The 288,358-nt window shown below is 42.0% G+C and overlaps 2 protein-coding genes across 2 annotated transcripts; both read right to left on the reverse strand.

Annotated features, from left to right (window-relative positions):
* Positions 1-14,386: 14,386 nt before the first annotated feature.
* grin2ab (glutamate receptor, ionotropic, N-methyl D-aspartate 2A, b) lies at positions 14,387-206,048 on the reverse strand. The gene is made up of 12 exons (XM_060898552.1): positions 205,668-206,048; positions 57,247-57,842; positions 32,523-32,637; positions 20,807-21,009; positions 19,477-19,642; positions 19,216-19,369; positions 18,999-19,124; positions 18,016-18,245; positions 17,230-17,390; positions 16,879-17,066; positions 16,463-16,701; positions 14,387-16,239 (listed from the first exon to the last, which is right to left on the reverse strand). The coding sequence occupies exons 1-12, from the start codon at positions 206,046-206,048 to the stop codon at positions 14,434-14,436; spliced, it is 4,365 nt and encodes a 1,454-aa protein (XP_060754535.1). The 3' UTR covers positions 14,387-14,433.
* Positions 206,049-262,041: 55,993 nt separating this feature from the next.
* Positions 262,042-264,806, reverse strand: socs1b (suppressor of cytokine signaling 1b). The gene is made up of 2 exons (XM_060899443.1): positions 264,700-264,806; positions 262,042-263,039 (listed from the first exon to the last, which is right to left on the reverse strand). Exon 2 carries the CDS (start codon positions 262,987-262,989, stop codon positions 262,402-262,404), a length of 588 nt encoding a protein of 195 aa, XP_060755426.1. The 5' UTR covers positions 262,990-263,039; positions 264,700-264,806; the 3' UTR covers positions 262,042-262,401.
* Between the last annotated feature and the right edge of the window lie 23,552 nt (positions 264,807-288,358).

A 288,358-nucleotide genomic window follows, 5' to 3' on the forward strand; every position in this document is an offset into this window, starting at 1 on the left:
TGACATTAATCTTTAAAAATATTCCATAAATCATCTGTGCATAGAAATATATCGTAAAGGACAGTTTGGTGTCAGGGTGCAGACACTTATGGATGCAAGCACAGGGGAGGGCGGGTGCATCACAAACAGTCAACAAATCCAAATCAGTAAGCTGAAGATGTAGTCTGGGACAGGCACGGGTCGGTTGATCAACTGATGGGATGTCAAAGGGCAGGCGAGGAAACAGAGTTGGAAAATTAAGGTAAACCGAGTCAAAACACAAGTAGTCAGGCAGGAAGTCAGAAGGCTCGGTATGATCAGGTACGGAGACACAGAACGATACTTCACAACGGGTGTTTGTGACTGCTGAGCTTATATAGGGAAGTGATTGCTGGCAAACAGGAGACAGGTGCACTTGTTAGTATTCCGGAAATGAGGGGCGCTGTGGTGCTTGGGAGTTGTAGCCATGTGGCCATGTTTGGAGGCTGCTCTGAACTCAGGTTTTCAGCGCTGTTACTGACATTTGGTAAAAGAAATGACTAGAAAGTGGCCTTGCTGGAAGATTAGCATCAACAGAGCGCTATGTTATCAATTTATCACACTTTTTAATTATGATGTAACTTGTTAGTGTTTATGTTCAATAAAGGAGGAAAAAGTGTATTATGATGTTAACCCTCTGGGGTCGAGAGCTTTACGGGCGAAGTTCGACAGGTTTAGAATGAGTAGGTCGTGTATTTAGATAAATATCTTCATGAGTTTTTATCATACAAGCATGATAATCTTATTGACAGAAACTTTATACTTTACACTTTCCTATGTACCCACTGCTAAATTATAGTTTTTAAATTACCTAAATTAGATGAAACATAAAACTTGTCACCTTACTCAGTCACACTGGACTCGGAGCGCTGAGCGCCCACTTACACATTCATAAAAGACTGTTCACATGGTAACGGCATGATAATCACTTTCACTCTTTTGATTTTGACTGGTCTCTCTTTTGTGGTGGGAACGTCCACCGTAAACAGGATAAAATCTGTCAGACATAGTTTAGGTTATTTGGAGGTAAAACTTGTTGTGAGATGGCATGCGGATTTTATGCGCTTCGGATGATTCAGGACAGCAAATTGATTCATGATTCAATTCATGATTCAGGACAACGATTCAATTCAATCTTGAGAAATGCGACACTGATCATGAGCGGTGCCTTTTTTTTTTACTTCGACTCGATCCAGCCAAAGATCAATTCGAGTAAGTGTAAATATTTCTCCTATTTATTATGAGCAGATCGGTTGATATGTGTGTGCTGTAGTGCATACACAGGAAAAATGACTGAGCAATTTTTCCAGGGTTAAAAGTATTTTCCTCAAAAATAGTTCATTTTGCTCGATTTTGAGTTTAGAGGGTAAAATTTGGAGTTGGAGTGGGAGCAAAATTACAGAGTAATTGTGTAACAGAGTTGGTTGTGGCTCTGAACTGAGTAAAATAGTACAAGAGTTAATTTCAAGACACTGAAAAGAGTCAAATACCAAAATAAAGTCAAATATCAGATAAATGAGGGTGTTGTATAAAGCAGTTTTAGAACTGTGTGGCAATGTGTAAAAAAAAAAAAAAACATCGGCGGCAGCATCCGTCCGTCTTACTAGACGATGGGTCGTCTCGCCTGTTGTGGACTGGTAGGGTTGCAATGTCTGCTGTGGCTGAACAAACCAATGCATGAGTGGCAGTCCTTCCCGCACTTCTGACAGGTGAAGGTGGAGCATTCCTGGGCTGTTATAGCCAGTTTCCTCAATCTCCGCTTCTTTGCTGCTTTCTCAGCTCTCGCTGTCTCAGATTCCAGGACACCTTTCCTTATACTGCTTCTCCAGGCTACCCTGTCCTCTGCCAAATCTTCCCATTCATTTACTGAGATGTTACAGGCCTTCATGTCCCTCTTGCACACATCCTTGTATCTCAGATGTGGGCGGCCCCTGGGTCTTGTTCCTTCAGCTAGTTTGCCATACAGTATGTCTTTGGGAATTCTGCCATTGTCAAGTCTTCTAACATGGCCAAGACAATGGAGACGATGCAGGGACAGTGTTGCAAACAAGCTGGGGACCTTGGCTCTTTGGAGGACTTCTGTATTTGTCACCTTGTCCTTCCAGGTGATTCCCAGGATTCACCGCAAACACTGAAGGTGGAAACTGTTCAGCCGTGACTCCTGGTGAGCATAAGTTGTCAGCACTCACTGCTGTATAGAAGTGTGCTTAGGACGCATGCTTGATATACCTGCACCTTGGTGTTTATGGTGAGCATTCGGTTGTCCCACACTCTGATTTTAAGTCTGGACATTGTTGCAGCAGCCTTAGCTATTCTGTTGTTGATTTCCACATCCAGAGATAGATTGTCGGTCATTGTGGATCCAAGGTAGGTGAAGGCATTTACCACTTCGAGAGGTGTGTCGTCAATCATCAGTACTGGCGGTTCTGTTGGATCCTGTCCCATGACCTTGGTCTTTTTGGTACTTATGGTCAGACCAAATTCCTTACAGGCATGGGAAAATCTGTCCAGCATGTTCTGCAGTTCCTCTGCTGTGTGAGCCACCAGTGCTGCATCATCTGCGAAGAGCAGCTCGCGAATTAATAAATGTCTAACTTTAGTCTTAGCTCTGAGTCTTGCCAGGTTGTATAATTTCCCACTGGACCTGCTATGTAGATGGACACCATCCATTGACTCCTGGAAGGCATAGGATAGCATGGCCAAGAAGAATATCCCAAACAGGGTTGGAGCCAGAACACAGCCTTGTTTAATGCCACTGCTGGTCTTGAAGGGTTCAGATGAGATGCCATTGTTGATAATCAGACAGTGAGTGTTTTCGTGGAAGGATTTGATTATGCTGAGAAGGGTGGGTGGGCAGCCAAACTTTTCCAATATCTTGAACAGACCATCTCTGCTGACTAGATCGAACGCTTTTGTAAGGTCGATGAAAGCTATATACAGTGGTTTCCGCTGTTCCCGGCATTTCTCCTGGCGTTGCCTGAGGGAGAATACCATGTCTGTGGTTGACCTTTGGGCTCTGAAACCACACTGTGACTCTGGGTATATACGAGCAGCAATAATCTGTAATTTTCCCAAGGCTACACATGCGAACACTTTGCCAACTATTACCAGCAAAGATATACCTCAGTAGTTATTGCAGTCCATTCGGTCGCCTTTGCTTTTATACAGGTTTATTGTGTTCGAGTCCCGCATTTCTTGAGGCACAGCATGTTCAGACCAGCAAAGTTTTAATAGGTTGTGTAGATGTTGGATAAGAACTGGTCCTCCAGACTTGATCACTTCTCCAGGGATATCATCACTTCCTGCAGCTTTTCCACTGGTGAGGCTGTTTATGGCTTTTGTGAGTTCATCTACTGTTGGTTCAGCATCCAGCTCTTCAATGACGTCAAAACTGGGAAGCGAGCTGAGTGCTGCTTCCAATACAGTGTTCTCAGTCCCATATACTTCCAGGTAGTGTTCCACCCATCTATCCATCTGCTTGGATATGTCCATGATCAGCTCTCCAGTCCTGGATTTCAGGGGGGTTGTTTTGGTATGGACTGGTCCAAAAGCTTTCTTCATACCATCATACATCCCTTGGATGTTGCCAGTATCAGCAACAAAGCTGAACTTTGTCCAGTATAGGTTGACACATTCACGGGCAGTGCGTTGAGCTGTACCCTTAGCTGTCCTCAGTCTTTCCCAATTTTGCCTTGTTGGATGCTGCTTGAAGTTTAGCAGGGCAGTTCGTTTGGCTTCTGTGACTTTGGACATCTCGGGCCAGGAGGCTTCAAACCAGTCGGCATTCTTCTTATTTCTTTTTCCAAACACCTTGACTGCAGACTCATGAGTGATGGTCTTGATAGAATCCCATTTGTCTGATGCAAGGTCATGATGTAGGTCTTCTGCTGAGAAGGCATGCCTCAAGGTGTCTAAGAATTCCTCTGCTTTGGCTGGATCTCTGCAGCTGCATGTGTTGATACAAGGGATTGCATCTCTCTTAGAGTGATGCATCTTCTTCAGCTGTAATCTTATCTTGGTGCACACTAAGGAATGGTCTGTGTCACAGTCTGCACTGTGATAGGTTTGGGTTTTGAGAACACTGTTGAGTGTCTGGCGTCTGGTGATAATGAGATCTAATTGATGCCAGTGACCTGATCTGAGGTGTCTCCATGACACTTTATGACAATCCTTGCTCTGGAAGAAGGAGTTTGTTACACACAGGTTGTGGAAACAGCAGAGCTCCAGGAGCCGTTGACTGTTTTCATTCATTCTGCCAATACCATGGTGACCTAGACAAGTTGGCCAAGCAGCTTGATCACTTCCTACTCTTGCATTAAAATCACCAAGGAGGAGGAGGAACTCATTTGCTGGTACATTTTTGATAGCTGTGTCCAAGTCTCATCTCATCTCATTATCTCTAGCCGCTTTATCCTTCTACAGGGTCGCAGGCAAGCTGGAGCCTATCCCAGCTGACTACGGGCGAAAGGCGGGGTACACCCTGGACAAGTCGCCAGGTCATCACAGGGCTGACATAGACACAGACAACCATTCACACTCACATCTACGGTCAATTTAGAGTCACCAGTTAACCTAACCTGCATGTCTTTGGACTGTGGGGGAAACCGGAGCACCCGGAGGAAACCCACGCGGACACGGGGAGAACATGCAAACTCCACACAGAAAGGCCCTCGCCGGCCCCGGGGCTCGAACCCAGGACCTTCTTGCTGTGAGGCGACAGCGCTAACCACTACACCACCGTGCCGCCCTGTGTCCAAGTCATCATAGAATTTATCTTTGGTTTCTGGAGTGGCTGAGGGTGTTGGAGCATAGATGCTCATGATGGTGGCAGGGCCTTGTGTTGTGGTCAGGCAAATCTGGAGTAGACATTCAGTACCATTTGTTGGAGGTTCTGTCATCTTCAGGAGGGAGTTTCTCACTGCAAATCCCACTCCATGTTCTCTTGTTTCCTCCTCGGGTTTACCCTTCCAGTAAAAGGTGAAGTTTTCCTCTTTGACTGATCCGCTGTCTGCCAGCCTGGTTTCCTGAAGTGCAGCTATGTCCACTTGCAGCCTTAAAAGCTCCTTGTCAATGATGGCAGTTTTCCTAAGACCATCAACTTCACACAAATTGGTTGTTTGTCCAGGTTGCATAGTCCTAACGTTCCAGGTTGCAAACCGAAGAACAGATGTCTTCTTTCTTTTCTTTATGTCTGGTGACTGGGTTTAATGGCCAGCTTGTCAAAGAACAGGTTCTTCTGAGCTCCAATCACCCATTGAAGCAGACTGGCCGTGGCGAGACAGCGCCTAACTGACTGGGGGCTGCCCAGCTTGAGGCGGGCGGTAGCTGTCCAGTGGAATGTGATAACCCCTCCCACCATCAGAAATTACCCCTGGTGCTCTTGTCCTACGCCAATTAGACTAGAGCTTAGAACCGGTAACTGCTGCTTCTCGTGTTGTTTCTTTGTCCCAAGTGTGGTTTGAAGCTGGAGTGTCCTCTCCAGGTGACGAGCCTGGGCAGTGATGAGGAAGCTCTGGCCTGCCCAGTTTCCAGGACTTCCCTCTCAGCCTTCCTGATGATACCCAATGGAAAGGAGTAGACCAGTACAGATTGGCACCAAGTTGGCTGCAGGAGTTGTCTCTGTTGACATCAACTGTCTGCGGGGCTCCACTCTGGATTTTCTGTTGGGGTTTTCTCCCTTAGTCTGGTTCTCTCACTGAGTGACCCACTAGGCAATGGGGCTATTTAACCCATAGCTGGGGACCTGGTACATGTGCATCAGGACATGTCCACATGCCGGTGGGCCAGATCTCCACCGAGTCCTTTGCAGTTTAGCCTGGGGCCGCAGGGTGCCCAGTTACCATGTGTTGCCACGAGGAGGCACTGCATAAGGCTTACTAATGGAGAGGCTATATACTGGCACAGGAAGGCTTACACACTCTGCTCCCTGGTTCGCAGAACACTGCTAGCCATTTACGCATCACATCAGTCATGAAGACACACAATTATGACTTGACCTGATGGGATTAAGAGCTGGCAGTAGGAGGGGTTTTCACTCTTCTCATTGAAGGGAATGGAATTTTTTACCCTTCTCATTGAATACCCCTCCCACTGCCAACCCTTTATCCCATAAAAAATAGGACATACATTTTTGATGGCCAGTTAATTGTCCAAATCAGTGAAGCAGATTTAAGTTTTTGTACTTGATCCATTCCTAAGACTGAACAGAATCACCTCAAGTGACCAAAGCAGTTCGTCACAATGGGTAAGGTCATGTTTTTTCACACATTCCAACACAGTTCTAAAACTGCTTTTTACAACATCATTTATCTGTTATTTTTTAAAAAGTACAATCATGGCATACATACTACAGTACATAGATATTATTGTAGCTGACCTTGTGCTGAATACAAAAAAGTCATATGACTTTGAAAATACTGCTTAGATTTGTTGAAATTGACAACAAAATCAGAGCATGCCAAAATCATTATTGCCAGAAAATACCCTCAGACTCCAGAAGGTTAACAGCTGGAGATCTTAGTGATAAGGTTCGAGAGACACGAATGCAGTTTGTATAATGAATGAGTCGTTCGTCGGATTTCTACATCTGGATTTGTGTGAAGCTGTTTGCGTGAAAAGTCCGCTGTTAAAACCCTGAACAAATAGCAAGGGAGTTAAAACATTACTCTGGAGGATCAAAGCTATTTATGAGCTTTGACTCAGTTGTGAAATGGTCCGTGGTGTTGGAGTCCGGAGCTGATTACAGCACAGTTTACTTTTGGGCTGATTTTAATCAAACGATTATCAACATCTCATTTATTTATATACATCTCATTCATTCATTCATTCATTGTGTTCATTTATTCATTTCAGCATAAACTGAGAGAAACCTGAGACACTGTTAATACACCTGAAATGTCTACTTTCTTCTTCTTAATATAAATGAATCTGATTGTCCCAGATGTAAGAACAATGCATCCATCCAAACATTATCTGTAGCCGTTTATCCTGTTCTACAGGGTCGCAGGCAAGCTGGAGCCTATCCCAGCTGACTATGGGCGAGAGGCGGGGTACGCCTTGGACAAGTCGCCAGGTTATCACAGCAATGCATACAATTATTCTTTAAAAATTAATTATTATTTAAAATATCTCATCTCATTATCTCTAGCCGCTTTATCCTTCTACAGGGTCGCAGGCAAGCTGGAGCCTATCCCAGCTGACTACGGGCGAAAGGCGGGGTACACCCTGGACAAGTCGCCAGGTCATCACAGGGCTGACACATAGACACAGACAACCATTCACACTCACACCTACGGTCAATTTAGAGTCACCAGTTAACCTAACCTGCATCTCTTTGGACTGTGGGGGAAACCGGAGCACCCGGAGAACATGCAAATTCCACACAGAAAGGCCCTCGCCGGCCCCGGGGCTCGAACCCAGGACCTTCTTGCTGTGAGGCGACAGCGCTAACCACTACACCACCGTGCCACCCTATTTAAAATATTATTTTTTAAATTTAAATTTCAGATTTACTGACTCCCTCGTCTGGCAGGATGATAAATCATGATATTTCTGTCGTATCACCAAAGCTCAATCACGAGATCCATTTCCAAGAATGATTATTGACTTTACTCAATGAAAATTTTTGTTTTTTCTTGTGGAAAAATGTAAAAGTTTCATTATTTAAAGTATGAAAGGAAACGTTTTAACATGGCAGTATTATTAAGTGTTAAGAGATCATCACAGATAAAGCCATGTGTTCAGAGCGTCACTGTTTAAATTTAAATTAAGGTCTTAATATTAAAAACTGAGAGAATAAGAGAGATTCAAATATTTTAAAAATGTTCTGTTAATGACTTTAATATTGAATGTCCTGTCTGTAAAATGAGAATAATCAGAATATTCATTTTTCCCTTCTGAGGTCAGGATTTTTAGGATCTTATGTAAATGAGTTGTGGGGAAGCCCCGCCCTGTACAGGTTGAGGTTCCCCTCCTGAACATTAAAGGGTTAATAATTAGCTGATCAGTCAGATCATTTGGGTCGGCAGAAGAACTTATGATGTAAATCATCAAACGAGTATCAAAGAATCCGCTGACCTTAATAATCAAAGTAATGAGATGAACAAATTCATAATCAGTAGCTGAACAAATCAACAGGTGATTAATTATAATTAAGCTAAATTGCTGGTTAAAAAGTACCACGTTACTCCTGAGCTCTCGATTCTGATTGGTCAGAAGGTGTTGATTTTAATTTTCTAACCCGTGTCTATAGTAACAGTGTGTTGACAGGGATGTGTACGGCAGATGCTCCACTAATAATAATAATAACAACAACAACAATAATTTATTTATCCAGTGTCAGTAAGTTTTCTGAAACGGGAAAACATTCAGGAGTTTTACGTTTGTGTCCCTGTTTCACCGACATTCCACAACACTAACTGTAACTATAAATGGATAAATGTTATCGCTGGCAAACTGCTGTGGTGTAAGAGGAATAAAACACACCAGGAAGTGACGAATAATGCTTTTAATGTTAAATTCAGATTAAGATTAAGGATAATGATATTTATTATTTTCATTTTTCGATGTTCTGTGGAGTGAATTTTACAGATGAGTCACAGTTACAGCTTCACCGTTCACCAGATTACTGTTGCTCATCGTCTAAATGCTAATTATTAACCTCTTTTTAAAATATTCTTATTCACTTTCATGTCATAATAATGTGGAACAGACGCATGAGGTCTCAGATGTGTAAATTAGCAGAATAAAATGTTTTTAATTGTATAAATCATTTAAAAAGAGATTTTTCCCCCCATCCATCACCTGTGGAAAACTTTTTAAAAACTTTCATTTTGTAATATTGTGAACAAGTGCTTCTGGGGTCAAAGTTCAGAAGCCTGAGCGGCCATTTTAGCAGCATCAGGTGAGTTTCTCTGTATGCGCTATCACTTATTCCTGTAATTTACCCCTAAATGGTATATTTTATTAATAGATCAATTGGATGTGTCGCTGGAGTTCCAGCTTTCATCCTGACCTGTAAAAGAATTTTTATGACACATGCTGGTGTGATTAATGATGTGTACTTTGAGACAATAATAATCACTCATGGAGATATGTTACTGCTGTTCCTGGAACCTGTGTTTAAGACTCCAGTGATCATTAATAACTCTGGTGACATAAAGTAATGGCACCACATTTCAAAAGGATTTCAGTCCGATACGGTCCGGTTTTTGCCATTGCCGTAGCTCTCCACTCTGCGCTAAATCACCTGGAGCAGCAGCAGAGCTACGTCCGCATACTCTTTGTGGATTACAGTTCAGCTTTTAATACAATAATCCCGGACATCCTTATTAGAAAACTGGACACTCTCGGCCTCCCCCCTCTCACATGTGCCTGGTTAAAGGACTTTCTTACTAACCAGCCCCAGACTGTGAGACTTGGCCCCCACTTCTCCTCCACCCGCACGTTGAGCACCGGCTCTCCACAGGGCTGTGTGCTGAGCCCCCTCCTGTACTGCTTCTACACCCACGACTGTAGTCCGACCCACAACAACAACAACCTTATCGTCAAGTTTGCTGATCTCAAAGGGAGACGAGGCAGCCTACAGAGAGGAGGTCCTGAAGTTGGCAGCCTGGTATTCAGAAAATAACCTCGCTCTGAACACCAAGAAAACCAAAGAGCTCATTGTTGACTTCAGGAAGCACAGCACCGACCTAGCCCCCCTCACAACAACGAGTATGTGGAGAGGGTCCACACTTTCCGGTTTCTCGGTGTCCTCATCTCCGCCAACATCTCCTGGTCAGCAAACATTACAGCAGTCATTAAGAAGGCTCAGCAGCGGCTACACTTCCTGAGAGTCCTCAAGAAGTACAACTTAAGCTCCAACCTGCTGCTGACCTTCTACCGCTCATCCATCAAGAGCCTGCTGACGTACTGTATTACAGTATGGTACGGCAGCTGCACTGCTGTAGACAGGGAGAGGCTCCAGAGGGTAGTTAAGGCAGCACAGAAGATCATTGGCTGCCCTCTCCCCTCCCTGATGGACATTTACACCTCCTGCTGCCTTAGCAGAGCTAAGAATATTATCAAGGACAGCTCCCACCCTGGGTTTGATCTGTTCAACCTGTTGCCCTCAGGGAGGCGCTACAGGTGCATCAGGACAAAGACAAATCGATTAAAAAGCAGCTTCTTTCCAAAAGCCATAACCGCCCTGAACTCGGATATGCTCTGACTTTATAGTCTATTTATTTTACTAATTTATAATGTGCAGTACTTTATAAGGTGACTCTCTATGCAATACTTTTATAATGTGCAATACCACACTCCATAATATGAAACGCAACACATACACCTCAGGACTGTGCACCTTACACACAGCACATACACCTCAAGTCTGTGGACCTTACCTTACCTTGCAATACTTCATAATGTGTAATATTTTATCTTATAATGTGACTCTCTCGTGCAATAATTTATAATGTGACTGTCTCTGTGCAATACTTTATATGTGTAATACCTCACTCCATAATGTGTAACACAACACATGCACTTCAGACTGTGCACCTTACACCCCCCCTTGTTTTTTTTTCTCCCCCCCTTCCTCCCTCTCTCTCTACACGCTGTTTGCACTGTTATTGGAGATGCTTTAAACCTCATTCATACATGTCAACCTATACGGAATGTCTGTATTTTATACGGATTTGATTCAATAAACGTAGTATACGGGCGTATAAATAAAGTTATACGGATTCTTTAAAAAACTTCAATATTTATTTAGAGCTATAATCAATTCCCACGACAGCCAGTAAAGAGTCTTATGAAATCGCGCGTTATCTTGTGGTAGCGAGGCTTCGTTCCACTTTTGATCATGCGCACACCGCATTGCGAGAATCCCACCAACCGGGAAGTCATAGACATATAAATATAGACGCCGCCTTCTGCGTAGAATCATACGTCATCCTCGCCGCCATATTGGATGTGGCAAAGTGGCGATTCTGAGAATAAAGATGCCTCATTCATGTGCTGCGTTTAACTGTACCAACAGGTTTACAGTCCAAACGAGATCACATGGGATTACCTTTCACAGGTGAGACTGGAAAAATACTTTTCATTGTATTTGGTCATTATAACGTAATTTTACAAACAGATTTTTCTGACTTTGTGGCTAATATGAAGTCTCGCGCATAATAGCCGCTCGGTGAAACCTGTCTCCAAACAACGAAGTATTTCCTTCGTAACTACGCTGATAACACTTTGTGTTTTTGTCAAACATTGGAGCTTTGTATTCATTCTGAAGGTTTATTGTTATTAATATTGAATAAAAAGTAACTGGGATATATCATTGTTAATTATCATTCAAATTTTAGGTAAATTATTTTAATTTGCATCTTATACGGATTTTATAAGGGAAATACGGATTTTGGAGATTGGTTATACAGGTTTGATTGACCAAAGGTTGACATGTATGCTCATTGTACATGTGTATAGTGACAATAAAGGCATTCTATTCTATTCTATTCTAAAAGGATTTCAGTCCGATACGGTCTGGCTTTCCAGGTGGAAACATAATCAAACATTTTGCTGATGTTTTCAGAATCGACCCATAAACTTCTGAATAAACACACATATGATGACTTTGTGTATAAAAATGTACGGATCTCTATATCTCTAAATGAAGTAAGGTTTCATTATGTACTGACACGAATTTGTCTTAAGACTAAAGAAAGATCATTGTTCGCTGGAGAATGAGCACCAGCTGTTTGTTTTCATCATGACGTCATGTTCTTGATGATGAAACTAACTGTATCTCAGTGAACGTTCTCTCAAAGGCATTAATCCGTTACAGTTATACGAAAGTGTGGTATTATAAATCTAACGTAGTGATAAAAATTTCTCGTCAGTGCTACTGTTAAACCAGTGATGACGCTGTGAAAGCAGACACTTTTTAATAACTGTAAAACATCATCTTTAAATGAGCAAACTCATATCCTCCTAATCCCGCAGCAGCCATGACGCTGTCTCAGCACTTACTGATTGGGATGTTAGCTTTATGTCTGTGTGGAAATTTAAACTGGGACAGCAAAAGGGCCTTCAGAGATGTGAACTAACGTTTTAATTAAAAAAAAAAAATCTTTTTCTCATGCTGTTGAACTTTCTTTCTTTTTTTAACGTAATTTTTATTGTTGTTTTGAGCGTCAGGTGAAGCCCTGTGAATGTAAACCTCCGATTTCAGACGCAAAGCAGTTGAAGACACAGCCAAAACGGGGTCCAGGTTGACTTTTTTTTTCTGCCATGTATTCAAATGAGAATCAAAATCACATTTGAGATGAATCCATATTTTCCATATTCACTGTAAACATGTACTCTCATTCACATCAAAAAAATGAAAAGGAACAACTCGGAAAATCTGACCATAGAGAAGATTAACATGCTGTTGTTATTATTATTATTGTTATTATTATTATTATTATTAATAATAAAATATACTTTATATATACATACGCAATTAAATCACATTTATAAATTAATGCCACATGTATTACATTTCATAAATGAAGTGAACCAATAATAAAACATTAGCTAGGAAATTTCATACATAAAGTTTATATTGCAACCTGATATTGTGCATATCGCTGGATGACCATTATATTTGAAAACAACAAAATAAATAAATAAATAAATAAAAAGGATATGCGTAAATGGGTGTAATCCTACAGGAAGTGATGTATGTAAAGTTCTGTGTGGTCCTGCGGTGCAGAGTGTGACATCATTTAGTTGGTACAGGATTTCAGATTACACCGTCATCACCGTCTCTTCGTGTCTTTTAACAAGAAACTGGAGTTTTCCTGTATTTTTTTTTTGTTTGTTTCGTTTGTTTGTTTTTTTCCTGAACCATAACAATCATATTCTCCACACATCACTTGGTCAAATATTTGGCAGTGTATAAAACTGTAAAAATGACTCGTCATGTATGATTTTCCTAGACAGCTATAGAAATACTCAATGTAGTAATGTAGTCATGGGTGTGTGACCAACACTGATGGCTCAGAGAAGTCGTTGTCCTGCTCTTGTGTTTGGCATGCAGGTAAACATGTTCAGAACTTCTAAACTAAGGCCCTGGGCACACCAGGAGTTCCTTTTATTACACAGTTGAAAAAAAAATGGAGTTGAAAAAATAGAAGTCTCTTTCAGGAAGGAAGATTAGTTGGAATAGTTTCTGCTAACCCCTTTCTTTTTCACCATGTGGTAGGTTTGTTTTTCCCCCCTACGTTCACATTACTAGGTTGAAGTGACAAAAGTCCGATTTTCTGGGGACGGAGAAGCCTAACGTGTGCTTCTCCAAGAGACTCCGAGAGAAGAGTTGTGTGAGACACACAGGAAAAAAACCCGCTATCCTCCCTTTTCCGCATACATCCACAATTAGCTAGTCTTGCTGTGATTGACAGGAAAGACAGGATATGCCCCTCCCATCCAGACAGCATGGACAATTTCACTCTCGATATACTCCCGGCGACGGACAGGATTTGAAATTGCGATCTCCCGGCGCTAGGGCGAATGTTTTTCTGTTGCACCCCTCAGCCATCCTGAAACAGATCTGATTTTTTTAATGACTGTGTGAACACAAAAATCAGATCTGAGCCACTATCATATTTGGTCCTTGATACATATAGATACATATAAGAACGGGCTGATTGGAATCCATGTGGATTTTTCCCCAAACATTTCAATAAATTGTAAGGAACCTTCTGAATCTGAGTAACTTTTGAAACAATTGTCTGTTTCTGTGGACACAGGCGTTCATCTTCAAGACAAATATGGGTCACTGGTGGTTATAAATATGAATCATCAAGATAGATTTGATGTAAAAAATCGGAGTTGGGCACAAAAGCTTGTAATGTGAACGTAGCCTTTAATATTATACAATGCATTTAATTCAATTCGGATTCAAGTGTTTACTTTTGTGCATTTTGTATGGATTTGTACATTTTGTTTTCTTGTAGATGTTTCTGTGATGTTGTGAAAATCCATCACTTCATTTGTTTGTCACATTTGGACATTTTATGTGATGCCACTGCAATGTGGCAATTTTTTGGTTGCTCATTTCTCGGTCTGGAAACAAGGAAAACTCTTTGGAGCTGCCCCGCAATTTCCAGCAGCTTTTTGTTGCACTTCCTGTCTATGGCACGTTATGTCTGGTGCCGTCTTCTGTGTTTATGTGGAAGACCCAGAGCTGCCGCTCAACTACGGGGGAGGACCTGATGAAACGCTGAACTCAGATTTACTCAAGAACAGGAAAAAAATGAGATTTTTTTAAACTCCTGGTTGTAAAGAACAATCCAGTATGAATCCATATCCATGTGGAAATACTGATGCTTTGTACAGCGCTTGTTTTTTCAGAGTCACTATCTCATTGGTTCGTAGTCTTTTTCCAACCCTTCAGACATCGGATTCGATACTGGGCATTCTCTTGTAGACGCGTCGTGTACCACCAGCACTCATTGCTCTTGGGGCAGGGAATGTGCCAACTGGGGAAAGGGCTACATAAGGCATCACATGCTCGGGGTAAAAGAGGTCAGGTGTTGCCACCCCTATGCCGAGCCCCTTGCTGTCGACAACTGGACTTAATGTAAGTGGTACCAGCTGTTTGTAAATGTCCGTGGCGCTGCGACCGTGAGCCAGGCGCTGGTCATCGCGGAGCGTCTGCAGGAAAGGGTTCTCCGTCGGATGGCCTGGGTACATCGATTTGCTGCGCCGACCAATGCCAAGCCCGCTAACACCTACTGAAGCAAGCGTGTGATTGAGCTGTGCTGACTGGCTCTTTGGAAGCTTATCCGGGACCATGGTGGATGTGTGCAGGTTAGTGTGAGGAGTGCTGTCCTGAAGGCTCACACGTCGTGAAGAATTCTTTTGAGGCAGGTTCTCATAAGAGTGCTGTCGATGGATGTAAATACCCTCGTTCTGATAGTGGCTAATGAGCCCTTCACCTTCTTGGTCACTCTGGGGAAGGTAGGCCATGAAGGAAGCATTGGGATGTGGTAGAAATGCACAGAAGCTCCTGTCTACACTCCCGCCTCGAATGGCACCTACGTTAGGGTGCAGGAACTGATCCTCACTGATGTCATACAGGTTGGCAGAGTGCAGACAGGCATCACAGCGATATTGAGGAGGTCGCATGGTATAAAGCCCAGAATAGCTGGAGAACTTTGACAGACAACTACGGCAGTGGGTTTGTCTGTGGTCCTGGGCAGGAGTGGTCACTGCTGGACCCAGTCCTACCCCGCCAGGTTTTCCGTAAGTATTGTACTTCTTCTCCTTGGCAGCAGTTGTGGCATTCTGCATGACGTCTGGCTCATGAGCCTGAGGAAACAGGTTGCTGTTAAGCTGAAGTATTGGCTGTTGCTCTGAAGAAGATGAAGGGCGATGCTTGTTGTCTCTGTGCTCATTGAATATGTCTGGGTAGTGTAGTCCATGCTCCTGATCTACAGAGTCAATGGTGTAGATCTGGCTGCTCTGACTATTCTGGGAATAGATCTGAGCATTGTGATTGCTCTGTTCTCTGGCTTGACTGGGCAAAGCAGAGAGTTCCACGTCACTTAGGTCCCGTGGCAGGCGGTTACGCTTCCGGAGTGTGTCTTTGACCTTGTGCTGCTTCTGTAGGTCCATGCGGCCAGAGCAGTCAGACACATCTGAGCGTGCAGGCAGGTCTTCAGGCAAATACCTCTGGCTTTTCATAGTTGCATGTGACTCAAAGACTGATGCAGAGGAAGGTGGAGAATTTTTGGTAGGTCCTTGGTTCTGTCGCAGAGTTTCGACTGACTTCTTCCAGAGAGCACGGGACTTGGAAGCTGGTACTCCTGAATCACCACCACCACTACCACCACCTCCCGTGCCTCCACTACCTGGCACACCAGGCTGGGCATCAGCTAGGCTAAGGGCACACTGACCAGGCAAAAGGGTGTTGTTTAGAGGCTCTTTGTGGCGATTTGAAAGCATGGTGTTGGTATTGTTGTAGATTGCGTCTTTTGGAGCAAGGTTATTGCCTTTGCCACCAGTCATAAATTCTAGCAGTCCAGATGTTGGAGGGAGGATGCTGGAGATGGGCTGTTTCGGTGATGTTACCCCCAGAGTGGTAATCTCTTTGGCCGATTTCAGCAGGTGCAACATGTTGGCCTGAGGACTGAAATCCAACTCAGGAAGCTTCTTCATCTCAATGTGAACGCCATGAATACAACTCCAGATACCCTAGACAGACACAGAGGCATAGAAACAAATATTTATTGATGTTTTTCTAGGGATGAGTAACATACCGTATTAGTGTTCATCAATCAGGGGCCTCATGGAGTGTTTTATTCATCACGTGGTTTAGGATGATGACAAGTTTTACAAATACAGCCATGAGTACTATATCAGACTGATATCAGTAAATCCCTAGGTTTCTGCATGTTCGTTAGATTGTATTCCTTACTCTGCTTATGGTAAAGAGAAGTCCAGGTCGTCCCGAGCACAGTCCAGTGAAGCAGTAGCGCAGTCGCCAGTAGAACAGGTGCTCCCAGCAGAAGGTGAAGAGAGAGAGTGCCATGGCAGCTGCCAGCATGTAGAACACACCAGCCATGTTGTCCACATCCAGCTGACTGCTCATCACTTCATTTTTCTCATTATGGCAGATACCCGTGAGCCACTGAGCCTCCAGCTCTTCCATCTCACCTAGTACAGAATAAACAGACAAATCTTTGGATGAGCTCGCAAACAAAATCATTGATTAATACATTCGCACAAATACAGATGTAAACACACTGAATGACCAATGTGGGAAGTCTTGACATCTATGCCTTAAATATTTGTACACTGGTAGATATGAAAATAAATGGTGATAAATCCTACCATCTCCAATGATCCCTAGAATGGCAAGGTCCACAAACCGCTTCCAGTAGGATCCTTTCTGGAGGGCGATACCGTAACCAGTGGTGGCGAAGACATAGCCGCTGCCGATGGTCACCAGTTTACAGCCGTCATCTCGCCCTGCCATGTAGTTCAATACAGCTGCGTCGTAGATGAATGCATCCAGCTTGCTGTGCAAACCAATAATGAAGACAGCTTCATGAAGACAGCTGCAGGTTGTGACAGGTTACAACTGAGGAACTGAATGGAATTAGAGAAATTCTACTTAATGGCAAAACTCAGTGATCTCAATGATCCACAGGAAGCAAATACGCAAGGCTGGTGAGGTCGTACCCCGTTTTGAGGCTGATCAATGCATCCTGGACGCCAGACTGGTGGTATTTGACCATGTACTGGTGCATGTCTGGGTAGTTCTTCCTGATGTTCCTCTCAGTGCTGCCATTTGGGACTGTACCGAACCGAAATGGCGGTGAGAAGGAATATGGGCTCTGGAACTGGAAAAACCAAGCAAAACAATTTGGGAAAGTTTACAGAGACTTTAGGTAGCACAGCAAATGGTGGACACGATGCTAAAGTTCTTCATTAACAGACAGAAATAGACCTGCCAACTCTGAAGAGGAAGACTGCGTAATCTCAACAAAGCTGTAAAAATGCTGTACATTTTCAGTCAAAAAAAGTTTGGCGGCATCTTTAATAAACATAGTTAGTTATAGACTGGCCTAAGGTTGGCTACGGAAAACATACATTGATAGCTTTTATTTCACACTAATAAATGCAAAATACTCTCCATTTACTGTGACAGGAAAAAAGGACTTTTGATAAGAGTACTGGCCAAAACTTTACTAAAGTGAGATGGAGGGAAAGGGGGTGGGACTTCCAGGGTGTTGGTTAATAGTGAAGACAATCAAAACACCTATGCAACTGTCAATCATTCCAGGTTCACATGTTGAGAGGCTCAGCTGCTGTTTTATTTTGGATGGGAAATGATAAACTCTATTGGCGTATTTTTGAGCGATGATTCGTAGCAGTGTTCTGCGATGTTAAAATGCAGAGCTCCTATGCAAAATGCGTGCAGGTTGGCAGGCCTGTGATGAGCTGTATAAGAAAACACAGTCATACTTTTCTGTCACTGAGCCCAGTGACCTGGTCCACAAACTCCTCCTGGATCATGAAGGCAGCCAGGTTCGCAGTGTAACTGGCCAGGAAGATCACGGCAAAGAAGGCCCACACGGACACAATGAACTTACTGGTCGTGCCTCTAGGGTTCTGTACTGGTACAGAGTTATTGAATACGAGACCCCACAGGAGCCAGATGGCTTTGCCGATGGTGAAAGAAGGACCATGAGGGTCTGGAGAGAGAGGAAGAGGTTCGGACAAATACTTCAGTCATCAGACCTTAATAATAATCAGCTGGTTACACCAGTAGAATGTAATCTATCTCTGTCCATCGCAGCCTGGCTTCAAGCTTATGGACGAATAAAAAAAATGAACAGTTGCACCAAGTAGAAGCTGTAACATAGCGTTAGGGTGTAACTTAAAACACTGTAGGAGCAACATGTGAACGAAAGACAAAACTATCAAATACGCTGAAGTGGTGCAACCATCTGCTCGTGTAGTTCAGTTAGCATTTTATTGACTGTATTATACAGAGACAGAAAGAAAGACCATGCATATACACAATAAATACAAAAACTAATTAGCTTGCCAACTAGATGAGTAATTAAACAGACAAAGAAATAGCCAACAGGAAGAAATAAATTAAGTAAACAGAAAAAAGGAAGAGAAGGAAAAGAAAGCGATAAAGATGGAAAGAATGAGAGACAGCAAAACAAATAAAGAACGAGAAAGAGAGACAGAAATAAAAATATATGGGTAGAAAAATTATTAAAGAAATAGACAAAGAAATAAATTAATGATTAAAGAAATAATGAATAAAAGAGAGAAAGAAAGGTGCAGGCAGAAATAAAAAAAAAGAATAAGCAAGAGACAAATAATGACACAAAGGAGGACACACGGAGAATGAAAGAGGCATGAATAGATAATAAAAGAAAGAACTGAAGGAGGGATAGATCCTGGTGTATTTGGGTGATGTGGGTTTGAACCTTTGCCCTGCGCGAGGTTTCTGTTGAAGCCCAGGGGACTGATGAACTCAAACAGGAAGACGGCGATTGCGGTGACGATGAGTAACATGACGAACATCATCACCCACACCGACGCACTGAATGGCTCTACAGGAAGAGAAAGAAAGATGACAGGAAGTCAGTGAGAGGAGACAATATTTGACAGGTTTTTTTTTTTTTTGAGAACTCTCAGATTTACCCAGGAAGGCCGAGGGCGATACGGTTCCGTTACTGCGGGAAACCATGACACTGATCCCCGTCTCCACGAACGGTACGGAGAAGTCAATGACCTCTGACCTCTCCTCATTTATGGTCAGTGAACCAACAGCCATCACTGCCTTCTTATAAACCACCTACAGAACAAAGCCGAGCGCGGAGAGGAGGTGTATGAGCTGCACACATCTGCGGCCGTGTTTATGTGACGTTAACGTGTTAAACCCTTGTTGCTGTATTTACTGACCTCGCCCACCATGCCGTTCCACACGTTGTTGATTTTCTTGCCGTGTTTGCCATTAGTCACCAGGTAAAGGTCGTATGTGAACTTTACGTTCCTGGCGATCTTCTTTAGGATATCAATACAAAAGCCCTTACAGCACTGCTTTAGATACGATCCACCTGTAGTGTTACTGTATACACACACACACACACACACACACACACACACACACACACACACAGAAATGTATTACCTGTTCTATAATCTAAAAAAGGCAAAGCTTAAGCAGAAAGAAAGAAAGAAAGAAAGAAAGAAAGAAAGAAAGAAAGAAAGAAAGAAAGAAGTGGAAGAAAACGGTGATAGAAATAAATAAATAAAATGGGACAGAAAAAACAAATGAATAAAGAGAGATGAAAGTAAAGATGGAAATGAAGAATTAGATAAATGATAAAGAAACAAATAAATAAATAAAAGGCAGACATAAAATGAATGAATGAGAGACAGAATAAAGGCATAATTAATGAGGTAGAAAGAAAGAAAGACTGACAGTAAGAAAGGCAAAAATAAATAAATAGGCTGAAAGAAAAAAACGGGTAGAAACAAAACCAAAAAACAAACAAATGTAGAAATAAAAAAGAGACAAAAATGAAAGAATGAAAGTAAGAAAGGTTTAAACAAGCAAAGAAATAAACAAGGCATAAGTAAATAACTCAAACAAATAAATACATTTGATGGAAAGAAAGAAATTTTAAAAATTACAAAAAATTATCTGCAACAAAATTTTATCGGCTGCAACCCTGATGTTTCTGAGAGTCTGATGCTTTGAAATGGTGATGTTTAGGAGTCTTAGGTTTCGTCCACATTAATATGTTTTAGTTTTAAAGCAAAAATGATCTCCGTCCAGACAAGTTTTAGCTCTATATCAGAAATCACCTCCGTCCACACTCGCATGCCTGAAAACGCAGATCACGTGACCATTCACTTCCACTGGACATGCTGGTACACTGGTTTGTTTTCTTCCAGAAAAGGGTCGCGTGATAGGAGCGTGACAAATCAGGGAAGGACCTGTCGTGACTGATGAGACCCAATCAGGAAGTGAACATGGGTGCCTGTGTCATGGTTTACAAATGTCTCTGTTTTTCCCATCGACACTGAAACATTAAACCCCGGAGTTTTCACACTTAAACGAGACCAGCAGCGTTTCCTAAAGTCTCCATTTCTGGGGCTCGGAAACTCAGGAGTCGTGTGGACGCCAGGCGTAAATGTAGCAAGAGTGATGCGTTTTAAGACTAAAACTTTATTAATGTGGACGTAGCCTTAATCTTCAATATGGTGATGTTTAGGAGAGTCTTACTCTTTGATGTGTTTCCTGCAGGGGACAGAGTTACGATTGCATGTCCCCGTCAGAATGTCCACGTCGTCCACGATAACAAACGGCTTCTCCTCTAACGTCACGATGCTCAGGTGATTTTCATCTGCTTCTGCGTCTCCAAAGGAGTTGTACCGAGGCCACACGGGAAATTTCAATATCAGTGAATGGTTCTCCCAGCGGCCCATCTATAACAACACAACACACACACACACACACCGTATTGTTCTTTCAGTCACTTCCACCCTCAGACTGTTGTTAATGTGTGAGACAGTCTAATGTGTGTCCATTTAGCACTGATGTTTTGTAATTGTCTCAAGTGTGTTTGCATTGTAGTGTGTGTGTGAGTGTGAGAGAGAGCTCTGTCAGCACCATCGCCTCACACCCCTGTTCTAGCCCAGTGCAGTGAGAAATGATTAGTGTGGCACTCTTCACACACTCACTGCAGGGTTTCAGAGATTGTGTGTGCAAAAGAAAATGAGAGAAAAAAAGAAAAGAACGAAATAAAGACAGGAGACGACTGGTCTCTCTTCTGCAGGTTTCTTTTGTTTGCACTGCTCCAATGCCTAGAGCTCAAGTGTCCTTGAAACAAGGGCTGCTGAGTAAAATCTGCAGAACTGGAGAGCTACGCTGATATGGTTTGAGAGTGGTAAAGGATTTTCTCCAGGCCTTTGTCCTTCTGATGGGTTTTTGGCTGCTTTGGTGGTCTGTAAGTGCGGCTTCCACAAGAGAACTGTGGTACAAACTGTCTGTACTACCCCCGCTCACCTCAGGACAGACAGATATGGCTATAGCTCCCACTTGGGCATGCTCAGTGTTGAGCCTGCTTCATGTATCCTTCTGAGGACCAAATACTGGAGATGATCATCCCAGTTGTCACTATCGATGACCTGGTAGGCTGCACAGCAACCTTCACAACTAATGGACTGAAAGGTTGTTGGAAAGTGGCAGGAGCCCCATGCAAGCCAAACTGAATGACCATAAACTGGAAAAGCCCAACAGAGATTTGAAGGCAGTGTTCTCCCTGGTGTTCTCCTCTGATGCCCAATGTGGGAGTAAAAGTAGCATAAGAATCTTCTCGAAGAAGCCAGTGATGCAGGACATTAGTTAACCCTCTGGGGTCTGAGGGTATTTTCTGGCACCCTAATGATTTTGTCATGATCTGATTTTGTTGTCAATTTCAACAAATCTAAGCAGTATTTTCAAAGTCATATGACTTTTTTGTATTCAGCACAAGTTCAGCTACAATAATATCTCTTCAGTATGTATTCCATGATTGTACTTTTTAAAAAGGCCAAGAAAAAATAATTGTTTGTTTCCGGTTACCCGACTGACCGTTTAAAAAATGCCCCGACCCTAGACTTTTTTGTTAGATGTTTAAAAAAAATGTATTTTCGCCGACCAACAATAAATTTTGAAAAAAAAAAATATCTGCATTACGATTTGCATAATATTGTCGATCTGACAAATGACTAATTCTAAAACGCATATATCGGACAAGAAACACTCATTGATTTCTCACGGCCTCAATCTGACGTCATGACCTCTTTCCGGGAAACTCCGGCTTGTGTTGTACACAACGCTAGGCATCATGGCGGCCAACGAAGTGTTCTCGATTACCGTGATCGGTTGCGACCACACGGAAGATTGTAAGACAATAAGTTCATTTTATAAGTTTTCAACTGTAAAAGAACTCTATGAACATTATCATCCTCCGCTGGACGAGTCATGCAAACAGTATACACACAGCGCCCAGGCTAACGGCGGTATCGATATCACAATGTTCTTTGTATTCATATTAAACATACAAGTTCACAACATAGTGTTCCTAATAAAGTTAAGGTTCAACATTTGTAGTTGTTATGTTTATAGTTCCTTTAAGCGTCCGAGCACTCCATATTTTATCCATGGGCTCTGAATCCTGTATTCCACAAGCTTCACTGGTTTTCTTAGGCCTGGTTCTGGATGGTTGAGTCACAGAATGACACTTCCCCACTATGTGCCACTGTTTGTCCCACACCTAAAATTTATTTAAAAAAAAAAAAAACTACCTACCCGGTATTTTGTGTGATAAAAATAAAATAAAATAAAATAAAAAGACCTACCTACCTACCCTATTTTTTTTCAAGATGTAATAGGAAACAAACAATTATTTTTTCTTGGCCAAAATAACAGATAAATGAAGATGTTGTAAAAATCAGTTTTAGAACTGTGTTGGAATGTGTGAAAAAACATGACCTTACCCATTGTGATGAACCGTTTTGGTCACTTAAAGTGATTCTGTTCAGTCTTAGGACTGTATCAAGCACAAAAACTTAAATCTGCTCCACTGATTTGAACTGGCCATCAAAAATTTTATGTCCTATTGTTTTGGGATAAAGGGTTGGCAGTGGGAGGGGTATTCAATGAGAAGAGTAAAAATTTCCATTCCATTCAATGAGAAGAGTGAAAACCCTTCCCACTGCCATCTCTTAATCCCATCAGGTCAAGTCCCAATGGGTAAGGTCATGTTTTTTCACCCGTTCCAACACAGTTCTAAAACTGCTTTTTACAACAGCTTCATTTATCTGGTATTTGACTTTATTTTGGTATTTGACTCTATTCAGTGCATCTTGAAATTAACTCTTGTACTATTTTACTCAGTTCAGAGTCACAACCATCTCTGTTACTCTGTTACATAATTACTCTAATTTTGCTCCCACTCCAACGCCAAATTTTACTCTCTAAACTCAAAATCAAGCAAAATTCACTATTTTTGAGGAAAATACTTTTAACTCTAGTAAAACTACTCAGTCATTTTTCCCGTGTATGCACTACAGTACATGTGTATCAACCGATCTGCTCATAATAAATAGAAGAAATATTTACGCTTACTCAAGTTGATCTTTGGCTGGATCGAGTGGAAGTTAAAAAAAAAAGGGAAAAAAAAGGGCACCGTTCATCGTCAGTGTCGCAATTCTCAAGATTGAATTGAATTGCTATCCTGAATTATCCAAAGCACATAAAATCTGCGTGCCATCAAATTTTAGCTCCAAATAGCCGAAACTATGTCTGACAGATTTTATCCTGTTCATGGTGGGTGTTCCCACCACAAAAGAGAAACCAGTCAAAACCAAAAGAGTGAAAGTGATTATCATGAGCTTACCATGTGAACAGTCTTTTATGAATGTGTAAGTGGGCGCTCAGCGCTCCGACTCTGGTGTGACTGAGTAAGGTGACAAGTTTTATGTTTCATCTAATTTAGGTAATTTAAAAACTATAATATTATTTGCCAGTGGACACATAGGAAAGTATAAAGTTTGTCAATATGCTTATTATGCTTGTATGATAATAAACTCATGAAGATATTTATCTAAATACACGACCTACTCATTCTAAACCTGTCGAGTTTCACTGGGGAAGCTCTCAAGCCCAGAGTAAGCATCACACTGGAAGACTGCATTGAGCTTATGGAGGTTCATGCCCATCTGAATGGAGTTCCCTTTTACGGTAGGTATGATAATGGCACATTAACAATTATCTAATTTGGATACTAACAATTTTTAGACAACTGAGCAGTTGAGGGTTCAAGGCCTTGCGCAAGGGCCCAACAGTGGCAGTTTGGTGATGCTGGGATTTGAGCTCACAAGCTTCCAGTAAGTATCCCGAATTCCTTATGACTTCTGAAAAATAGTGCTGCTTTATTCACTGTAGGATCAATCATGCCTCTGTTCCCCATAGTGGAAATTTCTGTCTTGGGTTCCTCGATCAGTCTCTCTGGTACTCTGTATGGCCTCTGTGGAATGTGTGTCTGATCGTTCATATGAATGGTGTGCTGTAGAAGATGTGTTCTCCCTGCTTTCTGCAGGATCTGCTGCAGTAAAGATTGCTGGTTTTTGACCAAATGTTGAAAGTATATTTGCTCTTACTGCCTCCACCCTTCTATATCACAGGTCAACTCTTCATCCACCACCAAACACCATCAAGACCGTTCTTTGGGGTCAGCTAGAAGGTTCATGTTGTAGGTTTGCTTCTGAATGGTATACCTCCATACAGTGGATATAAAAAGTGTACACACCCCGTTAAAATGAGAGGTTTTTCTGATATAAAAAAATGAGACCAATATAAATAATTAAAAAACTTTTCCCATCTTTAATGTGATGCATTCACCATCAATGCTGAAAGGTATATCCAGGTTCTAGAGCAACATATGCTCCCATCCAGACGACGTCTCTTTCAGGGAAGACCTTGCATTTTCCAACATGACAATGCCAAACCACATACTGCATCAATTACAGCATCATGGCTGCGTAGAAGAAGGGTCCGGGTACTGAACTGGCCAGCCTGCAGTCCAGATCTTTCACCCATAGAAAACATTTGGCGCATCATAAAACGGAAGATACGACAAAAAAGACCTAAGACAGTTGAGCAACTAGAATCCTACATTAGACAAGAATGGGTTAATATTCCTATCCCTAAACTTGAGCAACTTGTCTCCTCAGTCCCCAGACGTTTACAGACTGTTGTAAAGAGAAAAGGGGATGTCTCACAGTGGGAAACATGGCCTTGTCCCAACTTTTTTGAGATGTGTTGTTGTCATGAAATTTAAAATCACCTAATTTTTCTCTTTAAATGATACATTTTCTCAGTTTAAACATTTGATATGTCATCTATGTTCTATTCTGAATAAAATATGGAATTTTGAAACTTCCACATCATTGCATTCTGTTTTTATTTACAATTTGTACTTTGTCCCAACTTTTTTGGAATCAGGCTTGTACTTTGTTGAAGCACCTTTTGATTTAATTACAGCATTCAGTCTTTTTGATTCAGAGTCTATCAGCCTGCCACATCTAGACTTGGCAATATTTGCCCACTCTTCCTTGCAAAAGCGCTCCAAATCTGTCAGATTGCGAGGGCGTCTCTTGTGCACAGCCCTCTTCAGGTCACCCCGCAGATTTTCAATTGATTTAGGTCTGGACTCTGGCTGGGCCGTTCCAAAACTTTTAATTTTCTTCTGGTGAAGCCATTCTTTTGTTGATTTTGATGTATGCTTGGGGTCACTGTTGTGCTGAAAGATGAAATTCCTCTTCATCTTCAGCTTTCTAGCAGACACCTGAAGGTTTTGGGCCAAAATTGACTGGTATTTAGAACTGTTCATAATTCCCGCCACCTTGACTAAAGCCCCTATTCCAGCTGAAGAAAAACAACCCCAAAACATGATGCTGCCACCACCATGCTTCACCGTAGGTATGGTGTTCTTTTGGTGATGCGCAGTGTTGTTTTTGTGCCAAACATACCTTTTGGAATTGTGGCAAAAAGGTTCAACCTTGGTTTCATTAGACCATAACACATTTTCCCACATGCTTTTGGGAGAGTTGATGTTTTTTTTTTTTTTTTTGCAAAATTTAGCCGGGCCTGGATATTTTTCTTTGTAAGGAAAGGCTTCCGTCTTGCGACCTACCTCGTAGTCCAGACATATGGAAAATACGGGAGATTGTTGTCACATGTAGTACACAACCAGTGCTTGCCAGAAATTCCTGCAGCTCCTTCAGTGTTGCTGTCGGCCTCTCGGCAGCCTCCCTGACCAGTTTTCGTCTCGTCTTTTCATCAATTTTGGAGGGACGTCCAGTTCTCGGTAATGTCACTGTTGTCCCATACTTTCTCCACTTCTTGACGACTGTCTTCACTGTGCTCCGTGGTATATCTAATGCCGTGGAAATGTTTTCATCCCCTTCTCCTGACTGATACCTTTCAACAATGAGATCCCTTTGACGCTTTGTAAGCTCTCTGTGACTACGTTTACATGCACATCCAAATCGAGCTGCTGTCGGTAATCGAGCTGAAGGTCCCAGCAGGGTGCCAGAGAAATCCAATCCTACATGCAAACAATGAAATCGGGCTATTGTGTGAGGTGCATTGTGCACCCGAGCCACAGGTGGCGCAACACGCCCCATCGTGTTGGTACACTTCCGGTTGTCGTCATGAAGAAGAGCTATTCAAGAGTGTAAACAAAGTTATCAGTTCTGTGTTCTCCATTGTGCGTTTTTCTCCCGTCCATGAATTTTAATATATTCAACTCCTTAAGCTGAATGAGCATGAACTCTGTCTCCTCATTGCTCCAGAAGTGCACGTTTCTGCTTGCCTGTGGCAGTGGGGGCGTGGTCAAGCGCCGGTCTGTGACAGGAGGGCGGAGCCAGGGAAGGTGAGTGGCAGAATCACTTCACCTGACGGTAATTAACCTGTGTTTGTGTGTCTTCCCAGTAACCGCGCCCTATTTAAGGAGGCAGAGGGAGAGCAGAGAGGACAGCTCATCCCGGGACTAGAACACAGCGCGCGCGCGCTTCTCTCAAGAATAAAAGTCGGCTGTTAAACTGAAAAGTCTGACAATAAAAAGCCTATTAGTACCAGAAGCTTTGTCCTGCCGTCCTCTGTGCTCCACCCACACTTCAGAGAGCTCTACATCGCCATTTTCACTTCTTCGTTTGTTCCTCCTGACCTCTTCTGCTGCTCGCTACTACTGTTGTCATGCCGACCGAGGCTGTTGTGTTTCCCGCTTGTGGTCTCGTCACTCGTCACTTCCGGAAGTAGCTCGACAACTAGCTCGATAGGGTATACATGCACAAAGTAGCTCGGCAGAAATCGCATAAACTAGGTCGTGTAGCTCGATTCCGAGAAATCAAGTTCGGTTCAATTTCAGCCGAATTAAGGTGTATACATGGCATTTTGAACTTCGATTTCAGTCGAGCAACGGCAGAAATTCGATTCTCTCTATGTGCATGTAAACGTAGTGTGTGAACCCTGGCTTTTGCTGGAGGATACAACTGAATAAATGTCTGAACTTTATTTGGGGTTAATCAGAGTCATTTTAATTGATGGTAGGTGTGTATCCAAAAAACCTGAATGCTGCAATTAAATCAAAAGGTGCTTCAACAAAGTATTAGTTTAAGGGTGTGCACACTTACGCAACCAGCTTATTGTACGTTTTTTATTTTTTATGTTTTTCCCTCTAACAGATTTGTTTGTTTTTCAGTTGAATTGTACAGGTTATAGGTCACATTAAAGGTGGGAAAAGTTTTGAAATTATTTGTCGTGGTTTCATTTTTTTTTTTTTTTTACATCAGAAAAACCGATCATTTTAACAGGGTGTGTACACTTTTTATATCCACTGTAGGTAACAGGACCCATCTTGCAGGCAATAGAATGTTGCTCCTGCCCCTCAGCAAACAGCTTCCTTGTGGAGGTGGGAAACAGGAGAAGGCTTTTCTGCCCAGGTTGGTACTCATGCAGACAGGCATGCTGATCATACCACCATGTTTGAGTTTGCTGAGCTGCTTGCACATTCCCTTAGGTCATTTCTTGATATCTCTCCAGGTGGTCTCTCATCTGCAACAGATACTGGACAATTTCCATTTTAGGCACCTGGCCCTTCTAGGTCTGGTGGTCCATGAATAGGCCAGCTGTACACCAGCTCCAAATATGAGAACCCAGAGGATGTGTGGTCCCTCTCTTTATAGAGAAAGCAGAAAAGGCTGCTGCTATTCATCAGAGTCCCTGTAAATGGGACAGACTTGCTGGATCTGGTTATGAGTCCATCTGTTTGGTTCAGAGAGCTGCGATACCCAACTGGCAGTGAAGCCGCTTCAGGAGACAGGAAATGAAGTTGGTTCCGTGATTGGTCAGGCTTTCCTCAGGAAAACTGACCCTTGATTTTTTTTTTTTTTGAGGGGCTGGTTATAGCACCCAGTGGAAATGAATGAAAGAAAGAAAAGGAAAAAGAAGGAGACCTCGCCTGCTTTAGAGCACTGCATAAACTGATTGCACCTCGGAGAAATAAGAAGTCATTAAAAGAACGCGTGAGAGGGGAAGTGATTGGGAAAACAAGAGCATGAGGAGGAGAGAAAGAGCGAGAGAACACCTAAAACTAATGACAGGAAGAGAGAACGAGGCTAAGAGGAGAGATTATTATGTAGAAAACCAACGCATTATTTAGTCAATTAGCTAAATTAAGCGAGACGTGAGAGAGCAAACTGAGGAGACTGAAACGATCCAAAAACACGAGTGAAGGCACAAACAGAACTCATTCAGGAAATAATGATTCAGTGTAGAACACAACACAACTCAACCATCTCTATCTCTCACACACACACACACACACACACACTTCGGTGAGTGTGTGTATTTATACATGCCATTATACTCTTCTTGTTGAGGGAAACGTTCAGTGCAAGCATTTTATTTGTATTTGAGATCATTTCAGCTGAACGCGGTGTTCATAAGAGCGCTGTGGTGTGTGTTATATCATCACACCGTGTTTGTGTGGAGGTCTGGGAAAACTTCACATTTCTCTTCACAGTTTATAACTACACACTCAACTGCACTGCAATCTCTCTCTCTCTCTCTCTCTCTCTCTCTCTTTCTTTACATGAATCTGGAACAGAAGAAATATTAGGTAAGGAACAAAGCGAGGGGTGGTGGGGTGCTGTTGGAGGAAAAATCATCAACAACCACAAGAAAGCGAGAAAGAATGAGAAATAAAGAGGAAGGGACGCAAAAAGAGACAGACAGATAGGAAAGAAGGATAGAAAATAGTACCACACTGATTTGACAATGTGAACAATTTCTGATTTACTCTAAGAACAAAACCTCACGCTTTTTTTTTATCCGTTTATAGTAGGCATATCAGATGAAAACTCAGTCCAAATTGATTGAAACTGCTCCCACTGAATTCAGAATTGAATGCACAACAACATACTTTCAACAGAATTAAAATATGTTTATCCGTTCCTGAGATATTACAAATCAAAGATTGAGAAAATGGCTTAATTTTTAGAAAACGGCCATAATATTATGTATTAGGATCTCATGGTCCAAAATGGGCCTCAGTGAATGAGAGCAAAAGTTTTTTCTGAATAACTTTTTTTTTTATTTTTCAAGATATTTACATGGATATTAGCAGGCACATAGATGGTTGTATATTGAATACAAAGTTTGAAAAATTAGTAAAAAACAATTATGCAAAATATCATTTAATTAGCATTAATTAGCATTAATTAAAATGCTAAATCGGTACACTCTCTTCTTCAAAGTTTCACCAAATGGCTTTAATTGTGCAATATAAATCTGATCTTAACTCTCATTTATACATCATTAAGAAGAAGAAATCAATGTTAATTATAAAATATGCATAAATAAGCACTGAATGTCATTCACATCTACCATTCTCTTTCAAAATAAAAAAGTAATAAAAGATTATTTCTAATCCCCTCTTTGTGCTCTGTAGGCCTTTGTATTTCTAAGTAGGGCCTACAAGTGTTTATATCCATCCATCCATCCATCCATCCATTATCTGTAACCGCTTGTCCTGTACAGGGTCGCGGGCAAGCTAGAGCCAGTTTCTGGTTTCCCCCACAGTCCAAAGACATGCAGGTTAGGTTAACTGGTGACTCTAATGCCGCTTTTCCACTACAAACGCGGCTGAGTCGGGCTGAGTGGGGCTGTTGGAGTTGCATTTTGACTACAACCGCGCTGAACCGTGCTGGCTGGAAGTGGGTGGACACATTGGGTGGAGTTAGGAAAGTGGGTGGACGTCACGTGATGTCGTTAAGCAGCGCAAACAGTGACATCAGTGATCTTTTAAGCGGTAGTCTCACAACCCGGATAGTAAACAATAAACATGGAGGACATGGAGTCGTTAGTGTTGCTGGTCTTGGTGCTGTGGCTTGTTGTCACCGACAACGCCAACAGATACTGGCAAGAGCGTATAGATGAGGCGAGGCGCATAAGGCTTCAGAAATTCTCGTAATTCGTAATTCTTCTTCTTCCGGGTTTGCGGTGTTTACAGATCCCAGCGCGCTCGCGGGGCGTGTGTGGGCATGTGAGGACACTCCTCCTCACCAATCAGTGCACAGGGGAGTGTCTGCTCACGCCCCCAGCCTCACTCGGCTCGCTTCAGCCCCACTCCAAAACGGTGCGAGTTTTAGGGGCTAAGCAGGGGTGAAGCGAGCTGAGTCGTGCTGGTTTTTGGTAGTCGAAACGCGAGCCGTGTCGGGCTGAAGTGAGCTGAAGTGAGCTGAAAAAGGGTAGTGGAAAAAGGCCATAAATTGACCGTAGGTGTGAATGTGAGTGTGAATGGTTGTCTCTGTGTCAGCCCTGCGATGACCTGGCGACTTGTCCAGGGTGTACCCCGCCTTTCGCCCGTAGTCAGCTGGGATAGGCTCCAGCTTGTAGAACAGGATACAAATGATGGATGGATGGAATACATAAACATGATACAATTAATTAATTAATAACATTGTCCCATTAAAGTTCACCAAGGACATCGGAGAAGACGCATCTTTATCAGAGACTTTGTCAAAGATTTAACTTTTTTTTTTTTTTCTTTAAAATATGAAGCTTTTTGTAAACATGGCAGATGAGTGCTCGGTCAGCTTATCCTTCAAACCTTGAACATGCTTTCTTTACAGAAAAGACAATTTGAATATGCAGCATATTAACACCAGCACACTCATTATTTCATTAATTTGACAAATCAAAATAGGAAATCAAAAGCATGATGAAATCACCTCCGTATGTTGTCTCACACACGTGTTATGATTTCATGGCCTTGACTTCGTAACTCATAGCCACAGTATGGACACCATTTCTTTTAAAATTAGCTAAATGTTTTTGTATCCTGTCCATACATTATCAGGGTCGCAGGCAAGCTGGAGCCTATCCCAGCTGACTACGGGCGAAAGGCGGGGTACACCCTGGACAAGTCACCAGGTCATCACAGGGCTGACAGACAGACAACCATTCACACTCACATTCACACCTACGGTCAATTTAGAGTCACCAGTTAACCTAACCTGCATGTCTTTGGACTGTGGGGGAAACCGGAGCACCCGGAGGAAACCCACGCGGACACGGGGAGAACATGCAAACTCCACACAGAAAGGCCCTCGCCGGCCACGGGGCTCGAACCCAGGACCTTCTTGTTGTGAGGCGGCAGTGCTAACCACTACACTACCGTACCACCACAATTCCATTGAATTGAATTAAAATTGACACTCGCGTTTCTGACTTCCAGTTTTTTTTAAATCTCATTCCGACCCCTAAGATCTCAAAATTTTTCATCAAAACAACTACAGTTATATTCTAAAATAGTCATTTACATCAGTGAGAGAACATCGCTATAAAAGTTATTGGATTGATTATTCACAAGTAATCCAGTCGGAAACTGATCAGAAGAGAGAGAGAGAGCCTGAGTGCTTTCCTGTGACCTCAAAAAGCACCGGCAGTTTACCGACGTCATGCGAGTTGTACCAACTTCAACCTGCCGTTACTCCCAAAGTACTGAACAGATCTTAATGAGAGAAATTTCTTTGAAAAGCAGAAATTATACGCTTTTTAATGATAGTATTCATGATAGAAAGTATTCAAGAGTTAAGCAATGACAGATTTGGAAACTTAGATGAGTGTCTGGATGGACAATTTTCACAGCGCGCCCAGCGAGCGTCTGATACGCCTATTATAGTCACATGTAGTTCATTCCTGCTCTTACTGATGCTATAGCAGCTCTAAACAGTCGTTCCTTCACCAGTCTCTCAAACTGCTGCTGACACCACACACCTGCAGACTGTTCAAGGTTCCATTTCCCAACCAAACCCCGCCCCCAGTATTCCCGGGACAGACTGCACTGCTCCAACCAGGAAAGTGAAGGGGGGGAAGAGAAACTCACCTTCTCCCATTCTCTCTCTGTGTTGAGGACAATAACCACCAGCTTCGGGTTCACCTGATAACCATCGTCCATGAATGACAGATCTCTGCCCTCCAGATTTACACCCATCATATACCTGCAACACACACACACACACACACACACACAGAGTAATGTTACTCTTTGAAGACAGAATGAAAAGAAGAACAGAAAGCGAGAGACCAAAAGAAAGAAAGTCACAGGTAGGTAGAAAAAAGCCGGAATTACAGCATGTGTAGCCGTACGCGGCGTATAGATTGTTCCAGCTCTCACAGAGTCATTTGTTTTCATCTGGTGCGCCTCTGTGACGGCTGCTCTCGCTCAGGTTAATGAGGTATTTCCTTGTTAGTCAGTTTCACAGCTCCTTATTTTATCTTCTGCTCCATGATGGAGACCTGCACAGCCACCCTGGGCTTCTTTATTCAATTGGTCCACTTACCATTTCCTAAAGTCTTTTGGCTCCAGTGCTTTTGGAGAATTTTCCAGCAAGCTATGCAGATGCATTTATTGCTAACACTGCGTTTGTGTGTGTGTGTGTGGAGTTTTTCAGGGCTCCTGTGGATTAAATAGTCGTCGTTAAAGGTGCTTTTTTTTCTTTTTTTTTTATTGTGTGCAGGTGCAGATTCAACCTAAACTCTAAACTCCCAGTGCTCACTATTCCAGGGAGTGAACACATACAGAGTGTTTCGTGTTTCTGAACTGAAAGCCCTGGTGTATTCACTTTGATTCTTTAAGCAGGTGAGAACACGACGATCGCAATCGGGTGCGTCTCGGCGAGATCATATCGGCCCAGTTCTGAAAGAAAGCGAACTGACTCTGAATCGACTCACCTCCAGGAAGTGAATTAAACACGACGTGTATTTTGAGTCACCGCATTTTTTGTTTTTTAACGCGAGCTGCTAAACTGAGCCGAAGCACAGAGAGAAAATAAACACTGAATGTGACGCAGACTCCTAGTTTATACACTACCGTTCAAAAGTTTGGGGTCACTCTGAAATGTCCTTATTTTTGACAGAAAAGCACTGTTCTTTTCAATGAAGATCACTTTAAACTAATCAGAAATCCACTCTATACATTGCTAATGTGGTAAATGACTATTCTAGCTGCAAATGTTTGGTTTTTGGTGCAATATCTCCATAGGTGTATAGAGGCCCATTTCCAGCAACTCTCACTCCAGTGTTCTAATGGTACAATGTGTTTGCTCATTGCCTCAGAAGGCTAATGGATGATTAGAAAACCCTTGTACAATCATGTTAGCACAGCTGAAAACAGTTTAGCTCTTTAGAGAAGCTATAAAACTGACCTTCCTTTGAGCAGACTGAGGTGGGGTTTACATTAGACCGTGTCAGCGGATCATCAGATTAACGTTTTTAAAACGATTCGCGTGCACACAGCAACGCCAATACACGGATACGCTCGGCTCCGCAGGCATCCTGCGCTCCAAATCACTCCGCCCTGAACAGCGAGTGCCCTCTGGAGGGTGCGCACTCCGGCCCTGCGCAGCTCACAGAGCGCGCGAGTGAAGCGCACGAGCAGTGATTCGGGACTGAGCCGCTGTGTGTGTGATCCCAGTGCGTATCGGGCATGCGCGTCACTTACCACTTGCAAGTGGAAGGATGGCAAGCCTAAAGACAATCATAACTACACAATGGGCAGTATTTGCATCAGTATTTGCAGTATTTTCATACTTTTATACTCTTTAATGAAAGGTGATACAAGGCGGAAGTCCGCGCCGTTTTTCAGCAGTCGCATCACATGACCAACGCCAGCGAATCAGGAAGGTGGATGTCACAGTGACGTTGTCCAATGACGACGCCAGCTAGAGCTCAGCACAGCGTATCCGCGTATTCTCAATGTTTACACAGCACCGGACCAGACACGATCTGGATTGAATACGTGGACCCTGGCGGATTCCCGTTTCCCGGCGTTTCCAGGCGTTTTAATGTAAACGGACAGTGCATCCGCGAAGAAAACGAGACAGATACGGTCTAATGTAAACTTGGCCTGAGTTTCTGGAGCATCACATTTGTGGGGTCGATTAAATGCTCAAAATGGCCAGAAAAATGTCTCGACTATATTTTCTATTCATTTTACAACTTATGGTGGTAAATAAAAGTGTGACTTTTCATGGAAAACACAAAATTGTCTGGGTGACACCAAACTTTTGAACGGTAGTGTAACTGATAATTATCGAATCTTTTATTTAGCTCCGGCTCAGTACTGGAGTTCTCGATACTTGAGTGATTATCATTTCTACACACACTTGATCGAATTTGACATTGTTCCTTTGCTGCATTTCCGACCAATGATGACATTTTTCAGCCTCGCACGCCTCTCGGACAGCTTTCTTGCTTTTTGGCTCATTTATATTATTCACACAGGAAACAAAAAGGATCAGTTTTGCTGTGATTCAGACTCGACACGCAGACTAATAACTGTGAAAGCAGCCTAAAAATCTCAGAGTGACGCCTTCTTTTAATCTTGAACAGAACGAAAGTTATTTTTCTTTCATTCAAAGTGAAAATACAAATTAAACTCTTTCAGTGTGTTAGTGTCGTGTCCTACAGTCATAAAACTCAATGTTTGCCCATTATAGTTTCATGGTTATGATAATATTCAGCACTGTTAGTTAGCAACTGACTGCAGTAAATCACCCAAATCATCCATGTGACAAAATTGTGCTCTGATCTGATGAGACCAAGGTAGAACTTCTCGGGCATATTTCTAAAAGATATTTTTGGTGCAAAATACAAGACATTATCACCCAAAGAACACCATAGCCATGGTGAAGCATGGTGGTGGCAGCATCATGCGATGGAGCTGCAGGTTTTCAGCTGGAACTGGGGATCATGGATGGCTCCAAATACCCCAAATACAAACCTCTGTTAGACAGCTGAAGTTGAAGAAAATTTTCACCTTCCAGCATAATAATGACCCACAGTACGAATCCAAATCAACAGAGAAACAGATTCAGAAGATGATCAACATTTTGGAGTCAGAGCCAAGATCTAAATCCTATCGAGATCCTGTGGAATGACTTGCAGAGGGCGGTGTACAGGAGATCACCCTGCAGACTGATGGATTCAAATCTTTTATTATTTCAATACTCGTAAGCCCACCATGATTTAGATGTTCTGCCGTTCTTCAGAGACACTTTTTTCCCCAGCTGCTCTTTGCTGGAGGGGTTGTGCTGATCTACCTTTCTCCTTAAAATACCCCAAAAGTGTTCTGTTAGAATCGCGTCAGTAAGGAGACATTCTTGGGCAGGCCGTAGTTTTCTTTAGAAACTCTTGCGTGATTTTGGCAGTGTGCTTTGGATCGTTATCATGCTGGAATGTTCCTCATCTTCCAGGGTTCTGGAGACTGGGAATCATCTTGTCAGCCAGTATACCGGTTTATCCACAGGCTGATCTCCCCAAAACCTTTACACTCCTGCAGCCCCGTATCATACCCTCACGCTCCCACCACCATGTTTCACTTCAGGACTGTGCAGTCACTGTGCTAGTCCTGGTCAGGTTCACGCCAAACATGCTGGACCCCAGCAATCTGAATCGAACAAATTTATCATGGTCTCATCTGAGTGAGGCACCATCTCCCAGTATTCATCAGGCTCCTTTTCGTGGTCAGTTTTGTTCCAAAGAGCAAGAACATCCCTCCCCCCAGACGCTGCCTGTAAAGGTTGACGTTATGCGATGACCTTCACGCTGTCTGAACAGTCACAGTAACTCTGATTTCCACTGCCCAGTCTGAAGCACTTACCCATCTGTTTTTCAGAGCTAGATTATATGTCACTGTAGGAGGACGACCACTGCGGCTCTGAGGCTCGTTCTATTCCTCCTGATTACTGCTGCATCTGTTTCTCCACTGATTTTTACTTGGCCACCGATCTTCCTGCGTCCTTTTCCATCTTTGTGAAGTCTCACAATCAGATTCTTCAGTTCCTCTAGGGTTTCTTTTCCATGTGGAGCCATGATGCAGAGAGACACAGCCCACAGGTCCAAAACTGAGAAGGTTCTGGTGCTCACAGGCCATTTTATAACCATCTTCATGCAGTTTAAAGCTGACTGGAAATCACAGGTGGATTCAATTGTGTTGCGTCGAGTTTCGACTTCGGGGTCTGTATTTTCAGTACGGTATTTTTTCTCGAGTGTTCACAAGAGGAAGTCCTCTACTCGTCAATTTAGAACTAATGCAAAATCACTGGAAGGTGATCCAATTTTGAATCAGTTGGCATTTAAAGTGATATTCCACACGGGTGTACTTACTTGTGTCGTATACTGTTCATATGCTGGTGATTATATAGTGATTATTGCTCTACCATTTATTTTTGTTCTTATGTTTGTTCTTTAAAAAAAAAAGAAGCAACTAATCTTGTTTTAATCATCCTGGAGCGTATTTCAGCAGCCACACAGCATCGAGAAATAATGATGTAATGTCATTATGATGTTGTACAGTATACAGCGGGACTCATATATCACCACCCGAAAAGGCAAACAGGCCTCGCCTCTATTATACCCGAGCAGACGCAGGGAAAAATCAGCTCCTTCCTCCAGCATCTAAGTTTAGCTCCACCTACGGCTTGGGCCACTTCTATCACACACACACACACACACACACACACACACACACACACACACACACACACACACACACACAAAACAAGTCAGAGATTGAGTGTTCTCAGGACCTAAGGCAGATCACAAGTCTCTTCTTCATGCCGGATGAGCCGTCATCGCTTTTCAATACACATCATTATTCAAACGTTTGCGTTCTCTATCAGGACTGCTTCATTTTTTCAACTTTTTTTTTTTAAACTTCAAATCACACTGTCGCAAAGCACCATTTTCATATTTCCTTCGCCGAGTCCCTGTACAGGGCTCTGTACTACAAGCTGCTCAGATTTTCATTATCATGCCCCCACAACTCCGAGCCAAAGTCCATAAATCAATTTCTAGGAAAATGCTCCCGGTCAGATGTTATTCCCACGTTAGCGGATTCGGATGTACCTGGAGGTGGGGGAGCAGACAACCATCTGGTTCGAACACAGTCGTGTATGAGTGGCAGTGATTATCCTCATCCTTCACTTCACTCATAGGTCAGAGAAGAGGAAGAGGTTCCTCTCCCTGAGCCCGGAGTTCTTCAGGGTTTCAGAGTCAGACTCAGAGACTCAGACTTGGCTTTTTTTTTTGTATTTAATTATTATTATTATATTTATTTATTTATTTTATCATGAGCTGTTCTTTAACTCATGATTTTTTTTTTATCCGAGCAGTAAATCCCACATCGGATCCTACGCTGACTCACACCCCAGTTCATCACTTCCATCAGGTGTTGTTCAGGAGGTTCAGGACTGTGTGTGTGTGTGTGTGTGTGTGTGTGTGAGAGAGAGATAAATAAAGAACCGAAAAACAACACTGCAAATGCACTACACAGAAAAGCACCACTTTTTAAATATGAATAGTAAAATATTGTTATTATGAATATAAACCCATTGAATTTTATTCGAGCTGCTCTTCGAGCTACTGTTGAAATGAGTGAAGTTATTACGCTGCGTTATTATAATCTTGTTTTCGTTAGTCAGAAAGGATTACTGTTTCCTTTTCTGAATTTTACATTTCATTACCAAAAGAGAGATTTTAACAGATTTATAAAACTACACGACTTTTTGAGTCCATTCGGAAAATAAACATGGCCCATTTGTAAGCACATCAGGGCTTTTATACAGAAATTAATGAGTAAATAATAATAATAAAATGTTATTGCAATTTTATTTTTTTATTTCTAATATTCCAACAACAATCCAGAAAACTTTCATTTTAAATGACAACTGTACATTAGTTTTTTTTTATTTTAATATTGACGTTACGGCGGCACGGTGGTGTAGTGGTTAGCGCTGTCGCCTCACAGCAAGAAGGTCCGGGTTCGAGCCCCGTGGCCGGCGAGGGCCTTTCTGTGTGGAGTTTGCATGTTCTCCCCGTGTCCGCGTGGGTTTCCTCCGGGTGCTCCGGTTTCCCCCACAGTCCAAAGACATGCAGGTTAGGTTAACTGGTGACTCTAAATTGACCGTAGGTGTGAATGTGAGTGTGAATGGTTGTCTGTGTCTATGTGTCAGCCCTGTGATGACCTGGCGACTTGTCCAGGGTGTACCCCGCCTTTCGCCCGTAGTCAGCTGGGATAGGCTCCAGCTTGCCTGCGACCCTGTAGAACAGGATAAAGCGGCTAGAGATGATGAGATGAGATGAGATATTGACGTTACAATTTTCGTCCAAATTTTGCCATGATTTTTTTAAAGATGGCATTAAAAAATTTTCAATCAATAAATTTTTTTTGAATAAAATTTTTAACATTCGTACATTTTTTTATGCAAACTTTGACCTTAGTTGTATTCATAAGTTTGACATTTTCATCTCATCTCATTATCTCTAGCCGCTTTATCCTGTTCTACAGGGTCGCAGGCAAGCTGGAGCCTATCCCAGCTGACTACGGGCGAAAGGCGGGGTACACCCTGGACAAGTCGCCAGGTCATCACAGGGCTGACACATAGACACAGACAACCATTCACACTCACATTCACACCTACGCTCAATTTAGAGTCACCAGTTAACCTAACCTGCATGTCTTTGGACTGTGGGGGAAACCGGAGCACCCGGAGGAAACCCACGCGGACACGGGGAGAACATGCAAACTCCACACAGAAAGGCCCTCGCCGGCCACGGGGCTCGAACCCGGACCTTCTTGCTGTGAGGCGACAGTGCTAACCACTACACCACCGTGCCGCCCCAGTTTGACATTTTATAATTTAAATTTTGACATTAGGGGTTTTATTTCTTTATTAATGAACTTTTTTTAATTCAACCTTGGCTTTTTTATTTCAATTTTGAAATTATTTTGAAGTTATATAATATTTTTTTAGCTTCAACTTTGAATTTAAACTTGGTTTATTTTTTATAATTACAACTTTGACTTTTTAATTTATTCCTCATTAATTTACTTTAAACATTAGATTTTTTAAATTAATTAGTTTTTTTTTTTAAATTCCAACTCTGATATTTATTTAGTTGTGGGGTTTTTGACTTTGAGAGTGTTTTGTTTTTTTTAAAATCAATTCCAACTTTAATATTATGATTAAAAGTAAACTTTTACATTACGGTCATTCTGTATATCATACATTTTTAACATGTTACATTTTTGTGTGAAAAAACTGAAGAAATGTATTTTAGCTTCAGGCATAAACAGAGCAAACGGAGCCACACCTGCTACACTGATGTGGCTCTGTGTGTGTGTGTGTGCGCGTGCGCGTGCATGAGCGTAGTTCATACATCAAAGTTCACCACAATGTAAAAATGAGCATTGATTTTGCCCCCAGCGGAGTCGGGGCACTCTGTTAAAGCAGCGTGTCAGAGAGTGAACATGTTTCACTCTCTAATCACACACCAGACGAGCTGAGGAAAAAATAAACATTAAACCAATCATTTACATTATATCCTAAATGACAGGAAGACTGTAAATATATTTTCTAAGATTGAAGAGTGTTTTGAGGTTCGGACCGACCGTCATGAATATTCAGGACAATGGAGGAGCGTGCTGTAAGGGATAAAACACCAGGGGGTGTGCTGAAATAGGAAAATAATCAACAACAGAGTTGTGAGATGAAGCGGGGCTACTGTTACTACACTGAAGTTGATTATTTTCCTTTTAACAGCACGTCCCCAAGTACTTTAGCCCTCTTACAAAATGGATATTTAGTTACATTTGATTATAAAATTAATAAGACAAATAAAACGACACAAACATCTCCTTACATATTCACGAAATACACATTTGTTAATGAGGACCGGGTCATAGTCAAGCCCCTGTCAATCAGCTGCTACTATGGAAACGATAATGAGCATGCTGATGCAGAAAACGAACCGACATCTTCCGACCAATCAGAATGGAGCATTTGGGAGCACTGTGTTACACAGAGAAGAATATTCAGAATTATTCATAATGGTCAAAATATACGATTTTGAATCAAGATGAATAATTACGGAAAATTATTTACACTTTGCAAATAAAGCCTCATTATTTTTTTCGCGGTGCGGTTTCCATCAAATCCTGCGCTCTGATTGGCTGGCTTGCGGGTCCATATCCTATGATACGAACCCCGGTTACGGACCTCTGGCGACTCGCTCGTTCACAACAACAGCAAACATAGTAGAATTTTTTGTCAACATTTATCTTTTTTTTTACAAGATTTATTTATAAGATTGTCAAAAATCTTATAAATTTTTGCCAGCATTTCTCAGGAGAATAGCATTAATTTTACAGCATGGATGGCGATAACGACAGTGTTCACAGCGAAAGCGAGTTTTACTACCCTGAGGAAGAAGAAATAAAATAAAACATTTCAGGAGAAAGCTAAAAACCTGTAACTTGCTAACGCCGAGCAAAAACATGTCTGAATCCTGAATGACTCCTATTTGTATAAATAGGGGACTACATAGGCGGCAAAATGTAGTTTTTTTCCTGCCATGGAAGTGCACTTGTATACCGAGGAGGAAGCCATTTGCATTACAGCCGTGAATGAGGATTCAAAATGGCGGCTCGGCTCGGTTTTCCCTTTCGGGCGCTCTCGTTTTCTGTTAGAATTTGGTAAAGAAAAAAATAAATATATTATTTACCAGCTTAAGGTCGGTCCGTATGGTGAAATACTGTGACCTCGGCCTTAAATACTGACCTCGGCCCAGAGGGCCTCGCTCAGTACTTTCAAGACCTCGGTCACGGTATTTCACGATACGGACCTCCCAGCTGGTAAATAACATATAAATTATTAATCTGTAAAATAAATATATTAACTTTTTTCCAGTTCATTTACAATTCATGGCAATGATATTAAATATTAATAATGACCACAATATGAGAGATTAATTTAACAGTATTAATTCATAGCGCTCAGATGACAAGTTACAAGCTGGGGAAAAAAAAAAGAGCATCGTGGTGTATGGGAAGGAAATCATTTAGCGAATCGGTTGACCTGGAGAGATTGATTACTGGCTTAAAACGGCGCTGCTGGTATTCATCGATTTTTGTCAACATAAACATTAGTGGGAAAAAAATCGAGTTGGAGAAGTCGATGCCTCGGCTGGACTGATACGTGCTATTAGCGTAATACAGAAGTTGAGTGGATGAGCCTTCTGTTCTGAGCCGTGAATAAATTTAAAGCAGGTCATGTCTGTAGCACTAATGGCCTCCTGAAAGCGCTGACCATTTGCTAATAAAAGCCATGTTTTGTCTGGCACCTCAAGCAAACATAAATTACTTGTGTCAAGACCTCATTCTGCCTTACGAGGCGGCTGGACCAGGTTTATAAAGACCGCAGGTAAAAAAGAAAAAAAGCAGACGGTCTAAGACGGGAGAGAGAGAGTGTATTTATATCACGTTAAAAAAGCACTATCGGAGCATCACACACACAAAAAAAGCTTTCAGTAATCAACCTGTCAGCGTACGGCTTTAAAAACATTAAATATGCCCTGAGATCGAATAATTGCTGACATGGCTGTGTGTAGAAGCATCTATTCTTCTGAGGAGGAAAAAAACCCAAAACCTCCAGAGTATTTACTGAGGAATAATGAGATGGGTACGCCACACCTCACATACGTCTCCACTGAAGTGATGTGTGTAACGAGTAAAATGTCGTACTGTTTTACTGCGCTAGCATATGCTGTGGTGCTAACGAACAGATGAAACAATATGTCATCAAAACTTCACAATTAACGATAAACCTTGGCGTGAGGAGCTCGTCGCTAGCACAATAAGTGACTGAAGCAAAGTGAAATCAAATGTTCTGTTCCGTGATGTCAGCGTGTGATTTAATACTAAGCACTAGAGATGGGACGATAAATCATTTTCTTTTCCGATACGATATTATTAAACTTAAGGACTAGCTAAGAGCTAAGATCTCTTATACTGCAAATATGATGAAGTCTAATATAATCAAATTGACTCCAATACCAGATAAAAATCAGTTATCTTTATACAGTGTGTAAGCAATTAGAGTTTTAAAAAATCTTTTCCAAACCCAATTTTCAATTTGTGACATGATTGGATCAACTCTTTGGGTTTGTTTTCCCCACTGATATCTGACCCATCATCAGATTTTTTGCCGGTATCAACCTGATACTGATGCTAGGTATTGCTGGGTTTCAGTCATGTGACTTTTCTTAGCAGTTTTAATGGAAGTGAAATAGCTGGTGGTCTAAACGGCTGCCGTAGTGCAAACAACTAGCGATAACTTATCAGAGTACGCTCGTAATCTACAACCCCGATTCCAAAAAAGTTGGGACAAAGTACAAATTGTAAATAAAAACGGAATGCAATGATGTGGAAGTTTCAAAATTCCATATTTTATTCAGAATAGAACATAGATGACATATCAAATGTTTAAACTGAGAAAATGTATCATTTAAAGAGAAAAATTAGGTGATTTTAAATTTCATGACAACAACACATCTCAAAAAAGTTGGGACAAGGCCATGTTTACCACTGTGAGACATCCCCTTTTCTCTTCACAACAGTCTGTAAACGTCTGGGGACTGAGGAGACAAGTTGCTCAAGTTTAGGGATAGGAATGTTAACCCATTCTTGTCTAATGTAGGATTCTAGTTGCTCAACTGTCTTAGGTCTTTTTTGTCGTATCTTCCGTTTTATGATGCGTCAAATGTTTTCTATGGGTGAAAGATCTGGACTGCAGGCTGGCCAGTTCAGTACCCGGACCCTTCTTCTACGCAGCCATGATGCTGTAATTGATGCAGTATGTGGTTTGGCATTGTCATGTTGGAAAATGCAAGGTCTTCCCTGAAAGAGACGTCATCTGGATGGGAGCATATGTTGCTCTAGAACCTGGATATACCTTTCAGCATTGATGGTGTCTTTCCAGATGTGTAAGCTGCCCATGCCACACGCACTAATGCAACCCCATACCATCAGAGATGCAGGCTTCTGAACTGAGCGCCGATAACAACTTGGATCATCCTTCTCCTCTTTAGTCCGAATGACACGGCGTCCCTGATTTCCATAAAGAACTTCAAATTTTGATTCGTCTGACCACAGAACAGTTTTCCACTTTGCCACAGTCCATTTTAAATGAGCCTTGGCCCAGAGAAGACATCTGCGCTTCTGGATCATGTTTAGATACGGCTTCTTGGAGGCGCCATGGCTCAGTCGACTAAGGCGCCATACCATAAATCCGGGGACCCGGGTTCGATTCCGACCCGAGGTCATTTCCTGATCTCTCCCCATCTCTAGCTCATTTCCTGTCTCTTCACTGTCCTATCCAATAAAGGTGAAAAAAGCCCCCCAAAAATCTTTAGATACGGCTTCTTCTTTGAACTATAGAGTTTTAGCTGGCAACGGCGGATGGCACTGTGAATTGTGTTCACAGATAATGTTCTCTGGAAATATTCCTGAGCCCATTTTGTGATTTCCAATACAGAAGCATGCCTGTATGTGATGCAGTGCCGTCTAAGGGCCCGAAGATCACGGGCAGCCAGTATGGTTTTCCGGCCTTGACCCTTACGCACAGAGATTCTTCCAGGTTCTCTGAATCTTTTGATGATATTATGCACTGTAGATGATGATATGTTCAAACTCTTTGCAATTTTACTCTGTCGAACTCCTTTCTGATATTGCTCCACTATTTGTCGGCGCAGAATTAGGGGGATTGGTGATCCTCTTCCCATCTTTACTTCTGAGAGCCGCTGCCACTCCAAGATGCTCTTTTTATACCCAGTCATGTTAATGACCTATTGCCAGTTGACCTAATGAGTTGCAATTTGGTCCTCCAGCTGTTCCTTTTTTCTACCTTTAACTTTTCCAGCCTCTTATTGCCCCTGTCCCAACTTTTTTGAGATGTGTTGCTGTCATGAAATTTCAAATGAGCCAATATTTGGCATGAAATTTCAAAATGTCTCACTTTCGACATTTGATATGTTGTCTATGTTCTATTGTGAATACAATATCAGTTTTTGAGATTTGTAAATTATTGCATTCCGTTTTTATTTACAATTTGTACTTTGTCCCAACTTTTTTGGAATCGGGGTTGTAGAAGCCACTGCTTGCTTTAGATATATTCAGAAGATCACTATGTGCAATGGAATCGACCCCTACAGTCTAGGAAAGAAGGATTTGTCATACGATCTCGAAAACTACCCTTCAGTCGAGTTCCCTGACATCTCGAACTTTGCAGACATCCTTCTACACCACAAAACACATGAAAGCGTGGAAGAGTATGGAGGCTTACAACTTTTTTGTACGTGGCTGGGTAAAGGACCTCGCTATCAAGTTGCTGCCGAATGAATCTTGTATTGTTTTTGCCCGTGTAAGCATGTTTTTTTTAAAAGCTTTTCGTTCGCGTCTTTATAACGAAGCGCTGCAAGTTGAAGTGTAAACAAACAACAGTTGGCTTGATTCTCACTTGTGTTGGCTCTTATCTCTCAGCTAAATCATTCACAAAGATCATCAGAAACCCCTTTAAAGACCTGGATCTTAGTTAAACAAGACGGAGAAGTGATCACGGCGCATTGTAACTGTACGGCTGGGGAAGAATTTTGTTGCGACCTCCATGCATATGGACTTTGTGAGGAGTAAACAAAGAAACAGCTGGGGACTTTAGCGCTTCATGGCTAAAAAGGTACCGTAAAATAACGACACGTAGCAAGAAAAGTACTTGGAAAACACTAAGGACGTAGCTGAGAGGGAGATACAAACCTTTCACCAAGTGATCACTGCAAACTCGCCTCCCTTCGATTTCAATGAGAGGTTCAAAAGCCACCTTTCTCGACGTCTTTTTGTGAAATCCTGTGTTCGTTCACCCTTTTTTATTAGTTCACGGGGAACCCTGAAGAAACTTTTGATCAGTTTCACGGTTTGATCGATTTGAACAACCTAAACAACGCAAGCGTAAGGCATTTTTCATGCGAGCAATGCACCTTCTCTGTACAAACGCTTTGTCAACTGAGCTTTGGTAGACCACCAGCTAAAGTTCTGAATAACTAATGAGGCGGATGTGACGTCACATGAAACCCAGCAATTGGACTGGTGCCATCTCTCCTAAGCATTTACAGTGCCTTGAAAAAGTATTCATACCCCTTGAACTTTTTCACATTTTCCACCTTACAACCACGAACTTAAAAGTTTTTTATTGAGATTTTATGTGATTGACCAACACAGAGTATCACATAATTGTGAAGTGAAACGAAAATGATAAATGGTCTTCAAAATTTTAAACAAATAAAAATCTGAAAAATGTGGTGTGCATTAGTATTCAGCCCCCCTGCGTCAATACTTTGTAGAGCCACCTTTTGCTGCAATTACAGCTGCAAGTCTTTTGTGGTATGTCTCTACCAGCTTTGCACATCTAGACACTGAAATTTTTGCCCATTCTTCTTTGCAAAATAGCTCAAGCTCAGCCAGATTGGATGGAGAGCGTCTGTGAACAGCAATTTTCAAGTCTTGCCACAGATGCTCAATGGGATTTAGGTCTGGACTTTGACTGGGCCATTCTAACACATGGATATTCTTTGAACTAAACCATTCCATTGTAGCTCTGGCTGTATGTTTAGGGTCATTGTCTTGCTGGAAGGTGAATCTCCTTCCCAGTCTCAAGTCTTTTGCAGCCTCCAACAGGTTTTCTTCCAGGACTGCCCTGTATTTAGCTCCATCCATCTTCCCATCAACTCTGACCAGCTTCCCTGTCCCTGCTGAAGAAAAGCATCCCCATAGCATGATGCTGCCACCACCATGTTTCACAGTGGGGATGGTGTGTGCAGGGTGATGAGCAGTGTTAGTTTTCCACCACACATAGCGCTTTGCATTTAGGCCAAAAAGTTCAACTTTGGTCTCATCTGACCAAAGCACCTTCTTCCACATGTTTGCTGTGTCCCCTACATGGCTTCTTATGCCTGTCTTTCAACAATGGCTTTCTTCTTGCCACTCTTCCAAAAAGGCCAGATTTGTGGAGTGTACGACTTATAGTTGTCCTGTGCATAGATTCTCCCACCTGAGCTGTGGATTTCTGCAGCTCCTCCAGAGTGATCATGGGCCTCTTGGCTGCTTCTCTGACCAGTGCTCTCCTTGCTCGCTCTGTCAGTTTAGGTGGATGGCCATGTCTTGGTAGGTTTGCAGTTGTGCCATACTTTTTCCATTTTTGAATGATGGATTGAACAGTGCTTCTTGAGATGTTCAGAGCTTCATATTTTTTTATAACCTAACCCTGCTTTAAACTTCTCCAGAACTTTATTCCTGACCTGTCTGGTGAGTTCTTTGGTCTTCATGATGCTGTTTGTTCTTCAGTGTTCTCTAACAAACCACTAAAGCCTTCACAGAACAAGTGTATTTATGCTGAGAGTAAATTACACACAGTAGGACTCTATTGATTGCACTGGATTGTATTTAGAGGTATCAGAGTACAGGGGGCTGAATACTAATGCACACCACATTTTTCAGATTTTTATTTGTTTAAAATGTTGAAGACCATTTATCATTTTCGTTTCACTTCACAATTATGTGCTACTCTGTGTTGGTCTATCACATAAAATCTCAGTAAAAAACTTTTAAGTTCGTGGTTGTAAGGTGGAAAAATGTGAAAAAGTTCAAGGGGTATGCATACTTTTTCAAGGCACTGCAACTCATTTCAGTGACTCGGATATACTCCAAAGTTTAACAGGTTCTTCTTTAGCCCATGTTACACCCTTCCACCAAGTTTCACTGGAATCGGATCAGTAGGTTTTGCGTAATCCTGCTGAAAGTCTGACAAACTGCACTGAAAAACATAACCTACTTAGTGGAGATAAAAAAAAACAAACAAAAAAAAATGCAGCTTATCATGGAACCAAGAAACTGAGAAGATTCCAGCTTTATCTCTGACTGATATAAAGCACTGACACTGGAGACTCCTTCCAGAAAGGTGTGATTACACGAATCGCATGCATCTACCAGCACCCGAGACCCTGTGAATGAGCTGTTGTTATAGAAACAGTAACGTTAATAATAATGAAACTGTGATTTGACCAATCAGAATTGAGAATTCAACAGCACTGTGATTAAAGGAGACAGAGAGAGAGAGAGAGAGAGAGAGAGTCGTGTTGTGCCTGAAGGCAGACAGTGAGTAAAAATAAGGTCAGATCTCCACCTGCTCCTGAAACACGGCTACTCCTCTCAACGCTGCTCTCATTTACATAATGACTTATATGAACATAACCTCTCTCTTTCTCTCCCCAACATTAACACAAGGCTTTGCCTCGAGGGTGGAGAGCTTGTAAAAACAGACCATCGGTTTTATCCTCTTTATTTTAGCACAGCTTAATAGGACGATAACCGGGTGTGAAAGTAAAAGCCTTCACAAGTCCACTCGAAGCTTTACAAATCTCACATTGAATATATTTTTTTGCAGGCTAATGCATGCGGCGCCGATGATCTTGTCATGTAAATGTTCTCATTCTGGAGTCTGCAGTGTCCCAGATACAAACCACCTTAGCAACCAAGAGAGAGATCAAAAGAGAAACGCCTACTCAGCACACACTTCCTGCAGAGTGAGTGATAGGAACCCATGGCAACTCCTGAATCCTGAGAGCTTTCTGTGAAAAGAAAAAAGCCAGTTCTATGTGCCAACGCAATGACACTATCTGTATATGTATCTGGATTTAAACCGGATGTAGGCGTGGCCTAAACACAACAGTATTGTTGTTGTTTTTTTTTTTTTTAAACCCTACCATGATACCAATGGAAACACTGGTGTCAGTGTGGTGTGTGATGTGGTTCTGACAGTTCCTCAACCTCAGCTACAGTGGTGCTTGAAAGTTTGTGAACCCTTTAGAATTTTCTATATTTCTGCATAAATATGACCTAAAACATCAGATTTTCACACAAGTCCTAAAAGTAGATAAAGAAAACTCAGTTAAACAAACGAGACAAAAATATTACACTTGTTCATTTATTTATTGAGGAAAATGATCCAATATTACATATCTCATCTCATCTCATTATCTCTAGCCGCTTTATCCTGTTCTACAGGGTCGCAGGCAAGCTGGAGCCTATCCCAGCTGACTACGGGCGAAAGGCGGGGTACACCCTGGACAAGTCGCCAGGTCATCACAGGGCTGACACATAGACACAGACAACCATTCACACTCACACCTACGGTCAATTTAGAGTCACCAATTAACCTAACCTGCATGTCTTTGGACTGTGGGGGAAACCGGAGCACCCGGAGGAAACCCACGCGGACACGGGGAGAACATGCAAACTCCGCACAGAAAGGCCCTCGCCAGCCACGGGGCTCGAACCCAGACCTTCTTGCTGTGAGGCGACAGCGCTAACTACTACACCACCACCATGCCACCCTATTACATATCTGTGAGTGGCAAAGGTATGTGAACCTTTGCTTTCAGTATCTGGTGTGACCCCCTTGTGCAGCAATAACTGCAACTAAATGTTTTCGGTAACTGTTGATCAGTCCTGCACACCGGCTTGGAGGAATTTTAGCCCATTCCTCCGTACAGAACAGCTTCAACTCTGGGATGTTGGTGGGTTTCCTCACATGAACTGCTCGCTTCAGGTCCTTCCACAACATTTCGATTAGATTAAGGTCAGGACTTTGACTTGGCCATTCCAAAACATTAACTTTATTCTTCTTTAACCATTCTTTGGTAGAATGACTTGTGTGCTTAGGGTCGTTGTCTTGCTGCATGACCCACCTTCTCTTGAGATTCAGTTCATGGACAGATGTCCTGACATTTTCCTTTAGAATTTGCTGGTATAATTCAGAATTCATTGTTCCATCAGTGATGGCAAGCCGTCCTGGCCCAGATGCAGCAAAACAGGCCCAAACCATGATATTACCACCACTATGTTTCACAGATGGGATAAGGTTCTTATGCTGGAATGCAATGTTTTCCTTTCTCCAAACATAACGCTTCTCATTTAAACCAAAAAGTTCTATTTTGGTCTCATCTGTCCACAAAACATTTTTCCAATAGCCTTCTGGCTTGTCCACGTGATCTTTAGCAAACTGCAGACAAGCAGCAATGTTCTTTTTGGAGAGTAGTGGCTTTCTCCTTGCAACCCTGCCATGCACACCATTGTTGTTCAGTGTACTGCTGATGGTGGACTCATCTCATCTCATTATCTCTAGCCTCTTTATCCTGTTCTACAGTGTCGCAGGCAAGCTGGAGCCTATCCCAGCTGACTATGGGTGAAAGGCGGGGTACTCCCTGGACAAGTCGCCAGGTCATCACAGGGCTGACACATAGACACAGACAACCATTCACACTCACATTCACACCTACGGTCAATTTAGAGTCACCAGTTAACCTAACCTGCATGTCTTTGGACTGTGGGGGAAACCGGAGCACCCGGAGGAAACCCACGCGGACACGGGGAGAACATGCAAACTCCGCACAGAAAGGCCCTCGCCGGCCACGGGGCTCGAACCCGGACCTTCTTGCTGTGAGGTGATAGCACTAACCACTACACCACCTTGCCGCCCCCATTTTTAATTATTTTGGGAATTCTTTCTGAAGAACCGTTTCTCTTTGTCACGAGTAGCATCAATACCGCAATTATATCCCACACATAAAGTAGGCATTGTCTTTCTTCAAAGGCGATGAAATCAAAAGAAAATCACAAAGCGTTGCAGTAGCTCACACGTGAAGCGCCGCTATCTTGGTTGTTGTTATCATCCAACATGGTGGACTTCTGGTTTGGAAAATAAGCGTGACATCACTCCGCACAGAAAGGCCCTCGTCGGCCACGGGGCTCGAACCCGGACCTTCTTGCTGTGAGGCGACAGTGCCAACCACTACACCACCGTGCTGCCCAGATGGTGGACTCATGAACATTAACATTAGCCAATGTGAGAGAGGCCTTCAGTTGCTTAGAAGTTACCCTGGGGTCCTTTGTGACCTCACCGACTATCGTAAACCTTGCTCTTGGAGTGATCTTTGTTGGTCGACCACTCCTGGGGAGGGTAGCAATGGTCTTGAATTTCCTCCCTTTGTACACAATCTGTCTGACTGTGGATTGGTGGAGTCCAAACTCTTTAGAGACGGTTTTGTAACCTTTTCCAGCCTGATGAGCATCAACAACACTTTTTCTGAGGTCCTCAGAAATCTCCTTTGTTCGTGCCATGATACACTTCCACAAACATGTATTGTGAAGATCAGACTTTGATAGATCCCTGTTCTTTAAATAAAACAGGGTGCCCACTCACACCTGATTGTCATCCCATTGATTGAAAACACCTGACTCTAATTTCACCTTCAAATTAACTGCTAATCCTAGAGGTTCACATACTTTTGCCACTCACAGATATGTAATATTGGATGATTTTCCTCAATAAATAAATGACCAAGTCTAATATTTTTGTCTCATTTGTTTAACTGGGTTCTCTTTATCTACTTTTAGGACTTGTGTGAAAATCTGATGATGTTTTAGGTCATATTTATGCAGAAAATTCTAAAGGGTTCACAAACTTTCAAGCACCACTGTACATCACTCCAGTTCAATACTGATCTCAACTCGAAACTAGAAGCCTCACTCATGCACTGTTTACTTCCTGGTCCTGTCTCCAGCTCTTGTACCTGGTTCCTGTTTTAGTTCATGACGGTATATTTAAACAGATCACTGCCTATGAAGTGTTCAATCACACGAAACCATGTTGGACTCACGCCTGCATACGGAGGTTCCTGTTCTGATGTCAGTTCTCGCCTTGCCTTGTTTAATATTGTTTAGATTTTTTAGTCATTTGTTGTGATTTACTTTTAATCATTAGCGGTTCCTGATATTACTTGGTTCTGTTTCCCCAAACTGGGCGGCATGGTGGTGTAGTGGTTAGCACTGTCCCCTCACAGCAAGAAGGTTCTGGCTTCAAGCCCAGCATGGGTCTGCATGGGTTTCAGCCGGGTGCTCCGATTTCCCGCACAGTCCAAAGACATGCAGGTTAGGTTAATTGGTGGCTCTAAATTGACCGTAGGTGTGAATGAGTGTGTGAATGGTTGTGTGTCTCTATGCCCATGTTTACATTAGACCGTATCAGCGGATCATCAGATTAACGTTTTTAAAACGATTAGTGTGCACACAGCAACACCAATACACGATTTGCGTGCACACAGCAACACCAATACACGGATACGCTCGGCTCCGCAGGCATCCTGCGCTCCAAATCACTCCGCCCTGAACAGCGAGTGCCCTCTGGAGGGTGCGCACTCCGGCCCTGCGCAGCTCACAGAGCGCGCGAGTGAAGTGCACAAGCTGTGATTCGGGACTGAGCCACTGTGTGTGAGATCCCAGCGCATATCACTTACCACTTGCAAGTGGAAGGATGGCAAGCCTAAAGACAATCATAACTACACAATGGGCAGTATTTGCATCAGTATTTTCATACTTTTATACTCTTTAATGAAAGGTGATACAAGGCGGAAGTCCGCGCCGCTTTTCAGCAGTCGCATCACATGACCAACGCCAGCGAATCAGGAAGGTGGATGTCACAGTGACGTTGTCCAATGATGACGCCAGCTAGAGCTCAGCACAGCGTATCCGCATATCTCAATGTTTACACAGCACCGGAGCTGACACGATCTGGATTGAATACGTGGATCCTGGCGGATTCCCGTTTCCCGGCGTTTCCAGGCGGTTTAATGTAAACGGACAGTGCATCCGCGAAGAAAACGAGACAGATACGGTCTAATGTAAACTTGGCCTATGTATCAGCCCTGCAATGACCTGGCGACTTGTCTAGGGTGTACCCCGCCTCTTGCACATAGTCATCTGGGATGGGCTCCAGCTTGCCCATGACCCTATACAGGATAAGCGGTTATGGATAATGGATGGATAGATGTTTCCTAAACTACAGTATAAACACACTAGTGTGTGACAATGTCTTTGTTTATTTCACTCACACAAGTTGGTCCCGAACAATGCCTTCTAATCATATCCGTCACATATTGTCTCTTTAATCTGAGTAACATATTCATACTTGTTATCCCTCATGATACAAATTGATTTTTTTTTAAACCGTTGTCATTTAAGTGCTTGTTTCAGGAGGTGTGGCCGGGCATGTTGCGCTTGATCGTTAGTAGATCACATGACCATAATGTGTCTGTAAGCTGAACCTGTGCTCGGACCTGACCTTAAAAACCTTCGCTTTCTGATGAGTCCTGACAAACATTGTTTATACCGTACTATGGATGTCATGGAGTCTGTACCGGGATGCCAGTTCAGTTAAAAAAATGATGGATAAAATCCATCATCATAACACCAACTTACAGAATGTCTTTTGGGAGAATGTTGTTCTTGAACATCTATGCAGTACACATCAGTCCAGGGGTGCGCAGAATCAATGCTGATGTGCATTAAAGCTGTTCTCGTACCTCACTTACACATTTCATGCTATTCAGCATCTCCAGCACCACTTTAATATAAACGGGAGAAAAAGTCTTCTGATAGGACGTGTGCAGTATTTTGTGTTTGGGTCCTCCGGCTGTCGTAGTAATATTCCCATGATGATCTGTCACAACACTGCATGGGATGAACCCTGGGCTGTCAGTTATCAAAACAAGCACAGCTTGCTGAGTGTCAAAAACAATTAGGCAGGTATGATTACCGGTGGCAAAAGAAAGGCACACGTGACTGGATTTATGCACGAGACCTGACAACTGCGACGGTCTAATACACAGGCATTAAATATTTTGGACAATGCAAATGATTTCTATAAAGTAGGAATATAGATTCAGGAGCAAATCACATACAAAACTAATTTCTTCTTTCATTGCCAGATAGTTCCATGCTCGCGAAAGTACTTTCTGTGTTTACTCATCAATAAGCAAACATAAAGCTGATTGATAAAATCTTGGCCCTGTCGTAGACAAAGTGCTACAGTTAACCCTCTGGGGTCTGAGGGTATTTTCTGGCGCTCTAATGATTTTGGCATGCTCTGATTTTGTTGTCAATTTCAACAAATCTAAGCAGTAGGGGAGAGTGGGGTAAGATGAGCCACTTTTTACATTTTTCATCATAACTACATGTTAAAGCCATTTTTGCTTCCAGTCTACACACCATACCAAATTTCAAAGTGTACTGTTACTATCTGAGCAAAACATAATTGATAAGCTCTTATGGTTAGAGTGATATTACCTCTTGAAAAAAAAATGTCAAGTGGCTCAACTTACCCCATGCACGGGGTAAGATGAGCCACTGTGTGGGGTAAATTGAGCCAACACAAAACATGTTAGGTTAACAAAGTAAACAACTTTTATTATTAGAAATGCAATCAATGAATCAAGTCAAGTCAATCAAGTGGGGGATAGGGCCGTTGCATAGAGAAGGGGAGATGAAGAGAGAGGTGATAGAACGAGATGGGATAGGGAGGGATAGATAGATGGATAGAGAGAGATATATGCGTAGATAGATAGAAAGAGGGATGGTTAGAGAGGGAATGAGAGATATACTATATTATAGAAATTACTAAAACAGTAGAACAGTGCCAAAAGAATCTTATTTCTTTCAGTAGGTTAAAACATTGCTAAAACATGCAGCAATCATTCCATCAATCATTCAATCATTTCATCATTATTCAATGTTCCAAGCGTTCAAATGGCAAGGGAACACCATTTGCCTCTCCCTCCGTGCTGTCCCCCCAACAGTAAAGGGGCGGGGCAATTTTTTCACAATATCCTGTCTTGACAGGACAGCCTCATCTTTCTCTTTGAAGACAAAGGTTGGCTTTCTTGCAGAGCCATGGCATGACCGGCTTCTTTTGAGAAATCTTGCCTCTATTTCGAAGACATCCAATTTGATTATCTGGCCAATGAAGAAATGCACTTTCTTCTTCCCCGTGTATTTTGCCACAACATAATCCCCCACATCTAACAACTGGTCTTCCTCATCTGATGTCATATATATATATATATATATGTTGTTGTCATATATGACCAGTAAATGTGAAAACTTAAGTGTCATCCATATTGGGTAAGCTCAGCCACCAATGGGGTAAGTTGAGCCAGTGGCTCAACTTGCCCCACATCTAATGGCTCATCTTACCCCGTGGCCACCATTTTGTAGAAAAATGCTAATAAAAGGGATTAGGCTAATCAAAATTATTTTTATTAGCATTCATATCATAGCTTAGAAAGCCACTAACTTAACCCTAATGTGTCTAAATATTATTCTACTTTTGTCTTCTCTAAATCATCTTCACTGTGGACAAACATGGAATTGACTTAGAAAGCACAAAAACACATTTTTATAAATATGTCCCTCACTTAGTTTGACATGTGGTGCTCCTCTCCACAAGTGTAAGTAAATGGTCCCGCCCCCCTTTGAATGTGGTCACATGGTCACATTTGTTTACTGTTTCTTAGAAACAGGGGGTGGCTCAGCTTACCCCCTGGCTCATCTTACCCCGCTCTCCCCTATTTTCAAAGCCATATGACTTTTTTGTATTCAGCACTCATTCATTACTTTAAAAAAACAGATAAATGAAGATGTTGTAAGAAGCAGTTTTAGAACTGTGCTGGAATGTGTGAAAAAACATGACCTTACCCATTGTGTCAAACCGTTTTGGAGCAATTCCAGGGTTATGGACGTGACACTTGAACTCAAAATGGCAACAAATGACCCAGTGCATGTTTTATTGTCTCCCAGTATTTAAACAGGTGTTGCATATTTTAAGGCTGTACCATACTGGAGAAGTGATAGAACAAGAGCAATTCCCATAGTACATCTAGGGCATGCCAGAAAACGCCAATAAAAGATGCGTTATGGATGTGAAAGTATCACTTTTCTTGGGTGACTGTACATTTTTATCAAACTCTGTGAAATTGTAAACCTAATGTCGAAATGGAGATATCCATTTGATAGAGGGGTCCAAGGTGAATATTAAAAAATCTTTGTTTAAAATATTTTGTATTTCATGCAGAGTTTCGGAAGGAAAAGTCAGCGTTATGGATGTGACGAAATTCCGTTATGGATGTGACGCGTCTGAAATAGACATGGCATACGTTTAGAAAATCAGCAATTTAACCACCATAACCCTTTGAAAAACTTTCTAAATATCAGCTAAAACTCAAAGTTCTTAAATAATATTTAGGATGGCTATTGTTTTGCTGTTTTGTGGATTTTAGCATACATTTCTGTGGCTTGTGGCAATAATATAGAATTGTACATGATCAAAGTTGATTTTAGCTTGGGTTTTACATTATAAGAAAGAAAGACTGACAGTGACACATTAGGTGATCAAAATATTTATTTATGTATGTATTTATTTGTTTATTGCCTAGGTGATATCTCTGGGAGTGGTTTTGATGTATTACATGTTGCTTTATTTTTGCATGGTGAGGTTGACATTTACATGGAATTGCCCTTTGATCACTTGAGGTGATTCTGTTCAGTCTTAGGAATGGATCAAGCACAAAAACTTAAATCTGCTCCACTGATTTGGACAATTAATTGGCCATCAAAAAATGTATGTCCTATTGTTTTGGGATAAAGGGTTGGCAGTGGGAGAGATATTCAAATCAGAAGGGTAAAATTTTCCATTCCATTCAGTGAGAAGAGTGAAAACCCCTCCCACTGCCAACACTTAATCCCATCAGGTCAAGTGATCAAAACGGTTTGTCCCAATGGGTAAGGTCATGTTTTTTCACACATTCCAACACCATTCTAAAACTGCTTGTTACAACAGCTTCATTTATCTGGTATTTTTAAAAGTTTTACTCTATTCAGTGTGTCTTGAAATTAACTCTTGTACTATTTTACTCAGTTCAGAGCCACAACCAACTCTGTTACTCTGTTACACAATTACTCTGTAATTTTGCTCCCACTCCAACTCCAAATTTTACTCTCTAAACTCAAAGTCTGGAAAAATTGCTCAGTCACTTTTCCTGTGTACGGTATGTGCTACAGCGCACGCATATCAACCGATCTGCTCATAATAAATAGGAGAAATATTTACACTTACTCGAGTTGATCTTCGGCTGGATCAAGTCAAAGATCAAAATGACATTGCTCATTGTCAGTGTCGCAGTTTTCAAGAGCCGATGAACCGCTGAAATTGAATTGCTGTCCTGAACCATGAATTGAATCATGAATTGAATCGCTGTCCTGAATAATCCGAAACGCCATCTCGCAAATCGGCGTGCCATCTCAACAAATTTTACCTCCAAACAGGTAGCCTAAACTATGGCTGACATTTTTTATCCTGTTTACAGTGGGCGTTCCCACCATGAAACAGAAACCAAGTGAAAACAAAAGAATGAAAGTTATCATCATGCTGTTACCATGTGAACAGTCTTTTATGAATGTGTAAGTGGGTGCTCAGCGTGCCAACTACAGTGTGACTGAGGAAGGTGACAAGTTTTATGTTTCATCTAATTTAGGTCATTTAAAAAATATATAATATTACTTGGCAGTGGGCACATAGGAAAGTGTAAAGTATAAAGTTTCTGTCAATATCATGCTTGTTTATAATGCTTGTGTGATAAAAACTCGCAAAGGTATTTATCTAAATGCATGACCTACTCATTTTAAACCTGCTGAGCTTCACCGGAGAAGCTCTCGACCTCAGAGGGTTCATATGCTTTGAAGAGATTGAGGAGTTTGTACAGACACCAGATGGGTAGGTGGGGACGTAATCTACTAAACCACATATTTAAGCTTAAAATATTGACTTTACCTGCGTAATGCACTTGGAGGAACGTCTGACTTCTCTGCTTGACCTGAGCAGCTGACCGTTCCATCTGGTATGCGGCCTTGCTCTCGAAACATGGTGGCTGCAGCGTGACTGAAAATCCCCACCGCGTCCCTCACACGGGTTTCCAGTGGATAGTCCCACTCGTCATACGCTATGGAAATCATTCCTGGGGGAAAGGTTTCAGGTGTACGCTCTGGGTTGCCAGATGTAAGACTGGGAACGATCCACACGAAGCCAGCGCCCACCAACCCGAGTGATCGGGCCTCGACCATCACCAGCTCGGCCTCGTCCTTGGAGCAGTAGAGCAGAATGACAGGCGACTGGATACGCTTGAGCTGCACATGTGCTCTGTCCTCAGGCTCACCAACGCCGTCTAGCGTCACCACGCTCTGCAGGTCCCAGCGGACGAAACTGTGCTCCACAGTCACGCGGATTGTCGTTACAAACTCCTGGTGGCCGGGGAACCTGGTCGTTACCACGGAGAACACGTGCCAGTCATATTCCTCCATGACAGCCAGCATGAGCAGGGCTTCTTGATGGAGTGAAGCGCTGAACTGGAAAAAAGATGAGCTGGCATCCTGGGAAGAAGAAATTACAGATTTACTATTTAAAACAATCAAAATACACAATTTAATCATCCAGAAGATGATATTCACCTTGAACCCTTTAGAATTTTCTATATTTCCGCATAAATATGACCTAGAATATCATCGGTCCTAAAAGTAGCAAATGAGAACCCAATTAAACAAATCAGACAAAAATTTTACACTTGGTCATTTATTAATTTATTGAGGAAAATGATCCAATGTTACATGTCAGTGAGTGACAAAAGTATGTGAACCCCTAGGATTAGGAATTAATTTGAAGGTGAAATTAGAGTTAGGTGTTTTCAGTCAATGGGTTACAATCAGGAGAGCGTTCATGCTGTTTTATTTAAAGAACAGAGATCTATCAAAGTCTGATCTTCACAATACATGCTAGTGGACGTGTATCATGGCACCAACAAAGGAGATTTCTGAGGAGCTCAGAAAAAGTTGTTGATGCTCATCAGGCTGGAAACGGTTACAAAACCATGAAAGAGTTTGGACTCCAAACCAATCCACAGTCACACAGATGGAGGAACTTCAGGAGCACTGTTACCTTCCTATGGAGTGGTGGGCCAACAAAGATCACTCCAAGAGCAAGGTGTATAATAGTCCGTGAGCAGGGGCGCAGATACGTTTTTTGAACTGGGGGGGACAAAGCTGCCAGCAAACCAACCCCACCCCCACGTAGCCTACGTGTGTGTGTGTAAAGTGTAAACCAGTGCATCCTGACCTTCTAACTATGCCTGTGTGTTGCGTGAGCGGCAGCCAGTCAACAACTCTTCGCAAAGTTTCCTTATGAAACAATATGCTCGCTGAAATTATGGCAGGGAACGCCAGGTTAAACATTAAAACTGCCTTCTGAGCACTGTATCTACAGGCTACCACCGAAAGAAGGAGGCTACCAGAAAGGCATCTCTACTCCGTACGGTTTTACTTTCACTACGACATTACTTTGAACAGACTATCAAAAAATTGCAAGGTGATATGATAAAGTAAGGCACAGTTTACTTACAGTCGTTGTTTTTTGAAAAAACGATGCAATCGTTTTCTGCCTTTTCGGTTTGGCACCCTTCATCATGCCGTGTTGGGGTCCTGAACTAGGAGCTGTCCCCGATATGCCTGTCAAACTTGTTGTGGGTAACCATAGCAACCAAGCTCGAGCTCGCAACCTGTGCAGTCTGCGCAGCTCAACCAACCGAATATCAGTCTTTGTTTTGTTTTATGTGAGTTGTTGCAACTATGTATGTACTGCTGTGCACCTCAATAAACCGAATGGTAATTAGTCTTTTGATTTTTCCGTGAGGTTTGCCTTATGCAAAGAAAGACAGCATAGACGTTTTTTCCTCCCTATAAGTGGGGGGGACCGAACGAGGTGAATTTAAATCTGGGTGGGACGAATCCCACCCGTCCCCCCCTCTATCTGCGCCCGTGTCCGTGAGGTCACAGAGGAACCCACAGTAACTTCTAAACAACTAAAGACCTCTCTCACATTGGCTAATGTTCATGTTCATGAGTCCACCATCAGGAGAACACCGAAGAACAGTGGTGTACGTGGCAGGGTTGTAAGGAGAAAGCTTTTTGGAGACTGCTCTCCAAAAAGAACATTAGTTTGCTAAAGATCATGCAGACAAACCAGAAGGCTTTTGGGAAGGTTTTATGGATGGATGAGAACACATGGTGGTGGTTGTATCAGTATCATGGTTTGGGGCTGTTTTGCTGCATCTGGTCCAGGGTGGCTTGCTGTCATTGATGGAACAATAAGTTCTGAATTATTTGAGAGCATTCTAAAGGAAAATGTCAGGACATCTGTCCGTGAACTGAATCTCAAGAGGAAACACGTAAGTTGTTCTACCAAAGAATGATAAAAGAAGAAGAAAGTTAAATGTTTTGGAATGGCCAAGTCAAAGCCATGTGCAGGATCTGATCCACAGTTACCACAAATGTTCAGCTGCAGTTATTACTGCACAAGGAGCTCACGTCAGACACTGAAAGTAAAGCTTCATACACTTTTGCCACTCACTGATCTGGAATATGGATCATTTTCCTCAATAAATAAATGACAGCATAATATTTTTGTCTCATTTGTTTAACTGGGTTCGTTATCTACTTTTAGCACTTGTGTGAAAATCTGATATTTTCGGTGATATTTAGACAGACGTATATACAGCAGTCTTGTGCAGAAGTCTTAGGCACAAATAAAGAAAAGCTGTCGAACAAAAATAGCTCAAAAATAATGAAATGTTTCAACTTTAAAAAATACTATAAACGGTCATCAGTAAACCATAATAAATGAGACAAAGTCAATATGTGGTGTGAGATGGCCCTTTGCTTTAAAGGGATCCTCCAGTGGATTTATTCTCAACCTTATTTTTAGTAAAAGTTGTCTCAGATTTCAAAAATCAAACTTTTATTTTCGGACACTAAATAGTGTTAGAGAAAAATGAATTTTCTTGAAAATGTCAGATGGGCTTCCTGCGGTGGTGACGTATGCAATGATGTCATGTAGCGGTTGCTTGGAGCAACTCAGCTGTTTTATATTCTCTATTTACAGTGGTGTTTGAAAGTTTGTGAACGCTTGAGAATTTTCTATATTTCTGCATAAATACGACCTGAAACAACATCAGATTTTCACACAAGTCCTAAAAGTAGATAAAGAGAACCTAGTTAAACAAATGAGACAAAAATATTATACTTGGTCATTTATTTATTGAGGAAAATGATCCAATATTACATATCTGTGAGTGGCAAAAGTATGTGAACCTGTGTTTTCAGTATCTGGTGTGACTCCCTTGTGCAGCAATAACTGCAGCTAAACGTTTCCGGTAACTGTTGATCAGTCCTGCACACCGGCTTGGAGGAATTTTAGCCCGTTCCTCCGTACAGAACAGCTTCAACTCTGGGATGTTGGTGGGTTTCCTCACATGAACTGCTCGCTTCAGGTCCTTCCACAACATTTCGATTGGATTAAGGTCAGGACTTTGACTTGGCCATTCCAAAACATGAACTTTATTCTTCTTTAACCATTCTTTGGTAGAGCAACTTGTGTGCTTAGGGTCGTTGCCTTGATGCATGACCCACCTTCTCTTGAGATTCAGTCCTGACATTTTCCTTTAGAATCTGCTGGTATAATTCATAATTCATTATTCCATCAATGATGGCAAGCCGTCCTGGCCCAGATGCAGCAAAACAGGCCCAAACCATGATACTACCAGAAGAAGAAGAAAAAGAAGAAGAAGAACAACAACAACTTTATTCATCACATGCTTGTGAAATTCCTCTCTGCATTTAACCCATCTGAAGCAGTGAACACACACATGCACACACACGTAAGCAATGAGCACACACACATACCCAGAGCAGTGGGCAGCTATGCTAACAGCGCCTGGGGAGCAGTTGGGAGTTAGGTGCCTCGCTCAAGGGCACTTCAGCCAAAGGCCGTCCCATATTAACCTAACTGCATGCCTTTGAACCACCATGTTTCACAGATGGGATAAGGTTCTTATGCTGGAATGCAGTGTTTTCCTCTCTCCAAACATAATGTTTCTCATTTAAACCAAAAAGTTCTGTTTTGGTCTCATGCGTCCACAAAACATTTTTCCAATAGCCTTCTGGCTTGTCCACGTGATCTTTAGCAAACTGCAGACGAGCAGCAATGTTCTTTTTGGAGAGCAGTGGCTTTCTCCTTGCAATCCTGCCATGCACACCATTGTTGTTCAGTGTTCTCCTGATGGTAGACTCATGAACATTAACATTAACCAATGTGAGAGAGGCCTTCAGTTGCTTAGAAGTTACCCTGGGGTCCTTTGTGACCTCGCCAACTATTACACACCTTGCTCTTGGAGTGATCTTTGTTGGTCGACCACTCCTGGGGAGGGTAACAATAGTCTTGAATTTCCTCCATTTGTACACAATCTGTCTGACTGTGGATTGGTGGAGTCCAAACTCTTTAGAGATGGTTGTGTAACCTTTTCCAGCCTGATGAGCATCAACAACATTTTTTCTGAGGTCCTCAGAAATTTCCTTTGTTCGTGCCATGATACACTTCCACAAACACGTGTTGTGAAGATCAGACTTTGACAGATCCCTGTTCTTTAAATAAAACAGGGTGCCCACTCACACCTGATTGTCATCCCATTGATTGAAAACACCTGACTCTAATTTCACCTTCAAATTAACTGCTAACCCCTAGAGGTTCATATACTTTTGCCACTCACAGATATGTAAATAAATGACCAAGTATAATATTTTTGTCTCGTTTGTTTAACTGGGTTCTCTTTATCTACTTTTAGGACTTGTGTGAAAATCTGATGATGTTTTAGATCATATTTATGCAGAAATGTAGAAAATTCTAAAGGGTTCACAAACTTTCAAGCACCACTGTATATCGTAGTTTTGCTAGTTTTACAAGTATTTTACCCAATTTATCAGTTTTTAAATAAGTATCCCTCATTGTGTGGCACATAAATGCCACAGTGATGCTAAAAAGAAAGCACAAGCTGGAACTAGACTGCATTTCTGCAGAGAACATTTAAAGTGTGCTTCCTCAGCTGTAGCAGAGGGTCACCGACAGAAACTGGATCAGACATGAGACCTCGCGCTATAAATTTTTTATTTTTTTTTTACATGATCTACATAAAGTGTGTGTGTGTGTGTGTGTGTGTGTGTGTGTGTGTGCGCTTTTATATACTACTGGGGACCAGATGTACCCACAAGGGTAGTAAAATCTGACAATTTTGACCTCGTGGGGACATTTGGATGGTCCCCATAGGAAAATTGCTGTTGTGCTAAGAAAAAAAAAAAGAGCCAAAAAGTTTCCTTTTCATTACTGAGGTTAGGGTTGGGGGGTGGCAAAATGTCCCTGACAGAAACTGGATCAGACATGGGACTTCGTGCTCCAAAATAAAAAACAGAAAGTGTGTGTGGCAAAGTGTGTGTATCGTGTGTGTGTGTGTGTGTGAGAGAGAGAGAGAGTGTAGTGTGTATGGCTGCGCACTCTAAGATCTCGGTTTAAAATGGCTCAACTCGCAGCATGACATGACACTTTGCAGTCTAAAATCTTTTTTTTTTTTTAACATGATCTTCAGCTGGTGCTGGGTAAATTAACAAAGACAGTGTGTAGCATGGTTTAAAACAGAGATTTTAGAGCTCAGCTGCACACCGAGCGACTTAACACCGAGATTTTAGAGTGCGCAGCCACACACGCTACACTATACACTCTGCTACAGCTGAGAAAGCACACTTTGCATTTTCTCTGTGGAAATGCAGTCTCGTTCCAGCTTGTGCTTTCTCTTTAGCATCACTGTGGCATTTATATGCTACACAATGAGGCATATTTATTTCAAAACTGATAAATTCGGTAAAATACTTGTAAAACTAGCAAAACTACGATGTGAACAGAGTATATAAACAGCTGAGTTGTTCCAGGCGACCACTACCTGACGTCATCGCAGACGTCACTACTGCGGGAAGCCCATCTGACATTTTTAAAGAAAATCTATTTTTCTCAAACACTATTTGATCTCCGAAAATAGAAGTTTGATTTTTGAAATCTATGACTACATTTACATAAAATACTTTTGAGAATAAATCCGCCATGGAGGATCCCTTTAAAAAAATAGTAGTCTGAGGTCCAGTGAGTGCAGTTTTATGCGGAAATGAGCTGTAGGTTTTACTGAGCATCTTCCAGAACTAGCCACAGTTCTTCTGGACACTTTGACTGTCACACTCGCTTCTTCATTTTGCACCAAAACCCAGCAGCTTCATTATGTTTGGAATATGCTGCTCAGATGCCAACTTTTTTTCTGTACCATTTAAATTTTGTGCTGGAAAACCAAAGTTTGGACTCTAAAATGTTTTTGTACTGACTCGATAATGTAGAAGTCATAAAATAGAAATCTATAACAAGGTTTATATGAAAAAAAAAATATATATAGGGTGCCTGAGACTTTCGCACAGTACTGTAGAATATTTTAAAGGGTTCACAAACTTTCAAGCAGCACTATAAAAAAAAAAGCAAGCATTGACTGTTTATTCGGCGGCACGGTGGTGTAGTGGTTAGCGCTGTCGCCTCACAGCAAGAATGTCCGGGTTCGAGTCCCGTGGCCGGCGAGGGCCTTTCTGTGCGGAGTTTGCATGTTCTCCCCGTGTCCGCGTGGGTTTCCTCCGGGTGCTCCAGTTTCCCCCACAGTCCAAAGACATGCAGGTTAGGTTAACTGGTGGCTCTAAATTGACCGTAGGTGTGAATGTGAGTGTGAATGGTTGTCTGTGTCTATGTGTCAGCCCTGTGATGACCTGGCGACTTGTCCAGGGTGTACCCCGCCTTTCGCCCGTAGTCAGCTGGGATAGGCTCCAGCTTGCCTGCGACCCTGTAGAACAGGATAAAGCGGCTAGAGATAATGAGATGAGATCTGTAATAAATAGAGCTCACTGCTGTTAACTGTTCATGTGTTTAATGTTGTTTACGTTGAACCTAAATTGTTAAATTTTATTTCATGTTTAATGAATTCAAAATATGAATAATTTACAGAGATGGAAATACAGAGAACGCCCTGCAACCTGTCTACTGGAGAGCACGTGAGATTGGGGAAAGTGGGTGGAGCTTCCAGGCAGTGCCGGTTAATATCGGAGCGTTCCAGATCTGATGTTTTTATTGGTGGAAAATATGAGACGGCTTTATTGGAGTGATTTTGAGTAATAATCTGCCATTGGTTTACTCCAGTGTTAAATGGCAGAGTTCATCTACACGATAGAGTCGTAAATCGTGATGGTGTGATATTGTGTGGAGAAGATTGAATTCTCGTCGTCAGTGAAAACATCACAGAGATAGAGAGAGAGAGAGAGAGAGAGAGAGAATAAGAGAAAGCTCAGCCTGGAGCAGTGCTGCAGCCACCAGCTGAGTGACTTCAGAGTAATGACTGCGTCTTTAAAAGGTGACAGAATTACTGCGTGAAACACGGAGTCGTTTATGCGCTTCAAAACTCATTCAGCTCATGAATAGCCGTGCACGCATACACACAGATATCCCGAGACACGGCGGGAGTCGGATTAAAAGACAGGAGTTATGCACACTGTGGCACTCACGTAAATGGGTTAAGCAGGTATAGAAAATGGGGTTTATATTATATTCCTGTCTGAGCTTCAAGCTTCAACAGAGTTCCACTTAAGAGAGAAAAATGGATGCAGGATGCAGCACTGAACATCGAGGAGAAAATCATCTCCTGTTACTTACTACACTCGCAGAAACCTGAGCTAGATCAGGATCTCGACACTCAAACTAGCAGCGTGGTCATGAATTCTGGTTTGTTCGACTGCCGTGAAGAGCAAACATTTTCACCGAAAACAGAAAAATTGTCGTCTGTCAGGAAAACAAACAAACAAACCCCACAGAAGCCCTTCTCAATCACTGCATCAGATCAAGGGGCGTGTCCCTCTGTGTGATCACCTGACTAGCAAGGCTGTCACTGATTGGCTGCATGACACTACTACAGCCTGTGGGAGAAAGAAATCAGCCCCAGCATCACGTCTCTCCCACACGGTTACCACTCGGTTCCACACAAATCCAAAATTATATTGATTTACTCTATCGGCATCTTTTTATTATTATTTTTTCATTTATACCAATCGTCTCTCATCCTGTACATATCGGGGACTTTACAGCAACGATGGCAGCAAATAAAGACTGCTGTGGTGGAAGGAAACGCTGAGCTGTACTCGGCAAAACGTCAATGCTGAATTCGAATATTATTTACACTTTTCGCAGTTCGGGCAAAGACACTTACAATGTGACAAATTTTACTGATTGGAGTGAACAGTCCTGTAGGCATCGTATAAAATCATATCATCTGTAGGATCGCTGAGATTATGCACAAAGCAATTAAAAAAAAAAAAAACCACAATTTACTGGAAATAAACGAATCGTGTGAAAATGATCAAATCCTGAAAAAAGAAATGATTCAGGTAAAAAAAAAACAAGAAGCCAGAGTCATCTATATCCCCTGCCCTATATACCAAGTTTCAAGATTTTATTTGTCACATTTTTCAAGTTCTGCTGCAGGAAACCAACCCTACGTCTTTACACTGACCTCAGCAGCCCATGGTATAAACCCACCAGACCTTTGGTCCAGGTGAGCTAAAAATTAAAATTTCTCACATTTCTTAGTACCAAAAGGCACATATACATTACTTAATCAACACATATACCAACTTTCAAGACCGTACCACTCATAGTTTTCAAGTTCTGCTCTGGAAACAAAACCTACCCCTAAGACTAACCTGAGAGACTCAGTCTGAAACTGTTTCCATGGAAACATGAAAAATTCAATTTTCTCAAATTTCTTAGGAGGAAAAGGAACATCTACATCACCTTGTTAACATGTATACCAAGTTTCAAATCCGTATCATGAATAGTTTTGGATATATGCTCCGGAAACGATCATTGCTCTTAGAAACTAAGTCAAAATCTAATTTTTATGTAAAATTTTTAAAGACTGTTTTTTTTTCAAAAATCCAAAATGGCAAAAGGCACCAGTTCACATGTTGCTTGATATGCACAGTGGTGCTTGAAAGTTTGTGAACCCTTTAGAATTTTCTACATTTCTGCATAAATATGACCTAAAACATCAGCAGATTTTCACACAAGTCCTAAAAGTAGATAAAGAGAACCCAGTTAAACAAATGAGACAAAAAATATTATGCTTGGTCATTTATTTATTGAGGAAAATGATCCAATATTACATATCTGTGAGTGGCAAAAGTATGTGAACCTCTAGGATTAGCAGTTAATTTGAAGTGAAATTAGAGTCAAGTGTTTTCAATCGATGGGATGACAATCAGGTACGAGTGGGCACCCTGTTTTATTTAAAGAACGGGGATCTATCAAAGTCTGATCTTCACAACACATGTTTGTGGAAGTGTATCATGTCACAAACAAAGGAGATTTCTGAGGACCTCAGAAAAAGCGTTGTTGATGCTCATCAGGCTGGAAAAGGTTACAAAACCATCTCTAAAGAGTCTGGACTCCACCAATCCACAGTCAGACAGATTGTGTACAAATGGAGGAAATTCAAGACTATTGTTACCCTCCCCAGGAGTGGTTGACCAACAAAGATCACTCCAAGAGCAAGGCGTGTAATAGTCAGCGAGGTCACAAAGGACCTTGGGGTAACTTCTAAGCAACTGAAGGCCTCTCTCACATTGGTTAATGTTAATGTTCATGAGTCCACCATCAGGAGAACACTGAACAACAATGGTGTGCATGGCAGGGTTGCAAGGAGAAAGCCACTGCTCTCCAAAAAGAACATTGCTGCTTGTCTGCAGTTTGCTAAAGATCACGTGGACAAGCCAGAAGGCTATTGGAAAAATGTTTTGTGGACGGATGAGACCCAAATAGAACTTTTTGGTTTAAATGAGAAGCGTTATGTTTGGAAAAAGGAAAACACTGCATTCCAGCACAAGAACCTTATCCCATCTGTGAAACATGGTGGTGGTAGTATCATGGTTTGGGCCTGTTTTGCTGCATCTGGGCCAGGACGGCTTGCCATTGTTGATGGAACAATGAATTCTGAATTATACCAGCGAATTCGAAAGGAAAATGTCAGGACATCTGTCCATGAACTGAATCTCAAGAGAAGGTGGGTCATGCAGCAAGACAACCACCCTAAGCACACAAATCGTTCTACCAAAGAATGGTTAAAGAAGAATAAAGTTAATGCTTTGGAATGGCCAAGTCAAAGTCCTGACCTTAATCCAGTCGAAATGTCGTGGAAGGACCTGAAACGAGCAGTTCATGTAAGGAAACCCACCAACATCCCAGAGTTGAAGCTGTTCTGTATGGAGGAACGGGCTAAAATTCCTCCAAGTCGGTGTGCAGGACTGATCAACAGTTACCGGAAACATTTAGTTGCAATTATTGCTGCACAAGCGGGTCATACCAGATACTGAAAGCACAGGTTCACCTACTTTTGCCACTCACAGATATGCAACACTGGATCATTTTCCTCAACAAATAAATGACCAAGTATAATATTTTTGTCTCATTTGTTTAACTGGGTTCTCTTTATCTACTTTCAGGACTTGTGTGAAAATCTAATGTTGTTTTAGGTCATATTTATGCAGAAATATAGAAACTTCTAAAGGGTTCACAAACTTTCAAGCACCACTGTATACCAAGTTTCATGAAGATATCTTCAGTAGTTTTAAATGTATGGCTCAGAAATGAAAACAAGACCGGATGGAGAGAATCCATTTCTATATCCCCTGCCAAACTTCGTTTGGGCAGGGGATAAAAAAATCATATGTGAAAAAATTAATAGTTAGGAAAAAAAATTATGCGAAAATAAATTACTTTATAAAGCAAAAAAAAAAAAAAAACAGCTTTAATAAATGAATTGTGTAAAAATCATCTGTAAATATTCTAATAATGTTTAAAAATCACATAAATAATGAATCATGTGTCAGAATCATATGAAAATAAATGAATCGCGTAGAAACAAATCACCTTAAAATGAATCAGTTGTGTGTGCATGCTATAAAAAAAAATCAATCATCAACATCACATAAAAATCAATGAATCATGGGAGAAAAAAAATTGCATGATGTCACTACAGCCATTGCTGTTTAAAGTCCCTGATATGGAGATAATCCACCTTGGGTTCCGGTCGTTCTCTCGGCAGCAGGTCGTGAATCAGTACAATGTCCTCAGCTACATGTTTATTGGTTTCTGTATAAAACGATGTGGACGCAGTTAAAGCAGCTGTGCAGCATGTGAAAGGCTCAAGGATGAACTGGACCAGGGGGACACACACACACACACACACGAGCATGTCTAATCGGCAAGGCCTACTCTCTCTTCAGGTGTCAGCCATTGATCACACACACACACACACCCAGAGAAGGGTTAATATTTAAATAAATAAATAACTTGTGCTATGTTGCACACAGGACTTGAATTCCCGTCAGTGTGGCACAGAGTTGCGTATCCCTCCGTCAGTGAACTCTGTTACTGCTTCTCTCTTCTCAAACATGACCTGCTGAACTTTATACGATCAAAGCGTGACTTTTTTTCCTTTACGACTCCATCAGACTCGTCGTCGTTGGAGCAGAGCAACGTTCAGGTTCGTTTACTGTGACTCTACGAGGTTGATTCTACTGATTCTTGACTTTAGAGATAAAAGATGATTCAAACGCAGGATAAATTCTCAGATAAATCTCTTTACAGCATGAATAAAAGGGAAAAAACCTGTAGCACTAATTAGCGAGTAACAAGTTTGTCTCTTGTGGGCGTGGCCTGCCTGGTTTTTCTTTCAAGTTCCGCTGAAAAACTTCAGCCAGTGAAATGTAATTCCTACAAACCAATATACAATTTATCAGTGTTGTAGTCGGGTCACTAAACCTCGAGTCCGAGTCCAGTCTCGGGTCCCCAGTGTTCAAGTCCGAGTCATTAACCCTTTGATGCAAAACATGGGTCAAAAGTGACCCGGCTGAGTTTTTATCTTCTATATCTTTGCAATAAATTAATTCCATCATTCAGTATTCAAGTTGGGCGGCACGGTGGTGTAGTGGTTAGCGCTGTCGCCTCACAGCAAGAAGATCCTGGGTTCGAGCCCCGTGGCCGGCGAGGGCCTTTCTGTGCGGAGTTTGCATGTTGTCCGCGTGGGTTTCCTCCAGGTGCTCCGGTTTCCCCCACAGTCCAAAGACATGCAGGTTAGGTTAACTGGTGACTCTAAATTGACCGTAGGTGTGAATGTGAGTGTGAATGGTTGTCTGTGTCTATGTGTCAGCCCTGTGATGACCTGGCGACTTGTCCAGGGTGTACCCCGCCTTTCGCCCGTAGTCAGCTGGGATAGGCTCCAGCTTGCCTGCAACCCTGTAGAACAGGATAAAGCGGCTAGAGATAATGAGATGAGAGATGAGTATTCAAGGTATTCCTCAATTAACTTGTTTTTGATCATCATACATCCTTATTTTATTTTTTCCTTTCTTACTTTTTGAATAAAAACCCTTTTTGTATCACTACCCTTCTAATGCACAACATGGGTCAAAAACGACCTGCATTCATTTTCCAGGTTATTTCATGTATGGCTGAGTGTTTCTATGATATACTTTTGAAATAAATTCATTTTGTCATTTCCTTTTCCAAATATGCAGGAAATATCTTGTTTTTGTTTAGCACAAATCATCATTTTTATTTTTCCTTTCTTAAGTTATGAACAAGCACAGCTTTTGTAATTCTACATCAAGTTTACACACATGGGTCAGAACCGACCCGCATGCATTTACTCCAGCGTTTGGTGGGAACTGTGAATTGTGCTTGTGTCAGACATTTCACAGCTCAGCACGGCGCCCTTTGCCCATCTCATACATGCAAGTAATGTTTTTCAATTGTTCGAACATTACCTTAGAAAAAAATTGATGATGTTTAGGTTCCCTTGAGAGTGAGTCGATTACTTGTCAGAAAGTTAAAAGTAATTACTATTAGCTACCGAGCTGTTGACATATTCTACTTTAGTTAGCTAATTTTATTGTAGTTGGCTTAGCTAACTACATAGTTAATAAATAAATAACTGGCCCCATTCACTGCTAAAGTAATTACTTGAAACAAATTATTATTATAGTATTAAGACATTTAATTTTAAATCACACTTGGATGACCCATGTGTAGTAATATAAAAAGTATTTTTGTTCATAAAGTAGGAAAGAAAAAATTAAATTAATGATTTTGGTAATTAAAAACAAGATATTTAAAGAATACTTGGAATATTCAATCATAAAATAAATTGATTTCAAAAGATAGAGCAAAGAAAAACTCAGTCAGCATGAAATAACCTGGAAAATGAATGCGGGTCATTTTTGACCCATGTTGTGCGTTAGAAGGGGTGTGCATATGTTTTGCATCAAAGGGTTAAAAAAAAAATTCAAGTCAGAGTCGAGTCCGAGAACAAGACTCCAACCGCACCATGTGACGGCGGCTGTTTCAGCGCCATTAACATTAGTTTATTCCTGAACATGACGTATGAACAGGTGAATGTGCTTCTCTTTGTCAGGGAGTGTGAAGTATTCTGTCAGAGATGGTTGGGAGACAGATGTAAGTGCAGAAAGTGTGTTTATTAATACAAGTGAAGATGGTAAACAATCCAGAACAGCAGGCAAAATCGTAAAACGCTGAAACAGGCAATCTATCGTAGACTCGGCAGAATCAAAGACAAGAAACAGGAAATCAGGGATCAGGAAACCAAACAAGGAAATAGGGCTCGGTAATGTGTCAGCAATGCAACTCAATACTTCGCAAAGCAAGTGTGTGTTCACACTTTTTATATCGGCGGGCTGATTGCGCTTTAATCCTGTGCAGGTGCGAGTCGTTTACGGCACACGTGTGAGAGTCCGCTTGGCACGTGCGCTGTCCAGAGCGCGCCCGAGAGTCTATCTGATGCACGCGCCAAGGCGCGCAGGTGTGACACTCTTACACGAAATTGGGACAAAAATTAATGTAGATATAAATATCTTGTGCCAAATTATTATGGCATGTTCCAAAAAATCAGAGGCCTCGTCTCCAATTTATGAGTCCGAATGCACGAGTCCAAGTCTGAGTCATCAGTGCTCAAGTCCAAGTCGAGTCACGAGTCCTTAGAATTAAGGCCCGAATCAGACTCAAGTACTACAAGCCTGTAATTTATACACCACTTTAGTCTGAGTTACGTTTTTGCTAGCTGCTATAGCTACATACACTCACCAGACACACCAATGATTTCTGCTATGTCCTTCACTGCTCCGTTTTTCTGTTCCGTAACGTTTCCCTTTATATACTGAAATGCTGAGCTTCATAAAATTGGTTCAAGGAATTGTTCAAGATAATCATTTAGATTTTTTAAAAAAATGTGTCCCTGTACAGTACAGTTAAACTGTCCGAGTTCACTGGAACTAAACTTCATTTGCAGTCATTAAAATTCTTGTTTCATTGTTGAATTAATGTGCGAATCTGTCGAGCATCTCGTTCTTTAGACATTTTCACTCTGTTCCCTGAACACATTCATCCCTGTGAAATACAACCCCAATTCCAAAAAAGTTGGGACAAAGTACAAATTGTAAATAAAAACGGAATGCAATAATTTACAAATCTCAAAAACTGATATTGTATTCACAATAGAACATAGACAACATATCAAATGTTGAAAGTGAGACATTTTGAAATTTCATGCTAAATATTGGCTCATTTGAAATTTCATGACAGCAACACATCTCAAAAAAGTTGGGACAGGGCAATAAGAGGCTGGAAAAGTTAAAGGTACAAAAAAGGAACAGCTGGAGGACCAAATTGCAACTCATTAGGTCAATTGGCAATAGATCATTAACATGACTGGGTATAAAAAGAGCATCTTGGAGTGGCAGCGGCTCTCAGAAGTAAAGATGGGAAGAGGATCACCAATCCCCCTAATTCTGCACCGACAAATAGTGGAGCAATATCAGAAAGGAGTTCGACAGTGTAAAATTGCAAAGAGTTTGAACATATCATCATCTACAGTGCATAATATCATCAAAAGATTCAGAGAATCTGGAAGAATCTCTGTGCGTAAGGGTCAAGGCCGGAAAACCATGCTGGGTGCCTGTGATCTTTGGGCCCTTAGACGGCACTGCATCACATACAGGCATGCTTCTGTATTGGAAATCACAAAATGGGCTCAGGAATATTTCCAGAGAACATTATCTGTGAACACAATTCACCGTGCCATCCGCCGTTGCCAGCTAAAACTCTATAGTTCAAAGAAGAAGCCGTATCTAAACATGATCCAGAAGCGCAGACGTCTTCTCTGGGCCAAGGCTCATTTAAAATGGACTGTGGCAAAGTGGAAAACTGTTCTGTGGTCAGACAAATCAAAATTTGAAGTTCTTTATGGAAATCAGGCACGCTGTGTCATTCGGCCTAAAGAGGAGAAGGACGACCCAAGTTGTTATCAGCGCTCAGTTCAGAAGCCTGCATCTCTGATGGTATGGGGTTGCATTAGTGCGTGTGGCATGGGCAGCTTACACATCTGGAAAGACACCATCAATGCTGAAAGGTATATCCATGTTCTAGAGCAACATATGCTCCCATCCAGATGACGTCTCTTTCAGGGAAGACCTTGCATTTTCCAACATGACAATGCCAAACCACATACTGCATCAATTACAGCATCATGGCTGCGTAGAAGAAGGGTCCGGGTACTGAACTGGCCAGCCTGCAGTCCAGATCTTTCACCCATTGAAAACATTTGGCGCATCATAAAATGGAAGATACGACAAAAAAGACCTAAGACAGTTGAGCAACTAGAATCCTGCATTAGACAAGAATGGGTTAACATTCCTATCCCTAAACTTGAGCAACTTGTCTCCTCAGTCCCCAGACGTTTACAGACTGTTGTAAAGAGAAAAGGGGATGTCTCACAGTGGGAAACATGGCCTTGTCCCAACTTTTTTGAGATGTGTTGTTGTCATGAAATTTAAAATCACCTAATTTTTCTCTTTGAATGATACATTTTCTCAGTTTAAACATTTGATATGTCATCTACGTTCTATTCTGAATAAAATATGAAATTTTGAAACTTCCACATCATTGCATTCCGTTTTTATTTACAATTTGTACTTTGTCCCAACTTTTTTGGAATCGGGGTTGTATCTGGAATATTCCTTTGGAATAAGTCCTAAAGTTCAACAGGAAGTTGCATCATCAGATCGTCCATGAGTATGAAACTGACTGAGGAAAGTAGAGTTCTGCATTCGCGTGGACACTCGCTGACTCCGTTTTGATCATTTGCAAATTCTATAAATGTATAACCCCCCCGCACTGTTACTCATGTTACTGAAGAGCAAAACGTTAGCAAAGAAACCTTATAAAAAAAGATGTTTTTGCCTTAGCGTTTAAAGCAAAATGGACGCATTGTCAGAGTAAGAGCGGGAAAAAAAATCATTTTATGAGTCTGAACATCCAACACAAAGCGAAAGAAGAGAACGGAGACGACACAATGCGACATGTAACACTGAAGCGTATTGTGTAAGAGACAATAAGGCGTGGCAGCTGAGAGACAGCAGTCAGCGCTCGCTCTTCAGACTCGTGAAAGAGGAATAAAGAGCACGTTTCAGTGCCGTAGTGGTGTTGATCATGGATTGGGGAGATGTGCGAGAGCTAAGGGAAGTCCAGGCTAATGAATTTTCAGTAGATTTACAGACTTTTACACTTTCTGAAGGTTTATACTTGAAGCCTCTGTGTGTAATTACCGTGTCTGTGGAGCGCTGATGGTTCGAATGGAATAATGTTGTATTTGAATTCGTCAGACGAGTCGACCACGGAGACGAATTACGTGGAGACAATTTGCTCATTGGTTCTCTACCAGAGAAACCAGAGTGTTGTGTATCATAACCACCAGGTGCTGCTCCTCATCTGCTTTCATTACGATGCAAGTTTACACTTTCTTTCTTTCTTTCTTTCTTTCTTTCTTTCTTTCTTTCTTTCTTTCTTTCTTTCTTTCTTTCTTTCTGTTCAAGGACAAAATGATTAATAAGAAAGTGTGCGTGTTAACTTTTTAAAATTTATTTCTTGTCCATGAGTTTGTACTTTCTAGTGTTGTAGTCGAGTCACTAAACCTCAAGTCTGAGTCCAGGCTCGAGTCCCCAGTGTTCGAGTCCGAGTCATTAAAAAAACCTTTGAGTCGAGTCCACTATTGATCCAAGTTGAGTCCGAGAACAAGACTCCAACTGCACCATTTGACGGTGGCTGTTTTAGCGCCATTAACATTAGTTTGTTCCTGAACATGACGTATGAACAGGTGAATGTCAAGAAGAAGAAGAAGCCTTTATTTTTGTCACATGTACAAGCAAGCAAGCATTTTTTTAAATTTACACCTCTAAGCACAAGTATAACACTAAAATATAGTATAACTAAAAAAAAAATCAATAAACTGTAAGTTAAAATCCGAAACTATGAATTTTGTAGAGAAAAAATATATATATGTAAATGTAATTTGTTAAGAGGTGCAGGAAGCCCTAGAATAACTTAAAAGCTAATCTAGCTAGGGCTTCCTAGGATGTGCATTCTCTTTGTCAGGGAGTGTGAAGTATTCTGTCAGAGATGGTTGGGAAACAGATGGAAGTGCAGAAGGTGTGTTTATTAATACAAGTGAAGACGGTAAACAATCCAGAACGGCAGGCAAAATCGTAAAACGCTGAAACAGGCAATAGGTCGAGCGAGGCACAAACAGGCTATCGTAGACTCAGCAGAATCAAAGACGAGAAACAGGAAATCAGGGATCAGGAAACTGAACAAGGAAATAAGGCTCAGTAATGTGTCAGCAACACAACTCAATACTTCGCAAAGTAAGCGTGCTTTCACAGCTTTTATATCAGCGCGCTGATTTTGCCTTGATCCCGTGCAGGTGCGAGTCGTTTACGGCGCACATGCACGAGAGTCCGCTTGGTGTGCGCGCTGTCCGGAGTGCACCCGAGAGTCTATCTGATGCACACGCCAAGGCGTGCACGTGTGATACTCTTGCATGAAATTAGTACAAAAATTAATGTAGATATAAATATCTTATGCCAAATTATTATGGCATGTTACAAAAAAATAGAGAAAAAAATCCGAGTCCTCGTCTCCAATTTATGAGTCCGAATGCATTAGTCCCAGTCCAAGTCTGAGTCACAAGTCCTTAGAATTAGGGCATGAGTTGGACTCGAGTACTACAAGCCTGGTACTTTCATCCAAAATTTCTCAAATTTCTTTCAATGACTCTTGGGTTCTGGATGTATCTTGGTATCTTGTTAAAATAAGGAAAGTTGCTGTATCTTGAGAGAGTGGGCGGAACCAAATTGAGCTGGATTGTAGTGTTGCAGCTTATTGTAGTTCAGAACAAAAAAAAAAAAGGAAACTGTTGATGTGACGTTTCTGTAAGGAGTCTCCAGTGTTAAGGGTGAAGCTGTAGCTTTAACTTTCATGCTTTGTGTTTTCTCAGTAATAATTAAAAAGAGAGAGAGAGAGAGAGAGAGAGAGAGAGAGAGATTAAAGAGTCTGGAAAAGTGTGTCGTGTCGTTCTTTCATAAATGAAAGGAAATAATAAATGACCACCTTACTAAAAGTTGTAATTAGCTTGTTGCTGTGGAATAAACAGAGCAATAAAATGTTTCAGGAGGGGGAGGGGTGAAACAATAACTGCATCATCACTGATTGTTTTCCTGTAACAGCATACCCTCAATGTGTTGTTCCTGAAATAGGCGTGTCTCGGGTCTTTGTGGAATTACATCCTTCACTCGACCTGAGAATCCGTCTATTCCATCCATCCATCCATCCATCCATCCATCTAACTGATGCTCTCATCCATCAAAACAAAAACGACTCATAGCTGAGTAACGACTTGTCCACCAGACATCCCTTTGACCTGTGTGTGTGTGTGTGTGTGTGTTTGAAAGAGAGAGAGAGAGAGAGAGAGAGAGAGAGAGAGAGAGAGAAATGATGTCTCCATCATGCCTTTATTATTTTATCCTTCAGGGCAGAATTGGGGGTGAAGGGAGAATGAAACTCCCAGAATTCATTAGTCCTTCATTACACTTTACCTTGAGGGGAAAACTAAAGATCTCCAAGTCCCAGAAAACTGGTTAGCGCATGAAATTCATGCAGCTCGAGCAAAACTGAGTTCCCTTTCAAACCACACCGTGCCGGTTCTGCTAATCCTCTCCTGCGGGGGGGGGGAGGAATTTTTTTCTGGAATCTTTCGTCATCTTTTTTTCCCTCCTTTTGTTTATTCAGTTTCGTATAATTTCGAGATCATAAATTCGCACTCACATGACAACTCGGTTAATGTTAATTCGTTAATACTTAGGAGGCGTGCTAAAAAAAACATGCCAGGGGACAAGGCACAGACACATATACACACACACACGGTACACACTTTGCCTTAATAAGGCACACTGATATCAGATGGCACTCGTTTTTTCTTCAAGCGTTTGTTTAATATCATGCAGACGAGTGTTGTGTGTTGTGTCAGAGCTCGGAGAAAGCGCACACGGACACGTTTACATCGGAGAATTCTAATCTTACACACACAGGTCTAATTATCATCATCCAAACAATAATGATGTCCCATCATCATCGTACCCATGCCTCGATTTAGGGTTCGTTACCGACTTCTACTCCGTATCTGATTCCTCACCACGTATACAGTACACAGGTCTACTGCAACGTCCTCCTGATATCTAATCATTATACTGCATTCTCCAATACTGTCGGTTTCCTGCGCTATTGTTGGGATTAGTCCTTCATCTCCTGTCCATTAGGTCTGAGTGATATGATGACATCAATATTGCGATACCGATATTATGTCACAATACTCTTTTCTTTGATATCAGCAGTAACTTGCTAACCTCGGACACAGAAACGGACATGCTTGTTATTTATGGGTCCGTCCGCTTGGTTACTCGTGGAGCATGTGTGGAAGGACTGCGGCGTGGATTACATGCTGGATTAAAGTTGTGACGCGACACCGCGAGCGACACATCTGGTGCGAATTTGGGGAAAAGTCATTCGACTCCATGTGAAGTTTGCTCAAGGCTTTGGCCATTTATTTATTTGCTCATTTGTAATCTTTCTACCGTTTTCTGTCCATCTCCCAACAGCGTGATACGGTTTGTGGTCCTTGTGTCACTTCACAGAGAGGAAACACACACAGAAAAGAGAGAACAATACGTCGATGATTTGACTCCTTCGCCCACATTGTAGATGACACTGCTACAGAAAGAAAGAGAGAGAGAGAGAGAGAGAGAGAGTGGGATGAAGAAAACGGGGTGCACTGAAACCCCCCTCCGTTTTCAAATCAAAGAAATGAGTTTGATATTTATAGCTCAGAGGAGCTGCAGGCTACAGGCTCTCCTTCTCTCCAGCCCTTTCTCACTTACTCTTCTCTTTGTTTTTCTTTTTCCTTCTATTTTTTTAAACTTGGAAGGAGAACAGACCTCCTGTCTTTCACCTGGTCTTTTTCCAGGGTGCATCTGTGCTCACGGCAGCCTCCGATTCCTGTTCCTGGCTCACAGGAGAGGAACCTGATGTGGTCTTCTGCTGTTGAAGCTCATCCCACTGATGTTTGGCGCATGTTGAGATGCTTTTCTGCTCACCACTGTTGTAAAGAGTGATGATTTGAGTTACTATAGACCAGGGCTGGACTGGGGCCAGAAATCAGCGCTGGCATTTTGACCCAGATCAGAAACTGTCCATCTTTTTTTTTTTTTACACTCTTTTTAAATCTGCGTACCTTCTGTACCATTCCCCAAAATCATTACATGCAGTTGTGGTCAGAAGTTTACATACAGTGACGTGAATGTCATCGTGGATATGAAAGTCATGGCAATATTTGGGCTTTCAGTAATTTCTTTGAACTGTTCTTTTTCTGTGGCAGAATGATTGTACAGCATACAGCTTTAATTAAAAAAACACTAGAATTTGGTGCACAAGTTTTAATTTACACCACTGATATCGAGGGAAAATAGCTGTTTATTCGATTAATGGATGGAGGCTTCAGTTAGATTTTTAAATATCGTCCACATGATGGAGTCACTCTACACTGGAAGTGTGACTTTAAACAACCATGACCAATCCAATGATATTTTAGAAATCTGAGAGGTGGGACTTGGACAGTGCTTTTTGGAGTTCCTCCTCCATAAGACAAGGTATTAGAACATCATTTACAAGATAGTTTTAGTACATCACTTGTAACACCATGATCTAGCTAGCTAACTCATCATTAGCCAGGCTACCGGTGTGCACAAATAGCTACTATAACCTAGTGTTGATTGTTAACTCGCGATGCCTGTATTCATGAAGTACAGTGGTGCTTGAAAGTTTGTGAACCCTTTAGAATTTTCTAGATTTCTGCATAAATATGACCTAAAACATCACCAGATTTTCACACAAGTCCTAAAAGTAGATAAAGAGAACCCAGTTAAACAAATGAGACAAAAATATTATACTTGGTCATTTATTTATTGAGGAAAATGATCCAATATTACATATCTGTGAGTGGCAAAAGTATGTGAACCTTTGCTTTCAGTATCTGGTGTGACCCCCTTGTGCAGCAATAACTGCAACTAAACGTTTGCGGTAACTGTTGATCAGTCCTGCACACCGGCTTGGAGGAATTTTAGCCCATTCCTCCATACAGAACAGCTTCAACTCTGGGATGTTGGTGGGTTTCCTCACATGAACTGCTCGCTTCAGGTCCTTCCACAACATTTCGATTGGATTAAGGTCAGGACTTTGACTTGGCCATTCCAGAACATTAACTTTATTCTTCTTTAACCGTTCTTTGGTAGAACGACTTGTGTGCTTAGGGTCGTTGTCTTGCTGCATGACCCACCTTCTCTTGAGATTCAGTTCATGGACAGATGTCCTGACATTTTCTTTTAGAATTCGCTGGTATAATTCAGAATCCATTGTTCCATCAACGAGGGCAAGCTGTCCTGGCATAGATGCAGCAAAACAGGCCCAAACCATGATACTACCACCACCATGTTTCACAGATGGGATAAGGTTCAATGCAGTGTTTTCCTTTCTCCAAACATAACGCTTCTCATTTAAACCAAAAAGTTCTATCTTGGTCTCATCCGTCCACAAAACATTTTTCCAATAGCCTTCTGGCTTGTCCACGTGATCTTTAGCAAACTGCAGACGAGCAGCAATGTTCTTTTTGGAGAGCAGTGGCCTTCTCCTTGCAACCCTGCCATGCACACCATTGTTGTTCAATGTTCTCCTGATGGTGGACTCATGAACATTAACTTTAACCAATGTGAGAGAGGCCTTCAGTTGCTTAGAAGTTACCCTGGAGTCCTTTGTGACCTCACCAACTATTACACACCTTGCTCTTGGAGTGATCTTTGTTGGTCGACCATTCCTGGGGAGGGTAACAATGGTCTTGAATTTCCTTCATTTGTACACAATCTGTCTGACTGTGGATTGATGGAGTCCAAACTCTTTAGAGATGGTTTTGTAACCTTTTCCAGCCTGATGAGCATCAACAACGCTTTTTCTGAGGTCCTCAGAAATCACCTTTGTTCATGCCATGATGCACTTCCACAAACATGTTGTGAAGATCAAGACTTTGATAGATCCCTGTCCTTGAAAGAAAACAGGGTGCCCACTCACACCTGATTGTCATCCCATTGATTGAAAACACCTGACTCTAATTTCACCTTCAAATTAACTGCTAATCCTAGAGGTTCACATACTTTTGCCATTCACAGATATGTAATATTGGATCATTTTCCTCAATAAATAAATGACCACGTATATTATTTATGTCTCATTTGTTTAATTGGGTTCTTTTTATCTACTTTTAGGACTTGTGTGAAAATCTGGTGATGCTTTAGGCCATATTTATGCAGAAATATAGAAAATTCGAAAGGGTTCACAAACTTTCAAGCACTACTGTAAGCATGCTAGCTTTGCTAGCTTTCCTCCATTTAGCTAAACCGAGGTAGGGCGAGATGTGCAGGTTGTTCTGTTGTCAAGTTACTCTTACAAATGCTAGATCATAAAAGGCGGACCCCGCTAGTATGCTTTTGCTCCATTTCAGGGATCCTGCACTCGACAGTAGTGTAATTTTAACACACAACAGATCTGTGATTGGGTTCCAGTCATCATCATCATCATCATAGACTTCCTTTTGAGTGATATTAACTTGTGCTCTGCTCACATCTTCAACTTCTTGTCTCCACTCAGCTCTTGTATTCATCTTCCTCCCTGTCCTTCTCACTCTCATCCATCACTTCTACCTTCAAATATGGGAACTGCAATAAACAAGCACTAATAAGCAGAGGCCTATTGGGGCAGGAACCATGCTGCCCCATCTGTGCTCAAGGTCTAAAAATAGTCTTCGACTGCTAGCATCTTGTTTTATAGCACGTAATTAAACTGAATAAATTTCCACAAACAGGCAAAGTGTAAGTGCAGACTGTGTGTGAGACATACAGAACTGTTTCTGCTGTAAAGACTGCGAGAGGGAAAGAGGAAGAGACGACGGCCGTACATCAGGAATGTGGAAATGCTGATCACACAGGGCTGTGATGATGCGATGATCTGGATCAGTGCTTGGAAAGCAATCAGACTGGTGTGGAGAAAATAATTCATATTTTTAAATGAACTAATTTAATCAGCAAGCAAAACATTATGCTTGTAACTCAGTTTGCTGATTTATGAATCGTATCAAACAGTTTCACTGCAAAAAATTGAAAACTGAATTTGAGGAGAAAATTACTTAATAAGAGGGAAATTATCTTGCTGCATGGACATATTTTTACTTGATAAGACATCTTAGAATAAGTTAGTTGCAATCTAGAACTAGGTTTAATAATTTCAGAATTGGTGTCTTGTATGATTCTAATAGGAAATGCTAGATCGTTTCAATTATTTTCAAGATATTTCAACTTGCTAAGAGATCATTTTTTGCAGTGTTCAGCTTCAGTGTTGTCCAATATTGAATTGTTGCCTGATGAATCGTACTGTATCTGATTTAGTATCATCCAATATCGAATCGTTGCCTTATGAATTGTATTGGATCTGATTCACTATCATCCAATATTGCATCGTTGCCTTAAGAATCGTATCACATATCTGATTTCAGTGCCATCAAATGTCGAATCATTGCCTTATTAATCATATTGGGTCTGATTCAGTATCAACAAATATCGAATTGTTGCCTTATGAATCGTATTGGATCTAATTCAGTATCGTCCAATATTCAATCGTTGCCTTATGAATCGCATTGGATCTGATTCAGTATTGTCCAATACCGAATCATTGCCTTATGAATCGTATCGTATCTGGTTCAGAATCATCAAATATCAAATTGTTGCCTTATGAATCATATTGGATCTGATTCAGTTTCATTAAATATTGAATCATTGCTTTATGAATCGTATTGGATCTGATTCAGCATCACCAAATATTGAATTGTTGCCTTATGAATTGTATTGGATATGATTCAGTATTGTACAATACCAAATTGCTGCCTTATGAATCGTATCATATCTGGTTCAGAATCATCAAATATTGAATTGCTGCCTTATTTATCATATCGTGTCTGATTCAGTATAATCAAATATCAAACTGTTGCCTTATGAATTGTATCGTATCTGATTCAGTTTCATTAAATATTGAATCATTGTCTTATTAATCATATGGGATATGATTCAGTATTGTCCAATATCGAATCGTTGCCTTATGAATTGTATCATCTCTGATTCAGTATCATCAAATATCGAATTGTTGCCTCATGAATCATATTAGATCTGATTCAGTATCACCAAATATCAAATTGTTGTCTTTTGAATCGTATTGGATCTGATTCTGTATAACCAAATATCGAATTGTTTCCTTATGAATCGTGTTGGATCTGATTCAGTATCACCAAATATCGAATCACTGCCTTATGAATCATATTATGTCTGATTCAATATCATCAAATATCAAATCGTTGCCTTATAAATCATATCGCATCTGATTCAGTTTCATTAAATATTGAAACATTGCCTTATGAGTTGTATTGGATCTGATTCAATATCACCAAATATCAAATTGTTGTCTTTTGAATCATATTGGATCTGATTCAGTATCACCAAATATCAAATTGTTGGATTATGAATCATATTAGATCTGATTCAGTATCATCAAATATCAAATTGTTGTCTTTTGAATCGTATCGGATCTGATTCAGTATCATCAAATATCAGATTGTTGCCTCATGAATCATATTGGATCTGATTCAGTATCACCAAATATCAAATTGTTGTCTTTTGAATCGTATTGGATCTGATTCAGTATCATCAAATATCAAATGGTTGCCTTATGAATCGTATTGGATCTGATTCAGTATCATCAAATATCAAATTGTTGCCTTATGAATCACATTGGATCTGATTCAGTATTACCAAATATTGAATTGTTGCCTTATGAATCATATTAGATCTGATTCAGTATCATCAAATATCGAATCGTTGCTTTATGAATCATATTGCATCTGATTCAGTATCATCAAATATCGAATCATTGCCTTATGAATCGTATCATCTCTGATTCAGTATCATCAAATATTGAATTGTTGCCTTATTAATCATATTGGATCTAATTCAGTATCGTCCAATATTGAATCACTGCCTTATGAATCGTATCGTATCTGATTCAGTATCATCAAATATCAGATTGTTGCCTTATGAATCATACTGTATCTGATTCAGGATCATTAAATATCAAATCATTGCCTTATGAATTGTATTGGATATGATTCAGTATTGTCTAATACCAAATTGTTGCCTTATGAATTGTATCATATCTGGTTCAGAATCATCAAATATCTAACCATTGCCTTATTAATCATATTGTGTCTGATTCAGTATCATCAAATATTGAATATTTGCCTTATTAATCATACTGGATATGATTCAATATCGTCCAATATCGAATTGTCGCCTTATGAATCATATCATTACTGATTCAGTATCATCAAATATCGAATTGTTGTCTTATGAATCATATAGTTTCTGATTCAGTATCGGCCAATATCGAATCGTTGCCTTATGAATCATATTGGATCTGATTCAGTATCACCAAATATCAAATCGTTGCCTCATGAATCGTATCGCATCTGATTCAGTTTCATTAAATATTGAATCATTGGCTTATGAATCGTATTGGATCTGATTCAGTATCACCGAATATCGAATTGTTGCCTTATGAATTGTATTGGATATGATTCAGTATTGTCCAATACCAAATTGCTACCTTATGAATCATTTCGTATCTGGTTTAGTTTCATTAAATATTGAATCATTGCCTTATGAATCATATTGGATCTGATTCAGTATCACCAAATATCGAATCACTGCCTTATGAATCATATTGGATCTGATTCAGTATCACCAAATATCAAATTGTTTCCTTATGAGTCGTGTTGGATCTGATTCAGTATCACCAAATATCGAATCACTGCCTTATGAATCACATCATGTCTGATTCAGTATCATCAAATATCAAATCGCTGCCTTATGAATCATATCGCATCTGATTCAGTTTCATTAAATATTGAATCATTGCCTTATGAATTGTATTGGATCTGATTCAGTATCACCAAATATCGAATTTGTTGCCTTATGAATTGTATTGGATATGAATCAGTATTGTCCAATACCAAATTACTGCCTTATGAATCGTATCGTATCTGGTTCAGAATCATCAAATATCGAATCGCTGCCTTATTAATCATATTGTTTCTGATTCAGTGTCCTCAAATATCAAACTGTTGACTTATGAATTGTATCATATCTATTTCAGTTTCATTAAATACTGAATCATTGCCTTATTAATCATATGGGATATGATTCAGTATCATCCAATATCGAATCGTTGCTTTATGAATTGTATCATCTCTGATTCAGTATCATCAAATATCGAATTGTTGCCTTATGAATCATATTAGATCTGATTCAGTATAATCAAATATCGAATCGTTGCTTTATGAATCATATTGCATCTGATTCAGTATCATCAAATATCGAATCATTGCCTTATGAATCGTATCATCTCTGATTCAGTATCATCAAATATTGACTTGTTGCCTTATTAATCATATTGGATCTAATTCAGTATCGTCCAATATTGAATCACTGCCTTATGAATCGTATCGTATCTGATTCAGTATCATCAAATATCAGATTGTTGCCTTATGAATCATACTGTATCTGATTCAGGATCATTAAATATCAAATCATTGCCTTATGAATTGTATTGGATATGATTCAGTATTGTCTAATACCAAATTGTTGCCTTATGAATTGTATCATATCTGGTTCAGAATCATCAAATATCTAACCATTGCCTTATTAATCATATTGTGTCTGATTCAGTATCATCAAATATTGAATATTTGCCTTATTAATCATACTGGATATGATTCAATATCGTCCAATATCGAATTGTCGCCTTATGAATCATATCATTACTGATTCAGTATCATCAAATATCGAATTGTTGTCTTATGAATCATATAGTTTCTGATTCAGTATCGGCCAATATCGAATCGTTGCCTTATGAATCATATTGGATCTGATTCAGTATCACCAAATATCAAATCGTTGCCTCATGAATCGTATCGCATCTGATTCAGTTTCATTAAATATTGAATCATTGGCTTATGAATCGTATTGGATCTGATTCAGTATCACCGAATATCGAATTGTTGCCTTATGAATTGTATTGGATATGATTCAGTATTGTCCAATACCAAATTGCTACCTTATGAATCATTTCGTATCTGGTTTAGTTTCATTAAATATTGAATCATTGCCTTATGAATCATATTGGATCTGATTCAGTATCACCAAATATCGAATCACTGCCTTATGAATCATATTGGATCTGATTCAGTATCACCAAATATCAAATTGTTTCCTTATGAGTCGTGTTGGATCTGATTCAGTATCACCAAATATCGAATCACTGCCTTATGAATCACATCATGTCTGATTCAGTATCATCAAATATCAAATCGCTGCCTTATGAATCATATCGCATCTGATTCAGTTTCATTAAATATTGAATCATTGCCTTATGAATTGTATTGGATCTGATTCAGTATCACCAAATATCGAATTTGTTGCCTTATGAATTGTATTGGATATGAATCAGTATTGTCCAATACCAAATTACTGCCTTATGAATCGTATCGTATCTGGTTCAGAATCATCAAATATCGAATCGCTGCCTTATTAATCATATTGTTTCTGATTCAGTGTCCTCAAATATCAAACTGTTGACTTATGAATTGTATCATATCTATTTCAGTTTCATTAAATACTGAATCATTGCCTTATTAATCATATGGGATATGATTCAGTATCATCCAATATCGAATCGTTGCTTTATGAATTGTATCATCTCTGATTCAGTATCATCAAATATCGAATTGTTGCCTTATGAATCATATTGGATCTGATTCACTATCACCAAATATTGAATTGTTGCTTCATGAATCGTATTACATCTGATTCAGTATCATCAAATATTGAGTTGTTGCCTTATGAATCACATTGGATCTGATTCAGTATCATCAAATATCAGATTGTTGCCTTATGAATCATATTGGATCTGATTTACTATCACCAAATATTGAATTGTTGCTTCATGAATCGTATTACATCTGATTCACTATCACCAAATATTGAATTGTTGCCTTATGAATCGCATTGGATCTGATTCAGTATCATCAAATATCAGATTGTTGCCTTACGAATCATATTGGATCTGATTCAGTATCACCAAATATTGAATCATTGCCGAATGAATCATATTGGATTTGATTCAGTATCATTCAATATCGAATCATTGCCTTATGAATCATGTGCAAATGAATGATGAGCACTAATATCCTTTTCTTTTTCATGTCCGTATCACTACACTGCTCCGTTTAACTGTAAATATTGATCACAATGAATCAAATTAAATTGACTCAATTACAATCTCAACTGCATGGAAAAAAAAAGAGTCTCTGTTTTTGATACATGAGCATCTACACACACATCATCAAAATAAAATAATCTGCGTACACACATTTCAGGAAATGTGTTGTCAAATATATTTCTCAAACACACACACACACACACACACACACACACGCGCCAAACCAAATAAAAAGCTTTCAAAGCATAGAGACTTCCTCAAATTGAAAAAAAGTTAAATTCAATTTTTACAATAAGCTGCTGGGGTTTTTTTTCTGACAAATTAGGAATGCAGCTCTGTGTGTGTGTGTGTGTGTGTGTGTGTGTGTGTGTGTGTGTGAGAGTAAAGATGAATTGTAATTGATATATTTATCATTTTTCAGTTTCACACACTTGTTCATACTCATAAAATTCACATCACACTTTAAAGAAGACGCTGCGCCACTGATGTAAAGAGCAAATGATTGGGGGTTGTGCTGTTATAGGAAAATAATCAATGATGCTGAAGTTGGTTATTTAACAGCATGTTGTTCATTATAGGAAGTGTTTTAGTTTCTTTTATACCACAGCCTCTCTCTCTCTCTCTCTCTCTCTCTCGTTAAAAACTCAGCTTGTCATATTCCTGAGAAACCACAAAAACGAAAACAAAAACACCCAGTTCCTGTTCCAAAGTGCTGACACTGGAGACTCCTTCATTCCTGTATGGAACGGTGTGTTTGTTGCCTTGTAGAAGTCAGGCGTGCTGTCAGAGCTGCTGGTATAGAGAATAAATCAACAGTGCTGTGGATCTTTCATGTATAATTTATATTTTTATCCACCTCTTGACCTGGCGTCAGTATTTGCGATGAGAGAGAGCGCTGTATCTGCTTTCACGTCTTGCCAACAGTACAATCTCTACTACTTCAATGTTGATGTTTTGTTTTTGTTGTTTTTTTAATCTGTATATGTTTTTTTGGCTTATGATTATTTCTGAAATGATCCCTTTGATTTCCTGTATCCCGCTCTCCCTGCACTGGTGCCAATTTCTGTCCTGGCCCAGATTCACATTCACAAGCTTCCAGTCACTAGCAGGCTATCACAAGCGCTCGGCTTCGACTAAAAATAAAAAATAAGTCGAAAAGAAAAGCCACCTAGTGAAAAGTTCCAGGCGGATATAGTGTGGTATAAATGACATGATGATGAAATGAGATATGAAACCAGCTCCCCTGTGCTGTCCATCAGCTCGAGCGCGTCAGCTGTATGCGTCTGTTCCTCCCACTGCGTCTCCTTTTGTTCAGGTTAAACCCTGCGTCATGGACAGGAATAAAAATATCTTTCAAAAAGAATCATGCTGGATGTGTAGGAAATGAGACGAGCAGCAACAACCCCGTGAGAAAATAATATAGTCTGTGATAAAGTATATCACCACCACAGTGGGCGTGGCATTGTTGGCACGTTTCAGAAACTGCTGAGCTCCTCATCCAGTTCTGTGCAGTGACGCTAGCTCCAATCAATAATCACTCTTTATAGCCGTGCTGATCAGAAAAGTATCTCAGAGTTTTTTCTTCCCTTGAGAAAAATGGTCAGTTTTTTTGGTTATACAGAAAAGAACCTAGGCGGCACGGTGGTGTGGTGGTTAGCGCTGTCGCCTCACAGCAAGAAGGTCCGGGTTCGAGCCCCGTGGCCGGCGAGGGCCTTTCTGTGTGGAGTTTGCATGTTCTCCCCGTGTCCGCGTGGGTTTCCTCCGGGTGCTCCGGTTTCCCCCACAGTCCAAAGACATGCAGGTTAGGTTAACTGGTGACTCTAAATTGAGCGTAGGTGTGAATGTGAGTGTGAATGGTTGTCTGTGTCTGTGTGTCGGCCCTGTGATGATCTGGCGACTTGTCCAGGGTGTACCCCGCCTTTCGCCCGTAGTCAGCTGGGATAGGCTCCAGCTTGCCTGCGACCCTGTAGAACAGGATAAAGTGGCTAGAGATAATGAGATGAGATGAGAAAAGAACCTAATCATGTCTGTTCTGTATGCTGGAGGACCTAGAAAATAAAATGTTCTGGAGATGATGTGTGTGTATGTATGTATGTTGTGATCCTGATAGAGCTGGTATGGACATTCCTACAAGTACCAACTAGATGGCTGATTGCGAGCATCACGTGTCTCCACCAATGGGGACTGAGGTCATGTGCTGAAAATTACAGAGGTCTAAGTATCATTGTGGTATAGTGGTTAGTATTGTCGCCTCACAGCAAGAAGGTTCTGGGTTCAAGCCCAGTGGCCAACAGGGACCTTTCTATGTGGAGTTTGCATGTTGTCCCCGTGTCTGTGTGGGTTTCCTCCGGGTGCTCCGGTTTCTCCTACAGTCCAAAGACATGCAGGTTAGGCTAATTGGTGGCTCTAAATTGACCGTAGGTGTGAATGGTTGTGTCTCTATGTGTCAGTCCCGTGATGATCTGGCGACTTGTCCAGGGTGTACCCCACCTCTCACCCATAGTCAGCTGGGATAGGCTCCAGCTTGCCTATGACCCTGCACAGGATAAGTAGCTACAGATAATGGATGGATGGATAAGTATCACTGCTACCCTATCCAAAGTCATATCTGGGATTGTTGTGGAAAGCAGCCGGGAGGCAGATGAGCACATTTTCACAGATCAACATGTGATGCCAGCTACATCCTACGCCAAATACTCGAAAAGTCAAGCAAATCAGCATTGTTAATAACCTTTGTGGACCTGAAAGCGGTGCATGATCGGATACCACACGACGCTTTGATGAAATGTCTTGAAATCCAACTGACTCCCCCCCACACACACACACTAGTATCAGTCCTACGTGCTCTTTACACTGGCACAAAAGCCTTTATTCTTGGGTTTCACGTACTGTCACATCTGCCTCATTAGTTATTCAGGACTTTAGCTGGTGGTCTACCAAAGCTCAGTTGACAAAGCGTTTGTACGGAGAAGGTGCATCGCTCGCATGAAAAATGCCTTACGCTTGCATTGTTCGAATTGATCAAAGCGTGAAACTGATCAAAGTTTCTTCAGGGTTCCCCGTGAACTAATAAAAAAGGCTGAACGAACACAGGATTTCACAAAAAGCCGTGGAGAAAGGTGGCTTTTGAACCTCTCACTGAAATTGAAGGGAGCCGAGTCGAAGCATGCTCGAGTTTGCAGTGACCACTTGGTGAAAGGTTTGTATCTCCCTCTCAGCTCCGTCCTTAGTGTTTTCCAAGGACTTTTCTTGCTATGTGTCGTTATTTTACATCACTTTTTTTTGTCCCGAAGCGCTAAAGTCCCCAGCTGTTTCTTTGTTTACTCCTCACAAAGTCCATATGCATGAAGGTCACGTCAAAATTCTTCCCCAGCCGTACAGTTACAATGAGCCGTGATCATTTCTCCGTCTTGTTTAACTAAGATCCAGGTCTTTAAAGGGGTTTCTGATGATCTTTGTGAATGATTTAGCTGAGTGATAGCGCTTTGTTGTAAAGGCGCGAACGAAAAGCTTAAAAAAAACATACTTATACGGGCAAAAACAATACAGCATTCATTCGGCAGCGACTTGATAGCGAGGTCCTTCACCCAGCCACGTACAAAAAAGTTGTAAGCCTCCATACTCTTCCACGCTTTCATCTGTTTTGCGGTGTAGAAGGACGTCTGTAACACCAGATAGTTCGAGATGTTGGGGAACTCGACTGAAGGGTAGTTTTCGAGATCATATGACAAATCCTTCTTTCCCAGACTGTAGGGGTCGATTCCATTGCACATAGCGATCTTCTGAATGTATCTAAAGCGAGCAGTGGCTTCTAGATTACGAGCGTACTCTGATAAGTTATCGCTAGTTGCTTGCACTATGGCAGCCATTTTGGTTTGCTAGACCACTAGCTGCTTTACTTCCAGTAAAACCGCTAAGAAAAGTCATGTGACTGAAACCCAAGATTTAAAGGGACAACTCGACTATTTGACACTCTAGTAGGGTGTCGATAAGATGCTCTGGAATCCCCTTCCATTTTCAATGTGTACATGGACTTTGTTGTTAGAGTGGTGTGCCATGAAGTATTGAAAATATACCCAGATACAGGCTTCAAGATCAAACACTGCACCCCAATAAAATGTCCCCAAGGGAACTTCGTAGGAAAGCACGAGCGAGAGGTGAAAAGTAAGGACAGCCTCATGTGCCTTGGTGACAAGAAGATTAAAAATGTCCGCAGCTTTAAATACCTTGGATGTATGAACAATCGGGAACTCTGATGACAATTCTGCATTCCTTGGTACCAGGGTTGGAGCTGCGTTTCAGAAATGGAACGAGCTAAAACACATCCTCACCGACCATCGCGTCCATCTATCAGCTAAAGTTTCTCACAGCATGTGTTCGACTTGGACTGCTGTACAGTGTACAAGCATGGCCGTTAAATGCACGTGAAATGAGTAAAGTTGAAGTAGTATGGCATGGCTTTCTTCGTAAAATGGTCAAAAGGTGGATTCGAGCGCAAAAATGCATCCGACAGGAAGTCGAGGGAGCTTTAAAATATCAAATGCTGGCCTGCGTGAGAAAATGAAGCCCTTTCCCGTTAAGCTATTCTGCTGTGAAGAGCAACTAAGATACACTGCACACATCTGCTGTATGGGCAATGATGAACTACTGAAACAACTGCTGTTTGGCACAAGATCTCTTACATGGACAAAATTTGAAAGACTACTGGATCTAGATTCAGTGCACGATGATGGACAGGTCAGACTTTATGCAGCTGCTTGGTAGGATTTTCCCTGCCAAGACAGAAGCACCTTCAGGAGGACTTTAATTCACATGATGAAGATGATGTGTTGTTTTAACACATGATTTAGTCTGTTTTTTTTTTTTAAGTGTAAGCTTTCTGATGCGCAGTTTAACACGATGTACGCAGTGAAAAGTTCCCGCCTTATCACCGAGTCACAATTATAATTGTATGCCGTTATGTATCTGCAGCCGGTGTTGCGGTGAAGCTATAGGTCCTCCTTTCTGATAATCCTAATTATTATTCGAGGCTGCTATTATGGCAATGCAGGTCTAATGGATTTGCAAGTGAAGTGAAATTAGCGCTTGTACTGCTCCAGAGCCGGCTAATGAATACGAAGAGCACCGAGACTCATTTCAAACTGCAGCTCAGCAGGAAAAGTGGACTACGTACAAAACAAAACAAAAATCATTTGTTTATATTTTACAAAAAAAAAACCCCGCTGTAATACGTTGAGATTTAAATTAGGTAAGAATTATTGCACGACTTTGAACTGTATAAAAACTGGTTTGGGAATCACAGACATAAATCCAGACTTGATGATGATCTTCCTGATTTTTGCCATCCAGGGAACGTTACGGTCTTCACACAAATGTATTTTCAGAATCTTCTGACGTTCACGTGCTTTGCGTAGAAACTGTGCGTTTTAACATCATGTACGAGCGGATTATGAATTGAATGCTTGACAGTTGCGTAGGTGTTTCGAACTCGCTGATGTGAACTGCCCCACTGGAAGTCCCGCCCCCTTCCCTCATCACACGGTAGTATAAGTGATTCTTGCGTTCTGTCACGGCAATCACAGAAGGTTCTGAGTTCGCTGACGTGAAATAAAAGCTATCAATTTATGTTCGAATTGAGACACGCATGTAGCTAAAATCAGTGAAATAGATTTATGAGACATGGCACTGAAAATATTTTGGTCACTTTTTCAACCGAAATAAAGATTAAATAGAAAATTGAACAATTTGCAAATCATTTTTATTCATCATTATAATGAAAATATGATGGTTGTTTGTTTGCTTTGCTCTCCTACACTGTATTTCTCCCCCTCCCTTTATCTCTTCCATAATTTGGCCACGCCCACCAACCAGCTCTCCTCTATCATGCCACACCTACCAGCCGGGGAGGAGGAAGCCTAACCTGTGCTTCCTGAGAGACGTGTGAAGTACCACTCGCGGAGGAAAGCGCTACCCGCCCTCTTCCACATACATGACCTCTGATTGGATAGTGTCTCATCTCTGTGATTGACAGAGATCGTATGCCCCTCCCACTCAAGGATTCACACTTGCGTTGTGTTTGTTGAAATATAAATAAATGAGTCGTTTACGCCGCAGAGTCCCACAACGGTATGTGAGCTGCGTGTAAACGCTCATGTTAACGAACATCACTGTTTCTTAGGCTACGTTCACACTGCAGGCTGAAGTGACTCAAATCCGATCTTTTCGCCCATATGTGACCTGTATCCGATCTTTTATTGACAATATGAACGACACAGATCCGATTTTTTCAAATCCGACCCAGGCCGTTTGGATATGTGGTCCTAATTCCGATTCCTATCCGCTCTTTTCATATGCGACTTCAGTCTGAACCGCCAGGTCGCATTCATCCGACTTACACGTCATCAACAAGCCACAAACGTCACTATTCTGCGCTGAAGTAGGCGGCGGGTCTCTCAAAAAAAGTTACAACAACATGGCGCATAATCACAGGCGCAGATAGAGGGTGGGACTCGTCCCACCCAGATTTAAATTCACCTCGCTCGGTCCCCCCCACTTATAGGGAGGAAAAAACGTCTATGCTGTCTTTCTTTGCATAAGGCAAACCTCACGGAAAAATCAAAAGACTAATTACCATTCGGTTTATTGAGGTGCACAGCAGTGTATACATAGTTGCAACAATTCACATAAAACAAAACAAAGACTGATATTCGGTTGGTTGAGCTGCGCAGACTGCACAGGTTGCGAGCTCGAGCTTGGTTGCTATGGTAACCCACAACAAGTCTGACAGGCATATCGGGGTTTGGGGTTGGTTTGCTGGCAGCTTTGTCCCCCCCCAGTTTTTTGTCCCCCCCAGTTCAAAAAACGTATCTGCGCCCCTGCGCATGACATCAATGCGAGGGACGCTTCGGGCTGTGAAGGTTCTGAATCTTCTCAGTGGAAGGACGCAGAGGTTCGGGAGCTGATTTCCATTTGGGGGGATGCAGCTATTCAAGCTAGATTGGATGGGTCATACCGCAACCGGGCGGTTTTACTTCCGTAAACACTGGCCATGCTCACTGCGTGTGACGTCGTCGTATCCTGCAGTGCGCATGCGGAACACTTTTAGGTCGCTTTTCGTTCATACTGAGGATCACATACAAGTCGCATATATTTGTTAATGTGAACAACCTCACAAAAAAATCGGATTTCACAAAAAAATCGGAATTGAGCATTAAGCCTTGCAGTGTGAACGTAGCGTTAGTCCTTTCAGCATGACTACACTATTCTGTTCTTTTTTCTTCACAAACACTTCCTGTTCATCCGACTTGCTCCTCTTCATCGTCTAATCACAGCAAATGACTCTGTCCTGTTTTCTCTTCTCGCTCTGACACGATGAACTCTCTTCCTTCAAAGAGCAATTGGTTCCTAATGGTCTGTATGATGACCAAGAGAGGGGTGTGTGTGTGTGTGTGTGTGTGTGTGTGTGTGTGTGTGTGTGTGGACAGAGTTCATGGTTAAATATTAAAGTGCTTAAGAAATTCAAATGCATATTAACACACACACACACACACACACACACACACACGTTTGTGTCACTCACCTTCTGAGGACCTTAGTAACGAAGTACATTTACTTGAGTACTCTACTTAAGTAGACTTTCTGAGTATCTGTACTTGAGTATTTTTTTTTTGCCAACTTATGACTAACTTCACTACATTTGAAAGGCAAATACCGTACTTTTCACTCCACTACATTTCTATCCAGCTCCTCGTTACTATGAAGCAGCTTTGAAAGTGGATGTTTTTTTCTTTTCTTTTCTAAAACATGATTGTTTTTTCGCAGGTGATGCTGAGACAGCCGATCAGTAATCACTAGGGTCACGTCATGTCCATAGACTGTATAAAATCAAGTTCAGTGATTTCTCAGCAGCGTTATTTAACACGATCAGTTGATGGCAGAATGGAAGGAGGCGGTTCTTCTGGGAAATGCACACTCATGGCTTTACCTAGAACCCATGTTTCAGTTTTCTGAAAGGAATAAAGATTCGTTTCATTTTAAATGTTTGCTTTGTTTTCCAAAAACGAACCACATCACGGCCTACAAAAACTCGCCATCCGACCTGCGGGAGCATATTGAAGTCTGTAAACGTTTTATTCCAAGAGAAAGCTTGTAATGAAGTTGTCTGTGCTTTTAGAGCTAGCGATAACGTTGCAATAGCGATGCAGTCTGGTTAGTCACATGACTTTCTATGGATTTGCCCGCCAAGTTGCCGTAGCCTTGTCCACGGCTAACATTTACACATAGCTAGTTAACTTGGATACCATTAGTTAGCATGTAAACACAGAGTTACGCTAACATGAATAACGTTAACTTATCTGAAGTGCTTTCAGAAATATGTTTTAGCATAATCTTGCCAAATAAACAGAATGTAGAAATCTTTCTTTTCTAGTAGCGTTAGCTACCAAATATGATTTCGAGTTTGAAAAGAGTTTGCTAGCACGTCAGGTGGAGTTTCACTGACTAGCTAGCTTAACGTTAAACTACCATGATGGCACAGCATGTGTTCATTTTGTGAATTCGCTTTTCTGTCATTGGTAACGGCGTTAGGTTGAAGCGTTGTGGCAATAATACAACAATGTGTTGACAGAAAACATACTTTTAATACTTAAGTACTTTAAAAGCAAGTACTTCAGTACTTTAACTTAAGTAAAAATTTCACTGTACCACTTTCACTTGTATCAGAGTAACATTTGACCAGTGGGATCTGTACTTTGACTTAAGTAATGAAGTTGGGGACTTTGTCCACCTCTGCTTTCCACTGACATCATAAATAACGCAAGTAATTAATACTGTGTTTGAACCCGAACCTGAACCTCACCTTAACCTCAGGAATGAAAAGGAAACTTTAAGGCTTTTTTTTTTTGTAAAAAAAACAGGAGTTTCCTTGTGGGGACCATCCAAATGTCCCCACAATGTCAAAATTATCAGACTTACTCTCCTAGTGGGGACATTTGGTCCTCAGCAGTATATAAACACACACACACACACACACAAACAATGGAGGATGTATGGGTCTGCTTTTGCACACACTTTCCTTTCACTTCTCTTTGTTTCTCTCTCCGTCTCTGTCTCTCATTCTTTCTCTGACTTTCAGTCTCTCTGTCTGTCAGTCTTTCTTTGTCTTCTCTCTCTGTTTCTCCCTCTCTTTCTCTGCTGTCTCTGTCACTCTCTCTCTTTTATTTCCCTGTCATACTTTCTATCTCTCTTTGTCTTTCCTTCTGTCTGTTTCTGTCTTTATCCATCTCTCTCTCTCTCTCTCTCTCTCATATCGAACCTCTGATGACATTGCTCTAGTCAAAATATATCCCTTTTCCCATTGCGCTGTGTTCTGGCTGTCTCACAGAGAAATGTTGTCAAATGTAATTTAGGTTGAAAGAGTGAAAATAAGTGGCCTAATATAAGTGGTGTGTGTGTGTGTGTGTGTGTGTGTCTTTGGCCATTCACTCTCTATTATTGTCAGTGCCGAGTTTCGAGAATAATATAAACTCTGAGAGACTTTTATGAAATTTACTCTCACACACTGCATCAGTATCACATGTGGTCCAGCCTGACGCTGTTCTCATCTCTTGTGGGTGTGGCCTCTCAGATTTCTCAGATTAGATTAGCAAAGCGAGCTAACTGGACTAGCTCCATACACTCAGCAGAGGCACCGGCGATCTCTGCTGCATCCTTCCAAATGTTATTTCTCTCCGTAACGTTTATTCACTCGATACACATTTAACACCAGGACGAGACGGAGGACACCACAGTTCTTCTTTTAATGTGCGTCAAACAGTAAAAGGGGACGAACTGCAGGTAGGAACTGAAGTTACGAGTGAGGAATTGAAGAAACGTCGGACCTCGCGCATGTCTGAGGAATCGTTCGAGCCAATCACGTTACAGCATCATAACTAATTTGTATAGAACTGACAAAATCTCTGTTGCTTTGTTGCTTGCTTGTGTGACTGTAGTGTAAGTTGGGAATAAACCACTCGGGGGGGCACAGTGTTCTCGGAAAGTAATCAACACTAGGGTGGTGTGGACTTACCGTGTTTTATTCCTTTTACACCACAGCGATCTGTCAATGATACAACTGTGCTATTTGTTCAAGAATGACATGCTGTACTTTTTATCCATTTATTAGTTACAGCTCAGTTTGAGAAATGTCCACGAAACAAATTCCTGTTCTTGCCGGCGTCATCGTTCCCTCACCATTCTCTTTCCCTCTTCTTCTTCTTTTTTTTCAGAAAACTTCATGTTACAGCTTCACCTCTGACACTCCAGACTCCATCCACAAACATACAGTGGTGCTTGAAAGTTTGTGAACCCTTTAGAATTTTCTATATTTCTGCATAAATATGACCTAAAACATCATCAGATTTTCACACAAGTCCTAAAAGTAGATAAAGAGAACCCAGTTAAACAATTGAGACAAAAATATAACACTTGGTCATTTATTTATTGAGGAAAATGATCCAATATTACATATCTGTGAGTGGCAAAAGTATGTGAACCTCTAGGATCAGCAGTTAATTTGAAGGTGAAATTAGAGTCAAGTGTTTTCAGTCAATGGGATGACAATCAGGTGTGAGTGGGCACCCTGTTTTATTTAAAGAACAGGAATCTATCAAAGTCTGATCTTCACAACACATGTTTGTGGAAATGTATCATGGCACGAACAATGGAGATTTCTGAGGACCTCAGAAAAAGTGTTGTTGATGCTCATCAGGCTGGAAAAGGTTACAAAACCATCTCTAAAGAGTTTGGACTCCACCAATCCACAGTCAGACAGATTGTGTACAAATGGAGGAAATTCAAGACCATTGTTACCCTCCCCAGGAGTGGTCGACCAACAAAGATCACTCCAACAGCAAGGCATGTAATAGTCGGCAAGGTCCCCAAGGACCCCAGGGTAACTTCTAAGCAACTGAAGGCCTCTCTCACATTGGCTAATGTTAATGTTCATGAGTCCACCATCAGAAGAACACTGAACAACAATGGTGTGCATGGCAGGGTTGCAAGGAGAAAGCCACTGCTCTCCAGAAAGAACATTGTTGCTTGTCTGCAGTTTGCTAAAGATCATGTGGACAAGCCAGAAGGCTATTGGAAAAAATTTTTGGATGGATGAGACCAAAATAGAACTTTTTGGTTTCAATGAGAAGCATTATGTTTGGAGAAAGGAAAACACTGCATTCCAGCATAAGAACCTTATCCCATCTGTGAAACATGGTGGTGGTAGTATCATGGTTTGGGCCTGTTTTGCTGCATCTGGGCCAGGACGGCTTGCCATCATTGATGGAACAACGAATTATGAATTATACCAGCGAATTCTAAAGGAAAATGTCAGGACATCTGTCCATGAACTGAATCTCAAGAGAAGGTGGGTCATGCAGCAAGACAATGACCCTAAGCACACAAGTCGTTCTACCAAAAACGGTTAAAGAAGAATAAAGTTAATGTTTTGGAATGGCCAAGTCAAAGTCCTGACCTTAATCCAATTGAAATGTTGTGGAAGGAACTGAAGCGAGCAGTTCATGTGAGGAAACCCACCAACATCCCAGAGTTGAAGCTGTTCTGTACGGAGGAACAGGCTAAAATTCCTCCAAGCCGGTGTGCAGGACTGATCAACAGTTACCGCAAATGTTTAGTTGCAGTTACTGCTGCACAAGGGGGTCACACCAGATACTGAAAGCAAAGGTTCACATACTTTTGCCACTCACAGATATGTAATATTGGATCATTTTCCTCAATAAATAAATGACCAAGTATAATATTTTTGTCTCATTTGTTTAACTGGGTTCTCTTTATCTACTTTTAGGACTTGTGTGAAAATCTGATGATGTTTTAGGTCATATTTATGCAGAAATATAGAAAATTCTAAAGGGTTCACAAACTTTCAAGCACCACTGTATGTAGAGCGTCAGGATGTTCAAGTCCCTGCAAGTGAGCTGTTACTATAGCAACGACTGCTGTTATTGAAAACGCCTCCTTCCCAGTCAGAAGCTCAATAGTATGAAGACCTTATAACCGCCTGCTGGACCTGAAAAACACTGACATTGAAGTAGTAAACTACCTACTGTTGGCGTCTGATCAGGGCTGTGTCTCCCTGCTTGCATTGCTTGACCTTAGTGCAGCCTTTGGCACTACTGATTATTCCTTTCTCCTGGATAGACTAGAAAATGTTGTGGGAGTTAAGGGACCATCCCTCTCCTGGCTCAGCTCTTATTTATCTGATCGTTATCAGTTTGATATAAATTGTGATTTTTCTAGACATACTGAGGTAAAAGTTTGGTGTTCCACAAGGTTCTGTCTTAGGCCCACTGCTTTTTTTTCTTTATATATGTTACCTCTAGGTGATTATTATTCGTAAACATGGTATTAGTTTCCACTGTTATGCTGATGACACGCAGTTGTATGTTTCTGCAAAACCTGATGAGAGACACCAGCTTAATAGAATTGAGGAATGTGTAAAGGACATTAGACACTGGATGCTTATTAACTTCCTTCTGATTAACTCTGACAAGACTGAAGTACTTGTACTAGGACCACATGCAGCTAGAAGTAGGTTTTCTGATTCCACAGTAACTCTGGATGGTCTTTTTGTTTCTTCACGTGCAGCAGTAAAAGACCTCGGAGTGATTACTGACCCCAGTCTTTCATTTGAAACTCATATCGATAACATTACCTGGATAGCTTTCTTTCATCTCAGATATTTTGCTAAGATAAGAAATATTATGTCACTACATGATACAGAAAAACTAGTTCATGCTTTTTTTTTTTACCTCCAGGTTGGATTATTGTAATGCCTTACTGTCTGGATGTTCCAATAAGCGCATAAACAAGCTCCAGTTAGTTCAAAATGCAGTAACAAGAGTCCTTACTGGAACTAGAAAATAAGACCACATCTATGACTCCTGTCTTATCCACACTGCACTGGCTCCCAATCAAATTTTGCATTGATTATAAAATACTACTATTAACCTTTAAAGCACTGAATGGTCTTGCACCACAGTACCTGAGTGAACTTCTGGTCCTCTATGACCTGCCATGCCTACTTAGATCAAAAGGTGCAGGATATTTGTTGGTACCTCATAGAGTGAAGGCTACATCAGGGGGCAGAGGCTTTTCTTACAAAGCCCCACAGTTATGGAACAGCCTTCCAAGTAGTGTTCGGGACTCGCACAGTCTCAGTGTTTAAGTCTCGGCCGAAAACATATCTGTTTAGTCGAGCCTTTTGTTAATAGTTTTATTAGGTAAAGGAGTAGATCTAGAGGATCCTCCGGCAGAGTGTTTTGGTAAACTGGGATGTATGGATGCTGTCGCTCCCCACTCACTCATTCACTCGGGTTTGTTGATGGTGGAATGGCTGTGTGCTTTATGTCCCAGGGCTCCCTCATGACTGTTACCTTCTGGGTCTCCCCTTTTAGTTATGTTGTCATAGTTAGTCTTGCTGGAGTCCCTGCTTGCGCTCAGCGCAAAATGTATACTGTTCTTACTCTTTAGGTGTGTTTCCCCCCCTCCCCTCACTCTGTCTGTCCCTCTCTGAGTTACATGTCGATCCTGAGACACCAGTAAGATGCTGACCTCTTCTGCTCCTTGGACCTGCCTGATCCATCCTGATGCCCTACTTCTGGCCAGAGTCTCATCACATTGCTCCTGTGCAGGACGGCCCCATATGGACAGTCGAAAGTTGCACTTGGAAGACGCTCTGGACATGTACAGTAATACATTTACCTCTGAAGACTTCAGCTGACTTGCTAACTCTATGACTGCAGCTGTCATGAACAGTTTTGCACTCAAGTTTCCATCAATGAACAGTTTATAACTTCAACAAAACGGACTTCATGTTAAAACTATAATGATTTTCCTGGTTTCACAGTTATACTCTGTGACTATATAGGACACTGTTATAGAAGCGAGTTATTTATAATCACGCTATCTTTTATCACCCAAATGAGGATGGGTTCCCTTTTGAGTCTGGTTCCTCTCGAGGTTTCTTCCTCATGTGGTTTGAGGGAGTTTTTCCTTGCCACCGTCGCCACAGCCTTGCTCATTGGGGATAGATTAGGGATAAAATTAGCTCAGGTTTAAAGCCTTTAATTTTCTGTAAAGCTGCTTTGCGACAATGTCTATTGTTAAAAGCGCTATACAAATAAACTTGACTTGATGTGTTCCAGGTGATGCAAATGGTGTGTGGGGTCACAGTGCTGGTCTCATCTGAGGTAAAATATATAGACATTCAAGGTGGTGTTTGAGTGTGGCATGCCCTTCCGCATGTTAAAGTGCAGAGCAGCGCTCCGGTTTTCCTGTGTTCTAACATGGCTGATGCAGCTAATCGAGGTTTTGGCAGTTATGTGATTAGCTGAAGCTGCCGGTGAAACTCTGCCTCCGGGACCGCAATCGCAGAAACCTGGACTTTCCTAATAGACTGTGAAACGGGAGAAAATGAGAAATGGAAATCATTGAGTTTATCCAGATTATCAGGAGTGTCTCAGGGTGATGAAGAATCTCTCTCACTGAGTAAACTCTGAAGTGGATTAGACATTAAATCTGCCGTTCTGCTGTTAGAGCACAAAAAATCATTACAGACCCAGCATGTGTGCTGCACACTGTAACACACGTAAAACAATGTAAGATGCTACGCCAAGGCTCTGGATTTAGGCTCCAGGAAGTTCATTTCAGACGCACATTTGTTCAATGGTGTCCTAAACACAGGCTCGTTTATCAAGATGCATACCAACAGCTTTATTTATAAATTGTTTGCATGACCTTTTACATGAATGACGTGCTATTAATGAAAATCCAGTACTTTTGGAAAAACGTTCATAGCCGACTTGTGTGTGTAAATTTATGCAGAAGAAGATGATGTAACGTAAACTCTGACTTGATTGACTCCAAATCATATACCCTCCACAGATTATTGCACTTTTGTGTCTGCAAAATTCCATGGAGCTTAAACTGTTTGTTTATTGTCATTACTTTTACAGGGTTTAGCCGATGCCCTTATCCTGACAGGCTTCTAGAAGAGCTTTAAAGTCTGGATCAAAAACACGTCCTCATGCCAGTTCACTGGATCAGGGATGAACAGAACCATCTGGTACATTTAGTGAAAAACAATTGTTTTATTTTACTGGCTTTAACCCTCTGGGGTCTGAGGGTATTTTCTGGCGGTCTAATGATTTTGGCATGCTCTGATTTTGTTGTCAATTTCAACAAATCTAAGCAGTGTATTCAAAGTCATATGACTTTTTTGTATTCAGCACAAGTTCAGCTACAATAATATCTCTTTAGTATGTATTCCATGATGGTACTTTTTAAAAAAATGACAGATAAATGAAGATGTTGTAAAAAGCAGTTTTAGAATGGTGTTGGAATGTGTGAAAAAAAAACAACATGAAAAACCCATTGTGATGAACTGTTTTGATCAATTGAGGTGATTCTATTCAGTCTTAGGACGGTATCAAGCACAAAAACTTAAATCTGCTCCATTGATTTGGACAATTAACTGCCCATCAAAAAATTATGTCCTATTGTTTTGGGATAAAGGGTTGGCAGTGGGAGGGGTATTCAATGAGAAGAGTAAAAATTTCCATTCCATTCAATGAGAAGAGTGAAAACCCCTCCCACTGCCAACTCTTAATCCCATCAGGTCAAGTCCCAATGGGTAAGATAAAGTTTTTTTCACACATTCCAGCACAGTTCTAAAACTGCTTTTTACAACAGCTTCATTTATCTGGTATTTGACTTTATTTTGGTATTTGACTCGATTCAGTGTGTCTTGAAATTAACTCTTGTACTATTTTACTCAGTTCAGAGCCACAACCATCTCTGTTACTCTGTTACACAATTACTCTGCAATTTTACTCCAACTCCAAATTAATTAAAATTAAAAATTCTCTGAACTCAAAATAGAGCAAAATTAATTATTTTTGAGGAAAATACTTTTAACTCTGATCTTTCGCTGGATCGAGTCAAAGTAAAAAAAAAAAAAAATTAAAAAAGGCACCATTCATCATCAGTGTTGCAGTTCTCAAGATTGAACCAAATCACTGTCCCAGAATCGCTGTCCTGAATCATCCGAAGTGCATAAAATCGCGTGCCGTCTTGCAACAGGTTTTACCTCTAAATAGCCTGAACTTTATCTGAAAGATTTTATCCTGTTCACGGTGGGCGTTCCTGAGAGAAACCGATTGAAACCGAAAGACTGAAAGTGATTATCATGCCGTTACCATGTGAACAGTCTTTTATGAATGTGTAAGTGGGCGTTCTGAGATCTGACTCCGGTGTGACTGAGTAAGGTGACAAGTTTTATGTTTCATCTAATTTAGGTAATCTAAAAACTATAATATTATTTGGCAGTGTGCACATAGGAAAGTGTAAAGTACAAAGTTTCTGTCAGTATGTTCATCATGCTTGTATGATAAAAACTCGCGAAGATATTTCTCTCAATACACGACCTACTCATTCTAAACCTGTCGAGCTTCGCTGGCGAAGCTGTCTGTGCACTTGACCTTTTATGGAGTTCTGTGGGTGTCACTAAATGCAAATGAGCTGCGTCAGGAACACGCTTTGCATGTGATTATGAAAAAATCGGAGTTTCAGAAAGTTTTGGAAATCCAGCAGGAACTTTTTGTTGGGTTTGGCTTATGCAAACATTTACACAACTTTATTAAAAGATTTCTTTACTGAATGAGGTCTGCTGTCTGCACACACACGCTGACCTTGTTGCAAAAACTGCATTACATTTAATTCCTCGATATAAAACAAGTACTTTTTAAAGTGGTGCAATTTGGCATAAAAGCACAAAGTCATGTCTCTGGCTCCTCCCCTGAGCATGGGGCAGCGTGATCCCTGCCTCGACATGCCTTGATGGTATCTGGTTATTTAGTACAATTCAAGTCTTTTAGCACAAATCTTAAAGGCTTTTAACTTTTGGATTTGTGCTAAAAGACTTTACATGTGTACTAAAATGCTTTAGATTTGTGCTAAAAGACTCTGGATTTGTGCTAAAATACTTTAGATTTGTGCTAAAAGACTTTGGATTTGTGCTAAAATACTTTAGATTTGTGCTAAAAGACTTTGGATTTGTGCTAAAATGCTTTAGGTTTATGCTAAAATACTTTAGATTTGTGCTAAAAGACTTTGGATTTGTGCTAAAATGCTTTAGGTTTATGCTAAAATACTTTAGATTTGTGCTAAAAGACTCTGGATTTGTGCTAAAAGACTTTAGATTTGTGCTAAAAGACTTTGGATTTGTGCTAAAAGATCTTCAATTTGTGCTAAAAGATTTTGGATTTGTGCTAAACGATTTTGGATTTGTGCTAAAAGATTTGGATTTGTGCTAAAAGACTGGATTTGTGCTAAAAGATTTTAATTTGTGCTAAAAGACTTTAGATTTGTGCTAAAAGACTGGATTTGTGCTAAAAGATTTTACATTTTGTGCTAAAAGATTTTAGATTTGTGCTAAAAGACTTTGGATTTGTGCTAAAAGAGTTTACATTTGTGCTAAAAGATTTTAGATTTGTGCTAAAAGACTGGATTTGTGCTAAAAGACTGGATTTGTGCTAAAAGATTTTAGATTTGTGCTAAAGGACTTTACATTTGTGCTAAAAGACTGGATTTCTGCTAAAAGATTTTGGATTTCTGCTAAAAGATTTTGGATTTCTGCTAAAAGATTTTGGATTTGTGCTAAAGGCCCGGTCCCACTGGCCGATGGACACAAAACGTATGCAAAAAGGACACAGCGGACGAGCAAAATTTCGGGGGTGGCTCTATCCGTTTTCATCCGCTCCAGAAATGGACAAAATTGGCGAAAACAGAACGGAAAAGAACGGACGTGGGTAGTATATAGCGGGGATGTTAAACGCATGTTCATAGGAAGCCTAGCGGATGAAAGCGGATGGAAGTGGATGACAGCTCCGAAGGGGTTACCAGTGATAACTGAGAAGCGGACGCATAGCAGAAAGAGCGGATGCATAGCAGGTGAAGGGGCTGCATCACGTACGCCTAACGGAAACAAAGGGGATGTTGCGCGGATGTATATCGGATGCAGACCGTTCACTGCGCTAGGTGTCCTTCTACATACTCTAGACATACTCCAGACATCCTAAATATATGAGATACATCCCAGATATAAATGCTTTGTCCGTTTTGAATACTTTATATACGAGATGCATACGCTTACATCCTTTCTATTTCCGTGCTACTAACGATGAATAGACGTTTCATGTACCTTATCTTTCCTCCCTCTTTCCGTTTTCAGCTGCAGCGGATGTGAGTTGCGAGGATGCCCAGAGGATGCAGAGAGGATACAGCAGACGTTTAAAGGATGATAACGGACATAGAACGTTTGTTGCTCGTATATGTCGCGGATTTACATCGTACACGGCGGAAAGTTCATCCGTTCTAAAAGTTTTGTGCAGCTCAAAACTTTTTGCGCGGATGAAATCACAGTGGACGGATGCTCGATGGATAGAGCGTATGAAGCACGTATGCAATGAGTACACAACGGATGCATAGCGTTTTCCAACGGATGGCAAAGATTTTTTTACGTTTTACATCCTCTTTGCATCCATAAGTGCAGTGGGACCGGGCCTTAAAAGACTTTTGTGCTAAAGAACCGTAAACCGCCTTGATTAGTGCAGGCTGCAGTTCCCATGTTTGGCCACAAGGTGTATTAATAACAGCTTGGTGGAGTGAAATGGAGCAATGGATCGTCAGCTCACACAGTGCTGTTTTTTTGTTTTCTTTAATCACTGGTTGATTGAAAGAAGTTATTAAGCTTAGTATTAATATTTAAATTTCCAGAAATGTTGCATGAACTTCATGAACATCTTATCTAGAAGCTTGTATCCATTTGTCTTCAGGTCTGAGACCACACAATGATACAGGAACGTAATAGAAAAGAAAAGAGTGTGATTCATGAATGAATGGTTTCTCCAAATCGTTTGATGCGATTAGAAGCTGTTTCCCGTAAACAATAATATCGACTCAATGGCCTTCTTCTCACTAATAGAGAAATACGTCCACGCCGTCTCACTGCACAAAAAACATCCATCATCACGGTTGCTCGTTTCTGTCCCACCTGCTGACTCCATCCGCCATGAGCATAAATAACTGTAGTGTCCAATACTACTGTACAGGAACTCTGAGGAGCCGCAGCTTACGGAGTGGTAATGAGACTCGTGTTCTCACGCTGCACTATTTCAGTGTTTAATCTTTACGATTTATTTCTCGACCAACAAAAAAGAGAATGATTCGTACTGAAATTTCTTGAAAATAATCCCCTTTTATAAACTTTTGCATTTACAAGAAGATAAACTCTGATGAACAATATAAATAATAACCAGCAGCAAAAAGCAATGTTTAATATTTGCTTTAAAAACATTTTTGTTTTATTTTTACTGCCATGTTACTTTGACCTTTCTTGATATTGTTTTATGTGTTTATTAATGTATTTATTTTATTCTGTTTTGTTACAAATTTAATTTATTACATTTTTCGTTTTTAGAATTTGACCATTTTAACATTGTTTTACGTCACACTGTGAAGCATTTTGAGATGAGTTTTAACTCATCTCATCTCATTATCTCTAGCCGCTTTATCCTGTTCTACAGGGTTGCAGGCAAGCTGGAGCCTATCCCAGCTGACTACGGGCGAAAGGCGGGGTACACCCTGGACAAGTCGCCAGGTCATCACAGGGCTGACACATAGACACAGACAACCATTCACACTCACATTCACACCTACGCTCAATTTAGAGTCACCAGTTAACCTAACCTGCATGTCTTTGGACTGTGGGGGAAACCGGAGCACCCGGAGGAAACCCACGCGGACACGGGGAGAACATGCAAACTCCGCACAGAAAGGCCCTCGCCGGCCGCTGGGATCGAACCCAGGACCTTCTTGCTGTGAGGTGACAGCGCTAACCACTACACCACCGTGCCGCCCCTGAGTTTGAACTGTATTATAAAAACAATAAATAAATATTACAGAATTTTAAGCAAGCCTCAGTGTTAAATAATATTATTTATTATAAAATTAATTAATTATTTGCTTAATAGTGGCGGCACGGTGGTGTAGTGGTTAGCGCTGTCGCCTCACAGCAAGACGGTCCGGGTTCGAGCCCCGGGGCCGGCGAGGGCCTTTCTGTGTGGAGTTTGCATGTTCTCCCCGTGTCCGTGTGGGTTTCCTCCGGGTGCTCCGGTTTCCCCCACAGTCCAAAGACATGCAGGTTAGGTTAACTGGTGACTCTAAATTGAGCGTAGGTGTGAATGTGAGTGTGAATGGTTGTCTGTGTCTATGTGTCAGCCCTGTGATGACCTGGCGACTTGTCCAGGGTGTACCCCGCCTTTCGCCCGTAGTCAGCTGGGATAGGCTCCAGCTTGCCTGCGACCCTGTAGAACAGGATAAAGCGGCTAGAGATAATGAGATGAGATTTGCTTAATAGTATTTATTTAGCGTTTTTAATTCACTTTAAAATGCATCTGAAAACGCAATAGAAATTTTTTTATTAAATGCACTGGCTGCTTGGTGTGTGTGTGTGTGGAGTGACAGTGAGCTCTATCGCTTCATCGCTCTGTGACATGACGCAGGCTTATAGCACAGTGTGTGGCCAACCATTATAACAAAGCCCTGCTGCTGCTCAAACACACACACACACACACACATGCTCACATATCTGTGGTGTCATTACCACTCGGCTGGTTGCTGTATTTTTTTATGAACGTCCCCAGCAGTGATGGAGAAAATTACACAAACATTGTTAGGATGTTGGAATTAGTGTGTGTGGCAGTTATTGTGATGTATGTGACATGCACATGAATGTAAACATGTGTGTGTGTTTCACAGTCAGGTCCTCAATTTGAAGTGTAAGTCGTAATTAAGTCTCTTTAAGGTAAAAGTGAATCGTTAACGATTTCCTTCTCGCTCTTGGGTTTCACGTGACGTCACAGCCGCCTCATTAGTTATTCAAAACTTTAGCTGGTGGTCTACCAAAGCTCAGTTGACAAAGCGTTTGTACAGAGAAGCTGCATTGCTCGCATGAAAAATGCCTTACGCTTGCGTTGTTTTAGGGTTCCCTGTGAACTAATAAAAAAGGGTGAATGAACGCACGATTTCACAAAAAGACGTGGAGAAAGGTGGCTTTTGAACCTCTCACTGAAATCGAAGGGAGCCGAGTCGAAGCATGCTCGAGTTTGCAGTGATCACTTGGTGAAAGGTTTGTATTTCCCTCTCAGCTACGTCCTTAGGGTTTTCCAAGGACTTTTCTTGCTATGTGTCGTTATTTTACGGTACGTTTTTTAGCCATGAAGCGCTAAAGTCCCCAGCTGTTTCTTTGTTCACTCCTCACAAAGTCCGTGTGCATGAAGGTTGCGTCAAAATTCTTCCCCAGCCGTACAGTTACAATGCGCCGTGATCACTTCTCCGTCTTGTTTAACTAAGATCCAGGTCTTTAAAGGGGTTTCTGATGATCTTTGTGAATGATTTACCTGAGAGATAAGATCCAACACAAGTGAGAATCAAGCCAACTGTTGTTTGTTTACACTTCAACTTGCAACACTTCGTTGTAAAGACGTGAACGAAAAGCTTAAAAAAATACACGGGCAAAAACAATACAGGATTCATTGGGCAGCGAGTTGATCCCGAGGTCCTTTACCCAGCCACGTACAAAAAAGTTGTAAGCCTCCAAACTCTTCCACGCTTTCATGTGTTTTGTGGTGTAGAAGGACGTCTGCAACACCAGATAGTTTGAGATGTCGGGGAACTCGACTGAAGGGTAGTTTTCGAGATCGTACGACAAATCCTTCTTTCCCAGACTGTAGGGGTCGATTCCATTGCACATAGCGAGTGTGTATTCTCTGATCCTTCACGCTGCTGAGGTGATGAAATCACTCTGACCTTTCCGTTACATTACCATTCGGAGGATTTAAAGGACTGCACCGAGCATTTCTTTCACTCGATGCAAATCAGGACATTAAACTTGTGTACATCTGCATCATCGTTAATGGCCTGGTGGAAATTAGTGTGCTGAGGAATGAACCCGGCGAGCGTCTCTGGGGTGAATGCGAACGATAGGCGGCGCATCATTAAATGATATTAAATCCTGCTGCCGCTCTCAGTTTCGCTGGCAAAATTATTCATCAGTGACCTTCTATTCATAACAACACACCAAGGACGAGACAATATCATAATTCCACCTTCTATTAAAACTAAATCACAGTGTAACAATGTTTTATAAATGAAAACGAGACCAAAATGTCACACGCGCATGAACTCGATGCAAACAAGTCCGGTCCTCACTAATGTTACTAATGTTTACATCTGAACACCATTAAACTCCACCTCAAAACCTCAGACAGGAGGACGCTACTGAAGGAAAACTCTTTCAGACGTTTGACCTTGACCTTGTTCTGGATCAGCTCCAAAATCTAATCAGTTCATCGACGATGATCACGCTGTATAAATCCTACTGTACAATCATTCCCAGACTCACTCTTTCGTGATTGCGCTAATTAGAATCTGAGGCGTCCGCGCGGAAACACAATACCCCCACCACCCAGTGACAGAGACGCAAAAGTAATAATACGCCCTGAAGTAAAAATCAGAATCACTTTTATTGCCAGTTATGTGAACACACATGAGGAATTTGACTCCGGTTTCACTTACTGTAGCTCTCTTAGTACAAACAGATAAAAAAAAGCGTAGACAAAAAACAAAACAAAAAAGCTATGTACATGTAGAATCTTTTGGTACAAAATGCTGCATAGTGCAAGGATGACTTCATTCATCTCATCTCATTATCTCTAGCCGCTTTATCCTTCTACAGGGTCGCAGGCAAGCTGGAGCCTATCCCAGCTGACTACGGGCGAAAGGCGGGGTACACCCTGGACAAGTCGCCAGGTCATCACAGGGCTGACACATAGACACAGACAACCATTCACACTCACATTCACACCTACGCTCAATTTAGAGTCACCAGTTAACCTAACCTGCATGTCTTTGGACTGTGGGGGAAACCGGAGCACCCGGAGGAAACCCACGCGGACACGGGGAGAACATGCAAACTCCGCACAGAAAGGCCCTCGCCGGCCACGGGGCTCGAACCCAGGACCTCCTTGCTGTGAGGCGACAGCGCTAACCACTACACCACCGTGCCACCAAGGATGACTTAGTAAATATAAATATACAGTGTGCACAGAATGACGGTATGAGCGTGCAGATATTTCACAGTTGATGTTACTGATATTTGAGTCTGGTTTTAGCTGTTCATCACAGAGACACCCTGAGGGAAAAAACTGTTCTTGTGTCTGGTTGTTTTTGCGTACAGTGATCTGTAGCGTCTCCCAGAGGGGAGAAGTTTAAACAATTTGTGACCAGGGTGTGATGGGTCTGCAGAGATGTTACCTGCCCGTTTCCTGACTCTGGACAGGTACAGGTCTTGGATGGAGGGCAGGCTGACACCAATAATTTTCTCTGCAGACCTTACTGTCCGTTGCAGTCTGTTCTTGTCCTGCTTGGTGACCGATCCAAACCAAACAGTGATGGAAGAGCAGAGAACAGACTGAATGATGGCAGAGTAGAATTGTGTCAGCAGCTCCTTAGACAGGTTGAGCTTCCTGAGCTGGTGCAAAAAGTACAACCTCTGCTGGGCCTTTTTGATGATGGTGACTGTGTTGGTCTCCCACTTCAGGTCCCAGGAGATTGTGGAGCCCAGAAACCTGAAGGTTTCAACAGCAGTCACAGTGTTGTTGGTGATGGGCGGCAGGGTGGGTGGGGGGGCTCCTCCTAAAGTCCACTGTCATCTCCACAGTTTTGAGCGTGTTCAGCTCCAGATTGTTCTGACTGCACCAACAGACCAGCCATTAAACCTCCCGTCTGTATGCAGACTCGTCACCGTCTCGGATGAGGCCGATGACCGTTGTGTCGTCTGCAAATTTTAGGAGTTTAACAGACGGGTCTTTTGAGGTGCAGTCGTTGGTGTAAAGGGAGAATAGCAGTGGGGAGAGCACACACCCCTGGGGGGCACCAGTGCTGATAGTCCGGGTGCTGGATGTGATGCTCCCCAGCCTCACCTGCTGCTTCCTGTCAGTCAGGAAGTTTATAAGCCACTGACAGGTGGAGGAGGGCACAGTGAGCTGCGTGAGCTTGGTGTGGAGGATGTCTGGAACGATGGTGTTGAACGCCGAACTGAAGTCCACGAACAGGATCCTGGCATACGTCCCTGCAGAGTCAAGGTGTTGCAGGATGTAGTGCAGTTCCATATTGATTGCATCATCCGCTGACCTGTTTGCCCGGTAGGCAAACTGCAGGGGGTCCAGCAGGGGGTCTGTGATGTCCTTCAGGTGTGACAACACCAGTCTCTCGAAGGACTTCATGACTACAGATGTGAAGGCTACAGGCCTGTAGTCATTCAATCCTGTGATGGTGGTTTTCTTGGGAACCGGGATTATTGTGGAGCGTTTGAAGCATGAGGGGACTTCACACAGCTCCAGGGATCTATTGAAGATCTGGGTGAAGATGGGGGCCAGCTGATCAGCACAGACCTTCAGACAGGAGGGTGACACATCGTCTGGGCCGGGTGCCTTCCTGATCTTCTGTCTGCGAAAAAGCTGACAAACATCCTCTTCACAGATATTGAGTGCTGGTGTGGGGTCAGAGGTGAGAGGAGGCAAAATAGCAGGGGGTGTGAATGAGTCTTTAATGTCTGAGGGGGGGAGAGGTGTGAATGTGTCAAATCTACAGTAGAACACATTCAACTCGTCAGCCAGTTGATGGTTCATTGCAGTGTTGGGGGATGGTCTCCTGTAGCTGGTGATATTCTTCAGGCCTCTCCACACTGACGCCGGATCGTTGGCTGAAAGGCTGTTTTGATCCTTTCAGCGTAGCTCCTCTTAGCTGCTTTCACCTCTTTTGTCAGTGTGTTTCTGGCCTGTTTGTACAGGACTCTGTCCCCACTTCTGTAGGCCTCCGCCTTGGCCTGGCGAAGCTGCCTGAGTTTTGCAGTGAACCAGGGTTTGTTGTTGTTGTATGTGCGGAAGGTCTTGGTGGGCACACACATATCCTCACAAAAATGGATGTAAGATATCACAGTAGTCAGTTAGTTCATGCAGGTCTGAAGCTGCAGCCTCAAAAACACTCCAATCAGTGCAGTCAAAGCAGGCTTGTCGTTCCACTTTGGCCTCATCGGACCATCTCCTCACCATCTTGACTACAGGCTTAGCAGATTTCAGCTTCTGCTTGTAGGTCGGGATAAGATGAACAATGCAGTGATCAGATAGTCCCAAGGCTGCACGGGGGACAGAGTGGTATGAGTCCTTTAAAACAGTGTAACAATGGTCCAGAGTGTTAGTGTCCCTGGTGGGACACTTAATGTGCTGTTTATATTTTGGCAGTTCGTGGCTGAGGTTTGCTCTGTTAAAGTCCCCCAAAACAATGAGCAAAGAGTCCAGGTGTTTTTTCTCCACGTTGTTTATCTGGTTAGCCAGGTGTTGTAATGCCTCAGTAACACAAGCCTGAGGAGGGATGTAGACTCCAACCAGGATAAACGAGGAAAACTCTCACGGAGCATAAAATGGTTTGCAGTTTATGAATAATGACTCCAGATGAGGACTGCATGATTTGTTTAGAACCGTGACATCAGTACACCAACATTCGTTAATGTAAAAGCAGACTCCGCCTCCCCTCGTTTTCCCCGTGAGCTCCGTTTCGCGGTCCGCTCGGTGCAGGTGAAATCCAGACAGGTGGAGAGAAGTGTCCAGGATGTGCTCACTGAGCCAGGTTTCGGTGAAGCACAAGGCAGCAGATCTGTTAAAATCTGTGTTGATTGTGTTGAGGAGCAGCAGTTCGTCCATCTTATTGGCCAGAGAGCGGACGTTAGCCAGGTGAATAGATGGGAGCGCAGTGCGAAACCCTCGCTGCCTCAGCCTGACGAGCGTGCCGGCTCACTTCCCCCGGTGTCTCTGGCGTCCTTGGCGGAGACCATAGAGAGCTGCTGTTCCTCCAACAAGTAGCTCTGGAAAACTTTCCGGATCGATGAAAACTGATGAAAAAACTTTACTGGTGGTTATTCGAATGTTTATGAGTTCTTCTCTGGAGTATGTGACCAGAGAAGAAGCGCAAGAAACACAACAAATACACAAAAACGTAGAAAGTACGAGAGAGCGAAGTACCGAGGCAACCGTCCACGGCACCATCTTTCTTTTTTGTATGTAAAAACATACAAACCCGCTCGCGCTGCTCTTTACCACAAAAATACCTCATCACGAATGTCATGAAAGTTGTTTCTATGCTATATCGTAGAAAAATGTATCATGATATAAACACGAAGGTTTGTAAACAATTTCTGGCAGTAAATAAGTGTTATATTTTTTAAAAATAATTCTTGATGACACAGTATTTAATATTTATATATTTTGCTATAAAAAAGCTTTAAAAAAAACAACACTTTTTTTTATATTTTACAATTTAAAGTATTCGGTGACACTTTATGTAGTGTCTAGCAAAATAATATTTGTTTATTTTTTTACCTTGAAACAAGCCATTTTGATTTCTAAAACGTAAATGCATAATATTTAACACTGAGAAGAAACACTTGTGATAAAATAAAAGTCATTTTTGACATCTGCTGCTTAGAGTTTAACAAATTAATCATGTGGGGTAAAAACAAACAACTGCATGCAAATCAATCAATCAAAAAAATAATAATTCACATATAAAATGATTTTCATGTGATTTTTTTTTTAAATCTCAAAACTGTAATCTTTAAGTTTTCGCATGAAAAATTATTTAAAAAAAAGTTTTAAAATATTGACAAAAATATTCATTTGTTAAAAGCAACAGAAAAATAAATAAATAAATAAATAAATACATGACCTACATGTAAAAAATTAATCATGTGGGGAAATAAAAAATTATATTAAAAAATCATGAGAATAAATAAATAAATAAATAAATAGCAAAAAAAAAATTAAATCATATGAGGAAAAATAAAACATGAGAAAATAAATTAATCACGCAAAAGTGCATGGTCTACGTGGGGGGGGGAAATGACGTGTGAAAAATATAATTTACAGAAATAAAAAGATGCTGCATGTGAAAATGTGACGTGTTTTAAAAGCGCAAGTCATGCTCATGTTCACACACGTGACGCGGCGCTGTTCTGGAACCGATCAGTGTGAACGAAATCTAATATTGTGTGTGTGTGTGTGTGTGTGTGTGAGTGATGAGCGTGATCTTTGTCTTGGGTGAAATTCCTCCATGGCAACAGCTGGGCTTACTGTGACAACACCCTGTCGATGTTGTGCTAACACGCCGGTAGCCGTGGCAACACCGCCATGACACCATGGCAACAGAGCCGCTTGACGGAGATAAGCGGGATGGTTAACACCGCAGCCGTTTCAATTCATCACCTCCTCTCTCTCTCTCTCTCTCTGTTCCTTTCATGTTATTGTCACTGAAAACACAAAACTCGACAGTAAGAGACAACATTGTAAAGATGATGCATTTTTGTTTTGTTTTGGTGTTTTTTTTCCCGTTTCCACGAGACATTCCCTCCGTCTCCTGTTTGTCCCTTTATGTCGCTCGCTCATTAGAGCTCATCTTCCTGAACCCGCTCCACTCGCTCTGTCGTCGGGGGGCTAATCGGTTTCCGACGCGCAGCCTCTTCTTTTGTTTATCCTCTGCCATGGCTTCATTAACACGCAATCTGACGCATCAAATATATAATTGAATAAAAAAAAATCATAGGGCGGGTTTAAAAAAAAAGGGAAACGCTAACTTTTTCCCCTCTGAAATCTCAAAATAAATAAAAGCAAAAATAAAATGACTCCTCTGTTTATCATTTCCACTCTTCCACACATTTAGTCGCTTATCTATTTCCTGTTGCCGTTTTGAAGACCAGATCGTGGACTGACTGCGCTAATCAGACACTTCGCTAAGCTACTGTTCCCCATTAAAGCTAGACTGCCTTTCAGATTTTTCAAGTGTAGGTCATAAAAAGAATTTTCCCCGACACCCAATTATTTTCGTCTCGGGGACCGAAAGTTACTGAATTCGAATCACAGACTTCCAATTTTATTAGTTTTTTTTTTTTAAATAGAACAATTAATGAATTTAGAGCCATGTGGCCCTAAATTCTCTGCTATTTTTTCCTTCTTCACCATAATACAATACAAGATACTACGTCATGCATGACATGGTGGGCTTTCCCCTAGGGTGCATCAGTTGCCCTCACTTTCATAAAATCTGATGCATTTTTGTTTGGGTGTTCCTTTTCACCAATAAAGACATCCTGTAAAATTTTTTGACCATATTCAAAAGTGGGGCGGCACGGTGGTGTAGTGGTTAGCGCTGTCGCCTCACAGCAAGAAGGTCCTGGGTTCGAGCCCCGGGGCTGGCGAGGGCCTTTCTGTGTGGAGTTTGCATGTTCTCCCCGTGTCCGCGTGGGTTTCCTCCGGGTGCTCCGGTTTCCCCCACAGTCCAAAGACATGCAGGTTAGGTTAACTGGTGACTCTAAATTGACCGTAGGTGTGAATGTGAGTGTGAATGGTTGTCTGTGTCTATGTGTCAGCCCTGTGATGACCTGGTGACTTGTCCAGGGTGTACCCCGCCTTTCGCCCGTAGTCAGCTGGGATAGGCTCCAGCTTGCCTGCAACCCTGTAGAACAGGATAAAGCGGCTACAGATAATGAGATGAGATGAGATGAGATATTCAAAAGTCTAATGGTGGCACCATGAGGTTCATGTTTTTGCCAAAACACGCTTATTTTATTTTTTCGTATAAGGTTTGAATCACAATGTTGGACTCCATTTATTGATTCCTTGTGACCCAGAGATCATGTTAAGAACCTTTGCAAGGGATTGAGAAGCATTAATGTGATTCATAATACATTTGTATTGTTTAAAAGTAGTTGAACAATGATTCAATGAACAGCTAAAACTCAAACTGTGCTTGAGAATATATTTAGAATATGTACTAAAAATGTGTATCTAAGATATTTGGTATACTCTATAAGGTGGCATAATGTTTCATGAAAAGTGATGGAAATTTTGTCATAAAAGTCATAAAATAGCAGCTTTTTCCATAACTTTGAGCTCCTGGTGCCACCATTAAACTTTTGAATTTTGTCAAAATATTTCACCCAGTGTGTTTTCTTACCAAAAGGAACATAAAAACAAAAATGCATCATGATCGGAGGAACTTTTCATTTTTAGGGGGCAACTGATGCACCCTACTTTCCCCGTTTGAAAAATGGAGGATGTGAGTGAAACGTGAAAGACCGACTACAGTAACGGAAAGCGAGAAGAAAAGACGTTATGCTCTATACGAAGGAAAGGAAACGCAGGACCAAACTAATAAATATCAGCACTTGGTGAGCACCTTGGTGTGATCAGCTGTTCGTTTAGCGACAGAATGATGGAACTGTCAGTGCACGGTAAAAGGTAAACCTGCGCATGCGCACACACACGGACTTCCTCTGTCTGCTTGACTGCGTGAAGCGAGCGATTTCATGCACGTTATTTGCTTGGGAATCCACTCAAATTAAATAACTTCCCAGCCACAGAATGGCCTGATATTTTGTGAGATATTACAGAAATAAACATATATCACAATGACCAAATTTCAGAGGGAACTAAATTACACCGACTTCATGAAACCAAAAGGCCGTCTCGCTTTAAAAGAAGAAGCGAGGGATTAACGTATTATTTTAGAAGAGAGATGCTCAGGACTGGGCGGCACGGTGGTGTAGTGGTTAGCGCTGTCGCCTCACAGCAAGAAGGCCCTGGGTTCGAGCCCCGGGGCCGGCGAGGGCCTTTCTGTGTGGAGTTTGCATGTTCTCCCCGTGTCCGCGTGGGTTTCCTCCGGGTGCTCCGGTTTTCCCCACAGTCCAAAGACATGCAGGTTGGGTTAACTGGTGACTCTAAATTGACCGTAGGTGTGAATGTGAGTGTGAATGGTTGTCTGTGTCTATGTGTCAGCCCTGTGATGACCTGGCGACTTGTCCAGGGTGTACCCTGCCTTTCGCCCGTAGTCAGCTGGGATAGGCTCCAGCTTGCCTGCGACCCTGTAGAAGGATAAAGCGGCTAGAGATAATGAGATGAGATGAGATGCTCAGGACTGTGTAATCGCATGTCGAGATGTTAGAAAACATTAGCGTTATCCTGTGCTAGCTAACGTTTTTGCTTTTTGTGATATACGCTCACCAGCCACTTTACTAGGAACACCCACCCATCCACCTGCTGTTTGATGCAGGTCTCTACTCAGCCGATCCCTTGACAGCAGCACGATGCATCAAGTCACACAGATACAAATGAAGAGCTTCAGTTAATGCTCACAATGTTCAAACATCAGAATGGGAAAAATCATGATTTCAAAGTGTGGCTTTCTTTCACTGTGGCATGGGTGTTGGTTTGAGCCAGATGGAGTGGTTTGAGTATTTCAGAAACTGCTGAGCTCCTGGGGTTTTCACACACAGCAGTCTCTAGAGTTTACACAGAATGGTGCGAAAAATAAAAAACACTGAGTGACAGTTCTGCGGGTGGAAACAAACGCCTTGTTGATCAGAGACATCAGGGGAAAATGGACAGATTGAAAGGATATCATAATTCGTACAGTGGTGCTTGAAAGTTTGTGGACCCTTTAGAATTTTCTATATTTCTGCATAAATATGACCTAAAACATCATCAGATTTTCACACAAGTCCTAAAAGTAGATAAAGAGAACCCAGTTAAACAAATGAGACAAAAATATTATCCTTGGTCATTTATTTATTGAGGAAAATGATCCAATAGTACATATCTGTGAGTGACAAAAGTATGTGAACCTCTAGGATTAGCAGTTAATTTGAAGGTGAAATTAGAGTCAGGTGTTTTCAGTCAATGGGATGACAATCAGGTGTGAGTGGGCACCGTTTTATTTAAAGAACAGGAATCTCTCAAAGTCTGATCTTCACAACACATGTTTGTGGAAGTGTATCATGGCACGAACAAAGGAGATTTCTGAGGACCTCAGAAAAAGCGTTGTTGATGCTCATCAGGCTGGAAAAGGTTACAAAACCATCTCTAAAGAGTTTGGACTCCACCAATCCACAGTCAGACTGATTGTGTACAAATGGAGGAAATTCAAGACCATTGTTATCCTCCCCAGGAGTGGTCGACCAACATAGATCATTCCAAGAGCAAGGCGTGTAATAGTCGGCGAGGTCACAAAGGACCCCAGGGTAACTTCTAAGCAACTGAAGGCCTCTCTCACATTGGCTAATGTTAATGTTCATGAGTCCACCATCAGGAGAACACTGAACAACAATGGTGTGCATGGCAGAGTCGCAAGGAGAAAGCCACTGCTCTCCAAAAAGAACATTGCTGCTCATCTGCAGTTTGCTAAAGATCACGTGGACAAGCCAGAAGGCTATTGGAAACATGTTTTGTGGACAGATGAGACCCAAATAGAGCTTTTTGGTTTAAATGAGAAGCGATATGTTTGGAGAAAGGAAAACACTGCATTCCAGCATAAGAACCTTATCCCATCTGTGAAACATGGTGGTGGTAGTATCATGGTTTGGGCCTGTTTTGCTGCATCTGGGCCAGGACGGCTTGCCATCATTGATGGAGCAATGAATTCTGAATTATACCAGCAAATTTTAAAGAAAAATGTCAGGACATCTGTCCATGGACTGAATCTCAGGAGAAGGTGGGTCATGCAGCAAGACAACAACCCTAAGCACACAAGTCGTTCTACCAAAGAATGGTTAAAGAAGAATAAAGTTAATGTTCTGGAATGGCCAAGTCAAAGTCCTGACCTTAATCCAATGGAAATGTTGTGGAAGGACCTGAAGCGAGCAGTTCATGTGAGGAAACCCACCAACATCCCAGAGTTGAAGCTGTTCTGTACGGAGGAACGGGCTAAAATTCCTCCAAGCCGGTGTGCAGGACTGATCAACAGTTACCGCAAACGTTTAGTTGCAGTTATTGCTGCACAAGGGGGTCACACCAGATACTGAAAGCAAAGGTTCACATACTTTTGCCACTCACAGATATGTAATATTGGATGATTTTCCTCAAGAAATAAATGACCAAGTATAATATTTTTGTCTCATTTGTTTAACTGGGTTCTCTTTATCTACTTTTAGGACTTGTGTGAAAATCTGATGATGTTTTAGGTCATATTTATGCAGAAATCTAGAAAATTCTAAAGGGTTCAGAAACTTTCAAGCACCACTGTATAATCATTCTTCATAACCGTGGTGAGAAAAGCATTTCGACATGCAACAGCAGAAGAACACATTGGGTTCCACTCCTGCAACCAAGAACCGGGACCTTAGAATTATCAACAACAAGAAGTTCGTATTAAAATGGTCGGTGAGTGTGTGTTACATGTTTACACTCAGCTGAGTGCTAACTTCATTCTTATATAAGGTTTAGATGTTAAGTTAATTCATGTATTTGAGTTAATTTACTCAAAATATGTTTACAATGTTTACACAGTTGACTGTTTACTTACTGGTATTTGCATGTTTGTTGTTTACACAGTGACACATTTAGATATTTCCATCTTTCAAGCAGCTGTGATCATTTGTTGAATCTGCCTCTGTGATTCTTTTTACATTTACCTCCGGCACGGCCCTGCTTGCTTCTGATTGGTTTGCTGGGTCACGCGTGAGTCGGAGGAGGAAGTAAAGTTTGTTGTCCTGCTGTTTGTTTTCACTGAGGCTGATCCGAGCACCACATGTCAAACCCTCACGTTACACTTCGACTAGATTAGCAAAAACAAGCTAACTGCTAGCTACATACAGTACGTTCCCCGGAAGCAGTAATGATCTCTGTTACGTCCTTCTGAACGTTATTTATTTTTTTCCTAACGCATATTTATGAAGACGGGATCAGATGAAACTACGGTCTCCGCGCAAGCTAACACTTCACTCGTAGGTTCACTCATCCTTCTGTGAATACATCAGATTTCACATCCTGCAGCTGTTTAACTGTGATAATAACAACGCAGACCAACTGTGTAACCAGAACGTTCCACATCTGGAAGAAACCACGTTTCGGGGAGGTGGGGGTCATGATCCCATGCATGAGCATTCAGCCAATTATGCATGCTAAGGGTCAGCCATTACCTCAGCTGTGTTTAATGTTCCCTCCAGTCCTCTTCATATCAAACAGATCAAATGGAGCAGGACTCAGTGCGCTAATGTGCTGTGAAATGGTGATGATTCGGTCGTCCGTGAACGAAAAATAAATATATAAGCAAATAAACAAGTTTGTTTATGCACTAGATTCTTGCTAAAACATTAGCGCTGTAGGGAAACTGCACCCGAAGCCGTTAGCGCGCTGTTTCCTCGTTTGTGCAATTATCCGATCAGCCAATAATCTGACAGAAGCCTCGCGCAGAACATCATGTAGATATACAGTCATGAGAAAAAGAAAGTACACCCTCCTTCAGTTCCATGGGAAATGAGGGAAATGACTCCAGATTGAAACCTGTTGCGTTGTTTGTTGCCACCTGAGATTGCGTGTGCGTTTGTAGATGTTGATGAGAACCTTACAAATGCCAATTAGGCCCTGATTTAGGGGAAGCCATGGCCTCAAGGTTAGAGATGCAGCTTTGGGACCAGAAGATTGCTGGTTTGAGTCTTTGGACCACAACATTGCCTGGGCTGCTCTGAGTGTGTTGTATGTCGCTCTGGATAAGAGAGTCTGATAAACGCCTGTCGTGTCATGGAATTTAAAACAACAACAAAAAAACAGGATTGAAGGGGTGGGGGGTGTACTTTTTTTTTCACAAGACTGCACATCAAGAGCTTCTCGAGTCAGTGGAGTTGTTGGTGAGAGAGCGGCTGACGAAAGATACAGTAACTCAAATAATCACTCGTTACAGCCGCGGTGGGCAGAAAAGCATCTCGTCAAACCTCCAACAGCAGAACAGCAGGAGACCACGTCAAGCCATGCTCTTGTCAGGAAGAACAGCGGGGACGAAAAACAAAAACCTTTTCATGCTCTTCATTTTTTATTCTTGGTCTATTTCAGAACCTCGGTACTTAATGAAATTAATGTTACACAATTATCTCCAAGTCCTTAAAGCGTGTGAAAAGGCCGACGTCTGAACGGAGTCTCCGGCTGACGTTTAGAGAGACTGGGCTGTGTTCCAGCTCGTCTGCGTGAACCTCTGCTCCTGTAACTGAGCTGCCGAGCTCTTTACACTGTGTGACAAAGAACTGCGCCATCACGAATCATCGTTCTACAGCCGAGGAAGCTATGAGACAAATTAACACCCGCTTCATCTGACATCATAATTACAACATTTAACCCAAGGGCCACGTCCCAAACAGTGCCAGCCGTGTCAGCTGTATGAACACGCTGCCTTGTTCATGTCCAAATATTTAACCCACTCAAGATGATGCGTCTCTTTTCACCAGCAGCCAGAACAGATCATTTTACACGTCTACTGCTGCGGTAAATAAACGTTCCTCCTGTTTCTTTACCAAATCATCTGAACTGAACGGACCGATGAAAAAACCCATTTTGTTCAATTCAGATGAAGCTAATGAGAGACGCTGAGATCGGTTTCCAACAGCGGTGAGCAACGTGACCAAAAAGCGAAAAAGGTATGAAAAGTAAAATGATGAACGGAGTCTATAATTTATCTAAAGCTGGCCGAAGACCCGGCTCGTCTTTGCGCCTCCTTACTTGTATGCGTGACTAGCGCTACGTAGTTTGCTAAAATCTCATCTCATCTCATTATCTCTAGCCGCTTTATCCTGTTCTACAGGGTCGCAGGCAAGCTGGAGCCTATCCCAGCTGACTACGGGCGAAAGGCGGGGTACACCCTGGACAAGTCGCCAGGTCATCACAGGGCTGACACATAGACACAGACAACCATTCACACTCACATTCACACCTACGCTCAATTTAGAGTCACCAGTTAACCTAACCTGCATGTCTTTGGACTGTGGGGGAAACCGGAGCACCCGGAGGAAACCCACGTGGACACGGGGAGAACGTGCAAACTCCGCACAGAAAGGCCCTCGCCGGCCCCGGGGCTCGAACCCGGACCTTCTTGCTGTGAGGCGACAGTGCTAACCACTACACCACTGTGCCGCCCCACAAATAAAATATCCTGTAAATAACTGATTGTGGCAGCGGGGGCGTGGTCAAGCGCCGGTCTGTGACAGGAGGGCGGAGCAGTGCCAGCGGGCTTTCTCTGAGGTAAAGGCTGCACTGTGTGGGGGGCCACTTTTACACTCTCCTGACTTCTCTCTCCCTTTTTTGTTACAGACGGATGTGTCGGACAGAGGGCTGGGGGCCGTTTTGTCCCAGCAGGTGGGGGGAGAGGATCGCCCAGTATTATACATCAGCCGGAAGCTGTCGGTGCGTGAGGGGCGCTACAGCACCATCGAGAAAGAGTGTCTGGCGATCAAATGGGCGGTCCTCGCCCTCCGTTACTACCTGCTGGGGCGCTCTTTCACCCTCTGTTTGGACCACGCGCCCCTCCAGTGGCTCCACCGCATGAAGGATGCCAACGCGCGGATCACCCGTTGGTATCTAGCGCTCCAACCTTTCAACTTCAAGGTGGTCCACAGGCTGGGGGCGCAGATGGTCGTGGCGGACTTCCTCTCCCGTCAAGGGGGGGGGGGGGGGGGGGGGGGGGGAGTCGGCTGCAGGCCGGACGGGCGCCCGGCCTGAGTCGGGCGGTGGGGGTATGTGGCAGCGGGGGCGTGGTCAAGCGCCGGTCTGTGACAGGAGGGCGGAGTTGGGGAAGGTAAGTGGCAGAATCGCTTCACCTGAGTGTGATTAATCTATGTTTTGTGTGTGTTCTCCCCAGTAAACCGGGCTATTTAAGGAGGGAGAGCGAGAGCAGTGGGGCTCTCTCCACAACCAGACAACTGGAATGTGTGTGCGTGCGTGTGTGGCTGAGAGAGAAACCTATTTCCGCTGAAAAGTGAAAATAAAAGAGTTTTTGCGAACTCAGTCTCTGTCCTGCCGTCCTCTGTGCTCCACCCACATCTCGTGAACCTTACACTGATATTTACAGTTAATCAGAATCTGACTTACTTCTTAGCGAGTTATGTTAGCATCAGGAATTAATGCTAGTCTAACATCACGTTAGCAAAAAAACAAAACGAAACAGGCTAACGTTGTTAAATATCGCCAGGTAATGTTCAGCTTGGGACGATTCATGATTCCAAACTACTCAATGGCTGCCAAGTCGGACGTCAAAGTTAAATGTCTTTTATCATATAAAGTGTTTTTTTCCTTTCCAGCAAATATCTCGTTCGGTGATTAGCCAATCCTAAATTCAGTTTTTCAAGCCCTACTGACCTTATTAATGAGTAATTAGTATAAATACGCAGGTGATTTATAGAAAATCGCATGTGCTGATTGGTTGAGAAATTCAGACTATTGCTGGGTTTCACCTGACGTCACATCTGCCTCATTAGTTATTCAAAACTTTAGCTGGTGGTCTACCAAAGCTCAGTTGACAAAGCGTTTGTAGAGAAGATGCATCACTCGCATGAAAAATGCCGTACGCTTGCGTTGTTCGAATCGATCAAAGCGTGAAACTGATAAAAGTTTCTTCAGAGTTCCCCATGAACTAATAAAAAAGGCTGAACGAACACAGGATTTCACAAAAAGCCGTGGAGAAAGGTGGCTTTTGAACCTCTCACTGAAATTGAAGGGAGCCGAGTCGAAGCATGCTCGAGTTTGCAGTGATCACTTGGTGAAAGGTTTGTATTTCCCTCTTAGCTACGTCCTTAGTGTTTTCCAAGGACTTTTCTTGCTATGTGTCGTTATTTTACGGTACTTTTTTTGTCCCGAAGCGCTAAAGTCCCCAGCTGTTTCTTTGTTTACTCCTCACAAAGTCCATATGCATGAAGGTCGCGACAAAATTCTTCCCCAGCCGTACAGTTACAATGCGCCGTGATCACTTCTCCATCTTGTTTAACTAAGATCCAGGTCTTTAAAGGGGTTTCTGATGATCTTTGTGAATGATTTAGCTGAGAGATAAGAGCCAACACAAGTCAGAATCAAGCCAACTGTTGTTTGTTTACACTTCAACTTGCAGCGCTTCGTTGTAAAGACGCGAACGAAAAGTTTTAAAAACATACTTACACGGGCAAAAACAATACAGGATTCATTCGGCAGTGACTTTATAGCGAGGTCCTTTACCCAGCCACGTACAAAAAAAGCTGTAAGCCTCCATACTCTTCCACGCTTTCATGTGTTTTGTGGTGTAGAAGGACCGGGCAACGAAGGAGTGGCTTCGTAAGAAGCATTTCAAGGTCCTGGAGTGGCCTAGCCAGTCTCCAGATCTCAACCCCATAGAAAATCTTTGGAGGGAGTTGAAAGTCCGTGTTGCCCAGCGATAGCCCCAAAACATCACTGCTCTAGAGGAGATCTGCATGGAGGAATGGGCCAAAATACCAGCAACAGTGACAACATGCACATCCAAATCGAGCTGCTGTCGGTAATCGAGCTGAAGGTCCCAGCAGGGTGCCAGAGAAATCCAATCCTACATGCACACAACTGAAATCGGGCTATTGTGTGAGGTGCATTGTGCACCCGAGCCACAGGTGGCGCAACACGCCCCATCGTGTTGGTACACTTCCGGTTGTCGTCATGAAGAAGAGCTATTCAAGAGTGTAAACAAAGTTATCAGTTCCGTGTTCTCCATTGCGCGTTTTTCTCCCGTCCATGAATTTTAATATATTCAACTCCTTAAGCTGAATGAGCATGAACTCTGTCTCCTCATTGCTCCAGAAGTGCACGTTTCTGCTCGCCTGTGGCAGTGGGGGCGTGGTCAAGCGCCGGTCTGTGACAGGAGGGCGGAGCCAGGGAAGGTGAGTGGCAGAATCACTTCACCTGACGGTAATTAACCTGTGTTTGTGTGTCTTCCCAGTAACCGCGCCCTATTTAAGGAGGCAGAGGGAGAGCAGAGGGGACAGCTCATCCCGGGACTAGAACACAGCGCGCGCGTGTGTTTTTCTCTCAAGAATAAAAGTAGGCTGTTAAACTGAAAAGTCTGACAATAAAAAGCCTATTAGTACCAGAAGCTTTGTCCTGCCGTCCTCTGTGCTCCACCCACACTTCAGAGAGCTCTACATCGCCATTTTCTCTTCTTCATTTGTTCCTCCTGACCTCTTCTGCTGCTCGCTACTACTGTTGTCATGCCGACCGAGGCTGTTGTGTTTCCCGCTTGTGGTCTCGTCACTCGTCACTTCCGGAAGTAGCTCGACAACTAGCTCGATAGGGTATACATGCACAAAGTAGCTCGGCAGAAATCGCATAAACTAGGTCGTGTAGCTCGATTCCGAGAAATCAAGTTCGGTTCAATTTCAGCCGAATTAAGGTGTATACATAGCATTTTGAACTTCGATTTCAGTCGAGCAACGGCAGAAATTCGATTCTCTCTATGTGCATGTAAACGTAGTGAGTGTGTGAAAACCTTGTGAAGACTTACAGAAAACGTTTGACCTCTGTCATTGCCAACAAAGGGTATATAACAAAGTATTGAGATGAACTTTTGTTATTGACCAAATACTTATTTTCCACCATAATTTGCAAATAAATTCTTTAAAAATCAGACAATGTGATTTCCTGGAATTTTTTTTCTCATTCTGTCTCTCATAGTTGAAGTGTACCTATGATGAAAATTACAGGCCTCTCTCATCTTTTTAAGTGGGAGAACTTGCACAATTGGTGACTGACTAAATACTTTTTTGCCCCACTGTATTTCACTTTTGGTAAAACTGCTAAGAAAAGTTACGTGACTGAAACCCGGCCAATCGCGTCGTCACCGTAAGTGAGGAAGAATTACAAGAAAGATGATGAAAGAAAATGCTGTTCCTCAAAGCAATAAAGATGCTATGAAGTTTGGTCTAAAACTATTCAAAGGTAAGGTGCCGTTATTACATTTGCATGCCGCTTTTGAAGTTTGAAATAAATGATTTTTTTAATAGGACTGTTTTGCAATAATAATAGTTATACTAAAACAATGATCTGCCTCAAACTCGGTGCATATTGGTGAATAATAACCTCGACCTCGACTTCATCTCGCTTATTATTCACCGATCTTCACTTCACCTTCGGAGAATAATTGTTGAACGATCCAAAACATCCGATTAGCACTAATGTTAGCGACGAGCAACCAGCTTCCACACAGTATGCGTTTATATGTGTGCATCGGTTTCTTCCTTTCAGTCTGCGCCCTTCCGAAGCTACGAGTGATACTAGCATTGATCAGTGAGAGTTAGCGTGTGTGACAGGACATTAGCGTTGTTTACATGGAATCCCCGCCATGTACCGGTAACTTGGCGAAGGAGACGTTCTGTATGAGTGTTTGTGACCGAAACCTTTTATGAAGGTAGCGTTGAGGGCGGCTCCTGCTCAGCGACGCACATGGATAGCTATGGACCCTTTTCACGTGACGTCACGACAAACGCGGCTGCCATTTTGGACGTGTACTACCAGTAGTTTACCACAGCCAACATTGAGGAACGGCAGCAAAGAAAGTGTTTATTTTCAGCAAGACTTCCATCATGCCACTATATTGTTGTGCACCTGGATGTAGTAACCATCAACAAACAAGGCAAGGGTTATCATTTTATCGGATCCCGGTAGATGCTGACCGACGGAGAAGATGGATAGCGGCATACCAACGCTTGTGTAGTGACCACTTTGTTGGAGGTAAGACGAATAAAATTAGCCAGAAAAGGCATTACATTGCTGTTAACATTCCATTCTAGTTTACTGTAATTATGATCTGGCAGCTATTTACACCGGATCCAGTGTAAATAGCTGCCGGAGCCAACGTCCGAGGTTCCGGAGCGCGCTAGCTCGCGGCCGGCCGGGGCGCGCTCCGGCAAGCTCGGACGTTGGCTCCGGCAGCTATTTACACTGGATCCGGTGTAAATAGCTGCCAGATCATAATTACAGTAAACTAGTAAATGGGCAATTCTATGTAAATGTCAACCTCACCATGCAAAAATAAAGCAACATGTAATACATCAAAACCACTCCCAGAGATCTCACCTAGGCCTGTATTTTACAGATGTGAATAAGTTGAACCAATTTGTAACCAACCTAATCTGTCACTGTCAGTCTTTCTTTCTTATAATGTAAACCCCAAGCTAAAATCAACTTTGATCATGTACAATTCTATATTATTGCCACAAGCCACAGAAATGTATGCTAAAATCCACAAAACAGCAAAACAATAGCCATCCTAAATATTATTTAAGAACTTTGATAGTTTTAGCTGATATTTAGAGAGTTTTTCAAAGGGTTATGGTGATTAAATTGCTGATTTTCTAAACATATGCCATGTCTATTTCAGACGCGTCACATCCATAACGGAATTTCGTCACATCCATAACGCTGACTTTTCCTTCCGAAACTCTGCATGAAATACAAAATATTTTAAACAAAGATTTTTTTAATATTCACCTTGGACCCCTCTATCAAATGGATATCTCCATTTCGACATTAGGTTTACAATTTCACAGAGTTTGATAAAAATGTACAGTCACCCAAGAAAAGTGATACTTTTTCTGTCACATCCATAACGCATCTTTTATTGGCATTTTCTGGCATGCCCCAGATGTACTATGGGAATTGTTCTTGTTCTATCACTTCTCCAGTATGGTACAGCCTTAAAATATGCAACACCTGTTTAAATACTGGGAGACAATAAAACATGCACTGGGTCATTTGTTGCCATTTTGAGTTCAAGTGTCACGTCCATAACCCTGGAATTGCTCAAATACAGTTTTCTGCATCTCGCTCCTTTTTCTTTTATGTTTGTCGCCTTCCTCGCATTCAAACCGATTCGAGCCGAAGTCCACTACATGTCCAAAATGGTGGTCGCGTGACTGAAAAGGGTCTATAGCGCTAACTCGACGAGAAAGTGAGAGGAGATGAAGAACTGAGACGATTCTTGATACTTTGTTGTACGTTGATGGTGAAATGGAAAAGTAACTAAAATGTTAAAGTAAATGAAATAAACGTATGACACTAAAATAATACGAAGTACAATGACGGAGTATTTCCACCCCGGGTTCGTAGACATTTGCCCTCGGGGTGGGGTTTATAGGGCGGTTCTGCCCCAGGATCCAATCGGAGACTAAAACATCACGAGCTACAGCTACACAGAAATGTTCAAGCGTTTATATTGTTTCATTCATCACTCCTTTGTGGTTTGGAAGCGGACTGGTGAAGTTCGGCACTCAAAATGGTGGCACTTCACTCTCTCTTACACGCACACACATGCACACACAACATGAACTGTGTTCTCCTTAAATGGAACACAACTCTCCCCCTCTCTCTTTGCTCTGATCCTCTTGTGAGTGTGTCAGTGTGTACATGTGTGTGTGTGTGGTTTATACTGCATACTTCCCACGCTCACTTGGACTCTAACTTGCATAAGAGGGCCTCACCTCAAACACACACACACACACACACACACTCCTCCTCACTTCATCTCACAGGCTCTGAACACCATCAAACGGTAACAGATTTCAAAATGGCCGACGTTTCGTTCTGAAATTTGGGAAAGAAATTAATTTCTAGTTGAACTGAAAAAAAAGCGATTATTTATGTGACTTCATAAAAAAAATCAGTTAAAAACAAATCCATGTAACAAGTAGAATTTGTGTTCGTGTACGCTGAGTTCATTCATTTTAGGCTTAAAAATGTAAATGTGGAAGCAGTTTTTTTTTCTTTGTATGCACTAAAATAGGAAATACCTTTTTTCTTATCATAAAATTATTATATTTATTTATTTATTTATTTAAAAAAAGCATCACTCTCGTCTTGGCACACAATAAGATGGGGAATTTAGTCATTTTGTTTCCAAAAAATTTTTTTAAAGATAAAATTTTGACCCTATTTTTTATTTGTTTTATACTTTTTTTACATCATACAAATCCCGGAAATCAGAATATTCATCAAAAAACGTAACCTTTTCAGTGTGTAAGATTTCTGTATGTTGCATTTATTCAGGTTTTGACTTTAAATCAATAATAATAATCTTATCTCATTATCTCTAGCCGCTTTATCCTGTTCTACAGGGTCGCAGGCAAGTTGGAGCCTATCCCAGCTGACTACGGGTGAAAGGCGGGGTACACCCTGGACAAGTCGCCAGGTCATCACAGGGCTGACACATAGACACAGACAACCATTCACACTCACATTCACACCTACGCTCAATTTAGAGTCACCAGTTAACCTAACCTGCATGTCTTTGGACTGTGGGGGAAACCGGAGCACCCGGAGGAAACCCACGCGGACACGGGGAGAACATGCAAACTCTACACAGAAAAGCCCTCGCTGGCCACGGGGCTCGAACCCGGACCTTCTTGCTGTGAGGCGACAGCGCTAACCACTACACCACCGTGCTGCCAATAATAATAATAATAATAAACTGATTTTTAATTGTTTCTCCTTGTTTTATCACACAGGTCGTGACACAAACTAAAACATTTTTCATTTTGGAGTGAAAAACTATAAATATTACAAAACATTTATATGACTCATCAAAATGAGAAAACGATAAAACAAAGCTGTTTATTTTGTTTTTCTTGGTGGACACTAAAAAGGGAATTAATTTTTAAAAATAAAATTATGAATGTATATATTTTGTTGTTGTTTTTTATTTCAGTAAAATAAATTTATTCTTTTTTAAAATAAAACGTTGACCTGATTTTCATTGTTTCTACTTGTTTTACTTCAGAGTCGAGAAATAAATACAGACCCTTTCCAAAAAATTAGGATATCATGGAAAAGTTGTTTAATTTCCATAATTCCATTCAAAAAGTTAAACTTTCATAGATTATAGATTCAGGGCCCACAATTTAAACAATTTCAAGTATTTATTTGTTTATTTTTACATAATTTGGGCTTCCAGCTCATAAAACCCACGAAAACAGGAATTCAAAAAATTAGAATACTGTGAACAAATCAGCCCAAATTTTGCAGGGCATGAATGTTTTAAACTGAGTGTCACACACGAATCATCTACTAACTCAAAGCACCTGCACAGGTTAGAGCCCTGCACTCCCGCGGGAGTCCCGCGGGACCCGCCGCAAAGCAGTGCGGCGCGGGACAAATTTTGAAAGCTCATTGCGGGCGCGGGCGGGAGCGGGAGTGCACAATGCGGGTGCGGGCGGGAGCGGTGATAAGCTGCAGTCCCGCTAACTAAAAACGTGTTTAAAATAAAATTTATAAATTATTAATTTATGTCTATCATATATAATTTGTGCTGGATATTTTATTTGGCATTAATAAAAACATTTTAAGATGCCTAAATTTGCAGAGAGAGTCAGATTGCCATTGATCACCCTAACGGGCAATCCTTTGATCACTCTAATGACTCGCCGTTCACACCCAGCCTCCAGTGACCCACACTAACATGATGCCTCAATGATACCTTAGATGAGCTGGTCATCAGAATTCTGATTCTGATCCAGGAGAGGATAAATATCTCTCGTACGTTTCCGATTCCTTTCCTCTTCCGTGTTTGAGATCTCAGCACGGCATGTACTGGCCATTCCAGGTTCCAGCGCACCATCCGAGCGCGCGTTCAGCATATGTGATCGCATACTGGAGGAAAGGCGCAGTATGTTGAAGCCCTCAACAGTGAACAATTTGCTGTTTCTCCATAGCTGTTCAAAGAACCCGATAGCCTAAGCAATAGGCTTAGTTGTTTCGTTTACCTGCATTTGATTTTCTCGTTTTTCTTATTCATATTCAAACAAGGTCAGCTATGTTATATTGAGTTTAACACTCGCACGGAGGCTCAAGCCCAAATAGTTTTAGAAATGTGCAACCATAGCCCTATAATATCTACAGTAGCCTATACTGTCGATTTTTTGTTGTTGTAGGCTAGGACTGTGTTTTGTTATAACATGTATATATGCTATGCTTATAGGGTATTCTATAGGATATTCTAGTTAGAAATGCTTTACAAATGTAAACTGGGTTAGCCTAATGTTTTGTATGGCTGAACAATAAATATACCAAATTTCCACTTGGAATTACGTGCTCGCCTGTCTTTTATTATTATTATTATAGACACTGACGAAGGCAACAGCCGAAACGTTTGTCTCCCTCTGCTGCTAAAAACAACTGAAAAGAAATGTAACTAAAAGAATAAGTTCAAGAGTGCGATCCATCTCTCCTTTCACACTAATTATTCATAGGAGACGCACCACGGGAGAGCGCATACTTAAATGATTAGCCTACTTAAATAATTATTATTATTAGGTCTACATGTTGCTATTTCAACATTCCGAATTCAGAAACAAGGTAAATAATAACAAACGTGAATGTGAGCTGTAGATATTTATGCTCAAATCCACTCAAAGTAGGGGGCGGGGCACCATCACGCTGTGTCAAGACAAGAACTTTCGTGAGAAATAACGCGAACGTCTGCATCATGCGGGATTTGCGGGCGGGAGCGGGACAAAATATGGCAGGCGCGGGCGGGAGCGGGACTGAAAATCATAATTCTTTGCGGGAGCGGGACTGCACAATGCGGGCACGGGCGGGAGCGGGACTGAAAAATCCGGCCCGTGCAGACCTCTAGCAAAGGTTTCCCCAGGTGTCATTAAATTGCTTCAGTTTGGTTCAATTGTCTCAGTTTGGTTCAATATGGGGAAGACTGCAGACTTGACAACTGGCCAGAAGACCATAACTGATACCCTCCATAGGATGGGTAAGCCACAAAAGTTCATAGCTAAGGAGGCTGGCTGTTCACAGACTGCTGTGTCCAAGCATATCAATGGAAAGTCTAGTGGAAGGGCAAAATGTGGCAGGAGAAGATGCACCAGCAAAAGAGATGACCATGGGCTTCAGCGGATTATCAAACAGAGAAGATTCAAGAATCTGGCAAAGATCCAGAAAGAGTGGAATGAGGCGGGAGTCACAGCTTCAAAAACCACCACATTCAGACGCATCCGGGAGATGGGCTACAACTGTCGGGTTCCTCGGGTCAAGCCACTTCTGAACCTGAGCCAACGTAGGAACCGTCTCAACTGGGCCAAGGAGAAGAAGGACTGGACTGTTGGCCAGTGGTCCAAGGTCCTCTTTTCCGATGAAAGTAAAGTGTGCCTTTCATTCGGGAATCAAGGTCCAAGGGTTTGGAAGAAGACGGGTGAGGAACAGAACCCAAGCTGCTTGAGGTCCAGTGTGAAATATCCACAGTCAGTCATGATTTGGGGTGCAATGTCCGGTGCAGGTGTTGGTAAACTCTGCTTTCTTAAATCCAAGGTCACCGCAACAGTCTAGCAGAATGTTTGTTTTAGAGGACTTCATGATTCCTTCTGCTGAGGATCTGTATGGAGATGCAGATTTCATCTTCCAGCAGGACCTGGCCCCTGCCCATACCACCAGAAGCACCAAAACCTGGTTTGATGCCCATGCCATCACAGTGCTTGACTGGCCAGCCAAATCGCCGGACCTAAACCCCATTGAGAATCTATGGGGTATTCTCAACAGGAAAATGAGGGGCACCAGACCCAACAACAAAGAAGAGCTGACAGCAAGCATCAAGGAAATCTGGGCTTCCATAACTCCCAGGCAATGCCACAGGCTGATTGCCTCAATGCCACGTCGCATCGAGGCAGTGATTAAGGCAAAGGGATTCCCAACCAAGTATTGAAGATTGACATATCATTTTGAAAGTACCATATTTTGATTGATTTGATGTGATCCTAATTTCTTTCCTTTTTTTCTGCAAAAACTGAGAATAGGCCGGTAGCTGTAACTTGTATATTTCACTCTCGTGGCACATCTCGTGGAACTACATAATTTTTATGTAGAATGATTGATAACGATATTTAGAACGTAGAATAAAAAGTTCTCCATTCAAAACCACGCACACTGATAGTTATAGCACCTTGAAATGTTCAAAATTAGCACGATGAAGAGTAATCTAGGTCAGCTTTCCAGCCAATGAGCGAGCGCCTAAGTAGGCCGTGACGTAGTATAAACAAAGATGGCTGCGCCCACGGAGGGCAGCGTGGAGAGAGAAAATCGCCAAAAAACCCTTCTGCAGCAAAGTATAAATGTCTTATGCACCTCCCGTCAATTGGAAATGAACCGTTTTCGAAAAAGAGGTGGGATACATTCCGTAAATGTTGTTCTGACTGGAAGGAAACTGACGGGATTGAGCGGACAATTGTCGAGAACACTGAACCACTACAACATCTCGAATGTGAAGATCTACCGAGCGGTACAGGCTTTCATCCTACTTGTTATCGACGGTTTGTCGACAAGAAGCGAATAGCTGCCGCTAGAAAGAGGCAGACAGCCAAAGCTGAGTCGGCTCAACAGAGGATTTCTTCTCCAAAACTATTACGATCTAGAACAGAAGGTTTTGGCCAACAACAACTACAGCACACCAAAAGGAGGAAAACAGAACCAACGCTTGGATCGTCTGGTACAGAAAAAAGCCGCATATTACCACCTGTCTGCATAATATGTAAGAAAATCGACAGATTTATCACAGCCAAGGGTAAAAGAACAAGAGCTAAACTTGTAAAAGCTGAGACAGTTGATGGAGGTAAGTAAAAAGATAGTTGTTAAAATAAATCCTATAAAAAGTCCTAAAATCTTAATGGCTGGCCCAGCCAATCTATTAAATACATGTAGGCCTAATGAGGGATGTAAAACCCAAGCTTGTTCCAAATTAAATAGGTTTTATCAAAATTGAATTTTTTCATGAATAAAGAATTCATAGGCTAAAATGATATGATTTGACCACATGGCTATTTCTTTTGTTGTGATTTTTGTTGCCATTTGATGAAACTTAGGCATATTGTTTTATTTACTTTTCTAGGTTTGTTGCGAAATGCTGCCGAGGCAAAAAAAGATGAAGGCGTGCTTGTACATATTCGTGAAAAAGACTGTATAGCAATTGAGGTCTGCTACCACAGACCATGCTATGCTGACTACACCATGTTTCTTACAAGAAAACAACCTGCTGGGTAGGTTTATCTTTCAGAGATGATATTATTGATGGATACAGTTTGAGGTAGTTGCTGGGTAATATGCATTTTTATGCAGGGGTCTAATAGAATGAGTTATAGCACTATTCATCATAACCAAGATGCCGTCACTTACATCCCCACTAGAAATTATTGATTCAACATGTGACAAAAGTGCCCAAATGTCCCCCAAATAATGAGGCCACTCTGAGAAAAAAGTGTAAAAGAATGAGACATATCGAAGGAAATATTATTACCTATTACCTATTCATTATTTCTGACAATCATAAAATTTTTATTCACTTATGTGCAGGTATCTCGTGGAGAACTTTTATCACATAGTTGGATACATACAGTGGTGCTTGAAAGTTTGTGAACCCTTTAGAATTTTCTATATTTCTGCATAAATATGAGCTAAAACATCATCAGATTTTCACACAAGTCCTAAAAGTAGATAAAGAGAACCCAGTGAAACAAATGAGACAAAAATATTATACTTGGTCATTTATTTATTGAGGAAAATGATCCAATATTACATATCTGTGAGTGGCAAAAGTATGTGAACCTCTAGGATTAGCAGTTAATTTGAAGGTGAAATTAGAGTCAGGTGTTTTCAATCAATGGGATGACAATCAGGTGTGAGGGGGCACCGTTTTATTTAAAGAACGGGGATCTATCAAAGTCTGATCTTTCCAACACATGTTTGTGGAAGTGTATCATGGCATGAACAAAGGAGATTTCTGAGGACCTCAGAAAAAGCGTTGTTGATGCTCATCAGACTGGAAAAGGTTACAAAACCATCTCTAAAGAATTTGGACTCCACCAATCCACAGTCAGACAGATTGTGTACAAATGGAGGAAATTCAAGACTATTGTTACCCTCCCCAGGAGTGGTCGACCAACAAAGATCACTCCAAGAGCAAGGCGTGTAATAGTTGGCGAGGTCACAAAGGACCCCAGGGTAACTTCTAAGCAACTGAAGGCCTCTCTCACATTGGCTAATGTTAATGTTCATGAGTCCACCATCAGGAGAACACTGAACAACAATGGTGTGCATGGCAGGGTTGCAAGGAGAAAACCACTGATCTCCAAAAAGAACATTGCTGCTCGTCTGCAGTTTGCTAAAGATCACGTGGACAAGCCAGAAGACTAGTGAAAAAAAATGTTTTGTGGACGGATGAGACCAAAATTGAACTTTTTGGTTTAAATGAGAAGCGTTATGTTTGGAGAAAGGAAAACACTGCACTCCAACATAAGAACCTTATCCCATCTGTGAAACATGGTGGTGGTAGTATCATGGTTTGGGCCTGTTTTGCTGCATCTGGGCCAGGACGGCTTGCCCTCATTGATGGAACAATGGATTCTGAATTATACCAGCGAATTGTAAAAGAAGGTGTCAGGACATCTGTCCATGAACTGAATCTCAACAGAAGGTGGGTCATGCAGCAAGACAACAATCCTAAGCACACAAGTCGTTCTACTAAAGAATGGTTAAAGAAGAATAAAGTTAATGTTTTGGAATGGCCAAGTCAAAGTCCTGACCTTAATCCAATGGAAATGTTGTGGAAGGACCTGAAGCGAGCAGTTCATGTGAGGAAACCCACCAACATCCCAGAGTTGAAGCTGTTCTGTATGGAGGAACGGGCTAAAATTCCTCCAAGCCAGTGTGCAGGACTGATCAACAGTTACCGGAAACGTTTAGTTGCAGTTATTGCTGCACAAGGGGGTCACACCAGATACTGAAAGCAAAGGTTCACATACTTTTGCCACTCACAGATATGTAATATTGGATGATTTTCCTCAATAAATAAATGACCAAGTATAATATTTTTGTCTCATTTGTTTAACTGGGTTCTCTTTATCTACTTTTAGGACTTGTGTGAAAATCTGATGATGTTTTAGGTCATATTTATGCAGAAAAATTGAAAATTCTAAAGGGTTCACAAACTTTCAAGCACCACTTTATTTGAGACCAGAAAAAACATTTCAGAAAGTAGTTCCAAGATAGTTTCCACGAAATTCATTTTCTAGGCATTCTACGTGTCACAGCTACCGGCCTAGAAGTAAATGGTGATTTGTTCACAGTATTCTAATTTTTTGAATTCCTGTTTTCGTGGGTTTTATGAGCTGGAAGCCCAAATTATGTAAAAATAAACAAATAAATACTTGAAATTGTTTAAATTGTGGGCCCTGAATCTATAATCTATGAAAGTTTTACTTATATATGAGTGATTCCACGCTTATGGGTACTGAAATGGGGACATGAACTTATTCACCTAAAACCATTTCTTTTTTTACCATCAGGTCACAAAACATGTAATCTTTAATGAATGATATGTTAAAAGATAACTTTAATTTTCTGAGATGTAATAAAAACATATTTATATGCCAAAGTCAAGCCTATGAGTTCCAAAATGATGTCTGTTCCATTACTTCTGTTACGATTGTCCATCTCGCTTCTGTTACAAATTAATTACAATCTAGCTATATACCATGTTAATCTTATTGAAAGAATGTGTATGTTTATTCTACTACACATGTTTATTAATTATATTTGCTAAAACATCACCTTCCTATGTTTCAAAAAGTAATTCTACATTGTTAAAATTGAGAATATATATGTCCACAACACTTCTGTTACGTTCTGACTTTGGCATATAAATATGTTTTTATTACATCTCAGAAAATTAAAGTTATCTTTTAACATATCATTCATTAAAGATTACATGTTTTGTGACCTGATGGTAAAAAAAAAGAAATGGTTTTAGGTGAATTTTTAAAAATAAGTTCATGTCCCCATTTCAGTACCCATAAGCGTGGAATCACTCATATATTACACACTTTATAATGAAAAAAGTATTTTTAATAATGGATTTTTAGTTAATTTATTTATTTCAAAATCATTTTTATGATTGAACACGCAAAAATATTTAACATTTTTTTTTAAATATTGACTTTTTTTTTTAGTTGTTTCTAACTGTGTCACCACAGAAAGCCCAGAAATCAAATATTCATGAATACAAAAATAAAAAACACAGCGTAGAGCCGAACGTTCTTTATTCGCTGTTATGTTACTTTATAAAACGTTGCTGCTGTTGGACAGTATACAGATTCGAAAATAAAAATCTGTCAGTAATTTCAGAAATTAACGAATCAGAATAATCGTTTAAATTGCAGCTCTTTATCTTAAGACAGAATCCTCCAGCTTGATCTCTTTCACCTGACACAGTTTTTTCATCCCATTAAGGGAACCTTTTTGTCTTGAAGGCTGCAGATGAAATATTTAGTGTCCGATAAAACCCCAGATTCCAGCCTGAGGCAGTCTGAGAAGAGTCATGAGTGGACTCGAGCTATCGCTCGAGTGCTGAGCTCTCTCATGTCCTCTCGGATGTTAAAAACCTGTTGTTTACAGGGCGAGAGTGGAAAGACTTCGCGCAGGATTTATAAGCGCTCAGCTCTAATCGCAGCACCTCCTGTAGATGTTATTAAATCGGAATAATCACACCTTCTTTTGAGTCTCGTAAAGATGTTTAAGTCAGTATTTTAAAAAAGACAGGCTGCTGAGGGAACGACTGTTTATATCTGCTACGACGTCTCACAAACCTAGCCTACTACATGTAACTAGAAACGGATAAGAAGTCCTGTACGACGTGTCGTTTGTTAATAAATGTAAAAATTGGGATTGGTGTAGTATAAGAGGAATAACACACTTCAGGAAGTGATGTTTTAGGAAAATAACAAGAATAATAAATTAACACCACATTGATGTGGATTATTTTCCTGTAACAGCATGCCCCTGTGATGATTTATTCCTCACACAAAGTGATACCGGGACACTGAATGAGATTTATATTGGTATCGCTCTTGCTTTATTTCTGTTGGTGTTCGGAGCGCTTGTTTTAGTTCCTCTGTGTTTGTGAACCGAGGCGAGCAACTCTGATTGGTTCTGATACTCATCCCTAGCTGGAAGTATAAGCCCCGTGACACAACGCCAAAAGACCCTCGATTCGCAGAGTAACAGCATTTCACACTATTTATAATCACATATGCAGAGCGAGCAAGTGCGTGCTGGAATGTTTTAGTGTTTCTAATTCACTGGAGTTAAATCTCTAAAACTGGCAGGTCTGCTGATAAATGGACGGCGTTCTGCCTCTCTGAGCGTTTGATTCATTAGATTTAAATGACCTTTGCGTGTCTGAGACACGCTCCCTCCCTCCATTCCCCAAACAGGAAACTAACTCTGCTTGAGCAGCATGAATGTTCTGCCTGCAGATCAGGGGCTGATCTTCAAGCCTGGACGCTTCATGGTCTTCACACACACACACACAAGGTCAGTGTGACCCCGGTGCATCTATTTCTGCTCTTCTGCCTCCTCGTTGGTGGGATGACATGGCAGCAGGCAGCCGCACAGTAAAACCTTCTGCACTCTCGGAACTCAGACGTCACAGTTAATCACGAATGCTCTGCGCTGGTCAAACAAACCGTGATTTAGTTCTTTATTTGTCCGTCTATTGATGTTATCAGGAGCAGTATCGCTTGGAGTGTTTATATTAATGCTCTCATTCTCATTAAACAATCTCATTAAACATTATCATTTCTACGGTAACTGCTCATTTTAGCTACAGAGCAGAAGGTTATGAGTTCAAATCCCAACACCGCCGAGCTGCCGTGGTTGGGTCTTTTGAGAAAGAGACGTTGCTTGTAACAAAATATTGAAGGAAACATACCGTACAGCGATTTTCTATAAAAATGAAAGATTGCTTTGAAATAGAGATGAGACGATCCCACTTTTCTTTTCCGATAACGACGCGCAAACTGTGAGTATCAGCTGATACCAAAATCCATTTGGCATTATTTTCTGTAAAAACTACTCGGCTTAGTTTTTTTTTCACCTCACAGTTAAACTTTATCACAAAAGTCACTCACATCATAAATATGAATATAAGGCATCTCCTCTCATCTCATTATCTGTAGCCACTTTATCCTGTTCTACAGGGTCGCAGGCAAGCTGGAGCCTATCCCAGCTGACTATGGGCGAAAGGCGGGGTACACCCTGGACAAGTCGCCAGGTCATCACAGGGCTGACATGAATATAAGGCATAAAGTATAAATCTCATTCTCATTCTCATTCTCTCAAGCCGCTTTATCCTTCTACAGGGTCGCAGGCAAGCTGGAGCCCATCCCAGCTGACTACGGGCGAAAGGCGGGGTACACCCTGGACAAGTCGCCAGGTCATCACAGGGCTGACAAGAATATAAGGCATAAAGTATAAATCTAAAAAATAAAATCGGTCCTAACAAAATAAAACAAGTTTCTTTATATGGAAATATTTCCACTCCCAAATATACATTTGCTTTCCCAAGCCTATTCCAAACTTTCTTTAGAGTATCTGAGATCCACCATTTATTTATTTATTTGCTGGTATCAGCCTGGTACTGATGCTGGTACTGGTATACTGGGTATCGAGTCAGTGCCCTCTCTAGCTGTAGTGGGCCAAGCTCCTGAAGGCCACCCATAGCCCTGTCTACATGACTCCAAAGCAGTTCTATGTCCTCCTGAAGCTTGCATACCCACTGTACCTGTATGAGGATTCCACAGAAGATTTTTGTTGGGGGGTTGAGACCGATGCCGGACTGAGGCCGACTGAGTGGCCTCCACTGATATCACACCCATGCTGGAGCTCTGCTCGGAAGTCAACTCGGTGATCTCTGATGCCACACTTCCACTGGAGGTCACCTCTTTGAGGTCACCAGTGTCATGCTCCTGCTGGAGGCCAGTGAGATGAGTTCCAATGCCATGCATGCCAAGACCTCTCTGGAGCTCTGATTAGAGATAAGAGAGATGACCTCCGATGCCACACTCCTGCCAGAGATCAAAGAGGCGACCTCTGGCATCACCAATGCCGTGCCCATGCTGGAGCTTATCGAGGCGACCTCCAATGCCATGCTACCGGTGGAAATCATCAAGGCAGCCTCCAGCATCACCAATATCATGTCCATGCTGGAGCTCTGCTTGGAAGGTCACCAAGGTGACCTTCAACATCACAGAGGTCATGCCCCTGTTAGAGGTCAAAGAGGCAACCTCTCTTGTCCCGTTCATGTCCAAGGCCCAGGAGATGACCTACCCAGCCCAGTTCCAGTCAGAGGTCAATGAGGTGACTTCCCATGTCCCATTCATGCCCGAGGCCCAGGAGATGGCCTGCCCGGTACAGTTCCAGTTTCATTCTGAGGTCAACGAGTCAGTCTCCAACACCACGTCCATACCCTACTCCTTGTCGGATTTGGTACCCATGCCTGAGTCCACACTCTTGTCAGAACCCTTGCTTGAATCCATGTCCATGCCTGTGTCCATGCCAGGCAGCCATGGTCTGAAGGTTAGAGAAGCAGCCTTGGGCCCAAAGGGTCACTGGTTCGATTCCTGGGACAGGAAAAATATGAGGGAAGTTGAATGAATGAACAATGAATTACCCCTCTCTCTGTATCATGGCTGAAGTGCCCTTGAGCAAGGCATCTAACCCCCAACTGCTCCCCAGCATAGCTGCCCGCTGCTCTGGGTGTGTGTGCGTGCTCATTGCTCATGTGTGTGTGTGCATGCATGGGTTCATTGTTTCAGAGGGGTTAAATGCTGAAGAGGAATTTCTCTGTGCTTGAGTGTACATGTGCTCAATAAAGGTTTCTTCTTCTTCTTCATGTCTATGACCAAGTCCATGCCTGAGGTCATCTCTATGCCTGAGTCTAAACCTGAGTCCATGCCTTAACCTATACCTGTGCCTGAGCCCATGTCCAAACATGAGCCCATGCCTATTCCTGTGCCACAGACTGACCACACCCGTCCCTCTGTCCATGTCCATGCCTATACCCAAGTTCAGGTTCATGCCTATATCTGAGCCCATGTCCAGGTCCATGCCTATATCCATACTCACACTTATGACCATGCCCATGCCCAGGTCAGGGACAGACATGGTGGTCCCCAGTGTTATGCTCTTGCCCATGTCTGGACCCATGCCAAAGACTGACGGGGTATTATCCAGCGTGAAGCCCATGGCCATGGCCCAGGTCCACCAATTTGGTGCCTTGAAGTGCACCCCAGGAGTAGTGCCTTTTGGGCGTAGGGGGTTCTTTTATGAGCCTTCCCTTGGTCTGGGTGCTGTGGGCTGTGGTATGCCTCACAAATGTGACTGGTTTAATTCATAGTTATCCAAGTTTACTCTCCAGCTCATTTTCATTGACGCATGTATTTATAATGCCACTGGTACTAAATAAAGCGCTGAAACCTCACCTGCATCCTCTGTCTGCCTCTGTGTGTTTGACACTACAATATTAAATGTAACTACAAATGGATAAAAATGTTGTTCAACAATATATTGTTCTTTACTGAATAAAATTTGTAGTTTTGGAAAACTGCTGTTGTATAAGAGAAACTAAACGCATTGGGACATGCTAACGATGATTCCGCTTCATCATCCCACCTTGTCGTTGATTATTTTCCTTATTTTACTTACTGAGTAGTGGCAGTACTAATCACAGTAGTGGCAGGTGTAATTATAATCATCAGTAGGTCAGGATTAACAACGCGGAGTTTCCGAAGATTAGCTCCACACTATAATTAAGTGGGAAAATAAATCATATCATGGCATAATGCTGATATTAATAAAAGGTACAACACTTTCACACTGATTTATACAAGAATACTTTCATTTCACAAATACGGCACTGACAGATAAATAATGCTGAAAACATAAGGACTGAACTCCCAGGTGTACATAAGTTAAATTAGGATTTTAATTAGTATATTCACGCAATCGCAGAAAATTTCACCATTTAACAGCATGGAATCCACCAACGCAGACTGGCTGCAAGCCGATAAAGTAGCACGTGTGCTATATATTTTTATACTACAACTAGAAATAGCTAAAGAGTTTGCACGAACAAGAAAGAGTCGAACTTATTGACAGTAAGAAAAAAAGCTGAACCCAAATTGTTTCTTTTTTTACTTTGTGTGTCAACATTAAAAAGTTAACCAACTGAGATGAAAACAAGACACAAGTTTTAATCTGGTTTTAGACTCTTAAGAAAATTATTCATAAAACTGAACAAGAAATCTGCACTGATTTCTGTAACAGACTCCGTTATGGGCGGCACGGTGGTGTAGTGGTTAGCGCTGTCGCCTCACAGCAAGAAGGTCCTGGGTTCGAGCCCCGGGGCCGGCGAGGGCCTTTCTGTGCGGAGTTTGCATGTTCTCCCCGTGTCCGCGTGGGTTTCCTCCGGGTGCTCCGGTTTCCCCCACAGTCCAAAGACATGCAGGTTAGGTTAACTGGTGACTCTAAATTGACCGTAGGTGTGAATGTGAGTGTGAATGGTTGCCTGTGTCAATGTGTCAGCCCTGTGATGACCTGGCGACTTGTCCAGGGTGTACCCCGCCTTTCGCCCGTAGTCAGCTGGGATAGGCTCCAGCTTGCCTGCGACCCTGTAGAACAGGATAAAGCGGCTAGAGATAATGAGATGAGATGAGACTCCGTTATATGATAGATTCTTCAACAACCATCCCCCGATTTGTACTTTCTGCTGTCATTGTCAATCAGCGTGATCTGGAAATTCTCCAGTCAGCTTTAGGTAATGAAGAGAGTTTTTTTCTGTCCGTTTTGTCTTCGTCTCTCCATTGCGGCTACTGTATTTGTCGCTGTCCTGTAAGCATCATATCAGTGCACATGCTGGGATTTTACTCAGAAATTTCACAGTGACACAACTTTCATTGCAGTGGCACGAAATCGAGTCCCATTACGTGTTCTAAAACCGCTGATCTCAGGTCACGACCAAAGAATTCTGTTAGATTTGATTTTGGCAAAAATCTGGACAAAAAAAATCATCCATCCATCATCCATAACTGCTTATCCTGTGCAGGGTCACGGACAAGCTGGAGCCTATGCCAGGTGACTATGGGCGAGAGGCAGGGTACACCCTGGACAAGTCGCCAGGTCATCGCAGGGCTGACACATTCTTGGGTTTCACGTGACATCACATCCGCCTCATTAGTTATTCAAAACTTTAGCTGGTGGTCTACCAAAGCTCAGTTGACAAAGCGTTTGTACAGAGAAGGTGCATTGCTCGCATGAAAAATGCCTTACGCTTGCATTGTGTTAGGTTGTTCGAATCAGTCAAACCATGAAACTGATCAAAGTTTCTTCAGGGTTCCCCATGAACTAATAAAAAAGGCTGAAAGAACGCACGATTTCACAAAAAGACGTGGAGAAAGGTGGCTTTTGAACCTCTCACTGAAATCGAAGGGAGCCGAGTCGAAGCATGCTCGAGTTTGCAGTGATCACTTGGTGAAAGGTTTGTATCGCCCTCTCAGCTACATCCTTAGTGTTTTCCAAGGACTTTTCTTGCTACGTGTCGTTATTTTACGGTACGTTTTTTAGCCATGAAGCGCTAAAGTCCCCAGCTGTTTCTTTGTTTACTCCTCACAAAGTCCACATGCATGGAGGTCGCGTCAAAATTCTTCCCCAGCCGTACAGTTACAATGCGCCGTGATCACTTCTCCGTCTTGTTTAACTAAGATCCAGGTCTTTAAAGGGGTTTCTGATGATCTTTGTGAATGATTTAGCTGAGAGATAAGAGCCAGCACAAGTGAGAATCAAGCCAACTGTTGTTTGTTTACACTTCAACTTGCAGCGTTTTGTTGTAAAGACGTGAACGACAAGCTTAAAAAAACCCATACTTACACGGGCAAAAACAATACAGGATTCATTCGGCAGCGACTTGATCCCGAGGTCCTTTACCCAGCCACATACAAAAAAGCTGCAAGCCTCCATACTCTTCCACGCTTTCATGTGTTTTGCGGTGTAGAAGGACGTCTGCGACACCAGATAGTTCTAGATGTTGGGGAACTTGACTGAAGGGTAGTTTTCGAGATCGTACGACAAATCCTTCTTTCCCAGACTGTAGGGGTCGATTCCATTGCACAGAGCGATCTTCTGAATATATCTAAAGCGAGCAGTGGCTTCTAGATTACGAGCGTACTCTGATAACTTATCGCTAGTTGCTTGCACTATGGCAGCCGTTTTGGTTTGCTTGACCACCAGCTGTTTTACTGGAAGTGAAATTGCTAAGAAAAGTCACGTGACTGAAACCCAAGAATACAGACAAACAACCATTTATGCCTACGATCAATTTAGAGCCACCAGTGAGACGAACCTGCATGTCTTTGGACTGTGAGAGAAACCAGAGCACACCTACGCAGACAATTTGCAAACTCCACACAGAAAGGCCCTCGTCAGCCACTGAGCTCGAACCCAGAACCTTCCTGCTATGAGGCGAGAGTGCTAACCACTACACCACCATGGCGCCCACAAAAAAATCATCCAGTATAAAATCGTCTTTAATGCCAAGTCAAGAGCCTTGTAAGTGGACTTTAACTTAGACATTAAAGGTCTTTCTGATTGTGACTAATATATATATATATATATACATGGCAGTTGAAAATTACATCGCCTCTTACACAAACTCACAAAAAAATGGACGGCAAGACTCCGTAATGTGTTCATGATAAATAATGTGCTTATACAGAGGAAAAATCCAGGAAGTGACCAGGAAATGAACGTTAGAAGTCAGTCTTGGTGAGGAGGCATTGTTCACATCCTCACCTGCGTACTTTGTCTACATCTGGAGGATTAAACACGACGTTTACTAGTTTGTACGTCAAAGATAAAAATAAAACGTCCCTGTCCATCAGGGATTTAGTGATTTCATGCACAGTGACTTTAAAAGGTTTCCACCGGTATCGTGATGGTTGTCATGATTTGCACCTAAAATCGAAAACGCCTTCAAACCTTCCCTTTAAATGTGTTCGCTAATCTAGAAGCTCCAGAAGACTGGTACACAAAATAGAGATATTGGTCAATCTGACAGTAACAGGGATGAGAGTGAGTCACCAAAAAAGCAGAAAACAAGATGGTGCCCGAAGCCGGGGGTCTGGGAGGGATACCCCCCCAGGAAAATTTTGAAAAATAAGGCCTTACAAACCACTTTTCCTGCAACCTGAGCTGTAGTAGATAAAAAAAAATCTGTTGTCTTTTTTATATATTTACATGAAAATATGTTTCAAATCAATAGGAGTATTGTTTGAATTCAAAATAAAATCACATTCTACATTCAAGGGTCTGGTTATAATTTATGATCAACAAAAATGACGAACTAAATTCACATTAAACGCAAGTTTTATTAATTATCAAAATGTTCATATATTAAATAAAATTTCTTAGGGAGAAAAGGTCAGTCACCCTATGTCCTCATTAGTTGCATATGATTTCAAAGTCTTTTGAAATATTTAAGTTTTCAAAACTGTCAGCATTAATTCAGATTTACTGACCATCATATACATGTTCAATGTATTAAATCAAACGAATGCTAAGTTTATGGGATAATGTCTGTGTACACTTTATACAATTATTTATAGTTCACAGTCACTTCTCATTTTCATTTCATCATTTTGACGACTTCTTCAGCCTTTTGGCCAAAGACAAGAGCTTGTCAGTCCTATCTCTGTTTTTTATACCAGCATCGATTTCACGTACCTTCGCTTCGTCTCGCTTGTCAATTGTATTCAGCATTTTGAGTAAAAAAGCCGATACGAAAGAGAAACGTATTTTTGAAGCGCAGCGACGATGAACATGTGCAAGTTTCGATAAAATAGAACAGATGCGGGTACTTTTGTAAGAACTGTTATGATTGGCTTTTGTTCTCTCCCACACTCTTGTAAGAACTGTTATGATTGGCTATCATGCGCTCGCCAGCAATGTTTTGGCCAATTACATTGTAGATAACACGTATTCTACCGCGAGACTTGGCGAGACTAAAGATGGCGAAAATGTAAACATGTAACATCGTTGTACGCTTGAGTATCATGAAGGAACATACCCCAACCCCCCTCAATGAAAATGAAAAAATCTCAACGGATTTGGCATAATATCGATTTTTGCTCAGAAAAAGCGGAAATCCGCCGAAAAGCGGAAAACTCTCATCCCTGCAGTAATTAGCATTAACATTCAATAACTGTCAAATCGTACACAAGGATGTGATTTCAGACTTATGCTGCTTTTCCACTACCAATGCGGCTGAGTCGGGCTGAGCCGTGCCGTGCTGAGTCGGGCTGAGTCGAGCTGAGTGGGGCTGTTGGAGTTGCATTTCGACTACAACCGCGCTGAACCGTGCTGGCTGGAAGTGGGTGGACACATTGGGTGGAGTTAGCGAAAGTGGGTGGACGTCACGTGATGTCGTTAGGTGGCGCAAACAGTGACATCAGTGAGCTTTTAAGCGGTAGTCTCACGACCCGGAGAGTAAACAATAAACATGGAGGACATGGAATCGTTAGTGTTGCTGGTCTTGTAGCCATCTTGTGTGCGTGCAATTAAAAAAAAAAAGAAAGAAAAACAAGGCTTCTCACTGCGCATGCTCAACTCCATTACAAAAATTGGTCAACACATGAAGTATCCACGTGTACGTGTGAGAACTTAAAGTGCCGCCATGAAAGACAGAGGACAAAAAGGACTTGATTGCTGTCGATGAATGAAAAACAGGGATAATTAGGACTGTGGCACTGCGAGCAGTGTGTTTGTGGTGCTTGCTCATCTTATCACAGGGTTTGATTAGCTTGATTTAACAATGATCAGTCATTTGGTGGGGCTATTTTTGCTTCTGACTGGGATTTCATAATATTAACGAGAGTGTTTTTTTATTAGTGACTGTTTAAACACAGTTGTGTTATTATTTTATGATTTACACCAGGTACATAAGACCTGGATCCAAACTGTAGCTCTGTTTTTATCATTTGTGTTAATGTTATGATTATTATTGTATGATCAAGAAGTGGCAGTACTAATATCCCTTTCAAATAAGTATTCTTTTACGATCTTTGTCGTTTTTTTCTTCCAAATGATGCCACTTATGTATAATTATAGTGATTCTCTTATTATGAAGAGCTTTTTATGGACTAGGGAGTTAGGTAACAGCGAGTGAGCAATGCAGTGAGTTTAGAGAGTCAGCCCTCAGTACAAACGCTTCTGAGTCATAAGAAGCAGTGAGTCCTGAGCTCTCTGTAATAAAAACACTTGATCACAGAGCTGGCCAAGTACTATATATATATATATATATATATATATATATATATATATATATATATATATATTGTGTGTGTGTGTGTGTGTATATGTTAATGCTGGGAAAGTTCCTCGTATTCAGAGTCAGGCTACGCACCTACAGTTGTGGTCAGAAATTTACATACAGTGACATGAATATCGTCTTGGATATGAATATCATGGCAATATTTGGGCTTTCAGTAATTTCTTTGAACTGTTCTTTTTCTGTGGCAGAATGATTGTACAGCATGCAGCTTTAATTTAAAAATGAAACGCTAGAATTTGGTGCACAAGTTTTAATTTTCTTTGGGTTTTCTGAAATCAACACAGGGTCAAAATTATACATACAGGGTCAAAAATTTACATACGCTCACTTAGATTATTCATTCAGAGGTGCTGAAACTTCCAAAATCTCTCTTATCTTGCCAAGGCCGAGGTCTCTTAACTTCCTGTTAGTGAGCATGATTGACTACAGCTGGTAGCTTCTCTGTGCCTTCATAAAAAGGGTTTGTTTACAGCACTCATTGGACTGACCAACACACAGTAAAATGGGAAAGTCCAAGGAGCTCAGTGCAGATCTGAGAAAGAGGATCGCAGACGTACACAACTCCGGAATGTCTCTTGGAGCCATTTCTAAACCATTGCAAATTCCAAAATCAGTTCAAATAATTGTATGCAAGTTATTGTGAGGTGGAGTCACTTTGCCAAGCCACTTTGCTTCAAGAAAACCCAAACTGTCACCCTCAGCTGAAAGGAAATTGGTTTCGATGATCAGGAACAACCTGGGAACCACCATGGCACGGCCCTGCCATGAACTGGAAGCTGATGGATCACTGTCTACAGTTCAGATCACCATGGACTAAGAGGCTGCTATCCAAGAAATAACCCCCTGCTCCAAAATTGACACCTTCAAGCTTAATTAAAGTTTGAAGCTGACCACATGGACCTTCTGGAGGAAAGCTGTATGGTCAGATGAGACAAAGATTGAGTTGTTTGGCCACAATGACCACCATGTACAGAGGGACACTGTACCAGCTGGTGATGGTGGTAGGATCATCATGCTCTGGGGCTGTTTTGCTGCCAGTGGAACTGGTTCATTTCACAAAGTGGACAGAATAATGAAGAAGGAGGACTACCTCAGAATTCTTCAGCATAAACCATCAGAAACTTGAACACGACTTGGGACACAAGCCCCAAAGTCAATACTTTGTAGAGTCACCTTTTGCTGCAGTTTCAGCTGCAAGTCTCTTGGGGTATGTCTCTATTAGCTTAGCACATCTAGCCACTGGGATTTTTGTCCATTCCTCAAGGCAAAACTGCTCCAACTCCTTCAAGTTAGATGGGTTGCATTGGTGTACAGCAATCTTCAAGTTATGCCACAGATTCTCAATTGGATTGAGGTCTGGGCTTTGATTAGGCCATTGCAAAACCTTTAAACCACTGTTTCCCTTTAAACCACTCCACTGTAGCTTTAGCAGTATATTTAGGGTCATTGTCCTGCTGGAATGTGAACCTTCATCCCAGTCTCAAACTTCTGGTTGACATAAACCAGAATTTTCCTCCAGAATTCCCCTGTATTTAGTGCCATCCATCTTTCTTTCATTCCTGACCAGCTTTCCTGTCCCTGCAGATGAAAAATATCCCCACAGTATAATTCTGCCACCGCCATGCTTCACTGTAGGAATGATGTTCTCAGGGTGATGGGTTTGCGCCACACGTGGCGTTTCCCATGATGGCCAAAAAGATAAATTTTAGTCTCATCTGACCAGAGAATCTTCTTCCATGTGTTTGGGGAGTCTGCCACATGCTGTTGGGCAAACTCCAAACGTGTTTTCTTTAAGCAATTACTTTTTTCTGGCCACAGTGACTTTTTCCATAAAGCCCCACTCTGTGGAGTGTGCGGCTTAAAGTGTTCCTATGGACAGATACTCCCATCTCCGCTGTGGATCTTTGCAGCTCCTTCAGTGTTATCTTTGGTGTCTTTGTTGCATCTCTGATTAATGCCCTCCTTGCCCGGTCTGTGAGTTTTGGTGAGCAGCCTTCTCTTGTCAGGTTTGTAGTGGTGACATATTCTTTCCATTTTGCTATAATGGATTTAATGGTGCTCCCTGGGATATTCAAAGTTTGGGATATTTTTTATAACCCAACCCTGATCTATACTTCTCCACAACTTTGTCTCTGACCTGTTTGGAGGCTCCTTGGTTCTCATGTTGCTTGTTTAGTAGTGTTGCAGAGTCAGGGTCCTTCCAGAACAGGTTGATTTATACAGACGTCATGTGACAGATCATGTGATACTTTGATTACACACAGGTGGAGCTTAATCAACTAATTATGTGGCTTATGAAGTGAATTGGTTGGAGCAGCTCTTATTTAGGGGTTTCATACGAAAGGGGGTGAATACCTATGCACACTCCAGATTTCTGTTTTTCATCTTAATTATTGTTTGTGTCACAATAAAAAAACAATGTGCACCTTTAAAGTGGTCGGCATGTTGTGCAAATCAAATGGTGCTAACCCTCCAAAAATCCATTTTAATTCCAGCTTGTAATGCGACAAAACAGGACAAACACCAAGGGGGATGAATACTTTTGCAAGACACTGTATTGCATCACTATCAAGACAACATGATGTCGCACGTCGAAGACGTAAAACTTCCGCGCTAGCAAGTGACTCTGACAATTTGTAAACAAACGTGGCTGCCAGATTTGCTTCGCTAAATACGGAAGATTTTGAGAGGATTTTGAAAGAGAAAGACGCGTTGAGCCCCCAAAAGGAATGTGTATGCATAATAATAATAATAATAATAATAATAATAATAATGGCTGGCTTTTTTTTCATAGTATATCAGATATATTCCATTCCTCTTCGACTCGTTCGATATCATGCTAGCTGAACGGAATATATCTGATATACCACGAAAAAAAGCCAGCCAGTATTACTTAAATATGTATGTGGGATGCGTATGATTTTAGTACAATTTAACTTATTACGATTTCAACAATTAATAAAATAATGCCGATGTTTTTGTTCATTTGATTTGCTCTTCTGTAAAAAGAAAAACAAGCATTCGGTGAATTCAGTGAATTGCGCATAACTGAGACACGCCTCTGTTTTATACAAACCCCGCCCACACCTGTGTGTAACCCTGGCGTGACTTCTGGACAGCGCTGGAGTCTGTGGTTATGTCTTTAACACCAACGTGCGTGATTTCTGCGTTAACTCCTCAGTACTGAATAGATCAGCCTGTCATGAGACATGATGAAGAACAGGACTTCTAAACATGTCGCGGTCTGCAAACTCGACTCCACATCGCTTACATCATTCAGAGATAATAAAATGCACCATAAACGTTGGTCAATATCCAAAATCCAATCTATCACCGATGACAGCGTTCTACAGCATCCCAAATCTAATCAGCACGCTGTCAAGCCTCCGCTGCTGATGATCGTCTGGGTGTGGTGTAAATCTCTGTGCTATCATGGGCTCCTGTTTCTCTGGCACCTCAGGATAATACACACACACACACACACACACACACAGAGCTTTAAGAGGTTAAGTTTTTCTTTAGATGAATTAGCCACTGGGTTTTTTGCTTATGTAATATTTATAAAAGCCGTGTTGCACAAAGCACTAAAGGCTGTTGAGCACTCGGCTCCTAAAAGCTGCCGTCTCTTTTATTTCTGGACCTTTCCGTTACTCGTCTCTCATACAGACAGCATCGCTACACTTACACAGAATGACCTGATTCAGTCCTGAACTAAAACCACCAATCTTCATCTCTGTTCTCCTACTGCTGCTCCGAGACGAGGGGGTGAGAAAAAGAGAGAGAGAGAGAGAGAGAAGGGTAGAGAATGAGACAAATTGAGAAAGTGAAAGAGGGAATGAGAGGCAGATTAAGGCTACGTCCACATTAATAAGTTTTAGTCTTAAGACGCATTGCTCTTGCTACGTTTACGCCTGGCGTCCACACGACACCGAAGTTTCCGAGCCCCAGAAACGGAGACTTTAGGAAACGCTGCTGGTCTCGCTGTAGTGTAAAAACTCTGGGGTTTAGTGTTTCAGTGTCGACGGTAAAAATGGAGACGTTTGTAAACGATGACGCCGACACCCACGTTCACTTCCTGATTGGGTCTCATCAGTTACGACAGGTCCTTCTCTGATTCGTCACGCTCCTATCACGTGACCCTTTTCTGGAAGAAAACAAACCAGTGTACCAGCATGTCCAGTGGACGTGAATGGTCACGTGATCTGCGTTTTCAGGTGTGTGTGTGTGTGTGGACGGAGAGGACTTCTGATACGGAGCAAAAACACTCATCTGGACTAAAATGTGCTAGTGTGGACATAGCCAGAGAGAGAAAAGGATGAGAGACAGTTAGAGAGAAAAAGGAGAGGAAAAAGATACAAAGGGAGAAACAGACAGAAAAAAGAAGAAAAGAGAGACAGGCAGAAAGATGGACAGCGAAAGAAACAAAGTAGAGAGAGAGAGAGAGACAGACAGACAGAAAGGAGGGAATGTGGGAGGAGTGAGAGAGAGCCAGACAGATGGATAGATAGAAAGGAGGGAATATGGGAGGATTGAAAGACAGACAGACAGACAGACAGACAGACAGACAGAAAAGAGAGAATGTGGAGAGACAGACAGATAGAAAGAAGGGAATGTGGAGAATAGAGGGAGAGAGAAAGACAGAGATAGATAGAAATGAGGGAATGTGGGGGAGAGAGAGAGAGGGAGACAGACAGATAGAAAGGAGAGAATGTGGGAGAGAGAGAGACAGACAGATAGAAAGGAGGGAATGTGAGGGAAAGACGGAGAGAGACAGAGATAGACAGATAGAAAGGAGGGAATGTGGGAGAGAGAGAATGAATGTGGGGAGAGAGTGAGAGAGAGCGAAAGAGAGAGAATGTGGGGAGAGAGACAGAGATAGAGACAGATAGAAAGGAGGGAATGTGGGAGAGAGAGAATGAATGTGGGGAGAGAGAGACAGACAGAAAGGAGGGAATGTGGGGGAAAGAGAGGGAGAGAGACAGAGATAGACAGATAGAAAGGAGGGAATGTGGGGGAGAGAGAATGAATGTGGGGGAAAGAGTGTGTGAGAGAGAGAGAGAGAGAGAATGAATGAATGTGGGGAGAGAGACAGACAGAGAGAGACAGATAGAAAGGAGGGAATGTGGGGGAGAGAGAGACAGACAGAAAGGAGGGAATGTGGGGGAAAGAGAGGGAGAGAGACAGAGATAGACAGATAGAAAGGAGGGAATGTGGGAGAGAGAGAATGAATGTGGGGGAAAGAGTATGTGAGAGAGAGAGAGAGAGAATGAATGAATGTGGGGAGAGAGACAGACAGAGAGAGAGAGAGACAGATAGAAAGGAGGGAATGTGAGGGAGAGAGAGACAGACAGAAAGGAGGGAATGTGGGGGAAAGAGGGAGAGAGACAGACAGATAGAAAGGAGGGAATGTGGGGGAGAGAGAGACAGACATAGAAAGCAGGGAATGTGGGGGAAAGAGAGGGAGAGAGACAGAGAGAGAGAGAATGAATGTGAGAGAGGGAGAGAGAGAATGAATGAATGTGGGGAGAGAGACAGACAGAGAGAGACAGATAGAAAGGAGGGAATGTGGGGGAAAGAGAAGAGAGAATGTGGGGAGAGAGGGAGAGAGTTATGTTTTTGGGTTTGCTAGATAGAAGGACTCTTTTGTGTAAAGTCACTCTGCTGATAAACCCTGAAGGATTTAGTGAAGGAAGATGGGTCATCTAGAGGGATCTGAGAGAGAGAGAGAGAGAGAGCGCACTTCTGATGTTGAAGGCAGCCTAAAATCTTTATTTTTTAAGAAACGGCCTATAACATACCATCTTACACACACACACACCTGGCCATAAACTGATTTGACATCTATCCAGCTGTATGATGAGAGTGAAACAGCTGGAATGACTCCACACCGCTGCTGAATTCTCCTCTTAGCTGTTGATTTATGTGACGGTGGTTCCAGCTGTAACGTAAACCATTTGTATATTCATGCACTCCTTCTAGCACATTATTGTTTCTATAGTAACAGCTCGTTCACAGGGAATTACATGGTGCTCCGCTAATAAATTAGAGACGTGTGTAAACGTTGACATGGTGGAGACAAGTTCTGGATAATGTCGCTACATTTGAAATGCGTGCGCACCACAGTGACACTGCGGGGTAAAAGAGGAAACGTGTTTCCATTTTCAATCCCTGAATTTTTCAGGCCTTTTGTGTGTGTGTGGTCATTGCAGTACAGAGCACCATAATGTGACTGATTCAAAGTCTGGACCATTTTGTGCTTTGTGATGGCGTTTGGAGCACTCCTGGTCACTCCTGAGCACTGGTGAAGAAGCCTAAAATCAACATGAGCCTCACTTCAGACTAAAGCATCACTTCACTGGAACAGCTCCAGGTGAGGATGAAGTCCGAGGTCTCACCTGGAAGTCACTTTAACGAAACGCGTCTGTCGAACAGATAAATCTAAGTGTAAGTAAAACAACAGGAGGAGGGAAAAAAAAACGTTCTGAAGAAAAGACAACAAGGTTACTGACGAATACAAATCCTAAAATCTCATTTTAAACCTGTTTCAGTTTTGTAGGGCCTCATTTCGAGCTGGATACTTAAAAAGTTTTTTTTTTTTTTAAAGTGAAATAACAAATATTTGTGCGAGAGAAAGTCCACGATATATTTAGTCAGTTTGCGTAGGTGAATAACTTCAGTTTCTGCTGAGACTTTTTCATTCTGGAGCCTAATTCAAATATCCGGCAGACATACTGTATATACTGCACATGACGAGATGATAATAATAACAATAATAATAATAATAATAATAATAAAACAGAGCGGCACGGTGGTGTAGTGGTTAGCGCTGTCGCCTCACAGCAAGAAGGTCCGGGTTCGAGCCCCGGGGCCGGCGAGGGCCTTTCTGTGCAGAGTTTGCATGTTCTCCCCGTGTCCACGTGCGTTTCCTCCGGGTGCTCCGGTTTCCCCCACAGTCCAAAGACATGCAGGTTAGGTTAACTGGTGACTCTAAATTGAGCGTAGGTGTGAATGTGAGTGTGAATGGTTGTCTGTGTCTATGTGTCAGCCCTGTGATGACCTGGCGACTTGTCCAGGGTGTACCCCGCCTTTCGCCCGTAGTCAGCTGGGATAGGCTCCAGCTTGCCTGTGACCCTGTAGAACAGGATAAAGCGGCTAGAGATAATGAGATGAGATGAGATAATAAAACAGCTCAGAGGAACATGATTACATTCAAATAAAAAGAGGACAAAGTTTAAAACAAACAACGAGCAGATTAGCGCAAGAGAACACCATTATTATAAAGCAGATAAGTGTAAAAATATTTCAAATGGTGATACAAGCATGAAAGTTGGCATGAATACTCTCTATAGGTAACTCTTCAAATCTGCCCGATAGAGGCTTTGCACTGTCACGTGACCCCATAGCAACGGTAACTACGGCGCCATGACAGGAGGCACACTTGTAGTGCTTCGTTCAGCCAAGTTAGTCGTTACTGATCGGTATTTTGGATGTGCAAATCGTTTTAAATGAAACAAAGACATCAGATTTTTTTAATTTACCAAAAATAATTCATCATCGGGGGGAAAAAACTAGAGAGGTTTCTAAACTTAGAAGGGAAAAATGGGAAAAAATATTCGGCGGGACTTGGTGTCAAATGAAGAGGTCAAAAACCCGATGGTACCGTATGCTGACTTCATTTCCACGAAGGTAAAAACAAACAAACAAAAAATACTTCACAACTGCAGCAAGGTGCTCATTCTTATCCAGTGAAGTGAACATGAGCAACACAGAAGCTCTGCACAGCCTAAACTTCACCGAGACTTAAAGTGCCTTTACATTCAGGGATCCTTCGGAGCGCGTTTTGCGCGCACTTGGGACCCAGTCATTATGGGAAACACCTGACGCTGATTTGAGTGCAATCAGCACGCTGTTTTCACAGAGACTTTGTGAAGTCTTCTGTCAGGTACTGTATGTGGTAGAAGATGGGTCTAAGTGCAGGAAGAGTGTTTATTAGCAGGCGTGATATTTACAGAAACAAAACACAAACGAAACTGAAAGCAGAATCATAAACATGGCTAGAAACAAACGTAACAGTGATAATGATAATACTCCACAAAGCCTCTGTGTTCTTATATGCATGTGCTGATTGCTCTAAAATCAGCAACAAGTGTTTCCCATAATGACTGGGTGCCGACGCACTCTGAAGGATCCCTGAATGTAAATGCACTTTAAGTCTCGGTGAAGTTTAGGCTGTGCTGAACTGCTGTGTTGCTCATGTTCACTTCACTGTATAAGAATGAGCACCTTGCTGAAGCTATGAAGTAATTTTTTTTATTCTTACCTTTGTGGAAATTAAGTGAGCATACCATAGGGTTTTTGACCTCTCCATTTGACACCGAGTCCCACTGAATGCTTTTTCCCCCCCATACTACGTTTAGAAATCTTTCTAGTTTTTCCCCTGGATGATGAATTACTTTTGGTAAATTAAAAAAATCTGATGTCTTTGATTCGTTCAAAACGATTTGCACATCCAAAAATGCAGCAAAACTACTGATCAATAATAACTAACTCAGCTGAATGAAGCACTACAAGTGTGCCCCCTGTCATGGCGCTCTAGTTACCATTGCTATGGGGTCACGTGACAGTGCAACGCCTCTATTGGTCATTTGAAAATTCAAGATGACTGCCTTTTTTCAAGATGGCTGCCAAAACATCCAAGAAAATACAGACCTCTGCCTATGAACCCTAGACTATTGGGTCGATTTTGCTCAAACTTGCTCACAACATTTCTCTTCAAGGTCAAGGTCAAAAGTCGTGTACTAGTGCATCTCAAAAAATTAGAATATTGTGAAAAAGTTCAATATTTTCCATCAGTTATTTAAGAAAGTGAAAATGTTATATATTATAGACTCATTACACATAAACTAAAATGTTTCAAGCATTTTTCTATTTTAATTTTAATCAGTATGGCATACAGTACAAAAACATAAAAAAAAACCATCTCAAAATATTAGAATATTTCATTTCGAGTTTGAGTAAAACAGTATGAACACAGTGTATCTCTCGGTCTAGTTCAGTACACACAACCACAATCATGGGGAAGACTGCTGACTTGACTGTTGTCCAGAAGATGATCACTGATGCCCTCCACAAGGAGGGTAAGCCACAAAAGGTCATTGCTGAAAAGGGTGGCTGGAAAAGGTGCACAAGCAACAGGGATGGCCACAGTCTTGAGAGGATTGTCAAGAAAAGTTGATTCAAGAACTTGGGAGAGCTTCACAAGGAGTGGACTGAGGCTGGTGTCAGTGTATCAAGACCCATCACGAACAGACATCTTCAAGAAAGGGGATACAACTTTCGCATTCCTAATATCAAGCTACTCCTGAGCCAGAGACAATGTCAGAAGTGTCTTATCTGGGCTAAGGAGAGAAAGAAATGGACTGTTGCTCAGTGGTCCAAAGTCCTCTTTTCAGATGAAAGTACATTTTGCATTTAATTTGGAAATCACGGTTCTAGAGTCTGGAGGAAGAGTGGAGAGGCACAGAATCCAAGGTGTTTGAAGCCCAGTGTGAAGTTTCCACAGTCTGTGATGATTTGGGGTGCCATGTCATCTGCTGGTGTTGGTCCACTGTATTTTATCAAGTCCAAAGTCAACACAGCCATCTACCAGGAGATTTTAGAGCACTTCATGCTTCCATCTGCTGACGAGCTTTTTGGAGATGCTGATTTCCTTTTCCAGCAGGACTTAGCACCTACCCACAGTGCCAAAACTACTACCAAATGGTTTGCTGACCATGATATTACTGTGTTTGATTGGCCAGCCAACTTGCCTGACCTGAACCCCATAAAGAATCTATGGGGTATTGTCAAGAGGAAGATGAGAAACACCCGACCCAAAAATACAGATACGCTGAAGGCCACTATCAAAGCAACCTGGGCTTCAATAACACCTCAGCAGTGCCACAGACTGATCACCTCCATGCCACACCGCGTTGATACAGTAATTCATGGTAAAGGAGCCCCAACCAAGTATTGAGTGTATAAATGAACATACTTTTCAGAAGTTGGACATTTCTGTTTTGTAAATCCTTTTTTTGATTGATCTTAGGGAATATTCTAATAATTTGAGATACTGGATTTCTGATTTTCATGAGCTATAAGCCATAATCATCAAAATTAAAACAAAAAAGGCTTTAAATATTTCACTTTACATGTAATGAATATAGAATATATGAAAGCTTACCTTTTTGAAGTAAATTATGAAAAAAAGGAACTTTTTCATGGTATTCTAATTTTTGAGATGCACTAGTATTGTGACCTTGTTTAGTTCCGAGTTGACCGATTAGTGACTCCTCCTTGACTATTAACCCGATTTTGATCAGATTTGCTCACAATGTTCCCTAGGTGGATGTGCACAAAGATCATGCCCAAGGTCAAAGGTTACAAGTTACAGTCACAATTTTGAACCGCCTTGTCACTTGCCTAAGTTTGTATGAAAGTTTGTATTTTAAAAAAATGTGTGGAGGGGGGCGGCACGGTGGTGTAGTGGTTAGCGCTGTTGCCTCACAGCAAGAAGGTCCGGGTTCGAGCCCCGTGGCCGGCGAGGGCCTTTCTGTGCGGAGTTTGCATGTTCTCCCCATGTCCACGTGGGTTTCCTCCGGGTGCTCCAGTTTCCCCCACAGTCCAAAGACATGCAGGTTAGGCTACCTGGTGACTCTAAATTGACCGTAGGTGTGAATGTGAGTGTGAATGGTTGTCTGTATCTATGTGTCAGCCCTGTGATGACCCGGCGACTTGTCCAGGGTGTACCCCGCCTTTTGCCCGTAGTCAGCTGGGATAGGCTCCAGCTTGCCTGCGACCCTGTAGAACAGGATAAAGCGGCTAGAGATAATGAGATGAGATGTGTGGAGGGGGCTAAGACTTTTGCACAGTACTGCATTTTTCATTCTTTGGTGAAGCCACTCTGAGCATCAGAATGATTAAATAATCAGCCCATGTTTGAGCCCATTTGGATAAAATTTGACCAGTCAATCATCTCTTCTGGTTACAGCCCATTTAAAGTAGGCGGAGCTCAGAATTTTATTGCGAGAACTGATACGCCATCCTCGAGAAAATTATCGTTACTCTTCGTTTGAGAGCTCGAGTTCAGAATCTCTTGTAACTGAGAAACATGCAGATCAACAGAGTAAACAGGATATTTTTCCAGACGTACGCAAAAGCAAGAGTAAGAAAAGCAGCGTGGCAAAATTCCACTGTGATGCGACTTAACAGGCAGCGCATCCGTTTTTTAATGTCCACTGAGACCACAGCCCCACCCACTTGGTTTCCATTGGCTCAAAGGATCAAGGCTCGCTCTGCGTCCTTTCCCGTCAGTGATTTGCTGATTCCCTGGCTGGTAGGTCATTTCCCTGCACAGGTTTATAAAAAAGTTGATTTTAAAAGCTTCGAAAACATCTTGAGTAACTGAAACCCCACATTCAGGACACCTTCATGTTTCTTTTCTTGACTTTTGTGGTTCCACTGAGTCAGCGTCACTAGATGCTGTTAGAGGATCTAGTGGAGGTAGTTGGATGGAGAATTTTTACTGCTGGACTATGACGCTTGTGCAGTGTATCAGGACGTAAACTCTTTATGTAAACGTGGCTTGTTTCAATGCAACATTTCAAAATCAAGTCAAAGTCCCTTCCATGCCAGGATCTGGTCTTCCCAGGCAGTCTCCTGTCCCAGCTCTTTGAGGCGTATGGGTGTGGCGCCGATCTCCATTTCCATAGCCCTCGGCCTCTTGCCTATACAGCTAGGGTTATAGTGGGGGGCTAGTCCTCTGGTAACCGCGAGAGTTTGACTCCCTACTTGCATCTGTATTGTAGCGTACCTTGCCAGATGGCAGTAGGTACCATTTTTATAATGGCCTTTGGTATGACCCGACCACAAGTAGAACTCACAATCTCCTGGTTGAGAGGCGGACATGCTAACCACTAGGCCAACTCGCAGTAACATTTCAAAATATTAGCACACGATAGGTAAAGGAATCAAAGGTCACTGCTCATCTGTGGCAAGGTGCAGGATTAAGTGAAAACTTTGAGTAAATAAAATACAAATCCGCACACTTGAAGTCTGTGCAATGATTTCTTTACTGAGAAAGCAAGCTTTCAGTCGCTAGACCTTCATCAGGCAGAGTGCATAGTCCAACAAACAGTCTCATCTCATCTCATTATCTGTAGCCGCTTCATCCTTCCACAGGGTCGCAGGCAAGCTGGAGCCCACCCCAGCCGACCACGGGCGAAAGGCGGGGTACACCCTGGACAAGTCGCCAGGTCATCACAGGGCTGACACATAGACACAGACAACCATTCACACTCACATTCACACCTACGCTCAATTTAGAGTCACCAGTTAACCTAACCTGCATGTCTTTGGACTGTGGGGGAAACCGGAGCACCCGGAGGAAACCCACACGGACACGGGGAGAACATGCAAACTCCACACAGAAAGGCCCTCGCCGACCCCGGGGCTTTAACCCAGGACCTTCTTGCTGTGAGGCGACAGCGCTAACCACTACACCACCGTGCCGCCCCAACAAACAGTGCTGAGTTAATGCATCTTAATTAGGAGCACCTGTAGTCAGTGCTCCAGCCACTCTGTGTCAGTAGAGCATCATGGGAAATGTAGTGAAAATAGTCATGAAACATATACAAAAAAGAAAAAAGAACAAGTCCATGCTGTGTACACATCAGGCTCCCGCCATCATAAAACAAAGCATAAACAGTTCATCTCATCTCATTATCTGTAGCCGCTTTATCCTGTTCTACAGGGTCGCAGGCAAGCTGGAGCCTATCCCAGCTGACTACGGGTGAAAGGCGGGGTACACCCTGGACAAGTCGCCAGGTCATCACAGGGCTGACACATAGACACAGACAACCATTCACACTCACATTCACACCTACGCTCAATTTAGAGTCACCAGTTAACCTAACCTGCATGTCTTTGGACTGTGGGGGAAACCGGAGCACCCGGAGGAAACCCGCGCGGACACGGGGAGAACATGCAAACTCCACACAGAAAGGCCCTCGCCGGCCACGGGGCTCGAACCCGGACCTTCTTGCTGTGAGGCGACAGTGCTAACCACTACACCACCATGCCACCCATAAACAGGTCAACATTCAATAAACAATTCAGAATTAAATAAATACACTCATGTCAAAATCCTCGTTTAGACCTGATGGTTGTAGTGCTTCTAATGTATATATCCAAAAGAGTTCCCGTTGGCATAACTTCTTGTCAACGTCACCCCCTCTGTGTAAGGTGACTTGTTCTATACCTCTAAATCTGAGTGAGGAAACAGGATGTGACTGATCATTAAAGTGACAGGCAACAGGATAGTTTACATCTTTCCTCCTAATAGAACTCTTATGTTCGCTAATTCTTTGTTTCAGAGGGCGGATGGTTTTACCTATGTAAATTTTGTCATATGGACATGTTAACATACTGTATAGATAATATTCTTTGTGTTACATGTGATGATCCCCCTGATTCCAAAGGTTTTCCCAGTTCTAGGGTTGGAAACAAACAAATGAGCACAATTCCCACAGGGATAATTCCCTTCTCTAATGGGAGTTTTTCGGAGGAGGTAAGATGGTAGCTCTGACCAATTTATTACGGAGGTTTGGTCCTCTTTTGTGGACAAAAAGAGGTGGATCCTGAAAAAGTGCAAACAAGACTGGATCTGTGGTTAGAATATGCCAGTGTTTCATAATTGTTTTTTTGATAATGTGGGCCTGGGGAGTGTATGTAGTGATACAAGAGACTGAAAAGTCTCCCCAGGCCCACATTATCAAAAAAACAATTATGAAACACTGGCATATTCTAACCACAGATCCAGTCTTGTTTGCACTTTTTCAGGATCTACCTCTTTTTGTCCACAAAAGAGGACCAAACCTCCGTAATAAATTGGTCAGAGCTACCATCTTACCTCCTCCGAAACAGACTCTATTAACTCCCATTAGAGAAGGGAATTATCCCTGTGGGAATTGTGCTCATTGTCACAACTCAGTGAAAACAAACACTTTTAAGCACCCTAGAACTGGGAAAACCTTTGGAATCAGGGGGATCATCACATGTACGGTAACACAAAGAATATTATCTATATGTTAACATGTGGCGGCATGGTGGTGTAGTGGTTAGCGCTGTCGCCTCACAGCAAGAAGGTCCTGGGTTCGAGCCCCGGGGCCGGCGAGGGCCTTTCTGTGCGGAGTTTGCATGTTCTCCCCGTGTCCGCGTGGGTTTCCTCCGGGTGCTCCGGTTTCCCCCACAGTCCAAAGACATGCAGGTTAGGTTAACTGGTGACTCTAAATTGACCGTAGGTGTGAATGTGAGTGTGAATGGTCGTCTGTGTCTATGTGTCAGCCCTGTGATGACCTGGCGACTTGTCCAGGGTGTACCCCGCCTTTCGCCCGTAGTCAGCTGGGATAGGCTCCAGCTTGCCTGCGACCCTGTAGAAGGATAAAGCGGCTAGAGATAATGACATGAGATGAGATGTTAACATGTCCATGTGACAAAATTTACATAGATAAAACCATCCGCCCTCTGAAACAAAGAATTAGCGAACATAAGAGTTCTGTTAGGAGGAAAGATGTAAACTATCCTGTTGCCTGTCACTTTAATGATCAGTCACATCCTGTTTCCTCACTCAGATTTAGAGGTATAGAACAAGTCACCTTGCACAGAGGGGGTGACGTTGACAAGAAGTTATGCCAACGGGAACTCTTTTGGATATATACATTAGAAGCACTACAACCATCAGGTCTAAACGAGGATTTTGACATGAGTGTATTTATTTAATTCTGAATTGTTTATTGAATGTTGAACTGTTTATGCTTTGTTTTATGATGGCGGGAGCCTGATGTGTACACAGCATGGACTTGTCTCATCTCATCTCATTATCTCTATCCGCTTTATCCTGTTCTACAGGGTCGCAGGCAAGCTGGAGCCTATCCCAGCTGACTACGGGCGAAAGGCGGGGTACACCCTGGACAAGTCGCCAGGTCATCACAGGGCTGACACATAGACACAGACAACCATTCACACTCACATTCACACCTACGCTCAATTTAGAGTCACCAGTTAACCTAACCTGCATGTCTTTGGACTGTGGGGGAAACCGGAGCACCCGGAGGAAACCCACGCGAACACGGGGAGAACATGCAAACTCCACACAGAAAGGCCCTCGCCGGCCACGGGGCTCGAACCCGGACCTTCTTGCTGTGAGGCGACAGCGCTAACCACTACACCACCGTGCCGCCCCAGCATGGACTTGTTTTTTTTTTCTTTTTTGCATATGTTTCATGACTATTTTCACTACATTTCCCATGATGCTCTACTGACACAGAGTGGCTGGAGCACTGACTACAGGTGCTCCTAATTAAGATGTATTAACTCAGCACTGTTTGTTGGACTATGCACTCTGCCTGATGAAGGTCTAGCGACCGAAAGCTTGCTATCTCAGTAAAGAAATCATCGCACAGACTTCAAGTGTGCGGATTTGTATTTTATTTACTCAAAATATTCGCACGCAAAATATGCCTTTGTAGTTAGAGCGATATTCTGAATATTACTGTGTAAATCAAATGTCTAAAATTCAATTCACGATTCTGAGTTTCGCTTAGAAATACTATTTTTGACAAACTCCGGCGGTATTTTGGAATTTCCACGGACTCGCGCGTCGTTTGAGTGCCAAACGATGAATTTTTCTCAAAACCAACACTGACGATAACTTCAGGATCAACAGGAAAGTCTGATGTGAGCGTTTAGATGCGAATCAAATGACCAGTTAGCGGATGTGTTTCGGATTTACAACCGCGTTGGATGGCGGCGCGATGTTAAAAATCCGATCTGAGCTGTTCACATGGACGCAACGATCTCCAGCCAACCTGCTTGGCAGCCAGGGTATCATTTGTTATGGCTGGGTAAATGCGTGTCGTGTAAACAAGAGAGTGTGTTACATATTTAATTCACAGCAGCGTTTGGGTTTGTACTTTCTCTCCCTTTTAACAGAAAGGATAAAAGCAGCTTCAAAAGGCCAGAAACAGCCTTGCTGCTTAACTCTGTAGTTTGCTCTCTTTCATGATCTTCTGCCCACTCTCTCTCTCTCTCTCGCTCTCTCTCTCTATCACACACACATGCACACATATCTCTGTGCAACACCCGTCTCTCCTCTGGGAGTGAAAATCTGAACATGCGGGCAGAGACCTGCTTCACTGTGTGTGTGAGAGAGAGAGAGAGAGAGAGAGAGAGAGAGCATGTTCGTTCTGCTGTGGTTTCAGCTCCCATATGGCAGCAGCAAACACGCTAAAGAAAGGTCTTTGCGCTTCTATTTTTCATAATGCAAGAAATATTTTCCGAGTTTTCCGCATTCTCCAGGAGCCTCGGAGACTGGTGGTAGGAAAACAAACAAATTGAAAAAGACGGACAGACAGAGAGAGAGAGAGAGAGAGAGAGAGAGAGGAGGCCAAGTTCCAGCTGTTTAAACCGAATTCTGTGCAGCCTCCCATCAAAATTTCACAATGTGACTTATAAAATGTAGATGACGGGCTTTAGTTTCTCCACAGTGAGAAGCACAATGACTCATGAGCAGCCAGAATTTCAGCACACGCACACACACACACTTGTGTAACTGTGTTAACTGAATGCTCGGGTATTAAGAGCAGCCAGTAAAACATCCATCATTTCATTTTTAATATCGGGGAACTTAAAGGCAGTACTCGACGCTTTTTCCGAGGGCTGGAACAGAATAATTACTAAATTAGGTTAAAAGGATGCTCTTATTTTTCCCCCCCCTGCGTTATAATGTTCACGATGACTCTAATGAAACATGATATGTATAAGAGTTCCATACTCTTTGCGAAAATGAAGCACATAATCACATCCATAGAAGAAAGTTTTTGCATCCCTATTAAACAAGCCCACAATTTAAACCTTTAGAAGTTATCTGTGTGCATGCACCACGGGTTTATTAGGTTTTAATGCTGAACAAACCATAAATATGACATCAGAGCTCAAAGTTTTGCTGCGGCAAATAAACTCTTTGACTTTGTTTTTTATAGCTAACGTAGGTAACAAACCGCAGCTCGAGCGTGTTCTTTGTTCGTCTCTGTAACAGCGTGAGGCTAAACGTGAACAGCAGCTCCGACTGGAACCCGCTGACGGTGCGGGGAATTGTTTGTCATACGACAGGACTGCGTCGAAATGTGATGCTTGTTTCGGTTCTGCTGGTTACAGTATGTTGCATTACAACAGTGTTACATTCCATTTCGTTAATGATTGCTTAATGCTACACGACACTATGATGCGCTACGTCGTGTTATGTTGCTCTTCAATACTTCGCATTGTTCCATTACGTTGTGTCACTATGAGCACGTAACCATTCCATTCTGTTACGTTGTGTAACACTGCAGTGTTATGCTACAGTATGTTATGTTATGCTCCGTAATATTCCGTTCCATTACGTTATGTTGTTATTTTGCAGTATGCTTCGCTGCGTTAGATTGTGTTATGTTCCAAGACATTATGTTAGCAACGACAGGCCATTTTTTAGTTGTCATAGTGTTGTGTAATGTATCAAATTAAAGAGCGTGAAGATCTGAATTGAAAACTTGTTTAATTTTGTAAATATGTCTAAAAGGGGGGGGGGGACTGAATCAGAAATTAATAGACTAAAAAGCCGAAAATAATGATATTTAGTATTTTGAGTATCAGAGTAAGAATTACAGATAAAGGCTTCTTCTTGTAGATCACAATTATGAACAATTATAACCTAGAAGGTTTAAAAGTGGCAGCACGGTGGTGTAGTGGTTAGCGCTTTCGCCTCACAGCAAGAAGGTTCTGGGTTCAAGCCAAGTAGCCGACGAGGGCCTTTCTGTGTAGAGTTTGCATATTCTTCCCGTGTCTGCGTGGGTTTCCTCCGGGTGCTCCGGTTTCCCCCGCAGTCCAAAAACATGCAGGTTAGGCTAATTGGTGGCTCTAAATTGACCGTAGGTGTGAATGTGAGTATGTCAGCCCTGCAATGACCTGGCGACTTGTGCAGGTTGTACCCCGGCTCTCGCCCATAGTTAGCTGGGATAGGCTCCAGTTTGCCCACGGCCCTGCACAGGATAAGCGGATATGGATGGATGGATGGATGGATGGATGGAAGGTTTAAAAGTAATACATCAATGAAATTGGTCTATCCTTTGTGTTTAAACATAAAAGGCAGAATTTAGCAGGTATGTCCACTTTAAATTATGGACAACAAGCATGACTAATAGCCCTGTGATGACCTGGCGACTTGTCCAGGGTGTACCCCGCCTTTCGCCCGTAGTCAGCTGGGATAGGCTCCGGCTTGCCTGCGACCCTGTAGAAGGATAAAGCGGCTAGAGATAATGAATGAATGAATGAATGAATGAAGCATGACTAATAACAGTGGTGCTCGAATGTGCTGTGTATAAAAGGGCCAAACTTTTGTTAAGTCTCTTCAAATGAGGATGGGTTCCCTTTTGAGTCTGGTTCCTCTCAAGGTTTCTTCCTCGTGTCGTCTGAGGGAGTTTTTCCTTGCCACCGTCGCCACAGGTTTGCTCATTGGGGATAGATTAGGGATAAAATTAGCTCATTTTTAAAGTCATTAAAATTCTGTAAAGCTCCTTTGCGACAATATCTATTGTTAAAAGCGCTATGGGTCTGTCTCAGAAACTGGGTACTGTGGGGGTCCCCCACTAAATATACTCACAGTCAATAAACTATAGGGTTTTGAATGGTGATGTTGGTTTTAATTTGAAATAAAATGATGAAAGAAATAATCCAGATAAAACACATCTTTGATGTGAATACTCTATTCAGAATTTGGCAAAAATTCTGCAAATTTGTGGAAAAATGGCGGCTTGATCTGGGACATGATAAACGGTCGACTACATCGCATTCCCTTAAAAAGGTTGTAGTCCACTGAAAAGCCTACAGTTATCACTAATTGTATTTTAAGTTGTAACTTTATCCACCTAAGGATTGGTGCGCTCACAGAATAATCATAACCGTAATAAAACATCATGCAGAATATTTCATCACCGTCGTAACTCCGTTTCCCGCAGACCCAAAACCAATACGATCGTGTGTTTTGATCTAAACGGAAAGCCTCAGGGTCAAGGTCACGACCTCACCAAAAGTAGGAACTTAAAATCACTACGCCATATAAACATTTAGTTATAAATCTGCGACTTCGTTTTTTAAAACGAAAGCTGAAAGTTAGGTATAGAATATGTTTCTTACAGAATATGTTCCGATGGTAGCTGGTCTTGTATGAATTTCTGAGCTATAAAATGAGTTGTGGTCTATTTTTTACCGTAGCGTGTTATTTGTGTGTGGGGAAGGACACACATTAACAATTTGCATGTCTCATCTCATCTCATTATCTCTAGCCGCTTTATCCTGTCCTACAGGGTCGCAGGCGAGCTGGAGCCTATCCCAGCTGACTACGGGCGAAAGGCGGGGTACACCCTGGACAAGTCGCCAGGTCATCACAGGGCTGACACATAGACACAGACAACCATTCACACTCACATTCACACCTACGGTCAATTTAGAGTCACCAGTTAACCTAACCTGCATGTCTTTGGACTGTGGGGGAAACCGGAGCACCCGGAGGAAACCCACGCGGACACGGGGAGAACATGCAAACTCCGCACAGAAAGGCCCTCGCCGGCCACGGGGCTCGAACCCGGACCTTCTTGCTGTGAAGCGACAGCGCTAACCACTACACCACCGTGCCGCCCCACTTTGCATGTGTAGAATGGAATTTTCCACTCCAACAGTTAGAAGTTGATCGCGCTTCCATTTGCGGTCTTTCTGTTACGCGGGTGATCTGTTCGGGCGTTATCACTGAAAAGGTGAGTTTTGAGAGTTTTATTTTGTTTTAGTCTTGCAGTATAAGGCAATAGAATGTTTCTTTTTCATCTTACTTTCATATTTCGTAGTGTTTGCGTATTTTTGGCCGATATTTTGCAACCATGGTCAATTTAGATCGAACTTTTGATAGAATCTACGGCCGGTCATTTTGCCCCGCCCCTGCCTCGCGCTCCGTCCGGTGCGGTAGTGATGTCCCGTTGCTCGCGCGCCGCAGCAGAGACCCGCGCGACCTTCAGCCGGTACAGTCGCTGTTCTTTTACCACCGCCGTTATTCTCATCTTTCCAGCGTGTTCTTGATTTTTCCATTGTGTCCTATTCTGCCATATCAAATACCCAAACTGTATCATATTATTCATATTTAAGTGAATAATCAATTCAGTCATCATAACTTGGCATTTTTAACCCAAGCAATCAAAAAGAGGAAATTTATTCAATATTTTCACTCCTCTGTGAAGGAGGGGCTTTAATTCTTCATGATGGAGTTATTTTATATGGAAATCTATTTTACAAAAGCATTTGAATTGCAATCAAAATAATTTTCCACAGCGGAGGCCAGATAAAGCAAGATGCGATCTTTATTCTTATTAAACACGACAAAAGAAACATTGAGTGTTCGGTAAATGCAAAAAAAATAGTAAAATTAGAAAATTTATTTTTTGATCATAATGTCCCAAATGAGAGAGCAGTTTCTGAGACGGACCCATATATTAATAAACTTGACTTGACTATTACTGATATTTATACACCTCCTCTCCATGAAAAATAAATATATTAGGAAAATCATCGATTTTTAGGAAGGATACAAAATTTTCCTCAGTGATCCGATCTTTCGCAGGCACTAGACAGTGAAGCGTTCAGTCGATTTTATTGGAAAAACAAGTCAAGACAAGAGATTCGACCACTTGGTGGGAATCATGAGTTTCAAGTGAGCTGGAAGCAACAACAAAACACACAGACCGGTGACGGATATCATTAAAAAAAACCAAGATGGCGGCGCCTGTGAGTTTGGTGTATTGCATTACACAACATTAAACGCTTAAAGTAAAAGCTCATCATAACGCCGCACAAAATTAACAATATATTCCGTAAATGTTATTTATTCTTGAATCGACACTAGTTTAATGTAGATTAAACACTTTTAAATGTCTTTAAAGGCCAAATGAAAGCATGCTGTTCTCCCATACAAACATATGGGAGGTTGATCGGCGCAGTGGCACGCTGTCAAGCCTAATTATGTTGCATTTTCCTCAAATAGTTTTTGTTTTTTGAGTGCGTTCACAGCCAAAATATAAATTCCAGCACGACATACTGTAGTTACACCAAACTGTCAGAGAGTGGCGCTAGATTTAAGACCTTGTTTCCTGCTCCAGATGAAACCAAGCAGGAAAATTAGCAAGACAGAAGCAGGGATGAGAGTTTTCCGCTTTTCGGCGGATTTCCGCTTTTTCTGAGCAAAAATCGATATTATGCCAAATCCGTTGAGATTTTTTTTTTTCATTGAGGGGGGTTGGGGTATGTTCCTTCGTGATACTCAAGCGTACGACGATGTTACATGTTTACATTTTCACCATCTTTAGTCCCGCTAAGTCTCGCGGTAGAATACGTGTTATCTACAATGTAATCGGCCAAAACATCGCTGGCGAGCGCATGATAGCCAATCATAACAGTTCTTACAAGAGTGAGAACAAAAGCCAATCATAACAGTTCTTATGGCCCTTTTCCACTACCCTTTTTCAGCTCACTTCAGCCCGACACGGCTCGCGTTTCGACTACCTCAGAGCAGCACGACTCAGCTCACTTCAGCCTTACTCAGCACCCAAAACTCGCACGGTTTTGGAGTGGGGCTGAAGCGAGCCAAACTGAGCCGAGTGGGGCTAGGGGCATGAGCAGACACTCCCCTGTGCACTGATTGGTAAGGAGGAGTGTCCTCACATGCCCACACACGCCCCGCGAGAACGCTGGGATCTGTAAACACCGTAAACCCGGAAGAAGAAGAATTACGAATTACAAGAATTTCTGAAGCCTTATGTGCCTCGCCTCATCTATACGCTCTTGCCAGTATCTGTCCGCGTTGTCGGTGACAACAAGCCACAGCACCAAGACCAGCAACACTAACGACTCCATGTCCTCCATGTTTATTGTTTACTATCCGGGTCGTGAGACTACCGCTTAAAAGCTCACTGATGTCACTGTTTGCACCGCCTAACGACATCACGTGACGTCCACCCACTTTCGCTAACTCCACCCAATGTGTCCACCCACTTCCAGCCAGCACGGTTCAGCGCGGTTGTAGTCAAAATGCAACTCCAACAGCCCCGCTCAGCTCGACTCAGCCCAACTCAGCACGGCACGGCTCAGCCCAAGTGGAAAAGCGGCATTACAAAAGTACCCGCATCTGTTCTGTTTTATTGAAACTTGCACATGTTCATTGTCGCTGCGCTTCAAAAATACGTTTCTCTTTCGTATCGGCTTTTTTACTCAAAATGCCGAATACAATTGACAAGCGAGACGAAGCGAAGGTACGTGAAATCGATGCTGGTATAAAAAACAGAGAGAGGACTGACAAGCTCTTGTCTTTGGCCAAAAGGCTGAAGAAGTCGTCGAAATGATGAAATGAAAATGAGAAGTGACTGTGAACTATAAATAATTGTATAAAGTGTGCATAGACATTATCCCGTAAACTTAGCATTCGTTTGATTTAATCCATTGAACATGTATATGATGGTCAGTAAATCTGAATTAATGCTGACAGTTTTGAAAACTTAAATATTTCAAAAGACTTTGAAATCATATGCAACTAATGAGGACATAGGGTGACTGACCTTTTCTCCCGAAGAAATTTTATTTAATATATGAACATTTTGATAATTAATAAAACTTGCGTTTAATGTGAATTTAGTTCGTCATTTTTGTTGATCATAAATTATAACCAGACCCTTGAATGTAGAATGTGATTTTATTTTGAATTCAAACAATACTCCTATTGATTTGAAACATATTTTCATGTAAATATATAAAAAAAGACAACAGATTTTTTTATCTACTACAGCTCAGATTGCAGGAAAAGTGGTTTGTAAGGCCTTATTTTTCAAAATTTTCCTGGGGGGGTATCCCTCCCAGACCCCCGGCTTCGGGCGCCATCTTGTTTTCTGCTTTTTTGGTGACCACCCACTCTCATCCCTGCAGAAGTTCAGAATCGTGTGTGAGTGAGACACACTGCTGTTTTCTTCAATCTGTAGTTACGTCTGAGATCTCAATACCAGTGTGCGGTATTGAATTGCCACGGAACTCAGCTCTGAATGTGATCGTAAGAGTTAAAATTGTGTTCTTGTTTACGTTTTAAATCTGTCATTTTCTCATCACCAGCTGAAGTTATCCGCTTCAGCACTTGTATAAACTTGTATTAGTCTGTAGTCTCGCCAAATCAGATTATTAATCCTCGCAGATTATCTACTGTTTTGTCTTATCTTCAAATATTTGCATATTCTTTTAGCCACATTGCATCTAAATGTAAAATCTATGAATAAACATAAATATGCAAATCAATCCTCCCTGCCATCCCAAGCAGCCTAATACCACATTAGAAAGGTTTGCTAGTCAGCTATTGTTAGCAAACTAGCTGGCATTTAGTCACAGAGTTGTAGTTCAGTATCTTAGCAGTCGAACCTGAATACTCCAAATAAATGTTGTTGTTGTTGTTGTTGTTTTTATACCCCCACTCCAAAGGAGGGGGGGTATACTGGTTTACCTCCGTCCGTCCATATCTCGGTCCGTCCGAAACACCCTTTTTCTCAGCAACCACAAATCATAGCCACTTGGTACTTGGTACCAAACTTCAGCTTGGGGTTCTATACCGTGTATACCATTTTCAGGTCTGTCCCACATCCACTTCCTGTTTACCGACTGAATGTATTTACGAAACATATAGGGTGGATTTACAAAATTTTCATAACACTTTTCTCAGCAACTACAAATCACGACTGCTTGATATTTGGTATCGAGCTTCAGCTTGGGGTTCTATATCGTGTATACCGTTTTCAGGTCTGTCGCACATCAACTTCCTGTTTACTGACTGAATGTATTTATGAAACATATAGCATGGATTCACAAAATTTTCATAAAATTTTTCTTTTCTTTTTTTTGGACTAGCAGATTAATATGGACAACTTTTTCTCTTGGATGTGATGGTATTTAATTGTGTAAATGATAGGGATGAGCGAGTACAGCATTATCTGTATCTGTTAACCATATGAATTATCTGTATCCGTATCCGTACTCGGAGTGGGTGGGGCCTAACCCGGAAGTGGGTCTGGTTGTCTTGAAACAGGTGGGGCTTTAACCAGTATGTTATTTTAAAGGAACAGTCCACCGTACTTCCATAATGAAATATGCTCTTATCTGAATTGAGATGAGCTGCTCCGTACCTCTCCGAGCTTTGCGCGACCTCCCAGTCAGTCAGACGCGCTGTCACTCCTGTTAGCAATGTAGCTAGGCTCAGTATGGCCAACAGTATTTTTTGGGGCTGTAGTTAGATGCGACCAAACTCTTCCGCGTTTTTCCTGTTTACATAGGTTTATATGACCAGTGATATGAAACAAGTTCAGTTACACAAATTGAAACGTAGCGATTTTCTATGCTATGGAAAGTGCGCACTATAATGACAGGCGTACTAACACCTTCTGCGCGCTTCGACAGCGCATTGATATCTGAGCTCCGTATCAATGCGCTGCCGAAGCGCGCAGAAGGTGTTAGTGCGCCTGTCATTATAGTGCGCACTTTCCATAGCATAGAAAATCGCCACGTTTCAATTTGTGTAACTGAACTTGTTTCATATCACTGGTCATATAAACCTATGTAAACAGGAAAAACGTGGAAGAGTTTGGTCACATCTAACTACAGCCCCAAAAAATACCATTGGCCATGCTGAGCCTAGCTACATTGCTAACAGGAGTGACAGCGCGTCTGACTGCGTCTAACTGACTGGGAGGTCGCGCAAAGCTCGGACAGGTACGGAGCAGCTCGTCTCAATTCAGATAAGAGCATATTTCATTATGGAAGTACGGTGGACTGTTCCTTTAAGCATGCAATTGATATGGGTTGATCAGAAATTGTTATATTTATTGCTGGTTAGAAAACTATTTACAGGACAGCATCAGCATTGAGCTTCAGATCAATGGTTTTGATCACGATAGCAAACGAACTATTTACAGAACAAGTTTTGCAACAATGAATACAACACATGCGGTTGCAATTATGAAATGAAATGTAATGAGTTTTCATACTCAACTTTCTTTTTTTAACTTTTAATTTTTTTTATGATCAGTGTGATTTTTTTTTTTGGTTTTTTTAATTTATTTTTTATTTCCATACCAGGTGTGTGTGTGTGTGTGTGTGTGTGTGTGTGTGTGTGTGTAGCTTAATTTGTAATATTATTTATACCACTACTACCTAGAAAATGTCAGACACTCAGTGCGTGAAGTAAAATAAAACTGGTTAGAGCCAACTGACAGTTTAAAAAAAAAAAAAAACTCTGATGACCAGCAGAGAGAGAGAGAGAGACAGAGAGTTGTTCTCTGTGTGAGTGAGCAGAGCGGTGTGTGTAGGGGAGGGGCGCTGTGACGCTGTGTGAGGATTTTCATTCAGTCCGAGCACAGATATTGACTCGTATTACTCGTATAATACTCGTACTCAGCAAAAGTGCTTTATCCGTACCGGATACTCGTTTCAGCCGAGTATCCGGCTCAACTCTAGTAAATGACTATTTCTGTCATTGGGACCAGTGGGTTCAGATGAACATTTTATTCCCCTGTGTTTCTATCTAAATGACATGTTAATCAATAAATGGTTGAAAAGATAAAAAAAGAGGAAAAAGATAGATTTGTGAATGGTTTGTACTTTTATGTACTGTAAGTATTCAGACAATGAGACACAACAAATTCTCCCCAGGGCCTTATAGCATCATGGTATAAATATGATGCTATATTGTCTGAATATGATGCTATGTGTGTTAATTTTATAATAGATCATACAGTGATCAAGAAGCAAAATGCTATTTCAGAATGACAGTTTCCCAGGATGCTGTTTGAAATCCCTGGGGAGAGACACTACTCTTTACTTACTTGTTTCAGGGTTCATTATTTGTTGAAGTCAACATTCATAATAAGTGTCCAATTCCTTCGATTGCTCACATTCTGATATAAGCGAGAGCGGGGGGGATACGCAAGTGAGCAGTAGCTCACAGCTGATCTTGTTTGTTCTGGTTTACCCCCAGTGGCCATTCCGCCAGTGGACTAGAGATCAACTTGTCGGATATTTTTAATTATAAACAGATTCAATATTTTCCCACATTAGTCTGTGATCAGATGAAGCAGAACGCTGCTTGCTCTCGGTTTGTGAGATTCTATAATTCAGTGTTGAACTGCTTCGTGAGCCGTGAGGGTGAAAGGGGAGGTGTGACAACCTCCCACTGTGGAAACAGTTCACAGTCTCCCTAAAGACTTCTGCGCTCAGATAAAATGGACAGCGCAGCTACACTCTCCCAATACATGCACACTTCCATCGGGAACACGTTGTGGAATCTTTACTGAAGAAACTACACGCAGAGTTCAGTATTTAGACCCAGACGTCATCTTTGAAAGTTGTTTTGCTGAGTTTTAGTAATTATTAATACAGCTTAGTTTAATAAACGCTGAATGAGTCCTAATACTTTTCCTCATCTTGACTTGATTGACACCAAATAATCCTTCAGGTACATCGTAGAAAGTTAGCGTCCACCGGCCCTCATTTACACACGCACTCATTGGTCTGCTCTCAGCAGTGTGAACAGCAAATCAGAATGGTGTCATTTCATGTGTTCGCCATATGGATGGACATTTGGCGGCCTTCGAAGGCGGTTGTAGTCCCTAACACCAGGTCATGCAACAACTTCCACAACCACAGAGGGCCTCCTCGTCTGAGCTCACACTTCCTGTTCCTCACTCCTTTCCTGTTTTGAACGATTTCATGCACTAGCTAACTGTGAGATCTTGCACTGAGGAAGTTCTTCACCGTTGTTTCATGCCGTTGATTCCTGTGCACGACCCTTGCTCTGTTTTGTCACTGTGCCTTGATGGTTGTCTGGATTCTCTGTGGCATGGCTTCCTGCTTGGTTTTCAACACTGATTTGGATTAGTGTGTTGGACTTGTTGATAATTCCATAAAACTCCAGCACATGGAGCGTAAACCTTCTCTTGAATTTCATTTATTCAGCATGTTATTGAGAACATCTTAGCAGTTGTTGGTTTGTTTATTTTGATACCACGTGATTTTAAAAAATCTCCTTATTCCTTGTTCTTGCATGATGACACATGCCCCTTTTCCACCAAATCAGTTCCAGGGCTGGTTCGGGGCCAGTGCTTAGTCTGGAACCGGGTTTTCTGTTTCCACTGACAAAGAACTGGCTCTGGGGCCAGAAAAACCCGTTCCAGGCTAGCACCAACTCTCTGCTGGGCCAGAGGAAAGAACCGCTTATGTCAGCGGGGGGGCGGAGTTGTTAAGACCAACAACAATAACAAGACTGTGAAAGATCGACATTTTTAAGCGACGAGAAGCAGCAGCTGTACAAACGCGAAGTCATCCATTATTATTATTGTTGTTGCTGCTGCTGCTTCTTTCATGTTGTTTTTGCTTTGATATTCGCGCCAAGGTTTATGTAAACGTAGCGACGTAACTGACGTATACAGCGACGTAATGACATATACAGCGACGTAATGACATGGCTTCCTTTAGCACTGCAAGCTATGGAAAAGCAAACTGGTTCTCAGCTGGCTCGCAAGTTGAACGAGTTGTGAACCAGCACCAGCACTGGCCCCGAACCAGCCCTGGAACTGATTTGGTGGAAAAGGGGTACAGTAATACTGTACCGTGCATCAAAGAGCAGGCTGCTCTTTACCGCTTTGACTGTTGGTGCGTAAATAAATCAGATCATCATACTCGAGGTCATGCTGCTGTAGGGAATTTCAGCACGGCTGGTGTAGTCCTGTAGCTAATCATGGCTGCGCTTTCATAAAACATAAAACCTCGAGTGTGAGGTCGCTTTCACAAAACAGTTCTAAAAGCAAGAAATTAATAATGAATTAGTGATGTTTTGGACACAATTACAGACAAATGTTCTGTTTAGTTTTGCTCCATGAGTGGAAACAGATCCTGAAGGAGCCACCCTCACTCTATAGCACGTTGCCGAGCTGGCTAGCTCACACTGATGTGTACATTCTGCGGAAAGGAGAATCCTTTGTGGAAAATTTGCGTCTCTTCTTCCTTTTCATCTTCATCTGATGAATTTTCAGACTTTAAGTCAAAAGTTATATTCCTGCAGTGTATCGTTCACCGTGTAACACGACCTCGGTCGCTGTTCAGGACGAGGAAGTGGAATTTTATGTGCAGGACACAGATGAGTGGAGTGATACACAGTGAAAAATCTCAGGGCCCTTATATGAAATATCAGCACTCTTGGAACACCGCTCGACCAATCAGATCAGTGGACCTGATCTAACTGTTGCATAAAGATAATTAAAAAGCAGCAAATGGATGAACCTAATGGAGTGCCTGCCATTTTGCAGACCTGCATGCATGAATGAGACGTAAGTAATTGCACAATCAATCCACAGTTCAGATAAACACTTGCGATTAAGAGCCCCAACCCCAAACAAGTCCAGACGCAGTCCTGGGTTTGGATTCATCTATTAGAGCCAAGTGGAAACAACTGAAAGGTAATATGTTATACAACCCCGATTCCAAAAAAGTTGGGACAAAGTACAAATTGTAAATAAAAACGGAATGCAATGATGTGGAAGTTTCAAAATTCCATATTTTATTCAGAATAGAACATAGATGACATATCAAATGTTTAAACTGAGAAAATGTATCATTTAAAGAGAAAAATGAGGTGATTTTTAAATTTCATGACAACACCACATCTCAAAAAAGTTGGGACAAGGCCATGTTTACCACTGTGAGACATCCCCTTTTCTCTTTACAACAGTCTGTAAATGTCTGGGGACTGAGGAGACAAGTTGCTCAAGTTTAGGGATAGGAATGTTAACCCATTCTTGTCTAATGTAGGATTCTAGTTGCTCAACGGTCTTAGGTCTTTTTTGTCGTCTCTTCCGTTTTATGATGCGCCAAATGTTTTCTATGGGTGAAAGATCTGGACTGCACGCTGGCCAGTTCAGTACCCGGACCCTTCTTCTACGCAGCCATGATGCTGTAATTGATGCAGTATGTGGTTTGGCATTGTCATGTTGGAAAACGCAAGGTCTTCCCTGAAAGAGACGTCATCTGGATGGGAGCATATGTTGCTCTAGAACCTGGATATACCTTTCAGCATTGATGGTGTCTTTCCAGATGTGTAAGCTGCCCATGCCACACGCACTAATGCAACCCCATACCATCAGAGATGCAGGCTTCTGAACTGAGCGCTGATAACAACTTGGGTCGTCCTTCTCCTCTTTAGTCCGAATGACACGGCGTCCCTGATTTCCATAAAGAACTTCAAATTTTGATTCGTCTGACCACAGAACAGTTTTCCACTTTGCCACAGTCCATTTTAAATGAGCCTTGGCCCAGAGAAGATGTCTGCGCTTCTGGATCATGTTTAGATACGGCTTCTTCTTTGAACTATAGAGTTTTAGCTGGCAACGGCGGATGGCACAGTGAATTGTGTTCACAGATAATGTTCTCTGGAAATATTCCTGAGCCCATTTTGTGATTTCCAATACAGAAGCATGCCTGTATGTGATGCAGTGCCGTCTAAGGGCCCGAAGATCACGGGCACCCAGTATGGTTTTCCGGCCTTGACCCTTACGCACAGAGATTCTTCCAGATTCTCTGAATCTTTTGATGATATTATGCACTGTATTTGATGATATGTTCAAACTCTTGGCAATTTGACACTGTCGAACTCCTTTCTGATATTGCTCCACTATTTGTCGGCGCAGAATTAGGGGGATTGGTGATCCTCTTCCCATCTTTACTTCTGAGAGCCGCTGCCACTCCAAGATGCTCTTTTTATACCCAGTCATGTTAATGACCTATTGCCAATTGACCTAATGAGTTGCAATTTGGTCCTCCAGCTGTTCCTTTTTTGTACCTTTAGCTTTTCCAGCCTCTTATTGCCCCTGTCCCAACTTTTTTGAGATGTGTTGCTGTCATGAAATTTCAAATGAGCCAATATTTGGCATGAAATTTCAAAATGTCTCACTTTCGACATTTGATATGTTGTCTATGTTCTATTGTGAATACAATATCAGTTTTTGAGATTTGTAAATTATTGCATTTCGTTTTTATTTACAATTTGTACTTTGTCCCAACTTTTTTGGAATCGGAGTTGTATATAAAATTTATTATTCTTTCCACGTTCCGTGGATATAAGCGATCTGATTGGCCACTGTACTACTAGCAGGGTGTCTGCAGGCTTGAACAAGTTCAATTTAAGACTTTTTAAGACCTTTTTAAGACCATAGCAGGTTAAATTTAAGACTTATGTCGCACAAAAAAAATAAAGAAAATTGGGAGAGCCTGAATTACTTTCGAAATAACAAAATTTATTATCATTCACCAATGAACTCATTACATCCCTAGGGTGCGCTCTTGCATTAATGAGGAACTAAGTTGCAGTGGAGCCAAAGACATCCCACAAATCACTTGAGGATGAGGCATTCGATTCCGTACGGTTTGCGTGTTGTAGCGTTACAGTTCGCACGGAGTTAGCTGATACACCGTCCCGAGATGTGCTTGGACCTGACAACGGTGAACAAAATTGAGTGATGGCATGCAATTGTTGCAGACTTTTATGGGCAGCCTGGTGCTTCTCCGCTTTCGCGTGCGATTCCAGTGCCTTTACACCCAGGGTGCTGAGTTTGAGTGTTCCTTGCACAATGTGCAGTATGCCTCAAACGGATTGTTTGGTCCACGTTTTAACCAGTCTACGAAACCATTGCGTTCAAGCCAGCAGTCGTTAAACTTGCATTTGCCCATTTTGCTACAAACCGTGAACAGGGCTGTGCGATATGGGAAAAAATGAATATCCGGATACATTTTCTCCATTTCACGATATACGATATATTTAAATCTCCTCTAAAGGACCCCATGAAATCTAACTTTTACTCTTTACTGTTTTCACTACAATCCCTGCAGATTAAATAACATTCTTGGTTAACTTTACAGGTGGTTTTCAACAACACATTTTAAATTTTCATGTTCGTGATTAATCACAATTGAATTGAAATAAGACTATTTTTATTCAACAAAGATGTGGCACAAACTGCAAAAACAAACAATCTTGAAAATTGCAACAAAGGGGCAAAACAATACAGAGCTGCTCAGAGCTCAAACCAATAAAGCGCAAGCTCAACACTGAGAGAGACATTTAGCCTAAATAAGAAAAGTGCTCATTCATTAAATTATTTTAAAAAATAGAGGTAGATCTCCAAGATATTAACCTGACTACTGAGAACCACTGGAACATTCACAATAGAGAGAGAGATTGAGGGAGAGAAGAGAGAGATCTGCAAAACATAATTTTTCTCTTTGCACACTTTTGAACTGAATGTTTTCTGGCTCTGCCTCTCAGATGTGTATAATTCCGGTATTGCCTTCTCTGTAAAACGTCTGCGACCAGGCAACTCATGTTTGGGATTGAGTGTGTTTAGTAATTTTTGGAAGCCTGGTTTTTCCACTATACTAACTGGGATCATGTCTTCAGCAATGAAGTTAGTGACTGCATCCGTTATAGCTCTCCATCTCTGACTCGGTTTCTCATATGGGGTGGCTTTGGAGAACGAGGCCGCTATGGTCATTTGTTTAGCTCGTGGGCAAGTAGTTCGGAGTTTAAGAGACTCTTCATACTGTACCGGGTGAGTTTTCAGGTGATGGAACATATTTGTAGTGCTGCTGCCTTTCGTGATGACAGGTTTTTTTGCACACTTTTTTACAAACTGGCATTTGCTGTTCCACATCCTCCTCGCGATATCCAAAAAATGCCAGATGACTGACCCCTTACTAGTTCTTTTAGGAACCAATTCGTCCGCTTCCATTTTTAATTTGTCGCTGAAATTGACAGAGCTTACACGGTAGCCTATGCAACACCAGCGATTGCACGAACTGAGTCAGCGCTGTAAACCGGAACCAGGAAATCTTCCGCAGTGTTGCCAGATACTGCTGACGTTTTCCAGCCCAAAATATGTTCAAAACCCGCTAAAACGCACTTAAAACCGCCCAATCTGGCAACACAACCGAAACTAGAAAATCTTCCCGGAAGTTCCTTTCAGCACCTAGATGCCAACCAATCCCGGGTGACATCTCGGTGCTGAAAGGAACTTCCGGGAAGATTTTCCACATGCAGAATAATTCTGCACGTAACCTAGGTCTTAAATTACCCAAATGAGATTTTAGACCAGGGGTGGGCAATTATTTTTTCCATGGGGCCACATGAGAAACAGAAAATTTTGTGGAGGGCCGGACCAAAAGGCTGAACTAAATTCTGCATAATATTAATTGTATTTCTTTATATAAAGCAGTAAATAACATTGTTTTTACAAGCTGCTAAGACTGGTAAGAGTATGGAAAAAACGAGGTTGCCTTACAAAAAATGTAATTTATTCAATCAAATTTCCCAAAACAATGGTTAACAAAATGTGAACGTTTGTACCATTTTTTTCAGTCACATTCACCCCAAAACACAATAAAGACATCACAATATTGTCTTTCTACTCCAAATATCAAGCAAGATACATCATATTATAATAACGATGCCCACATTTGTAGTCTAATCACCTCATTTGGTGTTTTTCAGTTTTTTATTTGTTCAGTGAGAGAAATCTCGTCTCTGTTGGACTTTAACGAGTGCATCAGAGTCAGGTTGAATGTCTGAGGTGGAGATGCGAAGCACAGCTGACAGATGATCATCAGTCGATTCGGTGTAGGAATCAGATCTACAGATCGGCTCGGGCTCCGGCGCCTGCTGGTGACGTCACACTGTGTGATTGGATGGACCGTTTGAAGGATGACGTGCAAGTTTGTGGTTGGTCTGGACAAATTACGGAAGCAGTTATCGCGGGATTAGGTTTCGTGGGATTTCATGTCATGTTCATGTCGCGCGCATTGCGTTTTTGTTGAACACAACTTCAAAATAAAAGCAATGCACATTCAGTCCATGCATGAGGTAAAATTAGAAAATACGTTTATTTTGTAATTTCTAATTAACCTTACGCGGGCCGGTCAGAATGAACCAAAGGGCCGGATGCGGCCCGCGGGCCGGAAAATGCCCAGGTCTGTTTTAGACCAACAGTGCAAAATATCTCTGTATTTTAGACTTTTTTAGGCCTAAAATTGAAAATGTGTAATTTTAGACTTTTTTAGACTCCGCGGACACCCTGTACTAGGATATCAGCTCATGTACTGTGAGCAGAGCAAAACAGAATGGCGGAGCGTGTTGCTGAACCAACCAAGGATGGAATAAAAACTCTACTCGAAAACAAAACCCCCCAAAATACAAAAAAAAGCGCAACAAAATATGGAATAAAAGTATTTGATGGTAAGCAAAGGTGGACCCAACTTCATTACTTAACTCAAAGTACAGATCCCAAGTGAAAGTTGTCCAGTCAAATTTTACATGTAACTTAAGTTAAAGTACTGAAGTACTTGCTTTTAAAAACACTTATGGTAAGTATTAAAAGTACATTTTCTGTCAACGCATCGTTGTATTATTGCCACAACGCTTACAAAACCGAATGCCACTGGGTAGGTCCATGCCAAATGACCAGATGGTGGTTGCAGCACCAGATTCTTTTTTTTTTTGTGAGAGCTTATGGTAATAGATCCTGGTGAAATATGAACTGATAAAAAAAAAATTGGGGGCCCTATTCTGTGTATTTAATGAACTAGGTCATTTTGAAAATTACTGAAATTAGACCAGAATGTACCCCCAAAATCCTTGCCAGGGATTTAGGGGGTTTTAAATGCATTTTTCTCAGCTTCTAGGCTACACAGAGGTTTGAAATTTGGTAAATTAACTCTCTATATGTTGCTAATCTGGAAGGAAAACATTGAGCCACCTATCTAGAAAATCCTGGCCGTCGGTACTTCCTAAAAATGCTAAAAATTAAGAAAAACGCACTCGCAAGTAGGGCTTAGGGCCTTAAAAATACTAGAAAACAAATGTATTCATCTCCTATCACTACCTGGTCTTATTATAAACCAGATTGCCTGGTCATTTATATAATGGGAGCTCTCTAGATGGAATATTTACAGAAATATGGCAGATTCAGTTACATACCCCACAAAAAGTATCATATCTTTAAGACCCTGAATGGAAATGAAGCACAGGTAGCACAGGTCTGCAACTTAGTAAATAGTTTCATTAATTTTAATCACTACAAACATGTGAAGTGTCGGCTTGTTGTTTGTGCATCGTTCTCTTTTTTCAATCCCAAACCATCCATTTTTAATGCCCTCGAATTTGTTGTTTTTGCTGTTACATGTACTCTACAGTTCACAAATGACTATATACTTGACCATGAGAAAGTAATTTAAGATCACAGATTCAGCACTCTCCTATTCATATGTTTGTCATGACTGATATTGGGTGTATTGTCTGTGATTGAATTAATGAAACTATTTACCAAGTTGCAGACCTGTGCTACCTGTGCTTCATTTCCATTCAGGGTCTTAAAGATATGATACTTTTTGTGGGGTATGTAATTGAATCTGCCATATTTCTGTAAATACTCTATCTAGAGAGCTCCCATTATATAAATGACCAGGCAATCTGGTTTATAATAAGACCAGGTAGTGATAGGAGATGAATACATTTGTTTTCTAGTATTTTTAGGGCCCTAAACCCCACTCGTGAGCGCGTTTTTCTTCATTTTTAGCATTTTTAGGAAGTACCTACGGCCAGGATTTTCTAGATAGAAGGCTCTATGTTTTCCTACCAGATTAGCAACAGATAGAGGTTTGGAATTTGGTAAATTAACTCTCTGTGTAGCCTAGAAGCTGAGAAAAATGCATTTAAAATCCCAAAAATACCTGGCGAGGATTTAGGGGGTACATTCTGGTCTAATTTCAGTAATTTTTCAAAATGGCATAAATAAAAAACCTCTGGGTCTAGAAAGCTGAAATTTTGAAAACAAATTTAGATTTACATATATTTATCAGTAACTTCCACCATTAAAATAAAAATATGGTTGCAACCAATTTTCTATATATTGGGTCTTTCTGGCTTGGGCTTACCCCACTTCCAAGGACAGAAATGTGAATTCAAAAAATGAACGCATGCTGTGCCGTCATGGTGGTTTAACGTTAAGCTAGCTAGTCAATGAAACTCCACCTGTCATGCTAGCAAACACTTTTCAAACTCGAAATCATATTGGGTAGCTAACGTTAGTAGAAAAGAAAGATTTCTACATTCTGTTTATTTGGGAAGATTATGCTGAAACACATTTCTGAAAACACTTCATGTTAGCGTAACTCCGTTTTTACATGCTAACTAACAATGTCCAAGTTAACTAGCTATGTGTAAAGGTTAGCCGTGGACAAGGAGATGGCAACTTGGCGGGCAAATCCATAGAAAGTCATTTGACTAACCGGACTGCATAACTACGTTTGCAACATTATCGCGAGCTCTAAAAGCACAGACAACTTCATTGCAAGCTTTCTCTTGGAATAAAACGTTTACATACCTCAATATGCTTCCGCAGGTTGGATGGCAAGTTTTTGTAGGCCGTGATGTGGTTCGTTTTCGGTAAACAAAGCAAACATTTAAAATGAAACGTATCTTTTTTTTCCTTTCAGAAAACTGAAACATGGGTTCGTGGGCCATGAGTGTGTGCGTTCACCAGAAGAACCGCCTCCTTCCATTCTGCCATCAGCTGATCGTTTTAAATAACGCTGCCGAGAAATCACTGAACTTGATTTTATACAGTCTATGGACGTGACGTGACCCTAGTGATTACTGATCGGCTGTCTCAGTGTCACCTGCGAAAAAAACCAATCACGTTTTAGAAAAGAAAAGAAAAAAACATCCACTTTCAAAGCCGCTTCATAGTAACGAGTAACGAGGAGCTGGATAGAAATGTAGTGGAGTGAAAAGTACGATATTTGTCTTTCAAATGGAGTGAAGTTAAAGTCATAAGTTTCCAAAAAAATTAATACTCAAGTAAAGTACAGATAGTCAAAAAGTGTACTTAAGTACAGTACTCAAGTAAATGTATTTCGTTACTGTCCACCTTGTGATGGTAAGAACGTATCTTTTGTATTTTTCAAGAATTATTATTATAGCATTTTTCACTGGTCATTTCACCGATTTGTTTACATTCTAAGTGGAAATGATTTTGTCAGATGTTTTGTATAAAATTTTTATTTATCGGATTTGCAAAAATATAAAAATGCTCTGTTTCTCAAAATCCAGTGAATGTGGAAAGAATAAAACAGTTATTCCACTCAATCTCATCGTACATGGCTTATAGCCGACTCGGAGCGATGCGCCTTGTCAGCTATCAGCTCATGTACGACTTGATTTCATGGAATAACTGTTATGTATGTGTGTGTGTGTGTGCGCGCACACACACACACACACACACCTTTAAACAACCTGGATGTTCTCCTGTTCGGTGCCAAATCTCCATTTTACATTCTGCTCGTGATGATTCCTAGCATTTTGTTCTGATTGACATTTGTTTTTTACTCAGTCCTGTAGTCCTCGATATCCTGACCTCACCTCTTTTTCACTCTCTTCAGGCTTTGCTTCACTCTCAGGATTGTCTGATCATCCTCCATTTGTATCCACGCCCTGTGTGACCTCATGACACTACCAAGTTTTGCATGTAGTAAAGTATAGTAAATGTGCAGATTGCACATTACAGCTCAACTATCAAAGAGATATCAAGTCGATGCTCATAACATAAGGAAACAATGTTTCTAACAACTTCAGGATTTACTGTTTCTCGAGCATGACGGAGGAGGCAGAAACAGCACTGACTGCATGATTGTATTACAGGGTTCCCCGGTTTCTTTCCTGCAGCACCTGATTCAGCAGAACAGTGAGATTTCCCTGCTCAAACACACCAGATTTCAGCTCATCAGCTAAACACCACGCTTAGTAGCAGTATTACAGCAGACAAACTGTGTTCAAGGTCTATCAAGGTCTCCAGGACTGAAATTGGAAAACCACACATTAAGGGGTGGCGGCACGGTGGTGTAGTGGTTAGCGCTGTCGCCTCACAGCAAGAAGGTCCGGGTTCGAGCCCGGTGGCCGGTGAGGGCCTTTCTGTGTGGAGTTTGCATGTTCTCCCCGTGTCCGCGTGGGTTTCCTCCGGGTGCTCCGGTTTCCCCCACAGTCCAAAGACATGCAGGTTAGGTTAACTGGTGACTCTAAATTGACCGTAGGTGTGAATGTGAGTGTGAATGGTTGTCTGTGTCTATGTGTCAGCCCTGTGATGACCTGGCGACTTGTCCAGGGTGTACCCCGCCTTTCGCCCGTAGTCAGCTGGGATAGGCTCCAGCTTGCCTGCGACCCGGTAGAAGGATAAAGCGACTAGAGATAATGAGATGAGATGAGATGAGATGAGACATTAAGGGGTGTGGTCAGTATGTTTTCAGAAGTTTTTTAACGTGAAATGGCATCAACTTTTTTAACTCAACTTGCTTTATATGGCATATTTAAACAGAACTTCAGGAACTTTCTGGAAGGATGGCTTGCCGGGGCAGCCATGACCTGAAGGTTAGGGAAGCAGTCTTCGGTCCAAAGGGTCGCCAGTTCGGTTCCTGGGAGGGGAGGGGAGAGTAAGGGAGGGGAGTTGTGTGGGGAGTTGAGTGAATGAACAGCACTTTCCCTTTTCTCTGTGTCATGGCTGAAGCGCCCTTGAGCAAGGCACCTAACCTCCAACTGCTCCCCGGAAGCTGTAGCATAGCTGCCCACTGCTCTGGGTATGTGTGTGTGCTCATTGCTCACTTGTGTGTGCATGTGTGTGTTCATTGCTTCAGATGGGTTAAATGCAGAGCAGGAATTTCACTGTGCATGAGTATACATGTGACAAAAGTAAAGGCTTATTCTTCTTGAATCAAGTCTACCAAATAAAAAGTAAAGCTAAATGGCCTTCTTTCTAGTTGGACATTCATTGGCCCCTTTATTCCATATAAGCACTTTATAGGCTTCAAGTTCTTGAATGTTGAAGTTAATCAGCGATGCACTTTCCTGACAATTTATGAAAAGGGATCACCATTAAATAGCTAGATAATGATTAACAGAAAATGTCCATGGAACAGATATAAACGATACACTTCCAAGGTGGAGCAACAAGGTGGGTGTTGCTCCTGATACACCAGTACCATCACTACATACACTACCATGCCATTACCATGTCAGTGTCACTGCTGTAATGAGAATGGTCCACCAACCAAACTCACCGTACCTCACTGTATCTGGTCAGTATCCAGCTGGTCATCAAGGTAGAGGGTAATATTATAAATATTTAAAAACACCATACCATGTCCTTCCAGCACATTTTCTTTGGAGTTTTTTATTTCCTTGAGCTTGACTCACTTGGCTCTGTGACAAACAGTGATTGTGGAATTGTAATGGGAAGAGAACTGATCTAGTTTTAGACAGCCAGACCCCCTACTGTAGAATCTTGGGGAAGTGTTGTTGAAAAAGTTTTGCCATGTCAACTGATCAACTGATGAATATGAACCAGAAACTCAATAGACTTGACAAGGTTTGGGATGGAAGGAGTAGGACCTAGATGGGAACATAAACATGTAAAGATCAGAATTGTTGTGACAGGATCATGGTGTAAGCTTCAGGAGTAGGGTATGCTGGACTTCTGTTGTAGGATCTGAGAGAGGGAGGTGTTGCTATGGCTCATACTGTAGTACAGTAGGCAAGACAGCCAGTGTAGCTGCAAGTTGTGAGGGGTGAAGTTGAATAAGGGAAGGGGTGAATGGGGATGGGAGATGGTGTCACCTGCCTAACAGGCCAGGTAAAAAGAAAAAACTTTGTCAAACATCTGTGATCTTTTACAGCAATACAGCATCTGCGATCCTTTACAGAGATACAGCATCTGCAATCTTTTAGAGGGATAGAGCATCTGCAATCCTTTACAGGAGGTAGAGCATCTGCAATCTTTTAGAGGGATAGAGCATCTGTGATCTTCTAAAGGTATAGAGCATCTGCAATCTTTTAAAGGGATGGAGCATCTGCGATCCTTTACAGAGATAGAGCATCTATGATCTTTTAGAGGGATAGAGCATCTGCGATCTTTTACAGAGATAGAGCATATACTGTATGATCTTTTAGAGGGATAGAGCATCTGTGATCCTTTACAGAGATGGAGCATCTACGATCTTTTAGAGTGATAGAGCATCTGTGATCTTCTAAATGTATAGAGCACCTGCAATCTTTTAGAGCAGGGCTTTTCAAAGTGTGGGGCGCGCCCCCCCTGGGGGGCACCAGAGTTCTTCGGGGGGGGGCGCAACGTGAGAGACAAAATGGATCGGTTTTTAGTACCTAAAGCTACAGTGAGTGAGGAGACAAAGTCTGGGCCAAGCAAAAAAACAGAGCCTCCAGGATGTTGCGATTTGCAACTTCAACGCAAATTCAACCAATCCCCGCAAATTCAGTTGCAAATATATCCAATCACCGCAACTTTCCCGCAAATTTGACCAATCGTTGGCATCGTCTTGAGGTGACGTCGACAAACTACCTTCCGCCTTACTTCCGTGTGTTCAAGAGAAGCAGCATGCGCGTCGTGTTGCCAGATTGGGCGGTTTCAAGTGCATTTTGGCGGGTTTTGAACATATTTTGGACTGGAAAACGTCAGCAGTATCTGGCAACACTGAAAGTGTGTTATGTTTACACTGAAGGACTGTGCACTTTATTTTTTTTTACTTAATACAAGAAATTAATGGATGCCAACATTTTTGCCAAAATGGTATTTTATTTTCCATTGTTTAGGCAGCTTCAGCATCATACTGTGAGATTCTGTTCAAATTGTTGTTTTCTTCTATGAAGCCTGAGCCATTTATTTTATTAGTTTATAATTATTGTTTAATTTAGTCTTCAGGAGAGACTGCCTGCACACAGTACTAGTATTAATAGTTTTTTTTCCTTACATAAAAGCTGAGGCATTTATATCATATTTTAAGGTAACTTCATGTTGTGCTGTGAGGTTCTCTGCACTTTAACTTTTGAACCAACAGGCGCATTTGGATAAGTAAAGCCTATTTTTCTGCATTTTTGTAGTCCTGGTAATCTTTTATATTGGTAAAGTTGTTTATAGGACCATTTCTCTTTGTTTTTTTAATCAATAGTTTTTCAGTAATAACTTAATATTTAACATATCACTCAGTTTTAATCACAAAAAGAGAAAATCGCAACAATTTCTCGCAACTTTCACTTCCTCCCGCAATGTAATCGCAACAAAAACCTAAAAAACACCGCAACTTTCATCGCAATTTTTTTGGAAAACCCCCCCGCAACATCAGACATTTTAGCCCGCAACAATCACAAAAAAGGCCCGCGGAATCCTGGGGGACTGGAAAAAGAAGGAAGTATGACCACGATTATTTAAAGTTTGGATTTTCATGGACTGGATCTGAAGATGCTCCACTGCCACAGTGTGTTGTCTGCCAAGAGATGCTAGCTAACGATGCTATGGGATGTTTAAAATGTGTAAAACAAGATGTTTTAAAAAGCACAGATGTTTAAAATGTGAAAAAGAAAAAATAATGTGTACAACAACCATTTTTTAAAAATACGAATGGAACATTAGTATAGCAACAACAAAAATTGTAAGGGGGGGCGCTGTTGTTTATTTGCTCTCCGAGGGGGGGGCTCACTCTCCCACACTTTGAAAACCCCTGTTTTAGAGGGATCGGGCATCTGTGACATAAAGCATCATTTAGAGACATAAAGCATCTGCAGTCTTTCAGAATGACAGGGCATCTGCAATCCTTTAAGGGGCATACACACAGGACGAGACTCGCAGCAATATGGTGACCCGAGATCATGTAACGTCAATGAAATTCTGTGAATTGGGCAGGTACCAAGTTAAAATAAAATCAATTTTGAGGCAATGCAATTGAGATGACTACCAATGGGAGTGAAGAATACTCCTAACTGACGGATAACACCAACACTGAGTTATAAATACATATCCAAGAGGAATCCCTAGGCAACCAGAGCCTAGAACGTCCGTTAGTGATCTCACTGATGTATGCTGATAAACAGATATTATGTTTACTTTTTGCATTTCTTAAAGAGCAAAACCAATACCAATGCACGTGGAAGAACCAAGTGGGATTCTGTTGCTCTTTAATTAAACTTCTGTGTTTGTCGAGTCAGAAATGCAAGAACGCAGTGTTTCGCGAGCATCTTTGCTCAACCAGAACAACACGTCCGACAAAGCATCGCATTCTGCATGAGGATATCAAAGAGAGAAAACTGTGAGTCCTGATGGATCAAAAGATCTCCATCTAATGCATAAATCTCCATGTATGAGATAAGCAGGAAAACAATTAGTTTCAAATGGAAACACTTGGTGTAGGTGGTACAAAGCTCAGTCATGTGGAAGGAGAGAAATGATAATTCATGTAAACTCAGTAGGTACCGTAGCAGACCTTCGAAGGTGGTCCTTCTCTCACACTTCAGTTATTTTATAACTCCATTTTCTTTGATAGACTTGACTTCCTCTTGATTTCAGAAAGTACTTAGAGCTTGGTCATGGATCTCAGAACATGATCTCATCTCTCATTGTCTCTAGCCGCTTTATCCTTCTACAGGGTCGCAGGCAAGCTGGAGCCTATCCCAGCTGACTACGGGCGAAAGGCGGGGTACACCCTGGACAAGTCGCCAGGTCATCACAGGGCTGACACAGACAACCATTCACACTCACATTCACACCTACGGTCAATTTAGAGTCACCAGTTAACCTAACCTGCATGTCTTTGGACTGTGGGGGAAACCGGAGCACCCGGAGGAAACCCATGCGGACACGGGGAGAACATGCAAACTCCACACAGAAAGGCCCTCGCTGGCCCCGGGGCTCGAACCCAGGACCTTCTTGCTGTGAGGCGACAGCGCTAACCACTACACCACCGTGCTGCCCCTCAGAACATGATGTAATTGATATATTTTTTGTTTAACACTTTATTTTCATAGTGTTTTTATACAAATATAAGCTCTAATTGAACTGAAGTCCCAGTGTGAGAGTAACATCCAGCTACGATATATTACAAATGGAAATGTAATGACACGCCTGAATGTAAAATGGTCAAAATCCACACCAGTCGATAAAAAAGCAAACCATTAAGCTCGAGACAATTTTTGTGGTACCATTTTTTTTTTTTTTTTACTATGTACCTGTTGTTGGCGATTAAAATATATCTAGTGACTTGAAACGAAATTAAATGAATAAATATGTATGTATACAACAAAAACAAGCATTCTTAACTTTATTATTCTTTCAGTAATTGTGTATTTAATTCAAACTGGACAGAATAAACAGGTGAACTACTCAGCAGCCTGATCACATCTTTGTCTCACAACTCATTTGTAATGCCTTAGGATGTTTGAGGTAATTACACTGAAGGCAAGTTAAAGTAAAGTGAAACTGAACAGGTACACTGTGGTAATTACATTGTACTTCCAAACTTTTTGCCGCTGATCACATCAAGAAAGCCCGTGGGTTATTTCGTGTTTTGTGCCTGTGATTGATGTACAGTATGTACCGCCTTAGGAATTTTTCTTGATTTAAGTACTTTTATGTATAATAGAGTTACTGGAAATAAAGTGAAATACTGTGGCTGGTAAGATGCAGGTACTATCCTATAGAAAAGCAAACGAAACATGCAGATTAACTTTAAATTGATTAACGCAATAATTAAATAAGGGAAAGCTATACAATATTTCCCTGTCAATGATATTAGACAATAATTTTTTATAGATTAACATGTAATAAACTCTAACATCTTTTTAACTCATTCAACAACAATGCTACTACTACTACTACTACTACTACTACTAATAATAATAATAATAATAATAATAATCTGTTGACTTTTAATTTGCAAAGAGAATTTGGCTGCAAATAAATCATAATCGGATATTTAAAAAATTATAACTGGTGCACCTCTAATTTAGTTTATAATTTTAGTTATCACTAATTATATAGATATAAATAATAGTCTTATGGGTTTTTTTTTAATAATGTACCGAATTAAGACACTTTATATGTGACTACTTGTGTTCTGTAAGACAGAATGCTGATAAGTCAAGTTTATTTGTATAGCGCTTTTAACAATAAACATTGTCGCAAAGCAGCTTTACAGAATTTGAACGACTTAAAATATGAGCTAATTTTATCCCTAATCTATCCCCAATGAGCACGCCTGTGACGACGGTGGCAAGGAAAAACTCCCTCAGATGACATGAGGAAGAAACCTCGAGAGGAACCCGACTCAAAAGGGAACCCATCCTCATTTGGGCGACAACAGACAACATGACTATAACATTAACAGTTTTAACATAAAGTCAGCTTCGTTGATGCTATAAACCCCCTACCGACGGAAACCCGAGCGCAAAACTGTTCATGACAACCGCAGTCCCAAAGTCAGCAAGTCAACTGCAGTCCCCAGCCACAAAAGCACCACTGCAAGAGTCCAGAGCGTCCTCCAGGCACGATCCCCAACTGTCCACATGGGGCCGCCCTCCACAGGAGTGATGCGATGAGACTCCAACCAGACACAGGGCACCAGGATGGATTAGGCAGGTCCGAGGAGCAGAAGTCAGCATCTTGATTCCAGGACCGACATGTAACTCAAGGTTGTTGACTTCTATAGCCTACTGTATGTTTCGAAATAGATTTTAAATGAGTGTGTATGAGTTTTAAAGTACTTCTTTTCCAAGAAAAAACAGTTCAACGAGCCTCTGGCGGATGATTGTTATCCATTTTATTAAATAAATCTGTTTGAATCCTCGGAGTAAAATGATAAATGTTTGCGAGAAATGGACGTGTTATCACATTTGCATATTATCTGTTAAAATCATTACACCTTGAGTACAAGTAAAAAGAAATGGAAAGATTTTCTGAATCCTTACTGAAATACTAAATTATTTACAAGTGGATATTATGGGAATATTTTTCAGCTGGACATAAATTGCTCTTTAAACCCTGTTTAAAGTCTTGCTGCGGATGTTATTATCAATTCCGGGACATTACAGCATTAACTGTATAACGACTGATGTTTCTTTATTACAGTATATCAGCATAGCCGTTTACATCATCACGCCAATAAAACAACAAAAAGATTAGCATGAAAAGAGCTGATTGGTGATTTCTAGCTGGGAAATGAAAAATTCATTCTATTCAAAAACTGGTGCAAAAATAAATAGCATAATGACAACAAGTCAGACTAATCACTGATCACCATGCTTCCTGACTATCGATCACTAATCACAATTGTTCCTGATCATCAATCACTGACCGCAATTGTTCCTGATGATCAATCACTGATCACCATTCTTCCTGAAGATCAATCACTGATCAACACTGTTCCTGACTATAAATCACTAATCACAATTGGTATTGGTCATCAATCACTAATACAAATCGTTCCCAATGATAAATCACTAATTACAATTGTTCCTGGCCATCAATCACTGACCTCAATTCTTCCTGAAGATCAATCACTGATCAACACTGTTCCTGACTATAAATCACTAAATCACAATTGTTATTGGTCATCAATCACTAATACCAATTGTTCCCAATGATAAATCACTAATTGCAATTGTTCCTGGCCAGCAATCATTGACCTCAATTGTTCCTGATGATCAATCACTGATCACCATGGTTCCTGAATATCAGTCACTAACCACAAGTGTTATTTACCATCAATCACTAACACCAATTGTTCCCAACGATCAATCACTAATCACAATCATTCCTGGCCATCAATCACTGACTGCAATTGTTCCTGATGACCAATTGCTGACCACCATGGTCCCCGGTCATCAATCACTAATCACCACTGTTCCTGATGATCAATCACTGGTGACTATTGTTCCTGACCATCTGATTGCAATTGTTCATGATGATCAACAACTGATCACAATTGCTCCTAATGATCAATCACTAATCACAACTGTCACCAATAATCAATCACCAATCACAATTGGTCTGAGTCCTCAATCACCGATCACCACTGTTGCTGAACATCAGTCACTGATCACCATTGTTGCTGACTATCAACCGCTAATCACAATTACTCCCGATGATCAATCACTGATCACCATTCTTCCTGACGATCAATTACTGATCATCATTGCTCCTCATCACCATTGGCATGGTGGTGTAGTGGTTAGCACTGTCGCCTCACAGCAAGAAGGTCCTGGGTTCAAGCCCCGGGGCCGGCGAGGGCCTTTCTGTGCGGAGTTTGCATGTTCTCCCCGTGTCCGCGTGGGTTTCCTCCGGGTGCTCCGGTTTCCCCCACAGTCCAAAGACATGCAGGTTAGGTTAACTGGTGACTCTAAATTGAGCGTAGGTGTGAATGTGAGTGTGAATGGTTGTCTGTGTCTATGTGTCAGCCCTGTGATGACCTGGCGACTTGTCCAGGGTGTACCCCGCCTTTCGCCCGTAGTCAGCTGGGATAGGCTCCAGCTTGCCTGCGACCCTGTAGAAGGATAAAGCGGCTAGAGATAATGAGATGAGATGAGATTGCTCCTCATCACCATTGGCATGGTGGTGTAGTGGTTAGCACTGTCACCTCACAGCAAGAAGGTTCTGGGTTCGAGCCCAGTGGCTGACGGGGGCCTTCCTATGTGGAGTTTGCATGTTCTCCCCGTGTCTGCGTGGGTTTCCTCCAGGTGCTCCGGTTTCCCCCACACTTCAAACACACGTGGTTAAGTTGACATGGGGCGGCCTTGGGCTGAAGTGCCCTTGAGCAAGGCACCTAACCCCCAACTGCTCCCCGGACGCTGTAGCATAGCTGCCCACTGCTCTGGGTATGTGTGTGTGCTCATCGCTCACTTGTGTGTGTGCATGCACGTGTTCACTGCTTCAGCTGGGTTAAATGTAGAGGATGAATTTCACTGTGCTTGAGTGTGCAGGTGACAAATAAAGGCTTCTTCTTCTTCTTCTGTTTGCCCATGTCTTTGTTCTTCATTTTAAGTTCCCTTCTTGGTTATACTTCCAGTAATAAAAATGAGTAATTCCCTGTGTAACCATTTCCTTGGTGTCTATTTCCCAGCTGCTCTCTTTAAGTACCTTCTTGATAGAAATGTTATAAATATGTAATTTATAGGTAAAATATAACCATGTAATTTATGTAATTAGTTTGTGGATCCATGACTTTTTTTCTATCATAAATAAGTTCTAATCTATCATTTTCTGTTTGGATAAAATGCTATTCTATTGTAAGTGTCTTCAGAAGATCTTCCTTCCCCATGTAACCCCTTTTAATATGCAAAAGATGATATGCATGACTATCCCATGAATATGAAAATTACTCCACGATGTCCTCCACATAAGTGACTTCCCCTTGAAAGGAGTCCGCAACACTGGCTTTAGAACACGGAAATCCCCTGACGTAGTATTCGAGATACAAAAGCAAATGATACACTTTTACTCCGCTGAATTGGAAACCCAACAGCGAACATCTGCAGGTTCACTACAAACACTTCAAATGAGCTTCAGTAGGCAGAGGATTATGTGTACTTGAGCTTTGTGTAAAAAGTGGCTCAGCTGCAAAATGAAAGAGGGGAGTGTTTGGTCACAGGGGGAGTGTTGCTGAATGTTTTGCGTTGCGCTAATGTCTTGGAGCACCTCTTAGTTTGATTATGATTCTCGTGACTCTGCTAAAGCGAGCCCCTAACGCGCCTGAGCCGTGATGGAGGACGTAGTTTCGGGCAAATGAGGGAATAAATAAATCAGGCCCCCATGAATTATGAACGCCTTCGCATATATATCCAGCATAGCAAACATCCCTTCTCAAATTACAATCGGAGCAAAAAATTATCACACCATACGAGGCGTAGGGGATAGGTTTATCATCACACATTGCACAAAAATGAATTTACAGCTAACACGCTCAGCGGCGTAAAATGAAAATGGCAAAACCAACATCACGCCATTTAAAAAAGCTCGCTACAAAGTCATTATGAGTTCAGAGCACTCTGAGGCTTTTTCATCCGCATTTAAGAGAAGCAGATTGGGTAAAATGGCCACATTAGTGTTCGTCTGAAGTCAGTTCAAGTTAAGCTGCTGATAAAATCGAGTGACATGGCAGCTGGCAAGACGCTCATGTACTTATGGGAATATTTTATGCGCCTCTGTGTTACATGAGTAAGAGAACATGAAGAGAATGTGAATGTTATAGTGCAGGGGTTTTCAACTAACCTTTCTGAAGATCGAGCTACATAAAATTCCTCTCTTCATCTTCCAGATAAGCAACTAACATGATTTAATTGTAATAATACACTGTAAACCCGAATAAGTTGAGTTTACTTAAAAAAATTGAGGAAAGTGGTTGCCTTAAAAAAAATAAGTAATTATGATGATGATGATGAATTTATTTATTTCGAACATGTATAAAAATGTATGTAACTATTTGTACATACAAAAGAAAGAAAATGAAAAAAGTGACAAAAAAAAGAATAAATAAAATAACATAAAGAGCTAATACATTACAATACATCGCACATTGTTCGAAAAAGGAGTGGGAAGAAGTACAATACTTTTTTTTTTTTTATTTCCCACCCCTTTTTAACTACCTCGAAATCCAAACTACATTAATACACCTATAAAAATATATACCATATATACACTTCATGATTATCCATATAAATTTATAATTATAATTATTAATGATTGAATTGAGTACCTTAAACTTACAATCTTCTGTAAGATCAACTGTTATATATAGTTATTGTATGTAAAATTTTAAGTTAAATGTACTAAATCCCAAGTTGATCAAACTAAAAATCTTCTGTAAGATCAACTGTTATATATAGTTATTACACATAAAATATTAAGTTACATTCACTAAATTCCAAGTTGACTGAACTTGAAACCACTTACAACATTACTGTCTTCCCTAGTCCTTTTAACACCTCATCTCATCGTCTCTAGCCGCTTTATCCTGTTCTACAGGGTCGCAGGCAAGCTGGAGCCTATCCCAGCTGACTACGGGTGAAAGGCGGGGTACACCCTGGACAAGTCGCCAGGTCATCACAGGGCTGACACATAGACACAGACAACCATTCACACTCACATTCACACCTACGCTCAATTTAGAGTCACCAGTTAACCTAACCTGCATGTTTTTGGACAGTGGGGGAAACCAGAGCACCCGGAGGAAACCCACGCGGACAACATGCAAACTCCACACAGAAAGGCCCTCGCCAGCCACAGGGCTCGAACCCAGGACCTTCTTGCTGTGAGGCGACAGCGCTAACCACTACACCACCGTGCCGCAGAACACAAAACTATAGTTGGTAAATATTACCAAGAAAACTAGTTAGCAAAACTAAAGGGCAAATTTAGCTGGGGAAGTCATGGGATAAAGGTTAGAGATGGAGCCGTGGGCCCAAACGGTCGCTGGTTCAATTCCCTGGATCGGCAAGAAAAATCCATAGCTGAATGCCCTTGAGCAAGGCACCTAACCTTTTAACACCTTAAAAGGGAAAACCATTGTTGTTGTTCTAGTTATGTTATCTTTCTGTTTAACTTCCATCTCTGTAACCGATTAGCTAGAAAAGTAGAAGAAAAACAACAGGAAATTAAAATATCAAAATTGCATTTTTATTTTACCATTTTGCACAAAACAAAAGGTCTAAAAACAACCTCTCTGCTGTTGTTGCCGCAACATTCTTTTTAGGACTCTGAGTGTCCGTTTGGGTTGAACTAAACTTGGAACATTTGGTTGAGGCAACACTTGTATCGAAGCAAAACACACCGTAAACCCGGAAGAAGAAGAATTACAAGAATTTCTGAAGCCTTATGCGCCTCGCCTCATATATACGCTCTTGCCAGTATCTGTTGGCGTTGTCAACAAGCCACAGAACCAAGATCAGCAACACTAACGACTCCATGTTTATTGTTTACTATTCGGGTTGGTTTTTTTTTTTTCTGGATAGGACAGTGTAGAGAGACAGGAAATGAGTGGGAGAGAAAGACGGGGAGGGATCGGGAAATGACCTTGGGTCGGAATCGAACCCAGGTCCCTGGATTTATGGTACGGTGCCTTAGCCATCTGAGCCACGAAATAAATATACTAGAATATATTCTTAAATATATATATTCTTAAATATACTGGAGTGAAGTGAAATACACCTTAATGGTCATACTTAAGTGTGTGTGCGTGTGCCTGATATCTGAGAAAAGTAACGAGTAATGAGAGCCTTAACAGAAATGTAGTGAAGTGAAAAGTATGGTATTTGTCATTCAGATGTAGTGAAGTGAAAGTTAAAATATTTTTTAAGACATAAACTCAAGTAAAGTACAAATAGGCTACTCCAAAACTGTACTTAAGTACAGTATAGTATTCGTTACTGCCCACCTCTGGGTAGAGGCCAGTTGACGCAGTCTAAAGAAAAAGAGGTGTGGTCATAAACAAAACTTATGAATTTAATCCATTCAACTTAAATGTATTCATCTAAACGACTATTTCCACAAATAAGTTGACAATACTTAGTATTTCCCAGTAATGTCATCAAACTTATATTTTTAAGTGCATTTTAATTAATTTTTAAAAGTACATTTGATATCTGGGTTTACAGTGAGAGACATTTTAATGCCTAACCACTATTAGGTGATCAGTTCATAATGTAATAAAAGTCATATAAGTTCTGGTGGTTATTTTTTTAATTCATGGTAAGGTTACAATTTTTGACGAGTGACACAGACCCTGAACAGATGGGAAACCCGTTTTAAAACTTATGTGCAATAAATGCACACATCTCTGTCCATTCATCTTCAAACATTCTGCTTTTGTTGTCATATTTTATTCATACTTATTCATATTTATTCATCCATCTACACTCTACAGTATAACCGCTTAGCAGGGTCACAGGCAAGCTGGAGCCTATCCCAGCTGACAATGGGCGAGAGGCGGGGTACACCCTGGACAAGTCTCCAGATCATCGCAGGGCTGACACACAGAGACAAACAACCATTCACACTCACATTCACACCTACGGTCAATTTAGAGCCACCAATTAACTTTGTCTTTGGACTGTGGGGGAAACCGGACCACCCGGAGGAAACCCATGCAGACATGGGGAGAACATGCAAACTCCGCACAGAAAGGCCCTCGCTGGCCACGAACCCAGAACCTTCTTGCTATGAGGCGACAGTGCTAACCACTACACCACCGTGCCGCCCTATTCATACATACTGTATTTTATTCAAACAAGGAAAGTGTAAATCAGGGTTCCCCCGTGAACGGGTTCCCCCAGCTGGAACGGTCAACTTCTCGAGACCAATGCCCCCGTGCCACCTGCAGAATTCTGGGGCGAAAAAACACCACGGAAAACCAGTGGTTGCGTTAGATTTTTTCATTGTCCGTCATTTTGACGGACAGGGTCGTAAAAATTCCGTCATTGTCCATTATTATCTGTCATTTTATTTTAACTTTTAAATGACAATGTATATAGGCTATAAATGCTATATATTTAATAACTTGTGTTTTCATGGACTCATTTTCATTTAAAAATTAATTCACAGAACAAGCTTGTATTATTTCATCATTTATTTATGTATTTATGATGCAAAAAGATGAACAGAGATTCTGACGCTCGGTCACTTGTGAATCCATTTTCCCTCCGCTAAAAACATTGCGGCTGTTGAGCCTTAACGGGCATATGAACAATGTTATTTTACAACGTAGCAAGACAATTGCAGTTAAAATATGAACACAATGATTTAAGTGACAATCTAATCTGACCTGTTTGCGTGAGCTCAAACCTTCCTTCTGGCCCGCATGGATTTAAATTGGGAGCTCGCTTGTGCATAATCAAAGTCGTCAATGGAGACTGCTGCCGAGGCAACTGTCATTAAATTTTGCGTCTTTGCCTCGGACAGACGACTTCTCGTTGACGTTTTAATTTTATTCTGAAGGCTGAACCCGCGCTCTGCTGCGACACTGGAGACTGGAATAACCAGCGCCACTTCAGCCAAAGTTCTGAAGTCGGGAAACATTTCTCCCAGGGAAGTGATCAGAAGCACCAGTGGTGCAGCTGCACCCCGCGGAGCCTGGAACCTGACACGGAAGGTCTTAAATAAAACGAAGTTATGTTTAAATGTTAGTTAGTCTACCCGTGCTCTCATTAAAATGATAGTTTAGCAGATATTCGAGCAGTGATGTTCCTAAGCTTGCTGGGGAAGAATACAATAAATCGGCATTTGTTTCATTTTAAAAACAAGAAAACAACGAGCCTAAATGAGCGCTATTGCATTAAGACGTACAGGCAGGGAAACGACACAAACAGCCCAATGCATCTCCTTTTTTAATAGCAAAAATGACGTGTCTTCTGCAGAGAAGGGAAACATTAATCCATCTCACTGTGCTAGTGGTTAGAAAAGTCAGAGCGCGGTCAGGAGCGCGATGGGCGGAACAGCCTTGCGCAGTGGCTGCAGTGTATACATGAGCAGCCTATGCACTGAACATCAAGACTGCCGCAACGTCGGCTCAGATTGAAAGTGACGGCAGTGAAGACTATGTATACTGTATGTAAGAAAACTCTGCCACAACTTGCCAATCATTTCAATTGTGTGTTTCATTATGTTTTATTATTGTTATTATTAGGCTATTATTGTTATTGGTAATGGTAACGGTAAACATCCGTCAAAATGACCGACGGCCTTCAGATTTTTCCGTCATAGCTAAAAAAAATCCGTCAATGACGGACAATTGTCGGTTAAAGCGACCTATGCGAAAAACAGACCAGAAAACCAGAGATTGGCTTCACCACTGTTTATTCACAGTTTTCTCACCAAAGATGAAATTTTACAAACAACCTTTTATAACAAATTATAATCTCTCTAAACAGCCTATTGTGTCTGTCGAATATGTGTGCGTGTGTGTATGAAAAGGATGTGTGTAAAATGCAGGCCCGGCGCCATGGGGGGGCGAAAGGGTGCGTCGCCCCCTCGTGGCTACAGCCCCGCCCCCTCAACGGAGACTCAGATCACTTAATTGTTTTCTTATGAAAATATAATGTATTATTGACGTATTAATAATTTGCATTTTCAAATACGAAATATTAAGTGGTTGCGCATTGCACAAAAATACATTTCACATAAATCACTACTAAAACTGGCACGGTAGAACAAATCTGATTGGTTGTTATGATTCTTACGTTGCAATCGTAGACTTCGACTGTATTAAGGTAGGATTATTTCAAAAAGCCTGAATTTAATATTAACCCTGTTTAGACATATGTATCAATCCTAACTACTGGGGACTAGTTATTGTGGGTGTGTGTGTGAAATGCTGACACAGACCTGTGATAAGGACAAGTGGAGGGGTCGTGCGGGCGGGCGGGGGTTTTACATGCACACTTACAAGTGCACTGTCTCTGCAGTATCCTGTAATATGCAGTCAGTTTACGGGAGTAGTCTTTCCCCCTCCAAATTAAACGAATTCAATCACAATATTGTGAATCCATTTTCTTTCTTTGTAGGCTAAGTTTATCTCCGTTTATGTTGGCGTATGTGTTCATATATGGTCCGCTTTATGCGCAAATAGCGTAAGAATATGTGTCGTTGACGTCACCCCCCATGCAGCGGGGGTGAAAATTCATCACTTCAGAGTGTTTAGTCCCCTACACGCCTAAACCGGGATCGCGGATTAAGTGGTTAGCGTTGACTCGGTGCGAGTCAGGAAGGCTATTACTGGTGCAGCCGCGGGGTCTGTTGATTTTTTTAAATTATGATTTTGGCCGCCGAGCCAAGTACCTTAGACTTGCCTTGACGTTTTGTTTTCATGCCGCGGAGCTATTTGTATGTATTTTAAATTTAAAGGACTTGCCTGTAGGTGTGTTGTTTTATGTTTGGCATCTTTCCGGTTGTACCACGTGTCTGTGAGTAAACCGGAGGGGAGGGTTAACAGGTGGGCACTGGTGTTGATAAAGCGCAACTGCCCTGGTAATATGTCACATGATTTTCCCGGACTAAAGCAACCTTCGGGGCCGTGGTTTTGTGGTTGGCGCAGTTAATTGTTTGAAACACGTTGTCAGACCGCCATCACTACTACACACTATATGAAAAATATTTGCCCCCTTGCGATTTCTAATTGCCCCCTTAGTAAACTGTTCCTGGCGCCGGGCCTGGTAAAATGTGTGTGTGTGTTTGTGTGTGACCTCAGAGAGGGGTGGGTGTAAGATGTGTGTGTGCATGTGTGTGTTATGTGTGTGTGTGTGGATATCTTATGCTAAGTCAGCAAATCACATCTTAATTCCAATTCCTTAATTCCATTAATATGTATGTGTGTACACTCTAAAAAATAATGGGGCCAGTACCGGTTCTTCAGGGCGATGCCATAGAAGAACCTTTTTCAGGGCTTCAAAGAACCGTTCATGCAACAGTTCTTTAAAGAACCATTTAAACCATTTGTTTGAGCAGTGAAGACAGATTTGTGTAAACATAGCCTATGTGCATTGACCAGCAAATGGTAAGAGAATGCCAGGATCTGAAGAACCATTTCCAAAGTGAAGAACCTTTCGTATAATGTAATGGTTCATCACAGAGTTTTGACTCTCCATGGAACCATCCAGAGATTTGAAGAACCACTGAAGCACCTTTATTTTTTAGAGTGTAAGTGAAAATATATCCTGTATACATTTCAGATGTTCTAACAGATGTCAACATTTACCTCATGTTCTGATAGAATGTTCCAAAACACGTCTCGAGCAATGTGTCTAGCTTAGACAGAAGGTCATACAGTAACTTACAAGTTACACAGAATTCAATGCCTTCTAGCTGGCATTCTAACTACAATATTAAGAATAAGTATTAAATATTAAGAATTACTGCCTTCTTGGTCAAGAATAAATATTTACAATTATTTATCCTTACAAAGGAATAAAACCTTACAATATGTGTGTGTGAATGAAACCTTCAATCATAAGCAAAATAATATTCATATCAGCGATTCAGCAATTTCAGCATTTATGCACGTCAAAGCGTGCGAGATATTTTCACAACAATTTTAAACAAGACACCATGTTTATGTCTAGCAAAGAGGACGGTCAGGTTAGTCTAAAATAATAAAGGATCTTAAAAGCTCTAAAATATTAAAATCATAAAGTCTAACAATCCTAAATCACGTGTAGCTATAAAACTAACTTAAATCATGGCTTTAAATCTAACACCCCGGGGTTCTGAAAAATATTCTCCAAGTTTTTTTCCTTGAAAAATAAAGTCAAAGAAGTATTCTTCACTTTGTCTTAGTCTGTATTTTTTTTAAACTGCAAGTTGGCCTAGTGGTTAGCGTGTCCACTTCTTGATCGCGAGTTCTACTCACAGTCGGGTCATACTAAAGACCATCATAAAAATGGTACCTACTGCCGTCTGGCAAGGTACGCTGCAATACAGATGCAAGTGGGGAGTCAAACTCTTGCGGTTACCTGAGGACTAGCCCCTCCGCTGTAACCCTAGCTGTATAGGCAAGAGGCCAAGGCTATGGAAACGGAGAGTGGCACCACCTGAGGTGTGAGAAGGACTTTAGAGACTCTTTTTTTAGATTTTTTCTTAGTTACCGGGCGATCAAAGTGGACTTAATACAAGTTTATACCAACCAAACTCGCACAATTCAAATATTTGTAGAGATACAGCTAGGCCTCTCCATTACATATATAATTTGGGCTCCATTCCAGCCTCTAATAAGAGAGACTTGATTTTGGGCAGCCTGTGCACCCATCCCTCCATCCATTATCCGTAACCGCTTATCCTGTGCAGGGTCGCGGGCAAGCTGGAGCCTATCCCAGCTGACTATGGGCGAGAGGCGGGGTACACCCTGGACAAGTCACCAGATCACTACAGACCCTGTGCACCATTAAGCTAAAATAAACCTCTTTAGTTTGAGCTTACTTCAGGTTATTTTAGCATGGAATTATTCAAAAGTGGTATTAGGACTCCTTTTAGCCTTTACTTCATCATAGAACTTGATTTACAATTGAACAGAGCCAAGAAGAGTCTTGGAACAACCAATAGTGAAGGAATCCAAATTTCCTGTCAATTTATGAACTGAACACAGAATGACACCATGCTTTTCATCATACGTTCACCACAGGAACTCAACACACCACTCCCACGAAACAAAGCTCCCTTCAGTCACTTGCCGTCTGACAGCACTTTCTCTTTGGCGTTTTTTCACTGTCCCCTGTATTACTGACACTGTCCGATGTGCTTGGGGACGGTAGGGGCTCTCAGTGTTTTTTACCGACCCTTGTATTACTGACACTGTCCGATGTGCTTGGGGACGGTAGGGGCTCTCAGTGTTTTTTACCGACCCCTGTATTACTGACACTGTCCGATGTGCTTGGGGACGGTAGGGGGTCTGAGTGTTTTTTACCGACCCCTGTATTACTGGCACTGTCCGATGTGCTTGGGGACGGTAGGGGCTCTGAGTGTTTTTTACTGACCCCTGTATTACTGGCACTGTCCGATGTGCTTGGGGACGGTAGGGGCTCTGAGTGTTTTTTACTGACCCCTGTATTACTGACACTGTCCGATGTGCTTGGGGACGGTAGGGGCTCTGAGTGTTTTTTACTGACCCCTGTATTACTGGCACTGTCTGATGTGCTTGGGGACGGTAGGGGCTCTGAGTGTTTTTTACCGACCCCTGTATTACTGACACTGTCCGATGTGCTTGGGGACGGTAGGGGCTCTGAGTTTTTTTTACTGACCCCTGTATTACTGACACTGTCCGATGTGTGAGGGCACGGTAGGGGCTCTGAGTGTTTTTTACCGACCCCTGTATTACTGACACTGTCTGATGTGCGAAAGGACGGTAGGGGCTCTGAGTGTTTTTTACTGACCCCTGTATTACTGACACTGTCCAATGTGTTGAGGGGACGGTAGGGGCTCTGAGTGTGTCTCCCGTGTGGCTGTTTCGGCCCTTAAATCATCTTCAGTGCTTGAAGAAGCTCGCCCAAAAACTTCGTCAGCTCAGACTGTGCCACTGTTTGGTTTAAGCAGAGATAATTACACCACCACACCAGGCCGATTAAGACGCACTGTGATTGGTCAAAAGTTTGGCGCCCATTTGGTCATTATGCGTAGTCGATTTTTATTGGTCACAAGCACATCCTCATTGAGACTGGCTTCCCGCCGTCTCTTCAGTGGGGCTGGATTTCAGCAAATGGAAGGATTTGTGGAGGGATTTTGAGAAAAAGATGACTTATGGTAATAATAACGATAACAAATACATTCGACACTGTGACGACTGATAGTAATTTTCTCTTCATCACTGATGGATTATGTTCGTAAGTGACGAGCCTGACAAGCACCAGCGGGAACCCTGGTGTAAATGGGAATTGAAAAATTCTACAAGAATACTGAATTCCTTTCCCGATAAGCTGCTGTCAGATTTATATTTTATTTTTAACCCTTTGATGCAAAACATGGGTCAAAAGTGACCCGGCTGAGTTTTTATCTTCTAGATCTTTGCAATAAATTAATTCCATCATTCAGTATTCAAGGTATTCCTCAATTAACTTGTTTTTGATCATCATACATCCTTATTTTATTTTTTCCTTTCTTACTTTCTGAATAAAAACCCTTTTTGTATCACGACCCTTCTAATGCACAACATGGGTCAGAAACGACCTGCATTCATTTTCCAGGTTATTTCATGTACGGCTGAGTGTTTCTATGATATACTTTTGAAATAAATTCATTTTGTCATTTCCTTTTCCAAATATGCAGTAAATATCTTGTTTTTGTTTAGCACAAATCATCATTTTTATTTTTCCTTTCTTAAGTTATGAACAAGCACAGCTTTTGTAATTCTACATCAAGTTTACACACATGGGTCAGAACCGACCCGCATGCATTTACTCCAGCGTTTGGTGGGAACTGTGAATTGTGCTTGTGTCAGACATTTCACAGCTCAGCACGGCGCCCTTTGCCCATCTAATACATGCAAGGAATGTTTTTCAATTGTTCGAACATTACCTTAGAAAAAAATTGATGATGTTTAGGTTCCCTTGAGAGTGAGTAGATTACTCGTCAGAAAGTTACAAGTAATTACTATTAGCTACCGAGCTGCTGACATATTCTACTTTAGTTAGCTAATTTTATTGTAGTTGGCTTAGCTAACTACAGAGTTAATAAATAAATAACTGGCCCCATTCACTGCTAAAGTAATTACTTGAAACAAATTATTATTATAGTATTAAGACATTTAATTTTAAATCACACTTGGATGACCCATGTGTAGTAATATAAAAAGTATTTTTGTTCATAAAGTAGGAAAGAAAAAATTAAATTAATGATTTGTGGTAATTAAAAACAAGATATTTAAAGAATACTTGGAATATTCAATCATAAAATAAATCGATTTCAAAAGATAGAGCAAAGAAAAACTCAGTCAGCGTGAAATAACCTGGAAAATGAATGCGGGTCATTTTTGACCCATGTTGTGCATTAGAAGGGGTGTGCATATGCTTTGCATCAAAGGGTTAATGTGTGGTTAGAGACAGGATGCAAGCGTGTACGGTATGACCAGTGTGTGTTTTTTATTAAGTGTACTCCATGAATCATCGTCAAAGCTCGCAGCATAGGTTAATAAACAGGAAGGCAACATCAAACAAGGGAGTTCCATCATCAGGAACGGTAACGTGGAGGCATCATAAAACCAAAAGAAAACAGTAACAGAAAATAAGGCTCGGCAAGACTTTGAGACAAATGAATTGAAGGTTGTACACGGAACAGTAAGATAAGTCAATGACATGACAGGGAGCGGAGACAGGAGCAAAACTAAAACAAAGGTGAAGCATGAACAAAAGTACATTGAGAAATGGGAACAGTAGGAACTGAGACCCACACTGAAAAGAGAGCGGGGAATATGTGGCAATAATTTATATAAATGAATGTGACCGGACAGAGGATCTGCTAAAGAATAATGTTTAAAAAAACTGGAGTTGCTGAACTATGTTCAGATTTTTTTATCTGTTGATCAGATGACCCCTGATGACCCCTGATAAAGCAGGTATTATAGATAGTGATAAATGAGGTGTGGATTTCAGACTGCACGCTGTTTATAATGAGGGATTTCCAACACTAACAGAATTATCACTGCTGCTCTTGGTTCAACTTTTCCCTGACATGTCTGTCTCGAAGACTGTCGAGGTTTTACAGAGGTATTCCATCATACACGCGCATGCGCGCGCGCACACACACACACACACACACACAAGAGCAACTGAATTTCCTGCAACAACTTGTTGCCAAAGACGACTTGCAGCAAACAGATGAAAGAACAGGAAGCTGACAGGCAGCAGGACGTAGGACTGGCAACCTGACACGGTGTTTGGCACAGATGGCATCACCAATGCTGGGTATCTGTCAGAGATCTGAAACAGTGTGTCTAGTTAAATGTCACAAAGTTGCAGGGCTAAAACATGGCTAAAAAAATATATCCAGTACTCAGATTCTCTCTTTACTTGCCAGTGTAAATATCTGATTTGTGTCAGCTATGATAAAATAGTTGGTATTATGGGCTAGGATAAACTAGGCCAGACAAACAACGGGGTAGCTGGCACTACCCCCAAAACCGCCGGCCAGGAAGAAACACCTGTTCCTGAGTTTTATGGATCAGTTTTTTAGCCTCAATTTCTCAGAGGTCCACCACAAAAAGTCACCTTTGTGCAAAAAGAAAAAATAAACTGCTCTTGATCAAATCACATATTAAAGAACTCCTTTTTGGCCAGTGAGCCCGTTTCAAGGGCATGAAATTATGATGAATTTCCAATAATGGCATTAATAGTAGAAATTAGAGGCTTACTGTTTAAAAAAAAAAAAAAAACTCACAGCACATGCACATCTCAGGTGACCCCCTGCGAGGTCAGTTGCCTTTAGTGGCCTTTGCACTAGTCATGGGTTTCAGAACTACCTCAGAATCTAGACTTTACCTGCAAGATATGTTAATTTACTGCGTTGTATCAATAAAGACATCTTGAATCTTGAAAAAAGATAGAAACCAGGGAAGATTTGTAGCCAGAACGTGAGTTATGGAACATCTCTTACCTTCTCAGCCATGGTCATGGCTGCACCTCCATGGACACCCAGGATAGGCATGGCAGTCTGGGAAGAGACAAAGTCCAGCATCTGGGCGATAGCTTCCTGGTCGGTTCCGTCGCCGTACACAAGGCCATGCAATCGCTGGCGTCCCATAAGCTGGCACAGGTGGGTGAGCATGCTGCCTGGGTCCGTGTGGTTCACCTGCACAGCAAGCACACTGATGTCCAGTGGTGCTCCGATACCTGGTGCTGGGCGTAATGCCTGCTCAGAGACACCACGAGTCTCACCCAAGATCACCGCCACACTCAGTGAGGGTGCACTCTTGGCTGCCTGAGACCAGCCCAGCAGAGCCCAGGCCATGAATGCCAGGCGTACTGCAACTCCCATGATTCTTGGCTTCAGCCCCTGCCAAGAGAGAATGGAGGACATTACACTCAAGTGCCAGTTGGCCGGCTGGATGGATGGATGGAGAGATGGATGTCTGGCTGGTTGGCTGACCTGATGGATGGATGGATGGATGGATGGATGGATAGGCAGATAACTAGACATGCTTTGTGTGACATTAAATGTTTGTGCAAATTACCCTGAAGTAAAGTGTTAATGAATCAACCGCATTTTGTCTCTGCTACTTTTTTAAGAGATAAAACCGTGCGTCAACAAAAAATGAAAAGCATCTAAAAGCTTCTATTGATGTATGATGCGCTCTGCTCATCCTATCCATCACACAAAGCTGGTAGTTTTTAATTAGCCTAAACTGTTTAATGGGACAGCAGTTCACTCTTCACTAATTAACTATTGGAGCAGTCTGAGTGTATCTAAAAGGCCTACTTAACTGACAAGCATCGAAGTTTATAGCAGGATCTGGCTAAATTTGTTGCCTCACAGATTCCACATGTCTTGAGTCACTGTCTACTGAAGGCGGTAATTATTCGTGGTGCCACGCACTTTAGGGAAATACATCACTTCTTGATGACTGAAGAACAGCGTACATAGGGTTAAGTATAGAAGTGCTACCAGCAAAATAAGCTGACTGATGTACAGCTCCTGAGACTCAAAAATAGTGATTAGATTTTAAAAAGCAATAATTATAGAGTACAAGTTAGCAGAAAAGTAATTAGAAATTCCACTGAAACAAAACTACAGATTTCTCAAAAGGCAGACTGCATGACCTAGAAATACTCAGAAAGAAAGTATTTCAAAAAATTTGTTGTTATATTTCTTGAAATTCTCTTTATAAAATAAATGCTCTGACAACAAAAAGAAAAAAAATCCATTATCTGTGGCAGTCACAGTGCTGTAAAAATCCCGTCCAATCATTTTCTTTGGTCCGAGTGAAATGATTGGATGGCTTACCTACCTGCCTACATGCACACGTTCTGCCTGTGCACTCATTGCGTCTGTGTTTTCGTACATATCAATGATACAGGAGATATTTGAACATGACAATGACTTGCTATGCTCCTCCCCAATGCTCTCTTTCTCTCATGTACTCGTCCTCCAGCAGGAGTCAGGCAGTGTGAGTTCATGTGTTTTGGAGGGAAGGCTGAATGGAGGGGGTGGGATTTTTTGGATGGATACATTCAAAATCCAGTTGACTCTTACTGGTTTCTCCAACGTTGCCTCCGCTAGCTTTAATATGTCATGTTTAATAAGTAAAAATAATCCAAGTTAAGTCAATAAGAAGATGTGGATGCCATGTACAGTGTCTTGCAAAAGTATTCATCCCCCTTGGTGTTTGTCCTATTTTGTCGCATTACAAGCTGGAATTAAAATGGATTTTGGGGGTGTTAGCACCATTTGATTTACACAACATGCCTACCACTTTAAAGGTGAAAATTGTTGTTTTATTGTGACACAAACAATAATTAAGATGAAAAAACAGAAATCTGGAGTATGCATTGGTATTCACCCCCCCCAAAGTCAATACTTTGTAGAGCCACCTTTTGCTGCAATTACAGCTGCAACTCTCTTGGGGTATGTCTCTATTAGCTTAGCACATCTAGCTACTGGGATTTTTGGCCATTCCTCAAGGCAAAACTGCTCCAACTCCAAGTTAGATGGGTTGCGTTGGGTGTACAGCAATCTTCAAGTTATGCCACAGATTCTCAATTGGATTGAGGTCTGGGCTTTGACTAGGCCATTCCAAGACATTTAAATGTTTCCCTTTAAACCACTCCGCTGTAGCTTTAGCAGTATGTTTAGGGTCATTGTCCTGCTGGAACATGAACCTTCATCCCAGTCTCAAACCTCTGGCCGACTCAAACAGGTTTTCCTCCAGAATTGCCCTGTATTTACTGCCATCCATCTTTCCTTCAGTCCTGATCAGCTTTCCTGTCCCTGCAGATAAAAATATCCCCACAGCATGATGCTGCCACCACCATGCTTCACTGTAGGAATGGTGTTCTCAGGGTGTTGGGTTTGTGCCACACATGGCGTTTCCCATGATGGCCAAAAAGTTCAATTTTAGTCTCATCTGACCAGATAATCTTCTTCCATGTGTTTGGGGAGTCTGGCACATGCTGTTGGGCAAACTCCAAACATGTTTTCTTTAAGCAATGACTTTTTTCTGGCCACTCTTCCATAAAGCCCACTCTGTGGAGTGTACAGCTTAAAGTGGTCCTATGGACAGATACTCCCATCTCCACTGTGGATCTTTGCAGCTCCTGCAGTGTTATCTTTGGTGCCTTTGTTGCGTCTCTGATTAATGCCCTCCTTGCCCGGTCTGTGAGTTTTGGTGGGCAGCCTTCTCTTGTCAGGTTTGTAGTGGTGCCATATTCTTTCCATTTTGCTGTAATGGATTTAATGGTGCTCCCTGGGATATTCAAAGTTTGGGATATTTTTTATAACCCAACCCTGATCTATACTTCTCCACAACTTTGTCTCTGACCTGACCTGAGGCTCCTTGGTTCTCATGTTGCTTGTTTAGTAGTGTTGCAGAGTCAGGGTCCTTCCAGAACAGGTTGATTTATACAGACATCATGTGACAGATCATGTGACACTTTGATTGCACACAGGTGGATCTTAATCAACTAATTATGTGACTTGTGAAGTGAATTGGTTGGACCAGCTCTTATTTAGGGGTTTCATACGAAAGGGGGTGAATACCTATGCACACGACAGATTTCTGTTTTTTCATCTTAATTATTGTTTGTGTCACAATAAAACAACAGTTTGCACCTTTAAAGTGGTCGGCATGTTGTGTAAATCAAATGGTGCTAACCCCCCCAAAATCCATTTTAATTCCAGCTTGTAATGCGACAAAACAGGACAAACACCAAGGGGGATAAATACTTTTGCAAGACACTGTGTGTGTGAACTTTACATAACTATATGCTGCTGCAGGAACTGGCATTATACAGGCACTAGAAATAGATTTAATATTTGAATTGTTAAATAATTGAACCCCTTTGTTAATAAGTGTGTGAATCTATCACTGGGATTTCCAGTCCTGCTCACTATACATGAATACGGCAGTGATGAACTGGGTGGTAGTGTCTAGATTTAAAAAAAAATCTCATTAACTCCAGCTTACATTTTATAACACTGTACACTAAGAATACATCAAATCTTTGTGCTAGTTAAATGCCAAATCTTGCCTCCTTGGCAAACATGAATAAAAAACAAAACAAAAAAATACCTCAGATATGAAATCTGCTTGTCCCAACCACCCAGGTCACGCCAAGGGTGATTATTTTCCAACAACACCATGTCTCAAAGTGAATTTCTTTCTTTCTTTCTTAAAGAATGACACATTTTTATCCATTTATAGTTAGTTTTAATGTCAGGGAAACAAAGTTATGCCCTGTTCTCCCTTACATTACAGCAGCTATAAACAGTCATTCCCTCACCAACCTCACTTTATTTCTCTCTCTTTAAGTTAAAAAAAACACAGCTTGTCATTTTTTTTGTTGCTCCGGTTGAGAGTACGTCATGCGCATTCTGGCTGCCGCTTCTCACCGGAGCTTTTTATTTTATTTTCTCACTCTTTTTTGTGTGTGTTTGTGTAGTTTGATGCTTGTTTTTGTTTGAGTGTTTTTGTCCGCCATTGGTGGTGTAGCTCCGGACCCAGTTTTGGGCGTCAGTTCCCTCCAGGCCTTGGTTCGCCGTGGGTGATGCCTGTGCTCCTACGTAGCTATGGACTGCAGTGAGCTCGTTGCTCATTTTAACATCGCGGTTGTCCAGTGCTCTGTGCATTAGTGCTTTGCATGGTGTTCCGAGTGATGTTGCTCAGTGGCGTCGTGGCAGCTGTGCAGGCGGTTTGGGACGTACCGGCGCTCTGCATGGCGCTGCTTCTGTGCTCACTTTGTGGATCCATGGCGTGGTGTTCCGAGTGATGTTGCCCGGTGGCGGCTGTGCTTGCGGTGTGGGACTTGTTTTCGTGTGCCTTTTGATGGGACTGTGGCTGCTACACCATTGGAATGACATCCTGGCCTCTATTTGGTGGACTTTTTTTTGTTCCCTATAATTGTAAAGTGACCTTGGGTTTTGAGAAAGGCGCTATATAAATTGAACTTCATCTCATCTCATTATCTCTAGCCGCTTTATCCTGTTCTACAGGGTCGCAGGCAAGCTGGAGCCTATCCCAGCTGACTACGGGTGAAAGGCGGGGTACACCCTGGACAAGTCGCCAGGTCATCACAGGGCTGACACATAGACACAGACAACCATTCACACTCACATTCACACCTACAGTCAATTTAGAGTCACCAGTTAACCTAACCTGCATGTCTTTGGACTGTGGGGGAAACCGGAGCACCCGGAGGAAACCCACGCGGACACGGGGAGAACATGCAAACTCCGCACAGAAAGGCCCTCGCCGGCCACGGGGCTCGAATCCGGACCTTCTTGCTGTGAGGCGACAGCGCTAACCACTACACCACCGTGCCGCTCCTTAATGATTATACTTTTTTAATAATAACTATATGGATTTCAATCTGTTTATTGCTAGTGTCAGATTATGAGCAGTTTATTAGTCCCTGTGAATGAGCTGTTACTATAGAAACAACAACATATTAGAACACACATATTAACATAAACCTGTGATTTGAATTATAGCTGAAGCTCCTGTCACAGCTACTGCTATACTGAAGAAAATTAATCCATACTTTCTGACCAATCACATTCGAGAACTGAGCATCACTGTGGTAGAACAGGATTTATTCTATCCACATTCACTGGATATGAGCAATCGCGCGCTCTGATTGGCTACTCTACTACTAGGCTATCAGCTCATATACCATGAGTAGAGAAAAACAAAATGGCAGAGCGTGTTGCTGAACCAACCGAGGACGGAATAAAAACTCCAAAAATTATAAAGTATTTAAAAGAAACAGAAATCGCTAAAAGAATAAAGTTTTTTGTTTGTTTTCCCCCCAATATCTCCTCTTCCACAGTCCAGCCCAGCCGGTGTCAGTAATGCACCTTTAAGTTGGTTTGCCAACTGCCAAAAAACCCTAAAGAAGAAGAAGAAAACCCCAAAAATACAAAAAAAAAAGCTCTGCTCTCAAAATCCAGTGAATGTGGATATAATAAAACAGTTATTCCACTCAATCTCGTCATAGATGGCTTATAGCCAACTCAGCACTACGCGCCTCATCGGCTATCAGCTCATGTATGACTCGATTTTGTGGAATAACTGCTAAATATTACATAACTAATTTTCAGCACATACTTATGTCATGTACTTTTTACTCTCAGATTTCCGTTTTAGTTTGATTTGCACTATTGTAGCATGAAACTGAACTCCTTTAACGGTAATTGTATACCAATACCTAAAAATACCACTAATTCCGCCTCGCCCTTATTTTCACAGCGTGATGAGCGGTATTTGTTTCGTTGTATGCGATTTAGTTGAAGTTACTCCTGTGTCCTGTCACAGTGTGTCCCCTGATTGTGTCCGTGTGTTCCGTGTTAAACCTGTAATAACTTTATCGATGTATATCATCATTTCGTTCTCTCAACGCGAAGTCTTTCCATAATTTGTGTTACGTGAAATCTGAGCTTTGTTTTTTTCTGATCGTTTCCACTTGCTTGAGTAGAGGTTACACCTGTTTAATGTTGTCTGCCTGGTTCTTGACATGTACTACGGACAATGCGAATGATTTTCAGGTCGCCCTGAATAAAAAACATAAAATATGTTTACTGATCTGGCTGAATTTAGTCGAGGCACTGAGCTGAAGGTTAAGAACCTTGCTGAAGCCAAACAGTGGTCCTGCTGTACTTTTTTCACCGAGCTTCTGAGCTGTCACTAACCTTAATAAGGTACAGATCCCTTCATGAGGCTAATGACTTAGCAGGATGCACACCAACAGCACCAACAATTACCTACCAGGCTGCTGTGAACTGAATCCTAAACAGGCTGTCTGATTCTCACCCTGAATACGTTCTACACAATTCCACAACTTAGAGTGTCTCAAATTATTGAGTGATCCATTAGGCCCTACTGCGACCTACTGGCAAGCAGCTTAGACGTTTTAACAATCCGAACACTTCAGGCCCGATGCAGAGATTGCTCATTAATGCCAATCAAAGTAAGTGTTTAATTGGTTTCTTCGCTGGTTGTTTATGGGGTTTGAAAGGTCTTTATGCCTCAGTGGACTCAGTAGAAACTCCGAGACACACACTTGTGCTCTCCTGCCTCTGGAACTTTCTCATTTAGCTGTCTAAGCTAATGTCTGTAATTAAGCATAGACAGAGAGCAATCGGAGCCACACCCTCAAGCAAACCTGGAGTTGCTTTTAGCGTTTATGGAAACTCTGCATCTCTCTTTTTTTAATTCGGTGTTTGCTGATAAACGGAAACTTCTGAGCTACTGCGGATCCACAAATGAGGGTAACTGCCTGAAATGTGTGAGAGTGTAATCCACAGCAAGCAGTTAAGCTAAAACCTATTTACCCCAACACCTGCAGTCAGATTCCCTGATTACAGAAATGCCAGTCCTTCATAATCGTACATGTCTTACACACACACACACACACACACACACACAGGTATTTTTCCCCCGCATTAAAATTTCAGCAATGCAGCAGAGAGCTGCCTCCGTGCCAATGTGAGTGAACGTTGTGTGTGAGCGTTCACGTGGGAGAGATTCAGAACTCGACTCTTAGCGTACCTTACAGTTCTGGTGACCTTTCATGAAGTCTGTGTTTCATAATTCAGAACCCGAATCTTTCGTTGCCAACAGAGAGTTTGCTAAACACCTCCAGTGAGATGAGCAGATTTACTGACCCTATGTTCAAATATTGTTTTTTGTACTACACAAAGCTAAGTTGACTTTACACGGCATGAGTTTCAAACCGATTTTGTTGCTGCAGAGAAAAATCACACGTCGTATAATAATTCTTTAGTTGTGAGACGAGAATGGCGTCTTACGTCACATAAAGTTCTCGCGGTGTCCCGCCAATCAGAGGACGGTATACAATGATGCCAAGCTCACAGGACAGCTAGAAATATGGTGGCGGAGATGGTAAATCATAAACCAAACACACAGAGCAAAAGGTTTCTGCATGAACTGAATTCTGGATGCAGAATAGAGTTATTTCCTTTCAACACAGGTCTATCATTAGAGGATCTTCCTTGTATAACCTGACATGGAGAACAAACGCCATTGTTATAGAACTTGGCCAAGATTTTACTGCGACATTGTACAGTGGAACAAGTCATAACCTTAAAAGAGCACTGGAATCATGCAGTGTAAGATGTAAACTAGTCTACACTGTGTGCAGTACAAAGGGAGAAAGGTATGAGTGAGTGAAAGACCCGACCTTGGCAGGAAGAACAATGTCACTGAACCTTGGTGCTTTTTCCATTAAACCTTCGCACGTCATCTTATTGGCTTGTTAATGAGCTAACGTTTACATTTTTGTTAGCTTACATTTACATGTATTCCTTTGCCAAACACTTTTAACAGAGCAAAGGTGAATAAATCCAATGGAAGGATAAGAATGGGAACACTAAGAACACGTTTTGTAACATTCGACTGCAACTGTAAATAAAATATCTGCTCAGAGGAGAAACTTCAGTGCCTTTGTGACACCAGACTGTTAAATAAAACTGATATACACCACCAACATCCAGCCAATCAAACACACAGGTCTCTCAATCGTGCTGCTTCTCAGTTCTAAAAGCTTCTTGTCTCACACTAGCATTCAGGCGTGCTCGCCTCAGCGGTGGGATTTTGGAGAATTGGGTTTGGAAGAAGGGAACACTGAAAAAAAAGGATGTATTTGTTTGGATTTTGAGTTCCATTCATTTTCTGAACATGTCTAACCGAAGATAGGACGTATAATGCATTCACAGGATAAGCATTTTGGCTGTATCACAAGGTACAGTGTCTTGCAAAAGTATTCATCCCCCTTGGTGTTTGTCCTGTTTTGTCGCATTACAAGCTGGAATTAAAATGTATTTTTGGAGGGTTAGCACCATTTGATTTACACAACATGCCTACAACTTTAAAGGTAAAAATTGTTTTTGTTTGTTTGTTTGTTTGTTTGTTTGTTTTTTGTATTGTAACACAAACAATAATTAAGATGGGAAAAAAAACAGAAATCTGGAGTGTGCATAGGTATTCACCCCCTTTCGTATGAAACCCCTAAATAAGAGCTGGTCCAACCAATTCACTTCATAAGTCACATAATTAGTTGATTAAGATTCACCTGTGTGCAATTAAAGTGTCACATGATCTGTCACATGATATCTGGATAAATCAACCTGTTCTGGAAGGACCCTGACTCTGCAACACTACTAAGCAAGCAACATGAAAACCAAGGAGCCTCCAAACAGGTCAGAGACAAAGTTGTGAAGTATAGATCAGGGTTGGGTCATAAAAAAATATCCCAAACTTTGAATATCCCACAGAGCACCATTAAATCCATTATAGCAAAATGGAAAAAATATGGCACCACTACAAACCTGACAAGAGAAGGCCGCCCACCAAAACTCACAGACCGGCCAAGGAGGGCATTAATCAGAGATGCAACAAAGACACCAAAGATAACACTGAAGGAGCTGCAAAGATCCACAGCGGAGATGGGAGGATCTGTCCATAGGACCACTTTAAGCCGTACACTCCACAGAGTGGGGCTTTATGGAAGAGTGGCCAGGAAAAAGTCATTGCTTAAAGAAAACACGTTTGGAGTTTGCCCAACAGCATGTGGCAGACTCCCCAAACACATGGAAGAAGATTCTCTGGTCAAATGAGACTAAAATTAATCTTTTTGGCCATCATGGGAAACGCCACGTGTGGCGCAAACCCAACACCCTGAGAACACCATTCCTACAGTGAAGCATGGTGGTGGCAGCATCATGCTGTGGGGATATTTTTATCTGCAGGCACAGGAAAGCTGGTCAGGACTGAAGAGAAGATGGATGGCACTAAATACAGGGCAATTCTGGAGGAAAACCTGTTTGAGTCGGCCAGAGGTTTGAGACTGGGATGAAGGTTCACGTTCCAGCAGGACAATGACCCTAAACATACTGCTAAAGCTACAGCGGAGTGGTTTAAAGGGAAACATTTAAATGTCTTGGAATGGCCTAGTCAAAGCCCAGACCTCAATCCAATTGAGAATCTGTGGCATAACTTGAAGATTGCTGTACACCAACGCAACCCATCTAACTTGAAAGAGTTGGAGCAGTTTTGCCTTGAGGAATGGGCAAAAATCCCAGTGGCTAGATGTGTTAAGCTAATAGAGACATACCCCAAGAGACTTGCAGCTGTAATTGCAGCAAAAGGTGGCTCTACAAAGTATTGATTTTGTGGAGGTGAATACCTATGCACACTCCAGATTTCTGTTTTTTTCATCTGAATTACTGTTTGTGTCACAATTAAACAACAATTTGTTTAAACCTTTAAAGCTGTAGGCATGCTGTGTAAATCAAATGGTGCTAACCCTCCAAAAATCCATTTTAATTCCAGCTTGTAATGCGACAAAACAGGACAAACACCAAGGGGGATGAATACTTTTGCAAGACACTGTATGCTTGCTCATTACACTGATGACATCTGAAACACACACACCTCATTTTAATATAAATCAATTGTTTTGAACTTGTAAGAGGCATGGCCACACAAGTTGATCATTGGTAGATCACATGACCCCAACGTGTCTGTCATCCATACCTGTGCGAAGAACTTCACAACATCCCTAAAACCCCTGAAAGTGTCGCTATTCTGACTCGTCCTTTTAAATATTTTGTTGTTTAAACGCATTTTCATTTCAGCTGGAGATGACAGAAACGAGTGAGCGCTTTCCTCTCGGAGAAAAAGTGCAAAATATCTTTTTCCACAGGATATCACATACATAATCTTCAGTGGCATGTCAAGTCAATCAAGCTGTATTACCTGGGGTTATTTCTCCTGCTCATTTTATAGAAAGTAAAACACAGCATAAATCTTTACACACACATGCAAGCGTGCAGTCCATAAAACTGACTGACATTACAGGTTTGGACTCTAATCACAGAGATACTCTGGTAATAATTGCACTATACATCTTTCCATAGAAAAATAATACAGTCTGAATAGGGCTTTAACTTGCGCCAAAATCAGCGACTACAGCTTTAAAACTTTAACAGTGACTTTCTGGTAATTGGTGTTTTTTTTTTTTTTAATTCAGAACCTTTTAGTCTACAACAGAACCTTAACTTCTTAGGTATCAGTGTGATCTTTCAAAAAAAAGAGAAATAAAAGAACAAAGTTACATCATTTGTCATGTCACACTTTTTATATGAAAATGAGAGGCTTCAGGGTCGGAATACAACGACATGAACACCAATTAATGATCAGGTTATGGCTTTGAGTATGAAAGCCAAGCTTTATCACGTTATTAAGTGTGTAGTACGCTTAGAGGTTTTAACACGTTGTGAAGACACACCCAGCTCTGTCATTTACACAGAGATCACTTATCCTGTGCAAATCCATCATATTCAATACGGCAACATCGCTGATCTTATAGTCCTCTTCAATTAAAGCGCTGATGTTTTGTTTGGTTGTTACGATTTGCATTAGTGCCATTTAAAGAGAATAATGTCACACGTCTCTTTAAATTCGTCTTTAAACTTTCCATTTTCGTCATCGACTGTGTGATATATTTTTTTTTCTTTCCTGATGCTCACCATGTCAGGCTAGACAATCATAGTGCCATAAATTCTTGCCGTGTCTTGGTCAGGAGACTGGCAATGCTACAAGTTTGACCCTGACCAATCATCGTTCACAATGTCCTTGCATATTTTCAGGAAGGAGGGTCAAGAAATTGTCAAAAGGAACGTTAAGGAGCATGGTGTATGAGTTGTTAAACTGAGTATCATTGGGCGTTCCAGACGCCACATCGCTTCTCTTTAATTATGTCACATTTCAAGAAGAAGAAGCAGCCTTTATTTGTCACACACCCCCACCCAGGGGGGTGGGCAGTTATGCTACAGCACCCACCACAGATCTTTGGTGGGGGACACCAAAGCCTAGAACCTGCTTGCTGTGAGCTAACCACTACACCACCCATAGGCACTGCTAGGATTTGAACCCAGGATCTCCTGTTTATTAGGCAGGTGCTTTAACCAATTACCCCACAAGACTTCGATGTTTTCCATGATCCCAGAATAATCAAGCCAGAGAGAGTAGCTCAAAGGACAAATCTACAAAAGTCCAGGAGAACTTGCACTTTTTCTGACCTCAGGCCTTTAGTTCCCTCTAGCTCTGGCACAGTGAGCTGCCTTCTGCTAAATAATTTACGAAAATGCGCGTGATTGGATTAAACCGAAAGAGGAAGATGAAATCCTTTGCTGGGTTCTCATCCAGACCTCTGAAGTCAGGTTTAGAGAAACAGCCTTAAGATGGAGATAAGGAGGTCAATGATGGTGCAGTAAACACTGTACTGAGTGTGTGAGTGTGTAGGAAGGGCGAGAGAGAGAGAGATCCACACATTGTCTTAAAATAAACACCTGTGTCAGGCTAATGCTAACACACACACTTGTAAACCTCCATATTTTTCCACAGTAAGAACCTTTTTCAGAAGTAAGCCTGTTGAGGAAAATGTCAAGAAAATGTGTTTGGCCAACGTGACTCACCCCCCCCCCCAACAAATCCCACTCCATGACCCTGTGCAGTGTAATAACGGCGCCCCCTGCTGGACAGGACAGGAACACTCACTCTTCAGCTTCATTCAACACTAAACTTCCAGTTCAGACTGTGAAGATGTAAGTGTGTAAACGCGTCGAAGGACCTTCACACGACGCTTTGTGCTCATTCTGTTCACTCTGGACATCTAGGAATCTTTTTAATCAGAGTAGGAAGACGAAGAGAAGTTCCTCAGACAGAAAACACACATTTTATATACTCTGTAGGAGCAGTTTGAGATTTTCTTTTGTTTAGTTACCTCAGCACAGCTAACAGGCTACAATCAAACACTGAGAAAGAAAAATACCGACACATTCCCGGTGATACTCATCCTTTCACAGGAATAACGACTTAAAAAAAAATAAAAACTCCCGGGTCGGGCAGAACCGGGTCGAATCACCGAATAATCTTCGTGTTTGTTAGGATGAGGAGAAAATCCTGACAGGAATGAGAGCGCGCATGCGCGTGAGTGCGATATTTCAAATTTAACCGCCGCTCTCTCTCTCTGTGCGTGTGTGCGCGCGCGCGGTATTCCCCTCACGCGCCGCGCTGTCTATGTAGGGCGCTCGCGCAGCAGGTGTTGCGCATCAACGGTCAAACCAAATGAAACAGTTTAAAATGAGCCGAATTAACGGCTGATTATCAATTCGTCCTCGCGCGCGCTCACGTGACACCGATACAAGTTACAAGTGCGCGTCAAAAAATATAAATAAAATTATATATATATATATATATATATATATATATATATATATATATATTTTTTTTTTTAATTAATAAATAAACCACACAAATACAGCGTGCATTTCTGTCAGGAAATAAATCACTTACTTGACAATGAATGAATGAATGAATGCAGACTTACCCGATATCTTCTTTACACATCTCCATCATTGTAGTCGGTGATGATGTCGATGCCCGTGTCATGTTTAAATCCGTTCAACTTGGAGAGTGTTAACGGTGTGAATCCGCCGGTGTCCTTGTGTTTACCCTCGGCATCTCTAAAGTGTGTGGGAGGAGGAACGAAGTCTTTTAATCGTTTACCAGCTCGCAGAGTACATGGGATTTTATTATTATTATTATTATTATTATTATTATTATTATTATTATTATTTTCCCCCCTCAGTCAGAGTCTCGAGCGCGTCGTTCCGCAGTGGAACAGGTCCGCGCGCGTGCCGTTCCCGTTCCTCTGTGCTGAATATTCCGCCAATATCTCTCTCTCTCTCTCTCTCTTTTTTTTTTTTTTTTTTTTTGTCGGGAGGGGAGCACACACGCTCACACACACACACACACACACACACACAGAAATGGATACGGGGCGGCGGATTGGCACGTGAGAGCCCGACCCCAGACACGGATCCCCGTGTCCAGCCCGCAGCTCTCTCTCCGCCGCACACCGCGCAGATTCGGGTTTCGCTCCACACTCCTCCGGTGATGGGCTCGAGCGCGTCCCCGCGCCCGGACGCAGTGCCTCCCACGCGCCGCAGCTACAGGCTCGGTCCTCAAACAGGCGCGTGCAGGTTACGGGTACAGGTAAATAAATAAATAACTAACCCCGAGCTCTCAGAGGGATGTGCGTCTCCGACAGACGCCGCCAGTGGGTTTTATTTGAATGGTTTGGTTTGGTGTTTCTCTCCTTCCGGTACGCGTTTAACCTCTTTAACTTTCCCGCCCATTCTAATGTCAGGGAGAGACTGCACGAGCGCTAATCCGGTTACTCTCTCTCTCTCTCTCTCTCTCTCTCTCTCTCTGTGTCTGTGTCTCTATCTCTCCGTGCCCCCCCCCACTCTCTCTCTCTATCTCTCTGTGTCCCCCTCTCCGTTTCTCTCTCTGTGTCTCTGTCTTTCTTTCCGTGTCACCCTCACTCACTCACTCACTCACTCTCTCTCTCTCTCTCTCTCTCTCAGTCCATGTCTCCCCCTCTCTCTCCGTGTCCCCTCTCTCTGTCTCTGTCTCTCCCTCCATGTCTCCCCCTCTCTCTCTCTCTCTCTCTCTCTCTCTCTCTCTCTCTGTGTGTCTCTATCTCTCTTTCCATGCCCCCCCACTCACTCTCTCTATCGCTCTCTCTCTGTGTCCCCCTCTCCGTTTCTCTCTCTGTGTGTCTCTATCTCTCTTTCCGTGTCCCCCTCACTCACTCACTCACTCACTCACTCTCTCTCTCTCTCTCTCTCTCTCTCTCTCACTCACTCCATGTCTCCCCCCTCTCTCTCCGTGTCCCTTCTCTCTGTCTCTGTCTCTCCCTCCATGTCTCCCCCTCTCTCTCTGTCTCTATCTCTCTCTGTGTCCCCCTCTCCGTTTCTCTCTCTCTGTCTGTCTCTCTCTCTCTCTCTCTCTCTCTCTCTCTCTCTCTCTCTATATATATATATATATATATATATATATATATATACATATCTCCATGTTCCCCCTCTCCGTTTCTCTCTCTCTCTCTGTCTCTGTCTCTCTTTCCATGTCCCCCTCACTCTCTCTCAGTCCATGTCTCCCCCTCTCTCTCTGTGTCCCCTCTCTCTGTCTCTCCATCCATGTCTCCCCCACTCTCTCTCTCTGTCTCTATCGCTCTCTCTGTGTCCCCCTCTCTGTTTCTCTCTCTCTCTGTGTCTCTATCTCTCTTTCTGTGTCCCCCTCACACTCTCTCTCTCACCCCATGTCTCCCCCTCTTTTTCCGTGTCCCCTCTCTCTGTCTCTCCCTCCATGTCTCCCCCACTCTCTCTATCTCTATCTCTGTGTCCCCCTCTCTGTTTCTCTCTTTCTGTGTCTCTCTCTTTCCGTGTCCCCCTCACTCTCTCTTACTCTCTCTCCATGTCTCCCCCTCTCTCTCTCTCCATGTCCCCTCTCTCTGTCTCTGTCTCTCCCTCCATGTCTTCCCCCTCTCCGTTTCTCTGTCTCTCATGCCATTTCTCTCTCTCTCTGTCTCTCTCCATGTCCCCCTCTCCGTTTCTCTCTCTCTTTCTCTCCATGTCTCCCCCTGTCTCCGTTTCTCTCTCTTTCCCCCTCTCTCTCTGTCTCTCTCTGTGTCCCCCTCTCTCTCCATTTCTCTCTCTGTTTCTCTCTCTCTCTTTCTCTGTTTCTCTCTCTCTCCATGTCCCCCCTCTCTCTGTCTCTATCTCCGTGTCCCCATCTCCGTTTCTCCCTCTCTGTCTCTCAGTCTCTTTCTCCGTGTCCCCCTCTCTCTCTCCATTTCTCTCTCTCTCTGTCTCTCTCTCCGTTTCTCTGTCTCTCTCTCTGTGTCCCCCCTCTCCATTTCTCTCTATGTCTCTCTCTCTGTGTCCCCCTTCTCTCTACATTTCTCTCTCTCTCCCCCCTCTGTTTTTCTCTCTCTCTCTGTTTTTCTCTCTCTCCGTGTCTCCGCCTTCTCTCTCTGTCTCTCTCTCTAGAAGCCAAGAAGCGTTTATTTGTACACGTACACTCAAGCACAGACTTAAGCACACAGTGAAATTCCTCCCCTGCATTTAACCCATCTGAAGCAGTGAACACACACATGCCCACACAAGTGAGCAATGCGCGTGCACACACACACACACACACACACACACACACACACACACACACACACACCAGTGGGCAGCTACGCTACAGTGCCTGGGGAGCAGTTGGGGGTTAGGTGCCTTGCTCAAGGGCACTTCAGCCCAAGGCCGCCCCATGTTAACTTAACCACGTGTCTTTGGACTGTGGGGGAAACCGGAGCACCCGGAGGAAACCCACACAGACATGGGGAGAACATGCAAACTCCACACAGAAAGGCCTCCGCCAGCCACTGGGCTCAAACACAGAACCTTCTTGCTGTGAGGTGACAGTGCTAACCACTACACCACTGTGTGCCCTCTCTCTCTCTGTGTCTCCCCCCCGTGTCTCTCTCCGTGTCCCCCCTCTCTCTTTCTCTGTCTCTCCCACCCTTCTCTTTCTGTGTCTCTCTCCGTGTCTCTCCCCCCTCTGTGTCTCTCTCCGTGTCCCCCCTTCTCTCTCTCTCTCTGTCTCTCTCCCCGTGTCTCTCTCCATGTCCCCCCTCTCTCTCTCTGTATCTCTCCCCCTCTCTCTCTTTCTGTCTCTCTCCATGTCCCCCTTCTCTCTCTCTTTCTCTCTATCTGTCTCTCCCCCTCTCTGTCTTTCTCTTTGTCCCCCCTTCTCTCTCTCTCTCTCTCTGTCCCCGTCATCCCCCCGTATCCTGAACAGTATGAACTTCTTCCCTGGTTGTGATTGTCTGAGTTGCTGATGGATGATGTGAACATAGTCATGTTCTGTCATCACAGGTCTACCATTAGAGGATCTTCACTGTATAATTTATTGGGATCACGTACGCTGTGAAAAGTTATAGTCTTAAAAAAAAGCCGCAGCAATCAGAAAGAAAATATGGAGGACCCACTCGGCTGTTTTCATTCACTTGTTGATAATTTTACAAACTGTTCTGGAAAATATTCCACTGCATTTCATTCAGATAGCGTTATAAGACCCGCTGAAGCCCTGATGTGTGTGTCGTGTTGATGACTGATTGTGTGACTGGCTCAGAGATTTTATCAGGGCTTTGGAAAGCTTTTAAAGTGAATGATCTTTACTAAGAGCACACTCGTTTGTGTTTTCTGACGATATTCATAACTAATCGCAGGCATGTTGGGTTTTGAGAGCCGATATTAAGAGCTTTGCTTGTCATGAAGTCATTTCCATCTGTTGAGCATGTTGAGTCTGGATCAGCGTAAAGCCCTGAATCATACAGACAGAACTTTTAATGTTCATCGGATGAAGCAGAATCAGTCCAAACCTCAGTGGAGAACCCACTGGAACAGACACCTTCCTCATGCCCACACTGCAGTGGCATGATTAGGGCATGATAAACACATGTTGGAGACATACTGTTTTAGGAAAATAATCAACATGTGGGTGGTGTGATGCAGTCTGACACGATGCAAAGTTTCCACCCCAGAGGTGATTATTTTCCTGTAACAGCACATTTTCCTGTTTTGCTTCTTTCACAGTACGACAATTTGACAATGATTACAGTTTTTTTTATTAATTAAATAACCCCCCCAACACACACACATGTCATATCCATTTCTAGTTTCGTTTAATGTTGTAAAACTTGTGTGAAAGTTAGTCCCTGTTCTCACTGACGCTATAGCGGCAATTTTCTCTCTGTAGAAGTTCCAAAGAAAAGTTCAGAAAGTTACGAATTTCAGGATTTTTTAGGTTTAGAAAGTTTGTTTTTTAGGGATTTTTAAATTATGTTTTGTTTCCATTCGTTTTTAGTTCAAAAGGTGAAGAGGCGTTTATATAGTGAGTGAGTGAGTTAATACGCTAGTTAGAAGGTCAGAAAGGGATTTACAGGGTTATTTATTTATTTATTTAGTAAGCTTAGAAAGGTTTTTTTAGGGTTCTTTCTTTCTTTCGTAGTACAGAAAGGTGTTTAGTCTATCTATCTGTTTAGTTAGTTGGTTAGTTAGTAATTTAGTTCAGAAAGGTGTTTAGTGTTATCTATCTATCTATCTATCTATCTATCTCATCTCATTATCTCTAGCCACTTTATCCTTCTACAGGGTCGCAGGCAAGCTGGAGCCTATCCCAGCTGACTACGGGCGAAAGGCGGGGTACACCCTGGACAAGTCGCCAGGTCATCACAGGGCTGACACATAGACACAGACAACCATTCACACTCACACCTACGGTCAATTTAGAGTCACCAGTTAACCTAACCTGCATGTCTTTGGACTGTGGGGGAAACCGGAGCACCCGGAGGAAACCCACGCGGACATGGGGAGAACATGCAAACTCCACACAGAAAGGCCCTCGCCGGCCCCGGGGCTCGAACCCGGACCTTCTTGCTGTGAGGCAACAGCGCTAACCACTACACCACCGTGCCACCCCATCTAGTTATCTGTATTTATTTATTTAGTTCAGAAAGGTGTTTAGTGTTATCTATCTATCTATCTATCTATCTATCTATCTATCTATCTATCTATCTATCTATCTATCTATCTATCTGTCTGTCTGTCTGTCTGTCTGTTTATTTATCTATTTCTTTATCTTTTAGAAAGATAAACTTCTAAAAGTTTTTTGTTTGTTTTTTTGGTTGAGAATTTTTTACATTATTTTTTGGTTTCTTAGGTTTGGAAACTTACTTTTTCGGGTTTTTTTTCTTTCCTTCTAATTCATTACTGAAGCGTAAAACTGTCCATGTCAGGGTCACAGTGGGACTCGTGTTCTGGATCACCACCAGAAGATCAGCAGAGATCTGGGATCCATCAGAGTTTAACCAGCACTGGATGAAAATTGTTGAAAAGTCACTGAGTGAATGAATGAATCATTAACGAACAAATTCAGTTTGATTAATTTGAAGATGTGACACTTGAGCAGAGCAGCACGGAGCAGAATGTAGAAGGTCTGAGGAACAGAGTGCTGATGCAGTGATTTAAGTTGTGGAGCAGAAGGAGAGGAGAGCAGGAGAAATGGGCTAAAGGGTTATACAGGATGTTCCAGTAATGTTCGAGTGGTGAAGATTTAAAGATTCAGATCAGACCATTACCGCAGATGTGATGCAGCTGTGAAACGGTGGGTCAGGAATGAGTGGAAAGGAGCTCACTCGAGTATAACCGGGTAACATCTGGCCACAGTCACTTGGTGAATCAAGTTAATGCAGGGAAAGAGTCGGGTTACGCAGGAAAATCATCCGTATGTAGTTCATGCCTTTGATGTTGCCAGATGTTCAGCAACAAGAAGGTGTGATGTGGCTCGACAGGAAGCAGATTTCCTCCTACCACCTCAAAGTTGATTATTTTCCCATTACAGTAAATCCTGAAGTGTTTTGTTCCTCTTACACCACAGTAATCTGCAACTGTTTTATTCATTAAAGAATGCCTCAGCAAATTTTTTATCCATTTATAGTTACATTGTGGAACATCCAGGAGACAAGTTACCACTTAGCAGGTACCGCCTCTTTTTTCTCTCAAAAAGAAACGCAGCTTGTTGTGTTACTGAGAAATCCTTTGAGAGAAAACTCATTTATTTGCCTTTTCATGTGAGATTAGAATTTATGTTTACGGCTTTAGGATTTGGCAGTGTGAACCTTTTAGGTTCCACCACTCACCCTAAAGCTGATTCTGACAACCGTGAACTTTAGGACTTAAAGGCAAAAATGAAAATGCAATTACTGGTAAATAGCAGAGACCTCTGTGTGGTGGTGGTGGTGGTGGTGCTGCCACTGTCAGTTGCTCTGTGCAGCTTTGAATGTGGGCATTTGCTGGTAAAGCACAGCAAGTTTCCAGAGGGAATGTGGCGTTTGATGTCGGACTGAGCACCAGCTCACTGATGAAAGTCAGGTGGAGAGCTCAGCACAATACTCCTGCATGTTTCATACTGCTTAGAGTACAATGTTTCACAGAACTATACTACAGAGGACGCTTACAGATGGTGAATAAATATCTTACACTTAAAAAATTATTTTGGTTTATTAAGAACCTTCATGGTCAAATGTCCACAATCCAGACAGCATGGCCTGACTGGAAACTGGGTCCAGTTCACTTTCATCTGTCCCCTAAAGTTTGGACCATGTTAGATCTGACATCATGTGTATAAATATGGAAAGAATGTGGCAGAACTGAGACTCTGCCTCGATGAAGCTGTCCTTCAAAACTTACTCAGAGAACGCCACAAAAACATGGCTCAAACTCCACCAAACAAATGCCAACCTCTCTGAGGAAAAGTCTCATCTCATTATCTCTAGCTGCTTTATCCTTCTACAGGGTCGCAGGCAAGCTGGAGCCTATCCCAGCTGACTACGGGCGAAAGGCGGGGTACACCCTGGACAAGTCGCCAGGTCATCACAGGGCTGACACATAGACACAGACAACCATTCACACCTACGCTCAATTTAGAGTCACCAGTTAACCTAACCTGCATGTCTTTGGGGGAAACCGGAGCACCCGGAGGAAACCCACGCGGACACGGGGAGAACATGCAAACTCCGCACAGAAAGGCCCTCGCCTCGAACCCAGGACCTTCTTGCTGTGAGGCGACAGCGCTACCCACTACACCACCGTGCCGCCCTCTGAGAAAAAGTGTGTGGGGAAAAAAAAATATGTACGTCTATTAAAGGAGCAGTAGTGTGATTTTTTTTTCAATTGCTTACTATTACAAATAATCTGGGAACATGATTAAAAAAGTTTAAATAGGGGCGTCGTGGCTCAGGTGGATAAGATGCCATAAATCCGGGGACCCGGGTTCGATTCTGGCCCGAGGTCGTTTCCCGATCCCTCCCCGTCTCTCTCTCTCCTGCTCATTTCCTGTCTCTACACTCTCCTATCCAATAAAGGTGCAAAAAGCCCAAAAAAATCTTTTAAAAAAAGTTTAAATAATGCTTCGGTCATGGGGCTGAGAAACCTGTTTTTATGCTCCAGAATGTTTGTTTGGGTTTGGGTGGGGCCCTTGTCTGTCATTTTCTAGACACTCCCCCAATGCATCGTCACCCTGCCCCCATGTCAGTCTGTTCAGCAAGAAAAACGTATGAAATCGCCAAGTGCGCAGCGCAGCCAGATAATTCTCATGTCAGAAAAACCCACAATGTGCATTTAAAAAAAAAAAAAAACTTCACAAAAAAAAAAAAATGTCAGTAGAGACCAGAAGCACTTTTCCACGATGGAGTTATTTTTTTTATTCGTGAAAGAAATGAAGCTGGATGCAGAATTAGAAAAGTTGCGACTTCAAAGGTGATATCATAACAGTCCTTGCTCACACTAACTCAAATTGAACCCAACAAGCCATGTTCTAAGGTTGGAGCTTTGTGTAAATGCTTGGGAACGCCTCTAAACTCCACCCACTTGACCATTACAGACCTAATTTTGACAAATCTACTGCTAATACGCCTTTATTAAGACACATGCTCCCAGATCTTAGAGAAGGGCTAATTTGTGAGTTTATGCTAGTAGGTTATATACACTTCCTGTCAGGTTGTGTTATGTTACATCACTTTAATGTGAACCATGAAGAAAATCTTGGCTCTGTGGAGTTCTAGAGTTAGAGCACCAGTACAGACTGTTTCCACGCCTTCACTCAGTGCTTATCAAATTGCCTTTACGCAGAAGGACACATGCAATGCTGCCTTCAAATTTGACCAAGATAAGGCGTGTTAGAAGATAGTTGACCTTGAGCTCCCATCAAAATTGGAAAGTCTTTATCTCCAGCAAACACAAACGCTGTCTATAAATGCTTCCTCTTCCTCCTCCTGTTCTTCATCCTCCTCCAAATACGATGTTCCCAAATGAAGAGGAGTGAAAGGAGTGATATTTTGAAGCGGTTGCAATGCTGTGCATTTTATCAGTGATGTCCTGAGGAAGTGTGTTGCCTTGGAGAACGTTCCAGTGCAGTGGTGTGGTTTTAAAAATCAAAAGAAGATAAGGCAAACTTATTTCAGTGAAAAATCATTTTATACACCATTGTCTTAAATAAATATATATATATATATATATATATATATATATATATATATATATATATATATATATATATACATATACACTTTGCTATAAAAATTAGCATTGCTAATAAAAAAATTACACTCAGCATATTTTGTGCAGTGAACAAACTCTGTATGTTTATCAAAGTTATACTATACATGATCAACATATAGACATATTCAATCTGTACCATTGACTATACAGTCCACGCTTTTGACTTACTGTAGAAGACTTGTGGACAAAGTGTAGAGCCTTTATCATTTCTGGAAGTACAGACAGAACATAGAAGTACTCAGTCATTTATATATATATATATATATATATATATATATACACAACCCCGATTCCAAAAAAGTTGGGACAAAGTACAAATTGTAAATAAAAACGGAATGCAATGATGTGAAAGTTTCAAAATTCCATATTTTATTCAGAATAGAACATAGATGACATATCAAATGTTTAAACTGAGGAAATCTATCATTTAAAGAGAAAAATTAGGTGATTTTAAATTTCATGACAACAACACATCTCAAAAAAGTTGGGACAAGGCCATGTTTACCACTGTGAGACATCCCCTTTTCTCTTTACAACAGTCTGTAAACGTCTGGGGACTGAGGAGACAAGTTGCTCAAGTTTAGGGATAGGAATGTTAACCCATTCTTGTCTAATGTAGGATTCTAGTTGCTCAACTGTCTTAGGTCTTTTTTGTCATATCTTCCGTTTTATGATGCGCCAAATGTTTTCTATGGGTGAAAGATCTGGACTGCAGGCTGGCCAGTTCAGTACCCGGACCCTTCTTCTACGCAGCCATGATGCTGTATTTGATGCAGTATGTGGTTTGGCATTGTCATGTTGGAAAATGCAAGGTCTTCCCTGAAAGAGACGTCATCTGGATGGGAGCATATGTTGCTCTAGAACCTGAATATACCTTTCAGCATTGATGGTGTCTTTCCAGATGTGCAAGCTGCCCATGCCACATGCACTAATGCAACCCCATACCATCAGAGATGCAGGCTTCTGAACTGAGCGCTGATAACAACTTGGGTCGTCCTTCTCCTCTTTAGTCTGAATGACACGGCGTCTCTGATTTCCATAAAGAACTTCAAATTTTGATTCGTTTGACCACAGAACAGTTTTCCACTTTGCCACAGTCCATTTTAAATGAGCCTTGGCCCAGAGAAGACGTCTGCGCTTCTGGATCATGTTTAGATACGGCTTCTTCTTTGAACTATAGAGTTTTAGCTGGCAACGGCGGATGGCACGGTGAATTGCGTTCACAGACAATGTTCTCTGGAAATATTCCTGAGCCCATTTTGTGATTTCCAATACAGAAGCATGCCTGTATGTGATGCAGTGCCGTCTAAGGGCCGAAGATCACAGGCACCCAGTATGGTTTTCCGGCCTTGACCCTTACGCACAGAGATTCTTCCAGATTCTCTGTATCTTTTGATGATATTATGCACTGTAGATGATGATATGTTCAAACTCTTTGCAATTTTACACTGTCGAACTCCTTTCTGATATTGCTCCACTATTTGTCGGCGCAGAATTAGAGGGATTGGTGATCCTCTTCCCATCTTTACTTCTGAGAACCGCTGTCACTCCAAGATGCTCTTTTTATACCCAGTCATGTTAATGACCTATTGCCAATTGACCTAATGAGTTGCAATTTGGTCCTCCAACTGTTCCTTTTTTGTACCTTTAACTTTTCCAGCCTCTTATTGCCCCTGTCCCAACTTTTTTGAGATGTGTTGCTGTCATGAAATTTCAAATGAGCCAATATTTGGCATGAAATTTCAAAATATCTCACTTTCGACATTTGATATGTTGTCTATGTTCTATTGTGAATACAATATCAGTTTTTGAGATTTGTAAATTATTGCATTCCGTTTTTATTTACAATTTGTACTTTGTCCCAACCTTTTTTGGAATCGGGGTAATATATAACACGGTGGCACGAAGATATGAAGTTTATCTTCGAGTGGTGAACATATTCATGAGTGAGTGAAGTGAACGAGTGTAAAATATTTTCAACACAAGAAGATAAACTTCATATCTTTGCACCACCATGTAATGTTCTTTATAGTATATGGACACATCATGGGCTCCCAATCAAATTTCATATTGATTATAAAATACTACTATTGACCTTTAAAGTATTGGATGGTCTTGCGCCACAGTACCTGAGTGAACTTCTGGTCTTTTATAAGGCATGGTGCCTACTTAGATCAAAAGGTGCAGGATATTTGTTGGTACCTTATAGAGTGAAGGCTACATCAGAGGGTGGAGCCTTTTCTTACAAAGCCCCACAGTTATGGAACAGTCTCCCTAGTAGTGTTCAGGACTCAGACACAGTCTCAGTGTTTAAGTATAGGCTGAAAACATATCTGTTTAGTCAAGCCTTTTGTTAATAGTTTTATTAGGTAAAGGAGTAGATCTAGAGGATCCTCAGGCAGAGTGTTTTGGTAAACTGGGATGTATGGATGCTGTCAGTCCCCCACTCACTCATTCACTCAGGTTTCTTGACAGTGTAGCAGCTGGCTGCTTTATGTCCCAGGGCTCCCTCATGCCTGTGTTACCTTCTGGTTCTCCCCTTTTAGTTACTGTATGCTGTCATAGTTAGTCTTGCCAGAGTCCCTGCTTGCACTCAGCGCAAAACGTATACTGTTCTTACTCTTTAGATGACATTGGGCATACCTAACAACCTATGCCCCCCCCCCCCCCCCCCACTCTGTCTGTCTCTCTCGAAGTTACATGTCGATCCTGAGACACCAGTAAGATGCTGACCTCTTCTGCTCCTCGGACCTGCCTGATCCATCCTGATGCCCTACTTCTGGCTGGAGTCTTATCACATTGCTCCTGTGCAGGATGGCCCCATATGGACAGTTGAAAGTCGCAGTTGGAAGACGCTCTGGATACGTACAGTAATACTTTTATGTCTGAGGACTTCGGCTGACTTGCTAACTCTAGGACTGCAGTTGTCATGAACAGTTTTGCACTCAAGTTTCTATCAATGAACAGTTTATAACTTCAACAAAACAGACTTCATGTTAAAACTATAATGAATGTTATAGAAGCGAGTTATTTATAATCACGCTATCTGTTATCACCCAGATGAGGATGGATTCCCTTTTGAGTCTGGTTCCTCTCGAGGTTTCTTCCTCATGTGATCTGAGGGAGTTTTTCTTTGCCACTGTCGCCACAGGCTTGCTCATTGGGGATAAATCAGGGATAAAATTAGCTCATGTTTAAAGCCTCTTATTTTCTGTAAAGCTGCTTTGCAACAATGTCTATTGTGAAAAACACTATACAAATAAACTTGACACATCCACAAAAAAATACGCAAGTTAACCAAAAGAATTTTGAACCAGTTCACCATTTTGACAGTGCACATCTAGTCAGCAGGAAAACACTGGGAGTGACATCATTGGAGTGAAATATGTCACTTGGAGCCGCAATGTATTTCGTGTGAAAAATGTAAGTTTTTCAACAAAAGAAGATCAACTTCATATCTTCAAGCCAACGTGTGATTTTCTTTTATTACTGTAAGTCCCCAAATACAATTCATATATATATATATATATATATATATATATATATATATATATATATATATATATATATATATCAGGGCTTTACATTAGCACCCGCCCACCCGCCAAATGCGGGTAAAATTCGGCTTTGGTGGGTAATGACTTTAGTCTCACTCGGCACTTTGGCAGGTGGTTTATTCTGTGGTATGACAATATATTGTAATTGTAGTTTTCTCTGAAGGCATCTGATATAATAAACGCATTGCAATGTAATATTATGTGCCTACAACTCCCATGAGCACCTGCATAAACATTCTGACAACATGTTCGAATTGTTTAGAATGTTCGTTAACGTCTCAGATAAAATCAATGATGTGGTAACCTGTGGTTAATGAACGAAGCAACAAAGTTGCTGACGACTTACAAGCACACTATGTGGCGGCATATAGCTGGAGTTTCAAACCCTGCTGCTCAGGAAAAAAGGGGCAGAGATGAGCAGGGCCGGAGCAGCATTTTAAAATCACCGAGGTCCGTGATGCGCAAAACGCGCGCTGAAAAATGTTCGACATATTTAAATGAGAGGGTGAATTACACATCACACAAGAGATCTATTCCTGAAATTACTTTTAATGGTGTTTGAACTGAATATCATCAGTTTTGAAAAAAAATCATGTATGTGGCAAGATTAAGAATAATTTAAGCTTGTTTAATGGTTTGATCTGGCCCAAGCAATGAGGACAAAAGATACCCTAACCATGCAGCCTATGGAACTAAGATACATTAACAATCTGGCATCCGTTATACCTACACACAAAAAAATTCTGGGAAAAAAATCAGTATACACCACCATGTTTTAGGCAAACTTATCCAAGGCAAACATAAGTTGAAACTTTCCACTCTATTGCTTTGGCTTATCAAATTATTTATTTTTAAAATGACAAACAAGGTAGGCTACAACTGCACTGCTTCGAAAATGTAAATTTAACAGCTTGATGAAAGTGTGCTGATGGTTACCATGGACACCCCATGTCTCCTGCACTGCGTTCCTCCGCCAAGTCGTGCGCTCATTCGCTTTTGTGTTCTTGGTCTCAGAGCCGCACGCATGAAACACACACAGAAGACAGAATCAACGTTTAACATAATTAATGATGCACTTTTTACGGAGACGTTTTAATATTATTCTTTATTTTTTATCCAGTTGAATATTTAGTGTACAAATGTATATACACTAAATAAACCGAGGTCCAGACCGCAGGGGCCTCAGAGCTGGCTGCGGCCATGGAGATGAACAAGCCGCTAATAGGAAGATAAGACAGTTCAATGACAAATGGAAGTTCGGGTGAGATTGGCTAGTTCATAGCAAAACCGAAAATACCCTGTACTGCGAAGACTGTAGAAAGTATGGCAAAGACAGACACCAGTAATTTTAACCTCGAAACTATAAAGGACCACGAAAAGTCAAATGCACACATCGGTACTATAACATCAAAACAGGCGAAGACGGCTGGTCACTACAGGACAGCATTGCTTTCAAGTCCCTGGCTGTCAAGAAGTCGGCTGAGCTGGAGAGGATGGAGCTGCTGTTTAGAAATGTTCACGCAATTGTAAAGAAGTTGATCCCGCCCCAGCTATCAACTTATGGCTTGCTGGAAGCCTCAGATCATGAAGACCATTTTTCATAGACCATTCAGACTCATCTGATGATGAATGTAATGAGGACATTTAATGTCTCTACACATGTTCACACACACACACACACACACTATTAATAGATAATACATAATATACATAATACTTGATAATACACATAATACTTGCATATCAAAACATCAAATGTTTTTCAGTGATAAATGTTTTGAATTGGACTTTTAATATTAGAATCAGTTCAGTTGTACTGAATGTTATTTTTCATATTATACGATATTTCATATTGTAAGGGGCTTGAATTTGAGTTCAATAAACAGAATACTCTGTTTATATTTTTGTCTGAATTGGTTGCATGTTTTCATATAGGGAGCTACCTTAACAGCACTGAATACTTGAGTGCTACTGTAGAGATACATTATACGCTGCCATTCATAATTAAATCTAGATCTTCCGAACTTTAACGTATCATGGTGAAGAAAAAACTGCGATTTCCTGGAAACAAAATTGTGGATAGTGAAAAGGCTGAATGACTCGGGAAAACCACTAGCCACAGTGGCCGGTGAGCAAAAAAGTTAATGTAAAGCCCTGATATACGGTGTATATTGTATATATATATATATAGGGTGGCATGGTGGTGTAGTGGTTAGCGCTGTCGCCTCACAGCAAGAAGGTCCGGGTTCGAGCCCCGTGGCCGGCGAGGGCCTTTCTGTGCGGAGTTTGCATGTTGTCCGCGTGGGTTTCCTCCGGGTGCTCCGGTTTCCCCCACAGTCCAAAGACATGCAGGTTAGGTTAACTGGTGACTCTAAATTGACCGTAGGTGTGAATGGTTGTCTGTGTCTATGTGTCAGCCCTGTGATGACCTGGCGACTTGTCCAGGGTGTACCCTGCCTTTCGCCCGTAGTCAGCTGGGATAGGCTCCAGCTTGCCTGCGACCCTGTAGAAGGATAAAGCGGCTAGAGATAATGAGATGAGATATATATATATATATATATATATATTTTATAAATATTTATAAATATCCTGTTTATTCTGTTTGTTGATCTGCATGTTTCTCAGTTACAAGAGATTCTGAACTCGAACTCTCAAATGAAGAGTAACTATAATTTTCTCAAGGATGGTGTATCAGTTCTCGCAATAAAATTCTGAGCTCAGCCTACTTTAAATGGGCTGTAACCAGAAGAGATGACTGACTGGTCAAATTTTATCCAAATGGGCTCAAACATGGGCTGATTACTGATTCATTCTGATGCTCAGAGTGGCTTCATCAATGAATGAAAAATACAGTACTGTGCAAAAGTCTTAGCCCCCTCCACCCATTTCATACAAACTTTGTTCTAGATTTCTATTTTATGACTTCTACATTGGCGGCACGGTGGTGTAGTGGTTAGCGCTGTCACCTCACAGCAAGAAGGTCCTGGGTTCGAGCCCTGGGGCCGGCGAGGGCCTTTCTGTGTGGAGTTTGCATGTTCTCCCCGTGTCCGCGTGGGTTTCCTCCGGGTGCTCCGGTTTCCCCCACAGTCCAAAGACATGCAGGTTAGGTTAACTGGTGACTCTAAATTGACCGTGAGTGTGAATGGTTGTCTGTATCTATGTGTCAGCCCTGTGATGACCTGGCGACTTGTCCAGGGTGTACCCCGCCTTTCGCCCGTAGTCAGCTGGGATAGGCTCCAGCTTGCCTGCGACCCTGTAGAAGGATAAAGCGGCTAGAGATAATGAGATGAGATGAGACTTCTACATTATTGAGTAAGTACAAAAACATTTTAGAGTTCGTTTTCCAGCACAAAATTAAATGTTACAGAAAAAAAGTTTGTATCTGAGCAGCATATTCCATAAGAGAGCACTTTTCAGATGAAAAAAGAAAACATAATGAAGGCTGCTGGGTTTTGGTGCAAAATGAAGACGCGAGTGTGACAGTCAAAGTGTGCAGAAGAACTGTTAGTCCGGGAGCCATGGGGTCGGACCCGGAATTTTTGGCTAAAGTGTTTTTTTTTGCTTTATCTTATAGATTTGAGGTAGCTCTTCAAGATTTAAGAGGGTGCCCGGTGATATCCCTTGGGCAATTTAATATATTAACCCTTTAATGCCCTATATGCCCAAATAATGGAAGAAAATACAAAAAAAATAATATCAGTGTAAATACTGATATTAAATGCACCAAGTTGGCTGTATCTGATAGGTATTCACATTTTTCTCTATATTTGTCATTCAAATACATCAAATGTGGATTAATTAACCCTTTCATAACTTTTCCAAATTAGCGATTTTTATACAAGTATTACATAAACTCTACAGTTAATACAAAATAATGATCAATATCTATGTAAGAACTATACAGCATGCAAAAGAACTATATACAGCATGCACACACACACACTAATGACCAATAACTATGTAAAAGAACTATATACAGCATGCATACACTCACACCAATGATCCACTATGTAAACGAACTATATACAGCATGTATACACTCACACCAGTGATCCACTATGTAAAAGAACTACAGCATGCAATAGAACTATATACAGCATGCATACACTCACACCAGTGATCCACTATGTAAAAGAACTACAGCATGCAATAGAACTATATACAGCATGCATATACACTCACACCAGTGATCCACTATGTAAAAGAACTATATACAGCATGCAATAGAACTATATACAGCATGCATATACACTCACACCAGTGATCCACTATGTAAAACTACAGTATGCAATATATCAAGCATGCAAAATGGCATATACAGCATGCGCACACACACAAGAATAGCAAAAGATACTGATTTTCAATTAACCAAATTGGCTGTACAGTATTCACGCTTTACTGTCATTCAAATTAGCCAAACGTGTAATTGACCCTTTCATAAATTTGCAAAATTAACAATTTTGATACAAGAACTACAGTACATAAAGCATGTACGTGCATGCATGCATGCACACGCACACACATACACACACACTAATGAGCAATAATTATGTAAAATAATTACATACAGTATGCAAACACACACACAAAACACAAAAACTATTTAAGGAAAGAACTAAGAGTTCAGATGAAAAAAAAAAAACCTCTAAACCCTTTGCCATTGCTTAGTGTCTGTAAAAATATGCTTATGTACTGGATGCCAGCTAGTACAGAGGAGAATGTTAAGTAAACCTTACTCACCAACGTTTTAAAAGTCGTGCTAGTCAGTGGAAGAGCAGTGTGGTTTGGAGTGGGGGTGAATCGGGGACAATGCCCTGAATTTTACTAGGGAACCAGGAACATTACATTTCAACAGTCAATATCGTAAAAATAAGCAATCTATTAGCTTAATGTATTAGCTTAAGGAAACCTTACTGCCCAACGTTTTAAAAGTCGTGCTAGTCAGTGGACTGGCTAGTGCACATGACTCTCAGTCCACAAGCAGTGTGGTTTGGAGTGGGGGTGAGGGTAAGGTTAACAGACTTTTGAGATGATAATCGGGGACAATGCCCTGAATTTTACTAGGGAACCAGGGACATTACTATTTCAACAGTCAATATCGTTAAAATAAGCAATCTATTAGCTTAATGTATTAGCTTAAAAAAATCAGTGACTAGCATTTACTAGGTGAGAGTTGGGTGTGCTAGCCAGTGTTGTGAAACTATGGGTCTAGTTCACTGGTGAGCAGTGAGTACATGTCACTGCTCTTTCATGATTACAGTCAAATAGTTTCTCTGCTTAGCTTATGCGTGCTGTGATCTTTTGGGGGCAGTATGATTGACAGAGTCAGCAAGATAGCTACACAAGTTGGCTTGAATTAGCTAATTGTGTCCCTCATATGCCCCTGCAGAAGTAAACACAAGGATGACAATGGAGTGTATGCCTAATAATTGAAGGCTCGCATTAACAACCAAAGTAATAGAGTAATAAAGGGCTTTTTGGTATAAGCCCCGCCCCCAATTGCATGGCCACACCCCCAACCATGGCTGGAACCCCACCCCCAGGCCTTAAACTCATCCTATTATGTTAACAAACACAAAAATAAGTATGATATATAGACTTTGGTGAACATAAAGTGAAGAATGTCAAAATATCAGAATTTAGGCTATGACTGCAGCACATCCAACAATAAAGGGCCAATATCCGGAATTGCCCAAGGGATATCACCGGGCACCCTCTCTTATCTTAATGAGTAGACCTTGGACAACAACAAACAGTAAAAAAAACCTTTAACTGACGAAGCCAGGTTCAGCCAAATTTGGGCCTTTGGCTCCCGGACTATGTGGCTGGTTCTGGAAGATGCTCAGTAAAACCTACAGCTCATTTCCTTATAAAACTGCACTCACTGGACCTCAGACTACTATTTTTTTTTTAAGGAAAGGGTCATCTCACACCAAATATCGACTTTGTTTCATTTATTATGGCTTACTGCTTCCCGTTTATAGTATTTTTTAATGTTGAAACATTTCATTTCATTATTTTAAGCCATTTTTGGTCGACAGCATTTCTTTACATGTGCCTAAGACTTTTGCAAATTACTGTGTGTGTGTGTGTTCTGTGGGTTTTGCGTCATGGTGTGAGGCCCATACATTGCTCCACACGCTGGCTCAGAATAAAAGTGCAACTGGAGCTACAGATGACAACACACACACACACACACACCACAAATGTTTTATCTTACTTTGAACAATTGATATTCTTTTAAATACATTCTCACACAATTATTACACACTTAAACCCATAACATTCCTGCACTAAGCCACATACACACACACACACACACACGCATACACAAATATAGCACAATAAATCACTGACAGACAGAACAATGTCTCCGGCTAATCTTAATGAACAGGTTGACTGTTACAAATGCTGTTGTCCTCGCCTTCTTTTTAGTGAGATTCCGAGGCTGTAAATCATTCACGTCGGTGTCTCTCTCTCTCTCTCTCTCTCTCTCTCTCACACACATACACACACACAACTCACTAGCCCTCAACGATTCGGTCCAAAAGGCAGATTTAACAAGCTCTGCTAGAGACTGGAAACTGGTGTGAGTTTCACTGTGGCCCAGAGCTGTCCAGTACAATCTTTCACTATTTTATACTGTGTGTGTGTGTGTGTGTGTGTGTGTGTGTGTGTGTGTGTGTGTGTGTGTGTTATTTATTGGTAACTCAGCATCCAAAACATTTGATTATTGAAGTTCCAATAAAACAGAGAACTGTATGAACTTGTTTTACGAGTTCCGCTGTGATAGAGAGACAGAAATGAGAGAACACATCTGAGAGGAATATTTATACAGGGAGCTTATGAAGAAATGATTTAGTCCTTAATGGTTTTAGCCATTTTACAAAGCTTACGAGCTTTATCATTGAAACCACAGCTTTGCTTCTTCTTTTTTTTCGCATTTAGCTGGTCCAGAGCGACTTACAGAAGTAAACTAAATTCTGAGTTTGTCTTTGTTTTGCTCTGCAGATTAATGCTCGTTGAGCTCGCTCTACCGGGAAGCTTTTTTAAGTAAAATTGGATGCAAATGCTTATTTATGATGACTTTTATGCTTCGTTTATTGCATTGTTGGCCACAAATGCAAAATGCAAGATGCGTGAGCTGTCTAAGCCCTCCTGATCTTTATAAACATGTCCTGAAGCATGAGGGAAAAACTCAGTATTCACTGCTATGAGGTTAACACGAGTGTGCATTTACACTGGTCATTAAAAACACTTCAGCGCTGGCAAGATTTAAAGATTGAATTAAAAATCCCTGTAGGTCAGAGGACTGAAGTGGAATATTTTAGTCCCACAATGGATTTAGTGAAGAATAAACCCCCATGTGTTCTGTTTTAGGAACATAATCAAAGAGTAAGTGATGTAATAAAGCGAATTTCATTATTGACCTGGAACATTACTTGTGTTTTTCGTGTTCAATCCATGTAAATGCCCCCCATATTAACACCCCTCATGTGAACGCCCCCCCATATTAACACCCATCATGTAAACGCCCCCATATTAACACCCCTCATGTGAACGCCCCCCATGTTAACACCCCTCATGTGAATGACCCTAATGTGAACGCCCCATGTTAACACCCCTCATGTGAATGTCCCTCATGTGAACGCCCCCATGTTAACACCCCTCATGTGAACGCCCCCATGTTAACACCCCTCATGTGAATGACCCTAATGTGAACGCCCCATGTTAACACCCCTCATGTGAATGTCCCTCATGTGAACGCCCCCATATTAACACCCCTCATGTGAACGCCCCCCATGTTAACACCCCTCATGTGAATGACCCTAATGTGAACGCCCCATGTTAACACCCCTCATGTGAATGTCCCTCATGTGAACGCCCCCATGTTAACACCCCTCATGTGAATGGCCCTAATGTGAACGCCCCCATGTAAACACCCCTCATGTGAACGCCACCCATATAAACACTCCTCATGTAAATGCCCCTCATGTGAATGCTCCCCATGTTAACACCCCTCATGTGAATGCCCCTCATGTGAATGCCCCCATGTTAATACCCATCATGTGAATGGCCCTAATGTGAATGCCCCATGTTAACACCCCTCATGTGAATGCCCCTCATGTGAACGCCCCCATGTTAACACCCCTCATGTGAATGGCCCTAATGTGAATGCCCCCATGTAAACACCCCTCATGTGAAGGCCACCCATATTAACACCCCTCATGTGAATGCCCCTCATGTGAACGCCCCCATATTAACACCCCTCATGTGAACGCCCCTCATGTGAATGCCCCCATGTTAACACCCCTCATGTGAATGCCCCTGATGTGAACACCCCAATGTTTACACCCCTCATGTGAATGCCCCCATGTTAACACCCCTCATGTGAATGACCCTAATGTGAACGCCCCATGCTAACACCCCTCATGTGAATGCCCCTCATGTGAACGCCCCCATGTTAACACCCCTCATGTGAATGGCCCTAATGTGAACGCCCCATGTTAACACCCCTCATGTGAATGCCCCTCATGTGAACGCCCCCATGTTAACACCCCTCATGTGAATGGCCCTAATGTGAACGCCCCATGTTAACACCCCTCATGTGAATGACCCTAATGTGAACGCCCCATGTTAACACCCCTCATGTGAATGCCCCTCATGTGAACGCCCCCATGTTAACACCCCTCATGTGAACGCCACTCATATTAACACTCCTCATGTAAACGCCCCTCATCTGAATGCTCCCCATGTTAACACCCCTCATGTGAATGCCCTTCATGTGAACACCCCCATGTTAACACCCCTCATGTGAATGCTCCCTTGTTAACACCCCTCATATGAGTGTCACCCATGTTAACACCCCTCATGTGATTGCCCCCCATGTGAATGCCCACCCATGTAAACGTCCCTCATGTGAATGCCCCCTATGTAAATACCCCTCATGTGAACACCCCCCATGGAAACACCCCCCATATGAACATCCCTCATGTGAACGCCCCCCCCCATGTTAACACCACTCGTCTAAACGTCCCTCATGTGAACGCCCACCACGTTAACACTCATCATGTAAACGCCCCCCCATGTTAACACTTGTCTTGTCAACAACCCCTCCCATATGAAGGCCCCCTCATGTAAACACCCCCCATGTAACCGCCTCCCATGTACAGTAAACACCCCGCCCCATATGAAGGCCTTCATGTGAACCCCCCTCTCTTCAAAGTGAAATTTCCTGAAAGCTCCGAGTTCATGAGATGTGATATGTTTGCTGAACCTCTGTGAAAATGATGAGAACCTGAATAAAAGTATTTCAATCTTGTGCATGCAAAACAAAACATTTGTTTTGTTTTGCATAAACAAACTGAAATACTTTTATCCACATTTTCATCAATTTCACAGAGGTGTTTGCTGACATTTTCACATGGAAGTACATTTTTCAGTGTATGATAAGTTAATATTTTGTTATTTTAGCTGTATGGAGTTTTTGTCATCATTTTATAATATGTCTGAGGAAAATGTTAATATTCCCAACAGCCCCATCTTTTCATCATGCCTTTGCATTTCCTGCATCACGCTACCTGCTTATCTCATCTCATCTCATCTCATCTCATTATCTCTAGCCGCTTTATCCTTCTACAGGGTCGCAGGCAAGCTGGAGCCTATCCCAGCTGACTACGGGCGAAAGGCGGGGTACACCCTGGACAAGTCGCCAGGTCATCACAGGGCTGACACATAGACACAGACAACCATTCACACTCACATTCACACCTACGGTCAATTTAGAGTCACCAGTTAACCTAACCTGCATGTCTTTGGACTGTGGGGGAAACCGGAGCATCCGGAGGAAACCCACGCGGACATGGGGAGAACATGCAAACTCCACACAGAAAGGCCCTCGCCGGCCACGGGGCTCGAACCCGGACCTTCTTGCTGTGAGGCGACAGTGCTAACCACTACACCACCGTGCCGCCCTGCTACTTGCTTATTAGCTTGCTAAATTGCTAACATTAGCCTGAATGAGGACTTATGTATTAACTATTAACAAAAGGAATGGCAGGTTTGGTTGTTTTTTTGTTATGTTTTGTTGTATAAACTTCAACAGAGATAAACGGGAAGCTGGTGAGGGAACGATCAGGATGTTTGTAGCTGCTATAATGTCAGTGAGAAGTTTGACAGCATGAAACTTAACTACAGTATAAACAGATTACCTGTATGACATTCTGTTCTCTCTGAGATAAATAATAGTTAGTTTTGAGGAAGCACTTCACAGCGTAGTGTGTTGTGTGATTATTTTCCCAAAACAGCACATCCTGAAGTGTTTTATTTATACTCTAGTTAATATATTGAAGAGTGGAATTTGAGGATGGAAGACATTCGTTTTTTCAAGAGATTTGTTCACAAACACTAATAAAGTTTTTTTTTCGAACTGTTTACTGGGATTTCAATCAATTTTTGATTTAACATTTTGAGTTTCTGGATTGAAACAAACAAGAACTCAAGCAGTGTGGAAAGGGTTAACAAGATGGCTGCTTCTGTTATTACATCAAAGTGTGATGATATGGTTTGTTTGTTTGCTTGCTTGTTTGAGCTTTAATGTGTAATTGTGTTCTTCATGTCAGAATGCAGAATGATTCCAGCAGCAGTGAGATGTAAAGAAAATGACAGATCAATCCCTCGTGATCTCGGATGTTTGGAGGCTTTTTTTTTCCTTTTGACCTTTTATTTGTGATTTGTGTTTCACTTCTTGTTACACTTCAGACGCTACTCGGGTTCAAGGAATGATCCGGAAACATTTTCTAGCTTTTGAGTCCATGCAAGTTTTAATAAAGTCTGTTGATGAGCTCCATTATGCTGTTCTGTGTGATCTAATTGAGTAATAAATATCACGTGCTGTGGCTGTGAAGGTTGGTGTCTGAGTGCGAGCTGTCAGACGTGTCGTGCTGTTTAATTCATCGACAAAATAAATCAATCAGTGAATCGGGTTTATGGTGAAAGAAAGGTTGAGTGCTGAGGACTTATTCTTCGTGTGCAACCACGTGACAAAAACAGTGCGACGTATGCACCTGCCGCCATGATGGATGATATACAAATCCCCAATACTGTCTTTTGATTTTCTAATTTTTCTTGTTTTTATATTATTAGCCCAACAAACCTTTACATTTCAAAGAATAAAGATTTTTGACAAAATAGAGTATAAACACAGTCTAAAAGCATGCAATAAAAACATCACTAAGCAAGTAGTACTATTTTCATAGACAAAGTAAAATCAGTTTAATCAAAAGGAACAATCGATGGCGATAAATTACACAAGGCACAGCATACTCTGGTAATCTTATCAAGTTAAATCAGCTTCTGATATTTTTTCTTAGGTTCCACCAATTCACAAGCCTCTATCTCTATTGCACTGCTCCATCTGAGATACAGTGTCTTGCAAAAGTATTCATCCCCCTTGGTGTTTGTCCTGTTTTGTTGCATTACAAGCTGGAATTAAAATGGATTTTTGGAGGGTTAGCACCATTTGATTTACACAACATGCCTACCAGTTTAAAGGTGAAAATCGTTGTTTTACTGTGACACAAACAATAATTAAGATGAAAATACAGAAATCTGGAGTGTGCATAGGTATTCACACCCCAAAGTCAATACTTTGTAGAGCCACCTTTTGCTGCAATTACAGCTGCAAGTCTCTTGGGGTATGTCTCTATTAGCTTAGCACATCTAGCCACTGGGATTTTTGCCCATTCCTCAAGGCAAAACTTCTCCAACTCCTTCAACTTAGATGGGTTGCGTTGGTGGACAGCAATCTTCAAGTTATGCCACAGATTCTCAATTGGATTGAGGTCTGGGCTTTGACTAGGCCATTCCAAGACATTTAAATGTTTCCCTTTAAACCACGCCAGTGTAGCTTTAGCAGTATGTTTAGGGTCATTGTCCTGCTGGAACGTGAACCTTCATCCCAGTCTCAAACCTCTGGCCGACTCAAACAGGTTTTCCTCCAGAATTGCCCTGTATTTAGTGCCACCCATCTTTCCTTCTATCCTGACCAGCTTTCCTGTCCCTGCAGATGAAAAATATCCCCACAGCATGATGCTGCCACCACCATGCTTCACTGTAGGAATGGTGTTCTCAGGGTGTTGGGTTTGCGCTACACGTAGCATTTCCCATGATGGTCAAAAAGATCGATTTTAGTCTCATCTAACCAGAGAATCTTCTTCCATGTGTTTGGGGAGTCTGCCACATGCTGTTGGGCAAACTCCAAATATGTTTTCTTTAAAGCCTCACTCACAACCCGCCGTAAGTGTTTTGGACACGCACGGGTCGCAGGGCTTGGTAGCTTGCAGCCGTGCTGCAGGGTCACGGTGAACCCGGGGGAAAGTTTGGGGGAGGAGTACGGCCAAAATACTTATCAAGTGCAGGTTGCACACCTGACTTCCTTGAGGCGTGGGAAAAATTGCGCCATTAGCCCATGGAAACCTCTATCTGACACACGTGATCAGTGTGCGTTCAGTGAGTGTGGAGTGTGTGAGACTTGCATTTTACCAGTTTCTTGCGCTCTGAGTTCAGGCCGCACTTGTGAAGCATGTATCATGCATGTGATTAGCACGTTACAATCACCCATAACTTGTGTGCGATGCAAGCCAGGAGTGGGTATAAAACCAGTGTGTCTGCAGCATTCTGCATCTGTCTTTTGACTGAAGAACACTGGACATTTTGTGGGAAAAATTTAAAAATTTTCAGTTGAAAGTTTAGAAAATGGGACCCAAGAAGAAGCGAGCAAAAGTGAAGTAACCCAGCCTGAAACAGCAGAGGGGGAGGAGGAGGAAGAGTTTGATGATGATGGTAGCAGCACCGGCGAGCCCTGCACGGACAGAGAGAAGTTTGCCTTCAAGCTGGCAGAAGGCACAGCATCCTGCCAGAGGGATTTTCACAGGTAAATACACATGCTTTAAACATTCATTTCAGTATCTATATGCTTATGTAATTAATATTATATATACTGATTTTCATGTATGTTTCAGCTAACGACGCCCAGAAGTGAGGACATCGCAATCCCATCATCGCTGTCAGGCCATTGTGCCATGCTCAGTGATGAGGACAAGGACATCCTGACACCCCGTCCCACCACTCAGCAGGAGTAGGAGCAGGACAGCAGCTCAGAGTCAAAGTGTGTTTCAGTGCCCAAACTGTTGGGTTATTTAGTTGGGATTTTTTACAATGTAATAAAATGCGTTATTCCCTTATACTTATGTTTTATTATTTGACGTTTGCATAGTAAATTAAACATATACTCAAATAAAAACAGCAAATGAGGTGGTCTTCTTCCTTTCTACAATGTTACACGCTACACGATCGGTTCCTTGGTTCCTCCCGAATATATACAGTATACCCAGAGTCTTGCCCCTTGTGTCACGTGTAGGTCACGTGCGCTGTGTGCAGGTCGCGTGCACTGCGTGCACACCACACATAGGAGTAGAAAGTGAGATGTACTTCTGTCTTGCGCGCCGCACAAATAGCAAGTGTGGAATACTTGCGTAGTATTTCTGAGGCACGTCACTCATACAATGAGCGTGTGTTACTCATGCGTCTTACTGTCATCGCAAAAAGCCCCTACTAGCCGCACTGCTGACTTGGTTCAGGTGTACAAAAGGAATACGGGTCCCGTACGTAGTGTATGCGTTCTTGATTTGTCGCAAGACCTGTAGAATTTGCATGTGCAGGACCAAAAGTCTCCATGGGCAGTCTGCGACCTTCTACGGCGCTGAACACACGCAGGTGTCGCGCAAGTCTCAAGCACGGTTTTGCCAATTTTTTTACCGTAGACCGCCCGTAGCAGCCCGTACGGCGGGTTGTGAGTGAGGCTTAAGGAATGACTTTTTTCTGGCCACTCTTCCATAAAGCCCCACTCTGTGGAGTGTACAGCTTAAAGTGTTCCTATGGACAGATACTCCCATCTCCGCTGTGGATCTTTGCAGCTCCTTCAGTGTTATCTTTGGTGTCTTTGTTGCATCTCTGATTAATGCCCTCCTTGCCCGGTCTGTGAGTTTTGGTGAGCGGCCTTCTCTTGTCAGGTTTGTAGTGGTGACGTATTCTTTCCATTTTGCTATAATGGATTTAATGGTGCTCCGTGGGATATTCAAAGTTGGGGATATTTTTTATAACCCAACCCTGATCTATACTTCTCCACAACTTTGTCTCTGACCTGTTTGGAGGCTCCTTGGTTCTCATGTTGCTTGCTTAGTAGTGTTGCAGAGTCAGGGTCCTTCCAGAACAGGTTGATTTACTGTATACAGACGTCATGTGACAGATCATGTGACACTTTGATTGCACACAGGTGGATCTTAATCAACTAATTATGTGAGTTATGAAGTGAATTGGTTGGACCACCTCTTATTTAGGGGTTTCATACGAAGGGGGTGAATACCTATGCACACTCCAGATTTCTGTTTTTTTTTTCATCTCAATTATTGTTTGTGTCACAATAAAACAACAATTTTTACCTTTAAAGCTGTAGGCATGTTGTGTAAATCAAATGGTGCTAACCCTCCAAAAATCCATTTTAATTCCAGCTTGCAATGCGACAAAACAGGACAAACACCAAGGGGGGTGAATACTTTTGCAAGACATTGTATTTGTAACCCAGTGAGTTCCATCTGGAAACCGCTTTCAGTGTGCGTCTCTGCTGGGAGGGTTTCGGGCACAATTTCATTTGACTTTGGTACGTCTGTAAACAAAAAGTGCATAAGTAAACTGAAGTTACTAGGTTACTGGAACAGCATCGCTAATATCTCATCTGGCAAAGTTGACCCACATTGTTCTCCTTGTGTATCCAAACTCGCTAAGTTTTGTGCTGCTTCTATAATCTGGCTTTCATGGCAGATATTTCATTTATCCTGTTGCTTCTTGATACTGCGAGGTGAGTTTTTGTCTTGATCTTATCGTGTCCTAATTTGAGTGTTGATACCCAATCTGGATTTGTTTTAACGCATAGGATTGCCTGTGCTCTTGCAAGGTGAGAGGCAAAGTGTTCATGCTAAAGCTATTCTGCCTTTCAGCTTTTTCAAGTTTAAGTCATAAAAAGAATTTTCCCCGACACCCAATTATTTTTGTTTAGTGGACCAAAAGCTACTGAATTCAAAACACAGACTTCCAATTTTATTATTATTATTATTTTAATAGGACAATTAATGACTTTAGAGCCGCATGGCCCTAAATTCTCCGTTATTTTTTCCTGCTTCGCCATGACCCAATTCAAGATACTACATCATGCATCATGTGGTGGGCTTTCCCCATCCGCGCAAGGCATTATGGGATGCAAATTTGAAACAGGAGAGAAAAATGGAGGACGTGAGTGTGCAAATGAAACGAGAAAGGCTGACGACAGTAACGGAAAGCAAGAAGAAAAGACGTTATGTTCTATACGAAGGAAAGGAAACGCAGGACCAAACTAATAAATATCGGCACTCAGCGAGCACCTCGGTGTGATCAGCTGTTCGTTTAGCGACAGAATGATGGAACTGTCAGTGCACGCGCAAAGGTAAACCTGCGCATGCGCACACACACGGACTTCCTCTGTCTGCTTGACTGCGCGAAGAGAGTGATTTCATGCATATCTCATCTCATTATCTCTAGCTGCTTTATCCTGTTCTACAGGGTCACAGGCAAGCTGGAGCCTCTCCCAGCTGACTACGGGCGAAAGGCGGGGTACACCCTGGACAAGTCGCCAGGTCATCACAGGGCCGACACATAGACACAGACGACCATTCACACTCACATTCACACCTACGCTCAATTTAGAGTCACCAGTTAACCTAACCTGCATGTCTTTGGACTGTGGGGGAAACCGGAGCACCCGGAGGAAACCCACGCAGACACGGGGAGAACATGCAAACTCCACACAGAAAGGCCCTCACCGGCCACGGGGCTCGAACCCGGACCTTCTTGCTGTGAGGCGACAGCGCTAACCACTACACCACCGTGCCGCCCCCATTTTTAATTATTTTGGGAATTCTTTCTGAAGAACCGTTTCTCTTTGTCACGAGTAGGATCAATACCGCAATTATATCCCACACATAAAGTAGGCATTGTCTTTCTTCAAAGGCGATGAAATCAAAAGAAAATCAAAAAGCGTTGCAGTAGCTCACACGTGAAGTGCCGCTATCTTGGTTGTTGTTATCATCCAACATGGTGGACTTCTGGTTTGGAAAATAAGCGTGACATCACTTGCACATGAAGAATACGAAGACTACAGCACGCACACACACACACACACACACACATATACACTGAGCTTAAGTCTAGTCCATCATTCTGTACATGTTCTAATCACATTGTGTACTGTATTTCTGTCTTTGAGCATGTTTTCAGTTATTTATTTATAAACTTTATTAATAATCCGATGTGGGCGGCATGGTGGTGTAGTGGTTAGCGCTGTCGCCTCACAGCAAGAAGGTCTGGGTTCGAGCCCCGTGGCCAGCGAGGGCCTTTCTGTGTGGAGTTTGCATGTTCTCCCCGTGTCCGCGTGGGTTTCCTCCGGGTGCTCCGGTTTCCCCCACAGTCCAAAGACATGCAGGTTAGGTTAACTGGTGACTCTAAATTGAGCGTAGGTGTGAATGTGAGCGTGAATGGTTGTCTGTGTCTATGTGTCAGCCCTGTGATGACCTGGCGACTTGTCCAGGGTGTACCCCGCCTTTCGCCCGTAGTCAGCTGGGATAGGCTCCAGCTCGCCTGCGACCCTGTAGAACAGGATAAAGCGGCTACAGATAATGAGATGAGATGAATAATCCGATGTCCTAAAACTGACATCGAATACCAAATGTTCCCACACGTCACATCCAGATCCACTGGTGTTCCAAACACCAGTCTCGGACATTACGGCACTCACACTCACCTGATTCCTAACACTCTTGATTTGTATATCGTTTTAATCCACAATGTCTCAAATATTCACTAAAATATTCCAGGGTTTGCGCTTATTCCAAAAAAAACTATATTCCTACTAATATAGCGAATGAACATTAATATTCCACTAATATTCCATTTATATGCAGCCGTGTGGACTCTGATTGTCTGGTCGGTTTGTGTACAACGCACAGAGCTGAGCGTGAATAGTCCCGAGACTGAGTGTCGCAATTAAACTGCTGGAAAATACCCATGAGCCGCATATTCCGAATTTGATGTACATACATCCAAAGAATGCTCCTAAATCCTGAGTAACATCAACATATCTGACATGTCGTAATCATAAAATGCTAAATTTGGAATATCCAAGCGGAACATGGTGTTTGCATGCCCATATCAAATTCTGAATACCACCATAATCAGAATAACAGTGGAATATTATTGTGCGTGTAAGCATACTGTATGTGAACAGCTCTGTGATGTACTGTCACGTTCTTTGCGATCTTTTCTGTGTGTGTTATATGAGCAGTATTTCCAGATTGTGGCCCTGGTTTAAAATTTTCCATATCCTTAAAAAAATCTCATCTCATTATCTCTAGCCGCTTTATCCTTCTACAGGGTCGCAGGCAAGCTGGAGCCTATCCCAGCTGACTACGGGTGAAAGGCGGGGTACACCCTGGACAAGTCGCCAGGTCATCACAGGGCTGACACATAGACACAGACAACCATTCACACTCACATTCACACCTACGCTCAATTTAGAGTCACCAGTTAACCTAACCTGCATGTCTTTGGACTGTGGGGGAAACCGGAGCACCCGGAGGAAACCCATGCGGACACGGGGAGAACATGCAAACTCCACACAGAAAGGCCCTCGCCGGCCACAGGGCTCGAACCCAGGACCTTCTTGCTGTGAGGCGACAGCGCTAACCACTACACCACCGTGCCGCCCCCCCTTAAAAAAATAAATCAATCAAATCTTGCACCAATATCCAAGTGACCCCGTGGTGAATTTTCAATTTTCCATGACGACAAAATAAAATAAAAGAGCCAAACCGTTTTTCTTCGGTTACTGAGGCCGTAGCTTAGTGAGAGTAATCCACACAGGCTTGTAATCCTCAAATCCGACTCATGCCATAATTTTAAGGACTCATGACTCAACTTGGACTTGAGCACTGATGACTTGGACTCGTGTATTAACTGCATTCGGACTCGTACCGTAAATTGGAGACGAGGACTGGGATTTTTTTCTTTTTTTTTGTAACATGCCATAATAATTTGGCATAAGATATTTATATCTAGGGCGGCACGGTGGTGTAGTGGTTAGCGCTGTCGCCTCACAGCAAGAAGGTCCGGGTTCGAGCCCTGTGGCCGGCGAGGGCCTTTCTGTGCGGAGTTTGCATGTTCTCCCCGTGTCCGCGTGGGTTTCCTCCGGGTGCTCCGGTTTCCCCCACAGTCCAAAGACATGCAGGTTAGGTTAACTGGTGACTCTAAATTGACCGTAGGTGTGAATGTGAGTGTGAATGGTTGTCTGTGTCTCTGTGTCAGCCCTGTGATGACCTGGCAACTTGTCCAGGGTGTACCCCGCCTTTCGCCCGTAGTCAGCTGGGATAGGCTCCAGCTTGCCTGCGACCCTGTAGGACAGGATAAAGCGGCTAGAGATAATGAGATGAGATGAGATATTTATATCTACATATATAAGAGAATGCACATTCATCTGTTCAGGAACACACTAACGTTAATGGCACTAAAATGCCTGGAGAGAAGCCCCTAGGATTGTCCGCTTTGCTTATACAGACCTCTCATGCAGTGGGGAAAAATGCACAGCCACGTGTTCCATATGTAGAAGAACTATCGAGGAGACGACGGGGATAACCTAGAACTTCAGTCGTCATTTGGCAAGATTCCACCCAGAGAAGCAAGTAACATGCTATGTTCATTGCCCTGTTGATAGCGGGGCTTGTTGACCGATGAACTAGCTAGTGTTAACCCTCGCTCATGTTATTTGCCCTGTTGATAGTGGGCGGGGCTTGCTGAGGATCTTGAGGCTGAACGAATAAATGTTTTCTCCTGCTCAGATTCACCATGGATCCGGAATCTATCCCAGGAACAACAGGAGTGGATCAGGGATATGCCCCAGATAGGACGGTCGTATACCACAGGACACCCACATACACATTCACACGCTTGTTTATACCAAGGGGTAAATTAGCGCCACGCATGTTTTAGGGAGGTTGGAGGAAACCGGAGGACCTGGAGGAAACCCATATGCATACGGAGAACCTGGGAAAATGCGCAGAGAGAGTAAAGGGAGGTCAGGATTGAAATCGAACTGGAAATCCTGGAGCTGTAAGGAGATGAACCTACTCAGTGTATCGCCATGCTGCACACAAAATCCCTCACAGTATCGAATTACAAGTGTGTGTGTGTGTGTGTGTGTGTGTGTGTGTGTCTTTATGTAACACACTGAGGCCTGTTTGATAACAAAAGTGGTGACACTGAAAAGTGTGTTTCCATGGAGACAGCAATTTCCCACATCCTTTATATATATATATATATATATATTTTTTTTTTTTTACTGAGGCGAACCAGGCTTTCTTTCTTTCTTTTATTCATTCATTCATTCATTCACTCATTCATTCATCTACAGATGTTTATTGATTCCTACTCATCTTCAGCATTGTTAATTTCCTGATACATATCTCCATTAGTAAGCGCGCCCGTGTGTGTGTTTCATCATGAATATATCGGGGACTTCCTTTCATTCAGTCTTTCACTGTTTCTGTTTTATTTCCTCGAACGGTTGAGTTCGTATCTTAAATAGATTTTCCAGACAGATGTGAAAATGTAAGGAAGAAAAACACACAGCCCTCGTGTGGATTTGGGTTCGTTACTGTAGCGACCCACTTTCATAGATGATGACAGGAAATTTGCAAACAGCCAGATGTGAGATCACTGATGTGTTAGATGGCGCTGTTTTAAAATTCATGTTGCGTATTTGAAGCAACATTCCACTTTTCTACTTGTTTTTTCTTACCACATCATGGATACTGTTAGAGTTGGAGTGTAACTCCTGAGTGGCCGTTGCCAAATTCCATAAGAATAACAAGCAACACATGACGCTCTTATAGCCTGCGATTCGTTGATTACAATGAGCAGAACGGTGCACTTTTTATCCATTTATAGTTACATTTAAAGCCTTTCGATTTCATAAAATCGGTGAAATTTAGTTCCCTCTGAAATTTGGTCATTGTGATATATGTTGATTTCTGTAATATCTCACAAAATATCAGGCCATTCTGTGGCTGGGAAGTTATTTAATTTGAGAGGATTCCCGAGCAAATAACGTGCATGAAATCGCTCGCTTCACGCAGTCAAGCAGACAGAGGAAGTCCGTGTGTGTGCGCATGCGCAGGTTTGCCTTTGACCGTGCACTGACAGTTCCATCATTCTGTCGCTAAACGAACAGCTGATCACACCGAGGTGCTCGCTGACCGCCGATATTTATTAGTTTGGTCCTGCGTTTCCTTTCCCTCGTATAGAACATAACGTCTTTTCTTCTCGCTTTCCATTACTGTAGTTGGTCTTTCACGTTTCATTCACACACTCACGTCCTCCATTTTTCTCTTCTGTTTCAAATTTGTATCCCACAATGCCTTGCGCGAGCAGGGAAAGTCCACCATGTGATGCATGACGTAGTATCTTGTATTGCGTCATGGTGAAGCAGGAAAAAATAGCGGAGAATTTAGGGTCACGTGGCTCCAAATTCATTAATTGTTTTATTTTTAAAAAAACAATAAAATTTGAAGTCTGTGATTCAAATTCAGTAGCTTTCAGTCCACAAAACACACATTTTTATGACCTACACTTGAAAAATCTGAAAGGCAGTCTAGCTTTAAACACCTGTTCCTTTAAACAGTAACCTGCATTACTGTTTTCTCTCTCAAGCGTAAACTCCTCTGTCTTCTGTTGACACTGGCGACTCCTTCCATAAAAATGTTATGAAACATTTCGACAGCCTTAGATCACGTGCAATGTCCACTATGTGAACAATCTGTTACTATGGAAATGATAACACACACACACACACACACACACACACACACACACACACACACATTAATATTAATATACAGGACACATAGGAACTGCTGTTATAGAAAATGAGCACATCAGCAGCTTCTGATTGGAGAATTCATCCTCGCTGTGCTGTGTGTGATGTCTGTCCACGTCCTGTTGCTCGTTATATCGCTGTCTTCTCTTCACAATGTTGTTTTATTTTTATGTTTTAAATCCAGACATCAACATCAATCGTGTCAGCCATTTTTTTCCACTTTTCCACTGTGACCTTACAACCCCACTAAACCTCAAAGAGGAAATGGAAGTGCCTTTTGCTTGCACTCCAGAAGTAAATCTTTGTCGGTATCATCGCCGTACACCTGGACTTTGTCGTTTTTATTCCATTATTCCTTTTGAAAAACTTCAATCTCCTTCGTACTGTCAGAGGAGTCTGTGTGCACGCTCGGCTTCGAGCTCTTCACAGGTTTTCTCAGGGATTTGAGGTCTGGGTCCTGACTGAGCTTTCCCCAGACTTTGATCCTCCGTTTCTTTTACCGTTTTGGATGGTAAAATTCCTCTTCAGCTTTTTTTGACAGACGGCAACAGCTCGACAGTTTCAGTCACAAAATGGCTCAATATTTGATGCTAGTGCTTATCTCATGTATCTTACCTCGAGTGAGAGAGCTCCATGGTAACACCAAAGGAGGTCAAAACGTTCAACCTTGAATCGAATGTGTTTCCACCTCCAGCGAGCATGTTATCCTTGGGGTCATGGTGGATCCCGGGAATACCAGGCGGGATCTGGGAATCCATTTTACACCAGTGCATACACAGTTTAGCGTAATCGGTCCACTTATGGAAGAGGTGAGGAAACCAGAGAACATTTAGGAAACCCACACAGACACAGGAAGAACATGGGAAGCGCCACACCTTGAGCTCAAGTGTCATGAGACAGAAAGGCGAACAAAAATTACACAATGGGGTTTTTTTGAACCTCTTATGAGGTTAAAGAGAGTTGTTTACGCATTAATGGAAGGTCCTCACAAGACAAGTGTGTGTGTGTGTGTTTATATACTACTGAGGACCAAATGTCCCCACAAGGATAGTAAAATCTGACTATTTCGACCTTGTGGGGACATTTGGATGGTCCACACAAGGAAATTGCTGAAGATTAGGGTTAGGTTTAAGTGCAGGCACAGCATTAATGAACTGCATTAATAATTATGTCAATGGAAGGTCCTCACAAGGATAGTGAGAGAAGCGTGTGTGTGTGTGTGTGTGTGTGTGTGTGTGTGTGTGTGTGTGTGTGTAAGCAGCACTACTTAATCCAACCCTCACTTGGCTGTAAATTCTATCTTAAGGCACTTGTTTAACAAAAAAAACAGCTCCTTTGATTGGGTTGGATTGGATTTTAAATTTCTGAAGATATGATCAACAGTAATCGTGAACGTTGCACGTTATTTGTGAACAGCTCGGAGGTTTTGATGGTAAAATAATACCATGATGTGAAACTGAAGACTAATAGCATGCAAGATGACTGAAATAAGATCTGAAACGCAATGTTCCTCACAGCTTTCAGGGGGGGTTTGCAGGCCAGCTGCTTTCTGAAATGGCACAACGTTTTGGAAATCTCTGTAGTCACACTGACATCTAGTGGTAGTTCATGATATTGTAAGTGTCCATCCATTATCTGTAGCTGCTTATCCTGTCCAACAGGGTTGCAGGCAAGCTGGAGCCTATCCCAGCTGACTGTGGGCGAAAGGCAGGGTACACCCTGGACAAGTTGACAGGTCATCGCAGGACTGACACATAGAGACACACAGCCATTCACACCTACGGTCAATTTAGAGTCACCAGTTAACCTAACCTGCATGTCTTTGGACTGTGAGGGAAACCGGAGCACCCGGAGGAAACCCATGCGGACACGGGGAGAACATGCAAACTCCACACAGAAAGGCTCTCGCAGGCCACGGGGCTCGAACCCGGACCTTCTTGCTGTGAGGCGACAGCGCTAACCACTACACCACTGTGCCGCCTGTCAGTGTCCACATTTCACGAAATTTTCAGTTAAAAAAGTTCATGTGGTGGTTAGATTAATGATTAATTGTATTTTTTTAAGAAGGCATGGCCACAAATTCATATTTTGAGTCTATCAATTACTGTGTTCGATATATCCCATAAATTATTATGCAGGAGGCATGAGATCAATGAGTCGTGACCATGAAATGTGTAATGTAATACTGTCACACATACTGACTATAGGACAGTTTTATATTCCCAATCTGTCTGGATTTTTATGACATCAATAAACAAAATCCCCAAAACACACATACACACGTCTGAAGTCCTCAAAGCGTCGATCTACAGGCCTGTGTGTGTCAGAAAACTGTTTCTAATCATAATCTAAAGAAGCTTTCCATTTTGTAAAGACATGTTTGACAGCTCAGCACACATTTTCATCAGTTTAGATCTTTATTTTCATCATTTAAAACTTCATCCTGACATCATAATTGGCATATCGATCATCAGAAATATATCATGTGCTTTCATGAATTTGTAAGTTTTTCTTTTATTAACAGCAAGAATTTTTTTTTTATTTTAAAGTTGAAAATCTGAACATCAGTGTGTGGATACAGTATATGTATATCCATGTTGTTTCTGGTGAAATATATTGACCTTCTTTAAGTTCTGTAGTTTGAACCTTATTCTTGCAAGGTGTTGATAGCTAAATGACTTACGTTTATGCTGTTATGATGAGTGGAAAAGAAATATATATATATATATATATATATATATATATATATATATATATATATATATATATATTAGTGCTGTCAAAAATGTCACGTTATTAACGCGTTAACTTGACTCAATTTTAACGGCGATAATTTTTTTATCGCGACATTAACGCTCTGTGGCATGATGTAGGTTTTTCATAAGCTTTTGAAACTGCCAGGAACTTGGAACAGAGACTTTGCTTAGAAAACCGATAGCAGCTAGACTGTAATGCCACGCCCCGCACAGCCAGAGTCCTCTGCCCTCCTCCCTCAAAGAACCAGCGCGGGCAGGGCGCGCTAGTAGAGATGGGATTTATGGCTCTTTGATGGGATCCGCATCTTTGTGATCCATTCTTTGAAAAGAGCCGTTCAAAAGACTGGTTCATTTGGCTCTTTTTAAATATTTATTCAGTTTTAAGAAGACAGCGTCTAAAGAAGCCAGATCCCTCTGAACTGTAAACTCAATGCTATCCCAGAAATCCGTCCTGTAATATGCAAATTTGGCCGCCTCTGATTGGACAGCGCGACGCATCAACAGGCAGAAAGTGTAAAAGTACAAAATGTGTTAAGTGAGCTGAAACAGTAAAGATCAGATTCAATGCAATATTTATCAACGAACAACTTAAAGTTAATATAATAGTGTACTTTATATTATAATCAAGCATGTCAAGCCTACCGTCACTGTGTAACCTGTCTCTCTGATAGACTAACTCAAGCAGTAGATCACTTCACTCATGGTTCTCTTGTTAGTCTCGGACAAAGAGCCACGGTGCTCAGCTTAGGTTTCAGTTAGCAGTGGCTGTGTTAAGACGTGTTATGCTTTGCAATAAGAAAAACATTGGTACAAAACAAGCCCATTCACTTTTTTATGCTGATAAGAGAATTACAATGGTTTTTCGTGTGACAAAAATGTGCGATTAAATTGCGATTAATCGCGAGTTAAATATGACAGTCGCGACATTAATCGCGATTAAATATTTTAATCACTTGACAGCATTAATATATATATATATATATATATATATATATATATATATATATAATTTACCAGCTGGGAGGTCCGTATGGTGAAATACCGTGACCGAGGTCTTGAAAGTACTGAGCGAGCCCTCTGGGCCGAGGTCAGTATTCAAGGCTGAGGTCACGGTATTTCACCATACGGACCGACCTTAAGCTGGTAAATAATATATTTATTTTTTCTTTACCAAATTCTGACAGAAAACGAGAGCGCCCGAAAGGGAAAACCGAGCCGAGCCGCCATTTTGAATCCTCATTCACGGCTGTCATGCAAATTGCTTCCTCCTCGGTATACAAGTGCACTTCCATGGCAGGAAAAAACTACATTTTGCCGCCTATGTAGTCCCCTATTTATACAAATAGGAGTCATTCAGGATTCAACCATGTTTTTGCTCGGCGTTAGCAAGTTACAGGTTTTTAGCTTTCTCCTGAAATGTTTTCTTTTATTTCTTCTTCCTCAGGGTAGTAAAACTCGCTTTCGCTGTGAACACTGTCGTTATCACTATCCATGCTGTAAAATTAATGCTATTCTCCTGAGAAATGCTGGCAAAAATTTATAAGATTTTTGATAATCTTAGAAATAAATCTTATAAAAAAAAAAGATAAATGTTGACAAAAAAATTCTACTATGTTTGTTGTTGTTGTGAACAAGCGAGTCACCAGAGGTCCGTAACTGGGGTCCGTACCATAGGATACGGACCCGCTTGCCAGCCAATCAGAGTGCAGGATTTGGACTGCAAAAAAATAAATGAATTTATTCTATCTACATTCACTGGATATGCGCAATCATGTGCTCTGATTGGCTACTCTACTACTAGGATATCAGCTCGTATACCATGAGGAGAGAAAAAAATGGCAGAGCGTGTTGCTGAACCAACCGAGGATGAAATAAAAACTCTACTCGAAAACAAAACCTCAAAAAACACAAAAAAAGAAACAAAATATGGAATGAAAATATTTGATGGTAAGAACGTTTTTTTCAAGAATCATTATTATAACAATCTTCACAAATCGCTCCTTTCATTTCGCCAGTTTGTTTACATTCTAAGCGGAAATGATTTTGTCATACGTTTTGTATAAAGTTTTTATTTATTGAATTTGCAAAAAAATAAAAAAAAGCCCTGTTTCTCAAAACCCAGTGAATGTGGATAGAATAAAAAAGTTATTCCACTCAGTCTCTTCATACATGGCTTATAGTATTTATGACCCGATTTCGTGGAATAACTGTTCAATATTCCTTGTATTATGTAAGCTGCAGTGTGTATATTGCACAAACTGATAAGGAGAGTTATATAAAAATACACAGACAGAAGTTTCCTGGTTAAAACGAGCAACTTCCCTTCATTCTGACACAACAAGCAGTTTCCCTGAATTGAGATAATCAGTTGAAATGTTTTGTGCAATTAAAATGTTGTGTGATTTCAAATATAAAAACACTTGAATCGAAGCTGTGTGTGTGTGTGTGCGTGTGAGCTGATCTGTCAGCTCATCGTGGGAGGGAATTGTGTTGAGAGATTATGTCCTGACATGCTGACTGTCTAAAATGCCTCATGTTGTTTAAAATAACCATTATGCAAATTCTTTCTGTTTTGATTCTGGCTTTTATCGGTTGTCAGCAGGTCTGGCAGGTCAAACCGGCTGTAACGCGAGTTAATGATGGGTAATAAGCCCTCACTTTGATTTCCCATTTCAGTCTCGCCCTTGGGCGGCACGGTGGTGTAGTGGTTAGCACTGTCGCCTCACAGCAAGAAGGTCCGGGTTCGAGCCCCGTGGCCGGCGAGGGCCTTTCTGTGCGGAGTTTGCATGTTCTCCCCGTGTCCGCGTGGGTTTCCTCCGGGTGCTCCGGTTTCCCCCACAGTCCAAAGACATGCAGGTTAGGTTAACTGGTGACTCTAAATTGACCGTAGGTGTGAATGTGAGTGTGAATGGTTGTCTGTGTCTATGTGTCAGCCCTGTGATGACCTGGTGACTTGTCCAGGGTGTACCCCGCCTTTCGCCCATAGTCAGCTGGGATAGGCTCCAGCTTGCCTGCAACCCTGTAGAACAGGATAAAGTGGCTAGAGGAGATGAGATGAATTTCATATTAATTATTCTCTTGGCCTCGTTTTATATCAAATTTGCTTCGGAAATGAAAGGGTTACTGTCCTGAAAACATTAAAATAGAGTTATCCAGTGAGATTTTTTTGTTTGTTGTCTCTAGGCTGAGAAGAGTTTAGAGCTGGCTCACTCACTGGTTAGGACTTCACTGTTGGGACCAAAGGCCATGGCAGTGTCTGTTTATATACTAGGAACACTGTCAGAAAATAAAGTACATTACTGTATCTTCAGGGGTACAATGGCTTGTCACTGGGGCAGTACCTTCTAAGGTACTTATTTGTACTCTTTATATATTGCTTGGGAACATAGATGTACCTTTTTGCCTCTTAAAAGGTACACACAGTTACCTTGAGGTCCAATAATGAGCCCTGAGGGTACACAAGTGCAGACTGTACCTTGGGGGACAGAAATGGAATCCTACTGTACTTCTATTTCTGACAGTGAAGTGACAGATTAATTAACCAATCAGATTTTGATTTATAGTAAGAGGAACCAAAAATTAATTGCCCTAGGCCTTCCAGCTGGTGTAGCACTCCTCAGTAGTGTTAGCGAACGCTAATAAAGAGGTCAAGCCAGTGCTATGGAGAGCAAGTCACACTCGCTACAGTATTTTTCACTCATACGTAAGTATTCATTTCCTTGTGTAATTTACTTAGTTACTTTTAAAATCAACATCGACACAGTTTTACAGTATTCAAAATAAAACTCGAGCCTTTTAGCTCAGGTGATGAGGGCGAGACTGAAATGGGAAATCAAAGTGAGGGCTCGTTACCCATCGTTAACTTGTGTTACAGCCGGTTTGGCATGGCAGTGTAAGTGGTTAGCATGGTCGCCTCACAGCAAGAAGGTTCTGGGTTTGAGCCCAGTGGCTAGTGGGGGCCTTTCTGTGTGGAGTTTGCATGTTTTCCCCGTGTTTGCGTGGATTTCCTCCGGGTGCTCCGGTTTCCCCCACAGTCCAAAGACATGCAGGTTAGGTTAATGTGGGAAGGCCTTGGGCTGAGGTGCCCTTGAGCAAGGCACCTAACTCCCAACTGCTCCCTGGGTGCTGTTGGAATGGCTGCCCACTGCTCTGGGTATGTGTGTGTGCTCATTGTGCATGTGCACTGTAAAAAAGAATAGTCGAGAATACTTGAAATTTCAAGGCAACAGTCTGCATTAAGAATTTTATGTTTTGCCAACGATGTATGCCCATGATAATCCAAACTATGATAACACTGTTATCTTTATTAAGAATTCTTAATTAAGTCAATTTTCAATTCCTCATTCTGCCAACATAGATTTCTCTTTTTGCTGAACAGTGGCATTCACAGTAGTGCAAAAAGGCAACTGATGCTATCACAATTTTTTTTTTGGGGGGGGCAGCTTTTTTTTTACCTTTATTTGGATAGGACAGTGTAGAGACAGGAAATGAGCTGGAGAGAGAGACAGAAAGGGATCGGGAAATGACCTCAGGTCAGAATCGAACCCGGGTCCCCGGACTTATGGTATGGTGCCTTATCCACCTGAGCCACGACAACATGATCTTCAACTGGAGAGAGAACCACATTGCCCAGCCCTTGCATTTGGGAGAGGAAACCACGTGTCTTGGTCATTAAGAGCATGTGCTGAATAAACACCTGTGGTAATTATGTATTTTCAATTCAGATTATTCACTATTGCATATTTACACATCATTGAGGTGCACCCTATCAGTTTGATGTGGATTTTTCTGTTCGTTAATAATTATTCATATTTTCTTGTCCATTCAATTGTGAATATGGAATTACTTGAACAAAGCATAATTCTATTTTTTAGAATTATCCACATCAAGAAAAATCCACATCAAACTGATAGGGTGCACCTCAATGATGTGTAAATATACAATAGTGAATAATCTGAATTGAAAATACATAATTGCCACAGGTGTTTATTCAGCGCATGCTCTGAATGACCAAGACACGGGGTTTCCTCTCCCAAATGCAAGGGCTGGGCAATGTGGTTCTCTCTCCAGTTGAAGTTCATGTTGTCGTGGCTCAGGTGGATAAGGCGCCATACCATAAATCTGGGGGCCTGGGTTCAATTCTGACCTGAGGTCATTTCCTGATCTCTCTGTCTCTACACTGTCCTATCCAAATAAAGATGAAAAAAGCCCCCCAAAAAATTGTGATAACCTCAATTGCCTTTTTGTACTACTGTGAATGCCACTGTTCAGCAAAAAGAGAAATCTATGTTGGCAGAATGAGGAATTGAAAATTGACTTAATTAAGAATTCTTAATAAAAATAACAGTGTTATCATAGTTTGGATTATCATGGGCACATCGTTGGCAAAACATAAAATTATTAATGCAGACTGTTGCCTTGAAATTTCAAGTATTCTCAACTATTCTTTTTTACAGTGTGTGTGTTCACTGCTTCAGATGGGTTAAATGCAGAGAGGAATTTCACAAATGTGTGATGAATAATGTTGTGCTTTCTTTCTTTTCCACACAGCGGCGCGACCTGGCAGCCTGCCACTAATCTCTTGCAAAATCCTGTCCTGTTGCCTTTTTTTGGTGTGTTTGGATAAGTTTTGGCTGAGCTCAAGTCCCAGCTCTAATAGTAACAGTTCGCCGCTGCATTTCGACATCATTTCAGTCAAATATACAGGATTATACAGCACCCGAGAGCTAATCGACTTAAACTATTCTGGGGGGGTTTGTGAGGAAATGAAATATATTCATTTTTATATTATCTAAACTACCCTGGTGTGACCAGGTTACCAAAAGGGGTGTGTCACTACAAAATGACAGTTCCAGGAAGAAAGAAAAAAAAAGGAAATGTTGTTTTATTGTTTTATTGGATATTTAAACATTATTGACAGTTAATTATTTTTAAAATAAAGGCCGCTTGTTCAATTTGGTGCAGCAAATTTTAGAGAAATGAGTGAAGATGTTGCATTGTCTGAACACAAAATGAAGTTCAGAGAAAATCAGCTGTGTAAACTGAAATGAAAGCACAGCTGGCACTGATTTGGCCGACATTCGTATTTCTCAGGGGTTGACAGTATAATGGTGTATGTTGGCAACAGATACATGAGAGATTAGAGAATGTACTTATGGCAAAATTAGAAAAATGATCAGTCAGTCATTTTGTGCTGACACGCCCCAAATACGAGCTTTGAAGAACATTTAGCTTTAGAATATTTCTTTCTCACAGAGTATTTCTGATCCTCACTGTTTTTTTTTCCTTTCAATGAATCCAAATCTCAAAGTTTGAGCTAAAATGTAACAAACCACATCGTCTGCACTGTTCATGCTTTCCCCCTCCTTTGTCTTGTTTATCCTTCAATCCCCACATCTGGTGAACGTTTTACTTTCTCTTTCTGTTCCGGCTCTTTGTTGATTTTAATCTGCTCTAATTTTTAACCCCGATCAGAAAAACAGTGTCGACTGGATAAACACAAGAAAACGTTCTCCAATCTTCATTTGTGGTTTTGTACCTCGTTCTTATCGTATTTATTCCTCACATGGTTTGGAAATGATGGCCAGTCAATCCAGCAGATGGAGTTGCTGGACTGTAGAGGAATCCAGAAGAAAGCACTGCAGGCTCATTTTATTCCAGCTTTGTGTGAAAATATAAAGTTCATTGTAACAAAAGCTTTTCAAAACCTGAAAGGGTAAACCATTTCCTTTTGGTTGAGATTAGGATCAGATTTATAGATTAGATAGATTAGATATAGAAATGTGTCAAGCTGTTGAGGGAAAATACGCACCAATGACATGGTGTGCTGAAGCCGAGTTACTGTTTATTAAAGAATGACATCATAACCTAGTTTTTATTTGTTTGCAGAAAATTTATCAGTGCCATCTGACCAATCAGAGTTGAGGTTTATAGCCGGAATGTATCCGGTCCTCAGTGTGGCTAGATTTGGAGACTAGTGTTTGTCCACTTCATTGTTCTTGCATTTAAGCTTGGTTACGCTTACAGTAACAACCGGGTCTCTTTGTTTTTTTTTTTCCTGACTCTTATCTGCGCTAGTTCATTTGTGGTTCCATGGCCAAAGACGACAACTTCTTCCTGATAAAAAAAAGTCACGGTCTATAATGACTTGTTATAAAAACCTGTTCTGCTGTCCACAGGAAATTTTTTTCTTCATGTAAGACATTTGATATGGAAATAATTGTGACCATTACATGGATATGCAAATTAAGAACTACAAATGATTTTTCTGTACTTTCTCTTTCTGTTTCTTCTAAATGCCATAATGATCAGATGACTTACAGAATTTTTCCATGGGTTGGGCTGGAGCACAGCCAAATGGCACTGTTTTCTTTTAAAATGTTTTCAGAGGTTTAAAAAACACACAAAAAAAAAACAAAAAAAAAAACAAGAAGCATATGCATATGCCAAAGAATAATCTACAGTCATTTATTTCTCTACATCAGCATGTTCAGTATGCGATATGAAATGATTTTTTACAGGACATAATGCCTTACAGTGTTACATTATTAATGAAATAATTAACACATGTTACTTCCTATGCTGCTTAAAAGGTATCAAAAACAAACAAACACTGCAGGCAGGTAAACAATAATAATAATAATAATAATAATAATAATAATAATAATATCAGGACAAATTCTGACGTAGTGCATTTAAAGGTCACGGTACCAACACTGACACACAAACCTAATGAACAAGATGAACGATGTTGTCTATAAAAAAGTATTAAAACCTAGTGTAAATAAATATAGGCGCTTTTTACATTCTTTTCAAATGCTAAAAGGATATAAGTGAAGAAAATCTTTCAGCACAGTGCTTACAGGCAGTTTTTCAAGGTTTTCCTTGCCATAGGTTTTCACCACAGCTCTCCTGCAGAGTTCCTGAAGCTTCTGTGGTGCTGAACCCCGGTACGGCTGCTTCAGACTCTTCTTGGGTGACGTCATGTAAAATCGTAACAGTTCGAACAGGCAAGGGAAAATGTGTTTGCTGCCATCCAGGGCGAAGCCACTGCCTCTAAGGAGGACCCGGACGCTGGTGGGTCCATCGACAGAACGATAGCTCAAGGTGAAGAAGACATCCGTTTGCACACTGTCCCGGATTAGGAAGGTGCCAATGGGAAGAGACGCCAATCGAGCGTGGGCTTCTGCTACATCCAGAGGACCCCAGTAAAATCCACTGTTCCCCAGGAAACGTGTCGCGTTGGCTATGAGGGCGCGCTCATCCACGTCCCGGAAGGGTCGGAAGTGAGTCTGAGGATCCAGATGACTCTGAGGAGCTGGAGCGTTGGTGGACACAGCAACTGACACGACGTCTTGTGGTGAGGCAGAAGGGTCAGGAGGTTCGTTGTGATGCACCATTCTCGTTCTTCTCCATCATGGCCGTGTGTTACACAAGTGCTGTCGGATGACTAACGGAGAAAAAGAATGAAAGAGACATGAAGCTGAGTGAGTATCATTAGAGAGAAGGAGGAGCCTTTCTTTATACGTCTCAGCATGTCACTGTGTGTCTGTGTGTGTGTGTGTGTGTGTGGGTTCTTGTTTTTACACCTCTTCCTATTCTGTCAGAATATCTGACAGATTTGACCCTGTGAGGACATTTGGCTGGTCCTCACAAGGAAATCAAGAAAGATAATAATAATAATAATAATAATAATAATAATAATAATAATATCAGTAGAAGGTCCCCACAAGTACAGCAAAATAGAAGCGTGTGTGTGTGCGTGTGTGTTAATTTCCTCATCATTTCATAGAGCTGTGGTAGATTTTTTTTATCAGATGCACTTTCTTTCACTCTCTCGTGAAAGACTCTCTCTTTAGTTTTTTTTAATAAAAGTTGCATTTGTTTCGTTAAAATTACACAAATAAAGAAATACATGATGCTATTTTCCTTGTAAGGACCAGCTGAAGGTCCTCACAAGGCAAAACTCTCAGCTATTCCTATCCTTGTATGAATATTTGATCTGTTGCACACATTGTTGCATTTGTTCATGTCACCCACACACACACTCACACACACGTATAACAGCATTCCCTATGAGGACCTGCTAAATATATAATTATGAATGCAGTGATTAAATGCAATGCTACACCTCACTCTAACCTCAGTCAGTAACCAAATAAAAAAACATCCCTCTCTCTCTCTCTCTCTCTCTCTCTCTCTCTCCATATATATATATATATATATATATATATATATATATATATATATATATATATATATATATATATATATTTTTTTTTTTTTTTTGTAAAAAAGTAGATTTCCTCATGGGGACCAACCGAACAAACCTTACAAGTTTAACACTGTCAGTTAATCCTGTCCTTGCGTGGATATTTTTGCAAGTTGCACACTGCTGAGCATGTAGGCATCACACGCACACACACACATTTGTGACTGTGTCCTCAGCAGGGCTTTCCACTGGTCCGGGTTAATCATAAACACAGCTAATTATGCTGCTCCCCCTAAATCTCACCCAAAGCTTCAGCTCAGTCACTGAAAGGAAGCATGATCATGTTTGTCTTTCCTTCAGTCTTCTTGACAACCAGCAGCAAGACACACACGCACACCCAATCGCACACGCGTGATGCAAATAACGAACCACTGAATTCTAAAATGGTCGTCATTCAGCAAAACACTGTTGTTGAATATAAGCACTCTCTCTCTCTCTCTCTCTCTCTCTCTGGCTCCGTCTGTCTGTCTGTCTCTCTCTGTCTGTCTCTGTCTGTGTGTGTGTCTCTCTCTCTGTCTGTCTGTCTCTCTCTCTCTCTCTCTCTCTCTCTCTCTGTCTGTCTGTCTGTCTGTCTCTGTGTGTGTGTGTGTGTGTGTGTCTCTGTGTCTGTCTGTCTCTCTCTCTCTCTCTCTCTCTGTCAGTCTGTCTCTCTCTCTGTCTCTCTCTCTCTCTCGCTTTCTCTTTGTCTCTCTCTGTGTCTGTGTATGTGTGTGTGTCTCTATCTCTCTCTGTCTGTCTGTTAGTCTGTCTGTCTCTCTCTCTCTCTCTCTCTCTCTCTCTAAGCCTAGTGCGTAACCGACACCCACACCTCATCAGCACGCGTTCATCCTTCCCTCACCTGGTACCCGCAGGCCGGTGTTTCCTCTCAGACCCTCAGCGCCTCGCAGTCCGGGTCAGTGCGGCACAGCGCGCAGCCGAGTAAAGTGAAAGTGAAAGTTTCTGCGGTGCTTTATACACACGCACGCACGCGCAAACCTCTCTCTCTCACACACACACCCTGTAACGTGCGCGAAAGTAGATCAAACCGGTACCGAATAAACGTGCGCGCGCGCGCCTCTCTCTCTCTCTCTCTCTCTCTCTCTCTCTCACTCTAAGAATCTCTGTCTCCTTCTTTCAGTCTGTCTCTCAGACTCAGTTCTGCAGTGTTTATTTGCATGAATGTTAGAAATCGTATTATTGCCAGCGCAGGTCGATTCAACTCAAATCTAAAGTTAATACAAGCAGGTAGTAACAGTGCATTTACTTGGGTCCTGTTTACACTTTTTGAGTATCTGTTACTTTACTTAAGTTTTTTTTTTTTTTTTTTTGCAGCTTATGACTTTAACTTCGGGGCGGTACGATGGTGTAGTGGTTAGCACTGTCGCCTCACAGCAAGAAGGTCCTGGGTTCGAGCCCCGTGGCCGGCGAGGGCCTTTCTGTGCGGAGTTTGCATGTTCTCCCCGTGTCCGCGTGGGTTTCCTCCGGGTGCTCCGGTTTCCCCCACAGTCCAAAGACATGCAGGTTAGGTTAACTGGTGACTCTAAATTGACCGTAGGTGTGAATGTGAGTGTGAATGGTTGTCTGTGTCTATGTGTCAGCCCTGTGATGACCTGGCGACTTGTCCAGGGTGTACCCCGCCTTTCGCCCGTAGTCAGCTGGGATAGGCTCCAGCTTGCCTGCGACCCTGTAGAACAGGATAAAGCGGCTAGAGATAATGAGATGAGATGAGACTTTAACTTCACTCCATTTGAAAGGCAAATATCGTACTTTTCACTCCACTACATTTCTATCCAGCTCCTCGTTACTCGTTACTATGAAGCGGGTTTGAAAGTGGATGTTTTTTTCTTTTATCTTCTAAAACGTGATTGTTGTTTTCACAGTTGACACTGAGACAGTCCATCAGTAATCACAAGACTGTATAAAATCAAGTTCAGTGATTTCTCAGCAGCGTTATTTAACAGCATCAGTTGATGGCAGAATGGAAGGAGGTGGTTCTTCTGGAGAACGCACACACTCATGGCTTTACCTAGAACCCATGTTTCAGTTTTCTGAAAGGAATAAAGATTCGTTTCATTTTAAACGTTTGCTTTGTTCGCCAAAAACAAACCACATCACGGCCTACAAAAACCCGCCATCCAACCTGCAGAGGCATATTGAGGTAAATAAACATTTTATTCCAAGAGAAAGCTTGCAGTGAAGCTGGCTGTGCTTTGAGAGCTATCGATAACGTTGCAATAGCTATGCAGTCTGGTTAGTCAAATGACTTTCTATGGATTTGCCCGCCAAGTTACCGTAGCCTTGTCTACAGCTAACGTTTACTAGCTAGTTAACTTGGACACTGTTAGTTAGCATGTAAAAATGGAGTCACGCTAACATGAATAACATTAACGTATCTGAAGTGATTTCAGGAATGTTTTAGCATCATCTTTTAGCCAAATAAACTAAATGTAGAAAATGTTCTTTTCTAGTAACATTAGCTACTCAATATTATTTTGAGTTTGAAAAGATTTTGCTAGCATGTCAGGTGGAGCTTCACTGGCTAGCTCGCTTAGCGTCAAACCACCATGACGGTGTAACAGTGTGCATTTTGTATAGACTACATTTACTCTAGTATTTATAATTACACAAAGATGTTTTTATTTTAACACACCCTGCATGTACACACACAGCATGGGTGAGCTCCTTCCCCAACTCCTATAAAGAGTAAAAAAGAAAACGCTAAATAATCATGATGTCTAATCGCTAAGCGCTAATCGCTAACCAGTGTAATTACACAGTAACTAGGTAGGCTAGTGAATTAGTCACAGGCTTATGTTACACCATGCGACGAAGGAACAACAAAATACATGAAAACAGACAAGATATCACTACAATACATTAAGGGGGGGTGTACAAAAATAAATAATATACAAAATCATAGTTATAAAAGTAGTGGATGGCAGTACAGAAAGGAGATAGTTATAAGATGAAGAAAAGTGACTCAGACAGAAAACATACCTCTTTCCCAGGGTGACAGAGACAGGGAAGAGGTGAAGGGGGCAGGGCAATATGAATAAGGAAAAAGGAAATATTAGAAGGGGGTAGAAGGAGGGGGGCAGGAAGCTTCATAGGCACCCAGAAGAAAAAGAAGAAGGAGGAGAAAATACCATATGTAAATGCATGGTGTGTTAAAATAAAAACATCTTTGTGTAATTATAAATACTAGAGTAGTTTATACAAAATGCACACTGTTACAATGGCACAGGCAGATTCATATGTGCATGAATACACACACACACACACACACAAGCACGAGACCTGTGAGATGGACAGTATTGTACTTGCCAATCACAACAAATTGTTGAGGGTTTTTTTTGTTTGTTTTGATGTCAGATCATGGTCTGGCAGGGCGGGACAGTGGTGTAGTGGTTAGTGCTGTTGCCTCACAGCAAGATGGTCCTGGGTTCGAGCCCTGGGGCCGGCGAGGGCCTTTCTGTGCGGAGTTTGCATGTTGTCCGCGTGGGTTTCCTCCGGGTGCTCCGGTTTCCCCCACCAGGGCCGTCAACAGGAGGGGACAACCGGATATTTTGTCCCGGGCCCAGGCATGAGGGGGGGCCCAGAACTGGTCCCTCATGAAGATGCCATTAATCATTCTGTTTCATTTCAAAATGTGTTGATTTGGGGGAGAAAAATGTGCTATATTTGCATTCAATGAATGATTTCTGGTTCTTTTGCCTTTATTGTCTTCGAAAATAGATTCAAGAACCCACCTACCACCCCTAATGCAGAAATGGTTTGGTCTTTGATTAAGGCGCCAAATAACACGGCACTATTCCATCATAACGCTTCGACAATAAGCGTGCGAGCCCATTTGCCAACATGCACAAGTCAGGAGCAAAGAAAAGAAAAGAGAAAAAGAGATGAAGAAGCCAAGAGCCTCAGGGGCTCACTGCATAGATATTTTAGAAAAGATTCAGATGATGGGGATAGATTAGGGATAAAATTAGCTCATGTTTTAAGTCGTTCAAATTCTGTAAAGCTGCTTTGCGACAATGTTTATTGTTAAAAGCGCTATACAAATAAACTTGATTTGATTTGATTTGATGATGCAGCAGGTGGTGAAGGCAGTGGGGCAGCTGAGCCAGGTAAGACACAGATAACTTTTTTCCAGCCCCGTAATGTAACTCCAGCACGCGCGACGCGCCATTCATAATTATAAAGTAGGGGATAGCAGGGTACACTGAGTGAACACTGAAATGCACAGGGCATTGAATTATTTCATAAACATATTGGTTTAATAACACTGTGTTGCATATATCTCAATGAAGCAAAGAATAGCACATTGGCCCGCAATCATATCCAAATGTTTTAGGCACGCTTGCTGAGCTGCGCTGAGCTGGACTCCGGTTAGCTGAAAGCCCGTGGAACGCTGCCTCTGGTTAATTAAACCTTATTTTGTTGGAAATCATCCCGTGTAGATACGACAGCATGTGAAATTGCCAGCTAGATAGAGTTTAATGTAACGAATGGGCTATAAATGGGGTGTTTTGAGGTTAGTCTGTTGCAAAACATTAAACTTTCGCTTAGACTGGATACTCTTCAAACAATTCCCTTGCTCAAGTGAAAAATGATAGGCCTGTATGAAAAGCGCAATTAATGAAAGTAGCCTAATAAGCCCTAAATGAATAAAACAACCTCTGTTTTATTGTTGTTGCTTACACGTTAAGATTTTGAAATCTTCTCGGTCCAGTTCTATATCCAGGGAACGTTGTAATCCTTTTGGTTTATCCGTAATAAACGTGTCAGCCCCCAGGTCAGATAGACGTGGCTGGGAGGGTGTCAATTTTTTTTGTAACATTCTAAATCGAGTACGGAAAGGACGTTTATGAATAACAAGACAAAAAAATACACTGAAAAACTCACTGTACACATCACTAGTGGCACACACGGACTGGCCATCGGGAGTAGCGGGAGTTTTCCCGGTGGGCCGGTGGTTCAGTGTGGGCCGGCGGAGAAAAAAAAAAAAAACAGTTGCGCGCTGGCCTTTAATATGATAAGCAATGTTAACAGTTTCTTTAAGAAACTGTTAACATTGCTTATTACAGTTGCGCGCTGGCCTTTAATATGATAAGCAATGTTAACAGTTTCTTAGAAACTGTTAACATTGCTTATCATATTAAAGGCCAGCGCGCAACTGTTTTTTTTTTTTCTCTGCCGGCCCACACTGAACCACTGGGAAAACTCCCGCTACTCCCAATGGCCAGTCCGTGTGTGACTAGTGGTGATGCTTCTATGTTCAGATTTTGGGAAAGCCATAACTCCGTTCTCATTGAGGCCCAGTTCCATCCCGTAAACAATCATTTTGTTTTATCAACTACCTGCGCTCAAACATGTCACAGGAGAGGCTCAATGGGCTGGCTATGCTCTCTATAGAGTGCGAACTTGCAAAGAAGCTGGACTTCAATGACCTTATTGACGACTTTGCCACAGCAAAAGTCCGGCGCATTGCATTTCTCACCTGAATAGTTGCAGACTAAGGAAATGTTCAAACTGTAAATATGTTGAAATGTTGAAATAAAATGGTTGACTGTTATAATGGGCTTGGAATACCTGTTATTTAAGGGTTGGAGTGAGACTGTGAAAAGAGGGGTTGGGTGTGGGTGGTTGCTGTGTGGCGATGTGCGTGCGCGCGTATGTGTGTGTGTGTGTGTGTGGGGGCACTCAGATTATTTGGGGGGGGGCCCACTCAGATTATTTGGGGGGGGCCCACTCAGATTATTTTGTCCCGGGCCCAGCCAAAGCTGTCAACGGCCCTGTCCCCCACAGTCCAAAGACATGCAGGTTAGGTTAACTGGTGACTCTAAATCAGGGGTCACCAAACTTTTTTCTCTGGAGGCCACATTGTCGTTCCTGACTGTGATGGGGGGCCGGGGTCAGGTCAGCTATATAACATAGAATTGTATGACCCAGACAAATATGACCACCTCATTGTGTAGTAGAGATTACTAGCCTGGCACAGCCATCCCCACTACTATATCAACACTACTATATCCACACTACTATATCAACACTACTATATCCACACTACGATATCAACACTTGATTCCTGGCACATATTTGTTTATCTTTACTAGTGGTTTGCAAAAGTAGTAATCGAGTCTTCACACTTTGTTTTAATTTGAAATACCACAGATATTCCATTCATTTATTTTCTAATAAAAATAACATCAAAGCTGTCAAGGTAAGAAACATCTGCCTAGTTGAGGTGATTGACACTGGAGAGGTGAGTGAAAAATTATAAATTGTAGGTAGGCCTGTTGATATTATTAATAATAATTGTGTGCAGCACTTAATAAAGGTCAAATAAATAGGCCTAGAAAATAAATACATTTAAAAAAAAAACAGTGAAATTATAATAATATGAGCAATAGATCAACTAGCCAGCTCTTATGCCTATCCATTTGAGCATGTTCAGTAAACATTTTTTAGGTCAAGGTGAAAATGAAATGAGCAGTAGGCCATTTACAGGTCAAAACTAAAGCATAATACAGAATAATGGGAATCAAAATCAGTAGTATATGTAGGTGAGCTGGATTTGTACTTGTTGATTTGTACTCCTTGTCGGGACACACCTCCTCGGCCACAGCAAGCATGCATACTTTAACAAAGTCCCCATCAGTAAACGTCTTTCCATGGGTAGCTAGTAGGTGAGCTACCTTATAGCTAGCTCGGACAGCAGCCTGGTTGATCTGGGTTTGGCATAGGAATACATTCTGTTGTGCAGCCAGTCCGCATTTCATCCTCCGAATCCTGTCTTCTCTTGTTTGCCCTCGCAAACTAGCATACTCTTTGTGGCGGGTTTCGTAGTGACGACGCAGATTATATTCTTTGAAAACCGACACACTTTCTTTACATAAAAGACAAACTGCACGGTCCTTACACTGAACGAAAAAATAATCAATGGTCCACTGTTGTTTAAAAACTCTGCACTCTCTGTGAACTTTTCGCTTACCGCTAGCCATTTTGCTGTCCTGAACACTGACAGTTCTCTGCGCGTGCGCTGCCTGTCACTGCTTGATCGCGAGCATATGACGAAAATTCGGAAAATATGAATAGTTCATTTTATAACTAAATATCAATTTTAATTGATAAAATCAACAAAATACAAGATGCAGACATGTTATTATTTGCCAAAAAGCAATTAAAAAAAAATAGGCCATAACCACTTTTGGGGATTGCCTCATAGGGCCGGTTCAAGTGGTGGGGGGCAGAGGGGCTGGGGGGCCGGTCAAAGGGGGGTGGCGGGCCAGAGTCGGCCCGCGGGCCGTAGTTTGGTGACCCCTGCTCTAAATTGACCATAGGTGTGAGTGTGAATGGTTGTCTGTGTCTATGTGTCAGCCCTGTGATGACCTGGCGACTTGTCCAGGGTGTACCCCGCCTTTCGCCCATAGTCAGCTGGGATAGGCTCCAGCTTGCCTGCGACCCTGTAGAACAGGATAAAGCGGCTCACAGATAATGAGATGAGATGAGATGAGATGATGGTCTTGCATTATTATTATTATTTATTTTTTTTTTTTTGTCTTGCTGAAAGCAGTGTTGCTGTTGGGCAGTTATTAACCTCAAGGTGTGGACCTGGGTTTTAAGCACGTTGGATTGTCATTTTTATTTTCTGAGCAAACAGCTATTAAACTGTCTTCCTCATTAACAGACTGTGACAGTTCGTGTAGGTGGGTGGAGCACAGAAGGACGTCAGGACAGAACTGAGTTCACAAAACTCGCTTTATTCAGCTTTTCAGATTATCTCTGCACTCTCACACACACACACTCAGACACCCGCACACACATCAGTCGTCTAGTTGTGGAGAGAGCTCCCTCTGCTCTCGCTCTCTCTCCTTAAATAGGGCGCGGTCACTGGGAAGACACACAAACACATTAATTAACGACAGGTGTAGTGATTCTGCCACTTACCTTCCCTGACTCCTCCCTCTTGTCACAGACCGATGCTTGACCACGCCCCAGCTGCCACACAGACATATACATGTGTGCACACACTGCCAGAGCTGGGTCAGAACACTACCATGCTGCTTTGTGGGGGTGGGGAGGAGTGTTACAATTTAAAAAAAAATGAAAATGGCTCTTTTTAAGTTCAGTTGTGTTTCATTTTGTAACATTCTACCAGGTGTTTATTCTACAGGTTCTACAAATTAGTCAGTAAATCCAGAAGGTTGCTTCAGAGGCATTAGGTTTTGTAAGCGTTGTGAGAATAATACAACAATGCATTGACAGAAAATGTACTTTTAATACTTAAGTATTTTTAAAAGCAAGTACTTCAGTACTTTAAAGGAACAGTCCACCGTACTTCCATAATGAAATATGCTCTTATCTGAATTGAGACGAGCTGCTCCGTACCTCTCCGAGCTTTGCGCGACCTCCCAGTCAGTCAGACGCAGTCAGACGCGCTGTCACTCCTGTTAGCAATGTAGCTAGGCTCAGTATGGCCAATGGTATTTTTTGGGGCTGTAGTTAGATGCGACCAAACTCTTCCGCGTTTTTCCTGTTTACATAGGTTTATATGACCAGTGATATGAAACAAGTTCAGTTACACAAATTGAAACGTGGCGATTTTCTATGCTATGGAATGTCCGCACTATAATGACAGGCGTACTAACACCTTCTGCGCGCTTCGGCAGCGCATTGATTTCTGAGCTCCGTTGATTTCCTGTATTCTGACGTATCTGGTGGCATATCTGGTGCCTAACTCATGAACAAAACCCATGTGAGCCAACAGGTCAGAAATTAATGTATTAATTTATTTATGTAACATAAAGCATCTGCAAAACAAATAAACCATCCAACTTGTTTACTCCAGTTAAGCATCAGGAGTTTAATGATCACTACTAAAATGCAAAAGTAAAAACTAAAAGATCACCTGTCCCAGGCACCTGGGAAGTAGTAAGGATATTAGTCAGGCTTGAATAAAGAGTGCTTTGCTCAGGAAAAGGAAAATACTTGTATACTTAACTCATACATACAACATATGTAAACACAACATGTTGTGATATTGTCTATTGTAAATACTGTACAAACTAAATGTGTTGAGTTACAAAATGTGTGTCCGTGTGTGTGCGAGTGAGAGAGAGAGAAAGTGTTACACTGATGTAACACATGACATAGATGAGGTGTAGTGCATGAGTGGTGTGTGTGTGTGTGTGTGTGTGTGTGTGTGTGAGAGAGAGAGAGAGAGAGAGAGAGAGAGAGAGAGAGAGAGAGAGGGGGAAAGTATGTGCACTGCATGTAGATACTGTATAGATGAGCTGTAGTATACGAATTGTGTGTGTGTGAAGATATGTTACATGTAAATACAAAAATTAAGTGCATAGGTTGTGTGTGTGTGTGTGTGTGTGTGTGTGTGTGTGTGTGTGTGTGTGTGTGAGAGAGAGAGAGAGTGTGTATGTTCAGAGTGCATGAGTGTTGTGTGTGTTATATGTGAATATAGAAATGTAGTGCATGGGTGGTGTGTGGGTGAGTGTGTGTTCAGAGTGCACGAGTGTTGTGTATACCAGTGAGTGTGTTACATGTAAATATAGAAATGTAGTGCATCATGCATGAGTGGTGTGTGTGTGTGTGTGTGTGTGTGTGTGTGTAAGAGAGGATGTGTGTTGAGAGTGCATGAGTTGTATCTTATTGTGAGTGAAAGACATAGTGTGTGTTAAGAGAGTGAAGTATGTGTTCATATATGAGTGAGTGAGTGAGAGAGAGAGAGAGAGAGAGAGAGAGAGTTAAGACAGTGCATGAGTGTTACATTTAAATATAAAAATTTAGTGCATGAGTTGTGTGTCTGTGTTGAGAGTGTATGAATGTTACATGTAAATATAGAAATGTGCACAAAGTGTGTGTGTGTGTGTGTGTGTGTGAGAGAGAGAGAGAGAGAGTGAGATAGACAGTGTGTTAAGAGAGTGCATAAGTGTTGTGTATGAGTGAGTGCGTTACATGTAAATATAGAAATGTGGTGTGTGTGTGTGTGTGTGTGTGTGTGTGAGAGGGAGAGGGGTAGGGGGAGAGTGTGTGTGTTGAGAGAATGCATGAGTGTTGTATATGTATGAGTGTGACAATTATTAATCAATGTGTACTCCCACCAGTTACACACAACATCTCTATATTTTCTCTATATCTGTCTAGTATCTATCTATATGTGCACACAGCACAAATCCCACTGTAGCCGGATATCTATAAAGACGCATATTTATCTATACGGTTGCATTTACATGTAAACGAAGGTTTCAGTCACTGAAAAGGGATACTTTCGAAAACTCCGGGCAGAGTGGAGATTTCTGGAACTCTGAATTGTCTGAGGACAGAATTGTAACTGTATGTCTACAAAGTGAGAAAATTTGAAGAGAGTATAAGAGATGAATAACTTACATCCCAAATTAATCGCACGTTCACGTAGTTCGTAGGTTGTTGTGTTGTCGGACTAGAGCATGACTATCTGACACCACCACCGTCACGACAACCTGCTCATCCACCTGCTGCTTGAATGTGCGAAATGTTTGTGTGCTACGGTAATGTGCATCCCCGCAGAAACCAAATAGGCGGAACAAAAATCCAGCGGGCGGAACTAACATTTCGTGGGACATATTGGTTTTATAAATTTTATTGTCCGGCCCTGGGGTGGCCAGGGCTGGGCCAAGGCATGCCCTGGGGTGCCCCCCCCCTGCCACCTCTTAGCTCCACCCCTGGTTGCGTAGGGGGGTGCTGAAGCCCAGGGGACCCAGTTTGTTCACCAGATGCTGTGGAATGATAGTATTGAACGCCGAACTGAACTGAGTTGCTGAACTGAGTTGCGCATTACATATGATGTAATGTGCAACTTGTAGGATATTTCTACAAGATCCTGCACTCAAGGCCTCAGTGGGATGTTTGTAGGATGTTTGTCCCATCCAGTGCAGTTGTGTGGACTGAGTGGAACCCAAACCTCACACACAAAGACTTTACACCAAATTCTAACTGAAATTCTCATTTTGTTTATTTTTTTCTTGATTGATAAAGAGCTCATAATGTGTTCAGGGGCTGCAGATTGTTCCAGTAACACTGCTAACTCACTGAACGTATCGGGTCAGACTCACATTGCAGCTCTGTCTCACTCCACACCCATCAATCCAGTACCCTGTCTCACTCCACACCTGTCAGTCCAGTATCCTGTCTCATTCCACACGCATCAGTCCAGTACCCTGTCTCATTCCACACGTGTCAGTCCAGTACCCTGTCTCACTCCACACGCATCATTCCAGTACCATGTCTCATTCCACACGCATCAGTCCAGTACCCTGTCTCAATCCACACCCATCAGTCTAGTATCCTGTCTCGTTCCACACCCGTCAGTCCAGTACCCTGTATCACTACACCCATCAGTCTAGTACCCCATCTCGCGCCACACCTTTAAGTCCAGTACCCTGTCTCACTCCACACCCGTCAGTCCAGTACCCCTTCATGCTCCATACCCGTCAGTCCAGTACCCTGTCTCACTCCAGACCCGTCAATCCAGTACCCTGTCTCATTCCACACCCAGTCAGTCCAGTACCCTATCTTGCTCCACACCTTTAAGTCCAGTACCCTGTCTCATTCCACACCTGTCAGTCCAGTACTCCTTCATGCTCCACACCCATCAGTCGAGTACCCTGTCTCATTCCACACACGTTAGTCCAGTACCCCATCTCGCTCTACATCCGTCAGTCCAATACCCCATCTTGCTCCACACCTGTCAGTTCAGTATCCTGTCTTGCTCCACACCCATCAGTCCAGTACCCTGTTTCATTCCACACCCATCAGTCCAGTACCCCGTCTCGCTCCACACCTGTCAGTCCAGTACCCTGTCTCGCTCCACACCTGTCAGTCCAGTATCCTGTCTCACTCCACACCCATCAGTCCAGTACCCCTTCATGCTCCACACCAGTCAGTCCAGTACCTTCTTGTGTCAGCGGGGGCATGGCCAAGTGGCAGTTTGTGCGTGGAGGGCGGGGTCGGGGAAGGTAAGTGGCTAAGTCATTACACCTGGTGTCAATTAACGTGTGTGTGTTTGTTGCAGGGATGGAGCATAAAAGGAGGGGGAGAGCAGAGAAGAGTCTCTCTCAACTAAGACACAGATGTGTGTGTGTGTGTGTGTGTGTGTGTGTGTGTGTGTGTGTGTGTGTGTGTGTGTGTGAATGATAAAGTTGGAAAGCTAAACTAAATAGTTAAAAATAAAGTGGATGTGTGAACATCAACACTCGCCTGCTGTGCTTATGTGCTCCACCCACATCAGGATCTATCACAGTGTAGCCGAAACCCAGGAATACAGAAGGGAACCACCCCATGGGGTCCTCCCCATTTGAAGAGCTCATCCTTGCCCTCGCTACCACCCAGCGGAACCAGCATCAAGCGCTGATCACCCTCCAAAAGGAACAAGAGCAACTCTTTGAAGCCTTGATGCTGGCCCAGCAGGAAGATCGCCAGGCATTCTGGCATCTGCTCGCATCAGCGGGGGTGTTGACCGTCACTGCAGCGGGAACCCTCATGAAGATGGGCCTGCAGGACGATCCAGAAGTGTTCCTCGCCCTCTTCGGACAAGCAGCCGAGATGTGGGGGTGGCCGCTTGAGCAGCGCGCGGGGTGCCTCCTCCCATTCCTGACTGTTAAGGCACAGCTCTCAGCACAGCAGCTCCCTGCTGACAGCCGACTGGTGTATGTTGACCTGAAGAAAGCCATCCTGCAGTGTGTTGGCCACTCCCCAAAACAACATCGTCAGTGCTTCCAGATGCTGGCATTGGAGGAGGTCGGTCAGCCATTTGCATTCGGCCAGCAACTCCGGAACACCTGCCGGTGGTGGCTGAGGGCGGAAGACCACGTCGCCGACAAGATCATCAATCTGGTGGCACTGGAACAGTTCATCTCTCAACTTCCAGAAGGAACAGCAGAATGGGTCCAGTGTCATCACCCGGTGTCGCTAGAACGAGCCATCAAGTTGGCAGAGGACCATCTGGAGGCGGTTCTGATGGCAAGCAGACGAGGTGTGTCTCCTTGCTTCTCCTCTCTCTCTCTCTCTCTCTCTGTTCCCCCTCTGGCTCTCTTTCCCCTCCCCACCCTGCTCCCCCACTGTGGAGGCGGCGACCGGCTCCTCCCCAGCCAGCCCGTCGCACCCGTGGTGCCCACCCATCTCCCTCTTCCATGTCTGTGTTGTCTCCTTCTCAGGTGAGTGATGCCCATAACACCAGTGCAGAGAGAAAGCCTGGGCAGGTGTGCTGGCATGGCGGGGAGTCGGAGCATCTCCAGAGTCGGAGCTCCGCAAGGGAGGTGGGAGCTGTGATCCGGATCCCCGACGCGCCAGAGACCACCCCCGATCAGGCTGGAATGTATTGCATACCAGTAAGTGTTCAAGAGGATACATATCAAGCGTTGGTGGATTCCGATTGTAACCAGACCTCAATCCACCAAAGCCTGGTGCAAGGTGAGGCATTGGGGAGAGCACAAGTGGTGAAGGTGTTGTGTGTGCATGGGGATGTTCACAATTACCCTCTAGTGTCCATCCATATTCTATTCCGGGGCCAAATGCATAAAATTAAGGTGGCAGTTAACCCTCATCTCACCCACTCATTAATTTTGGGAACTGATTGGCCAGGGTTTAAAGAATTGATGGAACACATAATGCGAGGTGGGTCCTGCATAAATACGTCACGGGAAGATCCCACTGTGGCATTGACTGGGGAAGCTGTCACAGAGCTGTCTATGTTAGCACTGCATCAGGGCGATACTAGGAGTGAGGAGCACCCCAACCCTCCTCCCTCTCTCAGGCATTCCCTTGGGGATTTCCCGTTAGAGCAATCACGAGATGAGACTCCACGGCATGTGTTTGACCAAGTGAGAGTAATCGATGGTCAAACTCTCCAGCCGAGCGCAACACCAGCCTTCCCTTATTTCACTATTATTAAGGATAGGTTGTACTGAATGATGCAGGACACTCAAACTGGAGAACAGATAATTAAATTGTTGATCCCAAAAAGCTGCAGGGAACTCATATCCCATGCGGCTGACGTTAATCCCATGGCTGGCCACTTAGGGCAAGATAAAACACTAGCCCAAATAATGGCCCGGCTCTATTGGCCAGGGATTCACGGGGATGTCCATCGGTGGTGTGCGTCATGCCACGAATGCCAATTAGTAAATCCCACAGCCACTCCAAAAGCGCCTTTACACCCTCTCCCTTTAATCGAGACCCCATTTGAGAGGATCGGTATAGATTTCATTGGGCCATTAGATCGGTTAGCACGGGGATATTGCTTTACTTTAGTTCTGGTGGACTATGCAACGTGATATCCAGAAGCAGTGCCTCTCCGCAATATTTCTGCACGCAGTATTGCAGAAGTGCTCTTCCATATTATCTCCCGGGTCGGGATTCCAAAAGAAATCCTGACAGACCAAGGCACTACATTTATGTCACGCACACTGAGCGAACTGTATTGGTTATTGGGGATTAAGTCTATCCGCACCAGTGTCTATCACCCACAAATAGATGGATTACTGGAGTGTTTTAATCAAACATTCAAAAACATAATTCAGAAATTCGTAAGTGAGGATGCATGTAACTGGGATAAATGGCTCGAGCCCCTGTTATTTGCAGTCCAAGAGGTCCTGCAAGCCTCCACAGGTTTCTCACCATTTGAATTATTATATGGGCATAAGCTGTGTGGCATCTTGGATGTGCTGTGGGAAAATTGGGAGGAGGGACCTTTGCCTAGCAAGAATAAAATTCAATACGTTCTCGACCTGCGCGCAAAACTCCACACACTCACACACTTAACCCAAGAGAATTTACGGCAGGCACAAGAACGTCAAATCTGACTATGACAGGGGCATGCACCTTAGGGAGTTCATACCAGAAGACAAAGTGCTCGTATTATTGCCCACGTTGAGCTCCAAATTAATCGCCAAGTGGCAAGGGCCCTTCGAGGTCACACAGCGAGTCGGGGACATCGACTATGAGGTGAGGCGAACGGATAGGGGTGGGGCATTGCAAATTTACCGCCTCAACCTGTTAAAATGTTGGAACGAGGGGGTCCCCATGGCGTTGGTAGTCCCGGAGAAGGCGGAGCTGGGGCTGGAGGTAACCAAAGTAATATCTTGAACCACTCCGGTCCCTTGTGGAGACCACCTCTCACCGACCCAACTCACAGAGGTACGGTAGCCAAGTTGCAGGAGGAATTTTCCGACATGTTCTCGCCCCTACCCGGCTACACCCACTTCACAGAACGCCACATTGAGATGCCCCCAGGGGTGGTGTTGTGTAGCCGCCCTTACCCCCTGCCCAAACACAAAAAAAGGTGGTTCAGGATGAACTCAAGGCCATGCTTGAGATGGGCATAATCAAGGAGTCCCGCAGTGACTGGAACAACCCAGTGGTCCCAGTTCCCAAGACCAACGGGTCGGGTTTGGTTCTGTGTGGACTATAGAAAGGTCAACGCGGTGTCTAAATTTGACGCATACGCAATGCCTCCCATTGATGAGTTGCTCAATTGGTTAGGCTCTGCTCGCTTTTATTCAACACTGGATTTAACGAAGGGATTAAGAAAAACTTGCTTGACATTGGATTACAAAATGCTGGAGAGGTTTGCTGAAACTGGAAAGAAGATTCATCGAGGGATTTACCGAGGGACTTCTGAATTAGCACGATCACGCGCTACACTCGTGGCTAGTGATTGACAAGTGGACGTGGCTGCAACGTGACTGTCGCAAGTGGAATCGGAAAAAAAACCCGACTGACGTTCAAAGCAACCATGACGGATGAAAAAGAAAAGATGGTAAGCCCTCTAGGGGAAAAACATTTGGGTAAACTAACACAAGTGTCATTGGAAAATAATCTGCAGACAAGAATCAACTCCAGAAGAGCAAAGCTAGGAAAACTGACTGAGAAAAGAAATAAATTGCTTGATTTAATGGAGGATGATGCAAACGTGGAAATTATAACAAAGGAATTGTTAACCAAGTATGAAGAGCTGATAGGAGAATTCAGTAAGATACAGTAAATGCTGATGTCAAAGACCTGTACAGTCAACTTGGATACATGGAGAATATGAATGCAGATCAAAGTGATTGGTTTCAGCCAAGATATGATGAGCAATGCAATTTTGTGCGAGAAGTTAGGTCATGGATACAAGATGCAACGCTTTGCATAGAAGAGTCTGAAAGAGTGAACAATGAGGTAAATCCTGAAGATAGCACTTCAGTTAGATCCAGAAAGAGTAAAAGAGCCAAGTCTGTCTCTTCTGCCTCTGTAGTATCATCAGTTCGCACTGAGCGCTTAAAAGTTGAAATAGAGAAAGCTACTTTGTTTACCAAGACAGCTACGTTGAAACAGAAAAGGGCTTTGGAGAAGCAGGAGCTACAGCTCAAAGCTGAAAAGGAAGAGTTGGAGTTACAAGCAGAGCTCGCTGCATCAGATGCAAAATTAGCTGTGTTAAGAAAATATGAAGGCTCAGATGTGTCAAGCAGCCCTAAAGGCAGTAGAGTGGATCCACTGACGGCTACTCAGAGACAACATGTCAGCCACAATAGGAGCAGTGGGGCTAGTAATGTATCTCAGCATAGCCATAGTGGTGGAATAGCTGCCAATGCAGCGCCTGTTGCACGACAAGTGCCTGTTACTTCAAAGGGCAATTCTGCAAACACAGATAACCTGGTTTCTGTCAAGCAACGCCAAAACGAGATAACTGAGAGTCTAATAAAGCAACAAAAGCTATCTACATTGCCATCGCCGAATATTCCAATTTTTAAAGGAGATCCAATGGAATACCGTCTATTCATGAGAGCTTTCGAGCATCGCATAGAAAGCAAGACTGAAAACAGCAAAGATCGGCTTTATTATTTGGAACAGCACACAAGTGGTCAGCCTAATGACTTAGTGCGCAGCTGTTTTCATATGGATCCTGAACAGGGCTACCCTGAAGCCAAGAAATTATTAAAGGAGCGCTTTGGTGACAAATATAAGATCTCAATGGCATACCTGGACAAGGCTTTAAATTGGCCTACTATCAAGTTGGACGACGCTAAGGCACTTGAAGCATACGCTCTGTTTCTGATCAACTGTAACAATGCAATGTTGGATCTATAGTACTTGGATGAGATGGAGAATGCTGCGAACATGCGCACAGTCATCTCCAAGCTCCCATACAGGCTGAGGGAGAAATTCAGGAGTGTCGCCATTGACATTCAGAAGAAAGATCGGCGAACAAAGTTCCAAGATGTGGTGTCATTTGTAACCAAACAGGCTGAAATGGCAGCACACCCTGTGTTTGGTGAAATCTCTGGTCAAACAAAGCGCCAACCTGAAAAATCAGCTGGCAAGAAAACCATCATAACGCTAGCTACCGAAGCTAAAGAGCAGAAAGTAGTGAAAGATGTTGCTGGTGCCGAGAACAAGAAAGCTAAAGAGAAGAAACCAAACATGAACACGGCTTTCGTGAAACCATGCATCTTCTGTCAGGGAGATCATACCATGGAACAGTGCAAGAAACTTCAAAAAAGGCTGCACAAAGAAAAATTGGAATTCCTTAAGAGTAAAGGACTCTGCTTCAGCTGTCTTATAGGAGGACACATGAGCAGTACCTGTGAAGAAAAGAAGAGCTGTGAGATGTGTTCAGCTAAACACCCTACACTGCTACACATAAAGCAGAAACCTAAAGACATACCAAAAGAAGACACTTCAAGGGAGGAACCAAAAGAGGAGTCTTTACAGGAAGAACAAACTGTGGTCAGTGGATTCGTGGATGCAGGGGAAACTTACCCTCAGATGGGGGCCGGGGGTGCAGGAACTGTCCTCGCCATCGTTCCGGTGAGAGTGAAGGCAAAGAAAGGCAACAAGGTGCTGACTTGTTATGCGTTCCTGGATCCAGGGAGCAACGCCTCTTTTTGCACTAACAAGCTAGCCAACGACCTTAACCTGCAAGGAAAAAATGTGAACATCCTACTTACCACTATGGGAGACCAAAAGACCGTCTCGTGCAAGGTGTTGCCAGACCTAGAAGTCAGCAGTCTGGAGGGGGATGACTTTGTCGGGCTCACTGGTGTGTTTACACAAAGGGCCATACCTGCTAGTCAGGAGAATATCCCAACCCAAGAGGACGTGGATAGGTGGCCACACTTACGAGGTGTACGAATTCCATTGATCAAGGCGAATATTGATCTTCTAATTGGGACTGATGTCGCAAAGGCTTTAGAGCCAAAAGAGGTAATCTGCAGCGTGAAAGATGGGCCGTATGCAGTACGTACAGTCTTGTGATGGACAGTGAACGGGCCGCTGCGTGAGAACATCGGAAGCTGGTCAAAGGACGGATACCCACAGATCCAAATGAATCAGATATCAGTGGCTCGACTTGAAGAATTGTGGACCCAGCAATTCAAGTATGATTTCCCCGAGAATGCTCAAGGAGAGCAGCTTGAGATGTCGAAGGAAGATCAACTGTTTATGGACAGAGTCACCACATCCACAAAATTGGTCGACGGTTACTACTCTATCGGATTGCCATTGAAGAACAAAGATGTGAAAATGCCTAACAATAGAGCAATGACGGAGCAACGAACACTCAACATGAAAAAGAAGCTTCAGAGAAACCAGATGTTCCGAGAGGAATACGTCAGCTTCATGAACCAGGTTGTAAACAAGGGATACGCTGTCAAAGTCCCAGACGAAGAGCTTAACAGGAGTGATGGAAAGGTGTGGTTTATTCCACATCATGCCGTCTACCACCCCAAGAAGCATAAACTTCGAGTGGTATTCGACTGCGGTGCTTCATATAAGGGAACCACACTCAATGAGCAACAACTGCAAGGGCCTGACATGACAAGCAGTCTGGTTGGAGTCTTAACACGATTTCATCAGGAGCCAATCGCAGTCATGGCAGATGTGGAGGCCATGTTCCACCAGGTCAAGGTCCCATCTGAAGACGCAGACCTTCTCAGGTTTTTATGGTGGCCTGACGGGGATATCTCAAAGGAGCTGCAGGAGTACAGAATGGAGGTACACTTGTTCGGAGCTACCTCCTCACCCAGCTGCACGAACTATGCACTGAGAAGGTGTGCCGAGGACAACAGGAATACTTTTGATGCAGCAGCTGTGGAGACAGTGTTGAACAATTTTTACGTCGACGATTGTCTAAAATTGGTTAACTCAGAACAGGAAGCGATCAAGCTACTCCATGACTTGACGGCCATCTGTCAAACAGGAGGCTTTAGACTGACAAAATGGACGACCAACAGTCGAAACGTGTTGTTAACCATTCCGCTTGAGGACCGAGCAACAGAAGTCAAAGATCTTGATCTCGACCAGGACTCACTCGCCATCAAGAGAGCCTTGGGAGTACAATGGTGTATCCGGTCAGATCAGTTCAAGTTTCAGGTGAACATCGAGCAGAAGCCTCCCACCAGGAGAGGAATCCTGTCTACAATGAGCTCTGTCTATGATCCGCTAGGAATGTTGTCACCAGTCATACTACCTGCTAGAAACATCCTGCAAGAATTGTGTAGACTAAGAACAGCCTAGGATGACACTGTGCCAGAACACCTCGCACAACAATGGACCAAGTGGACCGAAGAACCCCAACAGCTCACTGGCTTTGGAGTAACTCGATGCTTTAAGCCACCTGAAATTGGCAAAACTTCGTCGACGAATCAGCCCCCAGAGGATCATGGCTGATGGGAAGAATCGTGAAGACTGTGGAGGACGAACATGGAGTCGTCCGCAAGGTTCGAGTCAAGACGAAGATGAATGAACTTGAGCGGCCGATCACCAAACTCTGCCTGCTTCAAGAAGCAGAATGAAAAGGACTGTTAAGTACATTCAATGTTGTAATTGTTTCTAGGACAGAAAGCAATTAGGGGCCGGGTATGTAGCGGCCAAAGTAGAATTCATATAGACGTGAATTACAATTTATGTTAAAAGGTATAAATAATTTCATTTGAGTGTGTAATTTCATATAAGTAATTTATTTCATGATTAAAATGATGAATAACATGTGGCAAGGTTAGAAGAATTAGAATTAGAAGCATTAGAATTAGAATTCATATGTGAAGAATTAGAACTGTCTCACACTTCTCAAGAATTAGAATTAATTCAGCTATATAAGAACGGTCTCGGGCTTCTCTCGAGAAGCCGTGGAAGCGAACAGTTTTTCTTATCTGATTCTCTGCATCTTAGAACCTTTGTAATTGTTAAAACGAGGATTAAAGTTCAACTTCCAAGACGTGGATTTATCACCAGGCACATGGACATTGAGAGTGGAAACAGTTACTTTGGGTCAGAGACTTCATCAGTGTAAGCTATAGCACTTTTCTCAAGGTCTCACTAAGAACAAGCCTCTACAGGGATATTGGCAGATCCCCTTAACTCCTCTATCCTGAGAAAAAACGGCCTTTTCCACACCGTTTGGGTTACACTAATTTGTCACGCTTCCTTTTGGGTTCTTTGGGGCTCCTGCTACATTCCAGCAGCTCATGGACAGGATCTTCCGCCCTCACGCCGCCTATGCTGCCGCCTACGGGACATCCTAAAACGCTTAACGTGAAAAAGCTTAACGTAGCTTAATGTTCCAAAACAATGATCAATCATCACCAAACATCTCTTGTCATACACACTACGACCACACTAAATATCAAAACAGAAATCCAAATATTATGGACGTAGTCTGCGTTAAGCTTTTTCATTTACATAGGCGTCTATGGGGAGGAAAAAGCTTAACGTAGGTTAATGTCAGATAACGGCGACCAATCAGTATCAAACTTCTCATGCACATCTCTACTCATACACACTACGACCACACTAAATATCAGAACAGAAATCCAAATATTATGGACGTAGTCTGCGTTAAGCTTTTTCATTTACATAGGCGTCTATGTAAATGAAAAAGCTTAACGCAGACTACGTCCATAATATTTGGATTTCTGTGTTGATATTTAGTGTGGTCGTAGTGTGTATGACAAGAGATGTTCATGAGAAGTTTAGCCTATCCCAGCTGACTATGGGCGAAAGGCGGGGTACACCCTGGACAAGTCGCCAGGTCATCACAGGGCTGACACATAGACACAGACAACCATTCACACTCACACCTACGGTCAATTTAGAGTCACCAGTTAACCTAACCTGCACGTCTTTGGACTGTGGGGGAAACCGGAGCACCCGGAGGAAACCCACGCGGACACGGGGAGAACATGCAAACTCCGCACAAAAAGGCCCTCGCCGGCCACGGGGCTCGAACCTGGACCTTCTTGCTGTGAGGCGACAGTGCTAACCACTACACCACCGTGCTGCCCGTGTGTGTGTGTCAGTTTGTGTAATTTTAGCCTTATAGGAAAGACTGTGCATTTACAGTATCGATGACTTGCAACCACGTGATCAAAATGTGCTACATCATGAGCGTCCACCATGATGGTGGATATACAAAGCAAGTAGGATGGCAGCTGCTGAAAGTGTGTCTGTAAATAATGTTGAAATTTCTCAGTATTACCATGATTTGAACGGTCCAGTGAAGATAGATATGTGTGGTTTTGACCAATATTATTTTAAAAAGTTGGATTTGTCTGAAGATAAGACGCTCCTACTGACCATTGAGTACCCAGATATTGAGTTCTATCTGGTTTGACTGCCTAAGAATCAAGTCCAACCTTGGATAAAACATAGCCCATGTTCTGAGTGGGTGCACAGTCTGGACTGTTTCTATCGTATAATTTTGCTGGTGCTCCTAGAAGCGAAATGGTAATACACATGTTAAAATTATAACAACGACCAAGTGAACCACAACAAGAGAACATTCATTTTATAACAAAATTCCAGCAACACGAAATAAAATTCTTCCATGTTATTATCAAGAAAGCATTTGAATCTCACCAGAGATAAAATGATTACTGCAAACATGAGCTGCTTTGGTTTTAGCCTCTGTTAGATCAGCCCTGCCGATGTTATTCAGCCTTGCTCATCTCCCCTCCATATTAAGCCTCAGAGTTTCCCTGCCCTCTTTCCGAATCATGGACCGAATTCCAAAAAATCGGAACATGCCACGGTCACAACTACTGTTGTGACCACAACCGTATACAGCACAAAGTTATGGCATAGCTAAAAGAACGCTTAAAGCAGTGGAAAAACAAAGAGAGTTGCGCACACGTGACTATGTTTTGTATGGAATGTCGCTTGACCCTGCATTTGTATCTCCACCAACATGGCCGACATCCGGGTTTCTATTTTGCTTTGACGTCACTTGCAAGTCAAGGATTGCTAAAGCATCACCGTAAAGAGAGAGTCTGAAATAAAATTCTTTATGACTCTTTACAGGAAGGTCAGTGTGTTATGTCAAACTGGAGAAATGAGTGTGATGTGAAATTTTTTCAAAATATATTTCACGAGTGCCCTGTTGATCTAGAGAGAGCTCGCACTCTGTTTCCCTTTGTGCTTGTGTTTGTGTATTCCAGGGTGTGATGCAGTTTGTTTGTTTGTTTGTTTTTACCTGCCTGATCCATCCTGATGTCCTACGTCTGGCTGGAATCTCATCACATCGCTCCTGTGGAGGATGGCCCCATATGGACAGTCTAAAGACGCACTTAGAAGACACTCTGGACACTTACAATTAAGCTATGATGGTTTAAGACTACAATTGCCATGATAACTTTAGGACAGCAGTTGTCATGAACAGTTTTACACTCAAGTTTCCATCAATGAACAGTTTATAACTTCAACAAAACAGACTTCATGTTAAAACTATAATGATTTTCGTGGTTTCACAGTTATACTTTGTGACGCTATAGAACACAGTTATAAAAGCAAGTTATTTATAATCATGCTATCTGTTATCACCCAAATGAGGGTGGGTTCCCTTTTGAGTCTGGTTCCTCTCGAGAATTCTTCCTTATGTTGTCTCAGGGAGCTTTATCTCGCCACCATCACCTCAGGCTTGCTCAGTGAGGATAAATTTATTAGTTCATATGTTTAAAGTCTATATTTTTTCTGTAAAGCTGCTTTGAGACTATGTCTACTGTTAAAAGCGCTATACAAATATACTGACTTGACTTTTGTAGCATGATCACATAATGAGATCTGATTTATTCTTGTGTCCGACTGCTCCTGATGTACATGTACGAGGGTAAGTCAAAAAGTTCTCCGACAAATGAAAAAAAACCTTTATTTATGAAAATAACAAAGCTATTTCTCTACATATCCTCCATTTAAGTCTAAACACTTCTGCAAGCGATGTTTCCATCAGAGAATTCTTTATATTCCTTTTTTGAATTCCTTTTGAAATTATAACATCTGTCTTAGAACTTTTTGACTTACTCTCATATTAGTGTGTGTCAGCATGTCTTAGTACGTGTTAGTTAGTGTATTTTGGTGAAGCCAACATTTAAGAAATATTTTCTGAAATCTGATCTGAAGTTAATGACATGGAAAATGGACATGCAGTTCTGTTACTGGCTCATATCATTCAAACCAGATAACAATTGAATGGAATCCCTTATGTACTATCAGTTCATTCTCTCTCTCGCTCGCTTGCTCACTCCCCTCTCTCTCTCTCTCACACACACACACACACACACACACACACACACAAGTCCTTGTTCTTTTACTTTCAATTTCTGTCTCAGATTACGATAAATCATGTGATCTTCAGCCACACGTTTAACCCTCTGACACCACTTTTAAAAATGAATGTTTCACCTGAATGGTTGTAACCTTTCATACAACCCTCGGATATTTCGAACATTCCTCTGCTGTCTCAACTTCAGCATTAATGCACTGTAATAACTCACACTTTTACACTTTTATTGAAAAAATAAATCTGTTTGAACACATAATTAACACCTACGTTCATGCCATCGAAGCTCTTAATGAGCAAAAAAATGTTAATTTAAGATAAGGTATTCCTTTTTTGATTTATTGAAATTCAGGTGTTGCAGTAGCTCAAGTACAGAGTAAAATATAGATCAATGTAGGTTAAGTTTAAAGAAAAGACAGATGTAATAGAAAATATAATAGAATATAATAAATAGAGGGTCGGCACGGTGGTGTAGTGGTTTGCACTGCCACCTCACAGCAAGAAGGTTTTGGGTTTGGTTTCTGTGTGGAGTTTGCATGTTCTCCCCATGTCTGCGTGGGTTTCCTCTGGGTGCTCCAGTTTCCCCCACAGTCCAAAGGCATGTAGGTTAGGCTAATTGGTGGCTCTAAATTGACCGTAGGTGTGAATGTGTGTGTGAGTGTGTGTGAATGGTTGTTTGTCTCTCTGTGTCAGCCCTGCGATGATCTGGTGACTTCTCCAGGGTGTCCCTCGTCTGTCGCCCACAGTCAGTTGGGATAGGCTCCAGCTTTTTGCCCATGACCCTGCACAGGATAAGCAGTTATGGACAATGGATTGATGGAATAAAATAGAATATAATAGAATAAAGACAGAGCTAAATAAGGACAATTGCTCACAAAAGACAGCAACAAATGTCAAGAATTGGCAGTGGCACTACATACACTAGTGGTGTGCATAA

This window comes from Neoarius graeffei, chromosome 18, assembly GCF_027579695.1.
Source record: "Neoarius graeffei isolate fNeoGra1 chromosome 18, fNeoGra1.pri, whole genome shotgun sequence".
NCBI lineage: Eukaryota > Metazoa > Chordata > Actinopteri > Siluriformes > Ariidae > Neoarius > Neoarius graeffei.

What these genes read in the sequence shown, in the direction of transcription:
- grin2ab (XM_060898552.1), bottom strand. Translation starts at nt 206,048, where the DNA reads ATGGGAGTTGCAGTACGCCTGGCATTCATGGCCTGGGCTCTGCTGGGC. An exon ending in GGAACGGCATGGTGGGCGAG is followed by an intron (nt 19,370 to 19,476) that starts GTCAGTAAATAC and finishes TTTGTTCTGTAG; the next exon opens with GTGGTTTATAAGAAGGCAGT. An exon ending in TTGATCAGCCTCAAAACGGG is followed by an intron (nt 17,067 to 17,229) that starts GTACGACCTCAC and finishes TGGTTTGCACAG; the next exon opens with CAAGCTGGATGCATTCATCT.
- socs1b (XM_060899443.1), bottom strand. Translation starts at nt 262,989, where the DNA reads ATGGTGCATCACAACGAACCTCCTGACCCTTCTGCCTCACCACAAGAC.